The sequence below is a fragment of the Heterodontus francisci genome, chromosome 29 (assembly GCF_036365525.1).
Source record: "Heterodontus francisci isolate sHetFra1 chromosome 29, sHetFra1.hap1, whole genome shotgun sequence".
Classification (NCBI taxonomy): domain Eukaryota; kingdom Metazoa; phylum Chordata; class Chondrichthyes; order Heterodontiformes; family Heterodontidae; genus Heterodontus; species Heterodontus francisci.
The window spans coordinates 27,813,731-28,102,088 of record NC_090399.1 but is presented as its reverse complement, the minus strand read 5'-3'; the positions used below and the strand labels follow the sequence as shown (position 1 = coordinate 28,102,088).

General features: G+C 48.0%; 4 protein-coding genes across 12 annotated transcripts; 3 read left to right on the top strand and 1 right to left on the bottom strand.

Annotated features, from left to right (window-relative positions):
* Positions 1 to 49,539: 49,539 nt before the first annotated feature.
* Positions 49,540 to 89,820, bottom strand: sh3bp5lb (SH3-binding domain protein 5-like, b). Its single transcript, XM_068009630.1, has 6 exons — positions 89,525 to 89,820; positions 61,104 to 61,166; positions 59,943 to 60,071; positions 56,359 to 56,520; positions 55,334 to 55,507; positions 49,540 to 53,316 (listed from the first exon to the last, which is right to left on the bottom strand). The coding sequence occupies exons 1-6, from the start codon at positions 89,702 to 89,704 to the stop codon at positions 52,867 to 52,869; spliced, it is 1,158 nt and encodes a 385-aa protein (XP_067865731.1). The 5' UTR covers positions 89,705 to 89,820; the 3' UTR covers positions 49,540 to 52,866.
* A 3,644-nt stretch (positions 89,821 to 93,464) lies between these two features.
* On the top strand, positions 93,465 to 191,146 carry gtf2h4 (general transcription factor IIH, polypeptide 4). 6 transcript variants are annotated; one of them, XM_068009624.1, is made up of 15 exons: positions 93,465 to 93,574; positions 100,938 to 101,082; positions 102,387 to 102,521; positions 105,027 to 105,131; positions 112,778 to 112,909; positions 115,963 to 116,059; positions 124,536 to 124,624; positions 128,547 to 128,655; positions 130,708 to 130,776; positions 172,915 to 172,998; positions 174,460 to 174,592; positions 180,010 to 180,140; positions 186,035 to 186,082; positions 190,011 to 190,089; positions 190,731 to 191,146. In XM_068009624.1, exons 3-15 carry the CDS (start codon positions 102,409 to 102,411, stop codon positions 190,898 to 190,900), a joined length of 1,359 nt encoding a protein of 452 aa, XP_067865725.1. In that variant the 5' UTR covers positions 93,465 to 93,574; positions 100,938 to 101,082; positions 102,387 to 102,408; the 3' UTR covers positions 190,901 to 191,146. The 6 variants fall into 6 exon arrangements, with proteins under 6 accessions (XP_067865725.1, XP_067865728.1, XP_067865724.1 ...); XM_068009623.1 differs by lacking the exon at positions 100,938 to 101,082 and having other exon boundaries at positions 93,466 to 93,574; XM_068009625.1 differs by lacking the exons at positions 93,465 to 93,574; positions 100,938 to 101,082 and adding an exon at positions 93,602 to 93,701.
* Positions 191,147 to 229,259: 38,113 nt separating this feature from the next.
* LOC137346205 (RNA-binding protein 4B-like) lies at positions 229,260 to 245,236 on the top strand. 4 transcript variants are annotated; one of them, XR_010968684.1, is made up of 6 exons: positions 229,260 to 229,533; positions 233,199 to 233,505; positions 238,449 to 239,222; positions 242,944 to 243,022; positions 243,484 to 243,661; positions 244,809 to 245,236. XR_010968684.1 is itself a non-coding variant. In XM_068009621.1 (4 exons), exons 1-3 carry the CDS (start codon positions 229,429 to 229,431, stop codon positions 239,213 to 239,215), a joined length of 1,179 nt encoding a protein of 392 aa, XP_067865722.1. In that variant the 5' UTR covers positions 229,261 to 229,428; the 3' UTR covers positions 239,216 to 239,222; positions 244,809 to 245,236. The 4 variants fall into 4 exon arrangements, 1 of the variants encoding a protein (XP_067865722.1); XR_010968683.1 differs by having other exon boundaries at positions 242,944 to 243,035; XR_010968682.1 differs by lacking the exon at positions 243,484 to 243,661 and having other exon boundaries at positions 242,944 to 243,035.
* Positions 245,237 to 255,043: 9,807 nt separating this feature from the next.
* Positions 255,044 to 278,440, top strand: ppp1r11 (protein phosphatase 1, regulatory (inhibitor) subunit 11). Its single transcript, XM_068009629.1, has 4 exons — positions 255,044 to 255,149; positions 265,911 to 266,110; positions 274,245 to 274,353; positions 275,445 to 278,440. The coding sequence occupies exons 2-4, from the start codon at positions 266,015 to 266,017 to the stop codon at positions 275,639 to 275,641; spliced, it is 402 nt and encodes a 133-aa protein (XP_067865730.1). The 5' UTR covers positions 255,044 to 255,149; positions 265,911 to 266,014; the 3' UTR covers positions 275,642 to 278,440.
* Positions 278,441 to 288,358: the final 9,918 nt, after the last annotated feature.

Genomic DNA, 288,358 nt, shown 5'->3' with positions numbered 1-288,358 from the left:
TCTCCCCCAGTACTGCCCTGAGATGCGTCAGCCTGGATTTTGTGCTTAAATCCCAGGAGCAGGACTTCTGACTCCGAGGCGAGAGTGGCTGACTTCATTTCTGTTGCTGTCCCTCCATTCGTCTGTTCCTTATACCGTGTCTATCTGTCTCTCTTATTCCTCTATCTCTCTCCCCTGTGTCTAGTTAAACAGTAGCAGTACCATCTGTTAACCCCAGACCTCTCAAACATTAATTTAAAATGAAAGCATTTGCACGCACGTAATCCTTTCTCCTTCACAAAAATCCCTCTTGTTTAATGTGAATGTGTTGCTGCTTCAGGCTTTCATTTAAAGAGAAATGTTTAAAAATTCAACAGGCTGACTCCTCCCGCTCCTATTTAGAGGAGAGAGAATAATCAAATGCTCAAATATCGCTTAACATTAGGCCCTAATATGATTAAATCATGGAAAATTTCACACTAATGGCACACAGCTCAGAGAGCTTTGTGAGGATAGGTTATAAACTTAGCCTATACTCCCGTGAGTGTAACAGATTGAGGTGATCTGTTGCTTCAGATATTAGGATTTGATAGGATAGGTACGGAGAAATTGGTTCTGCTGGTGGGGGAGGGGGGGGGAATCAAGAATGAGGCCTTTCAGGAGTGAAACTGGGAAACGTGCTTTCACGCAAAAGCTAGTGGAAATCTGGAATTCTCAGTTCAGCCATGAACTTATTGAATGGCAGAGCAGGCTCGAAGGGCTGAGTGGCCTACTCCTGTTCCTAATTTGTATGTTCCTATGGCAATTTGATCATTAGAATTCAGTTTGAGAAAAAATCTGGAATAAAAAGCTGGTATCAGTAAAAGTGAACATGATTACTGCAAAAACTGAACTGGCTCATGAATGCCCTTCAGAGAAGGAAACCCGCCGTCTTTACCTGGTCTGGCCTACATGAGACTCCAGTCCCACACCAGTGAGGTTGAGTCTTATCTGCCCTCTGAGGTGGGCAGTTCAGGTACAGCACTCGGTTGTGTCAAACAGCTGCTACCACCTTCTCAGGGCAACTGGGGATAATGCTAGTCTTGCCAGTGACGGCCTCATCTCGAGAATGGATACGTTACAAAAACTCTATTGTTACAGAACTCTGCTGTGAGTAACTCACCTCCTAATTCTCCAAAGACTGCCCACTATCTACAAGGCACAAGTCAGGAGTGTGATGGAATACTCTCCACTTGCCTGGATGGGTGCAGCTCCAACAACACTCAAGAAGCTCGACACCATCCAGGACAAAGCAGCCCGCTTGACTGGCACCCCATCCACAAACATTCACTCCCTCCACCACTGACGCACAGTGGCAGCAGTGTGTACCATCTACAAGATGCACTGCAGCAACTCACAAAGACTCCTTCGGCTGCACCTTCCAAACCCGTGACCTCTACCAACTAGAACAGCTCCAGCAGACGCGTGAGCACACCACCACCTTCAAGTTCCCCTCCAAGTCACACACCATCCTGATTTGGAACTACATTGCCATTCCTTCACTGTCACTGGGTCAAAATTCTGGAACGCCCTTCCTAACAGCACTGTGGGTGTCCCTACCCCACATGGACTGCAGGGGTCCAAGAAGGCAGCTCACCACCACCTTCTCAAGCTAGCCTAGCCAGCAACACCCACATCACATAAATTGTGACAACAGGGGATACAGACACAAGAGTGGCTGATGGTGCAGCCAGCAACACCTTAAATTAGCTCTCCAATCTAATATATTCTTTCTTTTTCTCTTTCTTTTGGGCCTCCTTATCTCGAGAGACAATGGATACGCGCCTGGAGGTGGTCAGTGGTTTGTGAAGCAGCGCCTGGAGTGGCTATAAAGGCCAATTCTAGAGTGACAGGCTCTTCCACAGGTGCTGCAGAGAAATTTGTTTGTCGGGGCTTTTACACAGTTGGCTCTTCCCTTGCGCCTCTGTCTTTTTTCCTGCCAACTACTAAGTCTCTTCGACTCGCCACACTTTAGCCCTGTCTTTATGGCTGCCCGCCAGCTCTGGCGAATGCTGGCAACTGACTCCCACGACTTGTGATCAATGTCACAGGATTTCATGCCGCGTTTGCAGACGTCTTTAAAGCGGAGACATGGACGGCCGGTGGGTCTGATACCAGTGGCGAGCTCGCTGCACAATGTGTCTTTGGGGATCCTGCCATCTTCCATGCGGCTCACATTACCATTGATGGCAATATTTTCCCATTGATTTTAGTTCTCATTGCCTCCTTTCAGCTTCTCCTGGAATATCGCCTCATTCACTGGTCAAGTGCTAAGTCCCTTGACATGCTCTTAGGACTTGCCTGGAGCTGGTCCTCAACGTACTGTTGGGAGCCGCTGGAGCGGTACAGCCACGATGGGCCGTATGGCCTCCTTCTGCGCTGTGTGATCCCACGTGTTGGGTTTCTCAGCAATTTCGAGTCGCCTGGTTTCATGTTTCAAAGAGAATAGCTTTATCCCTTACTCTGCTCTGCCCGGCCCGGCCCGTCCCGTCCCGTCCCATCCCTTCTCATCTGTCTCCCCAGTGAGCATTCAGTCATACTGTGGCCATCAAAGGACTTCAGATGAAACACTAATGCAGGGCAGGTGAGGCAAGTGCGTAGTTTCATTAGTGATCTCCCGATTGGCGTCAATGCTGCAGCCATCCGCCTTTCTTGTGTTGATGTGCTTTTAAGTGGCAGCCCGAGGCAGTGAGTTGATTGACTGCCACAGAGTCAGCTGGATGGAGCGAGGCTGAGAGATTCACTTGTGCTCTGGGACAGCTACTGCAGCAAGGAAGGTTGAGAGGATTGTTATTTAATACTGCCAGAGAGGAAGAGAATAATCACTCAATCACATCGTCCTGGGCTCACAACACAGTGATCTTCCATTCCTTCAGAATATTGTTCAGCACTTTCCACTGATTTCTGTACGCTGAGGAGAGATGTAGATGGGAAAACATATTTTCCATATTTTAGCCCCAATTTGAGTTTTAACCACTCATTCACCATCTCACCGTCCCATCATCTGCAATCCCTCAGTGTCTGTCCCTCAATCTCCAATCCCTCAGTATGTCTGTCCCTCAATCTCCAATCCCTCAGTATGTCTGTCCCTCAATCTCCAATCCCTCAGTATGTCTGTCCCTCAATCTCCAATCCCTCAGTGTGTCTGTCCCTCAATCTCCAATCCCTCAGTGGTGTCTGTCCTCAATCTCCTATCCCTCAGTGTGTCTGTCCCTCAATCTCCAATCCCTCAGTGTGTCTGTCCCTCAATCTATGATCCCTCAGTGGTGTCTGTCCTCAATCTCCAATCCCTCAGTGTGTCTGTCCCTCAATCTCCAATCCCTCAGTGGTGTCTGTCCTCAATCTCCAATCCCTCAGTGTGTCTGTCCCTCAATCTCCAATCCCTCAGTGTGTCTGTCCCTCAATCTCCAATCCCTCAGTGGTGTCTGTCCTCAATCTCCTATCCCTCAGTGTGTCTGTCCCTCAATCTCCAATCCCTCAGTGTGTCTGTCCCTCAATCTCCAATCCCTCAGTGTGTCTGTCCCTCAATCTCCGATCCCTCAGTGCGTCTGTCCCTCAATCTCCAATCCCTCAGTGTGTCTGTCCCTCAATCTATGATACCTCAGTGTGTCTGTCCCTCAATCTCCAATCCCTCAGTGTGTCTGTCCCTCAATCTCCGATCCCTCAGTGCGTCTGTCCCTCAATCTATGATACCTCAGTGTGTCTGTCCCTCAATCTCCGATCCCTCAGTGGTGTATGTCCCTCAATCTCTGATCCCTCAGTGTGTCTATCCCTCAATCTCCGATCCGTTAGTGTGTCTGTCCCTCAATCTCCAATCCCTCAGTGTGTCTGTCCCTCAATCTCCAATCCCTCAGTGGTGTCTGTCCTCAATCTCCTATCCCTCAGTGTGTCTGTCCCTCAATCTCCAATCCCTCAGTGTGTCTGTCCCTCAATCTATGATCCCTCAGTGTGTCTGTCCTCAATCTCCTATCCCTCAGTGTGTCTGTCCCTCAATCTCTAATCCCTCAGTGTGTCTGTCCCTCAATCTATGATCCCTCAGTGTGTCTATCCCTCGATCGCCGATCCGTCAGTGTGTCTGTCCCTCAATCTATGATCCCTCAGTGTGTCTGTCCCTCAATTTCCAATCCCTCAGTGTGTCTGTCCCTCAATCTATGATCCCTCAGTGTGTCTGTCCCTCAATCTCCGATCCCTCAGTGGTGTATGTCCCTCAATCTCCGATCCCTCAGTGTCTATCCTGCAACTCCAATCCCTCAGTGTGTCTGTCCCTCAATCTCCGATCCCTCAGTGGTGTATGTCCCTCAATCTCCGATCCCTCAGTGTGTCTGTCCCTCAATCTCCGATCCCTCAGTGTGTCTGTCCCTCAATCTCCAATCCCTCAGTGTCTATCCTGCAACTCCAATCCCTCAGTTTGTCTGTCCCTCAACGTCCAATCCCTCAGTGTTTCTCTCCCTCAATCTCCAATCCCTCAGTGTCTATCCCTCAATCTCCAATCCCTCAGTGTGTCTGTCCCTCAATCTCCAATCCCTCAATGTCTATCCCTTAATCTCCAATCCCTCAGTGTGTCTGTCCTCAATCTCCAATCCCTCAGTGGTGTCTGTCCTCAATCTCCGATCCCTCAGTGTGTCTGTCCCTCAATCTCCAATCCCTCAGTGGTGTCTGTCCCTCAATCTCCGATCCCTCAGTGTGTCTGTCCCTCAATCTCCAATCCCTCAGTGTGTCTGTCCCTCAGTCTCCAATCCCTCAGTGTGTCTGTCCCTCAATCTCCGATCCCTCAGTGGTGTATGTCCCTCAATCTCCGATCCCTCAGTGTGTCTGTCCCTCAATCTCCGATCCCTCAGTGTGTCTGTCCCTCAATCTCCAATCCCTCAGTGTCTATCCTGCAACTCCAATCCCTCAGTTTGTCTGTCCCTCAACGTCCAATCCCTCAGTGTTTCTCTCCCTCAATCTCCAATCCCTCAGTGTCTATCCTGCAACTCCAATCCCTCAGTTTGTCTGTCCCTCAACGTCCAATCCCTCAGTGTTTCTCTCCCTCAATCTCCAATCCCTCAGTGTCTATCCCTCAATCTCCAATCCCTCAGTGTGTCTATCCCTCAATCTCCAATCCCTCAGTGTGTCTGTCCCTCAATCTCCAATCCCTCAGTGGTGTCTGTCCCTCAATCTCCGATCCCTCAGTGTGTCTATCCCTCAATCTCCAATCCCTCAGTGTGTCTATCCCTCAATCTCCAATCCCTCAGTGTGTCTGTCCCTCAATCTCCAATCCCTCAGTGGTGTCTGTCCCTCAATCTCCGATCCCTCAGTGTGTCTATCCCTCAATCTCCAATCCCTCAGTGTGTCTATCCCTCAATCTCCAATCCCTCAGTGTGTCTATCCCTCAATCTCCAATCCCTCAGTGTGTCTATCCCTCAATCTCCAATCCCTCAGTGTGTCTATCCCTCAATCTCCAATCCCTCAGTGTGTCTATCCCTCAATCTCCAATCCCTCAGTGTGTCTGTCCCTCAATCTCCAATCCCTCAGTGGTGTCTGTCCCTCAATCTCCGATCCCTCAGTGTGTCTATCCCTCAATCTCCAATCCCTCAGTGTGTCTATCCCTCAATCTCCAATCCCTCAGTGTGTCTATCCCTCAATCTCCAATCCCTCAGTGTGTCTATCCCTCAATCTCCAATCCCTCAGTGTGTCTATCCCTCAATCTCCAATCCCTCAGTGTGTCTATCCCTCAATCTCCAATCCCTCAGTGTGTCTGTCCCTCAATCTCCAATCCCTCAGTGGTGTCTGTCCCTCAATCTCCGATCCCTCAGTGTGTCTATCCCTCAATCTCCAATCCCTCAGTGTGTCTATCCCTCAATCTCCAATCCCTCAGTGTGTCTGTCCCTCAATCTCCAATCCCTCAGTGGTGTCTGTCCCTCAATCTCCGATCCCTCAGTGTGTCTATCCCTCAATCTCCAATCCCTCAGTGTGTCTATCCCTCAATCTCCAATCCCTCAGTGTGTCTATCCCTCAATCTCCAATCCCTCAGTGTGTCTATCCCTCAATCTCCAATCCCTCAGTGTGTCTGTCCCTCAATCTCCAATCCCTCAGTGGTGTCTGTCCCTCAATCTCCAATCCCTCAATGTCTATCCCTTAATCTCCAATCCCTCAGTGTGTCTATCCCTCAATCTCCAATCCCTCAATGTCTATCCCTTAATCTCCAATCCCTCAGTGTGTCTATCCCTCAATCTCCAATCCCTCAGTGTGTCTATCCCTCAATCTCCAATCCCTCAATGTCTATCCCTTAATCTCCAATCCCTCAGTGTATCTGTCCCGCAATCCCCAATCCCTCAGTGTGTCTGTCCTCAATCTCCAATCCCTCAGTGGTGTCTGCCCTCAATCTCCGATCCCTCAGTGTGTCTGTCCTCAATCTCCAATCCCTCAGTGGTGTCTGTCCTCAATCTCCGATCCCTCAGTGTGTCTGTCCTCAATCCCCAATCCCTCAGTGTGTCTGTCCTCAATCTCCAATCCCTCAGTGGTGTCTGTCCTCAATCTCCGATCCCTCAGTGTGTCTGTCCCTCAATCTCCAATCCCTCAGTGGTGTCTGTCCCTCAATCTCCGATCCCTCAGTGTGTCTTTCCCTCAATCTCCAATCCCTCAGTGTGTCTGTCCCTCAGTCTCCAATTCCTCAGTGTGTCTGTCCTCAATCTCCGATCCCTCAGTGTGTCTGTCCCTCAATCTCCAATCCCTCAGTGGTGCCTGTCCTCAATATCCTGTCCCTCAGTCTGTCTGTCCCTCAATCCCTCAGTGTGTCTGTTCCTCAATCTACGATTCCTCAGTGTGTCTGTCCCTCAATCTCCGATCCCTTAGTGGTCGCTGTCCCTCAATCTCCGATCCGTCAGTGTGTCTGTCCCTCAGCCTCCAATCCCTCAGTGTGTCTGTCCCTCAACGTCCAATCCCTCAGTGTGTCTGTCCCTCAACATCCTATCCCTCAGTGTGTCTGTCCCTCAACCTCCTATCCCTCAGTGTGTCTATCGCTCAATCTCCAATCCCTCGCTGTGTCTGTCCCTTTATCACCAATACCTCAACCTCCATATCTAATCCCTCAATGTGCCTCCATTCCTCCACCTCTAACTCTTTCGTGTTTATCCCTCCATCACTAATCGCTGTCTATCCTTCCTTCTCTAATTCCATATTGTGTCCTAGTTTAGCCTTTTTGTGTTATAAGCTTCTATTTTAAGTGTTTTATCACAATGGGATAATTTTAACCTAACTGACCGGAGTGGAGTCCCACGGAATGGACTGCATCGCCACTTTTACACCCATCCTACTGACTGTAATGGAGAGTTACGTCTGGCAGGGTCTAACACCAACAATGTTCCTGATCCCATCAGCTTTCCAATTTATTGGTTAGTTTAAAATTTGCTCCTATTTGTCTATTTTCTGTAAGGTTTACTGGACTGCTGCTGTTTCTAAACAGCTGGGATGTGAAATAGGCTGCTCCACATTAACAAAACAGAATGCAGTGCAGCATACAAATCTGGATCTGTATTGTGTTGTATTAGGATCACAGGAAATAGGAGCAGGAGTAGGCCATTCAGCCCATCGAGCCTGCTCCACCATTCAAACAGACCATGGCTGATCATCTACCTCTACGCCATTTTTCCCCCACTATCCCCATATCCCTTGATCTTGTTAATATTCAGAAATCTCTTGATTTCTGTCTTGAGCATGCTCAATGATTGAGTTTCCACAGTCCTCTGGGGTAGAGAATTCCACAGATTCACCACCCTCTGAGTAAAGAAATTCCTTCTCATCTCAGTCTTAAATGGCCTGCCCCTGATTCTGAGACTGTGTCCCCTTGTTCTAGACTCACCAGCCAGAGGAAACATCCTATCCACATCCACCCTGTCACACCCTGTAAGAATTCTGTACGTTTCAATGAAATCACCTCTCATTCTTCGAAGCTCTGGACCATATAGGCCCAGTTTCTGCAATTTCTCCTCGTAAGACAATGCTGCCATCCCAGGGATCAGTCTGGTGAACCTCCATTGCACTCCCTCTATGGCAAGTATATCCTTCCTTAGATCAGGAGACCAAAACTGTACACAATACTCCACGTGTGGTCTCTCACCAAGGCTTTATACAACTGAAGCAATACATCTTTACTCCTATATTCAAATCCCCTTGTAATGAAGGCCAACCATCCATTCGCCTTCTTAATTGCTTGCTGCACCTGCATACCAGCTTTTAGTGACTCCTGAACAAGGACACCCAGGTCCCTTTGGACTTTAACACTTCCCAACCTCAAACCATCTAAGAAATACTCTGCCTTTCTGTTTTTTTTGTACCAAAGTGGATCCCTTCACACTTATTCACATTATGTTCCATCTGCATTGTTCTTGCCCATTCACTTAGCCTGTCCAAATCCCCTTGCAGCCTCCTTGCAACCTCCTCACAACTTACATTCCCTCCTAGTTTTATGTCATCCTCAGATTTGGAAATGATACAATTGGTCGCAATATCCAAATCATGTATATAGATTGTGAACAACTGTGGCCCAAGCACTGATCCTTGCAGTACCCCACTAGTAACAGCCTGCCGTCCTGAGAATTATTCCTACTCTCTGCTTTCTGTCTGTTAACCAATTCTCAATCCATTGCAGTATATTACCCCCAATCCCATGTACTCTAATTTTGTTTACTAACCTGTGTGGGACCTTATCAAAAGCCTTCTGAAAATCCAAACACACCACATCCACTGGTTCTCCTTTATCTATGCTACAAGTAACATTCTCAAAAAGCACTAACAGTTTTGTCAAACATGATTTCCCTTTCACAAATCCATTTTGACTCTGCCCAATCATATCATTATTTTCCAAGTGTCCAGTTATCTCAGCCTTTATAATAGATTCTAACAGTTTCACCCCAGTAGATCTTAGATGATCTCTCATCCTTATCTCATGTCCTATGAAGAGAGATTGGGGAAACTGGACCTGTATTCTCTAGAGTTGCGAAGCATGAGAGGTGATCTCATTGAAACCTACAAAATACTTAAAGGGATAGACAGGGTAGATGCAGGTAAGATGTTTCTCCTGGTTGAGGAGTCTAGAACCAGGGGACACAATTTCAAAATAAGGAGGAAGCCAATTGGGACAGAGATGAGGAGGAATTTCTTGACTCAGAGGGTTGTGAATCTTTGGAATTCTCTAGCCCAGAGGGCTGTGGAAGCTCAGTCATTGAGTATGTTTAAAGCAGAGACTGACAGATTTCTAAATACCAATGACATAAAGGGGATGTGAGGATAGTGTGGGGAAAAAGGCATTGAAGTGGATGATCAGCCATGATCCCTCTTCCTGGAAACTATTAAACTATTAGCCATCTATTAGACTAAAGTTACTTTGAAGGGTAGAAGCAACCCTAACATCTAGGACCTGAAATTACCTTTTGGGGAAACATGGCAAGGCAAGACTTTTGCCCACTCACATGCTCTCATTAGCAGCTGTCCACATTTTCCTGATGGAGGAAGGCTAACTTAAAAGGTAGGATGGATGGAAAGGAGAAATCCCATTCCTGACTGGTGTTCTACTGCTGGGAGGAAAGGAGATCGGACCAAGCTGCAACACTTGAACCCATTTCCCTCCTTCTCAGCAGCAGAATATCAATGCTCCCTAAGTGCCTCACCCACCGTTTGTCCCCATTAGATCTCAGACAGTCTCTCATCCTCATTGCTCTCCTTTTTATTAACTTTACAGGGCTAGATTCGCAGAAACTTGTATTTAAAAGAGAAAATGGGAGCCCAAGAAAGGGATTAACATTGCACAATGTAATAAACTGTTCTATATCAGTGCAACACTAGGTTAGTGAGTGACCCCACAGTGTAATATATTGAATCAGCATAACATACTCTTCTAGACTCATGGGATACTGAGCAGTCTAATGTACTGTTAACATATCATGCATTGCAGCACAGTTCAGATGTTCTAAATTACCCTTAATACAACACAATGTAATGTGCTGTTATAAATCAGTGTGATATTGCAGTGTAACATACTGTTCTAAATCAGTTTGAGGTGTAGCATATTGTTCTAGATCACTGTGATTATGGCACATTGCAACATACTGCTCTAGATCAGTGTGATTCTGTGCAGTCTCACCTGTTCTAGATTAGTGTGACACTGGGTCATATACTGTTCTAAATTAGTGTAACCTTGTAGTGTAATGCACTGTTCAAGATTAGTGTAACTTTGTGCAGTGTAACATACTGTTCTAGATTAGTTTGACACTGTATCATGTAACATACCGTTATAGATTAGTGTGACACTGTGCAGTGTAACATATTTATCTAGATTAGTTTGACACTGTGTCATGTAACATACCGTTATAGATTAGTGTGACACTGTGCAGTGTAACATATTTATCTAGATTAGTTTGACACTGTGTCATGTAACATACTGTTCTATATTAGTGGAACACTGAGCAGTGTAACATACTGTTCTAGATTAGTTTGACACTGTGTCATATGACCTACTGCTCAAGATCAATGTGACACTGTGCAGTCTCACTTGTTGTTCTAGATTAGTTTGATGCTGTCATATAACATACTGTTCTAGATTAGTGTAACACTGTGCAGTGTAGCATACTGTTCTGGATTAGTTTGACACTGTGTCATATAACATACTATTCTAGATTAGTGGAACACTGTGCAGAATTACATACTGTACTAGATTAGTGTGACACTGTGTAGTGTAATATACTGCTCTAGATTAGTTTGATACTATGTCATATAACATACTGTTCTAGATTAGTGTAACACTGTGCAGTGTAACATACTGGAATGACTGCCCCTTTAAATCCCACAGAAACCAGGTTCCGAGAGGTTGGTGGGTGTGTGGAGAACAGCAGCTGCTCCTCGACCTCAGCACCCAGGCAACTAAACATAAAACTGCAGCCCCAGTGAGCACCCACTCAGCTAATGGAGGGGGAGTCAACGGGAGGGGTGGTGCTGGTGGGGGGGGGGGTGCAGGGGAGGCGTGGTGCTGGTGGGGGAGGGGCGGGGGAGGGGTGGTGCTGGTGGGGAAGGGGCAGGGGAGGGGTGGTGATGGTGGGGGAGGGGTGGTGATGTTGGGGGAGGGGTGGTGATGGAGGTGATGGTGGGGGGGGCAGGGGAGGGGTGGTGCTGGTGGGGGAGGGGCGGTGATGGTGGGGGAGGGATGGTGCTGGTGGGGGAGGGGTGGGGGTGGTGGGGGAGGAGTGGGGGAGGGGGGGAGGAGCGGGGGAGGGGAGGTGATGGTGGGGGAGGGGTGGTGATGGTGGGGGAAGGGTGGGGTGTTGATGGTGGGGTAGTGATGGTGGGGGAGGGGTGGGGGGTGGTGGGGGACGAGCGGGGGAGGGGAGGTGATGGTGGGGGAGGGGTGGTGATGGTGGGGGAAGTTGGGGGTGGGGTGTTGGTGGGGGAGGGGAGGGGTGGTGCTGGTGGGGGAGGGGTGGTGATGTTGGGGGAAGGGTGGGGGTGGGGTGAAGATGGTGAGGGAGGGTGGGGGTGGGGTGGTGGAGGAGGGGTGGTGATGGTGAGGGAAGGGTGGGGTGGGGTGTTGATGGTGGGGGAGGGGTGGGGGTGGGGTAGTGATGGTGGGGGAGGGGTGGGGGTGGTGGGGATGGAGCGGGGGAGGGGAGGTTATGGTGGGGGAGGGGTGGTGATGGTGGGGGATGTTGGGGGTGGGGTGTTGATGGTGGGGGAGGGGTGGGGGTGGGTTGGTGCTGGTGGGGGAGGGGCGGGGGAGGGGTGGTGCTGGTAAGGGAGGAGTGGGGGAGGGGTGGTGCTGGTGGGGGAAGGGAGGGGTGGTGCTGGTGGGGGGGGGGGTGGGGGAGGGGTGGTGATGGTGGGGGAGGGGAGGGGTGGTGCTGGTGGGGGAGGGGCGGGGGGAAGGTATTAACCACAGTTAGGTGGGATCCACATAGTCGATCAGCAGCTGGATGAGAAAGTTTTATTTCACTGAATTCGAAAGCTAAGAACTTGCCATCTCTATCACCCACTCCTCCCCCACTCCCACCATTTAATTAAAATCCTATTTCATTTTCAACATTCATATATTTAATCTCTTAACAAATTCACGCTTAGCATAACAAAGAGACGACTGTGTCCGTGGAGATCAGCAGCCCATTGGAGATATAACTCTTCCATTGCTCAACTTTCAGCCCTGACGACTGCTTCGTTCGGAGAAAAGATCGAAAGTACTTGCATTTATACAGCACCTGTCATGGTTTCAGGATGTTTCAAAGCACGTTACAGACAGCTACGTGTTCTTTTTGAAGTGTAGATACCGTTGCAAAGTAGGAAACGTCACAGCCAATTTGCGCACAGCAAGCTCCCGCAAACAGCAATGTGATTGTGACCAAATAAACTGCTTTTTTGATGAAGGTTAAGGAATAAATATTGGCCAGGACACCAGGGAGAACTGCTTTGGTCTTCGTTGAAATAGAGTTGTGGTATCTTCTGCGTCCACCTGGGAGGGCAGAAGGGGCCTTGGTTTTAAAGTCTCATCTTTAGAGCAGAGAACGCTGAGGGGGGACCTGATTAAGGTATACAAAATTATGAGGGGCATAGGTTAGATAGGAAGAAACTTTTTCACTTAGTGGAGGGGTCAATAACCAGGGGGCATAGATTTAAGGAAAGGGGCAGAAAGTTTAGAGGGGATCTGAGGAAAATAAATTTCACTCAGAGGGTGGTTGGAATCTGGAGCACACTGCCTGAAGATGTGGTAGAGGCAGGAACCCTCACAACATTTAAGAAGTATTTAGATGAGCACTTGAAACGCCATAACATCAAGGCGACCGGCTAAGTGCTGGAAAATGGGATTAGAATAGTTAGGTGCATGAAGGCCAGCACAGATCAGATGGACCTAAGAGCCTGTTTCTGTGCTGAAGAACTCTATGACCCTAAAACATTGCGCCACAGCTACACACTGAACCACTGCTACACACTGAACCACAGCTATCCACTGAGCCACAGCTACCCACTGAGCCACAGCTACCCACTGAACCACAGCTACCCACTGAGCCACAGCTACCCACTGAACCACAGCTACCCACTGAGCCACAGCTACCCACTGAACCACAGCTATCCACTGAACCACAGCTATCCACTGAGCCACAGCTACCCACTGAGCCACAGCTACCCACTGAACCACAGCTACCCACTGAGCCACAGCTATCCACTGAACCACAGCTATCCACTGAGCCACAGCTACCCACTGAGCCACAGCTATCCACTGAACCACAGCTATCCACTGAACCACAGCTATCCACTGAGCCACAGCTACCCACTGAGCCACAGCTATCCACTGAACCACAGCTATCCACTGAACCACAGCTATCCACTGAACCACAGCTATCCACTGAGCCACAGCTACCCACTGAGCCACAGCTATCCACTGAACCACAGCTATCCACTGAGCCACAGCTACCCACTGAGCCACAGCTATCCACTGAACCACAGCTATCCACTGAGCCACAGCTACCCACTGAGCCACAGCTACCCACTGAACCACAGCTACCCACTGAGCCACTGCTACCCACTGAGCCACAGCTACCCACTGAACCACAGCTATCCACTGAGCCACAGCTATCCACTGAACCACAGCTATCCACTGAGCCACAGCTACCCACTGAACCACAGCTATCCACTGAGCCACAGCTACCCACTGAGCCACAGCTACCCACTGAACCACAGCTACCCACTGAGCCACAGCTATCCACTGAACCACAGCTATCCACTGAACCACAGCTATCCACTGAGCCACAGCTACCCACTGAGCCACTGCTACCCACTGAACCACAGCTATCCACTGAACCACAGCTACCCACTGAACCACAGCTACCCACTGAACCACAGCTATCCACTGAACCACAGCTACCCACTGAGCCACAGCTACCCACTGAACCACAGCTATCCACTGAACCACAGCTACCCACTGAACCACAGCTACCCACTGAGCCACAGCTATCCACTGAACCACAGCTACCCACTGAACCACAGCTACCCACTGAACCACAGCTACCCACTGAGCCACAGCTATCCACTGAACCACAGCTACCCACTGAACCACAGCTACCCACTGAACCACAGCTACCCACTGAACCACAGCTATCCACTGAACCACAGCTTCCCACTGAGCCACTGCTATCCACTGAACCACAGCTATCCACTGAACCACAGCTATCCACTGAACCACAGCTACCCACTGAGCCACTGTTACCCACTGAACCACAGCTATCCACTGAACCACAGCTTCCCACTGAGCCACTGCTATCCACTGAACCACAGCTATCCACTGAACCACAGCTATCCACTGAGCCACTGTTACCCACTGAACCACAGCTATCCACTGAGCCACTGCTATCCACTGAACCACAGCTATCCACTGAACCACAGCTATCCACTGAGCCACTGTTACCCACTGAACCACAGCTATCCACTGAACCACAGCTATCCACTGAGCCACTGCTACCCACTGAGCCACAGCTACCCACTGAACCACAGCTATCCACTGAACCACAGCTTCCCACTGAGCCACTGCTATCCACTGAACCACAGCTATCCACTGAACCACAGCTTCCCACTGAGCCACTGCTATCCACTGAACCACAGCTATCCACTGAACCACAGCTTCCCACTGAGCCACTGCTATCCACTGAACCACAGCTATCCACTGAACCACAGCTACCCACTGAGCCACTGTTACCCACTGAACCACAGCTATCCACTGAACCACAGCTTCCCACTGAGCCACTGCTATCCACTGAACCACAGCTATCCACTGAACCACAGCTATCCACTGAGCCACTGTTACCCACTGAACCACAGCTATCCACTGAGCCACTGCTATCCACTGAACCACAGCTATCCACTGAACCACAGCTACCCACTGAACCACTGCTATCCACTGAACCACTGCTACCCACTGAGCCACTGCTACCCACTGAGCCACAGCTACCCACTGAACCACAGCTATCCACTGAACCACAGCTACCCACTGAACCACAGCTACCCACTGAGCCACAGCTACCCACTGAACCACATCTACCCACTGAGCCACAGCTATCCACTGAGCCACTGCTACCCACTGAGCCACTGCTATCCACTGAACCACAGCTACCCACTGAGCCACATCTACCCACTGAGCCACATCTACCCACTGAACCACAGCTATCCACTGAACCACAGCTATCCACTGAACCACAGCTATCCACTGAACCACAGCTATCCACTGAGCCACAGCTATCCACTGAACCACAGCTATCCACTGAACCACAGCTATCCACTGAACCACAGCTACCCACTGAACCACAGCTATCCACTGAACCACAGCTATCCACTGAGCCACTGCTATCCACTGAACCACAGCTATCCATTGAACCACAGCTATCCACTGAGCCACTGCTATCCACTGAACCACAGCTATCCATTGAACCACAGCTATCCACTGAACCACAGCTATCCACTGAACCACAGCTATCCACTGAGCCACAGCTATCCACTGAACCACAGCTATCCACTGAACCACAGCTATCCACTGAACCACAGCTACCCACTGAACCACAGCTACCCACTGAACCACATCTACCCACTGAACCACAGCTATCCACTGAGCCACTGCTACCCACTGAACCACAGCTACCCACTGAACCACAGCTATCCACTGAGCCACTGCTATCCACTGAACCACAGCTATCCACTGAGCCACAGCTATCCACTGAACCACAGCTATCCACTGAGCCACAGCTATCCACTGAACCACAGCTATCCACTGAACCACAGCTATCCACTGAACCACAGCTATCCACTGAGCCACAGCTATCCACTGAACCACAGCTATCCACTGAACCACAGCTACCCACTGAACCACAGCTATCCACTGAACCACAGCTATCCACTGAACCACAGCTATCCACTGAGCCACTGCTACCCACTGAACCACAGCTACCCACTGAACCACATCTACCCACTGAACCACAGCTATCCACTGAACCACAGCTATCCACTGAACCACAGCTATCCACTGAGCCACAGCTATCCACTGAACCACAGCTATCCACTGAACCACAGCTACCCACTGAACCACAGCTATCCACTGAACCACAGCTATCCACTGAACCACAGCTATCCACTGAGCCACAGCTATCCACTGAGCCACAGCTATCCACTGAACCACAGCTATCCACTGAACCACAGCTATCCACTGAGCCACTGCTCTCCACTGAGCCACAGCTATCCACTGAACCACAGCTATCCACTGAACCACAGCTATCCACTGAACCACAGCTATCCACTGAGCCACAGCTATCCACTGAGCCACTGCTACCCACTGAACCACAGCTACCCACTGAACCACATCTACCCACTGAACCACAGCTATCCACTGAGCCACTGCTATCCACTGAACCACTGCTATCCACTGAACCACTGTTACCCACTGAACCACTGTTACCCACTGAACCACTGCTATCCACTGAACCACTGTTACCCACTGAACCACTGTTACCCACTGAACCACAGCTATCCACTGAGCCACTGCTATCCACTGAACCACAGCTATCCACTGAGCCACAGCTATCCACTGAACCACAGCTATCCACTGAGCCACAGCTATCCACTGAACCACAGCTATCCACTGAACCACAGCTATCCACTGAACCACAGCTATCCACTGAGCCACAGCTATCCACTGAACCACAGCTATCCACTGAACCACAGCTACCCACTGAACCACAGCTATCCACTGAACCACAGCTATCCACTGAACCACAGCTATCCACTGAGCCACTGCTACCCACTGAACCACAGCTACCCACTGAACCACAGCTATCCACTGAGCCACAGCTATCCACTGAACCACAGCTATCCACTGAACCACAGCTATCCACTGAACCACAGCTACCCACTGAACCACAGCTACCCACTGAACCACATCTACCCACTGAACCACAGCTATCCACTGAGCCACTGCTACCCACTGAACCACAGCTACCCACTGAACCACAGCTATCCACTGAGCCACTGCTATCCACTGAACCACAGCTATCCACTGAGCCACAGCTATCCACTGAACCACAGCTATCCACTGAGCCACAGCTATCCACTGAACCACAGCTATCCACTGAACCACAGCTATCCACTGAGCCACAGCTATCCACTGAACCACAGCTATCCACTGAACCACAGCTACCCACTGAACCACAGCTATCCACTGAACCACAGCTATCCACTGAACCACAGCTATCCACTGAGCCACTGCTACCCACTGAACCACAGCTACCCACTGAACCACATCTACCCACTGAACCACAGCTATCCACTGAACCACAGCTATCCACTGAACCACAGCTATCCACTGAGCCACAGCTATCCACTGAACCACAGCTATCCACTGAACCACAGCTACCCACTGAACCACAGCTATCCACTGAACCACAGCTATCCACTGAACCACAGCTATCCACTGAGCCACAGCTATCCACTGAGCCACAGCTATCCACTGAACCACAGCTATCCACTGAACCACAGCTATCCACTGAGCCACTGCTCTCCACTGAGCCACAGCTATCCACTGAACCACAGCTATCCACTGAACCACAGCTATCCACTGAACCACAGCTATCCACTGAGCCACAGCTATCCACTGAGCCACTGCTACCCACTGAACCACAGCTACCCACTGAACCACATCTACCCACTGAACCACAGCTATCCACTGAGCCACTGCTATCCACTGAACCACAGCTATCCACTGAACCACTGCTATCCACTGAACCACTGTTACCCACTGAACCACTGTTACCCACTGAACCACTGCTATCCACTGAACCACTGTTACCCACTGAACCACTGTTACCCACTGAACCACTGTTACCCACTGAACCACTGCTATCCACTGAACCACTGCTATCCACTGAACCACTGTTACCCACTGAACCACTGTTACCCACTGAACCACTGCTATCCACTGAACCACTGTTACCCACTGAACCACAGCTATCCACTGAACCACTGCTATCCACTGAACCACTGTTACCCACTGAACCACTGCTATCCACTGAACCACTGTTACCCACTGAACCACTGTTACCCACTGAACCACTGTTACCCACTGAACCACTGCTATCCACTGAACCACAGCTACCCACTGAACCACTGTTACCCACTGAACCACAGCTACCCACTGAACCACTGTTACCCACTGAACCACAGCTACCCACTGAACCACTGTTACCCACTGAACCACTGCTATCCACTGAACCACAGCTACCCACTGAACCACTGTTACCCACTGAACCACAGCTACCCACTGAACCACTGTTACCCACTGAACCACAGCTACCCACTGAACCACTGTTACCCACTGAACCACTGTTACCCACTGAACCACAGCTACCCACTGAACCACTGTTACCCACTGAACCACAGCTACCCACTGAACCACTGTTACCCACTGAACCACAGCTACCCACTGAACCACTGTTACCCACTGAACCACTGTTACCCACTGAACCACAGCTACCCACTGAACCACTGTTACCCACTGAACCACTGCTATCCACTGAACCACAGCTACCCACTGAACCACTGTTACCCACTGAACCACAGCTACCCACTGAACCACTGTTACCCACTGAACCACAGCTACCCACTGAACCACTGTTACCCACTGAACCACTGTTACCCACTGAACCACAGCTACCCACTGAACCACTGTTACCCACTGAACCACAGCTACCCACTGAACCACTGTTACCCACTGAACCACAGCTACCCACTGAACCACTGTTACCCACTGAACCACAGCTACCCACTGAACCACTGTTACCCACTGAACCACAGCTACCCACTGAACCACTGTTACCCACTGAACCACAGCTACCCACTGAACCACTGTTACCCACTGAACCACAGCTACCCACTGAACCACTGTTACCCATTGAACCACTGCTATCCACTGAACCACTGTTACCCACTGAACCACTGTTACCCACTGAACCACTGTTACCCACTGAACCACAGCTACCCACTGAGCCACTGCTACCCACTGAACCACTGCAATCCACTGAGCCACTGTTACCCATTGAACCACTGCTATCCACTGAACGACTGTTACCCACTGAGCCACTGCTATCCACTGAACGACTGTTACCCACTGAACCACTGTTACCCACTGAACCACAGCTACCCACTGAGCCACTGCTACCCACTGAACCACAGCTACCCACTGAGCCACTGTTACCCATTGAACCACTGCTATCCACTGAACGACTGTTACCCACTGAGCCACTGCTATCCACTGAACGACTGTTACCCACTGAACCACAGCTACCCACTGAGCCACTGCTACCCAGTGAACCACTGCTACCCACTGAACCACTGCTATCCACTGAGCCACTGTTACCCACTGAACCACAGCTACCCACTGAGCCACAGCTACCCACTGAACCACAGCTACCCACGTGATACAGCTCCCAAGAGTTGTTTTAGTTGGACAAACAGTAACAGACCTCCGTCTCCAATTTTGTTGATATTCCAATTTCAGCCATGGAGAGAGCGGGGACTGGCTGAGATCTGGCAACATGTCAGCCAACAGGCCTCGAGGTGAACCTCCAGTGGTGAACAGTACAACAGGAGGCCAGTGAGGGACAGGAGGCCAGTGAGGGACAGGAGGACAGTGAGGGACAGGAGGAAAGTGAGGGACAGGAGGCCGGTGAGGGACAGGAGGAAAGTGAGGGACAGGAGGCCACATTCATTTCAAAGAGGGACCCCAACAAATGAAAACAATGGACCTTAGATTACAGGACGATATAGATGGGCTGGTAAGATGGGCGGAGCAGTGGCAAATGGAATTTAATCCTGAGAAGTGTGAAGTGATGCATTTTGGGAGGATCAACAAGGCAAGGGAATATACAATGGATGGTAGGACCCTAGGAAGTACAGAGGGTCAGAGGGCCCTTGGTGTACTTGTCCATAGATCACTGAAGGCAGCAGCACAGGTAAATAAGGTGGTTAGGAAGGCATATGGGATAATTACCTTTATTAGCCGAGGCATAGAATATAAAAGCAGGGAGGTTATGATGGAGCTGTATAAAACTTTAGTTAGGCCACAGCTGGAGTACTTTGTACAGTTCTGGGCACCACAATATAGGAAGGATGTGATTGCACTGGAGAGGGTGCAGAGGAGATACACCAGGATGTTGCCTGGGCTGGAGAATTTCAGCTATGAAGAAAGACTGGAAAGGCTAGGGTTGTTTTCCTTGGAGCAGAAAAGGCTGCGGGGGGACTTGATTGAGGTATACAAAATTATGAGGGACATTGATAGGTTAGATAGGAAGAATCTTTTTCCCTTAGCGGAGGAGTCAATAACCAGGGCGCACAGATTTAAGGTAAGGGGCAGGAGGTATAGAGGGGATTTGAGGAAAAATATTTTCACCCAGACGGTGGTTGGAATCTGGAACACACTGCCTGAAGTGGTGGAAGAGGCAGGAACCCTCACAACATTTAAGAATTATTTAGATAAGTACTTGAAATGCCATATCATACAAGGCTACGGGCCAAGTGCTGGAAAATGGGGTTAGAATAGATAGGTGCTTGATGGCCAGCATGGACGCAATGGGCCAAAGGGCTTGTTTCTGTGCTGTATAACTATGACTCTATGACTATGACTTTGTAGCCTTCAAACAGAACATGGTGGCACTTGAGTAGAAGTGTTTGAAGTACCATACACCCATTTAGGAACAATCGCAAATCCTCTCCATTTAAGAAAACATGGAATGGGACTATTGGTCCATTCAGCCTCTTTCTTTCCTAGGTATTAGAATGGACTCTATCCCATGCATTCAATCTCCTCCCACAGACCATGTTCAATTGACCCTATCAGGCACTCTACCTCACCCATTCAATCTTCCCCCTCGGACCATGTACAATTGACCCTATCAGGCACTCTACCTCACCCATTCAAACTCCTCCCTCAGACCATGTACAATTGACCCTATCAGGCACTCTACCTCACCCATTCAATCTCCCCCCTCAGACCATGTTCAATTGACCCTATCAGGCACTCTACCTCACCCATTCAAACTCCCCCCTCAGACCATGTACAATTGACCCGATCAGGCACTCTACCTCACCCATTCAAACTCCCCCCTCAGACCATGTACAATTGACCCTATCAGGCACTCTACCTCACCCATTCAATCTTCCCCCTCGGACCATGTACAATTGACCCTATCAGGCACTCTACCTCACCCATTCAAACTCCCCCCTCAGACCATGTACAATTGACCCGATCAGGCACTCTACCTCACCCATTCAAACTCCCCCCTCAGACCATGTACAATTGACCCTATCAGGCACTCTACCTCACCCATTCAATCTTCCCCCTCGGACCATGTACAATTGACCCTATCAGGCACTCTACCTCACCCATTCAATCTTCCCCCTCGGACCATGTACAATTGACCCTATCAGGCACTCTACCTCACCCATTCAAACTCCTCCCTCAGACCATGTACAATTGACCCTATCAGGCACTCTACCTCACCCATTCAAACTCCCCCCTCAGACCATGTACAATTGACCCGATCAGGCACTCTACCTCACCCATTCAAACTCCCCCCTCAGACCATGTACAATTGACCCTATCAGGCACTCTACCTCACCCATTCAATCTCCCCCCTCACACCATGTACAATTGACCCTATCAGGCACTCTACCTCACCCATTCAAACTCCCCCCTCAGACCATGTACAATTGACCCTATCAGGCACTCTACCTCACCCATTCAAACTCCCCCCTCAGACCATGTACAATTGACCCTATCAGGCACTCTACCTCACCCATTCAAACTCCCCCCTCAGACCATGTACAATTGACCCTATCAGGCACTCTACCTCACCCATTCAATCTCCCCCCTCAGACCATGTACAATTGACCCTATCAGGCACTCTACCTCACCCATTCAAACTCCCCCCTCAGACCGTGTACAATTGACCCTATCAGGCACTCTACCTCACCCATTCAAACTCCCCCCTCAGACCGTGTACAATTGACCCTATCAGGCACTCTACCTCACCCATTTAAACTCCCCCCTCAGACCATGTACAATTGACCCTATCAGGCACTCTACCTCACCCATTCAAACTCCTCCCTCAGACCATGTACAATTGACCCTATCAGGCACTCTACCTCACCCATTCAATCTCCCCCCTCACACCATGTACAATTGACCCTATCAGGCACTCTACCTCACCCATTCAAACTCCTCCCTCAGACCATGTACAATTGACCCTATCAGGCACTCTTCCTCACCCATTCAAACTCCTCCCTCGGACCATGTACAATTGACCCTATCAGGCACTCTACCTCACCCATTTAAACTCCCCCCTCAGACCATGTTCAATTGACCCTATCAGGCACTCTACCTCACCCATTCAATCTCCCCCCTCACACCATGTACAATTGACCCTATCAGGCACTCTACCTCACCCATTCAAACTCCTCCCTCAGACCATGTACAATTGACCCTATCAGGCACTCTTCCTCACCCATTCAAACTCCTCCCTCAGACCATGTACAATTGACCCTATCAGGCACTCTTCCTCACCCATTCAAACTCCTCCCTCGGACCATGTACAATTGACCCTATCAGGCACTCTTCCTCACCCATTCAAACTCCTCCCTCGGACCATGTACAATTGACCCTATCAGGCACTCTTCCTCACCCATTCAAACTCCTCCCTCGGACCATGTACAATTGACCCTATCAGGCACTCTTCCTCACCCATTCAAACTCCTCCCTCGGACCATGTACAATTGACCCTATCAGGCACTCTACCTCACCCATTCAAACTCCCCCCTCAGACCATGTACAATTGACCCTATCAGGCACTCTTCCTCACCCATTCAAACTCCTCCCTCGGACCATGTACAATTGACCCTATCAGGCACTCTACCTCACCCATTTAAACTCCCCCCTCAGACCATGTACAATTGACCCGATCAGGCACTCTACCTCACCCATTCAAACTCCTCCCTCGGACCATGTACAATTGACCCTATCAGGCACTCTACCTCACCCATTTAAACTCCCCCCTCAGACCATGTTCAATTGACCCTATCAGGCACTCTACCTCACCCATTCAATCTCCCCCCTCAGACCATGTACAATTGACCCTATCAGGCACTCTACCTCACCCATTCAAACTCCTCCCTCAGACCATGTACAATTGACCCTATCAGGCACTCTACCTCACCCATTCAAACTCCCCCCTCAGACCATGTACAATTGACCCTATCAGGCACTCTTCCTCACCCATTCAAACTCCTCCCTCGGACCATGTACAATTGACCCTATCAGGCACTCTACCTCACCCATTCAAACTCCTCCCTCAGACCATGTACAATTGACCCTATCAGGCACTCTACCTCACCCATTTAAACTCCCCCCTCAGACCATGTACAATTGACCCGATCAGGCACTCTACCTCACCCATTCAAACTCCTCCCTCGGACCATGTACAATTGACCCTATCAGGCACTCTACCTCACCCATTTAAACTCCCCCCTCAGACCATGTTCAATTGACCCTATCAGGCACTCTACCTCACCCATTCAATCTCCCCCCTCACACCATGTACAATTGACCCTATCAGGCACTCTACCTCACCCATTCAAACTCCTCCCTCAGACCATGTACAATTGACCCTATCAGGCACTCTACCTCACCCATTCAAACTCCCCCCTCAGACCATGTACAATTGACCCTATCAGGCACTCTACCTCACCCATTCAAACTCCCCCCTCAGACCATGTACAATTGACCCTATCAGGCACTCTACCTCACCCATTCAATCTCCCCCCTCAGACCATGTACAATTGACCCTATCAGGCACTCTACCTCACCCATTCAAACTCCCCCCTCAGACCATGTACAATTGATCATATCAGGCACTCTACCTCACCCATTTAAACTCCCCCCTCAGACCATGTACAATTGACCCTATCAGGCACTCTACCTCACCCATTCAAACTCCTCCCTCAGACCATGTACAATTGACCCTATCAGGCACTCTACCTCACCCATTCAATCTCCCCCCTCACACCATGTACAATTGACCCTATCAGGCACTCTACCTCACCCATTCAAACTCCTCCCTCAGACCATGTACAATTGACCCTATCAGGCACTCTACCTCACCCATTCAAACTCCCCCCTCAGACCATGTACAATTGACCCTATCAGGCACTCTACCTCACCCATTCAAACTCCCCCCTCAGACCATGTACAATTGACCCTATCAGGCACTCTACCTCACCCATTCAAACTCCCCCCTCAGACCATGTACAATTGACCCTATCAGGCACTCTTCCTCACCCATTCAAACTCCTCCCTCGGACCATGTACAATTGACCCTATCAGGCACTCTACCTCACCCATTCAAACTCCTCCCTCAGACCATGTACAATTGACCCTATCAGGCACTCTACCTCACCCATTCAAACTCCCCCCTCAGACCATGTACAATTGACCCTATCAGGCACTCTACCTCACCCATTCAAACTCCCCCCTCAGACCATGTACAATTGACCCTATCAGGCACTCTACCTCACCCATTCAAACTCCTCCCTCAGACCATGTACAATTGACCCTATCAGGCACTCTACCTCACCCATTCAAACTCCCCCCTCAGACCATGTACAATTGACCCTATCAGGCACTCTACCTCACCCATTCAAACTCCCCCCTCAGACCATGTACAATTGACCCTATCAGGCACTCTACCTCACCCATTCAAACTCCTCCCTCAGACCATGTACAATTGACCCTATCAGGCACTCTACCTCACCTATTTAATCTCCTCCCACAGCACAGTCCCAGCAGGACATTGCAGTTCTCAAATATTGAAGCTGTTGTTTTTCCACTTGTCCCTATCACCTGTAGTCACATTGCAGGCCACATACCATCTCCCACTCCTTTTCGAAGGAGTTGATTGTCTCTGCCTCCACTGCCTTTGTTGTCATAGTAACTCATCTGACAAATACCTTTCAATTTCAAAAATCAGAGAAGGTGGTGAAACCTCGATCAGCAAAATGCTGAAGTCATCAGGCTAATGATAGGATGTGCTCGTTAGATTTAACCACTGAACCAAGTCCACTGGAGGATTTCCAGGTATGTTCCACATCACGGCCTTTTTTCGCAATCAGCAAATTACAGAGGGATGTCATTCGTGATTTCCGCCCTCCCCACTGCAGTCAGGACATCTGTGGTCTCACAAGTGAGTCCGAGGGCTAAGCTGGGAAAGTTGCAGCCGGGATGCAGAGATCTGGGAGGGAAGGGCTAAGGTGCTGGAGGCGGGGTCATTGAATATTTTTAAGGCGGAGGTAGTTAGATTCTTGTTAGGCAAAGGAATCAAAGATTATCGGGGGTCGATGGAAAGGTGGAATTCGAGACAGAAACAGATCAGCCATGATCTTATTAAATGGTGGAGCAGGCTCGATGGGCTGAATGGCCTATTTCTGCTCCTAATTCGTAATTCCTATGGTCGTTTAGCTTGGACGTGAGGCAGAATGGGTGACATTTCAACTGGCTTTCTCCCCGAGGTAACTGCACCCTCGACTGATATTAATCCAGCTCCCTCGCACTGCCACTCAGTAACCTCTCTCCCCAGCTCCCTGTGTCACTGAATGTATCTGTGATGACATTAATCCAGTTCCCTCACAGTGTCACTCAGAAAGCACTCTCCATTTCTCCCCAGCACCCTGATACTGAATATTACAGACTGTGAGGTTGAGAGTAGGCGAACACTGGGTATGCAGTGGGTTAAATTCTGCTTTAGTCAGTGTGGTAATGGGGAGCGACATGTTGGAGAGGTCAGGCCTGTGTAATTAGCAGTCCTCTCCCTCGGCCTGAGGAAATGAATTTATTCTTCAATCACAGGCTTTCTGCAGGAGGAGGGGATTATCTGGGCTGGTGTTTTAATTAGGCATTGTGCGTGCGTGGGCAGGTGAAAACAAACATGTACAATGTTCTGATCAAGAAACAGACAGCATGATGTGTTGCAGTGAGAAATTAATTCCCAGGTCTTGCTGCAGTGATATTCAGTGCACAGAAAAGTAGAGGAGACCCTTCACCCTCACCAATGATCAGCAGGTGAGACCATCATATCCCCATCAAACACTCCCAGGACAGGTACAGCACGGTGTTGGATACAGAGTAAAGCTCCCTCTACACTGTCCCCATCAAACACTCCCAGGACAGGTACAGCACGGTGTTAGATACAGAGTAAAGCTCCCTCTACACTGTCCCCATCAAACACTCCCAGGACAGGTACAGCACGGTGTTGGAGCTGCCCGGCTGAAGACTAGCTTTATACAACAACAGAAAAGGGAGAGAACCGGGCGGCTCTAGCCGACCCAGGCGAAGAGCCCTCCCCTAACTGGAAGATTGAACTGTAGACTCTGCAGGAAGGTGCTCCAACCACCAAGTGAACTGTAACATCCTCGCAGCTGTTCTCTCTCTTCCATCACTCGGCCACCTATCCTCTCCTCTCCTTGTCCTTTTCAACCCTATCCTCCTCTACTCCCATCCCCACCTTCATTCCTGGTGAGCTCCTCCTTCCCCACCTGCACCATCTGGGGGAGGTAAAGACGGGGCTCACCCCAGTCCCGCTCGGTCTTCGGGAGAACAGCCTCCGACATGTGTACTCCTTCCGCCGCCAGTTATTCATGCAGCTGGCGCGGGAGGAGGTTACAGAGGGCCAATTTAATGTAGAGTTCCAGGGGATGGCCTACTGCGTCTTCTGGACCTTGGACGGGGTGCAGTGCCATGTCTGTAAGGGGCTGGGGCAGTTCTTACGAACATGTTCATAAGAACTGCCCCAGCCTCCCGGCTGCCAACTCCAACTCGGCGGCCCAGGGTGGCAACGCTGCACCTCCTCCCAGCCCCCCTACACCACCACCAGATACCATTCAGTCGGTACCGGAGGCTGTGGTTTTCCGGCAGGGAGGGGGGTGACCGTCCGAGTGGAAGGAAGGCGCGGAGGAGAAATAAACATCGAGAGGCGCGTCCCCTGGACATCGTGACACTACCCGAGTCTGAGCTCAGCACAAAGCCCGATCTCGGGGAGTCAACTGTCCCAGGGCTGGGCTCAGGCCCAGGGTGAATAAGAAAAAAGAGAGTGCGGAGGCGGAGGCCTCTGATGACGTGGAGGTCTCTGAGCCTCTGCGCCCTGGTGGGAAAAAGAGGAGAAGGCACCCCTCCACAGAGGTAATGAGGGGCCCTGAGGCGCAGGGCCCATCTGTTGGAGGGGAGCTGTCTCCTGTCTCGGGTCCCCAGGTTTCCCCTACCGCTACCACCAAGGCTACAAAGTCCGGGCAGGAGCTCCCTATTCCTCAGGATGGAGGGGATGGGAAGGCCCCGGTACATGAGGCCCCTCCTGAAGGAGTAAGTGGGGCCCTGCTTGTGGTGGGGGAGCCTGGGGACTCCAATCATTCTGCCACTGCTACTGGGTCGGGTGCCCTGAGTGAAGGGGAGGGCGAGGCCCCAGAGGGTCGGCCCTCCCAGCCGGAGTCCACCACCAACCTAGAGACACCCGACCCGGTTATAACCGAGAATGCTGCCCCATCTGCTGGGCCTGTGGGTGCTGACGGAGCGGGAGATGGCCTCCTCTCTCCGCCTCCAGTCTCGGCTCCAGCTGGTTTTCCGGAGTCGGGAACTTCTGTCTCCCTTGGACCACTCATTGGCCTGGGGACGGAGGTGGAAGGGGGTCCTGAACCGCTGGTGCCTACAGGCTCCAGTTTCACAATAGAACCCAGAGAGGACTCCTCCGCCATCGATCCTGGGGGTGGGATCGCGACGGAGGCGGGACCAGCTGTCGCGGCCGGGACGCGGTGGGCGTGTCGGCCGCTGGCGGTGACGACCCGGAGGAGGATGGGGATTCGGTGCGGGGCACGGAGGATGATCTTGATTCCATCACCAGTGAGGTGGTGGAGTCCCTCGTGCCTTCCACCGAATCTCCTCTCATCCCCACGGTGGAACTCAGGGATTTCCTCGCGGTTTGCAGGGGCTGCCGCAATAAAGTTCAGCTGGCCCTCGACCGCTGGTCGAATCTGGCACTGATCATCCAGTCCGTCCGTGCCGCCCTGAAGATAACGGGCAAGCGCGCGGGCGTGAAACTGGTTGAGAGGCGCCGTTTTAATGTGTTCCTCAATGGGTTGCTGGGGGAGTGGTAGGCCAGGTGCACTTCCACTCCCTCCTCACAGTGAGCTGTTGGTGACGGGTTTTAAGTACTTTTGACATGAAGATAACCATAGCCAGCCTCAACATCAACGGCAGCAGGGGGTCTCACCGCAGATTTCACAATCTCTCAGTCCTTAGGGCAGGGAGATACGCGGTGAGCTTTCTGCAGGAAACCCACACCGTTCCGGGAGACGAAGCCACCTGGCTCCTGGAGCGGCAGGGTGGGGTCTACATGAGTCACCTCACCCCTATTTCTAGTGGGGTGGCTATCTTGTTGGCCCCGACTTTTCAGCCGGAGATCTTGGGGGTCAAGGAGCTAGTGCCGGGTCGCTTGCTCCACCTCGCCGTTCGCCTGGGTAGTGTGCCGCTCCACTTTGTGAACGTGTATGCGCCCAGACCTGGTGCGTTGCAAGCGCGCTTCTTTGAAGAAGTGTCCGCTCTCTTGAGCTCCATCAATAGCGGCGAGTGCATCATCCTCGGGGGGGATTTTAACTGCACCCTCGAGGTGGGGGATCGCTCCGGTCCCCAGCGCGGCCAAGCGTCGGTGGAGAAGTTGAGGCGACTGATCAGCTCCCTTAACTTGGTGGACGTCTGGCGGAATCTCCATCCCGACTCCAGCGCCTTCACGTGGCGGTCTGGAGGAGGAGGGTCGCGAATCGACCGCCTCTGCATTTCGCAGGCGTACGCCTCCCACGTCTCGGCGGCCTCCATGCGGCTGGTGCCATGCTCCGACCACCGCTTGGTGTGGGCGGAGTTCACTCCGCTCCGCACGCGGGCGCGATCCGCGTCCTGGCACTTCAACAACCGGCTGCTGGAGGACGAGCGATTTCGGGACTTGTTCTGTCGATTCTGTGCCGACTGGAGAAGGAAGCAGGGGGGCTTCCCCTCCTTGAGGCTATGGTGGGATGTGGGCAAGACGCACATCCGCGTCTTCTGTCAGGAGTACGCGAAGGTGTCGACCAAGAGGCGGGAAGCCGAGATCGGGCGCCTTGAGAGGAAGGTGCTCGACTTGGAGTCCCGCCTCGGTCATGCCATCGTGGACCCGGCCCTGTGGCAGGCGTACAAAGAGAAGAAGGGCGCACTGAGAGACCTGCAGCTCATAGGGTCCCGAGGCGCGTACGTGAGGTCGCGGATCCAGATCCTGGAAGATTTGGACCGCGCCTCACCCTTCTTCTACTCGCTGGAAAAATGGCGGGGGGTCTGTAAGCAGCTCGTTGAGCTGATGGCCGACGACAGATCCTCCATCACGGATCCGGAGGGAATGGGCCTCCTGGTACGTACTTATTACAGTGCGGTGTTCTCTCCGGATCCGTCCAGCGAGGATGCGCGCAAAGTTTTGTGGGAGGACCTGCCGCAGGTCAGCCCGGAGGCCGCCGAAGGACTGGAGGCTCCGCTCACGTTGGCGTCGCTGACTGGCGCCCTCCACCAGCTCTCAAGGGGCAAATCCCCAGGGCTGGATGGGATGACCGTGGAGTTCCTCAGGGCGTTCTGGGACGTCCTGGGGGACGATTACGCGCGGGTCCTGGGGGAAAGCCTGGCGACCGGGGAGATGCCCCTCTCGTGGCGCAGGGCGGTTATCATCCTGCTGCCGAAGAGGGGCGATCTCCGCCTGCTTAAAAACTGGCGTCCGGTCTCCCTCCTCAGCACGGATTATAAGATCTTTGCCCGGGCTATGTCTACCTGCCTGGGCTCCGTGCTGGCCCACATGATCCACCCCGACCAGTCCTACACGGTCCCGGGCCGGTCCATCCAGGACAACATCCACCTGGTCCGGGACCTGATCCATCTTTCCCAGAAGACTGGTCAGTCGGTCGCCTTTCTCTCCCTCGATCAGGAGAATGCGTTCGACAGGGTGGATCACGATTGCCTTTTCGGGACTCTGCGCGCTTTCGGACTCGGGCCGCATTTTGTGGCCCGTGTCCGACTTTTATACGCCGCCGCAGAGTGTCTAGTCAAAGTTAACGGGTCCTTGACGGCGCCCCTTCGCTTTGGGAGAGGAGTGCGTCAGGGATGCCCCATGTCCGGCCAATTGTATACCATCTGCGTGGAGACCTTCCTGTGCCTGCTTCGCAGGAGGTTGACGGGATTGGCTCTGCGCGAGCCGGCCATGCGGGTCATCCTCTCGGCTTACGCCGACGACGTGCTCCTCGCAATCACAGATCCCGTTGACTAGCGGAGGATGCGTGACTGCCAGCAGACCTTTTCTGCCGCGTCCTCCGCGAGGATCAATTGGGAGAAATGTTCCGGACTCCTGGTTGGTCAGTGGCGGGTGGACTCCCTGCCGGAGGAGTTGACACCTTTTGCGTGGAGCACCACGCACCTCCTCTATCTGGGAGTCCACCTTAGCCCCGCTGAGGAAGCCTGGCCGGCAAACTGGCAGGAGTTGGAGGCGAAGGTCACCGCTCGGCTGGGGCGCTGGACAGGACTGCTCTGAGTGCTTTCCTACAGGGGCCGAGCGCTGGTCATAAACCAACTGGTGGCCTCCATGCTGTGGTACCAGTTGGTCACTTTGGCCCCGCCCCCTGCATTTTCCACCAAGATCCAGAAGAAACCCGTCAATTTCTTCTGGGGCAAGAGGAAACACTGGGTCTCTGCCGCGGTCCTGAGTTTCCCGATCGCGGAGGGCAGCCAGTCGCTGGTGTGCGTCCGCACCCAGGCTGCGACTCTCCACCTTCGGACCCTGCAGAGATACCTGTATGTCGAGCGTCCTCCCAGATGGCGTGAACTGGCGACATATTTTTTCCGCCAGTGTCACTGCCTTCAAGACGACACGCAGCTCCCTGCAGAGACCGTTAGCCGCGCCTCTCTGAGGAAGTTACCTGTCTTTTACCAGGATCTATTCCGAGTCTAGGACATGGTCGCCTCCAGTCAGGGCGCTCCCCCGCCGGCGGAGGAGAGCGCCTCGGCTGTCCGGGCAGCCGACTCCGGGGACAGTCCGGCGGGCGGAGGAGTAGCCGAAGCCCCCGGGACGCCCCTCACTGCCGGTGGCAGAGGGGGCTCGGAAGAGCGGAGCGCTCCCGGCCGAGCTGACCCCCACTCGGCCGGAACTGCTCATCGGACCCAGGCCCCGAAACCCTCCTCGGGAGCCGGTCCTGCACAACCCGAGCCGCCTCTCGAAAATGCCCACCGTGCCATTCCAATCGGCGCGGAGGGGTTTCCTGTACAGGCTGCTCCTGCACACTCTCCACTTCCTCACCCTCGTCAGCCGGCCGGACACACCCTGGCGGTCTGCGTTGCCATTTGGCGGCGAGGGGAAACCCCGATGGAGGTCTCTCTACGCGGAGTCCTGCCCCTTTACATCTGGGACCTGGGGTGGAGGGTGTTGCACAGGGCAGTCACGTGCAATAGACTTTTAAGTAGGTTCACGGACTCCCCGGCCGCCTGTACTTTCTGCGGCCTGGACGAGTCCGTGTTCCACGTTTATACGGAGCGTGCGAGGTTGTAGCCCCTGTTTGAGTATTTGAAGGGGCTGCTCCTCAAGTTCTGGCTGTACTTCAATCCCACGCTCCTGATCTTTGGGCACCCGGTGCGGAGGGGCGTGGGCCGGGAGGAGGATCTCCTCGTCGGTCTGCTCCTGGGCCTGGCCAAGGTGGCAATTCACAGGTCCAGGCTGCGGGCTGTCGGGGGGTCCGTCCTCCCCGATTGCCTGCCCGTCTTCCGCGGTTACGTTCGTGCCCGGGTGTCCCTGGAGAGGGAGCATGCGGTGTCCGCTGGCACGCTTGAGGCCTTCCGCAACCGGTGGGCACCGCAGGGACTGGAGTGCATCATTGACGCCGAGAATGGCATTTTAATTTGAGTTTTTTGTTTATTTATCTGGTTTTAATAAAGTTATTTTAAAAATGTAAATATGTATCTAAAGGGGGCCTGAGGAATAAAGGACCCCTCGACATGAAAAATATAAAAGAGGCCTGGGGTTTAAAGGCCACCTTAGAAAAAAAAACATAAAAAGAAAAAACGGGTTAGATACAAGGGGGCCTGGGGAATAAAGGCCTCCTCGACATAGCATACATAAAAGGAGCCTGGGGTATAAAGGCCACCTTCAAACAAAAACTGGGTTAGATACAGAGTAAACCTCCCTCTACACTTTCCCAAAGAAACTGGAAATAAAAAGCTGGTCTCTGTAAAAGTAAACATGAAGTTCATGGATTGTTGTAAAAATCCATCTTGTTCACTCCGGTACTTTAGGGAAGGAAATCTGCCATCTTTACCCAGTCTGGGCCTGTATGTGACTCCAGTCCCACACCAAGGTGGTTGCCTCTTAACTGCCCTGTAAAATGTCCTGGCAAAGCATTCAGCTGTATCTGTTATGTCGAGTGGTTCAGGAAGAAGGCCCACCACCACCTTATCAGGGCAGCCGGGGGGCAGGCAATAAATGCTGGCCTTGCCAGTGACTCTCACATCCGAGAATGAACTGAAAAGTCAAAATGAGCTGACCTGCCCGATTGTACAAAGCCTCATTTTATTTTCCTGGTGTCCTTAAAAAAAAAGAAGAAAAAAAAATGGGTTAGAGTGATCAAACATTCCGAGGCAGGTATAGCATGGACAGACAGTTCCAGATGTCCACTACTCGTCGTGTGAAGGAGTGCTCCCTGAACTCACCCAGCTCTCATTTTAAGGTTTATTCCCCCTTGTTCCGGACTACCCCCACCCGAGGAAATACTCTCTCTTTACTCTATTGAATCCATCAATCCCCTTAAGCAACTTAATTAGATCATCCGTTAACCTTCTAAAAACAAGTTTACCCCTGGGGCTGAAAATCACCCCCTATACTTGGACTGATCTTTTTGGGGCTCTTTTCTCTAGAAAAGTGAAGGCTGAGGGGTGACCTGATAAGGGTCATTAAAAATGATTAAAGAGTTTGATAAACTTGAGAACATGTTTCCACTTGCGGGCGGGAGAGCGTCCAATACTAAATATAAAAAAGCCACCAATGAATCCAATTGGGAATTCAGGAGAAATCTCTTTGCCCAGAGAGTGGCTAAAATGTGGAACTTGCTACCACAGGGAGACAAATAGCATAGATGCATTTCAAGGGAAGCTGGATAAATACAGGAGGGAGAAAGGAATAGAAAGATATGTTGATAGGATGAGATGAGGTCGGTTGGGAAGGGAGCTCATGTGGAGCAGAAACAGCAGCGTGGACCTATAGGGCCGAATATTTATTTCCTGCAGGGTAAATTCTATGTAATTCTGTAGGGTGTTTTCCGCTTCTTTCGTAGTATGTGGAATAAAGCTCGCTCCTTATATCGCCCACCAAGCATTCCCAAGTCGGAGCAGCACAGAGCAATCTGAACTTTATTGTATCTAACCCCAGCCTTTGGTACCGTACATTCATCAAGATCATTTGTGAATATTGCCAACAGCAGAGGTCCTGATGCTGTTGGCCCTTGGGGGGAGCTCCCAGCTAGTCATGGCTGACAGATTAAAACCAGCAGCATCTATCATCGCCCTTTGTTTCCCTGTCGTTTATTCAATTTCTTATCTGTTTTGTGGCTTCGTCGGCTCCCCTGAGCCTTCACTCTCTGCGTAAAAAAACCACATCTTTCCCAGGCGCCCCTATCAAACTTGCTCGAAGGTGTCGTTGTACCTCACCATCCATCTACCTGTCAGCGCTCACCCCCGACAGGCTCCGTCCCGCCCTCACAGCAGACCTTTGCAACGTGACCCTGACTTTCACAAATCCCCAGCTAGCTTACCCTTCCAGCCTTGAAGTTTTCAAGATCATGAAAGGGATTGACTTGAGTTGTAGATAGCTATTAATAAAACTGACAGGTGCTGATAGAGGCAAAGCCACAAGACATTTCTCTATCTTTCCCCGTTCCCTATTGAGTGATTTGTTGCATCATTTGCGAGGGTAGCTGAATGACTAACAAAGACTACAGACTGGTCGAGCTTTACATGAAGGACGGACCCCCCTCCACCTGCCATCCCTCTTGACTGTCTGCAGATTGTCAGTCTGTTTGTTTCTCCGACATCCAGTACCGGATGAGCAAAAATTCCATCCGATTAAATACAGTCTTTGGTCCCCACCACAACTCCACTCCCTAGCTATCGGGTTTATAGCCCTCCCTGGCAGCTATCTGAGGCTGAACCAGACTGTCTGCAACCTTGGTGTCATATTCACTGCGAGATGAACTTCCAACCTTACATCTGCACCATCACTAAGACCGCCAATATCCACCTGCGGAACATGGCCCGACTCCGCTGTTGCCTTTGTTCCCTTCAGACATGATTATTTCAACAAACTCCTCGCTGGCCTCTCACATTCGACCCTCTTTAAACGTGGACCATCCCCATGTCCTTACTCACGCCAAGTCACGTTCACCCTTTCCCTGTGCTCACCAACCTACGTTGACCCCCAGTTAAGCAAAGCCCCGGGTTTAAAATTCTCATCCTTGTTTTCAAATCCCTCCATGGTCTCACCCCTCCCTATCTCTGTCATCCCCTCCAGCCTTACAGACCTACAGTATCTCTGCGCTCCTCTAATTCTGGCCTCGTGCACATCCCTGCTTTTAATCACTTCACCATTGGTGGCCGTGCCTTCCGCTGTCTGGGACCTGAGCTTTGGAATTCCTTACCTAAAACCTCTCTACTTCTCCGTCCTCCTTTAAGATGCTCCTTAAAAGCCACCTCTTTATTAAGCTTTTGGCCATCTGTGCTAAGATCTCCGTATGTGACTCAGTGTCATATTTTATTTTATAATGCTCCTGTGAAGCACCTTGCAATATTTTATTATGATTAAGAGTGTTGTATAAATACAAATTGCTGTTGTGATTTGTCCCATCACTGCGCGCTGCCCTTTATCCCACAAGTTTCTAAAGAAGTAGGCCATTCAGCCCCTCGAGCCTGCTCCGCCATTCAATAAGATCACGGCTGATCCGTTTGTGTTTCAAATTCCACACTCCCATCTACTCCCGATAATCTTTGATTCCCTGGTCGAAGAAGAATCTATCTACCTCCACCTTAAAAATATTCAATGACCCCGCCTCCACCAGAGAGGCAGAGAGTTCCAAAGTCGCACCACCCTCTGAGAGAAAAAGTTTCTTCTCATCTCTGTCCTAAAAGGGCATCCCCGAATTTTAAAACAGTTCCCCGTAGTAATGGACTCACCCACAAGAGGAAACATCCTCACTACATGCACCTTGTCAAGACCGTTCAGGATCTTATAAACTTCAATCTGAACTCCAGTAAAAACAAGCCCAGTCTGTCCTCATAAGACAACCCGCTCATTCCAGGTGGGGCCTACAGGGTAAGATAAGGCAGAAAAGGAAAGCTTATGTCCGACACCGAGAACTCAATACTGCAGAAAGCCGAGAGGAGTATAGAAAGTGGAGGGGTGAAATCAAAAAGGAAATTAGAAAAGTAAAGAGAGGGCATGAAAGAGTATTGGCAAGCAAAATCAAGGTGAACTCAAAGATGTTTTATCAATACATTAAGAGTAAGAGGATAACTAAGGAGAGAGTAGGGCCCATAAAAGACCAAAAGGGTTGTAATAGTAGGTGATTTTAACTTCCCTAATATTGACTTGGACTGCCTTAGCGCTAAGGGATCAGATGAGGAAGAATTTGTTAAGTGTGTCCAGGATAGTTTTCTGAAGCAGTATGTGGATGGCCCTACTAGAGAAGGGGCTACACTCGACCTCCTCTTAGAAAATGAGGCTGGGCAGGCGGTTGATGTGACAGTGGGGGAGCACTTTGGGACCAGTGACCATAACTCTATTAGCTTCAAGATAGTTATGGAAAAGGATAGGACTGGTCTTCAAGTTGAAGTCCTAAATTGGGGAAAGGCTAATTTCGATGGCATCAGACAGGAACTCTCAAAAGTTGAATGGAAGAGGCTGTTTACAGGTAAAGGGATGTCTGGCAAGTGGGAGGCTTTTAAAACTGAGATAGGAAGAGTTCAGCACCGGCATGTTCCTGTTAGATGGAACGGCAAGGCTGGCAATTTTAGGGAACCTTGGTTGACGAGGGATATTGAGGGTCTGGTCAGGACAAAGAAGGAGGCATATGTCAGGTATAGGCAGCTGGGATCGAGCAAGTCCCTCGAGGGGTATAGGGGATGTAGGAGTACACTTAAGAAGGAAATTAGGAGGGCGAAAAGAGGCCATGAGATTTCCCTGGCAGATAAGATCAAATGGAATCCTAAAAGATTTTCTAAGTATATTAAGCGTAAAAGGGTAGCTAGGGAGAGAGTAGGTCCCCTTAAGGATCAGTGTGGTAATCTATGTGTGGAGCCACGGGACATGGGCGAGGTCTTAAATGAGTACTTCTTGTCTGTATTTACCGTGGAGAAGGTCATGGAAGCTAGTGAGTTCAAGGGAGGGAACAGCGATATCTTGGAGCGTATCAACATTACAAAGGAGGAGGTGTTGGAGGTTTTGAAGCGCATTAAGGTGGATAAATCCACAGGACCTGACCAGGTGTATCCTAGGATGCCATGGGAAGCAAGGGAGGAGATTGCTGGGGCCCTGGCAGAGATTTTTGTTTCATCATTAGCCACGGGTGAGGTACCGGAAGACTGGAGGAGAGCAAATGTTGAGCCTTTATTTAAGAAGGGCAGCAGGGATAAGCCAGGGAACTACAGGCCAGTGAGCCTAACATCAGTGGTGGGAAAGTTATTGGAAGGGATTCTGAGAGACAGGATTTATATGCATTTGGAAAGGCAAGGTCTGATTAGGGATAGTCAGCATGGCTTTGTGCGTGGGAAATCATGTCTCACGAATTTGATTGAGTTTTTTGAGGAGGTGAGCAAGAGGATTGACGAGGGCAGGGTGATGGACGTTGTCTATATGGACTTTGACAAGGTCCCGCATGGTAGGCTGGTCCGGAAGGTTCGAACACATAGGATCTAGGGTGAGCCAGCCAATTGGATACAAAATTGGCTTGGTGATAGGAGGGAGAGGGTGGTAGTGGAGGGTTGTTTTTCAGATTGGAGGCTGGCGACCAGTGGTGTGCCGCAGGGATCGGTGCTGGGCACTGTGTTGTTTGTCATATATATTAATGACTTGGATGTGAATGTAGGGGGCATGATTAGTAAGTTTGCAGATGACATCAAAATTGGTGGTATAGTGGACAGTGAAGAAGGTTGTCTAAGGTTGCAACAGGATATAGATCAACTGGAAAAGTGGGCAAGGGATTGGCACATGGAATTTAACGCAGACAAGTGTGAAGTGATGCATTTTGGGAAGTTAAACCAGGGCAGGACATATACAGTGAATGGCAGGGCCCTGGGGAGTGTTGTTGAGCAGAGAGACCTTGGGGTGCAAGTACATAGTTCCCTGAAAGTGGCAACACAGGTAGACAGGGTGGTGAAGAAGGCGTATGGAACAAAAGGGACGGTAGCAACATGGATACTGAATTGGCTGAGTGACAGGAAACAAAGAGTAGTGGTTAATGGACATTATTTTGGACTGGAGGAAGGTTTGTAGTGGAGTTCCCCAGGGATCAGTGTTGGGACCCTTGCTTTACCTAATTTATATTAATGACCTGGACCTTGGTGTACAGGGCACAATTTCAAGGTTTGCTGATGATACGAAACTTGGAAGCATTGTGAATTGTGAGAATGACAGTGTAGAACTTCAAAAAGGACATAGACAAGTTGGTGGAATGGGCAGACAGGTGGCAGATGAAGTTCAATGCAGAGAAATGTGAGGTGATTCATTTTGGTAGGAAGTACATGGAGACACAATATAGAATAAAGGGCATAATTCTAAAGGGAGTGCAGGAGCAGAGGGACCTGGGTGTATATGTGCATTAGTCATTGAAGGTGGCAAGATAGGTTGAGAGAGCGGTTAATAAAGCATACAGTATCCTGGGATTTATTAATAGGGGCATAGAGTACAAGAGCAAGGAGGTTATGTTCAACTTGTATAAGACACTAGTTCGGCCTCAGCAGGCGTATACTGTCCCATTCTGGGTACCGCACTTGAGGAAAAATGTGAGGGTATTGGAGAGAGTACAGGAAAGATTCACGAGAATGGTTCCAGGGATGAGGAATTTCAGTTATGAAGATAGATTGGAGAAGTTAGGACTGTTTTCCTTGGAGAAAAGGCTGAGAGGTGATTTGATAGAGGCATTCAAAATCCTTGTGAAAGGATTGAGAACGAGAGGGCACAGATTTAAAGTATTTTGTAAGAGAAGCAAAAGTGACATGAGGAAAAACTTTTTCACGCAGCGAGTGGTCAAGGTCTGGAATGTGCTGTATGAGAACGTGGTTCAATTGAAGCATTCAAAAGGGAATTAAACAGTTATATGAAAAGGAAGAATGTGCAGGGTTACGGGGAGAAGGCAGGGGAATGGAACTTAGGGGATTGCTCTTTTGGAGAGCTGGTGCAGACATAATGGGCCGAATGGCCACCTTCTGCACTGTAACAATTCTGTGATATGAGCAGCAGAGTTTAAAATTAGGAGGTTTGGAGTAAAGAAGAGAAGCAAAGGAAAATGTTTTTGTCCAAAGGGTGAGTGGGAAAATATAATTGATGTTTGAGAATCAGCAGGAATGCAATATAACCTTGGCTGGGCTCTTTACAGCAATGTCAGGGATTGCACAGGTCACATTTCCCTATTTCAGTCGATGGAAGGATTGACAATTTAATCACCACAATACTTAGGATTCAGAAATAAAAACAAGAAATGCTGGAACCACTCAGCAGGTCTGGCAGCATCTGTGAAAAGAGAAGCAGAGTTAACGTTTCGGGTCAGTGACCCTTCATCGGAACTGACAAATATTAGAAAAGTCACAGATTATAAACAAGTGAGGTGGGGGTGGGGCAAGAGATAACAAAGGAGGTCTAGATTGAACCAGGCCACATAGCTGACCAAAAGGTCACGGAGCAAAGGCAAACAATATGTTAATGGTGTGTTGAAAGACAAAGCATTAGTACAGATTAGGTATTAATACACTGAATATTGAACAGCAGCAAGTGCAAACCTGAAAAAAAACAGTGGGTAAGCAAACTGAACAAACTAAGATGAAATGAAATAAATGCAAAAAAAAAGATTGTAAAAAATGTATAAAAGAATGTAAAAAAAAAGGAAGAAAAAATAACTAAAAATGAAAGTAAAATGGGGGGCTGTCATGCTCTGAAATTATTGAACTCAATGTTCAGTCCGGCAGGCTGCAGTGTTCCTAATCAGTAAATGAGATGCTGTTCCTCGAGCATGCGTTGATGTTCACTAGAACACTGCAGCAATCCCAGGACAGAGATGTGAGCATGAGAGCAGGGGGGAGTGTTGAAATGGAAAGCAACCGGAAGCTCAGGGTCCTGCTTGCGGACTGAGCGGAGATGTTCCGCAAAGCGGTCACCCAGTCTGCGCTTGGTCTCCCCAATGTAGAGGAGACAACACTGTGAGCAGCGAATACAGTATACTACATTGAAAGAAGTACAAGTAAATCGCTGCTTCACCTGAAAGGAGTGTTTGGGGCCTGGGATAGTGAGGAGAGAGGAGGTAAATGGGCAGGTATTACACCTCCTGTGATTGCAGGGGAAGGTGCCATGGGACGGGGACGAGGTGATGGGGGTAATGGAGGAGTGGACCAGGGTGTCGCGGAGGGAACGATCCCTTCGGAATGCTGACAGGGGAAGGGAGGGGAAGATGTGACTTTTCTGATATTTGTCAGTTCCGATGAAGGGTCACTGACCCGAAACGTTAACTCTGCTTCTCTTTTCACAGATGCTGCCAGACCTGCTGAGTGGTTCCAGCATTTCTTGTTTTTATTTCAGATTTCCAGCATCCGCAGTATTTTGCTTTTAACTTAGGATTCAGAGCTCTACACTCCTAGAATCAAAGAATGTTACAATACAAAAGGAGGCTTTTCAGCTTATCCTTCCTGTGTACTTTCAAAATGTTCTTTATTATATATTTATCCACTTTCCTTTTGAATGCTTTGATGGATTCAGCTTCCATTATGTCTTGTGCAGGTCTGGGTCAATATGGGAGGGTCAAAGGGAAAGTCCTCCATTGGCTGGAGTCATAGCTTGACACAGAGGAAGATGGCCGTGGTGGTTGGAGATCAATGACAACATACGAAATAAGAGCTGGAGTGGGCCATTTGGCCCTTCAAACCTGCTGTGGCATTCAACAAGATCATGGCTGATCTTCTACCTTCAACTCCACCTTCCCACACTATCCCCTTATCCCTTAATAGGCCTCGTCTACTCAATCTACCAGACCCAGGAGTAGCAATCTTGGCCCAACCATCTTCAGCTTCCCCCTACCGGTAAAAGGTCAGGAGTGGCACAAGCTCACTGGCGATTCCACAATGTCCACATCCATTCACAACTCTTCTGACGATGAAGAAGCCCAGGCCCTGCCTATAGCAGGAGCTGGATAACGTCTAAGCCTGGGCTGACAAGTGCCGAGTAACATTGTAATAATAACTGAACAGGCTGGGTCTCCTTTCTCTAGAAAAGAGAAGGCTGAGGTGGCCTGATGGGGATCTTCAAAATACTGAAGAGCTTTGATAGGGCAGACTTAGAGAAGACGTTTTCTACTTGTGAGGGGAGACTCTGCTTGATGGCCGGCACAGACACGATGGGCCGAAGGGCCTGTTTCTATGCTGTATAACTCTATGACTCTATAACTAATAAATGAAATAAAGAATTCAAGAGAAACTTCTTTACCCAGAGAGTGGTGAGAACATGGAGCTCACTACCAAAGGGAGAGGTTGAGATGGGTAGCACAGATGCTTTTAAGGGGAAGCTAGATAAACACATGAGGGAGAAAGGAATAGAAGGATGTGCTGATAGGGTGAGATGAAGCAGGGTGGGAGGAGGCTGGTGTGGAGCAGAAACACCAGCACGGATTGGTAGGGCCGAATGGTCTGTTCCTGTGCTGTACATTCGATGTAAGGCAATTCTGTGGAAAGGACAATAACGTTGCATAAACACCATCATCTGCAAGTTCCCCTCCAAAGCCACACACCATCCTGACTTGGAACTATATCACCGTTCCTTCACTGTCGCTGGGTCAAAATCCTGGAACTCCCTTCCTAGCAGCACTGTGGGTGTAGCTACACCACACGGACTGCAGCGGTTCAAGAAGGCAGCTCACCACCACCTTCTCAAGGGCAATTAGGGATGGGCAACAAACACCCTGCCAGCAACAGTCACAGCTCGAGAATGAATAAAACAAAGTGCAGCAGAAGAGAAAACTGCCTGCCTGATGGGGTCTCTCAGAATTGTCCTTTGTATACAATGAATTACCTTGAAACACATTAAATCTGTCTTTGGTGATGTTGGTTGAGGGGGAAATGTTTGCCAGTACATAGGGGGAAACTCTCTGCTCCTCCTCAATTGGTGCCACAGCAGATTTTCAAAAAGTAGGCCTATAAATTTGGCAGTGCAGTGCCTGTTTGTCCCGGGCTTACCAGCTTCCCAAGCTGATATAGCAGACAGGAAGAGCGTGCACATTTCCGGCCAGAAGAGCTCTACCCACCATACTGATACAGAAAAAAGGCATCCAGGGCCCACTCTTGAAACAGGCATTAGGCCCAATGAATAGGCGCATCAGAGGCCCAAAGCCTGTTTGAGGCCCACACTTCAAGTTTGATCGGCCCTGAGGCAGCCGGCACCAGTTTAATCAGTAAAATTAGCAGGGGCTGCCACTCCCCCCCAAACCGGCCTCCGATTATCCCCGCAACCACCCAGCCTCCTAACTCCTGACTCCGAGCTTCACTTACCGGAGGGCCAAGTGCGATGCTATTGACTCCACTTTGGTTCTTTGAAATAAGGCCCAATATTGGACCTGGACTAAAATCTGGAATTCCTTCCCCAAACCTCACCTCCTCTCTCTCCTCCTTTAAGACACTCCTTTAAAACTTACCTCTTTGAGCAAGCTTTTGGCCACTTGCCCTAATATCTCCTTACATGGCTTGGTGGCAAATTTTGTCCGATAACTCCAGTGAAGCACCTTGGGATATTTTAGTACATTAAAGGCGTTATATAAATGCAAGTCATTGCAGTTATTGTTAGCCATTCGGGCTCAGGCAATGCGCCAAATATGGACGCGGCCAAATTTCCACCCTGTTAACTTTTTCACTGTTTCGCATCTGCTTTCCAGATGACGCTTCAGTCTGTGAAAACTTTTCTCGCATTTCATTTTTCACCTCTTGATTTCCTTCAAGCAGGTCGCCAATAGAAGTTTCCAGGAATCCTCCGTACTCCTGCACATATTGTTCAACAGTTTTAATCCCAAGCGAACCACTGATGTTGTGATTAAATGTGTATGGGTTGACAGTACTCCCGCAGTAACAGAACAATAATTGTCAAACATCCAGAACCCAACACTGGCAAAATGATCCATCTTTTCAAGGGTCACTCACTGCCTCATGACCCCTTCTGTCAGGACAGTGAGATCAGCCCACGCTACAGTTTGTCCCTTGTTAGGCGATTCCTCTCTCCCCTCTGCCCCACAACCTCTCTTTCACTAATAACCTCTTTCGTGTCTTTTTTAAGGGGAGATTTGATCAAAGTGTTCAAAATGATGAAGAATGTGACATAGGCAATTTCCTACACTGCAACAGTGTCTGCACTTCACAAAGTACTTGATTGGCTGTAAAGTGCTTGGGGAGGTCCTGAGATCGTGATATAGAAATCCAAGTCTTTCTCTTTAAATAAGGTGAAACTGGCAGGAGGAGTGGCAACCAGAGGACCCAGATTTAAAGTAATTGATAAAAAAAAGCCATAGGGGAGATGAGGAGAATTTGCTTTATGGAGCGAGCTGTTGAGAGTGCACGGCTTGAAAGGCTTGTGGAGGCAGATTCAATAGCAACTTTCAATATATTTGCAAAGGAAAGTTTTGCAGGGTTACTGGGGAAAGAGTAGGCCAGGGAGCGGGACACGCTGGATAGCTCAAAGAGCTGGCAGAGGCTTGATGGGCTGAATGGCCTCCTTCAGTCTGATAAGATTCTGTGGTTTTGTCAGTGCTGCTGTGTTCATTATTCCTTCGAACTCTCCTCTCTTGTGCATCCTTAGCTCCGATTACACTCACACTTCCTCCTCCCTCCTCCTCACTGCTTTGACATTGAGACTCATCACGCCTCCACCTACTCAAACTCAAAACAGCGGGGCTCCACACCTCCCTCGGTCTTCTTTCCTGCTACAATCCACAGGCTTTTGACACTCAAGCTTGGCGTCACCTAATCACCACCTCCTAGTTCACACTGCCTTCTCTCCAACTCTTCCCAGCCTTGGCGTCGTCCGACGTGGTGGATTTTTGTTCTTCACCTTAATTGCTAAATAGGAAAGGCGAATCTAAAGAAAGAGCCTGCATTTATATAGAGCCTTTTCACAACCTCAGGACAACCCAAAGCGCTTTACAGCCAATAAAGTACTTTTGAAGTGTTGCAACTTAGGAAACTCAGCAGCCAATTTGTGCTCAGCAAGATCCCACAAAACAGCAACGTGACAAATGATCAAATCGTCCGTATTTAGGAATGGGACCTCGGCTTAAAATCTCCTTCCAAAGGCGGCACCTCCAACAGCGCAGCACCGGTCGCGTCAGCCTGGATTATGTCCTTGGGTCCCTGGAGCAGGACTTGAACCCGTGACCTTCTGACTCAGAGGCAAGACGTGCTAACCACAGAGCCACGGCTGAAATCGGAGCCACGTGGGCCTCTCTGATATTATTTAGAGAGTAAGGCGAGGAGCACTTGGGTTCTGTAGGAGTTAAGCATGGCAATGAGGTAACAGAAGCAAATGCCAGAAGATGACATGGTTTGTGCTCAGCCTGTAGCCCACTTCGAGCTCTCACTGTTCATCTGTTCCCCCAGCTGTCGCATTTCAAGTTAAAATAAACCTCTTCTCTTCCTAATGCTAAAAAAAAATTATTTTTTTTTACAGGATGTAGCGACTAAATGGTTTCAGAAGCAGGTGACACTGGATTTCTTGCATAAAAGGATCGATGTGCCAAGCTCGCCTCTATAATTAGGGATGCCAACCCTGCAGATTAATCTCCAGGCCACTGCTGTAAAATAGCCCAGGAGAAAATGCACAGAGATAGTAAAAACAAACAGCCTGTTTATTTCACTTTTTCACCATTTTTTTTATTTTCACTATCAACACTTTCATTTATTAGTCATCAGGATATTGGCAGTGGGAACAATGGGCGTTGGAGGTTCATCCAATCAGGAAACAAAAAGTCCACTGGGTTTCTGATTGGTCATGGGAAGGCGCAATGCCAGGAGGATGGACATGCCCGGTGACCAATGGCGGGAGTGAGGAGGCAGGATGTTTGAAGGCAAGGTCTTGTGATGAAAGCTCCAAGAACATGTCCAACCAGAGTGGGAAACCCTACCTAAGGAAGTCGGGGGAGGGAGGGTCAGTTATTAGGGGTGTGGTGATGGGTGGTGCCCACCTTATGGGGGGGTCTGGTATTGGGAGTCTGGTGATGGGTAGTGCCCACTGTAGGGGGGGTCTGTTCTTGGGGTTGGGGGAATGGGTGGTGCCCACCGTAGATCCCCTCCAGACAGGATGAAAGGCATCACAACCAATCCTGATTGTTTTTTTTTTTAATTGATTTTCCGGATGCCATCTTATTGTCCATCTTAACCTGCCCTAAGAAGGTGCAAGTAGTGTTTTTGCAATTGAATGACTTGCTGGGCCACCTCGAAGAAGGCAGATAAGATGTCGAATTGGAGTCAGAGTCCGGATAAGGACGGCAGCTTTCCTTCCCGAAAGCACATTAATGAACCAGTTGAGTTTATACAACATTCTTACCTTTGCTTTGATTTCCAGATTTTAAAAACTGAATCCAAATTCTCGACACAGCCTTGGTGGGATTATTTTATTCATTCATGGGATGTGACTAGGCCAGCATCTATTACCGATCCCTAATTGCCCTTGAGAAGGTGGTGGTGAGTCGCCTTCTTGAACCGCTGCAGTCCTTGTGGGGTAGGTACACCCACAGTGCTGTTAGGGAGGGAATTCCAGCATTTTGTGAAGGAACAGCGATATAGTTCCAAGTCAGGATGGTGTGTGGCTTGGAGAGGAACTTGCAGGTGGTGGTGTTCCCATGCATTTGCTGCCCTTGTCCTTCAAGTTGGTAGAGGTCGTGGGTTTGGAAGGTGCTGTGGAAGGAGCCTTGGTGCATTGCTGCAGTGCATCTTGTAGGTGGCACACACTGCTGCCACTGTGCGTCATGCTGGAGGGAGTGAATGTTTGTAGATGGGGTGCCAGTCAAGCGGGCTGCTTTGTCCTGCATGGTGTAGAGCGTCTTGAGTGTTGTTGTAGCTGCACCCATCCAGGCAAGTGGGGAGTATTCCATCACACTCCTGACTTGTGCCTTGTCGATGGTGGACAGACTTTGGGGAGTCAGGAAATGAGTTATTCGCTGCAGAATTCCCAGCCTCTGACCTGCTTTTGTAGCCACAGCATTTATGTGGCTGGTCCAGTTCAGTTTCTGGTCAATGGTAACCCCCAGGATGTTGATCGTGGGGGATTCAGCGATGGTAATGCCATTGAATGTCATTTAAACCCACTCGAAGTTAATTATCTAGTAACATAGCCACCACACTGCCGTCTTTGCCTACAGCCCACACACTTGCATTATCTGGTAGAAAATGTCGATGTAGTATCAGAAACTAGCTTTATTCCTGCAGTCCAGAGTCACAGCACTTGACAGCTGAGACTGTTAAGAATAGAGCACTCTGTGCAGCTAACTCTTTTTTTCTTCCCTTTAACAAATCAATGAGGTGTTATTAAAAACACAATGCCATCTCTCAGCTCTCCTATTGCAGCCAGAAACACTTTACAGTGTAAGAGGCTGGCTGTCAGGGAATATAATTACCAGACATTAAGAACAGTCCGGGCTCTCTCATTCCTTATCTCTGCTCTCACCCGACCTCTGGATTTGTCTCGAGGTCTTAGTCCGTGTGCATTACCGGCCTGACCTGTCTTGGTATACTAATTGATCCATCAGATAAAGAAAGTCTTGCATTCATACAGTGGCTTTCACAACCTCTTAACAGCTGATGAAGTATTGCAGAAATGTAGCCACACTGTTTTATTGTAGGAAATGCAGCAGCCAATTTGCACACAGCGAGATCCCAGAGACTGCAGTGTGATAATGAACTGATAATCTGTATTTTTTTGTGTGATATTGGCCAGGGACCATGGAGGATTCCCTTACTGTTCTTCAAAATAGTGCCATAGGATCTTTTACATCCATATGAGAGAGCAGACTGTGCCTCAAGATTGACCTACAGGGAGGGTAAAGGCAGATATACCTTACAGTATTGTAGGGGGTGGGAAGGTATAGGTTTAAAGGCAGACGTACCTTACAGCAGATTGGAGGTGGGGTTAAAAGGGAGGACAATAAAGCAAAGAATATTCCACTTCTATACTGGTGACAGAATCAGCAGCCACCCCAATCATTTCAATGGACAGCAAGTCATGAGTTGGGAACGTTCCAGAATTTCACATTGCATTCCCAGAAGAGCAAAAGCATAATTTTTCATGTATGTCTGTATTTCTCTAATCGTGTGTGCCTCTCTCTCTCTGCATGCCGTGTAATTCAGTGTGTTTGTCCCTCTATGAATTTCTTTATTTCTCTTTCTTTGTATTCCTGTGTTTGTCTCCCTCTATCTGTATATCTGAACATGTCTCAGTAATTCAATCTACATCTCTCTGAATGTCTGTGCCTTTGATTCACCGTATATTTCTGAGTACCTTCCTCTCATTCTGCGTGAGTCCCCCTGATGATGTATGTGCTCTTCAGTGTTTCCCTGTACGTCAGTCTATTTCTGTCTATGTCCCTCCATATGTCTGCAAATCTCTGTCTCTATATTTCTGTTCATGTCTCTTCATATGTCAGCAACTTGCATTTCCAGAAAAGAAACACCCACAGGCACTTGCCGGAACAATAAGCAGACGAACAGACGAAGAACCACAGGAGTGGCACTCATTGGTTGCTCTTTCAAAAAGATAGCATGGGTGCAATGGGCCGAATGTCCGATTTCTGATCTGTATCATTTTGCATGGGACTGGGTGTATGTTCCTCTCCTAATTTTTGTTCCTCTTTGTACAGGACCAGGAGGAGGCCATTCAGCTCCCGGACCTTGTTGCACCATTCAAATAGATCACGGCGAATCTGTAACTTAACTCCGTTGACTGGCCTTGGTTCCCGAACACTTATCCAACAGAAATCTATGTATGTTTTACTGTACTCTCGTTATTGAAATTTTCAAATGACCCCTGGCTTCAATAGCCTTTTAGGGGAAGAGAGTTCCAGATTTCCACTTGGTTAAGAAGGCATATGGAATCCTTTCCTTTATTAGCCGAGGTCTTGAATACAAGAACAGGGAGGTTATGTTGGAATTCTTTAACGCATTGGTGAGACCACAACTTGAGTACTGTGCGCAGTTCTGGTCACCTCATTACAGAAGGGATGTAATTGCGCTAGAGAGGGTGCAGAGGAGATTTACGAGGATGTTGCCAGGACTGGAAGAATGCAGCTATGAGGAAAGATTGGATAGGCTGGGGTTGTTGTCCTTGGAACAGAAGAGGCTGAGGGGAGACCTGATTGAAATGTACAAAACTTTTGAGGGGCCTGGATAGAGTGGAGGTGAAGGGTCTATTCACCTTAGCAGAGAGGTCAGTGACGAGGGGGCAAGGATTTAAAGTGATTGATAGAAATATTAGAGGGGAGATGAGAAAAACCTTTTCACCCAGAGGGTGGTGATGATCTGGAACTCAGTGCCGTAATCTGCAGGGCTGCAGACCAAATGCTGGAAGATGGGATTAGAATAGGTGGATCGTTTTTCGGCCGGCACAGACACGATGGGCCAAGTGGCCTCTTTCTGTGCCTTAAACTTGCTATGATTCTACCCTTTGTGTGAAGAAATGCTTCCTGACATCACCCCTGAACACATTAGCTCTAACTTTAAGGTTTAGCCCCTTTCTCTGATGTCCCCCAGAAGAAATAGTGCCCGTCTACCCTGTCAAATCTTTTAATCATTTTTAGCACCCCAATTAGATTAACATTTTTGTGCATTATTCTTTTGATAGTTCTTTGTCCTTCTGCATTTGTGTTTCTCCATGTTTGTGGGCATTTCGCCCCACGTTTCTGTGTTTCTCTTTATATTTGTGTTTCTGTTTTACTGTATGTGCTCGTGCCTCTCTCTGTACTTCTCAGAGCGTCTCTGTATTGTTCCGACTGTGTTCCTAGATCTCTGGCTATGTCACTCACTCTATCCCTCCAACATGCCTGATTTTCATCGCTCCAGTGTTAGCGGCTGTGCCTTCAAGCTGCCCGGGCCCTGACCTCTCCGACTCGCTCTCCTCCTTAAAACCTATCCCTTTGACCAAGCTTTGTTTGATAAAGCACCAGTAAAGTGCCTTTTCCGAACATTTTCCAACATCAAAGGTCACTATATAAATGCAAGCTACTGCTGGCTGCATGACTATTTCAGCGTACATCTCCCTATTCGTGTACTGCTGCATGTGACTGTGCTTTCAAAGTGTGTTTTCTATCCTGGGCTAAGCATTTCAGTAAACAGTTTCTTGGCCCTGCTCTTTGTTCAATAGAAATATATCGAAGACTGGCTCCTGTGGATGACAGCTCCTTCCTCAGAGTCCTAGTCTTAGTGCCACGGAGGGAGAAATTGATCCAATTGTCGGCTTAAAGAGTTCCATTTGGACATTTATCAAAACTGTTTCTTTTTAGATTCTTGTTGATATTACTAGGAGTTAACAGGGTCTAATCTCTGGCTGAACCTGTCGACTGGGACCTGATGGGGCCTAATCTCACCCTGAGCTCCATCGGGTGGGCTCTGGTAGGCTCTGATCGAAATCTGAACCCGCCAACTGGACGGCTCAGCTGGATAAAAACCGAGGGCCTTGAGGGCGAAGGACAACACGTGAATGGGACGAGGCCGTGGTGCCCTTCATGAAAGTATCGCCTGTTAACACTCCCTCAGTGTACTGGTGAAAAGGAGACGGCTTTAACCCGACTTGCCCTTCAGGAACAGGATGTGATCGGGTGCGACGCCGGTTTCACCCCATCCCATGTTATCCTCCAGTGAAGTCAACAGAAAGCAAGATTTGCCGGCATCAAACCGACATTCCACCCAATCCCGTGGGGTTCCCCTCACAAAACTGTCAGGGACAAGGTGTTATAGAGTGACCATTACCCCTGGAATGATCTGGGTGGGTTGTGGAGGGAATGAAAGGGGTGGGGAGTGAAAGTGGATGAGGATTGTTTTTTTGGTTTTTTTGAACAGCTTGCTCATCCCGGACTGCAAAAGGTCATCGAAGGTTCATGAATTAATAACAAGGCAGACAAATCCTCCCAATTTTATTTTGAAGTGCGGAATATCACACACAGATGGACAGACAGACACGTACAGATTATAAAAACAAGTCTGTAATAAATACGATTGAGGTACACTGGCACCGCTGCAGTCATTTTGACCTGCCTCGTAGAGGGTCAGAGGTCTATCGTACAGGCGGTGTCAGGTTATTGTGGCACAAGGCAGCCATTATCCTGCCCACAGGAAACAGGCAGCGGAATAAAGCAGGACCGCCTGAACCTTTCAAAACAAAATAAAATTATTCCCTATCGCAAGTTTGTCCCCCTTGAGGACGCCAACTCCCTAACGGGGGGTGGGCGTGTGGGGGGGGTGGCTGTGAGGGCCGTGGGGTTTATGGGTTACAGGCTCTCCTCGCTCACGTGGCCACTCTTGCCTCACGACTGAGTGTCTGCTGGAGGCGAGGGGAAGAGGGAGGAGGAGGGAGGGGTAGCGGTCACGACAGACGGCTAAGCCCGATTCCTTCCTTGGCTGATGTCTGCACACCCTGGAATGTGCATGTTAAGGGTCACCCGGCGGAAGTGGGAGAAATCCTGTTTCTTTATCTGGGCAGAGATATGGAACTGAGAAACACCAGCTGATTTACCCAAGCGGAGATACCGAGGGGGCAAACACCAGCTGATTTACCCAAGCGGAGATACAGAGGGGGGGGAAAACACCAGCTGATTTACCCAAGCGGAGATACCGAGGGGGCAAACACCAGCTGATTTACCCAAGCGGAGATACAGAGGGGGGGGAAAACACCAGCTGATTTACCCAAGCGGAGATACCGAGAGGGCAAACACCAGCTGATTTACCCAAGCGGAGATACAGAGGGGGGGGAAAACACCAGCTGATTTACCCAAGCGGAGATACCGAGGGGGGAAACACCAGCTGATTTACCCAAGCGGAGATACCGAGGGGGGAAACACCAGCTGATTTACCCAAGCGGAGATACCGGAGAGGGGAAACACCAGCTGATTTACCCAGGCAGAGATACCGGAGAGGGGAAACACCAGCTGATTTACCCAGGCAGAGATACCGGAGAGGGGAAACACCAGCTGATTTACCCAGGCAGAGATATCGAGTGGGGAAATGCCGGGTGATTTACCCAAGCGAAGATACCGAGGGGGGAAACACCAGCTGATTTACCCAAGCGGAGATACCGGAGAGGGGAAACACCTGCTGATTTACCCAAGCGGAGATACCGAGGGGGGAAACACCAGCTGATTTACCCAAGCGGAGATACCGGAGAGGGGAAACACCTGCTGATTTACCCAAGCGGAGATACCGGAGAGGGGAAACACCTGCTGATTTACCCAAGCGGAGATACCGGAGAGGGGAAACACCAGCTGATTTACCCAGGCAGAGATATCGAGTGGGGAAATGCCGGGTGATTTACCCAAGCGAAGATACCGAGGGGGGAAACACCAGCTGATTTACCCAAGCGGAGATACCGGAGAGGGGAAACACCTGCTGATTTACCCAAGCGGAGATACCGAGGGGGGAAACACCAGCTGATTTACCCAAGCGGAGATACCGGAGAGGGGAAACACCAGCTGATTTACCCAAGCGGAGATACCGGAGAGGGGAAACACCTGCTGATTTACCCAAGCGGAGATACCGGAGAGGGGAAACACCAGCTGATTTACCCAAGCGGAGATACCGGAGAGGGGAAACACCAGCTGATTTACCCAGGCAGAGATATCGAGTGGGGAAATGCCGGGTGATTTACCCAGGTGGAGACAGAACAGGGAAACCCTGCCTGATTTATTTTCCCCTCCTGAATCCAGGGAGTCTGAAGCACACTACCCCCAACCGCCAAGCACAATTAACCACAGGCCACAGATGGAGCCTGGGACTTCACTGCACTGTCTGTTTAGAGCTAAATGGACTTCTACTTTCACCAGCAGGCCATTGGGTAGAGGTGTGGTGGGAGTGGAAGTTCCACCTGTATCCAAGTTACTGGTACATAATAGAGCCAGTTGTATCAGTAACAGCAGTATCAGAAAGGACAGTGTCTGACCCACTGCCCTGCCCGGTCCCAGAGGGGGGAAAGGACAGTGTCTGACCCACTGCCCTGCCCGGTCCCAGAGGGGGGAAAGGACAGTGTCTGACCCACTGCCCTGCCCGGTCCCAGAGGGGGGAAAGGACAGTGTCTGACCCACTGCCCTGCCCGGTCCCAGAGGGGGGAAAAGGACAGTGTCTGACCCACTGCCCTGTCCAGTCCCAGAGGGGGGAAAAAGGACTGTGTCTGATCCACTGCCCTGCCCGGTCCCAGAGGGGGGAAAAAGGACTGTGTCTGACCCACTGCCCCGCCCGGTCCCAGAGGGGGGAAAAGGACAGTGTCTGACCCACTGCCCCGCCCGGTCCCAGAGGGGGGAAAGGACAGTGTCTGACCCACTGCCCCGCCCGGTCCCAGAGGGGGGAAAAGGACAGTGTCTGACCCACTGCCCCGCCCGGTCCCAGAGGGGGGAAAGGACAGTGTCTGACCCACTGCCCTGCCCAGTCCCAGAGGGGGGGAAAGGACAGTGTCTGACCCACTGCCCCACCCAGTTCCCCCTCCAGCTGTTGCCCCACTACTGTGGCCACAAGCGACTGAATGACTCAGTTATGCAGTTGGTAGCCTCTGAGTGAAGATGACGTGAGCTCCCCACAGGCACCAGCAAGGGTAAGAGCTAGTCAAGGCATAATTGTAGCGTCCCTGTTTATTCAGCAGGGTAAGGATTACTCACTGTGTAACTGTACAGAGTCCCTGTTTATTCAGCAGGGTAAGGTTTACTCACTGTGTAACTGTACAGAGTCCCTGTTTATTCAGCAGGGTAAGGATTACTCACTGTGTAACTGTACAGAGTCCCTGTTTATTCAGCAGGGTAAGGATTACTCACTGTGTAACTGTACAGAGTTCCTGTTTGTTAGGCCAGGTAAGGATTTCTCACTATGTAACTGTTGAGAGTCCCTGTTTATTCAGGAGGGTGTGGGTTACTCACCAAGCCCTGCTGATTGAATTGGGTGGGAAGGGCAGGTTATGTAACCAGTAGGATCTCCATTTCTACAACCCGCAGTTGTGTGTAAACTGAACACCAGCGTCCCTCACCTCCACCCCTCCCCCAACCACTGCCATGACTCCTAAATGACGAGACAATTTGTGCATCAGAGGATCGTAGCTATGATACAAAGTCAGGTGTCTTTAGGGTGGCCGGGGGAAATGGGGATCCTCTCTCCCTCTCTCTGTGCGACAAGCTATATATACACACAACAGCGTATGATGGGTTAGGTGCAGTAACAGCCACCTTGCCTCCAGTCAGTTGCCCACAGCCCTACAAGCTGACGCTGCGGTGGTGCTTGAAGAGGAGGGAGGGCCGCCTCGGCCTGTCGGTGTCCTGGGTCATGTCGTCGCTGTCCAGGCTCACCGCGTCAGACAACTCCTCCAGGTGCTCCACCGAGTCGAATTTCTGCAGGTCCGAAGCAATAGTCTGGAAGCTGAGCACGGACAGGGTGTCAGAGGTCGGCCCCTCCGCGCCCAGGGGGGTGTGGGCCGAGGCTTTGTCCACCACCACCTCCTCCTGCTGCTGCTGCTCCTCCTCCTCGTTTGGGTAGGCCGGCAGGGCTTCGGCCCCCACCGGAGAGGCCCGGCGGCACCCCAACCGCTGCAGCCGACGGGCGTGGATCTGCTCGCTGATCTGCTCCAGATTCCTCAGGGCGACAGAGTACTTGGTCTTGGCCTGGGACACCTGCTTCTCCAGGGCCGTCACCTTGGCCTTGTGCTCCTGCGGGTAGGACGGGCAACAGTGAGACGGGCAGAGCCGGGTGTGGGGGGTGTCGGGGCGGGCGGGGGCTTCCTTCACCTCAACTGCGGGGTAAGAGAAAGTATCACTGCAAATACTGGATTAGCTGGAGCTCACAGGTTAGGATGGAAGAGCTGGGACTTTTGTGCCCCTGTACTTTCAGTCGCCATAAATTGGAGTTTACGGGACTCAGAAAAGGGAACTTATCAAAGGTTGTGGCAGGGGGAGAGTGGGGAGAGGTAAAAATACCTACCCCGTAACCATGTCTAAACGTATCATTCAGCAACCCCTACCCAGTCTCACTATCCATGGATTTTAGCAAGGCTTTTGACAAGGTCCCACATGGCAGACTGGATACAAAAATAAAATCCCATTGGATCCAGGGAACTGTAGCAAGGCGGATATAAAATTGGCTCGGTGGCAGGAAGCAAAGGGTAATTGTTGACGGGCGATTTAGCGACTGGAGGGCTGTTTCCAGTGGCGTTCCGCAGGACACAGTACTGGGTCCCCTGCTTTTTGTTGTGTATATTAACGATCTGGATGTAAATGTAGGGGGCATGATCAAGAAGTTTGCAGACGACACAAAGATTGGCCGTGTGGTAGATCGGGAGGAGGATAGCTGTAGGCTGCAGGAAGATATTTATGGTCTGGTCAGATAGGCAGAAAAGTGGCAAATGGAATTCAACTTGGAGAAGTGTGAGGTGATGCATTTGGGGAGGTCAAACAAGGCAAAGGGATACATGATTAATGGGAAAATACTGAGAAGTGTAGAGGAAGTGAGGGACCTTGGAATGAATGTCCACAGATCCCTGAAGGTAGCAGAACAGGTCGATAAAGGTGGTTAAGAAGTCATATGGAATCCTCTCCTTTATTAGCGGAGGTATTGAATACAAGAGCAGGAAGGTTATGCTGGAACTGTATATCTCATTGGTTAGGCCACAACTTGAGTACTGTGCGCAGTTCTGGTCACCTCATTACAGAAAGGAGGTAATTGCACTAGAGAGGGTACAGAGGAGATTTACGAGGATGTTGTCAGGACTGGAAAAATGCAGCTATGAGGAAAGATTGGATAGGCTGGGGTTATTCTCCTTGGAACAGAGAAGGCTGAGGGGAGATCTGATTGAAATGTACAAAATTTTGAGGGGCCTGGATAGAGTGGAGGTGAAGGGTCTATTCACCTTAGCAGCGAGGTCAGTGACTAGGGGGCATAGATTTAAAGTGATTGGTAGAAAAACAAGAGGGGAGATGAGGAAAAACATTTTCACCGAGAGGGTGGTGGGGGTCTGGGACTCACTGCCTGGAAGGGTAGTTGAGGCAGAAAGCCTCAACTCATTCAAAAGGAGTTTGGATATGCACCTCAAGTACCGTAATCTGCAGGGCTACGGACCAAATGCTGGAAGGTGGGATTAGAATAGGGGGATCATTTTTAGGCCGGCACAGACACGATGGACCAAGTGGCCTCTTTCTGTGCCTTAAACTATGATTCTATAATCCCTACCCCCAGCTCAGTATCACTGCATAACCCCCACCCCCCACCTAGTCTCACTGTATAATCCCCACCCCCAACTTAACCAGTCTCACAGTATAATCTGCACCCCCCACCCAGTCTCACCGTATAATCCCCACCCCTTGTCAGTGTACAATCCCAACCCCTTAACCAAGTCTCGCCGTATAATCCGCACCCCCTACCCAGTCTCGCCGTATAATCCGCACCCCCCACCCCATCGCGCTGTATAATCCACACCCCCCCCACCCAGTCTTGCCGTATAATCCCCACCCCCCAGTGTATAATCCCCACCCCCCACCCAGTTTTACCATATAATCCCCACCCCGTGTCAGTGTATAATCCCAACCCCCTGACGAAGTCTCGCCATGTAATCCCCACCCACAACCTAACCCAGTGTCTCTGTATATGGATCCTGCCTAATTCAGTCTAAGCGTAGATCAACCTCATTGAGGGTAGGGACTGAGAGAGGGTCACTGAAACATTGCACTGTACCTCCAGAATCTGGTTGAACTGGGCTTTGAGTTCGAAGTAGGGCTTGGATTTGATGATCATCCTTTTGAGGGATTTCTGGAGCTCCTGGACACGGCTCTCAGCCTCCTGACACAGCTGTGTAACTCGCTGGTGCTCCCGCTCACTACGCAGCCTCTCCTCCTCTGCCTCGTTCACCTGGGGACAAACAACAAGGGAACCCGATCGTCAATGTACAGGAGCATAGGAGATCCCTCACTCACATCCACCTCCGACCCAGGAAGGCCCTGCTGTCTGAACTCTCCTTCCACCCTTCAGTTACAAAGACGGGGTTGTGCACTTGGACAGCAGTGCGAGACACCCAGTGTACAGAGAGCTGCTGCACGCTCCATATGACAGGGTGAGGCGCTCAGTACACGCTCCATATAACAGGCCGAGTCTCCTAGTACACGCTCCGTATAACAGGCTGAGGTTCCCAGTGTGCACTCCATCGCAGTTACATTGAGGAGTGGAATAGAGACCAGGAGTGAGAGTAGGCAAGAGATTTCGGTTACAGTAAGGTGCGGAGCAGACAGAGGCACATTCGTTTATCATCCCATCTGAAAGACAGCACTGCTGACAGTGCAGCGCTCCCTCAGTACTGCGCTGGAAGTGACAGCCTGAATTTTGTACTCAAGTCTCTGGAATGGGACTTGAACGCACCACCTTCTGACTTCAAGGCGAAAATGCTACCGACTGTGCCTTGGCTGACACCTATTTGTGGAAGTTAATTATTTCTGAATAGCAGCCAGCGGGGCACACGGCACTTGACCTGATCAGCTGTGAGAGAGGCCAGAGATGGAGGTTTTTGCCAAAAGGAAGACAGAGCTGGCTATGGGCCTCATTTATTGCCCACTCTAGAGAGGTGGCAGGGTTGGTACGTGGGGTGGGGTGGTGTGAAAATCAGCGAAAGGATTGGTAGGGCGGACTCGCTTGGAACTGATGGGATTTCCTGGCCCTAGATGTACCCAGACATCACACGGGAACGCGTTTGATTGAGGTGAGGTTACCTTTGAAGTGGCGTGATTCAGCATCTCCTGCCAGGTGGGGTCTAGGCGGTTTCTGTCTGCCATCAGCCCCTGCTCAGCTACGTAGACCATCTCGCGGGCAGCGTTGTGCATACTGACCGCCCTCTCGTAACGCAGCGCGGCCTTCTGGGTCTCCTGCTGGGCCTTCGAGACAAGGAAAAGGCAGTTGGAGTTATGACGCTTACAGCAGCGTTCTGACTTTATGTTTATCGGCGCGTCACGTCGAGCCATCATGCTGCTTCGGAGCAAACACGTTCGAATCTTCACCCTCGCACAGGTTTGCAGACCCTGACTTCACTGCTGTGAACCCCACACACTGCGACAAGCATCACAAATGAGAACAGGCGGTCGCTCACACATTAACTACACAGAGAGACAGACGGACACGCCCGCACACGACGGACAGGCACACACGAACAGACAGGCCGCGCACTCACACACGAACAGACACACACAGGTGGATCCACATGCCCACACAGACAGGCAGACCCAAAAACAGGTGGAACCGCTCACATACAGACGAACCCACGTGCACATGGAGAGGCAGGCAGGTGCGCACGCGCACACAGACGCATATACACAGGCGGGCCCAAACACAGAAGGATACAAACAGAGTTGCTGAAGTGAATGCTGGCAGAACCACATAACCTAATCCTAATTGAACTGCTTGTTAACTCACAAACACACCTCCTGAATGGGTTGCAGAGTTTGCATTCCTCCCCTAAAGGTGTTGACTCTCCCTGGGTGCAGTCCCTCTGCTGAAGGTGCCGACTCTCCCGCTAGTATAGATCCATGGACTTTGGGCACCCTCTCCTTTCTGAATGCTCCCTTGTGAAGTATGACCTTGCACAATGAAGGCTGACAGGTCATTTGAACAAGCTCTGGTTGAGGGGAGGCCAGTGGGCGGTGGTGGTTTAGTTGCATTTCAGCCACGGCTGACCTGCCCTCACCCACCATCCCCAGCAGCAGGAAACCCCAGGTTGAATAAGGCTCCCCCTAACCCAGGGGCACTGCATCCTGTTCCTTATCTTCAGCCCTGGCTGGGTTCAGCCGTCTCGGCACCGCTCACTGCAGTCCAGTGCCAACTGAGCAAGAAATGGGTTCTAACAGCGTGTTCTGTCACCACAACAAGGGCTAAGAGAATCCTCGGCAGATTAAGTCACAATGAGGTTAAGACTCAAGGATCTGCAGATAAAACAGTGTTTTGGAACTGGTGTCACCCACCACGCTCAAACACCCAGAGATGAACTGCAGCTGCCAAATTAACAGCCATTAAGACTGATTCATGCTGAACAAGGCGCATCATGACGAGCAGAGCAGATCCATCAATACGGAACCTCAGTGTGCAGCACCTGGAGAGGGCGAAGGGCTGGGGAAGTAATAAAGGAGCGTCCCTGGGCTTAATGTCACACGGAGCAGCCACTTGCTAATGAGCAGAACTCAGGGCGGCTGGTGGACTGTGGGAAACAGTTCTTAGAATTTAAGGACTGTGCACCGTTAACAGGCAAGTTGCGATAAGGCTGATGATATGAATGAAGGTAAGATAATCAGTGCACAATTACCAGGAAAAGCACTGGCCCCGGACACTGACAGGCAGAGCGCTGCCCTTCCCCTGACACCAGGGGGCAGAGTGCTGCCCCCCTCCTCCGACACCAGGGGGCAGAGCGCTGCCCCCCCCTCCCCCGACACCAGGGGGCAGAGCGCTGCCCCCCCTCCCCCGACACCAGGGGGCAGAGCGCTGCCCCCCCTCCCCCGACACCAGGGGGCAGAGCGCTGCCCCCCCTCCCCCGACACCAGGGGGCAGAGCGCTGCCCCCCCTCCTCCCCCGACACCAGGGGGCAGAGCGCTGCCCCCCCTCCTCCCCTCCTCCGACACCAGGGGGCAAAGCGCTGCCCCCCTCCTCCCCTCCTCCGACACCAGGGGGCAGAGCGCTGCCCCCCTCCTCCCCCGACACCAGGGGGCAGAGCGCTGCCCCCCTCCTCCCCCGACACCAGGGGGCAGAGTGCTGCCCCCCTCCTCCCCCGACACCAGGGGGCAGAGTGCTGCCCCCCTCCTCCCCCGACACCAGGGGGCAGAGTGCTGCCCCCCTCCTCCCCCGACACCAGGGGGCAGAGCGCTGCCCCCCTCCTCCCCCGACACCAGGGGGCAGAGCGCTGCCCCCCTCCTCCCCCGACACCAGGGGGCAGAGCGCCGTCTGGATCAAACTCTTTCACATTCACTCCCACTGTGCAGAATCCTAATGGATCAATCTCCTTCCTATAGGAACATAGGAGCAGGAGTAGGCCATTCGGCCCATTGAGCCTGCTCCGCCATTCAATTAGATCATGGCTGATCATCTACCTCAATGCCACTTTCTCATGTAATCCTCATATCTCTTGCTGTATTCAGAAATCTATCGATTCCTGTCTTGAACATGCTCAATGATTGAGTTTCCACAGCCCTCTGGGATAGAGAATTCCACAGATTCACCACCCTCCGAGTAAAGAAATTCCTCCTCATCGCAGTCTTAAATGGCCTGCCCCTGATTCTGAGACTGTGTCCCCTGGTTCTAGACTCAGTAGCCAGAGGAAACATACTATCCACATCCACCCTGTCACGCCCTGTAAGAGTTTTGTAAGTTTCAATGAGATCACCTCTCATTCTTCGAAAGTCTAGAGAATACAGGCCCAGTTTCCTCAATCTCTCCATCCCAGGGACTAGTCTAGTGAACCTCCGTTGAACTCCCTCTATGTCAAGTGTATCCTTCTTTAGATCATGAGACCAAAACTGTACAAGACTCCAGGTGCGGTCTCACCAAGGCTTTAAACAATTGCAGCAAGACATCTTCACTCCTGTACTCAAATCCCCTTGTAATGAAGGCCAACATACAATTTGCCTTCCTAATTTCTTGCTGCACCTGCATACTACCTTTTAGTGACTCACGAACAAGGACACCCAGGTCCTTTTGGACATCATCATTTAAGAAATACTCTGCCTTTCTGTTTTTTTCGACCAAAGTGGATCACTTCACACTTATTCACATTATATTTCATCAGCCATGTTCTTGCCCATTCACTTAGCCTGTCCAAATCCCCTTGACACCTCCTTGCATCCTCCTCACAACTTACACTCCCACCTAGTTCTGTGCTATCAGCAAATTTGGAATTGGTCCCCAAATCCAAATCATCCACAGATTTTTTTTCCCCCCAAGATTTTTCCCTCAAAACTTGCGCCCATTAATACAGGGTGAAAAACCCCAACCAGATTTAAAAATACAGCTTTGATTCACAGTCACACGGGAAAGAGAGGTTCACCCCAGAGTCAATCGACCACAACAGCCAGGATAGGGGCACCATTTATTTCCTTGGTACAAATTCCCAATGGATCACATTCCTGGCCATTATCTCGTATTGCACAGAATCTCGAAAGGCAAACCTTTATTGTAATGCACTCCCACTCGATAGAATCCCATTGGACCAGTCACTTCCATTATAGGATCCATCTTTCACTGTCATCCGCTCAGACAGTGAAGAATTCGAGTGGTTCAATCTCTGAACACACATCTCTTCCGGGGTAAGAAGACTCACCTCTTTTGCCTGGCGCCGGGCTTCATAATATGGTCGTGCCTTCTCAATGCAGTTGCCGAGTTGGGAGCCCTGAGCATTCAATTTCCTGGCTGACTCCGAGAGGATTTTCCGGTAAGTGTTCCTTGCCTCCTGTGGGAGATGCAGATCAGTATATAAAAGTACAAGAAGGTTCGAACGCAAAATATCCAGAGGCAAATTCGGTGGCATCCCATCCATATTAAAGACCAAAGCTCCCTCTACACTGTCCCCATCAAATACTCCCAGGACAGGTGCAGCACGGGGTTAGATACAGAGTAAATCTCCCTCTACACTGTCCACATCAAACACTCCCAGGATAGGTACAAGACGGACAGATACATAGTGAAACTCTCACTACAACTTGTTTCTGCCCCAAACTCAGGAAGCGGATTGACTTTTTTTCCCATTTCCCAAACTAGAACCTCTGGTTTCTCTGGGCAAGACAACCAAGTTAATGTGAAATTAGAGACAGTCTAGTACTGTGAGCCAGCATTGAGGGTGCCCAAACCTGCAGCCCTCAACGCACAGGGCTACATTCAGCTGCTTCTGTCTGCAGACAATGCAGTAACCCAGGAAGGACAGGTTTCTTTCTGAGCACACTCTGATCATTTGACAGCATCCTCCTCCTCGATGGGCAATCAAAAAACCACCAGAGAAGCTCAAGCCACACATAAAACATGGCAGCTACTGGAGTGGAATTTGTGAGGGTACATTTCCCAACAGAGGGATTCTGCAAACAGCACTGAACACACCCAGTCATGGCAGGACATGGAGTAGGATCCAGTGCTCCTTGTACTTGTTCATTTCTCCGTTCCCATCTTTCTCATGAAGGCCTTACAGTCCCATCAGTCCTACCTGGTTTCCGGTAGTTCACTGCTTTCCTCCTACGTAGCCTAAAAAGGGGGCCACCAGCGGGACATTGAATAATAGCGGGCATCACAGGCGAGCCTGATCCTGTAATCGGTGACCCCTGTACTCGAACTTTCCAGCTGGGGTTACTGATTGATATGTTGCTCCCACCAGCTTCCCCCTCAAACACCACACTGAATTCCCCACTCACTGAAACACTGAGGCTGCCTGAAATAGTGGGGGGGGGGGGGGGGGGGGGGGGCGGGCGTGTCGTTGTGTGTGTAATACACTCACATTCAGTTGTAACTCCAGTTTATTGATCTCCTCACTGGCCTGGTTAAGGTGTTCCAGCTCTTCCTGTGGGAAAGGACAATGACTCTGATTAGCCTGTGTTCACAGATCATTCCGGATACATGACCGTAACCAGTGTACCCCCTCGACACACACCCCTTTACTGTAACCAGTGTACCCCCTCGACACACACCCCTTTACTGTAACCAGTGTACCCCCTCGACACACACCCCTTTACCGTAACCAGTGTACCCCGGCTACACACAACCCATTACCGTAACCCGTGTACCCCGGCTACACACAACCCATTACCGTAACCCGTGTACCCCGGCTACACACAACCCATTACCGTAACCCGTGTACCCCGGCTACACACAACCCATTACCGTAACCCGTGTACCCCGGCTACACACAACCCATTACCGTAACCCGTGTACCCCGGCTACACACAACCCATTACCGTAACCCGTGTACCCCGGCTACACACAACCCATTACCGTAACCCGTGTACCCCGGCTACACACAACCCATTACCGTAACCCGTGTACCCCGGCTACACACAACCCATTACCGTAACCCGTGTACCCCGGCTACACACAACCCATTACCGTAACCCGTGTACCCCGGCTACACACAACCCATTACCGTAACCCGTGTACCCCGGCTACACACAACCCATTACCGTAACCCGTGTACCCCGGCTACACACAACCCATTACTGTAACCTACATACACACAGCCACACACACAGCCACACACACAGCCACACACACAGCCACACACACAGCCACACACACAGCCACACACACAGCCACACACACAGCCACACACACAGCCACACACACAGCCACACACACACCTTTTTACTGTAACCCACGTACACTCCCCTCCACAGAGACGATGAGACGCAGAGACGGAGACGCAGACACAGAAAGAGAGAGACATACAGACACACAAACACACTGAGCAGCTGGTAAAACAGATCACTAATCCAGGATTATGCTGGAATGCAAGATAACCCCGGCTTCTTTTCTCTACAACAAACCGTCTTCTTAAACCCCTGTCCTTTGTCTCCTCCACCCTCACCTCCAATAAAAAAAAAGTGCGAGGAGCTCATGTACTTCTTTGACACTATGATCGAGACTGTCCGATCAGCTGCCTCTGCCACATCCCTCCCCTCTTCCACTAGCCCACCTGGCCAAACTTCCTCAAATGATCCTCCCTACCCTAGCCCTGAACTCACATCTTTCTCTAGTTTTCTCTCCCCTCATGCCCTCTCCGAGCTCATCTTATCCATGAAACCCACCTCCTTTTCCCTCAATCCTATTCCCACTAAACTGATGACGGAATTTCTCCTTCTGGTCCCCATGTTAGACGATATTGTTAACAGATCTCTGTCTAAAGTGTTGTCCCCTCTCTCCTTTAAATCTGCTGTCACCACCCCTCAAAAATAAACCTTGACCACACTGTCCTTGCAAACTACTGTCCCATCTCCAACCTTCCTTTCATCTCCAAAATCATTGAAAATATTGTCACCTCCCAAATCCATTCCCATTTTTCCCAGAACTCCATGTTTGAATCCTCCAATCAGGTTTCTGCCCCTGTCACCGTACTGAAACAGCTCTTTACAAAGTCACAAATGACATCCTAAGTCACTGGGACAAAGGTAAACTTTCCCTCCTCGTCCTTCTCGACCTGTCTGCAGCCTTTGACACGGTTGACCACACCATCCTCCTCCAACGCCTCTGCACTGTCGTCCAGCTGGGTGGGACTGCTCTCACCTGGTTCCATGCTCATCTATCTAATCATAGTCAGAGAATCACTTGCAATGGCTTCTCTTCCTGCTCCCACACCGTTACCTCTGGAGTCCCCCAAGGATCTATCCTTGGCCCCCTCCTATTTCTCATCTACATGCTGCCCCTCGGTGACATCATCCGAAAGCACAGCGTTAGTTTTCACGTGTACGCTGACAACACCCAGCTCTACCTCACCACCACCTCTCTCAAACCCACCACTGTTGCTAAATTATCAGAATGCTTGTCCGACATCCGGTACTGGATGAGCAGAAATTTCCTCCAATGAATTATTGGGAAGACTGAAGCCAGTGTTTTCAGTCCCTGCTCCAAACTCCATTCCCTGGCTGCTGACTCCATCTCGCTCCCAGGCCAGTGAGATTAAACCAGTCCATTTGCAATCTTCGTGTCACATTTTACCCCAGATGAGTTTCCGACCTCATATTCACACCATCGCTGCCTCTTTGCACCTCCGTAACATCACCCGACTTCGCCCCTGTCTCAGCTGATCTGCTGCTGAAACCCTCATTCATGTCTTTGTTACCTCTAGACTTGACTATTTCAATTCACTCCTGGCCGGTCTCCCACAATCTACCCTCTGTAAACTTGAGGTCATCCAAAACTCTGCTGCCTATGACTTTACTCACACCAAGTCCCGTTCCCCTATCACCCCTGTGCACGCTGATTTACACTGGCTCCCAGTCAAGCAACACCTTGATTTTAAAATTCTCATTCTTGTTTTCATTACCATTACCTCGCCCCTCCCTATCTCTGTAATCTCCTCCAGCTCTACAAACATCTGAGTTATCTGCGCTCCTCTAATTCTGACCTCTGGTGCATCCCTGATTTTAATCCCTCCTCCATTGCTGGCCATGCCTTCAGTTGCCAAGGCCCCGAGCTCTAGAATACCCATCTTACACCCCTCTACCTCACTTTCCTCCTTTAAGACACTCCTTAAAACCTACCGCCTTGACCAAGCTTTTGGTCATCTGACCCAATATCTGCTTATGTGGCTCAGTGTTATATTTTTTGTTTTCCCTGAATGGTCCTGTAAATCGCCTTGGGAAGTTTTATTAGATTAAAGGCGCCATATAAATATAAGTTGCTGCTGTTGTTGTTGAATGTTGTTGTAGCTGCTCCCATCCAGCAGACTGAATTCTGTCAAGTCACTCTCCAGGGACCAAAATCTAGGCCGACACTCCAGTGCAGGACCGAGGGGGCACAGGACTGTTGGAGGTGTTGTCCTTCCAATCAGACGTTAAACCGAGGCTCCGTCAGCCCTGTCAGAAGGATGTGAAAGATCCCAGGGCTATTATTTGGTAGAGCAGGGGAGTTCTCCCCAGCGTCCTGGCCAATATTTATCCCTCAACTATCAAGAAAACAGATGATGTGGTCACTGTCACCTTGCTGTGCCGAGTTTCCAACAATACAACAGAGACGACAAGTCTAAAGTAATTCATTGGCTGTAAAACGATTTGGGACGCCTGAAGTCTTTTAAGACGCTGCATAAATCTTTTGGGTTCTTTTTAAAAGATGAATCTCAGTGGGCCCACTGTAAATACTGACAACTCCAAATAGAAGTCACTTTAACAGAGCACATGCTGGCTATTCAGTGACGGGGTTGATGTTGGATTATTCACAGTTACTACTCCCCCCATCCCCCACTGACCTCGCATTTTGCTCACTCACCGCCTCCTCTCTGCTCCAATGAACCCCACCGCCCTCCGGCCCTTGTTCGAGCTGTCACATCCAACAAGTCGCCAGCTCCCAGGACGTATTCAGAATGTCTCAGCCACCCTGGCGACCCACCTCCACACAGCTTAATGAGTTTGCAGCCCTTCACTTTCCATTATTTATACCTTTACGGTTGGCTCTAGCTGCAAATACAGTCCAATTAGCCCAATGACTGATTTATTCCACTGTTCACAATAAGCGCAGAATAGCCAACAGCGTACAACCACTTAACCCTCTCACCAGTCCCCTCATCCAGTCAGTTCCACGTCAGGTCAGTCCTGAGCTGAGGGGATTAACCCTCTCACCCACCTCTCCCCATTCACAGTCAGACACTGGGCAGCCTGTTCCCAATGGGGGGGGATTAACCCTCACACCCACCTCTCCCCATTCACAGTCAGACACTGGGCAGCCTGTTCCCAATGGGGGGGGGGGGGGGGGGATTAACCCTCTCACCCACTTCTCCCCATTCACAGACAGACACTGGGCAGCCTGTTGCCAATGGGGGGGGATTAACCCTCTCACCCACTTCTCCCCATTCACAGACAGACACTGGGCAGCCTGTTCCCAATGGGGGGGGGATTAACCCTCACACCCACCTCTCCCCATTCACAGTCAGACACCGGGCAGCCTGTTCCCAATGGGGGGGGGATTAACCCTCACACCCACCTCTCCCCATTCACAGTCAGACACCGGGCAGCCTGTTCCCAATGGAGGGGATTAGCTTTCTCCCCCATCACTTGCTCCCCCCCCCCGCCCCACTACAATCGCTAGTGCCCTGTGGTTCCTGACTGTATCTGTGCTGAATGTTAATGGGTTCCATCACACTGCCACTTAGTAACCCCTCCCCAGCAGCCTCTTGTTCCACACTCAGTTCAGCCCTTCAAGTGTTCGACCTGATAAAGTATTTATTTCCTCTCCTAATCCTGCTACCTTTCTCTAGTATGGAACGATCTTGCACGGATGACGGCTAATTCTTTGTGACGGGACAGTTCTCTGAGCCTTACTGTAAATGACACATTGAGTTGGCAATCCAATCTGCACTGCAGCACATTGCCACAAAACAAAAACCAAGCAGCACAGCTAACTGGAACCCATCAGCTTCCCTACAGACTGTTCTATGTGCAGTACAGAATCAGACTATCACACCTTACATTACCGCAGACGAGGAGGTTGTCGGAATACTGGAGGAGACAAAAATAGATAAAGAGGACGTACTTAAAAGGCTGGCAGTACTTAAACTAGGAACCTAGGAAAGCAAGGGTAAGGATTGCAGAGGTGCTGGCCACAATCTTCCAATCCTCCTTCAATACAGGGGTGGTGCCAAAGGACTGAAGAATTGCAAATGTTACACCCTTGTTCAAAAAAGGGAGAAGGATAGGCCCAGTAATTATATGCCAGTCATTATAACACTGTTGGTGGGGGAGCTTTTAGAAATGATAATCAGGGAGAAAATTAACAGCCACTTGGACAAGCATAACAGGCTTAACAAGCTTGTCAGCAAAGTCAGAACCAATGGAATTAAAAGGACCATATCAGCATAGATACGCAATTGGCCAAGTGACAGGAAGCAGAGAATAGTGGTGCGCGGTTGTTTTTCGGACTGGGAGGAATGTTATACAGTGAGGTTTCCTCAGGGGTCGGTATTAGGATCCTTGCTCTCTTGATATCTATATTAATGACCTAGGCTTTCAGGGAACAATTTCAATCTTTGCAGATGACACAAAACTTGGAAGTACTGGGAACTGTGAGGAGGATAGTGATGAACTTCAAGACGACATAGACAGGCTGGTGGAATGGGCGGACAAGTGGCAGATGAAATTTAATGCAGAAAAGTGTGAAGTAATTCATTTTGGTAGGAAGAATGAGGACTGGCAATATAAATGAAAGGATACGATTCTAAAAGGGGTGCAGGAGCAGAGGGACCTGGGGGTATATGTGCACAAATCATTGAAGGTGGCAGGGCAGGCTGAGAAAGAGGTTAATAAAGCATACAGGATCCTGGGCTTTATAAATAGGAGCATTGAGTATAAGAACAAGGAAGTTATGACAAACCTGTATAAACCACTGGTGCAGACTCAACTGGAGTATTGTGTCCAGTTCTGGGCACCACACTTTAGGAAGGATGTGAAGGCATCAGAGAGGGTGCAGAAAAGATTCATGCGAATGGTTCCGGGGAGGAGGAACTTCTGTCACAGGGACAGACTGGAGAAGCTGGGCCTGTTCTTCTCAGAGCAGGTTGAGAGGAGATCTGATGGAAGTGTTCAAAATCATGAGGGGTCAGGACAGAGTGGAATCGCAGGAACTGTTCCTGTTGGAAGAATCCAGAACCAGAAGACACCAATTTAAGGTGATTGATAAAAGAAGCATTGAGAGCACAAGGAAAATACTCGTGTTTTTACCCAGCGAGTGGTTAGGATCTGGAATGCACTGCCTGAGTGCGTGGTGGAGGCAGATTCAATGGCGGCTTTCGAAAGGGAACTGGATAATTATATGAAGAAAAAAAGTTTGCAGGGCTACGGGGAAAAGGCAGGGGAGTGGGACAAGGTGAGCTGCTCTTGCAGAGAGGTGACATAGACAGGAGAGGGTAGATGAGGGGAGCGTAGTAGATGTTGTAAATCTGGACTTTCAAAAGGTGTTTGATAAAGTACCACATATTAGGCTTAATTAAAGCCCATGGGATAAAAGATGGAGCAGCAGAATGGATACACAATTAGCTGAGGGAGAGAAAACAGAGTTGTAGTGAATGGCTGTTTGTCAGACTGGAGTGGAATTCCCTAAGGTTCAGAACCAGGATCACTTCTGTTTTGGATATACATGAATGATTTAGACTTGGGAGTACCGAGCACAACTTCAAAATTTCCAGCTGACAAGAAATGTGGAAATGCAGCAGAGTGAAGAAGATAGCGACAGATTTCAAGAGGACACAGGCTGGTAGAATGGGTGGGTACACGGCAGATGAAATTTAATGCAGAGAAGTGTGAGTGGGGCAGGCTTGGGGGGCCAAGTGGCCTACTCCTGCTCCTGATTCGTATCTATTGTGGTCGGGAGAATGAGGAGAGACAACACATGCTAAGTGGAAACCAAAGCAAAGCAAAATACTGCGGATGCTGAAAACCTGAAATAAAAACAGAAAAGGCTGGAAATACTCAGCAGGTCTGGAAGCATCTGTGGAGAGAGAGAGAGAGAGAGAGAGAAACAGAGCGAATGTTTCAGATCGATGACCCTTCAATAGAACTGGGAAAAGTTAGAAATGCAATAGGTTTTAAGCAAGCGAAAGGGAGTAGGGTGGAAAAAGAGCAAAAGGAAGACCTGTGATAGGGTGGAAGATAGGTGACATTAAATGACAAGAGTTAGTGCAGAGAAAAAGGGAGGGGTAATGGGACAAGTTAGTGTCCAGAGGAGGTGTCAGTGGCAGAATAATGAACAGCTGAATGCCTGAAAGCAAAAACAAAACTATATAAAAAAAAAAATCAAAATTTAGGCCGGAAACATACAGCAATCAAAATGGAGGCAGAGATGACAGTCTGAAATTGTTGAGCTCAACGTCGAGACCGGAAGGCTGTAAAATACTAAATCGAAAGAAGAGGGTGCTGTTTCTTGAGGGTGCATCGAACTGCACTGGAGCACTGCAGGAGGTGAAGGATAGAGAGGTCAGCGTGACAGCAAAGTGGAGATTTAAAATGGCAGGCCACCAGAAGCTCAGGGTCACGCTCGTGGACTGAACGGAGATGTTCCGCAAAGCGTGTGACCCAAGCTACATTTGGTCTCAAATAAAAACAGAAAGTGCTGGAGATACTCAGCAGGTCAGGCAGCATCGGCGGAGAGAGAAGCAGAGTGAACGTTTCAGGTCTTTTTTTTTTGCAGCGGCGACAGGGAGAGCGAGGTGGCAGCTGGGTAAGTAAGTCCTATATATTTGGGCAGCGGCTGAACCCGAGACACTACACCTATAGTGTCTCCCACCCGCCCTCCTCCTCTAACCAAAAAAAAAAGGACTCGGTGGTGTGCAGATAAGGTAAGGTTTTTTTCTATTTTTTTTTTTTCTGTGATTGGTAAAAACTTTTCGTTCCTTTTTCATTTATCTAAATTAAGACTAACTTAAGCTTAAGATTAAAAATGACAGGAGATCTCAGACCCGTGTTATGCTCCTCTTGCTCAATGTGGGAGCTCAGGGACACGGCTGATGTCCCTGACTCCTTCACGTGCTGGAAGTGTGTCCAGCTCCAGCTCTTGTTAGACCGCATGACGGCTCTGGAGCTGCGGATGGACTCACTTTGGAGCATCCGCGATGCTGAGGAGGTCGTGGATAGCACGTTTAGCGAATTGGTCACACTGCAGATTAGGATTGCTGAGGGTGAAAGGGAATGGGTGACCAAAAGGCAGAGAAAGAGCAGGAAGGCAGCGCAGGTGTCCCCTGCGGTCATCTCCCTCCAAAACAGGTATACCGTTTTGGATACTGTTGAGGGAGATGGCTCACCAGGGGAAGGCAGCAGTAGCCAGGTTCATGGCACCGTGGCTGGCTCTGCTGTTCGGAAGGGCGGGAAAAAGAGTGGAAGGGCTATAGTCATCGGGGATTCGATTGGAAGGGGAGTAGATAGGCGGTTCTGTGGTCGAAAACGAGGCTCCCGAATGGTATGTTGCCTCCCAGGTGCACGGGTCAGGGATGTCTCAGATCGGCTGCAGAACATTCTGAAAGGGGAGGGTGAACAGCCAGTTGTCATTGTGCACATAGGCACCAATGATATAGGTAAAAAACGGGATGAGGTCCTACAAGCAGAATTTAGGGAGTTAGGAGCGAAGTTAAAAAGTAGGACCTCAGAGGTAGTAATCTCAGCATTGCTACCAGTGCCACGTGATAGTCAGAGTAGAAATGAAAGAATAGTCAGGATGAATGCCTGGCTTGAGAGATGGTGCAGGAGGGAGGGGTTCAGATTTTTGGGACATTGGGACCGGTTCTGGGGGAGGTGGGACTATTACAAATTGGACGGTCTACACCTGGGCCGGACTGGAAACAATGTCCTTGGGGGTGCTTTTGCTAACGCTGTTGGGGAGGGTTTAAACTAATGTGGCAGGGGGATGGGAACCAAATGAGGAGGTCAGTGGACAGTAAGGAGGTAGTAACTAAAGCCTGTAAGGAACTAGATAATGAAGTCAGCGTGACTAAGGGAAAGAGTAGGCAGGCAGCAGATGATGAAAGCAAAGGGACTGGTGGTCTGAGGTGCATTTGTTTTGATGCAAGAAGTGTAGTAGGTAAGGCAGATGAACTTAGGGCTTGGATTAGTACCTGGGAGTATGATGTTATTGCTATTACTGAGACTTGGTTGAGGGAAGGGCACGATTGGCAACTAAATATCCCAGGATATCGATGCTTCAGGCGGGATAGAGAGGGAGGTAAAAGGGGTGGAGGAGTTGCATTACTGGTCAAAGAGGATATCACAGCTGTGCTGAAGGAAGGCACTATGGAGGACTCGAGCTGTGAGGCAATATGGGCAGAACTCAGAAATAGGAAGGGTGCGGTAAGAATGTTGGGGCTGTACTACAGGCCTCCCAACAGAGAGCGTGAGATAGAGGTACAAATATGTAAACAGATTATGGAAAGATGTAGGAGCAACAGGATGGTGGTGATAGGAGATTATAATTTTCCCAACATTGACTGGGATTCACTTAGTGTTAGAGGTCTAGATGGAGCAGAATTTGTAAGGAGCATCCAGGAGGGTTTTCGAGAGCAGTATGTAAATAGTCCAACTCGGAAAGGGGCCATACTGGACCTGGTGTTGGGGAATGAGCCCGGCCAGGTGGTTGAAGTTTCAGTAGGGGACTACTTTGGGAATAGTGATCACAATTCCGTAAGTTTCAGAATACTCATGGACAAAGACGAGAGTGGTCCGAAAGGAAGAGTGCTAAATTGGGGGAAGGCCAACTATACCAAAATTCGGCAGGAGCTGGGGAATGTAGATTGGGAGCAGCTGTTTGAAGGTAAATCCACATTTGATATGTGGGAGGCTTTTAAAGAGAGGTTGATTAGCGTGCAGGAGAGACATGTTCCTGTGAAAATGAGGGATAGAAATGGCAAGATTAGGGAACCATGGATGACAGGTGAAATTGTGAGACTAGCTAAGAGGAAAAAGGAAGCATACATAAGGACTAGGCGGCTGAAGAAAGACGAAGCTTTGGAAGAATATCGGGAATGTAGGACCAATCTGAAACGAGGAATTAAGAGGGCTAAAAGGGGTCATGAAATATCTTTAGCAAACAGGGTTAAGGAAAATCCCAAAGCCTTTTATTCATATATAAGGAGCAAGAGGGTAACTAGAGAAAGGATTGGCCCACTCAAGGACAAAGGAGGAGAGTTATGCGTGGAGTCAGAGAAAATGGGTGAGATTCTAAACGAGTATTTTGCATCGGTATTCACCGAGGAGAGGGACATGACGGATGTTGAGGTTAGGGACAGATGTTTGATTACTCTAGGTCAAGTCGGCATAAGGAGGGAGGAAGTGTTGGGTATTCTAAAAGGCATCAAGGTGAACAAGTTCCCAGGTCCGGATGGGATCTATCCCAGGTTACTGAGGGAAGCGAGAGAGGAAATAGCTGGGGCCTTAACAGATATCTTTGCAGCATCCTTAAACACGGGTGAGGTCCCGGAGGACTGGAGAATTGCTAATGTTGTCCCCTTGTTTAAGAAGGGTAGCAGGGAAAATCCAGGTAATTATAGACCGGTGAGCCTGACGTCAGTGATAGGGAAGCTGCTGGAGAAGATACTGAGGGATAGGATCTATTCCCATTTGGAAGAAAATGGGCTCATCAGTGATAGGCAACATGGTTTTGTGCAGGGAAGGTCATGTCTTACCAACTTAATAGAATTCTTTGAGGAAGTGACAAAGTTGATTGAGGAGGGAAGGGCTGTAGATGTCATATACATGGACTTCAGTAAGGCGTTTGATAAGGTTCCCCATGGTAGGCTGATGGAGAAAGTGAAGGCGCATGGGGTCCAGGGTGTACTAGCTAGATGGATAAAGAACTGGCTGGGCAACAGGAGACAGAGAGTAGCAGTGGAAGGGAGTTTCTCAAAATGGAGACGTGTGACCAGTGGTGTTCCACAGGGATCCGTGCTGGGACCACTGTTGTTTGTGAAATACATAAATGATTTGGAGGAAAGTATAGGTGGTCTGATTAGCAAGTTTGCAGACGACACTAAGATTGGTGGAGTAGCAGATAGTGAAGGGGACTGTCAGAGAATACAGCAGAATATAGATAGATTGGAGAGTTGGGCAGAGAAATGGCAGATGGAGTTCAATCAGGGCAAATTCGAGGTGATGCATTTTGGAAGATCCAATTCAAGAGTGAATTATACAGTAAATGGAAAAGTCCTGGGGAAAATTGATGTACAGAGAGATTTGGGTGTTCAGGTCCATTGTTCCCTGAAGGTGGCAACGCAGGTAAATAGAGTGGTCAAGAAGGCATACGTCATGCTTTCCTTCATCGGACGGGGTATTGAGTACAAGAGTTGGCAGGTCATGTTACAGTTGTATAGGACTTTGGTTCGGCCACATTTGGAATACTGCGTGCAGTTCTGGTCGCCACATTACCAAAAGGATGTGGATGCTTTGGAGAGGGTGCAGAGGAGGTTCACCAGGATGTTGCCTGGTATGGAGGGCGCTAGCTATGAAGAAAGGTTGAGTAGATTAGGATTATTTTCATTAGAAAGGCGGAGGTTGAGGGGGGACCTGATTGAGGTGTACAAAATCATGAGAGGTATTGACAGGGTGGATAGCAAGAAGCTTTTTCCCCCAGAGTGGGCGATTCAATTACTAGGGGTCACGAGTTCAAAGTGAAAGGGGAAAAGTTTAGGGGGGATATGCGTGGAAAGTTCTTTACGCAGAGGGTGGTGGGTGCCTGGAATGCATTGCCAGCGGAGGTGGTAGATGCGAACACGATAGCGTCTTTTAAGATGTATCTAGACAGACACAAGAATGGGCAGGAAGCAAAGAGATACAGACCCTTAAAAAATAGGCGACATGTTTAGGTAGAGGATCTGGATCGGTGCAGGCTTGGAGGGCCGAAGGGCCTGTTCCTGTGCTGTAATTTTCTTTGTTCTTTGTCTGTGACCTTTCATTGACTCTCCCCAGTGCAGAGCAGACTGCATTGGGAGTGGTGAATACAGTACACTAAATTGAAAGGAGGACACAAATTGCTTTCACATGGAAGCAGTGTTTGGGGCCTTGGAAGACTGGCGGGGCGGGGGGGAGGGGGTCGGTAGGTGAAAAGGCAGGGGCTGCACCTCCTGCGTTTGCATGGAAAATAGTACAAGCTAAAAGGCATTATTTTACAGAGCGTACAAGGAGAGAGAGACCTGCACAAACCTTTGAAGGTGACAGGACAGGTTGACAAACCAGTTAATAAAGCATACAGGATCCTGGACTTTCTAAAAAGAAGAATGCAAAAGCCTGGAAGTTATGTTGAACCTATATAAAACAGGAGTCAGTCCCCAGCTGGAGTTCTGGGCACTGCACTTTAGGAACGACATGGAGGTTTTGGAAAGAGTAAAGAAGAGATTTACTCAAAATGGTTCCAGAGATGAGGGATTACAGTTACACGGACAGACTGGAGAGGCTGGGGCTGTTCTCCTTAGAACGCAGAAAGCTAAGAGGAGATTTGATACAGGTGTTTAAAATCAGGAAGGGTTTAGACAGTAAAAAGAGAGAAAGCATTTCCAGTTGCTGAAGGGTCAGTAACCAGGGACCTCCGATTTAGGGGGATTGGAAAAAGAACCAGAGGCGACAGCGGGAAGGCAGGATTTGGATTCAACTGCCTGAAAGAGTGGTGGATACAGATTCAATTGTAACCCTCAAGAGGCAATTGGATAAATACTTAAAAAAGGAGAAAAAAATTGCATGGAAGCGGGGAAAGATCAGCCAGTCACACTCTTTTAAAGAGCCGGTGCAGATTTGACAGGCTGATTGTGCTCCATCTGTGCTGTACTTTCTAGGATTATATTCAGAACAGAATCAGGATCTCACCCATTACAATTACACTTCCCAGTGTACAGTACACAATTACTGTGTGCAGCGTAAGAACTAGCATGGACCTATTGGGCTGAAAGGCCAGCTTCTGTGCTCATAAAACTAACTGAATGAGCTGAAATTTCCTTCAGCAAAATATTGGGAAGACAGAAGCCATGGACTTTAGCTCCTGTCTCAAACTCTGCTCCCTCGCCCCCGACTCCATCCCTCGCCCTGGTAACTTTCTGCTGTGAACCAGACCATTCAGGACCTTGGTGTCATATTTGAACCAGGAAATAAGCTTCTGGCCACATATCCAGACGATCACAAGCACTGCCTATTCTCACCTCTAACGCCGCTTGACTCCACTCCTGCCTTAGCTCATCTGCTGCTGAAACCCTCACCCATGGTATTGTTACCTCAAGACTTGACTATCTCAACTCACTGCTGGACAACCTCCCTAGTCTACCCTTAGTAAACTTGTGGTCAGCCAAAATTCTGCTGCCCGTGTCCGAGCTCGTACCTAGTCCCGTTTAACCATCTCACATGCTCGCCAACCTAGACTGGCTCCTGTTTAAGCAATGCCTCAACTTTAAAATTTTCAAGCGTGTTTTACAAATTCCCCTATGGCCTCTCCCCTCCCCAGCTCTGTAATCTCTTCCACAACTCTGAGAAATCTGCACTTTGCCAGTTCTGGCCTTTAGAGAATCCCAATTTTAAATCTCTCCACCACTGGCAGCCCTGCCTTAAGTTACCTAAGCTCTGGTATTCCCTACCTAAAACTCTTCACCTTGCTTTCCTCCTTTCAGATGCTTTTTAAAACCTACCTCATCAACCAAGAGGTAGGTTTTGTTCGTCTGGCCAGATATCTCCTTATATGGATTGCTGTCAAATTGATAATGCTTGTAAAGTGCCTTGGGCCATTTTAATCCATTAAAGGCACCATATAAATGCAATTTGATGATAATGTTGTCTTGTTCTGGGCTATATTATCCAACATAAAGACTCGCAGAATAATTATTTTATTCAGAACGGAGTCAAGGAAGTTTTGGGTGGCCAGGAAAAAGGTTTGGCTAGGAAAGAGGTTTAAAGATAGTTTGAAACCACCCTGACAAAATGTGGTATTGATGTCAATAATGGGATGAAACCCTCAAAGACAGGTGCGAGGAAAACCACACCTGCCAAGAATGAGGCATATTAATATCATATGGAACATTAATTTGAAACTCTTACTGGACTGAAAAAATGGCTGCACCTGCACTCTAAAAGGACAGTGGCTGGAAACATTTGCATTCTAAGAGACAGCTGCCTGGAGAAGACAATGGAACTGCTCCCCGATTCAATTAACCAAATGGATCACAAGACATTGAATGTGTGAAAGTCAGCATTCCAGCCCCATAATGAGGAGGTCTGCTAAGATTGAAAGAATCCACAAAACTTTGCCGGGCAGGTTGTCCAGGATCTGCTGACCCTGGTTTGGTTTGAATTGCGTTCACATAACAGTTTGAGGTCAGACTGCAATGGAACTTGGAGAGAACATCGTTCCCTCTCTCCCTCTCATGAAAAGAGGAAACTGCAACTGGATTTCAAGAAGACAGAAAACCATTGAAACAAGTTTGAAAGCATGTACTGGGCCCCAAAGAGACGGCAAGATTTGACTGCAATCAAAGACCTTATATCGAACTCAAAAGACAGTAAATGAACTCCAGCTATTGCTTCAAACCTTTTCACTTTATTCTTTCTCCTTTTCTGTCTCTATCTGCATGTGTGTTTATCGCGTATGCATGCTAGCGTGGTCGTGTTGCATATCTTTAGTAGTTTTAACCGAATTAGAGCTTTAAGGTTAATAAACAAACACCTTTCTTGTTTAAATCGAAGAAAATCTGTCTGGTTGGTTTATTTGCCTTACAATTGGACAGCAGTGAACAAGGATTCACTGAGAAGCTAAAAACACAGTATGTTAAAAATTAAAGCAGGAAAAGGCTGAGAGGGGAGACCTGGTCGCAATACAGCAAACCGTGGTGATCGTGTACAGGCAAGGAGTTAATGACTTTGAACAAGTTAAAAAGGATTGCCAGTGAAGCAGAGAGATGTTGACAGAGGAAAGAATGTTGTTCTACTATGACGACACATCAACTGGGGTTACTATCAGATGACAGTTTTGTGGCTAAGTAGCTCTCGCTGGTTTCCAAAGCCAATAACATGTTCACCAAAGAAATGGTCATTCTTAAAATTCAAATCAGTTCTTTTTATGCCGAGGAACAATCTTACTCTACTATTGAGGGACCGCCAAGGGATGCTCTGTGTATTATTGTATATTCTGTCCATCCACATCATCCTATACCAGTTTACACTAGTATTTGCAAAGCAGGAACAGGTCATTCAGCTCCACTGGTCTACGCCAGTGTTTATGCATCACACCAGCCTCCTCCCATTCTATTACATCTCATCATGTATCAACATATCCTTTTATTCCTTTCTCCCTCATGTACTCATCCAGCTTCCCCTTAAATACATCTACTCTATTCATCTCAACTACTCCTCGTGATAACAAGCTCCACATTCCCACCACTCTTTGGATAAAGATGGTTCTCATGAATTACTTATTCATTCATGGGATGTGGGCATCGCTGGCCAGGCCAACATTTATTGCCCATCCCTAATTGCCCTCGAGAAGGTGGCGGTGAGCCGCCTTCTTGGACCCTTGCAGTCCGTAAGGTGTAGGTGCACCCACAGTGCTGTTAGGAAGGGAGTTCCAGGATTTTGACCCAGCGACAGTGAAGGAACGGCAATATTTTCCAAGTCAGGGTGATGTGTGACTTGGAAGGGAACTTGCAGGTGGTGGTGTTCCTGTGCATCTGTTGCCCTTGTCCTTCTAGTTGGTAGAGGTCGTGGGTTTGGAAGGTGCTGTCTAAGGAGCCATGGTGCGTTGCTGCAGTGCATCTTGTAGATGGTACATACTGCTGCCACTGTGCCTCGGTGGTGGAGAGAGTGAATGTTGAAGGTGGTGGATGGGGTGCCAATCAAGCAGGCTTTGTCCTGGATGGTGCCGAGCTTCTAGAGTGTTGCTGGAACTGCACCCATCCAGGCAAGTGGAGAGTGTTCCATGACACCCCTGACCTGTGCCTTGTAGATGGTGGACAGGCTTTGGGGAGTCAGGTGGTGAGTTACTTATGGCAGAATTCCCAGCCTCTGACCTGCTCTTGTAGCCACAGTATGTAAGTTTCTGGTCAGTGGTAACCACCCCCCCCCCCACTCCCCCCAGGATGTTGATAGTGGGGGAATTGAGTGATGGTAATGCCGTTGAATGTAATGGGGAGATGTTTAGATTCTCTCTTGTTGGAATTGGTCATTGCCTGGCACTTGTGTGGTGCGAATGTTGTCCAGATCTGGCTGCATCAGTATCTGAAGAGTTGCAAAGTTTACTGACGGCCAACATCCCCACTTCTGACGTTATGAATGAAGGAAGGTCATTGATGAAGCAGCTGAAGATGGTTGGGCCTAGGACACCACCCTGAGGAACTCCTGTAGTGATGCCCTGGATCTAAGATGATTGACCTCCAACAACTACCATCTTCCTTTGCGCTAGGTATGGGTCCAACCAGTGGAGAATTTTCCCAAATTCCCTTGGACTCCAGTTTTGCTAGGGCTCCTGGATGCCAAACTCTGCTTCTGACATCAAGACAGCATTTGACAGTCACTCTCACCTCACCTCTGGAGTTCAGCTCTTCTGTCCATGTTTGGACCAAGGCTGTAATGATTCAGCAACTGAGTGGCCCTGGCGGAACCCAAACTGAACATCGGTCAGCAGGTAATTGGTGTGTAAGTGCCACTTTATAGCAATGTCGACAACATCTTGCATCACTTTGCTAATGATCGAGAATAGACTGTTAGGGCGGTAATTGGCTGGATTAGATTTGTCCTGTTTTTTGTAGCAGGGCATACCTGGGCAATTTTCCAATGTTGGGTAGATGCCAGCATTGTAACTGTACTGGAACAGCTTGGCTAGGGATGTGGCGAGATCTGGAGTACAAGTCTTCAATACTATTGCCAGAATATTGTCAGGGCCCATAGCCTTTGCAGTATCCAGTGCCTTCAGCTGTTTCTTGATATCACGTGGAGTGAATCAAATTGGCCAAAGACTGGCATCCGTGATGCTGGGGACTTCAGGAGGAGGCTGAGATGCTTCATCCACTCAGCACTTCTGGCTGAAGATTGTTGCAAATGCTTCAGCCTTATCTTTTTCACTGATATGCTGGGCTCCCCCATCATTGAGGATGGGGATATTTGTGGAGCCTCCTCCAGTTGTTTAATTGTCCACCACCATTCACGGCTGGATGTGGCAGGACTGCAGAGCTTAGATCTGATCTGTTCGTTGTGGGATCGCTTAGTTCTGTCTATTGCATGCTGCTTATGTTGTCTGGCATGCAAGTAGTCCTGTGTTGTTCACCAGGTTGACACCTCATTTTTCGGTATACCTGGTGCTGATCCTGGTATGCACTCCTGATCGAACTAAGATTGATCCCCCAGCTTGATGGTGATGATAGAGTGGGAGATATGCCAGGCCATGAGGTTACAGATTGTGGTTGAATACAATTCTGATGCTGCTAATGGGCCACAGCGCCTCATGGTTGCCCAGTTTTGAGTTGCTAGATCTGTTTGAAATCTATCCCATTTAGCACGGTGGTAGTGCCACACAACACGATGGAGGGTATCCTCAATGTGAAGGCGGGACTTCAACTCCACAAGGACTGTGCGGTGGTCACTCCTACCAACAGTGTCATGGACACTGATGAGGGGGAGGTGATGTAGGTTCTTCTCTCTTGCTGGTTCCCTCAACGCCTACCGCAGGTGCAGACTGGCAAATATGTCTGTTAGGACTCAGCCACTTTAGTCAGTAGTTGTACTGCCAAGCCTATCTTAGTGATGGACATTGAAGTCCCCCACCCAGAGGACATTCTGTGCCCTTGCCACCCTCAGTGCTTCTTCCAATGGTTGTTCAATATGGACGAGTACTGTATCATCAGCTGAGGGGGGTGCGGTAGGTGGTAATCAGCAGGAGGTTTCCTTGTCCATGTTTGACCAGATGCCATGAGACTTCATGGGGTCCAGAGTCAATGTTGAGGACTCCCAGGGCAACTCCCTCCCGACTGTATACCACTGTGCCGCCACCTCTGCTGGGTCTGTCCTACCGGTGGGACAGGACATACCCGGGGATGGTGATGGCAGTGTCTGGGACATAGTCTGCAATGTATGATTCCGTGAGTATGACTATGTCAGGCTGTTGCTCGACTAGTCTGTAGTAAGCACCCCCAACTTTGGCACAAGCTCCCAGATGTTAGTAAGGAGGACTTTGCAGGGTCCACAGGGCAGGATGTGAGTTTGTCGTTTCCGGGGCCTAGGTCAATGCCGAGTGATCAGTCAGGTTTTATTCTTTTTAGGCTTTTTCGGAGCGGTTTGATACAACGGAGTGGCTCGCTAGGCCATGTCAGAGGGCAGTTAAGAGTCAACCACATTGCTGTGGGTCTGGAGTCACATGTAGGCCAGACCGGATCAGGAGGGCAGATTTCCTCCGCTAAAGGACATTAGTGAACCAGATGGATTTTAACGACAATTTCATAGTTTCATGATCAACATTCCAGATTTATTTCTTCATTTAATTTAAATTCGACCAGCTAACGTGGTGAGATTTGAACCCATGTCTTCGGAGTATTACTCCAGGCCTCTGGAATAACATTACCACTACACTACCATTCCCCAAACCTTCTATAACCTTTTCCACTTTAACTGACATATACACCAGGTTGATCTGGGTGATATCATTCTTCTCACGTTCAGTATGTTATTCTATACACCGGCCTGCACCAATTTAATATTATTCGACGTATTGATGTACAAGGCTTCCTCTGAGGTATTCTAATTATTCTGTAAATTATTGTGCACACCATGTATTTGGTTATATTGTTCTATATATGTGCTCCTTATGAGGCTCCAGTGAAGTGCCTTGGGATTCTTTAGCACATTAAAGGTGCTATATAAATACATATATGTTATATATGCTGCTCTGTACCAGACTATATTCTGGCGCAATCCCTTCCATAACTCTTGCACCATCCTCAAGTGGTTGATATTAATCTATACTATAATATCTCGCCTGTATCTATTACTAGTGTATGTATATTAAATAATAACATTAACACTTCCTGTTAAGTGTCACACCCACTTCCTTTAACACCCTGCCCGTCACACTTTGTTGAGAACACTCTGACTGCTACAAAGCAGTGTACCCTCCAATAAACCATGAACAGCACCGCAAACAAACTGCTGCTACCTATTAAAAAACTGACCGTCAGAGTGAACAACAACCTAAGATATAGGAGCGGGAGTAGACCACTCAGCCCCTCGAGCCTGCTTTGCCATTCCATACGATCATGGCTGATCTCCTACCTCAGGTCCAAATTCCTGCCTGATCTCCACATCCCTGGATCCACTTAGTGTCCAAAAATCTATAGATCAAGTTCTTGGATAAATTCATCGACTGAGCATCCACAACTCTCCGAGATAGAGGGCGGCGCAGTGGTTAGCACCGCAGCCTCACAGCTACAGTGACCCGGGTTCAGTTCTGGGTACTGCCTGTGCGGAGTTTGCAAGTTCTCCGTGACTGCGTGGATTTTCGCCGGGTGCTCCGGTTTCCTCCCACAACCAAAGACTTGCAGGTTGATAGGTAAATTGGCCATTGTAAATTGCCCCTAGTGTAGGTAGGAGAATGGTGCGGGATGTGGTAGGAATATGGGATTAATGTAGGATTAGTATAAATGGGTGGTTGATGGTCTGCACAGACTTGGTGGGCTGAAGGGCCTGTTTCAGTGCTGTATCTCTTAAAAAAAAAAATTTTTAAAATCATTCCAAGATTCATAACTTTCTTAATGAAGTAATTTCTCCTCAATGGCTGACCCCTCATCCTGAAATGATGACCTCGAGTCAGGGAAAACAGCCTCTCAGCATCTACACTGTCACGCCCACTAAGAATTTCATACATTTCAATGAGAACACTTTTCATTCTTCCAAACTCCAGAAAGTATAGGCCATAAAGGTCACGCTTTGCTAAAGGTCGGCTACCCGACCCGAACCAGACGGGACCGGACGACACGTGTCGGTCGGGTCGCACTTCCGCGTCCGGCATTCGGGCTGGGGTCGGGCCGGGCCGGATCCGACACGCTCCATCACCACCTCAGGTAAGTGGCTCCAATGTTAAGGTGCTTTTTGGGCTTTAAAGGTGATTTTAGAACATAGAACAGTACAGCACAGTACAGGCCCTTCGGCCCACGATGTTGTGCCGACCCTTTAACCTACTCTAAGATCAAACTACCGACATACACTTCATTCTACTATCATCCATGTACCTATCCAAGAGTCACTTAAATGTCCCTAATGTATCTGCTTCTACTACCACCGCTGGCAGTGCATTCCACGCACCCACCACTCTCTGTGTAAAGAACCTACCTCTGACATCTCCCCGAAACCTTCCTCCAATCACCTTAACATTATGCCCCCTGGTGATAGCCCTTTCCACCCTGGGAAAAAGTCTATCCACTCTATCGATGCCTCTCATCATCTTGTACACCTCTATCAAGTCACCTCTCATCCTTCTTCGCTCCAATGAGAAAAGCCCTAGCTCCCTCAACCTTTCTTCATAAGACATGCCCCCAGTCCAGGCAGCATCCTGGTAAATCTCCTCTGCACCTTCTCTAAAGCTTCCACATCCTTCCTATAATAAAGGCGACCAGAACTGAACACAATATTCCAAGTGTGGTCGAACCAGGCTTTATAGAGCTGCAGCATAACCTCGCGGCTCTTAAACTCAATCCCCCTGTTAATGAAAGCCAACACACCATACACCTTCTTAACAACGCTATCAACTTGGGTGGCAACTTTGAGCGATCTATGAACATGGACCCCAAGATCCCTCTGTTCCTCCGCACTACCAAGAATCCTGTCTTTAAGCCTGTATTCTGCATTCAAATTCGACCTTCCAAAATGAATCACTTCACACTTTTCCAGGTTGAACTCCATCTGCCACTTCTCAGCCCAGCTCTGCATCCTGTCAATGTCCCGTTGCAACCTACAACAGCCTTCCACACTATCCACAACTCCAGCAACCTTTGTGTCATCAGCAAACTTACTAACCCAGCCTTCCACATCCTCATCCAAGTCATTTATAAAAATCACAAAGAGCAGAGGTCCTAGAACAGATCCCTGCAGAACACCACTGGTCACCGAGCTCCAGGCTGAATACTTTCCATCTACTACCACCCTCTGTCTTCTATGGGCCAGCCAATTCTGTATCCAGACAGCCAAATTTCCCTGTATCCCATGTCTCCTTACTTTCTGAATGAGCCAACCATGGGGAACCTTATCAAACGCCTTGCTAAAATCCATATACACCACATCCACTGCTCTTCCTTCATCAATGTGTTTTGTCACATCCTCAAAGAATTCAATAAGGCTTGTGAGACATGACCTGCCCCTCACAAAGCCATACTGACTATCTCTAATCAAACTATGTTTTTCCAAATAATCATAAATCCTGTCTCTCGGAATCCTTTCCAATAATTTGCCCACCAGGGTTATCCCTATTCCCTTTCTTGAACAAGGGAATAACATTTGCCACCCTCCAATCATCCGGTACTACTCCAGAGAACAGTGAGGACGCAAAGATAATCGCCAAAGGCGCGGCAATCTCTTCCCTCGCTTCCCGTAATAACCTTGGGTATATCCCGTCTGGTCCCGGGGACTTATCTATCCTCATGTCTTTCAAAGGTTCCAGCACATCCTCCTTCTTAACATCAACCTGTTTGAGCATATCAGCCTGTTTCACGCTGTCCTCACAAAGGACAAGGTCCCTCTCACTCGTGAATACTGAAGCAAAGTATTCATTAAGGACCTCCCCTACCTCCTCCGACTCCAGGCACAAGTTCCCTCCACTATCCCTGATCGGCCCTACCCTCACTCTGGCCATCCTCTTGTTCCTCACAAGTGTAGAACGCCTTGGGATTTTCCTTAATCCTACCCACCAAGACCTTTTCATGTCCCCTTCTAGCTCTCCTAAGTCCATTCTTCAGCTCCTTCCTGGCTACCCTGTAACCCTCCAGAGCCCTGTCTGATCCTTACTTCCTCAACCTTAAGTAAGCTTCTTTCTTCCTCTTGACTAGCTGTTCCACATCTCTTGTCATCCAAGGTTCCTTCACCCTCCCATCCCTTCCTTGCCTCATCGGGACAAACCTATCCAGCAGTCGCAGTAAGTGCTCCCTAAACAACCTCCACATTTCTGTCGTGCATTTCCCGGAGAACATCTGTTCCCAATTTAAGCTCCCCAGTTCCTGCCTAATAGCATTGTAATTCCCCCTCCCCCAATTAAATATTTCCCCATCCCGTCTGCTCCTGTCCCTCTCCATGACTATCGTAAAGGTCAGGGAGTTGTGATCACTATCACCGAAATACTCTCCCACCGACAGATCTGCCACCTGGCCTGGTTCGTTGCCAAGCACCAAGTCCAACATAGCCTCCCCTCTACTCGGCCTATCTACATATTGAGTCAAGAAACCTTCCTGGACACACCTGACAAAATCTGCGCCATCCAAACTATTTGCACTAAGGAGGTTTCAATCAATATTAGGGAAGTTGAAGTCACCCATGACAACAACCCTGTTACTTCTGCACCTTTCCAAAATCTGCCTCCTAATCTGTTCCTCCATGTTTCTGTTGCTATTGGGGGGGTCTATAGAAAACTCCCAATAAAGTGACTGCTCCTTTCCTGTTTCTGGTTTTGTCAGTTATTTTAAGCTTGTGCTGGTAAGGAACAAAGTGAAAAATGGAAGGTAGGTTAACTGATGGTCGGGTCAGGGGCGGGAAAAAAATGGAAGGACTCGGGCCGGGTCGGGCCTCATTTACAGACCCGAACCGGCCTTTATGCTTCGCTATGATGCAAACACTCTGACCTTAAAGAAGCAGGATCGCTTTAGCACTTGGAGAAAAAGCAAGCAAGAAAGGCAGAGGGAGCACGTGTGCAAGGGAGAAAAAACCAGGCGTCCGCAGGGATTCCCACGCATTTAATGATTAATTTAATGACAAGCTTAAATCCTCGTGCGCAAATTACTTTCTTAGAATGTCTATTTCTAGATGGCTGCACAGACAGCTGGGTCAGAAATGCAAGATAAAAAGAGAGAGGCTGCAACCAACTGAATGAATACACTCAGTAACATGTTTGACTCAAATGGTAGCATTTGAGTCGGTTGCCTTTTCTCCTGTGAAATCTTTCCTAATTTGTACAGTCCACTGAATTATCACTAATTTGAGCTAAGCAGTCCAAGCAGCAGCACAGTGGTAATTTGGCACTGAAAAATTGAACTATCATTTGAATTAAGGAACTGAATTAAAAGGAGTCAGCTGTGGGGCGGCACAGTGGTTAGCACCGCAGCCTCACAGCTCCAGCGACCCGGGTTCAATTCTGGGTACTGCCTGTGTGGAGTTTGCAAGTTCTCCCTGTGTCTGCGTGGGTTTCCTCCGGGTGCTCCGGTTTCCTCCCACAGCCAAAGACTTGCAGGTTGATAGGTTAATTGGCCATTATAAATTGCCCCTAGTATAGGTAGGTGGTAGGGAAATATAGGGACAGGTGGGGATGTGGTAGGAATATGGGATTAGTGTAGGATTAGTATAAATGGGTGGTTGATGGTCGGCACAGACTCGGTGGGCCGAAGGGCCTGTTTCAGTGCTGTATCTCTAAACTCTAAACATTAGAGAAAATCGATTCCTCGGTCAAGCTAATCACAATAGTGTGACATGCTTTCCTTCTCTCTTCAGGGCCGATTTTACATGCACCTCTGTACATTTAATGCGTGCGGCACGAGATGTAAGGTGTTTAAATTATGTATAAGTGGAGAATATATTCTTTACTGTGTTTCTCTCTCGGCCCACAATCTGTTGCCCCCTTTAGTGTAAAGCACTTGGGATGTTTTGTTATGTTAATAAAAACCTGCATTCATCCCATTGCCTTTAACACAGCGGGACATAAGTAACAGGAGCAGGAGGATGCTCCGCCATTCAGTACAATCCTGGCTGATCTACAACCTCAACCCCACCTTCCCGCACTATCCCCATATCCCTGAATTCCCTCAGTACCCAAACATCTACTGATCTCTGTCTTGAGTACACTGAATGACTGAGCATTCACAGTCCTCTAGAGTGGGGAATTCCAAAGACTCACAACACTGAGTAAAGAAATTCCTCCTCATCTCAATTCTAAATGGCTGACCCTTTATTCTGAAACTGTGACCTTGAGTTCTCGATACCTCGGCCAGGGGAAGCCTTCTCCCAGCATTGACCTGGTCAATTCCCTTCCAGAATCTTTGGTTTCCAAGGCGCATCAAAGCAGCTCCATGCTACACAAGGAGACGTGAGGCCACCACAAACTTGATCAAAGAGCTCTGTAAGATTGCTCATCTCTGCATCCACCTCAGATATCTGTTGCTAAAACCCTCATTCATGCTTCAGTTAGCTCTCGTCTCGACTATTCCATTGCTTTCCTGGCTGCCTTCCCACCGACCGCCCTACATAAAATTGAGCTCATTCCAAAAATCTGCTCACATTGGCTCTCGGTCCAGCAACACCTCAACTTCAGAATTGTCATCCTTGTTTTCAAACCCCGCCATGGCCTTAGCAACCCTCCCCCCCCCCCCCCCCCACCCCCCACCCCACTCGGATAGAGACTTGGGGGAGGTGGGGGAGAATGAAAAGGAATCATCAGAGGTCCCCACCCCTGATCATTATCCAATTGCTCCACCATTGGTGGTCATGCCGTCAGCTGCCTGGGCTCTAAGCACTGGAATTGCCTCCCCATGTCTCTCCGCCTCTCTATATCTCTCCCATACTTAAAGGCACTCCTTAAAACCTACCTCTTTGGCCAAGCTTGTGGTCACCTGTCCGAATGTCTCATGTGGCTCGGTGTCAGATTTTGTACGTTAAATGTTCCTGTAAAGCACCTTAGGAAGTTTCACTGTGCTAAAGGCCTATACAGATACAAGCTGTCGTTGGTGATGGTGTTGAGAGAGAGGTAGACAGGCTTGAAGGTTTAAGGATGGGATACCAGAACTCAGTGCCTAGGCAGCTGAAGGCACGGTCGCTAAAGAGGGAGCAATGAAAATCACGGATGCACAAGACACCGGAACTGGTCCTATTTAAGTGCATGCCGTTGCCCCTGATATTATATCTACATCATTTAAAGCTTTGTACCAATATAGAAAGAACCATAGAAAAGTTACAGCACAGAAAGAGGCCATTCAGCATATCCTGTCTGTGCCAGCTGAAAAAACTAGCCGCCCAAATCTAAGCCCACCTTCCAGCAACTGGTCCGTAGCCTTACAGGTGACAGCACTTCAGGTGCAGGTACCATTAAAATGAGTTGAGGGTTTCTGCCTCCACCACCAATCCAGGCAGTGAATTCCAGACACCCACCACCCTCTGCCTGAAAATGTTTTTCCTCATGTTCCCTCTAATCCTTCTACCAATCATCTTAATTCTGTGCCCCCTGGTAATTGACCTCTCCGCTAGGGGAAAACGCTCCTTCCTGTCTCGGCCCCGCATAATTTTGTACGCCTCAATTAAATTACCCCTCAGTCTCCTCTGTTCTAAGGGAAACAACCCGAGCCGATCCAATCTTTCCTCATAGCTGCAACTTTCAAACCCTGGCAACATTCTTGCAAATCTCCTCTGTACTCTCTCCAGAGCAATTACGTCCTTCCTGTAATGTGGTGACCAGAACTGTATGCAATACTCCAACTGTGGCCTAACCAGCATTTTATACAGTTCCAGCTTTTGCATTCTATACCTCAGCCAATAAAGGGAAGCTTTCCATATGCCTTCTTCACTGCTCTATCTACCTGCCCTGCCACCTTCAGGGACCTGTGGACATGCACTCCAAGGTCTCTCATTTCTTCTACCCCTCTCAATATCCTCCAGGGTTTGAAAGTTGCAAACTATGAGGAAAGATTGGATAGGCTGGGGTTGTTTTCCTTAGAACAGAAGAGGCTGAGGGGTAACTTAATTGAGGTGGACAAAATTATGTTTATTGTGTGTTCCCTCGCTTTGTTTGCCCTCCCCAAATGCATTACCTCACACTTCTCTGGACTGAATTCCATTTGCCACTTTTCCACCCACTCAACCAAACCATTGATATCATTCTGGAGTCTACAGCTATCCTCTTCACGATCAACTCCACGGCCAATTGTTGTGTCATCAGCAAATTTCCCAATCATGCTTCCCACATTTAAGTCCAAATCATTAATATTATACCACAAACAGCAAGGGACCCAGCACTGAGCCCTGTGGAACACCACTGGAAACCGCTTTCCATTCGCAAAAATATCCATCAACTGTTACCCTTTGTTTCCTGTCACCGAGCCAATTTTGGATCCATCTCACCACAGTCCCCTGCATCCCATGGGCTTTTATTTTTCTTACCAGTCTGCCATGCGGGACCTTGTCAAATGCCTTACTAAAATCCATGTAGACCACATCTACTGCACTGCCGTCATCAATCCTCCTTGTTATTTCCTCAAAAAATTCAATTAAGTTACTAAGACACGACCTTCCCTTAACAAATTCATGCTGACTATCCCTGAATAATCCATGCCTTTCTAAGTGACAGTTTATCCTATCTTTCAGAATTGATTCTAATAATTTGATCTAGGTCAGACTGACCGGCCTATAATTATTTGGCCTATCCCTCACACCCTTTTTAAACAATGGTACAATGTTCGCAGACCTCCAATCCTCTGGTACCTCGCCTGTATCTAGTGAGGATTTGAAAATGATCCTCAGAGCATCTGCTATTTCCTCCTTGGCTTCCTTTAACAACCTGGGATGCAATCCATCCGGCCCTGGCAATTTATCCACTTTCAAGGATGTCAGACCCTCTAGTACTTCCTCTCTCATTATGCTTATTGTATCTAATATTTCACACTCCTCCTCTTTAACTACAATGTCTGCATCAGCCCTCTCCTTTGTGAACAAAGAGAAAATGTATTCATTAAGAACCCTGCCCACATCTTCTGCATCCATGTATAAGTTCCTTTGTACATCTCTGATAGGCCCGACCCTTTCCTTAGTTATCCTCTTGCTCTTAATGTACTGACAAAACATTTTTGGGTTTTCCTTGATTTTACCTGCCAATAATTTCTCATGTCCTCTCTTTGCTTTTCTGATTTCCTTTTTTAACTTCACCCCTGCACTTTTTATACTCTTTTGCGAAGAAGGGTCACTGACCCGAAACATTAACTCTGCTTCTCTTTCCACAGATGCTGCCAGACCTGCTGACTGGTTCCAGCATTTCTTGTTTTTATTTCAGATTTCCAGCATCTGCAGTATTTTGCTTTTACTTTCTATACTGTTCTTGGCTTTCTAAAGTATTACGTTTTTGTAACTGTCATATGCTTTCTTTTGCTGCTTTATCTTACCCTGTAAGCTTCTAAATAACCAGGGGGCTCTAGATTTGGCGGCACCACTCTTTTACTTTGTCACATCACACCTGAAAAAAGTGTCACATACATCATCCACGCCTCAAAAAGTTGACACAGTGACAATATTTCAAATGTACTTCATTGGCTGCAAAGCATTGTTGGGATGTCATAAGGCCATGTAAAGCTCTGTGTAAAATGCAAGTCTTTCTTGTTTTTTCAGCAGTGAGCCAGAGATGTTTTTCCTCGCATCAGTGGTGAAATATAAATCTTGAGTATATTTGTTATATTACAATTGTGCAAGAGGAAAATCAGAGACCATACTCCCAATTTTATGTTACCTGCAAACAACATGCACATAGAATCTTATCAGACAGAAGGAGGCCATTCTGGCCATCATGTCTGTGCTGGCTGTTTGAAACAGCGATCCAATTAGTCCCACACTCCTGCTCTTTCCTCATCACCCTGAAATGTCCTCCCCTTCCAAGAAGTTACCCGTTTCTCTTAATCGTTGCTATTAAATCAGTGTCCACCACCCATTCAGGTAGTCCATTCCAAGTCATAACGCGCTGTGTAAAAAAGTTCTTATATTCCCTCTGGAGTTTTTTGCCAATTATACTGTGCTCTGTCCCTCACACAAACATATATTCCAGAATGTCCATCACAGTTCCAAATATGTATATGAAAACAATTTTCTGGCTTAGAGCCAAAACTATACAGTCACCCTCCAATCTGCAAACTCCCCTCAATTAGTTTCTCATTGACCTCAGTCTCTGTTTCCTTATAGCAATCGGATGTTGTCATATTGCAGATACAGAGCACTATGCAGTACAAGGCTCCTGTCAATAGGGAAAAAAAAAACACATTGCGAACTTGCTATCAGGGGGTTAGTTCCACTAACACAAACGCACATGGCAGAACAAAACAAAAACTAGCATCTATCAAACATCCATCACGAGCACTGTTATTAAAATAAAGACAATCATTTCCTCCACAGTAATTAATGACCTTGACAACCCAGGGATCTCTCCGAAGTGCAGGAGCCGGGAATTTACAAGCGCCCGCCAACCTAGAGAGGAACCTCACCTGGTTACTCGTCTGGAGGGTGTGCGTGTTTACACCGCTCCCAGGTGGGTAGGTACCACACATCTGACTGCAGGGGTGGGGTGGGGGTAACAGGGGCACAGGTCCACCTGAGCAGCTCAGTAACTTGACAAGCAAGGCTCCCACAGTATCCATGAGCAACGCCACTGTAGGTCAGCAAGTGCGCATATATTGCATACACACATAGCATATATATAACTATATGCAACACGTATATATTTATCTATAGGGTGGTTCCTGCCCCTTGCAGCATCTTTATCGGTAGATGACCATCCAACCTGCCTCACCTGGATGCGAGGGTCCAACTCCTCTTCCTCCTCCCGCTGCCTCTGTCGCCTCTCCTGGGCCTCCGCCTCCTCCCGCCGCTGCCCGACTCCGGCACCCGGCCCCTCTCGCTGAGCAGTGACACCGGTGCCCGGTTCTTCGGTCCCGGCGGTTCTCTCCCTCTGAGCCCCCGGCTCTGTCATTCCGCCATACAAGCGCCAAGGCCGCGGCTTCTCTCTCTCTCGCTCTCTTCCCCCGTCTCTCGGGTTAATCGTTAGCGCGGCCTCCCGCCGCCTCCAACACCGACCGACCTGGCGCTCGCCGTCGTGCGTCAACGTACGGCAACTGCCCTACGGCCTTGCGACGAGCCGGCCGCCGCCATATTGCCGTACGGCACATGGGTGATCAATAGAACCACAGAAATGTTGCGGCACAGAAGGAGGCCATTCAGCCCATCATGTCTGCGCCTGCTGAAAAAACTAGCCGCCCAATCTAATTCCACCTTCCAGCACCTGGTCCGTAGTCTTCCAGGTTACAGCACTTCAGGTGCATGTCCTTTTAAATGAGTTGAGGTTTTCTGCCTGCACCACTTATATAGGCAGTGAATTCCAGACACTCACCACCCTTTGGGTGAAAACGTTTTTCCTCCTGTCCCCTCTAATCCTTCAACCAATCACCTTAAATCTGTGTCCACTGGTAATTGACCTCTCTGCTAGTGGAAACAGGTCCTTCCTGTCTACTCCATCTCGGCCCCTCATAAATTTGTACACCTAAATTAAGTCACCTCTCAGCCTCTTCTGTTCGAAGGGAAACAACACCAACCGATCGAATCTGCCATCTCTTTGCTAGAGCTAGTCAATTAATCCCAGTTCCCCTGCTCTTTCACCCACAGCCCTGCAATTTTTCCCCCTTCAAGTATTTAACACTGATAGAAATTGTTCCCATTGCCAGTAGGGTCGAGAACCAGAGGATACTGATTTAAGCTGAATGGTAAAAGACCCAAAGGCGACATGAAAAAAAACTATTTTACACAGCGATTGCTCAGGATCTGGAAAGCACTGCCTGAGAGTGTGGTGGTGGCAGCAGATTCAATTCAAGGGTAGGGTGATGGACGTTGTCTACATGGACTTAAGCAAGGCCTTTGACAAGGTCCTGCGTGGTAGGCTGGTCCAGAAGGTTCAAACACATGGGATCCAGGGTGAGCTAGCCAATTGGATACAAAATTGGCTTGTTGATAGGAGGCAGAGGGCGGTAGTGGAGGGTTGTTTTTCAGATTGGAGGCCGGCGACCAGTGGTGTGCCGCAGGGATCGGTGCTGGGCCCTCTGTTGCTTGTCATATATATCAATGACTTGGATTTAAATGTAGGGGACATGATTAGTAAGTTTGCAGATGACACCAAAATTGGTGGTATTGTGGACAGTGAAGAAGGTTGTCGAAGGTTACAACAGGATATAGATAAACTGGGAAAGTGGGCAAGGGTGTGGCAAATGGAATTTAACGCAGACAAGTGTGAAGTGATGCATTGGGAAGTTAAACCAGGGCAGGACATATACAGTGAATGGCAGGGCCCTGGGGAGTGTTGTTGAGCAGAGAGACCTTGGGGTGCAAGTACATAGTTCCCTGAAAGTGGCAACAAAGGTAGACAGGGTGGTGAAGAAGGCGTATGGCATGCTTGCCTTCATCGACCGAGACATTGAGTACAAGAGTTGGGACGTCATGTACAACTGTTTTGGTTTGGCCGCATTTGGAGTACTGTGTGCAGTTCTGGTTGCCGCACCACAGGAAAGATGTGATTAAGCTCAAGAGGGTACAGAAAAGATTCACAAGGATGTTGCCTGGTTTCGAGGGCTTGAGTTATAAAGAGTGATTGGATAGGCTGGGTCTGTTTTCCCTGGAGCGAAGGAGGCTGAGAGGGGACATGTTAGAGGTATATAAAATTATGAGAGGCATAGATAGGGTAATAGCCAGAGTCTGTTTCCCATGGTAGGGGTGACTAAAACTAGAGGGCATAGATTTAAGGTGAGAGGGAGGAGGTTTAAAGGGGATCAAAGGGGTAAATTTTTCACAAATAATAGTGGGTATCTGGAATGAGCTGCCAGAGGAGGTGGTGGAGGCAGGAACAGTAGCAACATTTAAGAGGCATCTGGACCGGTACTTGAATGAGCAAGGCATAGAGGGATATGGAATTAATGCAGGCAGGTAGGATTAGTATAGATAGGCATTATGGTCGGCATGGACACGGTGGGCCGAAGGGCTGTTTCTATGCTGTGTTACTCTAATACTCTATAATTGTGGCTTTCAAAAAAGAATTGGATAATTACCCGAAAAGAAATAAATTTGCAGGGCTACAGGGGAAAGACGGGGGAGTGGGACTAGATGAGGTGCTCTTGCAGAGAGCTGGCAGAGACATGATGGGCCAAATGGCCTCCTTTTCTGCTCTAACCATTGTGTAAGTATTTAAGATATTGACAAACCTTTCCCATTGGTAAAACAGTTGAGAATCAGAGGACATCAATTTAAGGCGAGTTGCCAAAGAACACATGAGGAAAATATTTTTATGCAGCGAGTGTTCAGGATCTGGAAAGCACTGTCTGAGAGTATGGTGGAGGCAAATACAACTGGGACTTTCAAAAGGGAATTGGATAAGCACTTGATGAAAAACAAAATTGCAGGTTTATGGGGAAAGGACAAGGAAGTGGGACTAGCTGAGTTGCTCTTACAGACAGCCGGCATGGACACGATGGGCTGAATGGCCTCCTTCTAAGCTTTAGCTATTCTATGATTCTAAGTGTGATATTCCAACATAAAACAATTGAATTGAATTTAATATTAAGGATTTAAATATGCAACTAACTAAATACATAGGCAGAAATTGTTACAGCTTTCAAAACATTTCTCTCATCCACTAAAATCAATATTTTTAATTTTTAATTTATTTTTATAATGTACTTTTAAGGATCACAATACACTGTATACACATTCAGTGATATTACTGGTTATAATTTTATAAATATTTCTCCAACAAACTTTTATCTTCTGAGATTTTCCAGAATTGACTTTGTAGATTTTAAGTCAATTTCAAAAGTATTTTACATCCACCAACATTACTAATTCCAAGTTTCTAAATTTCTTTCTCTGTGTTAACTTTTTTTGTCTCATGAGGTTTCCCTGGATTGAAAAACTGCTGGATATTTTACAACAGTGCACAATTTTAACAGCTTTTTTTCGTGCAATTTACGTGCAGTGTCTGGTATTCCAATTTAACACAATTAAGTTAGGTGTAGTTGGTAGCACAGTTGCCTCTGAATCAGTAGGTTGAGGATTCAACACACTGAAGAGACTTAATCTAGGCTGCTGTTTCACTGCAATGCTAAAGGAAGTCTGCATGGTTGGAGGTGCCACCTTTCAGAAGTGACATTAAACTGAGATCCTGTCTTCCCTCTTAGGAGAACATAAAAGATCCTATGGCACAATTTTAAGAGCAGGTGAGTTCTCCGAGTAACCTGGCGAATATTTGTCCCTCAATCAAAACCACCAAAAACAGATTATCTGGTCATTATCTCATTGCTGCGTATGGGAACTTGCTGAGGAGCAAAGTGGCTGCTGTCCTTCCTAAATTACAACAGTGACTGCACTCCAAAATTTATTTATTGGGCTGAGGTCGCGAAAGGTGCTATATAAACGCAAGTTTTATTTTTCTGTATTTGAAAACCACGATAATATGTAGTGGTCTAAGCAAAAAATGCAGTTAGTTAAAACCTAAAGCCGCTTGTTAGACTGAGGTTACAAATTGCTGCAGAGGGCGGAACCTAAAAGTTAAGATTCTAGAAGGGAAATCTGCTGCTAGGGGCGGGGGACGATTTCAGATTGAGACACCGGAAATTCCGTCCCGGTGGCTGACGTCGATGTGAAAGAGGTCTATCGGTCACGCCGGTGACGTCATCAGAGGGCGCTGTTGCGATGTGAGCTGCGCATGCGCTGGGACTTCATGCGCCCTCACAGGGACAGAGTTGTGGTAGTGTGTGCTCTTCAATGGGGTCTGTTGTGTCAAAGTAGGAAGGGCCCTACTCAGGTAAAACAAAGAGAGGGAGAGGAAGCTAACTTGTTGCAATTTTTGGTTAATATTATTTAAGTGCTATTAACTATGTTAACTTAATGGTGGACAAACAAGGCTTTGTGGGGTCTTAAAAAGACAAAAGGTAAGACTTGCATTTATGTAGCACCTTTCACCACCTCAGGACCTCCCAAAGCACTTTGCAACCAATGACGTACTTTTGAAGTGCAGTCACTATGGTAATGTAGGAAACGTGGTAGCCAATTTGTGCACAGCAAGCTCCCAAAAGCAGCATCGTGATAATCACCAGATAATCTCATCTTGTGATGTTGTTTGAGGGATAAAAATTGGACAGGACCCCGGGGAGAATCAAAATAGCGCCACGAGATCGTTCGTATTCACCTCATAAACCGAGGGCCTTTCTGCCCCAGCGTCTTATCCAAAAGACGGCACCTCCAGCAGTGCAACATTCCCTCGAGTGTCAGCCTGGTGTTTTGTGTTCAAGTCCTGGACTGGGACTTGACCCCTCAACCTTCTGACTGAGGCACAAGTGCAAAAACTGCTTGCCAGGTAAACAAATGGAATTGTAGACAGATTTCACCAAACACCAGTCAAAAATTGCTCCATCTCATGTAATAAGAAACAAAGATTTGATTCACTGAGCCACTGGTGAGTTTGGTTAGGCCTGTGAAATATGAAGGGGCTGGTTGCCCACACAAATCCCCTCCAGTGGAACAGCCGGCAAAGCCACTGGTTTTTGTGGAAAAACTGTTGCATTGGTAGGCTGGGATCTTTGAAACTCCAGTGAAGGCTATGGAATCCAGTGCAGTAACACCAAAATTTGACTGAAGCAGTTACCATACACTAATACATATTTGTTTAAAATTAATGCACGACCAAAACAGTGGTCCTAGTTATTGGTGTAGGTATGCTAGTAATTAATATAAAAACTATTCTTTCCAGTCAGAACATTTTACAGGAAGAGAGCAGACACTCAACCAAGTTCGAAAGGTATACACAGTTCTATCAGCTGGGGATTCCATGCCCAATTCAGGTGGCTGGAAGTTTTGGATTTAGAGGCCCTCGTGTGCAATCTCAGGTGATTTTTAGCTACGTAAGTTGCAGCCGTATCACTGCACTTGCGTGGGGGCCACTAAGCCTTGCTAACGTGACTCAATGGGTAGCACACTTAGCTCTGAGTCAGAAGCTTGTGGGTTTAAGTCCAAATCTAGGGACTTGAGCGCAAAGTCTAGGCTGCCACTCCCAGTGTAGTACTGAGGGAGTGCTACATTTCCAGAGGTGAAGTCTTTCAGATGCGACGCCAAACTGAGGGCACACCTCCTCGGGTGGATGTAAAAGATCCTGTGGCCACTATTGGAAAGGAAAGCAAGGAGGCTCTCCCCAACGTCATAGCCAATATTGATTCCCCCCAACCATTATCACTAAAGAACAGATTTATAACAGATATGGTCCTCATTGAATTGCTGGCTGTGGGATCTTGCTATGCACAAATTGGCTGCCCCTGTTTCCCCCTGGACAACAGTGACTCCACTTCAGATCTTGTCAGTTGGCTGCAAAGTGCTTTAAGGTGCACTGAGGTCATGAAAATCGATGCAAATTCTTGTTTACGTTCTTAAGAATTTTTGGGCGAAGAGAATAGGAGGTGTGACCATATAGAATGTGCATTCCATATCAGCTAATGAGAAACTCTTGATAGTTTGTCTGGGAAACTCTTAAATAGGGCATTGGACACAATCTTCTAAGACTTTGCGATACTGTATCTCCTTGTTTTAAAATACTGTCCAACTGGTCCCATCTCAGAGCAGGCATCAGATGGCCTCCTTTGTGACAGCCTTACTCATCCTGGCTTAGGGATCAACAACAGTTTGCATTTATGTAGCGCCTTTAATGTAGTGAAACATCCCAAGGCGCTTCATAGAAGCATTATCGAACAAACTTTGACACCGAGTCACATGGCATATTAGAACTGGTGACCAAAAGGTTGGCCAAAGAGGTAGATTTTTAAAGAGCATCTTAATGGACGAGGAGAGAAGCAGAGAGGTTTAGGGAAGGAAATCCAGAGCTTAGGAATTAGGCAGTTTACCATGGCCACCAATGGTGGGCAGATGAAAATCCAGGATGCTTGAGAGACCAGAATTGGAGGTACGCGGTGATCTTGGAAAACAGTAAGGCTAGAGGAGGTTAAGGAAATAAGGAGGCATAAGGCCAGGGAGGGATTTGAAAGCTAGGATAAGAATTTTACAATTGAGGTGTTTTCAGTGCCAAGAGCCAATGTAGGTCAGTGCGCAGAGGTTGTCGAGTGAACAGGACTTGGAATGTGAGAGTACAGTAATCATGGGTGAATTCAATCTGCATCTAGACTGGGTAAACCTAATGAGCACTAATGCTGTTGAGGACGAGTTTCTGGAGTGTGTTAGGGATGGTTTTCTAGAGCAGTATGTTGAGGAACCGACTAGAGAACAGGCTATTTGAGATCTAGTTTTATGTAATGAGAAAGGGCTAATTGATAATCTTGTTGTAAAAGAACTTTTAGGGATGAGTGACCATAATATAGAATTTTAAATTATGTTTGAAAGTGAGGTAGTTCAATCTGAAGCCAGGGTGTTAAATTTGAACAAAGGAAATTATGAAGGTATGAGGGGCAAATTGGTTGAGGTGGATTGGGAAAATACATTAAAAGGTACGACAGTGCACAGACAATGGATAGCCTTTAAAGATATATTACATAGTTTACAGCAACTATACATTCCTTCAAGGGATGAAAAGCCCATAAGCAAAGGCAGTTAACTGTGGATAACAAAGGAAGTTAAGGATTGTATAAGATTAAAAGAAAAGGCCTATAAAGTTGCCAGAAATAGTAGTAAACCTGAGGATTGGGAGGATTTTAGAATATCCAAAGGAGGACAAAGAAACTGTTAAAGAAAGGGAGAATAGAATATGAATGTAAGCTAGCAAAAAATATAACAACGGACTGTGAAAGCTTCTACAAGTACATAAAAAGGAAACGTTTAGCTAAGACAAATGTGGGTCCATTACAGGCAGAGTCAGGAGATTTTATAATGAGGAATAGAGAAATGGCAGAGAAGCTAAATTATTACTTTGTCTTCACTGCGGAAGGTACAAGAAATCTCCCAGAATTAGAGATCCAAGGGATCAGGGGGAGTGAGGAATTGAAGGAAATTAGTGTTAGTAAAAAGGTTGTATTGGAGAAATTAATGGGGCTGAAGGTTGATAAGTCCCCAGGACCTGATATTCTACATCCCAGAGTGTTGAAAGAGGTAGCTATAGAGATAGTGGATGCATTGGTGATCATCTTCCAAAATTCTATAGATTCTGGAGCAGTTGAAACCTACAAAATACTTAAAGGGATGTACAGGGTAGATGCAGCTAAAATGTTTCGCCTGGTTGGGGAGTCTAGAACCAGGGGACACAATTTCAAAATAAGGAGGAAGCCACTTAGGACAGAGATGAGGAGAAATTGCTTTATTCAGAGGGTTATGAATCTTTGGAATTCTCTACCCCAGAGGGCTGTGGAAGCTCAGCCACTGAGTATGTTTAAAGCAGAGACTGACAGATTTCTACATGCAGATGACATAAGGGGATATGAGGATTGTGTGTGGGGAAAAGGCATTGAAGTGGAAGATCAGCCATGATTGTACTGAATGGCAGAGCAGGCTTGATGGGCTGAATGGCCTACTCCTGCTCCTATGTTCCTAGTAGTGGCAGCTTAGTGTATATTAATAGGTGAGGAAGACAGAATCCCACTGAGGAGAGCTGCAGTGCAGTCATTTGTCATGGGGTCTTATCGTATTCAGGCAGTTCTGGCTGTTTAAATTGGGGATTATTTCATTGAGGCGTGGAAGGGACGGAGCTAGCAGGGACATCAAACGGTTGCCACCATGTAGTCTTTGAAAGTTGTCTCAGTGAGACAGTTAAACCCTCTGAGTATAGAGCCCAACGTCTTAGTCAACAGGAGTGCTGTCAGAAAGATTTCACTGACTTGCAGTGATGGGGCTGTGACGATTTTCTTATGTGTCTACAAGAAATGTGAGAAATGCCCAATAGTACAGATTTAGATTCTGTCCTTGCAAACTTATGCTGTGTCTGGAGCGAGTATTTGGAGGTGTATAGGGGAACATACCAGTGGGTGCGGATCTGTCAGTACCTAACACAGGTGCAGTACCAGTGGATGCAGTTCAGTCACTGTGAAACACTGGTATTGCTGATTTGCAAACAGGTCTGTCACTCTAGAAGAGTGGGGTACAGTACTGGTGGGTTCAGGTCTGCCACTGTATAACTGTATAACATGGGTATAAATAACACGGGTAAAGTCCTGGTGGGTACAGGTCTGTCACTGGATAACACGGGTACAGTACTGGTGGGTACAGGTCTGTTAATGTATAACACGGGTACAGTACTAGCACGTACAGGTTTATTACAGAATAACGGGTACAGTACTGGTGGGTACGGGTCTGTCACTGTATAGCACTGGGGTACAGTACTGGCGGGTGCAGCTCCGTCACTGTATGACACTGGGGTACAGTAGTGGCGGGTACGGGTCTGTCACTGCGTAACCCTCTGGTACAGTACTGATGGGTACGGGTCTGTTACTGTGTAATGCTGGGGTACAGTACTGGTGGGTACAGGTTTGTCACTGTATAACACTGGGATACAGTACTGATGGGTGCAGGTCTGTTACTGTGTAACACTGGGATACAGTACTGGTGGGTACAGGTTTGTCACTGTATAACACTGGGATACAGTACTGATGGGTGCAGGTCTGTTACTGTGTAACACTGGGATACAGTACTGGTGGGTACAGGTTTGTCACTGTATAACACTGGGGTACAGTACTGATGGGTACAGGTCTGTTACTGTATAACACTGGGATACAGTACTGGTGGGTACAGGTTTGTCACTGTGTAACACGGGTACAGTACTGATGGGTACAGGTCTGTTACTGTGTAACACTGGGATACAGTACTGGTGGGTACATGGTTGTCACTGTATAACACATGGGGTACAGTACTGATGGGTGCAGGTCTGTTACTGTGTAACACTGGGATACAGTACTGGTGGGTACATGGTTGTCACTGTATAACACTGGGGTACAGTACTAGTGGGTACAGGTTTATCACTATAACACTGGGATACAGTACTGGTGGGAACTGGTTTGTCACTGTATAACACGGGTACAGTACTGATGGGTACAGGTCTGTTACTGTGTAACGCTAGGATACAGCACTGGTGGGTACGGGTTTGTCACTATTACACTGGGGTACAGTACTGGTGGGTACAAGTTTGTCACTGTATTACACTGGGATACAGTACTGGTGGGTACAAGTTTGTCACTGTATAGCACTGGGATACAGCAATGGTGGGTATGGGTTTGTCACTGTATTACACTGGGATACAGTACAGGTTTGTCATTGTATAGCACTGGGATACAGCACTGGTGGGTATGGGTTTGTCACTGTATTACACTGGGATACAGTACTAGTGGGTACAGGTTTGTCATTGTATTACACTGGGATACAGTACTGGTGGGTACAGGTTTGTCACTGTATAACAGTGGGATAAAGTACTGGTGGGTACAGGACTGTTACTGTATAACACATGGCGTATAGTACTAGTGGTTACAGGTTTATCACTATAACACTGGGATACAGTACTGGTGGGTACTGGTTTGTCATTGTATTACACTGGGATACAGTACTGGTGGGTACAAGTTTGTCACTGTATAACAGTGGGATAAAGTACTGGTGGGTACAGGTTTGTCACTGTATAACACTGGGATACAGTACTGGTGGGTACAGGTTTGTCATTGTATTACACTGGGATACAGTACTGGTGAGTACAGGTTTGTCACTATTACACTGGGATACAGTACTGGTGAGTACAGGTTTGTCACCGTATAACACTGGGATACAGTACTGGTGGGTATGGGTCTGTCACTGTATAGCACTGGGATGCAGTACTGGTGGGTACAAGTTTGTCACTGTATAACACTGGGATACAGTACTGGTGAGTACAGGTTTGTCACTATTACACTGGGATACAGTACCGGTGAGTACAGGTTTGTCACTATTACACTGGGATACAGTACTGGTGAGTACAGGTTTGTCACTGTATTACACTGGGATACAGTACTGGTGAGTACAGGTTTGTCACTGTATTACACTGGGATACAGTACTGGTGGGTACAGGTTTGTTACTGTATAACACTGGGATCCAGTACTGGTGAGTACAGGTTTGTCACTATTACACTGGGATACAGTACTGGTGAGTACAGGTTTGTCACTGTATAACACTGGGATACAGTACTGGTGGGTACAGGTTTGTCACTATTACACTGGGATACAGTACTGGTGGGTACAGGTTTGTTACTGTATAACACTGGGATACAGTACTGGTGAGTACAGGTTTGTCACTATTACACTGGGATACAGTACTGGTGGGTACAGGTTTGTCACTGTATAACCCACAGGTGAAATACTGATGGGGGCTGCAGTTTGAGCCTCTGATATGTGCATAACAGTAGCAGTGTATTGTGTGACATTAAAGTGTAATGAGTAAGATGAGGCTTCCCACTGTCTCCTAGAAATGGAATGGTGGACGTTAGTTAAGTAAGGCTAATGCAATCACTGTCAGCTTGGCTTAAGTTGAGCTGCTTTATGTGTGAGTCAGAGAGCTGTACGTACAACCCTACTCAAGAACTGGAGCACATAATCCATGCTGAGTACATTACTCGGTACGTCACTCAAGGAGTGCTACGTTGTTGTAGATGCAGCCCTTCGGGTGAGAGAAAAAGAGAAAGGCTTGCATTTATGGAGTGCCTTTCACCACCACCAGATGTTTCAAATCGCTTTGCAGCCCGTGAAGTACATTTTGCAGTGTTGTCACTGTTGGAATGCACGAAACACGGCAGCCAATTTGCGGAAAGCAAGTTCCCGCAAACTGCAATCAGATACTGACCACATAATCTGTTTTTGTAATGTTGACTGAGGGATGAATTTTGATTAGGGCAGCACAGTGGTTAGCACCGCCACCTCACAGCTCCAGCGACCCGGGTTCAGTTTTGGGTACTGCCTGTGCGGAGTTTGCAAGTTCTCCCTGTGACCGCGTGGGTTTCCGCCGGGTGCTCCGGTTTCCTCCCACAGCCAAAGACTTGCAGGTTGATAGGTAAATTGGCCATTGTAAAATTGCCCCTAGTGTAGGTAGGTGGTAGAGAATATGGGATTAATGTAGGATGGTTGATGATCGGGACAGACTCGGTGGGCCAAAGGGCCTGTCTCAATGCTGTATGACTCTGACAACTCCCCTGCTCTTCCTCAAAATGGGATCTTTTACGTTCACCCAGACGGGGCCTCGATTTAACGTCTCATCTGAAAGGCAGCACCTCTGACAGTGCAGTACTCCCTCGATACTGCGGTGGAGAATCAGCCTCGATTATGTGCTTTAGCCCTGGAGTGGGATTTGAACCCGGAACCTTGTGACTCTCAGAGGTGAGAGTGCTGACCACGGGCTGATGCAAGAGGCACTGTCTGCCTGTAAAAGCCAATGCAAAACTCCCCGTGGCACTATTTGCAGGAAGGTGGGGAGTTCTCCCAGTGTCCTGGCCGACACATGTCTGATCCCAACACCACCTTTTAAAAAAAAAAAAAGACAGAGCATTCCTCCGGTGGCTGTTTGTGGGATCTTGCTGTGCGCACGGCACCGTCATATCAAAGTCTGTGGTGTTTAAAGTTATTCACTGTGTGTGACCCGCTCGGAGACGTTTTCCTCAGAGCTGGGATCAGCTGCAGCTGCGGTACCGACGGTGCTTGTATAAACTTTGCTCGATTGATGCACCACAGAGGGTGTGGCTGGCCCGTGGTCTTGTTCAGGGTGAAGATCCCACTTAGTGGATTCGTAGAATTACGTCGAATTTCACAGCTGAGGAACAGGCCATTTGGCCCAGCCATTCCATGCTGACGTTTCTGCTCCACCCGAACTTCCTCCCACCCCTCTTCATTTCGCCCTATCACCATTTCCTTCCACTCCTTTCTCGCTCGTGCATCGGTCTAGCTTCCCCTTAAATGCATCTGAGCTATTCGCCTCAACCACTTCCTGTGGCGGTAAGTTCTACAGTCTCGCTGCTCCCTTGTGTAAAGTAGTTTATTCTGAACTCCTGACTATCTTATACTTATGGCTCCTACTTCTGGCCTCGTCTCCCACAAGCAGAAACATTTTCTCTACGTCTAACCTATCAAATCCCTCCATAATCTTCGAGGCCGCTGTCAGGTTTGTGTTCAGTCTTCCCTCTTCTAAAGACTTGCAGGATTACATAGAATTTGCAGCAGGTAAACAGGCTATTCCGCCCAATAAGGCCGTCCAATAGGTTCGTGCTCCTTCTTCATGTCACCCTATCATGTATCATATTCTTCTATTCCGTTCTCCTTCATGTGCATATCTCACTTCCCTTTAAATATATCTATGCTATTCCCCTCAAACCACTCCTTGTGGTAGCGAGTTCAACGTTCTCCCCCCTTTCTGGGGTGGAAGAGTTTTAGTTCGGGTTAAGGCAGTGGGCCTGATGCTTGCGGGTAACGTGTCTGCTCGCTAGACGCGCCACGCGACCTCGTTCGCGGTTCTGTTTGCAGCACGGGGAGCAATGTCGCATTGCCGAGCGGGCTCTGGAGCTCCAGTCCCAGTTTAATGGACCGCATGTCTGTGCGTCGCGGTTTGGCTTCACGCGTAGCGCTCACTAACCTCTTCCTTGTCTTCTCTCCTCCCGCCAACGTCCCCGACCTCCCATCCACCCTGGCAGTGCCCCCTGTGCCAGAGTGACCATGCAGCGGGAGAAACTAAAGTGTAAGAACCTGCACGAGTACATGAGGAGCCTCAGCCCAGCCATTCTCGACAAGCTGTACAACCACCCAGCAACATGCCTGGCTGTCTTCAGGTAAGACAAGGTTACCATTGGTCTCAGGAGCCCTGAGGTAGGGAGGGAGACCACGCTGTGCATTTTTTTTTTTTTTGTTATTCTTTCATGGGATGTTGGAAAGACTTTGTGAGTGGGTAAGAGCGTGGCAGATGGACTATATGTGGAAAAATGTGAGGTTATTCACCTTGGTAGGAGGAACAGATGTACAGAGTATTTCCTAAATGGTAAGAGATTAGAAAGTGTAGATGTACAAAGGGACCTGGGTGTCCTTGTCAATAAATCACTGAGAGCCAAGATGCAGATATAGCAAGCAATTAGGAAGGCCAATGGTATGTTAGCCTTTATCGCAAGAGGATTTGAGTACAGGAGTCGTGAAGTCTTGCTTCAATTGTACAGAACCTTGGTTAGACTCCACCTAGAGTACTGTGTGCAGTTTTGGTCCCTTTACCTTAGGAAGGATATTATAGCCAGAGAGGGAGTGCAGCAAAGGTTCACCAAACTTGTTCCCGGGATGGCGGGACTGTCCTATGAAGAGAGATTGGGGAAACTGGGCTTGTAATCTGTAGAGTTTTGAAGAATGAGAGGTGATCTCATTGAAACCTACAAAATACTTAAAGGGATAGACAGGGTAGATGCAGGTAAGGTGTTTCCCTTGGTTGGGAGTCTAGAACCAGGGGACACAATTTCAAAATAAGGGGGAAGCCAATTAGGACAGAGATGAGGAGAAATTGCTTTCCTCAGAGGGTTGTGAATCTTTGGAATTCTTTACCCCAGAGGGCTGTGGAAGCTCAGTCATTGAGTTTGTTTAAAGCAGAGATTGACAGATTTCTAAATACAAATGACATAAGGGGATATGAGGATTGTGTGGGGGAAAAAGGCGTTGAAGTGGATGATCAGCCATGATTGTATTGAATGGCAGAGCAGGCCCGATGGGCTGAATGGCCTCCTCCTGTTCCTATGTGGGCATCGCTGGCAAGACCAGCATTTGTTGCCCATCCCTAATTGCCCTTGACAACTGAGTGGCTTGCTAGGCGTTTTCAGAGGGCAGTTAAGAGTTAACCACATTGCTGTGGGTCTGGAGTCACGTGTAGGCCAGACCAGGTAAGAACGGCAGATTTCCTTCCCTTAAGAACATTAGCGAACCAGATTTTTTTCAATGGCAATCGATAGTTTCATGGCACCACTACTGCGAGTAGCTTTCAATTTCAGATAATAATTAATTGAACGTATTAATTAATTGAATTTAAATTCCACCAGCTGCTGTGGTGGGATTTGAACCCACGACCCTCGGGCATTAGCCCAGGCCTCTGGATTACTAGTTCAGTGAGATGACCACTATGCCACTGTTCAACCCCCCCCCTTTAACTGGCATTTTAACTGCGCTTTGACCATTTTAAGGCTGTGAGGGCGCAACAGGATTAAAATAACGTCTTCTCTCCCCTCCCTAACCCCAGGGCGGCCCCAGTTTAGCTAAGCTAAGCCCATCAGCCTGGGATTGAACCTGGGATCTCCCTACTGTACACAGCTCAGCAGCACACACCGGCTGACGTATTGGTGTATTTCCCCATGGAATGGGTGCGGTAATTTCTTCAAGCTGTTGCAACATTCCATAGGTGATGCCTCAACATGCAGTAACACCACTGAACAATGCTCGGCAAATCTCCGAAGAATGAGCAGCGCCCAGTCTCTGGGGAGGGCAACACAGCCAATTATATCCTTGCCTGATGCCCCCTCGCGCGCACCCTCTATCGGGGAGATATAATTGAGGTTTGCAAAATTATGAGGGGCATTGATAGTTAGATAGGAACAAACTTTTTCCCTCAGCGGAGGGGTCAGTAACCAGGGGGCTTGGATTTAAGGTAAGGGGCAGGAGGTTTAGAGGGGATTTGAGGGAAAAAAATTTCACCCAGAGGAGGGTGGTTGGAATCTGGAACGCGCTGCCTGAAGGTGTGGTAGAGGCAAGAAACCTCAACATTTAAGAAGTATTCAGATGAGCACTTGAAACGCCATCGCCAACAAGGCTACGGGCCAAGTAATGGAAAATGGGATTAGAAGAGACAGGTGCTCGATGGCCGGCATAGTCACGGTGGGCCGAAGGGCCTGTTTCTCCGCTGTATAACTCTGACTTTCTCTTCAGCAGAAGTCACTGGATGGCAATCAGTAGATCAGCTGGTTTTACTTTCTACCCCCACAGAATAATTGTCATGAAGTGAAACGTCTGTGCGACAGCTCTGCTCCAGAAAATACAGTGAGGGGGTGGTGGTGAGATGGGACCTGGGCAGAGGGGCGCAAAACGGGGGGGAAGCACTATTGCCCGTTGTTATGTCCCGCACCCAATATTCAGTGCTGTTAATGTCAGCAGACCCCCAGTATCGGGCCTGGCCCATGCTGGGTGATCGATACGCTCCCGCCTGTTTTGCGTTCACTGCTTGTGTCCAATTTCTCCGCTAAATCTGTGACGCGCAATAATGTGAGTATTCGCTGCCGCCGCTAAGTTGTTCTCGTTTCCTTCCTTTGCCTCAGGGAGCTGCCGGCACTGGCTCAGAATTACGTCATGCGGCTGCTGTTCTTGGATCAACCTGTGCCCCAGGCTGCCGTGGCCTTCTGGGTGAAGAAAGATAACCAACGGTACTGCCCCACCACGATCGATCCGGTTAAGCCGTCGCTTTGCCACGGCTCGACTTGTCAAAGCATTAATTGCCCCTTTATTTGTTAGAAAGCCGTGGCCGCCTCCTCCTCCTTCTCCTGCTGCTGCTGTCCGCGCTCGGGCGTAGGCCCCCACAGTCATTCGCTGTGAGTCGAGACGTCGGGGGTGGGGGGGTGGGTGGGGGGGGGTCATTTTAACCTAACTCGACGGGGACGGGAATCCCGCGGGACCAGCTGCAGCTTCCGGTCGGCAGCGTCGCACTCCGCGTGCTTCTGCCCAGTAGCAGCACACGGACCTACCGCTGGCTGAGGTAACAGAGAGGTCGACTGGTGGGGGGGGGGGGGGGGCTCAACCGAAACACAACTATCCACCCTGCTGTTCTCGTAAAGAGACAGAGAGCTTGCATTTCTTCAGCGTCTTTCACAACCTCAGAACGTCCCAGAGTACTTTCTTTGAAGGGCCGTCGCGTAGGGAAGCGGGAGCAGACGTTTTGAGCACAGCAAGATCCCACGGACAGCAGTGAGAAAAATGACCTGTTAATGTGTTTTCGCCGTTTAGTTCATCTCCCACGTCCACTTGAAATGTGAAAAGCCCCCAGCAGCAAGTTATAGGTTAAGCCCCTCTCCACATGGATATTCTGAGCTCTATGATACGAAGGTGAGCTACTAGTGGATTACACATCTCCGCTCGAGTAAGTGTGGCAGCACGCAGGATTAAATGGTTGTATCCACATAGGGACAAGAGTAGAGGAAGATATAGTTACCGTAGACAGGCACAGCACTGTGTGTTTTTGATGGTGCAGGTTTGAGGAATGAACCAGGACAGACGATGAGGGAACCCCCCCCCTCCCCCCCTCCCCACCCCTTCCACAGATACTTGGGATAGTGCCGTGAGATTCACCTGAACGGGCAGTCAGGGCCTGGATTTAAGTTCACCTCCGACAAGCAAGGTCTCCGACAGTGCAGCACTCGCTCGGTGCCCCGCTGGAGTAACAGCCAGGATTATGTGCTCAGGTCTCTGGCATGGGGCGACATCTCATCATCTGACTCAGAGGTGTGAGTCTTACCACTGAGCCAAGCTGATAATCCTGGGACCAGTCTGTGCATCTTAACATTTAGGGATGTGTTCATGTTGCCTAATATCTAACTACAGTCCCTATCGCTTAAATTGCCCACATTTGGCTCGGTCAAACAGTAGAAACCATTTCCCATTGACATAACAATGGATTATAAAGCCGTGTGATACATGCTCTAGGTATTTTGGGCAGAGACTGGTATTTAGTGAGTCGTTCGCACCAGAAGGTGCAATTACCTGTTGTACTTAATCTGACTGGTGCCTGGTTACAGGTTGCACTGCTCGGCACAGACTGCAGGAGCAAACATGTTTGGCAAGTCAATAAGGTGCAAAATAGAACATAGCCAGCAGGTAATCTTCCATCTGCGCTGTGTTACAGTGGCCAGAATTCACTGTATCACGACTGGGTTTACTCATCTTAATCTCTAAAAGAGCATTAAACTCTTTTTTTTTTTCTTACATTTTTGATTGATTGTCAGGGGGCTGAGTGTTGCAGGTGGTGCCGGCATATCATGTTGGCCCCAATGCGGCCCCTATAAACTGTGGGGACTCGACATGTTAGTGAAAACCACGTGTGTAAATAGTACCCTCCCCTCCTCCCCTTGGCAACAGATACTCAATCTTTCACATATGTCCCAACGCATGAATCTTTTCAAAGTCTGACCAAGAAATCATTCAGCTACTTTATTTCACAACATGTGAACCTGGAGAGTGTGAATGAAACTTGTGCAACGTAACAGGACAGTGTCTGACCCACAGCCCCAGAGTGGGGAAGGACAGTTCTGAAGAAGGGTCTCTGACCTGAAATGTCAACTCTGCTTCTCTCTGCACAGATGCTGCCAGACCTGCTGAGTATTTCCAGCATTTCTTGTTTTTATTGGGGAAGGACAGTGTTTGACTCACGCACCCACCATAGTATCCAGCTTGGCTTCCCGTTTGTCTTTGACGTTGACACTAGGGCCTGGATTGTGTTCTCAGTCGGACATCAGGTTTTGTGGTTGTGGGGGAGGGGAGGGGGCTGGGGGTGGTTGGCGGAGTCCCAGAGGGAGAGAGAACAGTGTCTGACCCACTGCCCCACCCGGTCCCACAGGGGGAAAGGACAGTGTCTGTCCCACTGCCCCACCCCGTCCCAGAGGGAGAGAGAACAGTGTCTGACCCACTGCCCCACCCGGTCCCAGAGGGGGAAAGGACAGTGTCTGACCCACTGCCCCACCCGGTCCCAGAGGGGGAAAGGACAGTGTCTGTCTCACTGCCCCACCCAGTCCCAGAGGGGGAAAGGACAGTGTCTGACCCACTGCCCCACCCGGTCCCAGAGGGGGAAAGGACAGTGTCTGTCCCACTGCCCCACCCAGTCCCAGAGGGAGAGAGAACAGTGTCTGTCTCACTGCCCCACCCAGTCCCAGAGGGGGAAAGGACAGTGTCTGACCCACTGCCCCACCCAGTCCCACAGGGGGAAAGGACAGTGTCTGACCCACTGTCCCACCCGGTCCCACAGGGGGAAAGGACAGTGTCTGACCCACTGTCCCACCCAGTACCAGAGGCGGAAAGGACAGTGTCTGACCCACTGCCCCTCCCGGTCCCAGAGGGGGAAAGGACAGTGTCTGACCCACTGCCCCACCCAGTCCCAGAGGGGGAAAGGACAGTGTCTGACCCACTGCCCCACCCAGTCCCAGAGGGGGAAAGGACAGTGTCTGACCCACTGCCCCACCCAGTCCCAGAGGGGGAAAGGACAGTGTCTGACCCACTGCCGCACCCAGTCCCAGAGGGGGAAAGGACAGTGTCTGTCCCACTGCCCCACCTGGTCCCAGAGGGGGAAAGGACAATGTCTGACCCACTGCCCCACCCAGTCCCAGAGGGGGAAAGGACAGTGTCTGTCCCACTGCCCCACCCGGTCCCAGAGGGGGAAAGGACAGTGTCAGACCCACTGCCCCACCCGGTCCCAGAGGGGGAAAGGACAGTGTCTGACCCACTGCCCCACCCAGTCCCAGAGGGGGATAGGACAGTGTCTGACCCATTGCCCCACCCAGTCCCAGAGGGAAAGGACAGTGTCTGACCCACTGCCCGACCTGATCCCAGAGGAGGAAAGGACAGTGTCTGTCCCACTGCCCCACCCGGTCCCAGAGGGGGAAAGGACAATGTCTGACCCACTGCCCCACCCAGTCCCAGAGGGGGACAGGACAGTGTCTGACCCACTGCCCCACCCAGTCCCAGAGGAGGAAAGGACAATGTCTGACCCACTGCCCCACCCGGTCCCAGAGGGGGACAGGACAGTGTCTGACCCACTGCCCCACCCAGTCCCAGAGGAGGAAAGGACTGTGTCTGACCCACTGCCCCACCCAGTCCCAGAGGAGGAAAGGACAGTGTCTGACCCACTGCCCCACCCGGTCCCAGAGGGGGACAGGACAGTGTCTGACCCACTGCCCCACCCAGTCCCAGAGGGGGAAAGGACAGTGTCTGATCCACTGCCCCACCCAGTCCCAGAGGGGGAAAGGACTGTGTCTGATCCACTGCCCCACCCGGTCACAGAGGGGGAAAGGACTGTGTCTGATCCACTGCCCCACCCGGTCACAGAGGGGGAAAGGACAGTGTCTGACCCGCTGCCCCACCCAGTCCCAGAGGGGGAAAGGACTGTGTCTGATCCACTGCCCCACCCAGTCCCAGAGGGGGAAAGGACAGTGTCTGACCCACTGCCCCACCCAGTCCCAGAGGCGGAAAGGACAGTGTCTGACCCGCTGCCCCACCCGGTCCCAGAGGGGGAAAGGACAGTGTCTGACCCACTGCCCGACCCGGTCCCAGAGGGGGAAAGGACAGTGTCTGACCCACTGCCCCACCCAGTCCCAGAGGGGGAAAGGATATTGTCTGACCCACTGCCCGACCCGGTCCCAGAGGAGGAAAGGACAGTGTCTGACCCACTGCACTGCGCATTCCCCGAAAAGAAGTTGTGGGACTTCCAACCCCTTTCCCAAATTAATTTTTAATTCCCTGCATTCTGGAAGTTGGAGAAGTGTGTGGCTGAGACAGATGGTGTCGGCCACACATACGAAGCCCAGGGACTGAAAAGCTGAAGACTGTAGCACCATTTGCTGTGTCTGAGCAGGCGGCTCTGGCTATTTGGAGCCGGTGAGAGAGTGACTGTGCGATCCCCTTCCTGCAGATCGTGCAGTGAGCAAGACGATGCAGTTGGCTCACTCCTCCAATGGAAGCATTTTATAAAAACCAGACTGGAAGAACAACTGTCTTCTGAGCTGGCTGGAGGGATGGGAGAGAGCTGGTTGTTGCCCCTTTTGACCCTTAACCTGTGACCGTTTCTTTACTTCAGTGAGACTCTGGGCTGAATGGTTTTGTGGAGGTTTTTGACCGAAAGCAGGGCATTCAGTTTATACTGCGCCTTTCACGGACTCGTGAGTGTTTTGCAGCCAAGAAAAGACTTTTTAAAGTGTAGTCGCTATTGTATGTAGGAAACGTCGCTGATCTTCCGGCAGCAAGCTCCCACAATCAGCACCGAGATAAATGAGCAGATCTTCTGTTCTTTAGTGATGCTGGTTGAATGATTAATGTTGGCGAGAACAGTCCTGTTCTTCAAAATAGTATCACGAGATCTTCTACGTTCACCCGAGAGGGCAGACGGGATCCTCTGTTTTCACATCTCATCCTAAAGGGCTTCACCTCTGAAAGAGCAGCACTCCCTCAGTACTCCACTGGAGTGTCAGCCTAGCTTCTGAGCTCAAGTGCCTGGAGTATTTTTAAAATTCAGTTGTGGGATGTGAGTGTTTTTTTGGCAAGGCCAGCATTTATTGCCCATTCCTAATTCCCCTTGAGACAACAGACTGGCTTGCTAGGCCATTTCGGAGGGCAGTTAAGAGTCAACCCCATTGCTGAGAGTCAGGAGTCAAGGACATTGGTGACAACCCAGTGGTTTCATGGTCACCTTTACTGATACGAGATTCTGATTCCAAATGTATTTAATTAACTGAATTTAAATTCCCCAGCTGCCCGAGAGCCATCGAGTCATTGACGGCACAGAAGGAGGCCACTTGGCCCATCGAGTCCGTGCCACTCTCCACAGAGCTATTCGGTCAGTACCACTCCCCCGCTCGATCCCCGTAGCCCTGCATTTTTATTTCCAAGTGCCCATCCAATTTCCTTTTGAAATCATGGATCGTCTCCGCCTCAACCAACCTCGTGGGCAATGAGTTCCAGGTCATTACCACCCGCTGTGTAAAAAAAAAAAATTCTTCCTCACATCCTCCCTGCATCCTTTGCCCAAAACCTTCAAGCTGTGTCCCCTGGTCCTTGTACCATCAGTTAATGGGAACAGCGCTTCCTTGTTATAATTTATTGAAGCCTCAATCTCCCTTGCTCCAGGAAGAACAACTCCAGTTTTTACCTAACCTTGTAACTAAAATCCCCCATCCCTGGAACCATCCCTAGGTTTTGAACTGATGTCTCCAGATTGTTCGTCCATGTCTCTGGATTACTAGTCGAGTAACCTAACCACTATTCTGGTGCACCCTGAAATGGGATCCATGACCTTACGTGCAAGCATTATTCTCACTGACAGCCTTCAAACCAGCCGTGTGCAGGGAAGGTTAAAACTGCTGCATCATCTCATTGTGGTACTCAATGGCAAGGCTGCTGAGTTGTAGTATTCATGGGAAAATGGATGGATTTGTGGAATATAATCCCCCAAACGCATCTGTAAATTCCTGGATTTATTCCAGGCATTAAAAGTGCAACCGAAAAGAGCCAATGCTGGAGATTGCTCTGCTGATGCTGCCCCACCCACTAAGAAAGGAAAAAGGTTAATGTTACAGGGATGGTTCTTGGCTGGAATTCAACGTTGTCCTTTGTTGTGCCTTTCATCACAGATGCTACCTGACCTGCTGGCCGCGTCCATGCTGACCATAATGCCTATCTATACTAATCCTACCTGCCTGCATTAATTCCATATCCCTCTATACCTTGCTCATTCAAGTACCTGTCCAGATGCCTCTTCAATGTTGCTACTGTTCCTGCCTCCACCACCTCCTCAGGCAGCTCATTCCAGATACCCACTATTCTTTGTGTGAAAAATTTACCCCTTTGATCCCCTTTAAACCTCCTCCCTCTCACTTTAAATCTATGCCCTCGAGTTTTAGTCACCCCGACCATGGGGAACAGACTCTGGCTATCTACCCTATCTGTGCCTCTCATAATTTTATATACCTCTATCATGTCCCCTCTCAGCCTCCTTCGCTCCAGAGAAAACAGACCCAGCCTATCCAATCTCTCTTTATAACTCAAACCCTCCAAACCAGGCAACATCCTTGTGAATCTTTTCTGCACCCTCTCCAGCTTAATCACATCTTTCCTGTGGTGCGGCGACCAGAACTGCACACAGTACTCCAAATGCAGCCTAACCAACGTCATGTACAACTGTAACATGACGTCCCAACTCTTGTACTCAATGCCTCGGTCGATGAAGGCAAGCATGCCATAGGCCTTCTTCACCACCCTGTCTACCTGTGTTGCCACTTTCAGGGAACTATGTACTTGCACCCCAAGGTCTCTCTGCTCAACAACACTCCCCAGGGCCCTGGTTTAACTTCCCAAAATGCATCACTTCACACTTGTCTGCGTTAAATTCCATTTGCCAATCCCTTGCCCACTTTCCCAGTTGATCAATATCCTGTTGTAACCTTAGACAACCTCCTTCATTGTCCACTATACCTCCAATTTTGGTGTCATCTGCAAACTTACTAATCATGTTAAACTTACTAAACTTAGTTGGACCATAAACCATGGGGATATCAGCTGTGGCTCAGTGGGTCCCACTCTCAGCTCTCAGTCACATTTGGTGAGTTCAGGCCCTACTCCATAGAGACCTGAGCACATAGTGTGGCTGACACTCCCAGTACCTGTTCTGAGGGAGAGCTGCACCATCGCAGGTGCCGTCTTTTCGGATGAGACATTAAACTGAGGCCCTGCCCACTCAGGCAGGCAAAGAAGATCCCACGGCGAGAATAGCAAGAGTGTTCCCCCCGCAGGCCCCCAGATGTGCTGGGCCAATATTGTCGCACAACCAACATCACTTAAACAGGGTCTCTGAGCGTTATCGCTTGCTGTTCGTGGGAGCTTGCTGTGCGCAAACTGGCTGCTGTGCTTCTTACGTTGCAACAGTGACTACACTTCAGAAAGTATTGCGTTGAGCTTTGGGATGCCCTGAGGCTGCGAAAGGGGCCAGATAAACGCAAGTCTGTCTTCCTGACCTTCCTTTTCAGTTGCACCGAGTCAGTAGGATAAAAGGCACAGAGTCGGGCTTGTGAGAAGCAAGTTCAAGAGGCATGTCGGGGACTATGTCTCTAAATGCAGGGTGATAAATAACTGGAATGGTTTGCTCAGAAGGTTGAGACCAGGACACCAGTATCGCATAAAGCAGGATTCCAGAAGGAGATCAGATGGGCCGAAGGGTCGTTTTCATCCTCAATGATCCTGTTCGTTATTATTAAGCATGGGTTATTTGGCACTGATCAAGCAGGCCCCCCAATGACCTCTCTCGACCTTCCCTCCACAGAGATCACGACGACTGCATGAGCATCCTGATGGGGCTTCGACTTTGGCATTCCCAGCAGCTTCCCGGCGGACTGCAGGGCCTGGTCCTTAATCCCATCTTCAAAGAGAACCTGCGCATCGCTCTTCTCGGAGGGTGAGTGAAGACGGCATGGCCGTGTTTAGTGCTGCAGGGGTTTGTCAGTGCGTGTGTGTCTGTGTGAGTGCATGTCCGACTGTGTGTCCCCGTCCTGTGCGTGCGTGCGCACATGACTGCACGCATGTCAGAGAATGTGTGCGTGCGTAAGTTGGCGACGGTGGTCGAGACAGATGTTTCTTCCTGGAACTTGAAAATTCTGGACTCCCAAAAGTAGCCAGCCTGCCAGTTACCCTTTATTCCCATTTCTAATCCATTCTCTCCATCGCCAAACCCAACCTTAATCCCAATTGCTGACCTTTGATTCTCTGAAACAGACCGACTCCATGTGACCCTCTCGATATCTTGCTGCCATCTAGACGCTGCCTGCTCCTGTGTGATTCTAAAGATGCATCATCCCTGACGACAGCGCCCCTTTACACTGTCACTGCCACCTCCCTAAGGCAAGGCTCTCTGCGCCTCCCCGCAAGCTGCTACAGTTGGCCCGTCAGCGTGGACACGATGGCCTTGCTCAGATAGACCTCAATTTTCAGCAATTAATCCGCCAATGCTTTTAGTAACCATAGCAATGGTACCTTGCCTAAGTGCTCATTTTATTGTTGGGAAATAACTCTGCATTTAACAAAATCAGTTTACAATCAAATGTGCCCCGATACCGGGAAATGAAACACTGTGTTTCGGGAACCTGGTGTAAGCTTCAAGCTTTCAGTCACGTACAGCACAGCTTAGATACAGAGTAAAGCTCCCTCTACACTGTCCCCATCAAACACTTCCAGGACAGGTACAGCACAGGGTTAGATACAGAGTAAAGCTCCCTCTACACTGTCCCCATCAAACACTGCCAGGACAGGTACAGCACGGAGTTAGATACAGAGTAAAGCTCCCGCTACACTGTCCCCATCAAACACTCCCAGGACAGGTACAGCACGGGGTTAGATACAGAGTAAAGCTCCCTCTACACTGTCCCCATCAAACACTCCCAGGACAGGTACAGCACGGGGTTAGATACAGAGTAAAGCTCCCTCTACACTCCCCATCAAACACTCCCAGGACAGGTACAGCATGGGGTTAGATACAGAGTAAAGCTCCCTCTGCACTGTCCCATCAAACACTCCCCAGGACAGGTACAGCACAGGGTTAGATACAGAGTAAAGCTCCCTCTACACTGTCCCCGTCAAACACTCCCAGGACAGGTACAGCACGGGGTTAGATACAGAGTAAAGCTCCCTCTACACTGTCCCCATCAAACACTCCCAGGACAGGTACAACACGGAGTTAGATACAGAGTAAAGCTCCCTCTACACTGTCCCCATCAAACACTTCCAGGACAGGTACAGCACGGGGTTAGATACAGAGTAAAGCTCCCTCTACACTGTCCCCATCAAACACTCCCAGGACAGGTACAGCACGGAGTTAGATACAGAGTAAAGCTCCCTCTACACTGTCCCCATCAAACACTTCCAGGACAGGTACAGCACGGGGTTAGATACAGAGTAAAGCTCCCTCTACACTGTCCCCATCAAACACTTCCAGGACAGGTACAGCACGGGGTAGATACAGAGTAAAGCTCCCTCTGCATTGTTCCCATCAAACACTCCCAGGACAGTTATAGCACGGACAGACAATTCCAGATTTCCACTACTCATTGTGTGAAGGAGTCATAGAGAGATACAGCACTAAAACAGGCCCTTCGGCCCACCGAGTCTGTCCCGACCATCAACCACCCATTTATACTAATACTGCATTAATCCCATATTCCCTGCCGTTCTCCTACCTACACTCGGGGCAATTTACAATGGCCAATTTACCTAACAACCTGCAAGTCTTTGGCTGTGGGAGAAAACCGGAGCACCCGGAGGAAACCCACGCGGTCACAGGGAGAACTTGCCAGCTCCACACAGGCAGTACCCAGAAACGAACCCGGGTTGCTGGAGCTGTGAGGCTGTGGTGTTAACCACTGCGCCACTGACATCAGGAGTGCTCCCTGACATCATCCAGCTCTCAGTGAGTGTCCGTGTGTCATTACTGAGTGATCAGGGACTGTGAGTATCAGTGTGTTATTACTGAGTGATCAGGGACTGTGAGTGTCCGTGTGTTATTACTGAGTGATCAGGGACTGTGAGTATCAGTGTGTTATTATTGAGTGATCAGGGACTGTGAGAGTCCATGTGTTATTGTGATCAGGGACTGAGAGAGTCCATGTGTTATTGTGATCAGGGACTGTAAGTGTCCGTGTGTTATTACTGAGTGATCAGGGACTGTGAGTGTCCGTGTGTTATTACTGAGTGATCAGGGACTGTGAGTGTCCATGTGTTATTACTGAGTGATCAGGGACTGTGAGTGTCTGTGTGTTATTACTGAGTGATCAGGGACTGTGAGTGACCATGTGTTAATACTGAGTGATCAGGGACTGTGAGTGTCTGTGTGTTAATACTGAGTGATCAGGGCCTGTGAGTGTCTGTGTGTTATTACTGAGTGATCAGGGACTGTAAGTGTCTGTGTGTTATTACTGAGTGATCAGGGACTGTGAGTGTCCGTGTGTTAATACTGAGTGATCAGGGCCTGTGAGTGTCTGTGTGTTATTACTGAGTGATCAGGGACTGTGAGTGTCCGTGTGTTATTACTGAGTGATCAGGGACTGTGAGTGTCCGTGTGTTATTACTGAGTGATCAGGGACTGTGAGTGTCTGTGTGTTATTACTGAGTGATCAGGGACTGTGAGTGATCGTGTGTTATTACTGAGTGATCAGGGACTGTGAGTGACCGTGTGTTATTACTGAGTGATCAGGGACTGTGAGTGACCGTGTGTTATTACTGAGTGATCAGGGACTGTGAGTGTCCATGTGTTATTACTGAGTGATCAGGGACTGAGTGTCCGTGTGTTAATACTGAGTGATCAGGGACTGTGAGTGTCCGTGTGTTATTACTGAGTGATCAGGGACTGTGAGTGTCCGTGTGTTATTACTGAGTGATCAGGGACTGTGAGTGTCCGTGTGTTATTGCTGGTGATCTGGTGCTGTGATCATTACAAATCGTTACCAATGTTTCTGACAGAGGCAAGCCCTGGGCAGATGACACTAGCCAGCTGGGACCGGACAAACATGCTCGAGACATCCTGTCCCTGGACAAGTATGCTATGGAACGTTGGGAGGTGGGTTGGCATCATCCTAACTTTCTTGTACATGCTTGGTTGCCACAGCATAATGAGCAGTCAGGCAGGGACAGTCCATTAGCTGAATTTAGGAACATAGTAAACGTATAGGACGAGATAAGACTGTTGTTTCTATCGAAGCTCATCCGTTTAGTATTTAAGCTCTCGTCCTGGCATCCAACTATGTTTGGAGCATTTCTAAAAGCTGCGTCTCTTCTGGGTGCTAAGTAGTTTATTCTGGATCACATCTCATCTTTTGCATGAAGAGCTTCATTCTTGTATCTGATTTAAATTTTTTTTTTGCTTGTTTATAACCCCTCTCCACCTTATCTTAACATAAGAGGTAGACCATACAGCCCCTTCAGCCTGCTCCGCCTTTCAATACAGTCATGACTGATCTTGTACGTCAACTCCACTTTCCCACCCATTCCCTATATCTCTTGATTCCCTGAGTGACCAAAAATCTATCTCAGCCTTAAATATATTCAATGATGGAGCATCCACAACCCTCCTGGGACGAGAATTCCAAAGATTCACAACTCTTTGAGTGAAGAAGTTTCTCCTCATCTCAGTCCTGAAAGATTGACCCCTGTATCCTGAGACTGTGCCCCCGTTTCAAGATTTCCCAGCCCAGGGAAGCAGGTCTTCCGTGTCTAGCCTGTCAAGTCCCTTCAGAAGCTTGTATGTTTCAATGAGGTCACTTCTCATTTTTCTAAACTCCAGAGAATATGGACCCAATTTACTCAGCCTCTCATCACAGGACGACCCTCTCATCCCCGGTACCGCACTGTACCGCCGCCAATGCAACTATACCCTTCCTTAAATATGGGGACAAAAACAGCACACAGTACTCCAGGCGCAGTCTCACCAAAGCCACCTTCTTGCCCATTCACTTAACCTGTCCCTATCTCTTGTGTCCTCACAGCTTAAATTCCCACCTAGCTTTGTATCGTTAGCAAACTTAGGTACATTACTCTCTGTCTCTTCATCTAAGTCATTAATACAGATTGTAAATAGCTGAGGTCCCAGCACTGATCCTTGTGACACTCCACTAGACAGAGCCCGCCAACTTGAAAATGCCGCGTTTATTCCCACTCTTTGCTTCCTGCCCATCAACCAATCTTCTATCCACGCTGATCTATTGCCCCCAACTCCATCAGCCCTTATCCTGCCTATTAACCTTTTGTGTTGCAGCTTATCAAATATCTTTTGGAAATCCAAGTATGCTACATCTACTGGTTCACCTTTATCTACCAGTTGAATCCGCTAAAAACTCTTGTAAATTTGTCAAACATAATTGCTCTTTCGTAAAACTTTGACTTTCTCTGATCATACTATGATTTTCTAAGTGCATTGTTAAGACTTCCTAAATGATGGATTCCAGCACTTTCCCAAAGACTGTTGTCAGGCTAACTGACCTGAAGTTCCCTGTTTTCTCCCTCCCTCTCTCTTGTAACATTTGCTAGCTTCCAATCCAATGGGACCGTTCTAGAATCTAGGGAATTTTGGATAATCGTAACCGGCTCATCCAACATCTCTGCAGCTACCTCTCTTAGAACCCTAGAATGTCACCCATCTGGTCCATTAAGCTTATCCAATATTTTTTTCTCTGTTGATATTATTTACCGTAAGTTCCTCAATCCTCCGGATTTATTTCGTCAGAGCTATTTAATATTTTCGCAATTAATCTCCCTCAGTTGGTTCTTAACTGCCCACAGACCTGGCCTAGCAGACCACCCAGTTATGTCAAACTGCCTGTGGTTCGAGAAGGCAGCTGCCCACTGCCACCTTCCCAGTGCAACTTGGGATGGGCAATAAATGCTGGCCTTGCCAACGATGCCCACGCCTCAAGAATGAATGATGTAAAAAAAAAAGAGAGTTTGGAATGAAGTGACAGTGGGTCAAGTGTTTTTTATGTGGTTCCTGGAAGGTTAGTAGTGTTTCTTTTACCTCCACTAGTTGCACAATTGTTTTCAAAGTTTCAGGTGGAGTAATCATCGCCTCTAACTCTCTCTTTTTTAAAAAAAAATAGTTTTGCTGTGAAATCTTGCCTCAAAAAAATAACGGTTGCAAAACTCAAGTTCCTGCTTGTTTTGAAACCATTTGGGAAAAGCAGTAGCCAGAGATAGACTTCTTCAATAATTGACTTGTGAGTCATGTTCTGCACATGCTCAGACTGTGGGCACTGTAAACTCTGCTGGAGTTGCGAACTCACTTCAGCTGCCTCTGGGAAGGATATCAAACCCCAGCTCCAACTTTGGAAAAAGGCTGAGGTCTCCAAGTATAAACTTCAATGCAATTGCCCGTAGAGACAAAAGACAGTTTTATGTCAAAAAACTTAATTTGAGTCCTGGATATTTATATTGGCAACAAAAGTGGCACCTGAAAGATTTTTAAAAATACATTTTGGATGCGTTGATGGGTTCAGTTTCCATCTCCCCGACTGGATATAATTAGTGTTCTGATTTGTTCTTTTTCTTGAACCCCATTTCAGTGAATGGACAGGATGGGTTTGGTTGGGGGTTTGCGTTCCTCTCCACATAATTTGTCCAGTATTCCTAAGCCCATGTCACAGGAGCCTGACCGCAAAGCCTCTCCGCAGGCACGACTTTAGGAGTGTGATGGAATACTGTCCAGCTGCCTGCGTTAGTGTAGCTGTGATAACTCTCAGTAAGCTCGACACCATCCAGGACAAAGCAGCCCGCTTGATGGGCATCCCATCCACCACCTTAAACATCCGCTGTACCATGGCTGCATTGTGTCCCATACACACGATGCACTGCAGCAACTTGCCGCGGCTTCTTCGACAGCACCTTCCAAACTCGCAACCTCTACCACCTAGAAGAACAAAGACAGCAGAAACATGGGAACACCACCACCTGCAAGTTCCCCGCCAACCCACACGCCATTCCGACTTGGAACTATATCATCAGTTCCTCCTTCATCGCTGGGCCAGAATCCTGGAATTCACGATGTGACAGCACTGAGGGTGTATTGACGCCGCACAGACTGCAATGGCTCAAAAAGAAGGACCACCAACCCCATCTGCCCGGCATCTAGAAATGGGCAATAAATGCTGGCCTTGCCAGCGATGCTCATATCCCAAGAATGATATTTAAGAAAGGAAAATCTTCCCCATGAAGTGTAATCCTTGCTTTGCATGTTGATAATTGCAGGGCTTAATCCTGGGATGATGGAGTTAATCACCTCTGGTTGGCAGGGTCAATGGTCGGAGAGGTCAAGCAATTAAATGGGAAGTTAAACCTGCCGTGTATATGAGAGGGTTAAGCACAGGCAATGGGTACTGCTGGGTGAGAGCGTTAAACATGAGCGTTGCATGAGAAGGTGAAACCCAGGTACAGATGGTGTGCGGTGAGAGGATTAAACCCAGCCAGGTGGGTGAGAGGGTTCATTCGCAGCTAATGGTGAATGACAGTGATAAATAAGCTGATTGCTGTGGCTTTTGGACCTGAGTTAATTAAAACCCACCCGTGGAGCCAGACGTCACATGTCATTTACTTGGCTGGAGGAAAGCAATGGCTGTAAATAACATCACCAGCTACTTCTCACACGTGCTGTTCTCCGAACTACCTTGATCGATCCCAGCACTGCGGGGGATTTGTGTGGTGATTTGAGTCTTGCTGTCATTCCCAAGTTTGCATTCCGTCCTCTAGTTCCAGGGTACGGAATGGAGAGCACCCCCTCCCCCCCGCCCCCCCGCCATATCGCTCGGTGAGTAAACACTGCTGCCCCACTCAGACCAGGAAAGTCTCAGCTTCCATCTCTGTTCTGATAAGGTAGACAAAGAAAAGCTGTTCCCATTAGCTGATGGTACAAGGGCTCGGGGAACACAGTTTGAAGGTTTTGGGCAAGAGATGAGAGAGGATGTGAGGAAGAACCTTTTTTACGCAGCGGGTGGTAATGACCTGGAACTCACTGCTGATAAGGGTGAAGGAAACGGAGACGATCAATGGTTTCAAATGGAAATTGGTTGGACACTTGAAATAAATCTGCAGAGCCACGGGGAGTGGGGACTGACTGACTGACTGCCTTACGGAGAGCCAGCATGGACTCAATGGGCTGAACGGTCTCCTCTGTGCTCTATTGAATCTCTGACTCTGTGCTGAAGTCAGCTGATTCTGGGACAGGGTCAGAGTAGGGACACTTTCTCAGACCTCGATGTCCTAGATTGGGAAGGAATGAAATCGCCCAGGCTTCCCACTCCCGGTCACTAGGCAGTGGATCCCCCGCTACCCCCAACCCTGATGAAAAGTGTCTGTGTACGGATGTCAGGTTTGGGTCATCCTGCTAATCATTGCTGAGGCTCGCGCGCAAAGAGTGGTTACTTGGTGGGGTGGGGGGAACGCGTGGGGGACTTAAAGGGCTGTAGCTGCCAGAGGAGCTGTGGGCCCACAATTACTTCGAGAGAAGGGGAGAATACTGTCACTGTGATTACAATGAATAACTATGAAAGAGAGACCTTGTATTTGTATGGCACCCTTCACGGCCACAGGATGTTCCAAGAGCACTTTATATCCGATGAAGGACATTCCGAAGTGGAGGCACCGTTGTAACGTAGGAAACGCGGCAGCCAGTTTGTGCACAGCAAGCTCCCACAAACAGCAATGTGATAATGATCAGATAATCTGTTGTATTGATGTTGGTTGAGGAATAAATATTCCGGGACACCGGGGAGAACTTCCCAAATATTGTCAGGGGATCTTTTACGTTCACCCGGTCCGCGGTTTAATGTCTCATCTAAAGGACGGCACCTCTGACAGTGCAGCACTCCTTCAGCACTGGGAATGTCAGCCTAGATTTTGTTCTCAAGTCTTTGCAACCCGCGACCTTCTGACTCAGGTGAGAGTGCTAGCCACTGAGCCACAGCTGGGAGCTTGGTTGCGGAGGGGTGAAATTGCATTCAGTGTCTCACTGAACGGTGAAAAGGCTCCCAGTAGTAATGTTAGAGATTATGTCTTTGGAGCTGTGTAACATTAGGGCGAGCTATTAACGGTGCAGGTCTGTCGCTGGCTCTGGGAGCAATTTGAGGTGATAATTAAGAACATCACTCAAGAAGTAATCTCTCCATATTAGGGCGTATCACTTTTGAAGGAGAGTCATTAACAGAACTACTATTGTGACTTGAAAAGATACTCGGCTCTTTAAAGTGAGAAGACAAATTGAAACAGGAAAAGCACATTGGATGCTAAATTTCGTAAACAGGGATTCAAGAGTACAAAAGCCTGCTAAACTTATACAAATTACTTATTCTAGCAGTGAGGTGGGAGTTACTTCCTTTAACATCAAGGCAGCATTTGACCAAGTATGGCATCAAGGAGTCCCAGCAAAATTGAAGTCAATTGGAATCAGGGGGAAAACTCTCCACTGGTTGGAGATGGTTGTGATTGTTGGAGGTCAATGTCCCAGGACATCACTGCAGGAGTTCCTCGGGGTAGTGTCCCAGGCCAACCATCTTCAGCTGCTTAATCAATGACCTTCCTTCAATCATAAGGTCAGAAGTGGGGACGTTCGCTGATGATTGCACAATGTTCAGCACCATTCATGACTCCTCAGATACTGAAGCAGTCCGTGTAGAAATGCAGCAAGACCTGGACAATATCCAGGCTTGGGCTGAGAAGTGGCAAGTAACATTCGCGCCAAACAAGTGCCAGGCAATGACCATCTCCAACAAGAGAGAATCTAACCATCTCCCCTTGACATTCAGTGGCATTACCATCACCAAATTCCCCAATATCAACATTCTGGGGGTCACTATTGAGCAGAATCTTAACTGGACCAGCCGTATAAATACTGTGGCTACGAGAGCAGGCCAGAGGCTGGGAATTCTGCAGTGAGTAACTCACCTCATAACCCTCCAAAGCCTGCCCACCATCTACAAGGCACAAGTCAGGAGTGTGATGGAATACTCTCCACTCGCCTGGATGGTTTAGGGGTAACTCAAGAAGCTCGACACCATCCAGGAAAAGGCAGTCCGCTTGATCGGCACCCCATCCACCACCATCAACGTTCACTCCCTGCACCACCGGCCCATTGTGGCACTTGAAAGATTTTTAAAAATACATTTTGGATGTGTTAATGGGTTCAGTTTCCATCTCCCCAACTGGATATAGTTAGTGTTCTGATTTGTTCTTTTTATTAAACCCCATTTCAATGAATGGACAGGAAATTGGATGGGCTTTGTTGGGGGTTTGCACTCCTCCCCATATAATTTATCCAGTATTTACTAAGCCCAGGCAATCCATTCGCCCAAGCCTCAGGAATCTGACCACAAAACCTCTCCGCAAGGCACGAGTTTAGGAGTGTGATGGAATACTGTCCAGCTGCCTGGATGGGTGCAGCTGTGACAGCTCTCAGTAGGTTCGATACCATCCAGGACAAAGCAGTCAGTTTGACTGACACCCCATTTACTGCCTCCATCACCGGCGCACAGTGGCAGCAGTGTGTACCATAGATAAGATGCACTGCAGCAACTTACAAAGCTTCCTTCGACAGCACCTTCCAAACCCCTAACCTCTACCAGCTAGAAGGACAAGGGCAGCAGATGCATGAGAACACCACCACCTGCAAGTTCCCCTCTAAGCCACACACCATCCTGACTTGGAACTATCTCACCGTTCCTTCACTGTCGCTGGGTCAAAATGCTGGAACTCCCTTCCTAACAGCACTGTAGGTATACCTACCCCAAATGGACTGCAGCTGTTCAAGAAGGCAGCTCACCACCACCTTCTCAAGGGCAATTAGGGATGGGCAATAAATGCTGGCCTGGCCAGCGATGCCCACATCCCATGAACGAATTTTTAAAAAAAACTGAAGCCACAGTTGGAATATGGTGTCCGGTTTTGTGCACCTGACTTCGACAGGGTGGGAAGATAGAACTAGAATTTTACCCCACAACAGGTGGCCATTCAGCCCATCACGCTCACAACTATCCACTTCCCTTTGAAAAGCTTTCATGGATGCTGGTGCCACCACTGTTTCTGGTAGGACATTCCTAAACCTATTACAACAAACTCTGTTAACCTGTCCCTTCATTCATTTGATGAGGAATTTTAATTTATGCCCTCTGACTACAATTCACCAATCAGCAAAAAATAGTTTTTCTCAGTTTACCTCTGTAAAGCCCGTCAGAAATTTGAACACCTCTATCAGATCTCATCTTGGTCCTTGTTCTAATGAAAAAATCCTTATGCTCTTGAACCTTTTCTTAGAGTAGGCTGCCCTCTCAGGTGGATGTAGAAGATCCCACGGCCCTATTTCGAAGAGGAGAGGGGTGTTCTTCCCAGTATCCTGGCCAAATTGGCTGCTGAGTTTCCTACATTATAGCAGCGATTATACTCTAGAAGCACTTCATTGGCTGTGAAGTGATTTGGGAATGAGGTCTTCTAAGGCACTGTATCTATACAAGTCTTTCTTTTACCTCTGTGTTCTTGGAGCTGCGGCTGTACAGTACTGTGTAAGGTCCCGTTAGTCTCTGGTCACCTGAGCCTCGCAGGCCTACCTGCGTCAGACTTGACCACAGTCTCAGAGCAGGAATGCAGCATTGACCCCTGCCATCTAAGAACGTAACATGAGAAATAGGAGCAGGAGCAGACCGTGCGGCCCCTCGAGCCTGCTCTCCCCTTCAGTACGATCGTGGGATCGTGGCTGATCTTCTGCCTCAATGCCACGTTCCTGCCCATTCCCCACATCCCCTGACAGGCCAAAAATCTGTCCCTCTCAACCTTAAATATAATCAACGACTGAGCATCGCCAACCCTCGGGGGGAGAGAATTCCAAAGATTCACAACCCTCAAAGTGAAGAAATTGCTCCTCATCTCAGTCCTAATTGATCGGCCCTTTATCCTGAGATTGTGCTCCCGTGTTCGAGAATCCCCGGCCAGGGGTAACAACCGTTCAGTGTCTAGCCCTTCAGAATCTTGTGTGTTTCAATGCGATCGCCTCTCATTCTTCTAAATCCTGGAGAATATAGACCCAATTTGCTCAGCCTCATTGGATAACCTTCTCATCCCAGGGACCAATCTAGTGAACCTTCACTGTGCCGTCTCCAATGCAAGTCTATCCCTCCTTAAATAAGCCTTTTTTTTTCCCGCTCTGTGCTTTCTCAGGATCTAAATCTACACCGCATCAATTTTTAACTTGTTTGCTTTTGTAAACCAAAGGCATCCCATAACTGGAAACACTGACCATGACAGGCCAGTGGATTAGCTAGACGATCGGTATACCGTGTATCTGAATCATTCCTCTGCCTGTGCAGGGTTTCAGAAAGGACATTTCCCTCTGGGTCAGAGGCACGGAGAGGATTTGGGGAGACTAGGGACAGGAGCAGATGGTATGTTGCATTTTGGAGACTCACCCACGACTCGAGTGGGAGCCCCTGAGGAGGGACAGACTGCAGTAACCGAGTTCCTTTCGATTGATGTTGCCTTTCAACAGTTGTTGGCTGTTCTTATTGCAGGTGGTTCTCCATTTCATGGTGGGCTCCCCCAGTGCAGCAGTTAGTCAGGACCTGGCTCAGCTCCTCATTCAAGCTGGACTAATGAAGAGGTAAGTCGATGCACTTGGCAACAGGCTAAGTCGGCAGCCCTTCCAGTACGAGGCACAGGGATGTGGAGATGTTGTCCCATTCCTAGCCCTTTGACAGCTGGTCCAGTCACGGCACCAGCTTGCCACCCCGGCTGAAATGGGCTAACCCCAGCACAGGCTAGAGATTGAACCAAGCCTTTCTGCGGTGATCAAATACATAGAGTCATAGAGAGATACAGCACTGAAACAGGCCCTTCAGCCCACCGAGTCTGTGCCGACCATCAACCACCCATTTATACTAATCCTACATTAATTCCATTTCCCTCTCACATCCCCACCTTCCCTCAATTCTCCTACCACCTACCTACACTAGGGGCAATTTACAATGGCCAATTTACCCATCAACCTGCAAGTCTTTGGCATGTGGGAGGAAACCGGAGCACCCGACGAAAACCCACGCGGTCACAGGGAGCACTTTCAAGCTCCGCACAGGCAGTACCCAGAATTGAACCCGGGTCGCTGGAGCTTTGAGGTTGCGGTGCTAGCCACTGTGCCGCCCTTAAATACAGTGACGAATAAGACAGCCAAAGGAAGGGCAGTTGCCTGTTTATATGGCAACATACTGGTGAAATGCACATGCTCACTCTCTCTCTCTCTCTCTCTCCCCCTTGCGTGAACGGTGCCTGTCAACAAATAATTGAAGACGTCACTTTGAGGTTGAGGTTTCCTAGCCCCTCTCAGCGAAATGTTATTTGACATCTGGGCAGATTTGCAGGGGGCCGATCACAGCAGAGTCAGAACCTCTGATGTCCCACACAGCAGACTAACAGGGTAAACGGGCTGCAGGCGCTGGGATACTGAATGGAAGTAGCCAGGCAGCGTTAAAACCAAAGACCAGGCGGGAACAATATTAACCTAACGCGCCCATTGGGAAACTGCCAGGGTCGGGTGGAATGTCGGTTTTGTTCCCCGCTCCCATTTTAATTTCCGTTGAAGTCAGCGGAGAGTAATATTGGATGGCGTGTACTAACTTCCTCCCGATCCTGTGAGATTCCCACACTGCAAAGTAGGTTAAAGTTACCCCACCCCACCCCACCTCTGAGTGTGGATGCCTGAGGATGCCCGTGTTTCTGTGTGTGCCAGTGAGACAGTGAACAGAACTGTGTAGCGCCTAACCAGATCAGGTCACAGTCTCAGGGTGAGATGTACACAGTATTAGGGATACAGGCTGACCAACACGCTGACACTTTCACTGTGACTCTCTGTACCTCACACACATGGACAAAAACTACTCTGGAACCAACTAATCTTTGTCTCACCATGTATGTGCTTTTTTTTTTAATGCTTTCATGGCATGTGGCAAAGCCAGTATTTGTTGCCCATCCCTAATCGCCCGTGACAACTGAGTGGCTTGCTCGGCCCTTTCAGAGGGCAGTTAAGAGTCAACCACATTGCTCTGGGTCTGGAGTCACATGTAGACCAGACCAGGTAAGGACGGCAGATTTTCTTCCCTAAAGGACATTAGTAAACCAGATGAGTTTTTACAACAATCGATGGTGATTTCATGGCCATCATTACTGAGACTAGCTTTCAATTCCAGATTTTTATTAATTAATTGAATTTAAATTCCACCAGCTGCATTAACATCTGGAATACTAGTTCAGTGACATGATCACTTCACCACCATCTCCTCCAGCAGATATATATTTCTTTTCATGACTGTGAAATGGCTGGTAGCTTTTAATTTTGCCTATTCTACATAACTTCCAGTGGCCCACATCTGGGTCAGACACTCCTTTTCCCCCTCTGGGACTGGGTGGGGCAGTGGGTCAGACACTGTCCTTTTCCCCCTCTGGGACCGGGTGGGGCAGTGGGTCAGACACTGTCCTTTTCCCCCTCTGGGACCGGGTGGGGCAGTGGGTCAGACACAGTCCTCTCCCCCTCTGTGACCGGGTGGGGCAGTGGATCAGACACTGTCCTTTTCCCCCTCTGGGACTGGGTGGGGCAGTGGGTCAGACACTGTCCTTTCCCCCTTTGGGATTGGGTGGGGCAGTGAGTCAGACACTGTCCTTTCCCCCTTTGGGACTGGGTGGGGCAGTGGGTCAGACATTGTCCTTTCCCCCTTTGGGACCGGGTGGGGCAGTGGGTCAGACATTGTCCTTTCCCCCTCTGGGACTGGGTGGGGCAATGGGTCAGACACTGTCCTTTCCACCTCTGGGACTGGGTGGGGCAGTGGGTCAGACACTGTCCTTTCCCCCTCTGGGACTGGGTGGGGCAATGGGTCAGACACTGTCCTTTCCCCCTTTGGGACTGGGTGGGGCAGTGGGTCAGACATTGTCCTTTCCCCCTCTGGGACTGGGTGGGGCAATGGGTCAGACACCGTCCTTTCCACCTCTGGGACTGGGCGGGGCAATGGGTCAGACACCGTCCTTTCCCCCTTTGGGACTGGGTAGGGCAGTGGGTCAGACGCTGTCCTTTCCCCATCTGGGACTGGGTGGGGCAGCGGGTCAGACACTGTCCTTTCCCCCTCTGGGACTGGGTGGGGCAGTGGGTCAGACACTGTCCTGTCCCCCTCTGGGACTGGGCAGGGCAGTGGATCGGACAGTGTCCTCTCCCCTCTGCGACTGGGTGGGACAGTGGGTCAGACACTGTCCTTTCCCCCTCTGGGACTGGGTGGGGCAGTGGGTCAGACACTGTCCTCTCCCCTCTGCGACTGGGTGGGGCAGTGGGTCGGACACTGTCCTCTCCCCTCTGGGACTGGGTGGGGCAGTGGGTCAGACACTGTCCTCTCCCCTCTGCGACTGGGTGGGACAGTGGGTCGGACACTGTCCTTTCTCCCTCTGGGATTGGTTGGTGCACAGAAGCGCACAGAAACATACTGTGTACTTGTGCACTAAATCTTGATGTGTTAGCTGATATGTACAATAATATAAGACCAAAGAGAAAGCGTCCTTGATGTTAACGGATAGTGAGATAATAGGAAGGATTAAAATAAATGTGTGAGAGGACGCAGTGACAGTACCGGCCTATTCAGAGGGCACCAGATGGGAGCAGATTCCAAAATATTAGTGTGATCAGCAACCTTGAGAAGCAAGTTAACAATCTTGGCAGAAGGAAAGGGAGTGAGGCACAGGAGAACAGGCACATTAATTATCAGTCCTGTCAGAAGCAGCTGAACCCATCCTCGCCTCCGATCCCCATCCCCTGTACGAGTGCCCAGAGCACACATCTGTCCAACTGTATTGGCCAGGTGTCAATCATGGCCGATGGGACCCACACTCAGGATTCTGCAGCTGATGCCCTGGTTAGTTTTCTGTGGATTTGTGTGGTATAAGAAGAGAAAACTGGTTGGAGATCGAAGAACTGATATTTCCGTTGACACAGTTTACGAATTGGGTATAGCTCCTTCTGCACTATCCCATCAAGCACTCCCAGGACAGGTGCGGCACGGGGTTATATACAGAGTAAAGCTCCCTCTACACTGTCCCATCAAACACCCCCAGGACAGGATTAAAAGAAGGGTTAATTTCAGAGTAAAGCTCCCTCTACACTGTCCCCATCAAACACTCCCAGGACAGGTACAGCACAGGTTAGATACAGAGTAAAGCTCCCTCTGCACTGTCCCATCAAACATTCTCAGAGTAGATGCTGCATGGGTTGGATGCAGAATAAAGTTTCCTCTGTATGCTACTCGTAATTCAGCGGTGCTGACTTCAAATGATCTGACAATTCAAAAAGTTGTTTGCACTAAATTCCCACTTTGCCGTGTGTTATTTACATTGCTTAATTCAAGTTATGGAATTAGTCACAATTTGGTTCCAAATGCAAAAATCGATTTTGAGTTGTCAGGACATTGTTTCAGCATCTACAAAGTTATCAGTCTCACTGCTGCTTCCTGCTTTCCCCACAATGTTTGGTCACATTCCTGCTCTCTCTCTTGCAGTGAAGGATCGGAGGCACCGTGCATCACATCGGCCGGTTTCCAGTTCCTCCTGCTGGACACATGCTCCCAGCTCTGGTACTTCATGCTTCAGTATCTGCACACAGCCGAGGTAAGGTGAATGCAAAGGCAATTGCTGTCACTTTGTAGGGGTACTGTGTCTCTCTGTGTGTGTAGCCGCCACTCTATTAATGGGTTTGCAGCCTGCCTTATCCCTCAGTGTCAGCTGTGGCTCAGTGGGTAGCACCCTCGCCTCTGAGCTAGAGACCACGGGTTCCAGTCCCATTCAGGAGACTTGAGTGCAAAGATTAATGCTGAGACAGCATTATGCTGTGCCAGTAACAAGGGAGCGCTGCACTCAGAGATACCGTCTTGCGGATGAGGCATTAAACCGAAGCCCAGTCCGCCATCTCAGGTGGATGGGGAAAATCCTGTGGCTGCTAATGTGAAGAAGAACAGGGAGTCTCCCCAGTGTCCTGACCAACATTTATCCTTCAGCCAGCATCACTAAAACAGGTGCTGCTGGTGGGATCTTGCTGTGCACAAATTGGCGACCGCATTTCCTACAGTGGCAAGAACTTTATGCACACATATAACAACAACTTAGATTTATATAGCACCTGTATCATCATAAAGCAATCTCAAGGCGATTTGCAGGAATATTATAAAAACAAATATGACGTCGAGCCAAATATTAGGTCAGATGACCAAACCCTTGGTCAAAGAGGTAGATTTTAAGGAGTGTCTTGAAGGAGGAAAATGAGGTGGAGAGGAGTAGGGAGGGAATTTCAGAGCTTGGGACCTGGACTACCAATGGTAGAGCGATTAAAATTGGGGATGTTCAAGAGGCTAGAATTCGAGGAGCGCAGATATCTCCGAAGGTTGGGTGGAGCTGGAAGTGATTATAGAGGTAGGGAGGGGTGAGGCACTGCTTGACCAGGGGTGATGGGTGAGCGGGACTTCGTGCCAGTTAAGACACAGGCAGCAGAGTTTTGGATGACCTCAAGTTTACGGAGAGTAGAATGTGGAAGACCAGCCAGGAATGCATTGGAATAGTCAAGTCTAGAGGTAACAAAGGCATGAATAAGGGTTTCAGCAGCAGATGAGCTGAGACAGGGACGAAGTCGGGCGATGTTACGGAGGTGGAAATAGGCGGTCCTGGTGATGGCGTAAATATGTGGTTGGAAGCTCATCTCTGGGTCAAATGTGACACTAAGATTCCGAACAGACTGCTTTAATTTCAGACTATTGGCAGGGGAGAGCGATGGAGTCGGTAGCTAGGGAATGGAATATGGAGCGGGGATGGGAAACAACGGCTTCAATCTTGCAAGTATTTAATTGAATAATGTCGAATAAGCATTCTGATAATTTCGCAACAGTGGAGGGGTCGAGAGAGGTGGTGGTGAGGTAGAGCTGGGTGTCGTCAACATACAAGTGGAGACTAGCTCCGTGCTTTTGAATGATGTCGCCGAGGGGCAGCATGTAGATTAGAAATAGGAGGGGGCCAAGGATAGATCATTGGGGAACTCCAGAGGTAACGGTGTGGGAGCAGGAAGAGAAGCCATTGCAAGTGATACTCTGGATACAATTAGATACGTAAGAGTAGAACCAGGTGAGAGCAGTCCCACCCAGCTGGACGACAGTGCAGAGGTGTTGGAGGAGGATGGTGTGGTCAACCGTGTCAAAGGCTGCAGATAGGTCGAGGAGGGAAAGTTTACCTTTGTCACAGTCACATAGGATGTCATTTGTGATTTTTTTGAGAACTGTTTAGATGCTGTGGGAAGGGCAGAAACACTTCAAAAATGTTTAATTGACTGTAAAGCGCTTTGGGGCAACTCGAGGTCATGAAAGGTGCTATCTAAAAGCAATTCTTGCTTCACAATTGGCCTCAATGCACCTGGCATAGGGAGGGGAACATTCAGCCAGGCTTCCTGCTCTGTTGATATTAGGATAGATGAGTGTAAGGTTAGGCTTGGCTGTGTGCTGCACCCCATGGCCAAAAAGCCTGTTGACACTCGACATCTGAAAGGGGATGTGAAAATCGACAACTGTGGACAACTACTGCATAGTCCCCAGTGCTTGCGGGAGTTTGAGTGTCGGTTAAACACATTGTCAACTTGTTCAGCAATCCTGATCTTTCTGTTTCTCATTCTTTCTCCCTCAGTCCCGAAACATGGACCTGGTTGAGATTCTATCCTTCGTGTTCCAGCTGAGTTTCTCCACACTGGGCAAGGTGAGAGATTTGTCATCTTGAAGAGCAATAAAGTATAAATGAGATCGAAGCCCACCTTCCTCCTTCGAGGCAACTTGGATAATGTTATCTCCCACTGCTGAAAACTGCACCTAAAGTAGCATCTACTCATCAGGGTAGTGAATTGGAGGATAGATCGAGCAGACAGTGAGCCTGGGGTTGGGGTGTTGAGGACAGAGAGAGCAGACAGTGAGCCGGTGGGGGGGGGGGGACAGAGAGAGCAGACAGTGAGCTGGTGGACAGAGAGAGCAGACAGTGAGCCGGGGGGGGGGGGAGGGGGGGATAGAGAGAGCAGACAGTGAGCCGGTGGACAGAGAGAGCAGACAGTGAGCCGGTGGACAGAGAGAGCAGACAGTGAGCCGGTGGACAGAGAGAGCAGACAGTGAGCCGGTGGACAGAGAGAGCAGACAGTGAGCCGGTGGACAGAGAGAGCAGACAGTGAGCCGGTGGGGGGGGGGGGGGGATAGAGAGAGCAGACAGTGAGCCGGTGGACAGAGAGAGCAGACAGTGAGCCGGGGGATAGAGAGAGCAGCCTGTCAGCTCCAGGGATGACTGAGCTTCTTGTGAATGCGGGAACCTGGATGATTTGCATTCACAGAATCAATTGCCGCTAACCCTCGCCATAATTCCTTAGTGGCTGAAGCTGATTAACATCGATTGGGGCAGATTAAAAAGCATTAATTCGAGCAGTATTGCATTAAAATGCCATTTCAAAGGTGTCTAACGGTCAGGGTTCTTGTTCTGCCGGAACCTGGAGTGCTGCGAATCAGATTATTGGAAATAAATCTCAGCACCATGTCCAAGCTGAAGATAAATGTTTTGGTCACTTGCTGAGACAGCAAGTGATCGTTTACACACTGGCTTTATTCTGCGTGTTGATAATCCATTTCATACACCAGCTTTGTGAAAAATGGATCAATTCTTTCCCAACTGGTATATCGAGAGTCATGGGATGGGTGGGGGAAAATTTTTAACTTGACCTGTCTGTTAGTAACGGGGCAAATTTGAGTCGACCGCCTGATTTGCTACCCAACCCTGCATTTATGAACTGGATTGCACCTTGAAAGAAACAACACAGACTTGGATGGGCCGAATGGCCGCCTTCTGTGCTACGATTCTAATTCAACGGGGGTTTAAATCGGGGCGGTATTTAAATCGGGCATCCCACTCATTTTCTGTTGAAGTTAACCCCGTGGTGTCCACTCCTGCCCTTTGCAGTACACATCTGGCCGCCCAGCATTTCACTTTGAATAGGGCGAGCTGGTTAAGGGGTTCAAAGCCCTCCGCTAACTGACTAGATAAGGGTGATAAGTTCGGACAGTGCTGACTTGCTACGTCCCCCATTCTTGTCAAGGGTGAATTTTGTCGAGCATGTGATTGCTTGGCATTCTGCACAGCATGTATCACCTTTGACTGTGTCCTTGTGTGTTTGTTTTATTTGGACATCTGCCATTCCTGTACAGAAATTCAATCATTGAAATAAGGCCAGCCTTCCACACTGAAGGGGAAAGCTAGAAAGGTTCTGAACACTGCAGTACGAAAGACTTACATTTATACAGCCTCTTTCACAACCTCGGGATACCCGAAAATGCTTTGTAGCCAGTGGATCACTTTTGAAGTGTTGTCGCGATTGTAATGTAGGGAAACCCAGCAGCCAATTTGCGCACAGCAATCTCCCACAAATTGAAATGTGATAACTGGATAATGTGTTTCCTGTAATGTTTGTTGAGGGAGACTGGGGCGGGGTTTGGGGGGGGGGGTCTACCCTGCTCTTCTTCAAAATAGTGGCTGTGGGATCTTTTACGCCCATTTGAGAGGGGGCTTCGGTTTAGCATCTGTCCTGAAAGATGGCAGTTCCAGACAGTGCAGCACTCCCACAGCACTGCTGCTGGAGTCTCAGCCTAGGTTATGTGCTCAAGTCTCTAGGGTGGAGCTTAATCCCACGACCTTCCAAATCGGAAGCAGGGTGTTCAGTTTTGTTTGTTGATCGTACCTGTAGCATGCCTTGTGGACGTTTTCAATGTCAAAGGCGCTATATAAATGCAAGTTGTTGTGGGAGGACAGGCGGCACGGTTGAGAGGTTTAGGAAGGGAAATTGGGAGGGCTACAATGCAGGTGATGTGATGGCTTGGCCATGGGCACTGGGGGAGGGACGAGGCAATGTTCAGTAGTCCAGAGATGGAATAGCAGACGGTGCAGTTGTAGAGCTTGAGTAGGTTGCAGAGGTAAACCCATGTGACTGAATATTAAAGGCGTGATGGGGAAATGAGAGGCCTGGTATTCTGGGAAGATGAGATCCAATGGGATGACGACTCTTCCTGATCTGAGCAGGCAACTTGGCTGATGTTATTTCCCCCTCTGTATCTCGGAGGGGGCTGATGATAACGGCACTGTCTACGTTACCAGCCCAATTAAGGTGAGCCAGCTTAACTGGGGATGGAAATTGGGCTGATCCCACTATCAGGAAAGGCTGAAAAGGCCGGGGCTCAGAGAAGGCTGAGGGGCTGACCTGACAAGAACTTGTTAAAGTTGTGAAGGGGCTTCAACAGGTAGACGTGGATAAAATGTTTCCACTTGAGGGGGTGGGGGAGTCCAAAAATAGCCGCCATGCATTATGAGATAGTCCCCAATAAATCAAACAAAGAATTTAGGAGAAGCATCTTGAGCCAGCGAGTGGTGAGAAGGTGGAACTCACTACCAGATGGAGCATTTGAGGCGAATGGGGTAGATGCATTGAAGGGAAAGATGGTAATTACATAAGGGAGAAAGGAATAGAAGGCGATGCTGATAGTGTGGGATGTTGGAGGGCTGGGAGGAGTTGTGTGTGTGGAGCATAAACACCAGCATGGACCGAATGGTCTGTTTCCATGCTGTAAAATCCTATCTATCTGATCATCAGAGAGGCGAAATAGAAGAACAAGAACAAAGAACAGCACAGGAACAGGCCATTCGGCCCTCCAAGCCTGAGCCGATCTTGATGCCTCTCTAAACTAACACCATCCGCACTTCCGGGGCCCATATCCCTCTATTCCCATCCTATTCATGTATTTGTCAAGATGTCTCTTAAACATCGCTATCGTACCTGCTTCCACCACCTCCCCCGGCAGCAAGTTCCAGGTACTCACCACCCTCTGTGTAAAGAACATGCCTCGCACATCCCCTCTAAACTTCGCCCCTCTCACCTTAAACCTATGTCCCCTAGTAACTGACTCTTCCACCCTGGGAAAAAGCTTCTGACTATCCACTCTGTCCATGCCGCTCATGACTTTGTAAACCTCTATCATGTCGCCCCTCCACCTCCGTCGTTCCAGTGAAAACAATCCGAGTTTTTCCAAGCTCTCCTCATAGCTAATGCCCTCCAGACCAGGCAACATCCTGGTAAACCACTTCTGTACCCTCTCCAAAGCCTCCACGTCCTTCTGGTAGTGTGGCGACCAGAATTGCACACAATATTCTAAGGGTGGCCTAACTAAAGTTCTGTACAGCTGCAGCATGACTTGCCAATTTTTATACTCTATGCCCTGACCGATGAAGGCAAGCATGCTGTATGCCTTCTTGACTACCTTATCCACCTGCGTTGCCACTTTCAGTGACCTGTGGACCTGTACGCTCAGATCTCTCTGCCTGTCAGTACTCCTAAGGGTTCTGCCATTTACTGTATACCTCCCACCTGCATTAGACCTTCCCCATTGTCGCCTCTCGCCCATTATCCTGAAGAAATCCACATCACCCTCAAGTTGTACAAGGGATCTGCACCTCTTGGTGTACTACTTCAATGCGAATGTTTGTGCTGCATGCACACACCTGGTAGGAACGGGACTCACCGCTCCAAACTCTCTGCTGCTGTTTATAAGGAAGCTCCATGACATTGTACTTTCATCCATTGATTGGGATGTTTAGTGACTATTAGTCCCTGTTGCGAGGTTTTGTGTGCTGCAGTATGAAGTGGCGTATTGAATTCCTGCTGCAGTCAGGCTTGTGCTAATAAATCCAGCTAATGTTATTAACTGAAACTGATAGGGAACAGAGAATAGAATGGGACTCTGTGTTCTAAATGCTGGAGGCTTGAGTTACACTAATGGAACATTCCCAGCTTGAGCCACTGAAAATACTTGCAGATCTGGCAGATACTGGATTGAAGGGCAACGTGCTCTGGCCATTGAAGGGACCTGATGGACCTGCTGTCATATGGAAACTCAAGGAATGCACCCCCCCCCCCCCCCCCACCCCTCAAAACCTCCCCATAGAAATGCTTCAGGTACCCAGATAGAGTGGTGGCCTGTGTTTCATCTTGTGCCGCGCAGTGTTTCTTTTGACTGATTGAGGAGAGGTGGGTGAGAGGGTTAATCCCCTCCATTGGGAACAGGCTGCCCAATGTTTGACTGTGAATGGGGAGAGGTGGGTGAGAGGGTTAATCTCCTCCATTGGGAACAGGCTGCCCAGTGTCTGACTGTGAATGGGAAGAGGTGGGTGAGAGGGTTAATCTCCTCCATTGGGAACAGGCTGCCCAGTGTCTGACTGTGAATGGGGAGAGGTGGGTGAGAGGGTTAATCTCCTCCATTGGGAACAGGCTGCCCAGTGTCTGACTGTGAAGGGGGAGAGGTGGGTGAGAGGGTTAATCCCCTCCATTGGGAACAGGCTGCCCAGTGTCTGTGTGAATGGGGAGAGGTGGGTGAGAGGGTTAATCCCCTGCATTGGTAACAGGATTAATTAATGATCTCATAATAAACGATCAGAGCATGATTCAGTTTGAAAGTGAGAAATGCAAGTCTAATACTAGTGTCTTAAACCTAAATAAATGAAGACAGAGTTGGCTAAAGTAGACTGGGAATATAGGTAACGCAGTAGCTAAACAGTGGCAGACATTTAAGGAGATATTTCATAATTCTGAACAAATATAGTTATTTTTTTTATTTATTTCGAGATACAGCATTGAAACAGGCCCTTCGGCCCACCGAGTCTGTGCCGACCAACAACCACCCATTTATACTAATCCTACATTAATCCCATATTCCGACCACATCCCCACCTTCCCTCAAATCTCCTACCACCTACCTACACTAGGGCAATTTATAATGGCCAATTTACCTATCAACCTGCAAGCCTTTGGCTGTGGGAGGAAACCAGAGCACCCGGCGAAAACCCACGCAGTCACAGGGAGAACTTGCAAACTCCGCACAGGCAGTACCCAGAATTGAACCCGGGTCGCTGGAGCTGTGAGGCTGCGGTGCTAACCAGTACGCCACTGTGCTGCCCCATTTCCATATTCCATTGAGAAAGAAAGACTCCACAAGAAGAATGAACCATCCATGGCTAACTAAGGAAGTCAAGGATGATATCAAATTAAAAGAAAAGGTTGTGAATACAATGCTGTAAAAGATTAGTGGTAGGCCAGAAGATTGGGAAAACTTTACAAATCAGCAAAGGATGGCGAAAAGGAAAATGAGGGAGAAATTGGAATATGAGAGTAAGCTCGCAAGAAATATAAAAACAGACAGTAAGAGCTTCTGCAAGTATATGAAAAGGAAAAGAGTAGCTAAAGTAACATAGAAACCTAGAAAATAGGAGCAGGATTAGGCCATTCGGCCCTTCGAGCCTGCTCCGCCATTTATTATGGTCATGGCTGATCATCCAACTCAGTAACCTCTTCCCACTTTCCCCCCATATCCTTTGATCCCTTTTGCCCCAAGAGCTATATCTCACTCCTCCTTGAAAACATACAATGTTTTGGCCTCAACTGCTTACTGTGGTAGCGAATTCCACAGGTTCTCCACTCTCTGGGTGAATAAATTTCTCCTCATCTCAGTCCTGAAAGGTTTACCCTGTATCCTTAGACTATGACCCCTGGTTCTGGACTCCCCCACCATCGGGAACATCATTCCTGCATCTACTCTGTCAAGTCCTGTTAGAACTTTATAGGTTTCTATGAGATCCTCCCTCACTCTTCTGAACTCCAGCGAATATAATCCCAACCAACTCAATCTCTCCACATGCGTCAGTCCCGCCATCCCAGGAGTCAGTCTGGTAAACCTTCGCTGCAATCCCTCTATAGCAAGAACATCCATCCTCAGATAAGGAGACCAAAACTGTTGGGTGGCACAGTGGCGCACTGGTTACCACCGCAGCCTCACAGCTCCAGCGACCCGGGTTCGATTCTGGGTACTGCGGAGTTTGTAAGTTCTCCTTGTGACCGCGTGGGGTTTTCGCACAGCCAAAGACTTGCAGGTTGATAGGTAAATTGGCCATTGTAAATTGCCCCTAGTATAGGTAGGTGGTAGGGGAATTAAGGGAAGGTGGGGATGTAGGAACATGGGATTAATGTAGGATTAGTATAAATGGGTGGTTGATGGCCAACACAGACTCGGTGGGCCGATGGGCCTGTTTCAGTGCTGTATCTCTAAAATAAAAAAAAAAACAATATTCCAGGTTTGGCCTCACCAAGGTCCTGTATAATTGCTGCAAGACATCCCTGCACCTGTACTCGAATCCTCTCTCTATGAAGGCCATTTGCCTTTTTTAACAACGTTTGTCCATTTGAGGATGAGCTTGAGGAATTAGTAATGGGAAACAAGGAAACAGCAGAGACTTTGAACAAGTGTTTTGTATCAGTCTTCACAGTAGAAGACACAAAAAGCATCCCAAGAATTGGAGACAATAAAGAGGCAAAAAGGAGGAGGAACTTAAAATAATCACGAACACTCGAGAAAAAGTAATGGGAATACTAATGGGACTAAAGGCTGACAAGTCTCCTGGACCTGATAGACTGCATCCTAGGGTGTGAAAAGAAGTGGCTGCAGAGTTAGTGGATGCATTGGTTGTAATCTTCCAAAATTCCCTTGATTCTGGAAAGGCTCCAGCAGATTGGAAACCCGCAAATATAATGCCCCTATTCAAAAAAGGAGGGAGACAAAAAGAAGGAAACTATAGGCCAGTTAGCCGAACATCTGTCATTGGGAAAATGCTGGAACTCATTATTAAGGAAGTAGTAACAGAACATTTAGAAAATCCAAGCAAAAACCAGCAGAGTCAACGTGGTTTTATGAAAGGGCAGTCATGTTTGAGAAATATATTAGTGTTCTTTGAGGATGTAACAAATAGGGTGGATAAAGAGGAAACAGTAGATTTGGATTTCCAAAGGGCATTCCATAAGCTAAGACTTTCTACAAGTATTTAAATAGGAAAAGATTAACTTGGGCTAGAGTTGGTCCTCGAGAGAGTGATCCTGGGGAATTGATAATGGAAACAAGGAAATGACAGAAGCATTGAACAGGTATTTTGTCTGTTTTCACTGTAGAAGACTTAGAAAACCTGCCAAAGAAACTTGAAAATCAAGAGGTGAAAGGGAGGGAGGAACTTAAAACCATCACCATCACCAGGCAAAAGGTGCTGGGAAAACTATTAGAACTAAAGACTGAGAAGCCTTAAAGGACCGGATGACCTGCATCCCAGGGTCGCAAAGGAAGTGGCTGCAGAGGTAGTAGAGGCTTTGCTTATAACTTTCCAAAATTCCTATATTCTGGAAGGGTCTCAGCGGCTTGGAAAATAGCAAATGTAACACCTTTATTCAAAAAAGGAGGAAGACCGAAAATAGGAAACTATAGGCCCAATTAGCCTAACATCTGTCACACGGAAATTACTAGAATCCATTATTAAGGAGATTATAGCAGGATACTTTGAAAATAATAATGGGATCAGACAGAGCCAACATGGTTTTGTGAAAGGGAAATCGTATTTAACTAATTTATTAGAGTTCTTCGAGGAAGTAAAAAGCAAGGTGGTAAAGGGGGATCCTGTAGATGTGGTGTAATTATATTTCCAAAAGGCATTTGATAAGGTGCCACATCAAAGGTTACTACATAAGATAAGAGCACATGGTGTGGGGATAATATATTAGCATAGTTAACTGACAGGAAACAAAGAGTCAGGATAAATGGGTCATTTTCAGGTTGGCAAACAGAGATCAGTGCTGGGGCCTCAACTATTTATGATATATATTGATGACTTGGATGAAGGGACCAAGTGTATTGTAGCCAAATTTACTGATGATATAAAGATAGGCGGGAAATCAAGTTGGAGTGAGGACAGAGAGAGTCTGCAAAGGGATATAGTTGGTTCAGTGAGTGAGCAAAATTTTAGCAGATGGTGTATAATGTGGGGAAAATGTGAGGTTGTCCACTTTGGTAGGAAGAATAGAAAAGCAAAATATTATTTAAATGGAAAGCGACTGCAGAATCCTTTGGTGCAGTGGGATCTGAGTGTCCTTGTACATGAATCAGAAAATGTTAACGTGCAAGTAGTCTCAGTCATCTCATTATCAAAAAGGAGGAGGTGTTGGGTGTCTTGCAAAGCATTAAGGTAGATAAGTCCCCAGGGCCTGATGGGATCTACCCCAGAATACTGAGGGAGGCAAGGGAAGAAATTGCTGCGGCCTTGACAGAAATCTTTGCATCCTCATTGGCTACAGGTGAGGTCCCAGAGGACTGGAGAATAGCCAATGTTGTTCCTTTGTTTAAGAAGGGTGGGAAGGATAATCCAGGAAATTATAGGCCGGTGAGCCTTGCGTCAGTTGTAGGGAAACTATTAGAGAGGATTCTTCGGGACAGGATTTACTCCCATTTGGAAACAAACGAACTTATTAGCGAGAGACAGCATGGTTTTGTGAAGGGGAGGTCGTGTCTTACTAATTTGATTGAGTTTTTTGAGGAAGTGACGAAGATGATTGATGAGGGAAGGGCAGTGGATGTTGTCTATATGGACTTTAGTAAAGCCTTTGACAAGGTCCCGCATGGCAGACTGGTGCAAAAGGTGAAGTCACACGGAATCAGAAGTGAGCTGGCAAGATGGATACAGAACTGGCTCGGTCACAGAAGACAGAGGGTAACAGTGGATGGGTGTTTTTCTGAATGGAGGGATGTGACTAGTGGTATTCCGCAGGGATCAGTGCTGGGTCCTTTGCTGTTTGTAGTATATACAAATGATTTGGAGGAAAATGTAGCTGGTCTGATTAGTAAGTTTGCGGACGACACAGCAGGATATAGATCGGTTGGAGACTTGGGCGGAGAAATGGCAGATGGAGTTTAATCCGGACAAATGTGAGGTAATGCATTTTGGAAGGTCTAATGCAGGTGGGAGGTATACAGTAAATGGCAGAACCCTTAGGAGTATTGACAGGCAGAGAGATCTGAGCGTACAGGTCCACAGGTCACTGAAAGTGGCAACGCAGGTGGATAAGGTAGTCAAGAAGGCATACGGCATGCTTGCCTTCATCGGTCGGGGCATAGAGTATAAAAATTGGCAAGTCATGTTGCAGCTGTACAGAACCTCAGTTAGGCCACACGTAGAATATTGCGTGCAATCCTGGTCGCCACACTACCAGAAGGATGTGGAGGCTTTGGAGAGGGTACAGAAGAGGTTTACCAGGATGTTGCCTGGTCTGGAGGGCATTAGCTATGAGGAGAGGTTGGAAAAATTCGGATTGTTTTCACTGGAACGACGGAGGTGGAGGGGCGACATGATAGAGGTTTACAAAGTTATGAATGGCATGGACAGAGTGAATAGTCAGAAGCTTTTTCCCAGGGTCGAAGAGTCAGTTACTAGGGGACATAAGTTTAAGGTGCGAGGGGCAAAGTTTAGAGGGGATGTGCGAGGCAAGTTTTTTACACAGAGGGTGGTGAGTGCCTGGAACTTGCTGCCAGGGGAGGTGGTGGAAGCAGATACGATAGCGACGTTTAAGAGACATCTTGACAAATACATGAATAGGATGGGAATAGAGGGATATGGGCCCCGGAAGTGCAGAAGGTGTTGGTTTAGGCAGGCATCAAGATCGGCGCAGGCTTGGAGGGCCGAATGGCCTGTTCCTGTGCTGTACTGTTCTTTGTTCTTTGTTTGTTCAGGTACAGCAAGTAATTAGGAAGGCTAATGGTATGTTGGCCTTTATTGCAATGGGGATGGAGTATAAAAGTAGGGAAGTCTTGCTACTACTGTAGCGAGAAATTAGGAAGGCTAATGGTATGTTAGCCTTTATCGCAAGAGGATTTGAATACAGGAGTAGTGAAGTCTTACTTCAATTGTATAGAACTTTGGTTAGACCGCACCTGGAGTACTGTGTGCAGTTTTGGTCCCCTTACCTGAGGAAGGATGTTATTGTCTTAGAGGGAGTGCAGCCAAGGTTAACCAGACTTGTTCCCGGGGACTGTCCTATGAAGAGAGATTGGGGAAACTGGGTCTGTATTCTCTAGCATTTTGAAGAATGAGAGGTGATCTCATTGAAACCTACAAAATACTGAGAGCGATAGACAGGGTAGATGCAAGTAAGATGTTTCGCCTGGTTGGGGAGTCTAGAACCAGGGGACACAATAAGGGGGAAGCCACTTAGGACAGAGATGAGGAGAAATTTCTTTACTCAGAGGGTTGTGAATATTTGGAATTCTCTACCCCAGAGGGCTGTGGAAGCTCAGTTATTGAGTATGTTTAAAGCAGAGATTGACAGATTTCTAAATACCAATGACATAAGGGGATGTGGAGATAGTGTGGGAAAAAGGCATTGAAGCGGATGATCAGCCTTGATCGTATTGAATGACGGAGCAGGCTCGATGGGCTGAATGGCCTACTCCTGCTCCTATGTTCCTACAGGGCGTTGGTGAGACCACACCTAGTGTACAGTTTTAGTTTCCTTATTTAAAGAAGGATATACTTGCATTGGATGCACTTCATTAGGTTGATTCCTGGGTTGAAGGGGTTGTTTATGAGGAAAGGTTAAGCAGGTAGGTCCTATACTAGTTGGCGTTTAGAAGAATCTTATTGAAACGTATAAGATTCTGAAGGAGCTTGCCAGGATAGATGCTGAGAGGATGTTTCTCCTTATAGGGAATCTAGACCTAGGGGGCACAGTTTCAGAATAAGGGGTCTCCCATTTAAGATGGAAATGAGGAGGAATTTCTTCTCTTAAAGGGTCATTAATCTTTGGAATTCTCTACCCCAAAGAGCAGTGGAGGCTGGATCATTGAACATACTCAAGGCTCAGTTAGACAGATTTTTGAACTATACGGGATACAGGGCAGCACAGTGGTTAGCATCGCAGCCTCACAGCTCCAGCGACCTGTATTCGGTTCTGGGTACTGCCTATGCGGAGTTTGCAAGTTCTCCCTGTGACCGCGTGGGTTTCCTCCGGGTGCTCTGGTTTCCTCCCACTGCCAAAGACTTGCAGGTTGATAGGTAAATTGGCCATTGTAAATTGCCCCTAGTGTAGGTAGGTGGTCGGGAATATGGGATTAATGTGGGAGGGGATGTGGTAGGGAATATGGGATTAATGTAGGATTAGTATAAATGGGTGGTTGATGGTCGGCACGGACTTGGTGGGCCGAAGGGCCTGTTTCAGTGCTGTATCTCTCTATGACGGGAGTCAAGGGTTATGGGGGGCTGGCAGGAAAGTGGAGTTAAGGCCACGATCAGATCAGTCATGATCTTACAGAGCAGGCTCGAGGGGCTGAATGGCCGACTCCTGCTCCTACTACTTATGTTCTTATAGATGGCCCAGTGTCTGACTGTGAATGAGGAGAAGTGGGTGAGAAGGTTAATCCTCTCCACTGTGAACAGACTGCCTAGTGTCTGACTGTGAATGGGGAGAGGTGGGTGAGAGGGTTAATCCTCTCCACTGTGAACAGACAGCCTGGTGTCTGACTGTGAATGGGGAGAGGTGGATGAGAAGGTTAATCCTCTCCACTGTGAACAGACTGCCTGGTGTCTGACTGTGAATGGGGAGAGGTGGGTGAGAGGGTTAATCCTCTCCACTGTGAACAGACTGCCTGGTGTCTGACTGTGAATGGGGAGAGGTGGATGAGAAGGTTAATCCTCTCCACTGTGAACAGACTGCCTGGTGTCTGACTGTGAATGGGGAGAGGTGGGTGAGAGGGTTAATCCTCTCCACTGTGAACAGACTGCCTGGTGTCTGACTGTGAATGGGGAGAGGTGGGTGAGAGGGTTAATCCTCTCCACTGTGAACAGACTGCCTGGTGTCTGACTGTGAATGGGGAGAGGTGGGTGAGAGGGTTAATCCCCTCCGCTGGGAATGGACTGTTTCCAAGAGGGTTAGTGATTAATATACTTCGAGGTGGAGTTGCGATCTTGCTGCAATGTATTTGATGATTATTACATTGCTGTCTGGTGCTTGTTGCTGTGCTGGGGACAGGCCTGTAATTGGTTGGCCTTTGAGCTGTCGACGATATGTGTGTGTGAGAGGGACCACGGGCAAAGCCCACTAATTGGTTTCAGCCTCTTTTGCTATCTGACCTTTTCCCGGGCACATCCTTCTCTCTCGGGCACTGAGGAATGAGTGGAGGCATGAGGCGAAATGTGCAAGGATCTGTGGCGCAAAGATGTTTTCGAGGAGCTGTGCACTTGCACAGTATGTCAGCTTGCCCCTCAGACAGTGACGTTCCTCATTCAGTTTTTTTCTACATGTTGATCTGCCCTTCTCTTCCGTTTGAGAGCTGCACCTTGTAGACACAGAAACCTAGGGGGCAAGCCACCCTGTTTACAGACTATTCAACCATCAGCCGCATCACGTCTTGATTCAAGACATTTGAGAGACCTGATGAGGCGCTCAATAAATGTCTACTGTCTCTGAACTGCCACGTTGCTTGTTAACATCCACTATTAGATGATCAGAAATTTCCTCCAACTAAATATTGGGAAGACCAAAGGCATTGTCTCCAGTCCCCACCACAAACTCCATTCCCTAACCACTGACTCCATCCCTCTTCCTGGCAACTGTCTGAGGCTGAACCAGACTCTTCGCAACCCTGCTGTCATGTTTTACCCTAGGCTGAATGTCTGACCAAATATCCACACCATCACTAAGACCACCTATTTCCACCTCTGTCACATCGCCCGACTCCACCCTGTCTCAGCTCATCTGCTGCTGAAACCCTCATCCATGCCTTTGTTACCTCCAGAGTCAACTGTTCCAACGCACTCCTGACTGGCCTCCCAATTTAAGCTGATCAAAAACTCTGTTGCCCGTATCTTAAGTCACGCCAAGTCCCTTCACGCATCACTCCTGTGCTCATTGACCTACCCTGGCTCCCAGTTAAGCAACGCCTGATTTTAAAATCCTCATCTTTGTTTTTGAATCCGTCCATAATCTTGTCCCTCCTTTTCTCGTAACCTCCTGCAGTCTCACAACCCTCCGAGGTATCTGTGCTCCTCCAATTCTGGCCTCTTGCGCATTCCCGATTTTAATCGCTTCACCATTGATGGCCGTGCCTTCGGCTGTCTAAGCCCTAAGCTCTGGAATGCTCTCCCTAAACCGTTCTATCTCTCCACCTCTCTCAATTCCTTAAATCCTGTCTGTGACCAAGCCTTTGCTCATCTGCCCTATTGACTCTTTATGTGGCTCAGTGTCAAATTTTGTTTGATGATGCTGCTGTGAAGCATCATGGGATGTTTTACTATGTTAAAGGTGCTGTATAAATGCAAGTCGTTGTGGTGTACTGTTGTTATGTTGCTAAACATTGCAGCCATTTCATGCACAGTAAAATCCGGCAAAAGGCAGCTGAAGTCTGGTTGGTCTGTTTCTCGGTGCTGCTGGTTGAGGGACAGATATTGCTTCTTCGGGTAGTGCTGAGTCGTGGTTAATTTTGATGGCAACAGGCAGAATAGGCCTCTTGGATGTGTTGTCCAAAACTCTTTGCAACTCTCTTCCTCCCTCCCCACCCCCCACCACTGCTGCACTAGAGAGTAAGGGGATGAAATTGGCCTTGCCCAGAGGACGCACAAACAGGCGAATCGCTTTATGCCAAGTGTCCAATATTGAATGTTTTTGAATTCAATGGAACCGAATATCGGACCAGGCCTCACAGGCAACCAATGTGATTTTGCCAGTTTTGTATCTCTGCTCATACGCAGTTCCCCCCCACCCCGGGGCGCATTAGAGGTTCAGACTCTAATGTCGAGAAGGTTGAGGGGGTCTTCAACCCATACTTGATGAGCCCCCACCTCACGACCCTCACCATAAAGCAGATCGTCCACTCCGACTGTGGTACTCCCGATCAAGGCTGGCGCAAAAAACATTCACCCCTTCCCGGTGCTGACCGGGCGCCTGTGTTATTTCTGTGCTTCCCATCACCGACTCTGTGCACTTGTCTCTAAATGCACCTGCTCCTCTCCTGTGAGGGGCTGCGAGAAAGGGGGGGTCTTTTTTGTGAATGCGGAATCGTTTGCTCCAGTGCTGTGCCCCTTTGATAGCGGGCCTAGGGAGAGGCAGTGGCCGATTCTCTGCGTACCCACCGGTACTTGGGAACGCACCAGCTTCCTGCCACGGTGACTGCGCTCTGATTGAGTTAATGTTGGTGCACTCGCTAGAAAGAAATTTCTTAGGTTGCAGTCACATTCCCACGCCCTTTCACCTTGGGTCCGCTTTGGACGGGGTTGGGGGAGGGTCCCTGGTGCCCTCAGCAAGTTAAGGCAATGACTAACTGAGCCCTCCAGGCAAGGCGGGTGCCAGCTTCCTGAAATATTGCCAGAACATGCTGGCAAATCTCAGCAAGCCATCTGTGGAGATCAGTTCTGATGAAATGTTAGCCCACTTTCTCTCTCCACCAGATGCTGCCTGACCCGCTGAGTGTTCCCAGCATTTGCTGTTTTTATTTCCCATCCCTGCCGTTCACTGGTATTTTAGTTTAGTCCCCGCTTTCAGAGATAGCTGACCTCAGCCGAGGATGTGCTCAGCCGCTGAGTTTATTTGAGGCCGCGATAGAAAGATTTTCGGGCACTGAAGGGAATCGAGGGGTATGGGGATCGAGCGGGAAAATGGAATTGAGTTAGAAGATCAGCCACGATCTTATTGAATGGTGGAGCAGCCTCGAGCGGCTTTGTGGCCTAGTCCTGATTCCTATGTTCTTATGAGGCAGGAAGGCCACTCCAACAGGGGTGGGGGGGAAGAGAGGGGAAATGTAAGGGGAACAGTGATGTAGTGGACTAATAATCCAGAGAATATGAGTGCAAATCCTATTGCGGCAGTATGAGAACATAGGAATATTATCTCCACTTGCCCGCTCTGTCCTGTGTCAATGTTCCCGCTAAAGCAGGCGACTGCACAGCAACCCAAAAGTTTCCCATGCAGGTCATGCACAAGTTAACTTCTTTAAGGTGCCTCACAAAAAATTTAAAGGGACCGTGCAATCAAGTAAATGGCCCTTTGATTCTCTTAGCTCACAAAAATCCATACATCTCAGTCTTGAATCTACTCATCGACTGAACATCCACAACCATGTGGGGTAGAGAATTTCAAAGACACACAACCCTCTAAGTGAAGAAATCTCTCCTTAGCTCAGCCCTATATGGAACTTAGCAGCAGGAGTAGGCCATTCAGCCTGTCGAGCCTGCTCCACCATTCAATCACGGGCAGGTGCTGGAAAACGGAATTAGAATAGATAGGTGATCGATGGCCGGCACGGACACGATGGGCCGAAGGGCCTGTTTCTGTCCTATATAACTCTATGACTGTGACTCTATGGCTGATCATCTACCTCAGCGCCACTTTCCCATGCTATTTTGACTCCTTATCCTGAGAATATGGTCCCCAGTTCTAAATTCTCCAGCCAGGGTAAACAGCCTCTCAGCTGTCAAACTCTCTGATAATTTTAATGCTTCATTGAGATTGCAGCTTAGAATACTGAGGGGCAGAGAAAGTAGGCCCATTGTACTCAATCTCTCCTCATAAGATAGCTCTCTCATCACAGGAATCAAATCTACTGAACCTTCATTGCACCCACTCTAAGGGTAGTATATCCTTCCTTGGGTAAGGAGGGCAACACTGTACAGAGTACTCCAGGTGTGGTCTCACAAAATCCCTATTTTATTGCAGCAAGACTTCCTTACTCTTGATCTTCATTACCTTCGCAATAAACACTAGCATACTACCTGCCTTCCTTATTGCTTGCTGCACCTGCATGTTACCTTTCTGTGATTTGTGTACAAGGACCCCAAATCCCTCTGAATATCACCAGTGACTAGTCTCTTACCTTTTTCCCGCCTCGTTTTGCATCATCAGCAAATCTGAATCTATTACACACTGTCCCCTCATCTAATTATAGATTGTAAATAGCTGAGGCCTCAGTACTGATCCTCGCGGTAGCCCACTAGTTACACCCTGCCATCCCAAATATCACCCATTTATTCCAATTCTCAGTATTCTGTCCATTAACCAATCCTCAATCCATGCCAATGTTTTACTGCCAATCCCATGAGCCCGAATCCTGTTGAGAAACCTCTTGTGTGGCACCTTATCGAATGCCTTTTGAAAATACTGCCTCCACTGGTTCCCATTTATTTATGCTGCTAGTTGCACCCTCAAAAACCTACTAAATTTTTCAAATATGATTGTTTTCCCTTTCATAACACCCTTGTTGTCTCTGCCTAATCATGTTGCAATTTTCCAAGTGCCCTGCTACCTTATGCTTCCTAATAGATTCTAGCATTTTCCCTATTATTGATGTCAGGCTAACTGGCCTATATTCCCCGTTTACTCTCTTCCCTCCTTTCTTGAACAGCAGCATTATATTTGCTAACTTCCACTTTACAGGAGCAGTTCTAGAATCTAGAGAATTCTGGAATTTCAAAACCACTGCAGCCACATCTTTTAAAACCCTCGGATATAGGGTTTTGTCAACTTTTAATTCCATTAATTTTTCTCCAGTACTTTTTATTTACTAATATTATGACTTTAAGTTCCTTACTCTCACTAGACCCTTGGTTTCCCCACAATAGCCAGTATGTTCTTTGTCTCCTCCACTGTGAAAACGCACAAAGTATTTGGCTAATTTTTCCTTATTCCCCATCACAGGGAACCTTTGCAAGGAGGGGGGATCAAAGACAAGAACAAAAGACAGTAAGGGGAATAAGAAAAGCGATAGGCAGAGAAATCAAGGGCCAGAATCAAACAGGGCCACGGTGAAATATAGTGGGAAGGGGACAAATAATGTTAAAAAGACAAGCCTTAAGGCTTTGTGCCTTAGCGCGCGGAGCATTTGCAATAAAGTGAATGAATTAATAGCGCATATAGATGTAAACGGGTATGATATCATTGGGATTGCGGAGACATGGCTGCAAGGTGATGGGAAATGAACATCCAGGGGTATTCAGTATTTAGGAAGGACAGACAAAAAGCAAAAGGCGGTGGAGTTGAATTGCTGGTTAAAAAGGAAATTAAAGCAATAGTGAGGAAAGATATTAGCTCTGACGATGTATGGGTAGAGCTGGGAAACACTAAGGGGCAAAAAATGTTAGTGGGGGTTGTATATAGTTTTTTTTTTAGTTTTTAGTTTTAAGATACAGCACTGAAACAGGCCCTTCGGCCCACCGAGTCTGTGCCGACCATCAACCACCCATTTATACTAATCCTACACTAATTCCATATTCCTACCACATCCCCACCTGTCCCTATATTTTCCCTACCACCTACCTATACTAGGGGCAATTGCTAATGGCCAATTTACCTATCAACCTGCAAGTCTTTGGCATGTGGGAGGAAACCGGAGCACCCGGAGGAAACCCACGCACACACAGGGAGAACTTGCAAACTCCACACAGGCAGTACCCGGAATTGAACCCGGGTTGCTGGAGCTGTGAGGCTGCGGTGCTAACCACTGTGCCACCCTAAATATAGACCCCCAAACTGTAATGGTGATGTTGGGAATGGCATTAAACAGGAAATTAGAGACACATGCGATAAAGGAACGTCTGTAATTATGGATGACTTTATAGATTGGGCAAATCAAATTAGTCACAATACCGTAGAGGAGGAATTCTTGGAGTGTATACGGGATGGTTTTCTGGACCAATATGTTGAGGAACCAACTAGAGAACAGGCCATCCTAGACTAGGTATTGTAATGAGAGATGAATAATTGACAATCTTAGGTAGTGCGAGACCCCTTGGGGTTGAGCGACCATGATATGATAGAATTCTTCATCAAGATGGAGAGTGACTTAGTTGATTCTGAGACTAGTGTCCTGAATCTTAGTAAAGGAAACTACGAAGGTATGAGGCGCGAGTTATCTATGACTGATTGGGAAATGTTACTAAAAGGGATAATGATGGATAGACAATGGCAAACATTTAAAGAGCGCATGGATGAACTGCAACAATTATTTATCCCTGTCTGGTGCAAAAGTAAAATGGGAAAGGTAGCCAAACATGGCTTACAAGGGGATTTAGAGATAGTATTAGATCCAAGGAAGAGGCATATAAATTTGCCAGGAAAAACAACTGACCTGAGGATTGGGAGCTGTTTAGAATTCAGCAAAGGAGGACCAAGAGATTGATTAAGAAGGGGAAAATAGAGTATAAGAACAAGCTTGCGGGGAACATAAAAACTGACTGTAAAAGTTTCTATAGGTATGTGAAGAGAAAAAGATTAGTGAAGACAAATGTAAGTCCCTTACAGTCAGAAACAGGGGAATTTATAATGGGGAACAAAGAAATGGCTGACCAACTAAATGCGTACTTTGGTTCTATCTTCACAAAGGAGGACACAAATAACATACCAGAAATGTTGGGGAACACAGGGCTTAGTGAGAGAGAGGAACTGAAGGAAATCAGTATTGAGAAATGGTATTGGGGAAATTGATGGGATTGAAGGCCAATAAATCCCCAGGGCCTGATGGTATGTACCCCAGAGTACTTAAGGAAATGGCCCCAGAAATAGTGGATGCATTGGTGGTCATCTTCCAAGATTCTATAGACTCTGGAACAGTTCCTACAGATCGGAGGGTAGCTAATGTAACCCCACTATTTAAAAAGGAAGGTAGAGAGAAAGCAGGGAATTATAGACGTCAGCCTGACGTCGGTAGTGGGGAAAATTCTGGAGTCCATTATCAAAGAAGAGCAGAGTCAGCATGGATTTACGAAAGGGAAATTATGCTTGACAAATCTACTAGAATTCTTCGAGGATGTAACGCACCAAGGCTCCTTAGACAGCACCTTCCAAACCCGCAACCTCGAGAAGGACAAGGACAGCAAATGCATGGGAACACCACCACCTGCAAGTTCCCCTCCAAGTCGCACACCATCCTGACTTGGAACTATATCGCTGTTCCTTCGCTGTTGCTGGGTCAAAATCCTGGAACTCCCTTCCTAACAGCACTGTGGGTGTACCTACCCCACATGGACTGCAGCGGTTCAAGAAGGCAGCTCACCACCACCTTCTCAAGGGCAATTAGGGATGGGCAATAAATGCTGGCCTGGCCAGCGACGTCCACATCCCATGAATGAATAAAAAAAAACTAGTAGAGTTGATGAGGGGGAGCCAGTGGATGTGGTTTATTTGGACTTTCAGAAGGCTTTCAACCAAGTCTCACATAAGAGATTAGCGTGTAAAATTAAAGCCATTGGGATTGGGGGTAGCGTATTGCGATGGATGGAAAATTGTTTGGCAGACAGGAAACAAAGAGTAGGGATAAGTGGGTCTTTTTCCGAATGGCAGGTAGTGACTTGTGGGGTACAGCAGGGATCGGTGCTCAGACCCCAGCTGTTCACAATATATATAAATGATTTAGATGAGGGAACTAAATGTAATATCTCCAAATTTTCAGATGAGACAAAACTGGGTGGGAGGGTGAGTTGTGAGGAGGATGCAGAGAGGCTTCAGGGTGATTTGGACAAGTTGAGTGAGTGGGCTAATGCATGGCAGATGCAGTATAATGTGGATAAATGTGAGGTTATCCACTTTGATAGCAAAAACAGGAAGGCAGATTATTATCTGAACGGCTATAAACTGAGAGAGGGGACTATGCAGCGAGACCTGAGTATTCTCGTACATCAGTCGCTGAAGGTAAGCATGCAGGTGCAACAGGCGGTAAAAAAGGCAAATGGTTTGTTGGCCTTCATAACGAGAGGATTGGAGCACAGGAGCAGGGATGTCTTGCTGCAATTATACAGGGCCTTGGTGAGGCCACACCTGGAATATTGTGTGCAGTTTTGGTCTCCTTATCTGAGGAAGGATGTTCTTGCTATAGAGGGAGTGCAGCGAAGGTTTACCAGACTGATTCCTGGGATGGTGGGACTGACGCATGAGGAGAGAGTGAGTCGGTTAGGATTATATTCGCTGGAGTTCAGAGGAGTGAGGGAGGATCTCATAGAAACCTATAAAATTCTGACAGGACTTGACAGGGTAGATGCATGAAGGATGTTCCCGATGGTGGGGGGGGGTCATAGTCTAAGGATACAGGGTAAACCTTTCAGGACTAAGATGAGGAGAAATTTCTTCACCCAGAGAGTGGTGAGCCTGTGGAATTCGCTACCACAGAAAGCAGTTGAGGCCAATATGTTTTCAAGAAGGAGTTGGATATAGCTCTTGGGTCTAAAGGGATCAAAGGGTATTGGGTGAAAGCGGGAACAGGTTACTGAATGATCAGCCATGATCATAATGAATGGCGGAGCAGGCTCGAAGGGCCGAATGGCCTACTCCACCTATTTTCTATGTTTCTATGTTACAGTATATCCTGTCGCTGCCTCTAAGGGACCCACACTTACTTTCACGAACCTCAACAACATTGTAACCCTCTTCTTTTAATCAAATGCCATTGCTTATCTACTCTCATATCTTTTGATCTAATTTTCCAGTCTACCTGAGCAAACTTGTCCCTCAGAACTCCGTAAATGGTTTTGTTTACATATTTAAATTTAAGGCCCTAGTTTTGGACTTAAACACATCACTTTCAAACTTAATATGAAATCTATCATATTATGAACATTATCCCCCAGAGGATTCTTTACTATAAGATTCCAAATTAACCCTGTCTTTGTCTCATTCCAGCTCCTATTTCTTATGTTCTTACTACACGATGCAAGATCAAAAATAGCCTGTTCCCTGATACTGTCATTCGAGAAAAGTGTCTCGAATACATTCCATGAACTCGTACTCCAAGCTACTTGGTTTGTCCAAATTTGAACGTGAATTCGTTTTCACCGAAGAAAGTGGAAATAAAAAGCTGGTATCAGTAAAAGTGACCATCCCACCCCCCGCCATCGTCCCACCACCACCACCCAGCTCAATGACCCTCCCTTGCCCCCAGGTTGCTTACTGACTCCCCCGAGAGCTGGGTGACCCTGGGTGTGAACACCCAGAACGTATAATTGAAAGGGTAGGTCAGCGAGGGACTGAACAAAGAGCTGCCTTTCACTGCTTGTGTCTCAGCTGCAGTCAGCACCCGGGTGCAGAGAAATGTTTGTGAGGTCGGCACAACCGTGGGCGTCTGTCCTCAGAGGTAGTGTTCAAGATGTGGGTCTGACTCTGACAGTGTGTTTACAGTGGGGGGGGGGGGGGGGGGGATAGTGATGTGGGTCTCACTCTCTCAGTGTGTTCACAGTGGGGGGGGGGGGATAGTGATGTGGGTTTCACTCTCTCTCTGTGTTTACAGTGGGGGTGGGGGGAGATAGTGATGTGGGTCTCACTCTCTCAGTGTGTTCACAGTGGTGGGGGGGATAGTGATGTGGGTCTCACTCTCTCTGTGTTCACAGTGGTGGGGGGGATAGTGATGTGGGTCTCACTCTCTCTGTGTTCACAGTGGGGGGGGGATAGTGATGTGGGTCTCACTCTCTCTGTGTTTACAGTGGGGGGGGGATAGTGATGTGGGTCTCACTCTCTCAGTGTGTTTACAGTGGGGGGGGGGGAGATAGTGATGTGGGTCTCACTCTCTCAGTGTGTTTACAGCGGGGGGGGGGGATAATGATGTGGGTCTCACTCTCAGTGTGTTTACAGTGGGGGGGGGATAGTGATGTGGGTCTCACTCTCTCTGTTTACAGTGGGGGGGGATAGTGATGTGGGTCTCACTCTCTCTGTGTTTACAGTGGGGGGGGGAGATAGTGATGTGGGTCTCACTCTCTGTGTTTACAGTGGGGGGGGGAATAGTGATGTGGGTCTCACTCTCAGTGTGTTTACAGTGGGGGGGGGATAGTGATGTGGGTCTCACTCTGTGTTTACAGTGGGGGGGGGATAGTGATGTGGGTCTCACTCTCTGTGTGTTTACAGTGGGGGGGGGATAGTGATGTGGGTCTCACTCTCTCTCTGTGTTTACAGTGGGGGGGGGGATAGTGATGTGGGTCTCACTCTGTGTTTACAGTGGGGGGGGATAGTGATGTGGGTCTCACTCTCTCAGTGTGTTTACAGTGGGGGGGGGGGAATAGTGATGTGGGTCTCTCTCTGTTTACAGTGGGGGGGGGGGATAGTGATGTGGGTCTCACTCTCTGTGTTTACAGTGGGGGGGGGGGATAGTGATGTGGGTCTCACTCTGTTTACAGTGGGGGGGGGGGGATAGTGATGTGGGTCCCACTCTCTGTGTTTACAGTGGGGGGGGATAGTGATGTGGGTCTCACTCTGTTTACAGTGGGGGGGGGATAGTGATGTGGGTCTCACTCTCTGTGTTTACAGTGGGGGGGGGATAGTGATGTGGGTCTCTCTCTGTTTACAGTGGGGGGGGGGGATAGTGATGTGGGTCTCACTCTCTGTGTTTACAGTGGGGGGGGGGATAGTGATGTGGGTCTCACTCTCTGTGTTTACAGTGGGGGGGGGATAGTGATGTGGGTCTCACTCTGTTTACAGTGGGGGGGGGATAGTGATGTGGGTCTCACTCTCTGTGTTTACAGTGGGGGGGGGATAGTGATGTGGGTCTCACTCTGTTTACAGTGGGGGGGGGATAGTGATGTGGGTCTCACTCTGTTTACAGTGGGGGGGGGATAGTGATGTGGGTCTCACTCTCTGTGTTTACAGTGGGGGGGGGGATAGTGATGTGGGTCTCACTCTCTGTGTTTTCAGTGGGGGGGGGGATAGTGATGTGGGTCTCACTCTCTGTGTATTTACAGTGGGGGGGGGGATAGTGATGTGGGTCTCACTCTCTCAGTGTGTTTACAGTGGGGGGGGGATAGTGATGTGGGTCTCACTCTCAGTGTGTTTACAGTGGGGGGGGGATAGTGATGTGGGTCTCACTCTGTGTTTACAGTGGGGGGGGGGGATAGTGATGTGGGTCTCACTCTCTGTGTGTTTACAGTGGGGGGGGGGATAGTGATGTGGGTCTCACTCTCTCTCTGTGTTTACAGTGGGGGGGGGGGGATAGTGATGTGGGTCTCACTCTGTGTTTACAGTGGGGGGGGGATAGTGATGTGGGTCTCACTCTCTGTGTTTACAGTGGGGGGGGGATAGTGATGTGGGTCTCACTCTCTGTGTTTACAGTGGGGGGGGGATAGTGATGTGGGTCTCACTCTGTTTACAGTGGGGGGGGGGAATAGTGATGTGGGTCTCACTCTCCGTGTGTTTACAGTGGGGGGGGGGATAGTGATCTGGGTCTCACTCTGTTTACCGTGGGGGGGGGGATAGTGATGTGGGTCTCACTCTCCGTGTTTACAGTGGGGGGGGGGGGATAGTGATGTGGGTCTCACTCTGTTTACAGTGGGGGGGGGATAGTGATGTGGGTCTCACTCTCTGTGTGTTTACAGTGGGGGGGGGATAGTGATGTGGGTCTCACTCTGTTTACAGTGGGGGGGGGGATAGTGATGTGGGTCTCACTCTCTCTGTGTGTTTACAGTGGGGGGTGGGATAGTGATGTGGGTCTCACTCTCTGTGTGTTTACAGTTGGGGGGGGGGATAGTGATATGGGTCTCACTCTCTCTGTGTTTACAGTTGTGGGGGGGGATAGTGATATGGGTCTCACTCTCTGTGTGTTTACAGTTGGGGGGGGGATAGTGATGTGGGTCTCACTCTGTTTACAGTGGGGGGGGGATAGTGATGTGGGTCTCACTCTCTCTGTGTTTACAGTTGTGGGGGGGGATAGTGATATGGGTCTCACTCTCTGTGTGTTTACAGTTGGGGGGGGGGGGGATAGTGATATGGGTCTCACTCTCTCTGTGTTTACAGTGGGGGGGGATAGTGATATGGGTCTCACTCTCTGTGTTTACAGTGGGGGGGGGGATAGTGATGTGGGTCTCACTCTCTCTGTGTTTACAGTTGGGGGGGGGATAGTGATATGGGTCTCACTCTCTCTGTGTTTACAGTGGGGGGGGGGATAGTGATGTGGGTCTCACTCTCTGTGTTTACAGTGGGGGGGGGGGATAGTGATGTGGGTCTCACTCTCTCTGTGTTTACAGTGGGGGGGGGGATAGTGATGTGGGTCTCACTCTCTCTGTGTTTACAGTTGGGGGGGGGATAGTGATATGGGTCTCACTCTCTCTGTGTTTACAGTGGGGGGGGGGATAGTGATGTGGGTCTCACTCTCTCTGTGTTTACAGTGGGGGGGGATAGTGATGTGGGTCTCACTCTCTGTTTACAGTGGGGGGGGGATAGTGATGTGGGTCTCACTCTCTGTGTGTTTACAGTGGGGGGGGATAGTGATGTGGGTCTCACTCTGTTTACAGTGGGGGGGGGGATAGTGATGTGGGTCTCACTCTGTTTACAGTGGGGGGGGGGGGGATAGTGATGTGGGTCTCACTCTCTGTGTTTACAGTGGGGGGGGGATAGTGATGTGGGTCTCACTCTCTCTGTGTTTACAGTGGGGGGGGGATAGTGATGTGGGTCTCACTCTCTCTCTGTGTTTACAGTGGGGGGGGGGGGGGGGATAGTGATGTGGGTCTCACTCTCTCAGTGTGTTTACAGTGGGGGGGGGGGATAGTGATGTGGGTCTCACTCTCTGTGTGTTTACAGTGGGGGGGGGGATAGTGATGTGGGTCTCACTCTCCGTGTTTACAGTGGGGGGGGGGATAGTGATGTGGGTCTCACTCTCTCAGTGTGTTTACAGTGGGGGGGGGGGATAGTGATGTGGGTCTCACTCTCTGTGTGTTTACAGTGGGGGGGGGGATAGTGATGTGGGTCTCACTCTCTCTGTGTTTACAGTGGGGGGGGGATAGTGATGTGGGTCTCACTCTCTCTGTGTTTACAGTGGGGGGGGGATAGTGATGTGGGTCTCACTCTCTCAGTGTGTTTACAGTGGGGGGGGGGAATAGTGATGTGGGTCTCACTCTCTCTGTGTTTACAGTGGGGGGGGGATAGTGATGTGGGTCTCACTCTCTGTGTGTTTACAGTTGGGGGGGGGATAGTGATGTGGGTCTCACTCTCTCTGTGTTTACAGTGGGGGGGGGGATAGTGATGTGGGTCTCACTCTCTCTGTGTTTACAGTGGGGGGGGGGATAGTGATGTGGGTCTCACTCTCTCAGTGTGTTTACAGTGGGGGGGAGATAGTGATGTGGGTCTCACTCTCTGTGTTTACAGTGGGGGGGGGGATAGTGATGTGGGTCTCACTCTCTCTGTGTTTACAGTGGGGGGGGTGATAGTGATGTGGGTCTCACTCTCTCTGTGTTTACAGTGGGGGGGGGGATAGTGATGTGGGTCTCACTCTCTCAGTGTGTTTACAGTGGGGGGGAGATAGTGATGTGGGTCTCACTCTCTCTGTGTTTACAGTGGGGGGGGGGATAGTGATGTGGGTCTCACTCTCTCAGTGTGTTTACAGTGGGGGGGAGATAGTGATGTGGGTCTCACTCTCTGTGTTTACAGTGGGGGGGGGATAGTGATGTGGGTCTCACTCTCTGTGTTTACAGTGGGGGGGGGATAGTGATGTAGGTCTCACTCTCTCTGTGTTTACAGTGGGGGGGGATAGTGATGTAGGTCTCACTCTCTCTGTGTTTACAGTGCGGGGGGGGGGATAGTGATGTAGGTCTCACTCTCTCTGTGTTTACAGTGGGGGGGGGATAGTGATGTAGGTCTCACTCTCTCTGTGTTTACAGTGGGGGGGGGAATAGTGATGTAGGTCTCACTCTCTCTGTGTTTACAGTGGGGGGGGGATAGTGATGTGGGTCTCACTCTGTTTACAGTGGGGGGGGGGATACTGATGTGGGTCTCACTCTCTGTGTGTTTACAGTGGGGGGGGATAGTGATGTGGGTCTCACTCTCTCTGTGTTTACAGTGGGGGGGGGGATAGTGATGTGGGTCTCACTCTGTTTACAGTGGGGGGGGGATAGTGATGTGGGTCTCACTCTGTTTACAGTGGGGGGGGGATAGTGATGTGGGTCTCACTCTCTGTGTGTTTACAGTGGGGGGGGATAGTGATGTGGGTCTCACTCTGTTTACAGTGGGGGGGGGGGATAGTGATGTGGGTCTCACTCTGTTTACAGTGGGGGGGGGATAGTGATGTGGGTCTCACTCTCTGTGTTTACAGTGGGGGGGGGATAGTGATGTGGGTCTCACTCTCTCTGTGTTTACAGTGGGGGGGGGGGATAGTGATGTGGGTCTCACTCTCTCTCTGTGTTTACAGTGGGGGGGGGATAGTGATGTGGGTCTCACTCTCTCTCTGTGTTTACAGTGGGGGGGGGGATAGTGATGTGGGTCTCACTCTCTGTTTACAGTGGGGGGGGGATAGTGATGTGGGTCTCACTCTCTGTTTACAGTGGGGGGGGATAGTGATGTGGGTCTCACTCTCTCTGTGTTTACAGTGGGGGGGGGGGATAGTGATGTGGGTCTCACTCTCCGTGTTTACAGTGGGGGGGGGGATAGTGATGTGGGTCTCACTCTCTCTGTGTTTACAGTGGGGGGGGGGGATAGTGATGTGTGTCTCACTCTCTGTTTACAGTGGGGGGGGATAGTGATGTGGGTCTCACTCTCTCAGTGTGTTTACAGTGGGGGGGGGGGGATAGTGATGTGGGTCTCACTCTCTCAGTGTGTTTACAGTGCGGGGGGGGGGGATAGTGATGTGGGTCTCACTCTCTCTCTGTGTTTACAGTGGGGGGGGGGGATAGTGATGTGGGTCTCACTCTCCGTGTTTACAGTGGGGGGGGGGGGGGGATAGTGATGTGGGTCTCACTCTCTCAGTGTGTTTACAGTGGGGGGGGGGATAGTGATGTGGGTCTCACTCTCCGTGTTTACAGTGGGGGGGGGGATAGTGATGTGGGTCTCACTCTCTCTCTGTGTTTACAGTGGGGGGGGGGATAGTGATGTGGGTCTCACTCTCTCTGTGTTTACAGTGGGGGGGGGATAGTGATGTGGGTCTCACTCTCTCTCTGTGTTTACAGTGGGGGGGGGGATAGTGATGTGGGTCTCACTCTCTCCGTGTTTACAGTGGGGGGGGGATAGTGATGTGGGTCTCACTCTCTCCGTGTTTACAGTGGGGGGGGGGATAGTGATGTGGGTCTCACTCTCTGTGTTTACAGTGGGGGGGGATAGTGATGTGGGTCTCACTCTCTCTGTGTTTACAGTGGGGGGGGGATAGTGATGTGGGTCTCACTCTCTCTCTGTGTTTACAGTGGGGGGGGGGATAGTGATGTGGGTCTCACTCTCTCCGTGTTTACAGTGGGGGGGGGGATAGTGATGTGGGTCTCACTCTCTCCGTGTTTACAGTGGGGGGGGGATAGTGATGTGGGTCTCACTCTCTCCGTGTTTACAGTGGGGGGGGGATAGTGATGTGGGTCTCACTCTCTGTGTTTACAGTGGGGGGGGATAGTGATGTGGGTCTCACTCTCTGTTTACAGTGGGGGGTGGGATAGTGATGTGGGTCTCACTCTCTGTGTTTACAGTGGGGGGGGGGGATAGTGATGTGGGTCTCACTCTCTGTGTTTACAGTGGGGGGGGATAGTGATGTGGGTCTCACTCTCTGTTTACAGTGGGGGGGGGATAGTGATGTCGGTCTCACTCTCCGTGTTTACAGTGGGGGGGGGAATAGTGATGTGGGTCTCACTCTCTATGTGTTTACAGTGGGGGGGGGGATAGTGATGTGGGTCTCACTCTCTATGTGTTTACAGTGGGGGGGGGATAGTGATGTGGGTCTCACTCTCCGTGTTTACAGTGGGGGGGGGGATAGTGATGTGGGTCTCACTCTCTCTGTGTTTTCAGTGGGGGGGGGATAGTGATGTGGGTCTCACTCTCTCTCTGTGTTTACAGTGGGGGGGGGATAGTGATGTGGGTCTCACTCTCTCTGTGTTTACAGTGGGGGGGGGGATAGTGATGTGGGTCTCACTCTCTGTTTACAGTGGGGGGGGGGATAGTGATGTCGGTCTCACTCTCCGTGTTTACAGTGGGGGGGGGGAATAGTGATGTGGGTCTCACTCTCTATGTGTTTACAGTGGGGGGGGGGATAGTGATGTGGGTCTCACTCTCTCTGTGTTTTCAGTGGGGGGGGGATAGTGATGTGGGTCTCACTCTCTCTGTGTTTTCAGTGGGGGGGGGATAGTGATGTGGGTCTCACTCTCCGTGTTTACAGTGGGGGGGGGATAGTGATGTGGGTCTCACTCTCTGTGTTTACAGTGGGGGGGGGGATAGTGATGTGGGTCTCACTCTCTGTTTACAGTGGGGGGGGGATAGTGATGTCGGTCTCACTCTCCGTGTTTACAGTGGGGGGGGGGATAGTGATGTGGGTCTCACTCTCTCTGTGTTTACAGTGGGGGGGGGATAGTGATGTGGGTCTCACTCTCTGTTTACAGTGGGGGGGGGATAGTGATGTGGGTCTCACTCTCTGTGTGTTTACAGTGGGGGGGGATAGTGATGTGGGTCTCACTCTGTTTACAGTGGGGGGGGGGATAGTGATGTGGGTCTCACTCTGTTTACAGTGGGGGGGGGGATAGTGATGTGGGTCTCACTCTCTGTGTGTTTACAGTGGGGGGGGATAGTGATGTGGGTCTCACTCTGTTTACAGTGGGGGGGGGATAGTGATGTGGGTCTCACTCTGTTTACAGTGGGGGGGGGGATAGTGATGTGGGTCTCACTCTCTCTGTGTTTACAGTGGGGGGGGGATAGTGATGTGGGTCTCACTCTCTGTTTACAGTGGGGGGGGATAGTGATGTGGGTCTCACTCTGTTTACAGTGGGGGGGGGGATAGTGATGTGGGTCTCACTCTGTTTACAGTGGGGGGGGGGGGGATAGTGATGTGGGTCTCACTCTCTGTGTTTACAGTGGGGGGGGGATAGTGATGTGGGTCTCACTCTCTCTGTGTTTACAGTGGGGGGGGGATAGTGATGTGGGTCTCACTCTCTCTCTGTGTTTACAGTGGGGGGGGGTGGGGGGATAGTGATGTGGGTCTCACTCTCTCAGTGTGTTTACAGTGGGGGGGGGGGATAGTGATGTGGGTCTCACTCTCTGTGTGTTTACAGTGGGGGGGGGGATAGTGATGTGGGTCTCACTCTCCGTGTTTACAGTGGGGGGGGGGATAGTGATGTGGGTCTCACTCTCTCAGTGTGTTTACAGTGGGGGGGGGGATAGTGATGTGGGTCTCACTCTCTGTGTGTTTACAGTGGGGGGGGGGATAGTGATGTGGGTCTCACTCTCTCTGTGTTTACAGTGGGGGGGGGATAGTGATGTGGGTCTCACTCTCTCTGTGTTTACAGTGGGGGGGGGATAGTGATGTGGGTCTCACTCTCTCAGTGTGTTTACAGTGGGGGGGGGGAATAGTGATGTGGGTCTCACTCTCTCTGTGTTTACAGTGGGGGGGGGATAGTGATGTGGGTCTCACTCTCTGTGTGTTTACAGTTGGGGGGGGGATAGTGATGTGGGTCTCACTCTCTCTGTGTTTACAGTGGGGGGGGGGATAGTGATGTGGGTCTCACTCTCTCTGTGTTTACAGTGGGGGGGGGATAGTGATGTGGGTCTCACTCTCTCAGTGTGTTTACAGTGGGGGGGAGATAGTGATGTGGGTCTCACTCTCTGTGTTTACAGTGGGGGGGGGGATAGTGATGTGGGTCTCACTCTCTCTGTGTTTACAGTGGGGGGGGTGATAGTGATGTGGGTCTCACTCTCTCTGTGTTTACAGTGGGGGGGGGGATAGTGATGTGGGTCTCACTCTCTCAGTGTGTTTACAGTGGGGGGGAGATAGTGATGTGGGTCTCACTCTCTCTGTGTTTACAGTGGGGGGGGGGATAGTGATGTGGGTCTCACTCTCTCAGTGTGTTTACAGTGGGGGGGAGATAGTGATGTGGGTCTCACTCTCTGTGTTTACAGTGGGGGGGGGATAGTGATGTGGGTCTCACTCTCTGTGTTTACAGTGGGGGGGGGATAGTGATGTAGGTCTCACTCTCTCTGTGTTTACAGTGGGGGGGGATAGTGATGTAGGTCTCACTCTCTCTGTGTTTACAGTGCGGGGGGGGGATAGTGATGTAGGTCTCACTCTCTCTGTGTTTACAGTGGGGGGGGGATAGTGATGTAGGTCTCACTCTCTCTGTGTTTACAGTGGGGGGGGGAATAGTGATGTAGGTCTCACTCTCTCTGTGTTTACAGTGGGGGGGGGATAGTGATGTGGGTCTCACTCTGTTTACAGTGGGGGGGGGATACTGATGTGGGTCTCACTCTCTGTGTGTTTACAGTGGGGGGGGATAGTGATGTGGGTCTCACTCTCTCTGTGTTTACAGTGGGGGGGGGGATAGTGATGTGGGTCTCACTCTGTTTACAGTGGGGGGGGGATAGTGATGTGGGTCTCACTCTGTTTACAGTGGGGGGGGGGATAGTGATGTGGGTCTCACTCTCTGTGTGTTTACAGTGGGGGGGGGATAGTGATGTGGGTCTCACTCTGTTTACAGTGGGGGGGGGGGATAGTGATGTGGGTCTCACTCTGTTTACAGTGGGGGGGGGGATAGTGATGTGGGTCTCACTCTCTGTGTTTACAGTGGGGGGGGGATAGTGATGTGGGTCTCACTCTCTCTGTGTTTACAGTGGGGGGGGGGATAGTGATGTGGGTCTCACTCTCTCTCTGTGTTTACAGTGGGGGGGGGATAGTGATGTGGGTCTCACTCTCTCTCTGTGTTTACAGTGGGGGGGGGGATAGTGATGTGGGTCTCACTCTCTGTTTACAGTGGGGGGGGGATAGTGATGTGGGTCTCACTCTCTGTTTACAGTGGGGGGGGATAGTGATGTGGGTCTCACTCTCTCTGTGTTTACAGTGGGGGAGGGGGATAGTGATGTGGGTCTCACTCTCCGTGTTTACAGTGGGGGGGGGGATAGTGATGTGGGTCTCACTCTCTCTGTGTTTACAGTGGGGGGGGGGGGATAGTGATGTGTGTCTCACTCTCTGTTTACAGTGGGGGGGGATAGTGATGTGGGTCTCACTCTCTCAGTGTGTTTACAGTGGGGGGGGGGGGATAGTGATGTGGGTCTCACTCTCTCAGTGTGTTTACAGTGCGGGGGGGGGGATAGTGATGTGGGTCTCACTCTCTCTCTGTGTTTACAGTGGGGGGGGGGATAGTGATGTGGGTCTCACTCTCCGTGTTTACAGTGGGGGGGGGGGGGATAGTGATGTGGGTCTCACTCTCTCAGTGTGTTTACAGTGGGGGGGGGGATAGTGATGTGGGTCTCACTCTCCGTGTTTACAGTGGGGGGGGGGATAGTGATGTGGGTCTCACTCTCTCTGTGTGTTTACAGTGGGGGGGGGGATAGTGATGTGGGTCTCACTCTCTCTCTGTGTTTACAGTGGGGGGGGGGATAGTGATGTGGGTCTCACTCTCTCTCTGTGTTTACAGTGGGGGGGGGGATAGTGATGTGGGTCTCACTCTCTCTGTGTTTACAGTGGGGGGGGGATAGTGATGTGGGTCTCACTCTCTCTGTGTTTACAGTGGGGGGGGGATAGTGATGTGGGTCTCACTCTCTCTCTGTGTTTACAGTGGGGGGGGGGATAGTGATGTGGGTCTCACTCTCTCCGTGTTTACAGTGGGGGGGGGATAGTGATGTGGGTCTCACTCTCTCCGTGTTTACAGTGGGGGGGGGGATAGTGATGTGGGTCTCACTCTCTGTGTTTACAGTGGGGGGGGATAGTGATGTGGGTCTCACTCTCTCTGTGTTTACAGTGGGGGGGGGATAGTGATGTGGGTCTCACTCTCTCTCTGTGTTTACAGTGGGGGGGGGGATAGTGATGTGGGTCTCACTCTCTCCGTGTTTACAGTGGGGGGGGGGATAGTGATGTGGGTCTCACTCTCTCCGTGTTTACAGTGGGGGGGGGATAGTGATGTGGGTCTCACTCTCTCCGTGTTTACAGTGGGGGGGGGATAGTGATGTGGGTCTCACTCTCTGTGTTTACAGTGGGGGGGGATAGTGATGTGGGTCTCACTCTCTGTTTACAGTGGGGGGTGGGATAGTGATGTGGGTCTCACTCTCTGTGTTTACAGTGGGGGGGGGGGATAGTGATGTGGGTCTCACTCTCTGTGTTTACAGTGGGGGGGGATAGTGATGTGGGTCTCACTCTCTGTTTACAGTGGGGGGGGGATAGTGATGTCGGTCTCACTCTCCGTGTTTACAGTGGGGGGGGGGATAGTGATGTGGGTCTCACTCTCTCTGTGTTTTCAGTGGGGGGGGGATAGTGATGTGGGTCTCACTCTCTCTCTGTGTTTACAGTGGGGGGGGGATAGTGATGTGGGTCTCACTCTCTCTGTGTTTACAGTGGGGGGGGGGATAGTGATGTGGGTCTCACTCTCTGTTTACAGTGGGGGGGGGATAGTGATGTCGGTCTCACTCTCCGTGTTTACAGTGGGGGGGGGGAATAGTGATGTGGGTCTCACTCTCTATGTGTTTACAGTGGGGGGGGGGATAGTGATGTGGGTCTCACTCTCTCTGTGTTTTCAGTGGGGGGGGGATAGTGATGTGGGTCTCACTCTCTCTGTGTTTTCAGTGGGGGGGGGATAGTGATGTGGGTCTCACTCTCCGTGTTTACAGTGGGGGGGGGATAGTGATGTGGGTCTCACTCTCTCTGTGTTTACAGTGGGGGGGGGGATAGTGATGTGGGTCTCACTCTCTGTTTACAGTGGGGGGGGGATAGTGATGTCGGTCTCACTCTCCGTGTTTACAGTGGGGGGGGGAATAGTGATGTGGGTCTCACTCTCTATGTGTTTACAGTGGGGGGGGGGATAGTGATGTGGGTCTCACTCTCTCTGTGTTTTCAGTGGGGGGGGGATAGTGATGTCGGTCTCACTCTCCGTGTTTACAGTGGGGGGGGGAATAGTGATGTGGGTCTCACTCTCTATGTGTTTACAGTGGGGGGGGGATAGTGATGTGGGTCTCACTCTCCGTGTTTACAGTGGGGGGGGGGATAGTGATGTGGGTCTCACTCTCTCTGTGTTTTCAGTGGGGGGGGGATAGTGATGTGGGTCTCACTCTCTCTCTGTGTTTACAGTGGGGGGGGATAGTGATGTGGGTCTCACTCTCTCTGTGTTTACAGTGGGGGGGGGGATAGTGATGTGGGTCTCACTCTCTCAGTGTGTTTACAGTGGGGGGGGGGATAGTGATGTGGGTCTCACTCTCTGTGTTTACAGTGGGGGGGGGATAGTGATGTGGGTCTCACTCTCTCTGTGTTTACAGTGGGGGGGGGGATAGTGATGTGGGTCTCACTCTCTCAGTGTGTTTACAGTGGGGGGGGGATAGTGATGTGGGTCTCACTCTCTCAGTGTGTTTTCAGTGGGGAGGGGGGATAGTGATGTGGGTCTCACTCTCTGTGTTTACAGTGGGGGGGGGGATAGTGATGTGGGTCTCACTCTCTCTGTGTGTTTACAGTGGGGGGGGGATAGTGATGTGGGTCTCACTCTCTCTGTGTGTTTACAGTGGGGGGGGGATAGTGATGTGGGTCTCACTCTCTCTGTGTTTTCAGTGGGGGGGGGATAGTGATGTGGGTCTCACTCTCTCTGTGTTTTCAGTGGGGGGGGGATAGTGATGTGGGTCTCACTCTCCGTGTTTACAGTGGGGGGGGGATAGTGATGTGGGTCTCACTCTCTCTGTGTTTACAGTGGGGGGGGGGATAGTGATGTGGGTCTCACTCTCTGTTTACAGTGGGGGGGGGATAGTGATGTCGGTCTCACTCTCCGTGTTTACAGTGGGGGGGGGAATAGTGATGTGGGTCTCACTCTCTATGTGTTTACAGTGGGGGGGGGGATAGTGATGTGGGTCTCACTCTCTCTGTGTTTTCAGTGGGGGGGGGATAGTGATGTCGGTCTCACTCTCCGTGTTTACAGTGGGGGGGGGAATAGTGATGTGGGTCTCACTCTCTATGTGTTTACAGTGGGGGGGGGATAGTGATGTGGGTCTCACTCTCCGTGTTTACAGTGGGGGGGGGGATAGTGATGTGGGTCTCACTCTCTCTGTGTTTTCAGTGGGGGGGGGATAGTGATGTGGGTCTCACTCTCTCTGTGTTTTCAGTGGGGGGGGGATAGTGATGTCGGTCTCACTCTCCGTGTTTACAGTGGGGGGGGGAATAGTGATGTGGGTCTCACTCTCTATGTGTTTACAGTGGGGGGGGGATAGTGATGTGGGTCTCACTCTCCGTGTTTACAGTGGGGGGGGGGATAGTGATGTGGGTCTCACTCTCTCTGTGTTTTCAGTGGGGGGGGGATAGTGATGTGGGTCTCACTCTCTCTCTGTGTTTACAGTGGGGGGGGGATAGTGATGTGGGTCTCACTCTCTCTGTGTTTACAGTGGGGGGGGGGATAGTGATGTGGGTCTCACTCTCTCAGTGTGTTTACAGTGGGGGGGGGGATAGTGATGTGGGTCTCACTCTCTGTGTTTACAGTGGGGGGGGGATAGTGATGTGGGTCTCACTCTCTCTGTGTTTACAGTGGGGGGGGGGATAGTGATGTGGGTCTCACTCTCTCAGTGTGTTTACAGTGGGGGGGGGATAGTGATGTGGGTCTCACTCTCTCAGTGTGTTTTCAGTGGGGAGGGGGGATAGTGATGTGGGTCTCACTCTCTGTGTTTACAGTGGGGGGGGGGATAGTGATGTGGGTCTCACTCTCTCTGTGTGTTTACAGTGGGGGGGGGATAGTGATGTGGGTCTCACTCTCTCTGTGTGTTTACAGTGGGGGGGGGATAGTGATGTGGGTCTCACTCTCTCTGTGTTTTCAGTGGGGGGGGGATAGTGATGTGGGTCTCACTCTCTCTGTGTTTTCAGTGGGGGGGGGATAGTGATGTGGGTCTCACTCTCCGTGTTTACAGTGGGGGGGGGATAGTGATGTGGGTCTCACTCTCTCTGTGTTTACAGTGGGGGGGGGGATAGTGATGTGGGTCTCACTCTCTGTTTACAGTGGGGGGGGGATAGTGATGTCGGTCTCACTCTCCGTGTTTACAGTGGGGGGGGGAATAGTGATGTGGGTCTCACTCTCTATGTGTTTACAGTGGGGGGGGGGATAGTGATGTGGGTCTCACTCTCTCTGTGTTTTCAGTGGGGGGGGGATAGTGATGTCGGTCTCACTCTCCGTGTTTACAGTGGGGGGGGGAATAGTGATGTGGGTCTCACTCTCTATGTGTTTACAGTGGGGGGGGGATAGTGATGTGGGTCTCACTCTCCGTGTTTACAGTGGGGGGGGGGATAGTGATGTGGGTCTCACTCTCTCTGTGTTTTCAGTGGGGGGGGGATAGTGATGTGGGTCTCACTCTCTCTCTGTGTTTACAGTGGGGGGGGGATAGTGATGTGGGTCTCACTCTCTCTGTGTTTACAGTGGGGGGGGGGATAGTGATGTGGGTCTCACTCTCTCAGTGTGTTTACAGTGGGGGGGGGGATAGTGATGTGGGTCTCACTCTCTGTGTTTACAGTGGGGGGGGGATAGTGATGTGGGTCTCACTCTCTCTGTGTTTACAGTGGGGGGGGGATAGTGATGTGGGTCTCACTCTCTCAGTGTGTTTACAGTGGGGGGGGGATAGTGATGTGGGTCTCACTCTCTCAGTGTGTTTTCAGTGGGGAGGGGGGATAGTGATGTGGGTCTCACTCTCTGTGTTTACAGTGGGGGGGGGGATAGTGATGTGGGTCTCACTCTCTCTGTGTGTTTACAGTGGGGGGGGGATAGTGATGTGGGTCTCACTCTCTCTGTGTGTTTACAGTGGGGGGGGGATAGTGATGTGGGTCTCACTCTCTCAGTGTGTTTACAGTGGGGGGGGGGGATAGTGATGTGGGTCTCACTCTCTCTGTGTTTACAGTGGGGGGGGGGATAGTGATGTGGGTCTCACTCTCTCTGTGTTTACAGTGGGGGGGGGGATAGTGATGTGGGTCTCACTCTCTCAGTGTGTTTACAGTGGGGGGGGGATAGTGATGTGGGTCTCACTCTCTCAGTGTGTTTACAGTGGGGGGGGGGATAGTGATGTGGGTCTCACTCTCTCAGTGTGTTTACAGTGGGGGGGGGGGATAGTGATGTGGGTCTCACTCTCTGTGTGTTTTCAGTGGGGAGGGGGGATAGTGATGTGGGTCTCACTCTCTGTGTTTACAGTGGGGGGGGATAGTGATGTGGGTCTCACTCTCTCAGTGTGTTTACAGTGGGGGGGGGATAGTGATGTGGGTCTCACTCTCTCTGTGTTTACAGTGGGGGGGGGATAGTGATGTGGGTCTCACTCTCTGTGTGTTTACAGTGGGGGGGGATTAGTGATGTGGGTCTCACTCTCTCAGTGTGTTTACAGTGGGGGGGGGGATAGTGATGTGGGTCTCACTCTCTCTGTGTTTACAGTGGGGGGGGGGATAGTGATGTGGGTCTCACTCTCTGTGTGTTTACAGTGGGGGGGGGGGGATATTGATGTGGGTCTCACTCTCTGTGTGTTTACAGTGGGGGGGGGGATAGTGATGTGGGTCTCACTCTCTCTGTGTTTTCAGTGGGGGGGGGATAGTGATGTGGGTCTCACTCTCTGTGTGTTTACAGTGGGGGGGGGGGGGATAGTGATGTGGGTCTCACTCTCTCCGTGTTTACAGTGGGGGGGGGGGATAGTGATGTGGGTCTCACTCTCTCCGTGTTTACAGTGGGGGGGGGGATAGTGATGTGGGTCTCACTCTCTGTGTTTACAGTGGGGGGGGGATAGTGATGTGGGTCTCACTCTCTCTGTGTTTACAGTGGGGGGGGGGATAGTGATGTGGGTCTCACTCTCTCTGTGTTTACAGTGGGGGGGGGATAGTGATGTGGGTCTCACTCTCTGTGTTTACAGTGGGGGGGGGATAGTGATGTGGGTCTCACTCTCTCTCTGTTTACAGTGGGGGGGGGGATAGTGATGTGGGTCTCACTCTCTCTCTGTGTTTACAGTGGGGGGGGGGATAGTGATGTGGGTCTCACTCTCTCTGTGTTTCCAGGGGGGGGTGGGATAGTGATGTGGGTCTCACTCTCTGTGTGTTTACAGTGGGGGGGGGGGGGATAGTGATGTGGGTCTCACTCTCTCAGTGTTTACAGTGGGGGGGGGATAGTGATGTGGGTCTCACTCTCTCAGTGTTTACAGTGGGGGGGGGATAGTGATGTGGGTCTCACTCTCTGTGTTTACAGTGGGGGGGGGAATAGTGATGTGGGTCTCACTCTCTGTGTTTACAGTGGGGGGGGGAATAGTGATGTGGGTCTCACTCTCTGTGTTTACAGTGGGGGGGGGAATAGTGATGTGGGTCTCACTCTCTCAGTGTTTACAGTGGGGGGGGGGATAGTGATGTGGGTCTCACTCTCTCAGTGTTTACAGTGGGGGGGGGGATAGTGATGTGGGTCTCACTCTCTGTGTTTACAGTGGGGGGGGGGGATAGTGATGTGGGTCTCACTCTCTGTGTTTACAGTGGGGGGGGGATAGTGATGTGGGTCTCACTCTCTGTGTTTACAGTGGGGGGGGGGATAGTGATGTGGGTCTCACTCTCTGTGTGTTTACAGTGGGGGGGGGGGGGATATTGATGTGGGTCTCACTCTCTGTGTGTTTACAGTGGGGGGGGGGAATAGTGATGTGGGTCTCACTCTCTGTGTGTTTACAGTGGGGGGGGGATAGTGATGTGGGTCTCACTCTCTGTGTGTTTACAGTGGGGGGGGGGATAGTGATGTGGGTCTCACTCTCTGTGTGTTTACAGTGGGGGGGGGGATAGTGATGTGGGTCTCACTCTCTCTCTGTGTTTACAGTGGGGGGGGGGATAGTGATGTGGGTCTCACTCTCTCTCTGTGTTTACAGTGGGGGGGGGGATAGTGATGTGGGTCTCACTCTCTGTGTGTTTACAGTGGGGGGGGGATAGTGATGTGGGTCTCACTCTCTCTGTGTTTACAGTGGGGGGGGGGGATAGTGATGTGGGTCTCACTCTCTGTGTGTTTACAGTGGGGGGGGGATAGTGATGTGGGTCTCACTCTCTCTCTGTGTTTACAGTGGGGGGGGGGGATAGTGATGTGGGTCTCACTCTCTCTCTGTGTTTACAGTGGGGGGGGGGATAGTGATGTGGGTCTCACTCTCTGTTTACAGTGGGGGAGGGATAGTGATGTGGGTCTCACTCTCTGTTTACAGTGGGGGGGGGGATAGTGATGTGGGTCTCACTCTCTGTTTACAGTGAAGGGGGGATAGTGATGTGGGTCTCACTCTCTGTGTGTTTACAGTGGAGGGGGGAGATAGTGATGTGGGTCTCACTCTCTGTTTACAGTGGGGGGGGGGATAGTGATGTGGGTCTCACTCTCTGTTTACAGTGGGGGGGGGATAGTGATGTGGGTCTCACTCTCTCAGTGTGTTTACAGTGGGGGGGGGGATAGTGATGTGGGTCTCACTCTCTGTGTTTACAGTGGGGGGGGGATAGTGATGTGGGTCTCACTCTCAGTGAGGGACGGGGGGGGGTTCGAATTCATGATGTGATTTGACCACAATGTTTTGAGTTGAATCCTTTCTCCCAAAGGGTGATTAAGTTGTGGGTCAAGGTACCAGTGAGGCCCCCCCTCCCCCCCTCACAACAGACAGTATAACTGCAGTCGAGATACAATTAGTTGCTTGGACTGTACAGCATGAAGCAGTCTCTGCCGGTGTTTATGCTCAACACCTGTCTTCGAAAGACGACTACTGATTCTATTATTAAAACCTGTTCATAGTAGAATATAAGAGCTGCTGGAGATCACTGTGTTGTCTTTACTTTGGCAAGGTAAATTATTTATTTGTTACACAACCAGCCGTTAAAGCGATTGTTACTTCACTGCAGACTGCCGAGGACTATCACTGTATCTCTGTGCTTTTCAGAGCTATCTGCATTCTGTATAAATATTTACATCCTGACCTAACTTCCAAAAAAATGCCTGCTCCCCAGAGATGAAAGCCGTGCTGTTAATGCAGAAAACATTTCTATTAGTGTACAGCAACAGAAAGGGTTCCCTTGTAAATCAACAGGAGAAATATAGAGACAGAACAAAATGCAAGTTCTGCCTTGTCCTGTCCCAGACAGGCAGAAATTTTAACGCCATGGAGATTCACAAGGTTTGAGAGGGGATTACAAATACCATGAGAAGACGGGGTGGGTTTGGACATGGGCAGAGGGGGTCATTAACCTATCACAGACATTGCTGACTGTTTCAGCTTCTAAACCTTTCCAGTCTAATGTGATTTTTGTTTTTCCTGTTTCTGTTCACTGACCCCACCCCCCCCCCACCCCCAAATCATGGCCTGGATTGCCCTTCTCCACATGTGAACCAGCACAGTGAATGTCTGCAAGATTTTCAACTGCTGGGGGCCATCACAGCCCAACCAAGCCTTTTCCTTGCCCTTCATGCGCAACACTGGGGTAGATTTGGTTGAGTGGGGGGTGCTTGTGGGGGATCTTCTGTAGATGGTGGGGGGGGTGGTTGTCCCTGGCTGGCTTTGTCCTCACAAACGGACCTGAAGGATCCCACCGCCCTATTTCGAACAAGATGAGAGTTATCGCCGGTGAGCTGACCGATGTTTATCCCTCACCCAGCCTCACTGAAAACAGAGGAGCTGCTCTTTCTCTCACTGCTGTTTCTGGGAGCTTGCTGTGCGCAAATTGGCTGCCGTGTTTTTTATTTGTTTGTGGGATGTGGGTGCCGCTGGCGTAGACCAGCATTTATTGCCCATCCCTAAGTGGCTTGCTCGGCCATTTCAGAGGGCATTTTAAGCGTCAACCACATTGCTGTGGGTCTGGAATCGCATGTAGGCCAGACCAGGTAAGGATGGAAGATTTCCTTCCCTAAAGGACATTAATGAACCAGATGGGGTTTTACAACAGTCGACATTTCCTACATTTCAAAATGACAACACCTCAAAAAGTATTTTATGTTTTTCAAGAACTTTGGGACGTCTGGTGATCATGAAAGTCTTTTTTCTTGCACCCAAGGGGATATCGGGCCAGTTATAAGCCCGAAAGTTGGGAAGTTCTGCTAACTCTGCACCAACGAGGGGTCAAAACATGAGGCACTTTGTTTTGTGGTTTTTAACCACCAGGGTATTGTGTCCTCTGCAGATTCTGGTTCCACTGGCAGGACGGTCAGTAACCAGAGGGCACAGTTTTAAGACAATTGGCAAAACAAAATCCAGAGCCAGGGTGAGGGAGATGAGGAGAATTCTTTTCACGCGGCAAGTTGCTGTGACTTGGAATAGAGTCATAGAGTTATACAGCAGAGAAACAGGCCCTTCGGCCCATTGTGTCTGTGCCAGCCGTCAAGCACCTTTCTATTCTAATCCTATTTTCCAGCACTTGGCCCATAGCCTTGTATGCTATGGCGTTTCAAGTGCTCATCTAAATACTTCTGAAATGTTGTGGGGGTTCCTGCCTCTGCCACCCCTTCAGGGGTGTTCCAGATTCCAACCACTCTCTGGGTAAAAAACAGATTCCTCAAATCCCCTCTAAACCTCCTGCCCCTTAACGTAAATCTATGCCCCCTGGTTATTAATACCTCCGCTAAGGGAAAACGTTTCTTCTTATCTACCCTATCACTGCCCCTCATAATTTTATATACCTCAATCAGGTCCCCCCTCAGCCTTCTCTGCTCTAAGGAAAATAACCCTAGCCTATCCAGTCTCTCTCCATAGCTGAAATGCTCCAACCCAGGCAACATCCTGGTGAATTTCCTCTGCACCCTCTCCATTGCAATCACATCCTTCCTATAGTGTGGGGACCGGAACTGTACACGGTACTCCAGCTGTGGCCTAACTAGAGTTTTATACAGCTCCATCATAACCTCCCTGCTCTTATATTCTGTGCCTCGACTAATAAAGGCAAGTATCCCATATGCCTTCCTAACTACCTTATCTACTTGTGCTGCTGCCTTCAGTGATCTATGGACAAGTACACCAAGGTCCCTCTGTACTTCCTAGGGTCCTACCATCCATTGTATATACCTTGCCTTGTTAGTCCTCCCAAAATGCATCACCTCACACTGCACTGACTGCAGGGGTGGTGAAATCAGATTCAATAGTAACTTTGAAAAGGAAATTTACAGGGCTGTGGGGAAAGAGCAAGGGCGTGGGGCGAATGTGATAATTCCTTCAAAGAGCCAGCACAGGCATGATGGGCCAAATGGCCTCTGTTAGCAGATTTCTTTCTGTGGTTACTGTCACAGCAAATGGTTATTGGTACTTCTTCAGTTACTTCCGCGTGATTCAGGCCCAAGTGTTTTTTTTTAGCACTAAGCTTTAATATGCATTGACTCACTACAGTGTTATAATAAGGCCAGCTTTAGATTAAATGACATGCAAGTAATACAACCAGGATCCTCGGCTCAGGTATCACTCCTGGCTCAGGTATCACTCCTGACTCTGTAGGCTGCCCGCTCGGCCATGGTCTTGTGACCGTCCTGAGATTTCTAACAACCACAGACCGTCTCGCCCTGTAATTATACCTAATAAGCTGGGGTCTAATTACATACAAACTGGTCTTGTCCCTGAGCGGGATCCAGTGGGGAACCATCTGTCACCTGTAAGTTTCCAGTCCTTGCAGCTACGAACTCAGTCTGCTTCCAAACATTGCAGGCTCAGCCAGTACGTCAAGAGCCAGCAGACCACAGGGGCATTTGAAATTCCCAAACACACACAGGACCTGATGGAAAAGTGGTCAACTATTAATGGTCAACTTTCCTCCAACCCCACAACCTTCTAAACTCGAGGGAACACGAGGCAGGTTTTTGCACCCTGTCTTTGTAATTTACCCCACAAAGTCTTGGTATTAATCCAGTGAATATGCACTGTACCCTGTCTCTGCTTTCAGACTGTCTTTGTTCACACACACAAACAAGACTCAGCCCCTTCATCCGCCCTCTTGCTAAAATGTCTGGAGCTAAGCGAGCTGGGATACTTGACTATTTAGGTTTAGACTATATTGTTAAACAGCCTCCTTCTGTGCTGTGTGATCCATTAATACTGCTTTGCCAGTCACTGGCAAGTGCCTCAGACTGCATTCCTGTGCCAAATCATCCCTTCTTTCTGGCTCCCTACAGGATTATTCCGTGGAAGGGATGAGTGACTCCCTGTTGACGTTCCTACAACACCTGCGGGAATTCGGACTCGTATTCCAGAGAAAGGTAAGGATGACTGGACTAGGGGCAAGTGTGGACACTTCAGAGCCAAATGATGGCGCCGCCCGGAGGGGCCGCAGCACTGTGTGCAGCTTATTTCAGTAGCATAGACATAGTCCACACATGGTTACTATGCCCCATCTAACAGGGGTTAGATACAGAGTAAAGCTCCCTCTGCACTGTCCCCATCATTCACTCCCAGGACAGGTACAGCACGGGGTTAGATAAAGAGTAAAGCACCCTCTACACTGTCTCATCAAACACTCCCATGACAGGGACAGCACGGGTTAGATACAGAGTAAAGCTCCCTCTACACTGTCCCATCATTCACTCCCAGGACAGGTACAGCACGGGGTTAGATAAAGAGTAAAGCACCCTCTACACTGTCTCATCAAACACTCCCATGACAGGGACAGCACGGGTTAGATACAGAGTAAAGCTCCCTCTACACTGTCCCATCATTCACTCCCAGGACAGGTACAGCATGGGGTTAGATACAGAGTAAAGCTCCCTCTGCACTGTCCCCATCAAACACTCCCAGGACAGGTACAGCATAGGGTTAGATACAGAGTAAAGCTCCCTCTGCATTCTACCCCCACTATACCTCAGACCCAGCCTCAGAAGAGATCCATCTGCTTGCCCAGTGTGTTGTTTTTCCTGCTGTCCTGGGTGGCTTTCTGAATAACCTTGTTAATTGGTGCTGAATTGGAGGCAGGAGGCATCCTTACAGCTGTGTGTGTTTGCCCAATAATCTGGGCCCATTTCTGGATGCAGTAATCTCTGTGGTTCTAGTTAGTCAAGGGTTTGTCTTCTGCTTTTCTCCCCATTTGTCTGTTGAAGGCCCTGACGGTTCCCAGCACGCTGCATGTCGCCCAGCACGTCACCCAAGAGGGACATTCTTTGTATGTGAGCCCAGACTCTTGAGTGCTGGGAGGTTGTTTGACTGTGAAGGGCATCACGTCAAACCCAATCCTGTTGTGGACTCCTCAGCAGAAAGTCACCACATGAGCATGGGCGGAAATGCTGGTAAATGCACTCCCCGGACAAAAGGATGCTGAGACCCAGAGGTACCAACACATCGGCCAACATGTTACTGACTGACTGATGATCAAACATATGCAGGACTGTCTGGTCTCTCTGGCTCAGCTGCTCACTGGAATCCCCTCCCTAAAACTTGCCGCTTGTCTCACTCTCCTTTTAAGGCACCCCTTAAACCTTACCTCTTCGAACAAGCTTTATGATCACCTGTCCTGTTGTGGCTCCGTGTCAAACTTTGTTTGATAATCGCTCCCTGTGAAGCCCTTCAGGACGTTTTACGAAGGTAAAGGCGCTATATAAATGCAAGTTTGTATTTGTTGGGTTGAACTCGGCAAGACATGGTGACACCAACACGCTCCGCACTTCAGCGAAACTGTTTGTAAGGCACGAGACTGCATAAAGAGTTCTCTGCTTTTTCTCTCTCCGCAGCGTAAATCAAGGAGGTTCTATCCGACACGGTTAGCCATAAACCTGGCTTCGGGAGTGTCTGGCAACTCGGTGGATGTGCACCGTCAGGGATACATCATTGTGGAAACAAACTACAGGATCTATGCTTATACTGGTAAGAGTCTGTCTGCAGGGGCTTAGGATTAATGGAGCAAGTTCAAACTCTCAGTCATCATTCCTGTGTGTATCATTACACTGTCCACGGGCACCGTACCCTCAGGTACAGGATTGCACTGTCCACGGGCACCGTACCCTCAGGTACAGGATTGCACTGTCCACGGGCACCGTACCCTCAGGTAGAGGATTACACTGTCCACGGGCACCGTACCCTCAGGTAGAGGATTGCACTGTCCACGGGCACCGTACCCTCAGGTACAGGATTGCACTGTCCACAGGCACCGTACCCTCAGGTACAGGATTGCACTGTCCACGGGCACCGTACCCTCAGGTACAGGATTACACTGTCCAGGGGCACCGTACCCTCAGGTACAGGATTGCACTGTCCACGGGCACCGTACCCTCAGGTAGAGGATTACACTGTCCACGGGCACCGTACCCTCAGGTAGAGGATTACACTGTCCACGGGCACCGTACCCTCAGGTACAGGATTACACTGTCCACGGGCACCGTACCCTCAGGTACAGGATTGCACTGTCCACGGGCACCGTACCCTCAGGTACAGGATTGCACTGTCCACGGGCACCGTACCCTCAGGTACAGGATTGCACTGTCCACGGGCACCGTACCCTCAGGTACAGGATTGCACTGTCCACGGGCACCGTACCCTCAGGTACAGGATTGCACTGTCCACGGGCACCGTACCCTCAGGTACAGGATTGCACTGTCCACGGGCACCGTACCCTCAGGTACAGGATTGCACTGTCCACGGGCACCGTACCCTCAGGTACAGGATTTCACTGTCCACGGGCACCGTACCCTCAGGTGCAGGATTGCACTGTCCAGGGGCACCGTACCCTCAGGTACAGGATTGCACTGTCCACGGGCACCGTACCCTCAGGTACAGGATTACACTGTCCAGGGGCACCGTACCCTCAAGTAGAGGATTACACTGTCCACGGGCACCGTACCCTCAGGTACAGGATTACACTGTCCAGGGGCACCGTACCCTCAGGTACAGGATTACACTGCCCACGGGCACCGTACCCTCAGGTAGAGGATTACACTGTCCACGGGCACTGTACCCTCAGGTACAGGATTACACTGCCCACGGGCACCGTACTATTCTGTATATAGGATTACACTGCCCACAGGCAGTATAACCATCCCTTTTGCATTATACTGTCTGCAGGCACTATACCGTCCCCTATGTAGGATTATACTGTTCTGCTGACATCAAGACTCCATGCACTCATCCCTGCTTTGGTATTCTATCCCTCGGCCAGTAAAGGAAAGCATTCCATATTCCTTCTGGTCTCTCTGGCTCAGCTGCTCACTGGAATCCCCTCCCTAAAACTTGCCGCTTGTCTCCCTCTCCTCCTTTAAGACACTCCTTCAACCTTACCTCTTCGAACAAGCTTTGTGATCACCTGTCCTATTAACTCCTTGTGTGGCTCGGTGTCAGACTTTGATATTCGCTCCCTGTGAAGTCCTTCGGGACGTTTTCCTAAGTTAAAGGCGCTATATAAATGCAAGTTACCTGTCCTGCCATCTTCAGGGACCTGTGAACATGCACTTCAAGGTCTCTCACTTCTGCTACCCCTCTGAATATCCTCCCGTTTATTGTGTATTCCCTTGCTTTGTTTGCCCTCCCCAAGTGCATTGCCTCACACTTCTCCGGATTGAATTCCATTTGCCACTTTTCTGCCCACTCAACCAAATCATTGATATCATTCTGGAGTCTACAGCTATCCTCTTCATTATTAAATACGGCCAATTTTTGTGTCATCATTCAGTACCATCTAGATGGAAGCCTCACCTCCGTGCCAAAACCATACTGACCACCATACACATACATGATCTATGGTTTGGGGATGGCTGCAGTGTTCTTGCCCACTCTGCTGCAAATTTGCAAGCCAGTCTTGAGCTCTTCATTTCTGCATACAAGAGACTCAGCCTGTCCTTGAACGTTGCCAAAACAAAATTCATATATCAACCCACACCTGGTCAGCCAAATATTCCACCTTCCATATCTGTTGTAGGAGAGACTTTGGAAAATGTTGAGCACTTCCCATAACCTTGGCAGCCACCTCTCTCAAAAGGCCAACATTGACAAGGAGATCTAACACCCGATCAGCTGCACCAGCTCAACCTGCTACAAACTACAGCAGCGAGTGTTTGACAATAAAGACCTCCGCAAGTCAACAAAAGTCCTAGTGTGCAGAGTAGTTGTTGTCACCACACTCCTGTACTGCAGTGGGACCTGGACTGTGTATCAGCGACACATTAAGAGCACTAGAGAAATTCCTTCAGCAGCAATGCCTCCGCCGTATCCTCCGGATTCAATGGGAGGACAATCGAACAAACACTAGTGTCCTTCTTGAAGCCAGTTCCACAAGCATTCAGGCAAAACTCCTTCAAAACCAACTTCGATGGACTGGACACTGTCCGGATGGCCGACAACCATCTGCCCCACCAGGTTCTGTTTTCTCAACTCTCAAATGGCCAGCGTTCCAGGGGAGAACAAAGAACGCGCTTCCAAGATACTCTGAAGCTCTCTTTGAAACACGGGTTCAATGATGAGGCAGAGCGGTGGCAGAGAAGGAAAGAAAAGGACGTCCTGCCCCATGTGCCCAAAGATGTGCGGGTCGAGAATCGGCCTGTTCAGTTACCTGAAGACCCATGGCAGAAACTTGCGACCTTGAGCAGACGTCATCCTCGAATCGAGAGACAGCCGATGACTACCAATCTGTAAATATTATTATACTGTTCAGTCACTATACCATCCCATATATAGGATTGCACTGTCCACAAGCACTTTACCATCCCATATATATTATACAGTCCACAGGCACTACAGCATCCTGTATATAGGATTATACTGTCCACAGACACTGTACCATCCCATGTGTAGGATTATACTGTCCACGGTCACTATACCATCCCATATATAGGATTATACTGTTCACGGTCACTATACCATCCCATAGGTAGGATTATACTGTCCACGGTCACTGTACCATCCCATATATAGGATTATACTGTTCACGGTCACTATACCATCCCATATATAGGCTTATACTGTTCACGGTCACTATAACATCCCATAGATAGGATTATACTGTCCACGGTCACTATACCATCCCATATATAGGATTATACTGTTCACGGTCACTATAACATCCCATAGATAGGATTATACTGTCCACGGTCACTATACCATCCCATATATAGGATTATGCTGTTCACGGTCACTATACCATCCCATATATAGGATTATACTGTTCACGGTCACTATACCATCCCATATATAGGATTATACTGTTCACGGTCACTATACCATCCCATATATAGGATTATACTGTTCACGGTCACTATACCATCCCATATATAGGATTATACTGTTCACGGTCACTATACCATCCCATGTATAGGATTATACTGTCCACAGACACTGTACCATCCCATATATAGGATTATATTATCCACAAACACTATATCATCCAGTATGTAGGATTATACTGTCCACAGACACTATACCTTCCCATATATAGGATAATACTGTCCACAGACACTATGTAAAAACACTTGTAATCAAAGCAGTCTGCTGGAGTCTCGGTGATGGGCAGCTGGAAGAGGCTGTGTAGTGAGACAGAATTTGCAGTCAGTCCCCATGGGATCCGGGCAGTATTGGGTCGTGAACCTGCACGTGCTTCCAGCACCAAAGGCTGCAGAAATGAAAATCATGTTTCACTCAGTGATTGGAGCACAAGGGAGAATGATGGAAGGGGCGTTAGGTGGGAGACTCTCAGTCAATTTATTCAGTGCAGCGGTGACAGAGGTTCAGAAAATATAGTGAATGCCACTCGAGCACAAGCCTTTAATAACATGGTCAAGAGGAGACAGCAGCCAGTGTGAGCTGTGCTGATGAAACCCTGTCTCTGCTGAATACCACGAGCCCTGTTTCTTTTGTTCCCTCTCTTTCTGTCCCATGTCTCTCCTCTGGCTGCACATTCCCGCTCATGTGCAGGTCCATAGTACATCACTCGAAGTATCCTATAGCATGTGACCCACCTCCTGACTCCCAAAGCCTGTTCACCATCTACAAGGCACAAGCCAGGAGTGTGATGGAATACTCTCCACTTGCCTGGATGGGTGCAGCTCCAACAACACTCAAGAAGCTCGTCACCTTCCAGGACAAAGCAGCCCGCTTGATTTGCACCCCATCTACAAACATTCACTCCCTCCACCACCAATGTACAGTGTCAGCAGTGTGTACCATCTACAAGATGCACTGCAGCAACGCACCAAGGCTATTCAGACAGCACCTTCCAAACCCGCGATGTCTACCAACTAGAAGGACAAGGGCAGCAAATGCATGGGAACACCACCACCTGCAAGTTCCCCTCCAAGCCACACACCATCCTGACTTGGAACTAGATCACCATTCCTTCACTGTCGTTGGGTCAAAATCCCTTTCTCTCCCCCTCCTCTCTCTCTGTCCCCTCCTCTCTCTCTGTCCCCTCCTCTCTCTCTGTCCCCTCCTCTCTCTCTCTCCCCTCCTCTCTCTCTGTCCCCTCCTCTCTCTCTCTCTCCTCCTCTCTCTCTCTCCCCTCCTCTCTCTCTCTCCCCTCCTCTCTCTCTCTCCCCTCCTCTCTCTCTCTCCCCTCCTCTCTCTCTCTCCCCTCCTCTCTCTCTGTCCCCTCCTCTCTCTCTCTCTCCTCCTCTCTCTCTCTCCCCTCCTCTCTCTCTCTCTCCTCCTCTCTCTCTCTCCCCTCCTCTCTCTCTCTCCCCTCCTCTCTCTCTCTCCCCTCCTCTCTCTCTCTCCCCTCCTCTCTCTCTCTCCCCTCCTCTCTCTCTCTCCCCTCCTCTCTCTCTCTCCCCTCCTCTCTCTCCATAATTCGCTCTCTCCATAATTCGCTCTCTCCATAATTCGCTCTCTCCATAATTCGCTCTCTCCATAATTCGCTCTCCCCTCCATAATTCGCTCTCCCCTCCATAATTCGCTCTCCCCTCCATAATTCGCTCTCCCCTCCATAATTCGCTCTCCCCTCCATAATTCGCTCTCCCCTCCATAATTCGCTCTCCCCTCCATAATTCGCTCTCCCCTCCATAATTCGCTCTCCCCTCCATAATTCGCTCTCCCCTCCATAATTCGCTCTCCCCTCCATAATTCGCTCTCCCCTCCATAATTCGCTCTCCCCTCCATAATTCGCTCTCCCCTCCATAATTCGCTCTCCCCTCCATAATTCGCTCTCCCCTCCATACCTCGCTCTCTCTGGCCTTGCGATGTCCTTTTTCTGGGATAATGTTGATGAGTTTCTGTAACGGGTTATTTAGGAGTTGTTCGGGTGATGATGAAACAAGCTACAATTTTATCCATGTTCTGTTGTCCCCCTTTCTGTTTCTTTCCAGATTCAGAACTGCAGCTGGCACTCATCGCACTTTTCTCTGAGATGCTGTACCGTTTTCCCAATATGGTGGTGGCCCAGCTCAGCAGAGAGAGTGTGCAGCAGTCCATTGCTAACGGGATCACTGCTGAACAGGTAACAGCCAGAGGGTGGGTAGCTGTCGTCTCTTAATGAAGACCTATGCGAGGGTCTGAAGTGTTAATGGCCTGCTTCCTCCAGCAGTACATGCCCGGAATCCAGACAGGTACACGCATAATGATGCCCAGACAGGTACAAACTTGACACTGGTATGCACACCCAGTGCCAGTACTCAACAGACTCAAGTCAGGTCTGTGTCAGGCCTGGTGCACATGTCAACTGGATATGTATATACTTGGGGATGGGACACATAGGAACATGCTGATGTACCTAGGAACCGGACAGAGGTAGACTCATGCCTGACAACTACAGGACCCAATAAGTGCACACCCAGATCTCGCAAGTACAGGAGCTGAGTAGGTGTATGTTAGGAACTGACGCTTTTAGGACACAGACAGGTGTACACCCGGATCTCTCACATACAGCACGCAGACAGGTGTACACCCAGAACTGTCACTTACAGGACCCAGACAGGCATACACCTACGGAACACTCTCATACAGGACCCAGACAGATGTACACCCGGAACTTTCACATATAGGACACAGACAGGTCTACACCCGGAACTCTCACATGCAGGACCCAGACAGGTGTACACCCGGAACACACTCAGACAGGACCCAGACAGGTGTACACCCGGAACACACTCATACAGGACTCAGACAGATGTACACCCGGAACTTTCACATATAGGACCCAGACAGGTGTACACCCGGAACTCTCACATGCAGGACCCAGACAGGTGTACACCCGGAACACACTCATACAGGACCCAGACAGGTGTACGCCCGGAACTTTCACATATAGGACCCAGACAGGTGTACACCCGGAACTTTCACATATAGGACCCAGACAGGTGTACACCCGGAACTTTCACATATAGGACCCAGACAGGTGTACACCCGGAACTTTCACATATAGGACCCAGACAGGTGTACACCCAGAACTGTCACTTACAGGACCCAGACAGACGTACACCTACGGAACACACTCATACAGGACTCAGACAGATGTACACCCGTAACTTTCACATATAGGACCCAGACAGGTGTACACCCGGAACTCTCACATGCAGGACCCAGACAGGTGTACACCCGGAACACACTCATACAGGACCCAGACAGGTGTACGCCCGGAACTTTCACATATAGGACCCAGACAGGTGTACACCCGGAACTTTCACATATAGGACCCAGACAGGTGTACACCCGGAACTTTCACATATAGGACCCAGACAGGTGTACACCCGGAACTTTCACATATAGGACCCAGACAGGTGTACACCCGGAACACACTCATACAGGACCCAGACAGGTGTACACCCGGAACTTTCACATATAGGACCCAGACAGGTGTACGCCCGGAACTTTCACATATAGGACCCAGACAGGTGTACACCCGGAACTTTCACATACAGGACCCAGACAGGTGTACATCCGGAACTTTCACATATAGGACCCAGACAGGTGTACACCCGGAACTTTCACATATAGGACCCAGACAGGTGTACACCCGGAACTTTCACATATAGGACCCAGACAGGTGTACACCCGGAACTTTCACATATAGGACCCAGACAGGTGTACACCCGGAACTTTCACATATAGGACCCAGACAGGTACCTGTTGTTCTAGGCTGTAATGTGTAAGCAGTGTTACTGTGCTCGGAGGTGTTTAACGCCCCTCTAATTGTGCAGCGTCATTTTCCGTGCATGTGAAGAAAGCTGAAATAAATCTGCTGTTGCTTAACAATTGCTGGGGGCCTAGATCGCTGTCTGATTAAATTAGCTTTGCTGGAAAGGTTGCCATGGAGACATCAAATGAAGTCCTGGACGAAGGGGTGGGTGCGATACTGATGAAACCGAGGAGAGGAAAGTGACGAATGTGGTTTGTAGTTGAAGCTGCCTCTGCATGAGCCACTCTCCTCCCTCGTTTTAAGATTTATTAAGGAACGGCTTAATGTTGGTCGCACGTCAGTAAGTCGGGCCTTGTGTCTCAAAGACAGATTGGATGGCGTGAGACCACTGGGCAATGCAGATTATGTCGGACCAGGCAGAGTTCATTCACCTCTCCCCCCCCCCCCCCCCCTCCCCCCACCACTAGTCCAGACCCTGTTCCCCCATTCAGTTAGATCAGAGAATGGTAACAGAACAGAAGCAGGCCATTTGGCCCATCATGTCCTTGCCGGCTGTCTGGTTGAGCTACTCAGCTAGTCCCACTCCCCTGCCTTTTCCCCGTGGCCCTGCATTTGTTTTCTCCTCAGATAATTATCCAATTCCTTTTGGGAAAGCCAGATGGTGATCATGGATGATCTGTATCTTAGCTCCAGCTACCAGCCTTGGTTCCACATCCCTCAATCCCCTTACCTAAATAAGAAAAAGTTTCAATTTTGACATTTCTAATTGGCTCCCATCCTCAGCAGGGGGTGGGGAGAGTCCCAGATTTTCACTATTGGTTGTGTGAAGGAATGCTTCCTGACATCGCCGCTGAATGGCCGAGCTCTATCTTTAAGCTAACGCCTGTCCCGCCTCTCGTTCTGGACTTGTCCCGGCTGTCGATCTGCTCCGACAAAACTGCACCTATCGACTCTGGCGGGGGGAAGGGCTGCCCCAGTGAGTCAGTGTGCGCAAAGCGCACCTTCGTCATGCGGTACTGTGCCATACAACCCAACCGCTTGCTGAGTTAGCCACGTCGGCCTGGGTGCCAGTAGGTGCACGGCAATCAACTTTTCCAGCCACTGAGTGGGGCAGGGTGGGGAAACTCAGCCAGGCTTCCCAACCCAGTGACCAGGCCGGAAAGCACCCTGGAACCTGTATCCAGAAAACCAGGAACAATTCACCCTACCCGCCACTGACAGTGAATGAGCTGCGAAGTACGGCTGGGACTCTCCTTACATGATACTTACAGCACAGAAACACCTGGTCCACGCCGGGGTTTCTGCTCCGCAGGAGCCTCTTCCCACCCCCATTCGTTTGACTCTATCGGCATATCCTCCTACTCATTTCTCCCTCCTCCTTATACCGAGCTTCCCCATAAATGCAGCTACATTATTTGCCTTAACCGCTCCTTGTGGTAGTGAGCTCCGCGTTCTCACCACTTTCTGGGTAACAAGGTTTCTCCTGAATTCCCGATTGGATTTGTTAATGACTGTCTTACATTTATGGCTGCTGGTTATGGTCTCAGCCACAAGCAGAAACATCTTCTCTCCATCTATCCTAATGAATCCCATTGTAATTGTCAAAACCCCTGAGCCTCTTTTTTTTTTTTTTCGAGAGAGAGAAGAATCCCAGCCCGTTCAATATCTTTCCTGATTGTTATAACCTCTCCGTTGTTGTCTCATTCTCATCTAAGAGCTGCCCTGAGAGAGAGCTCACAGAGTACACAGGATCCTTAGTCAGACAGAGAAGGTAAACCCTCTCAGATACACCTGAGCAAGACTGGAGTGGGGGTGGGTGGGTGGTGGATGCGTATTGGGGTTTGGCAGTCCCAGGATCAGGGGCAAGTCGAGGACAGATGACAAGACAAGCGATCAGTGGGTTACTACCAGGAAGGAAAGGTGCGGCCAGGAGACCAGTCACGTTGCAGTAGAACAGACACTCGCTGTAATGGGGAGGCAGTCATGTTGGTTTTCTGCAAGGCTGGTATTGAATGGGACAAAAGGCCTTCTTAAGAACATAAGAAACAGGAGTGTGATTGGACCGTATGGCCCATTGAACCTGCTCCGCTGATCATTGCGGTCATGGCTGATCTTCTACCTCAGCTCCACTTTACCGCCCACTCCCCTTACCCTGTGATGTCCGAAGAGATTTAAAAATCTATTGATGTCGGCCTTGAATTCAACGATGGAGCATCCACAGGTTCTGGGGTAGAGAGTTCCAAAGATTCACAACTGAGTGATGAAATTTCTCCTCATCTCAGTGCTAAATTATTAAACCCCTTATCCTGATTCTGTAGATTTCCCCAGTCAGGGGAAACAATCTCTCTGTCCACCCTGTCAGGCCCCTTCAGAATCTTGTAAGTTTCAATGAGATCACCTCTCATTCTTCTAAATTCCAAAGAGTATCGACCCAATTTACTCAGCCTCTCATCCCAGTGAACCTCCACTGTCCCATCTCCAAGACCAGTATATCCCTCCTTAGATATAAAGACCAAAACTGCACACAGTACTCCATGTGAAGTCTCACCAAAGCCCTGTACAACTGTAGCAAGACTTCTTTATTCCTGTATTCTAATCCCCTTGCAATAAAGGCCAACATGCCATTTGTTTTCCTGCTTGCTTACTGTACCTGCATCCTGACTTTCCATGTTCCTTATACAAATACACCCAGGGATGGAGGGTTTTAGTTACAAGGTTAGGTTGGAAAAAAACTGGGTTTGTTCTCCTCAAACAAAGGAGATTGAGGGGAGAATAAATAGACATGTGCAAGATTATGACAGGCTTAGACAAGGCTGTTAGACAAGGAAAAACTGTTTCCATTAACTCATTGGTTAGGCCACAACTTGAGTACTGTGTGCAGTTCTGGTCACCTCATTACAGAAAGGATGTAATTGCACTAGAGAGGGTACAGAGGAGATTTACGAGGATGTTGCCAGGACTGGAAAAATGCAGCTATGAGGAAAGATTGGATAGGCTGGGGTTGTTCTCCTTTCAACAGAGAAGGCTGAGGGGAGATCGGATTGAAATGCACAAAATTTTGCGGGGCCTGGATAAAGTGGAAGTAAAGGGTCTATTCACCTTAGCAGAGAGGTCAGTGACTAGGGGGCATAGATTTAAAGTGATTGGTTGAAAGATTAGAGGGGAGATGAGGAAAGGTTTTTTCACCCAGAGGGTGGTGAGGGTCTGGAACTCACTGACTGAAAGGGTAGTAGAGGCAGAAACCCTCAACTCATTTAAAAGGAGTCTGGATTTGCACCTCAAGTGTTGTTACCTGCGCAGGGCTCTGGACCAAATACTGGAAGGTGGGATTAGACTGGGTGGCTTGTTTTTCAGCCGGCGCAGCTACGATGGGCCAAGTGGCCTCTTTCTGTGCTGTAAACTTTCTATGGTTTTATAATTAACTAATGGTCCATGACGAGGGGACACAGATTGCAGGTTTTGGGCAAAAGATGCAGGGGGAATATGAGGAAGCACTTTGTTACGCGGTGGGTGGTAATAACCTGGAACTCGCTGCCCACAATGGTGGCGGAGGCGGAGACAATGGCTTCAATGGGATGTTGGATGGCCACCTGACGGAAATAGACTTGCAGGGCTATGGGAACCGAGCCGGGGAGTGGGACTGACTGGATAGCTCCATGGAGAGCTGGCATAGGCTCGTTGGGCCGAAAGCTCTTTAACCAGTCACCTGGTAGTGGCCCCTCCTCGCCCAGTATATTTCTTTACAGTGTACGTCCATTAGTGCCTCTGAATCGGAAAGTCAAGCGTTCAAGTCCCTCTCCAGAAACTTGAGCTCAAAAATCTAGGCTGACACTGCAGTGAAGTACAGAAAGAGTGCTGCACTGCCCCTGATGCTATCTTTTGGGTGTGACGTTAAACCCTGCCCGCCTGCTCGTGCGCATCAGAACGATCCCGTGGCAATTTTTCAAAGAAGAGCGATGGAGTGTATAATATATGTAATATTTATATATTTATCCCTCAACCAACATCACTAAAACAGATTATCTGGTCATTGCTGTTTGTGGGAGCTTGCTGTGTGCGAATTGGCTGGTGTTACAACAGTGACTACAACTCAAAGAAGTACATCATTGGCTGTAAAATGCTTTGGGATGTCCTCAGGTCACAAAAGGCGCTGTAGGAATGCATGTCTCTCTCTCTCTTTCTTTCTGGACGTGTCCTTCTCAGCAGAATCACAGCCTTCCGAGTATGAAACTAACTCTGCTTTGTCCCTTTTCCAGATTATCCATTTCTTGCGAACAAGATCCCATGCTGTGATGATGAAAGAGGTGAGTCACCAGCAGGAATATCTCCCCCTACGGGTCAGTGGCTGCACACGCCAGCCAGAGTTGGTACCCAGTGCCATACAGAGCAGAAAGGCTGAGACATTCAACCCCACGGCCACTATTTCGAAGAAGAGCAGGGGAGTCCTCCCCGCTGTCCCTGGCCAACGTTTGTCCCTCAGTCGAACTTCACTTTTTAAATTATCTGGCCATTTGCTGTCTGTGGCACAGTCAACCGAGATCTCCGTCTCCCCCAGGATAGGAAGGCAAAAGTTCAACCCTTACCCCCTGCCCCTGATCACTGTCCGGTTAACGCCGCACGTGTGCAGGTCAGGCGAGGATGGGAGGGTGCTGGTTAAGCTGTGGCGCTTCCAGCAGTGGAATATACTGCTGGTGTTCACACGTGAAGAATGATCCCTTCGGCAAAGGACAGGACCTCCCAAAGCAGCGGCCTCTGCCACCTCGGAGGAGAAGGGCAGCAGGGAATGCCACCACCTCCGACGTTCCCCCTCTGAGTCGCACACCAGCCTGCACTCGGACATGTGCCGGCCCTTCCTTCACTGTCGCTGAGTCAAAATCCTGAAACTCCCTCCCTAGCGGCACCGTGAAAGTGCCTTCACCAGATGGGCTGCAAACAGTTCAAGGCGGCGGCTCACCGCCCCCCCGTTCCCGAGGGCAACTAGGGGACAGCCAATGAACGCTGGCCTTGCTAACGACGCCTACATCCCACGAATAAATTTAAATTAAATTGACATAACCTTTGAAAGGAAATTGGATAAATAACTGAAGGGGAAAGCTGTACTGGGACGCGGGGGAAAGGGACTAATTGTATAGCTCTTGCAAAGAGCTGGCACAGGCATGCTGGGTCGAATGGCCTCCTATGTTAGATCAGTCTCCCAAGACGCTGGGCAGGGCTGTACAACTTCCAACACGAGCCATCAACTTAACGAGAGGAGGGAGAAAACTTGGGAGGGATGTTGCATCTTCTCCCTCCCTTTTCTGACTGCTGCCCACATACGCTGCTCCGTAGAGTGGCTTCAGTGACAGTGCCCCTGACTCTGTCTGACCTGCGACCCGACGGACGGACGCGCAGTGTCCTGGGAGCAACCGGCTGCTGTTCCAGTTGCAGTGCAAGAGCACCACCCAGTGGACAGAGGCAGTGGGATTGGAGAATCGGCCCGCCCAGCACTGCATTAGCATTTCCACCAGCCGTCGGTGCCTGATTGAGCTCTCCGCCCCAGTACCCAAGGTAAAGTATACCTGGGAATCGATCGCCGGCCGGTGCTGGGAAACAGGTTACATTTCGTGAAGCAAGTGGGGCATTATTCTTCTCTCTCGGGTCCCCTCATTGACCCACCGTTAGGTAGGGTCGACCTTGGTAGTGCTAGGTTGGCGCGCTGTGGGTTTTGGGTCGCAGAAGTCAGATCGGGCTCACACTGGGGACGCTCTGGTGTCCCCTTCCCTCCGAGACGGAGCTTCTGGGTTCAGGTTTCCTCCACGTCGAGACTCGCTTCGACCAACCCCTCTGCTGCAGCCCAGATCTCATTCGAAATCCCGGGGTGGTGTCAGACTCAGTAACCTGAGAGCAGGCACCTCCCACCCCCCCCGCCCTCCACCTCCACCCTGTCATTTCCAGGGTGACTGGGGGAGGGGTTCCTGGAGCAATTGCCCACCTTGTCACGTGGCCACCCATCCCGCTCAAAGAGGTCGCCACTAAACAAAAATGACAGAACGCAGGAAATTCTTAGTTGCTCCTTTCCTTCCTGCTCCTGCGTTCCACTTCAGTCTTAGTGACCTGCAGCACCAAAGGAGGCCATTCAGCACATAGTGTCTGCGCAGGCTCTACACTGGAATAATTCACAGTTATCCCTCCACCTCACTCTCTCCCCATAGCCCTCTCATATTCCTCTGCTTCAAACCTACTTATGGACATTTCCCTTTAAAAGGCTTTCCACTTCAACCACTTTCTGTAACAAAGCATTCTGTGCTCCGACAAGACTTTGCGAGCATGTTTCTTCTAATCTCTTTGTGACAATGTTCTGTTATATCGAAAACAGGGCAGAAACACGACATTCTGCCCAACTGGTCCATGAGGCTCGGCACAAGCCTCCTCCCACCCCTCTCAACATATCTTTCTATTCTCTTTCTCGTTCATGTGTTTATCTCGGTGCCCCGAGATGCATCTGTTATTCTCCCCAGCCGCTCATTGCGGTAGTGAGCTCCACGTCCTCATCACTCTCTGGGTAAAGGCGTTTCTCCTCAACTCCCAATTGGATTTATTTAGTTAATGGCTTGTAAAATGAAACCGTCTCCAGATCTTCTCATGTCAGCCCTGGCTCAGTGGGTAGCACTGTCGCCTCCGAGTCTGAAGGTTGTGGGTTCGAGTCCCACCCCAAGACTACTTTCAGATGAGACATTAAACCGAGGCCCCTGTCTGCCCTCCCAGGTGGGTGTAAATGATCCTACGGCCACTATTTTGAAGCAGAGCTGGGGAACTCACCCCAGGTGCCCTGCGCCAATATTTATCCCTCAACCAGCATCACTAAAAGGGATGATCTGCTTATTACCACTTTGCTGTTTGTGGGAGCTTGTCTTGCACATACTGACTGCTGCTGTTCCTACCTTACAACAGTGACTACACTTCAAAAGTACTTCATTGACTGTGAAGCACTTTGGGACGTTCTGAGGTCATGAAGGACGCTATATAAATGCAAACAAGCAGCTAATTCAAACCACTTCAAAACAGCCAATGAACGAAATCACCCACTGCGCCCCCTCCCCCTGCCCAGGCCAGTTCCCAGTACTTTCAGACCTCACTATAAGCTGGCTATCAATTAAAGCAGCCCAGTCAGTACTGGCAAAAAGAAACAGCTTCCGTTAACAGCTTCACTAGTCAAAAACTATGATTTGGTACTTCACCATTTCACGTTCCACTTCAGACCAAACTCCCTGCTCTCACTCTGCCGCCCTCTCACTCTGCCGCCCTCTCACTCTGCCGCCCTCTCGCAGTGCAGTTCAGCCCCAAAGAGTTTTTAAAAAGCAACGTCTTTGCAGCCTAACGTAACAGGGCCCACTGTACCAAAGGATTTGTGGAAGAGACTGACTTGCCATAAGCTTTCTGACACTAGCAGCAGACACTTGTCAAACTGGCATCGACAGAGCTCTGAGCTTGCTTTAGCCACCACAGGAACTAAACAGAAAGATGACTGGAGTAGGGTGGAGAGAGCTGTCGATCCGGCCAGATCAAGGACACAACGATGGATCGGACCTGGAGCTGTCGTTTCTACCCGGCCCAGGCTTCACATTGTCTAATCCATGACTTGACTTGTGCTCCAGTCCCCAGTCCGCTAATTCGATTTTGTTTGAAAATTCTCACTCTTGTTTTCGATCCCCTTGCCCCCTCCCTATCTCTGTAATCTCCTCCACCCTGCCAACATATCTGCGTTCCTCCAATTCTGGCCTGCTGACCATCCTTAACTCCCATCGCCCCACCATTGGCAGCAGTAGCTTCAACCGCCTGTGCTCTGGAATTCCCTCCTGAGATCTTGCTACCCTTCTTTAAAATGCTCCTTAACATTGGTATACAAAATTATGAGGGGCATTGATAGGTTAGATAGGAGGAAGTGGAAGGGTGGTTATATTAACCTTATTAATATTTCCTTAATTACTTTATCAAAACCCCTCGTGATCTTGAGCGCCTCTATTAGATCTCCCTGAGGCCTTTTCTGCTCTAAGGAGAACAATCCCAGCTTCTCTCGTCTCTCCATGTAACTGAAGTCCCCCATCCCTGGTACCATTCTAGTAAATCTCCTCTGTACCCTCTCCAAGTCCCTGACATCCTTCCTAAAGTGTAGAGCCTAGAATTGGACACAATACTCCAGCTGGGGTCTAAACAGTGATTTATAAAGTTTTACTTTTTGTGCCTTTTTCCCAGAATCCAGTGCTGCCTCCAACAATCACTGATCAGATCCGACTCTGGGAGCTGGAGAGAGACCGACTGAGATTCACAGAAGGTGGGTTCCAATTGCCTTCAGTCACATCCCTGCCATCCTGTTTGAGAGAGTGGGAAATGGGGATTCAGGGTACCCAGTGGGGATTGCAGAGTTTACCCAGCAAATCTGGGGTATGCAGCAGGCATCAGGGCTACACGAGGGTCATTGAGTATGCTGGGTATCGGGGAATACAGCAACGGTCGGGACCACATGGGTACTTGGATAAGGGGATACGCTGCAGGAGTAAGGGCTATATAAGGGACATAGTGATACACTGGGCATATGTGATGAATCGGGGAAACAGTGTGGGTAGGGGTACATAGAAGACAGAGGGATGTATTGGGGTGCACACTGGATCAGGGGGATATTGTATGGGTTGGGATACACAGAAGGCCAGGGAATTGCAGTGAACACAGTGGAGATCACATTGGCTATGAGGATCATGGGGGGCAGGTAGGAAAGATATACTGGGCATCAAAGTGCCAGATCATCAGGAAAAGACAGCAGGGTTCTGAGTTACACAGAGCATATGGAGGACACACACACAGTACTATGACCTACACCAAACACTTGTTGAGATTGGTGTGTTGTAAGATATCTCCTTTCATTCTCTCTCTTTCCCCCCCCCCCCCCCCCCCCCCCGACCATTTCTCTCTCTATAGGTGTATTATACAACCAGTTCCTCTCCCAGGTGGATTTTGAGCTCCTTCGGAACTATGCCCGGGATCTGGGTGTCCTCGTGTGGGAAAATCCCTCCAAGAGACTAATGGTAGTGACTCCCGGGGGACACCCCGATGTCAGGCGTTTCTGGAAGAGGCAAAAGCATAGCTGACGAGTAGGAGAGGACAGAAGGACAGCTTCCTGGGGGTCCAGGCCACCCCAAGCACTGCTGGGCGGAGACCAGGATCCCGAATTGCCAACGGAATTGATCCAGGATCAGGAAAAAAAGAACTGCATGGAACAGATTGCGGCTAGCAATGAAAACAGACTTGATCTAATAAGAACCTGTTTGTTGATTTGATGTGTTGCGTGCTATTTCTCAATAAAGGAGGAGGAGGAAAACTCTTTATTAAGATAACAGTAATGTACTGATTAACACCCGCTATGCAAGGCAGGCACTCATGTACGAACACGGGACTGCAGTTCCGCTATTTGAATACGGGAACCCAGTCTTAACAATATAAACACAGGGAGTCAGCATACGAACACCACCCTCCAACAGCCCAGACGACAGGTACACCCAGAGTGAAAGCTCAACTCTTCCTGGAAGTTTCTGAATGAGCTTCTTTCATTCTACTGTGGAGATAGTGGATGCAATGGTGATCATCTTCCAAAATTCTATAGATCCTGGAGCGGTTCCTGCAGAGATTGGAAGGTCGCAAATGTCACCCCACTATTTAAGAAGGGAGTGAGAAAGAGATAACAGGGAATTTAGAGACCTGTTAGCCTTACATCAGTCGTTGGGAAAATGCTAGAATATTCTAAAGGATGTGATAAATGGACACTTATGATCTGATTGGGCATAGTCAACATGGATTTATGAATGGGAAATCATGTTTGACAAAACTGTTGGAGTTTTTTGAGGATGTTACTAACAGAAGGGGGGGTCGGTGGACATGGTATATTGGACTTTCAAAAGGCCTTTGATAAAGTCCCCCACAGGAGGTTGATTAGCAAAATTAAAGCACATGGGATAGGAGGTAGTATACTGGCATGGATTAAGGATTGGTTAACAGGCAGAAAGAGAGTAGGAACAAACGGGTCATTCTCACGTTGGCAGGCTGTGACTAGTGAGGTACCACAGGGATCAGTACTTGGGCCGCAGCTGTTCACAATATAGAGCAATGATTTGGATGTGGGGACCAAATGTAATATTTCCAAGTTCACAGATGGCACAAAAGTAGGTGGGAATGTGTGTTGTGAGGAAGATACAAAGCGGCTTCAAGGGGATTTGGAAAGACTTAGTGAGTGGGCAAGAATGTGATGGATGAAATATAATGTGGAAAAGTGTGAGGTTATCCACTTTGGTAAGAGGAATAGATATACAGAGTATTTCTTAAATGGTAAGAGATTAGAAAGTGTCGATATACAAAGGGACCTGGGAGACCTTGTCAATAAGTCACTAAAAGCTAACATGCAGGTGCAGCAAGAAATTAGGAAGGCTAATTATTGCAAGGGGATTTGACTACAGGAGTAGTGAAGTCTTGCTTCAATTGTATAGAACCTTGGTTAGACTGCACCTGGGGTACTGTAAGCAAACTTGGTATTATTACCTTAGGAAGGATATTATTGCCCTAGAGGGAGTGCAACGAAGGTTCACGAGACTTGTTCCCAGGATGGTGGGACTGTCCTATGAGGAGAGATTAGGGAAACTGGGCCTGTAATCTGTAGAGTTTTGAAGAAAGAGAGGTGATCTCATTGAAACCGACGAAATACTTAAAGAGATAGACAGGGTAGATGCAGGTAAAATGTTTCCTTGGTGGGGGAGTCAAGAACCAGGGGACACAATTTCAAAATAAGGGCGGGGGGCACTTAGGACAGAGATGAGGAGAAATTTCTTTACTGAGAGGGTTGTGAATCTTTGGAATTCTCTACCCCAGACAGCTGTGGAAGCTCAGTCATTGAGTATGTTTAAAGCAGAGATTAAACAACAAAGAAAATTACAGCACAGGAACAGGCCCTTCGGCCCTCCAAGCTTGCGCCGATCCAGATCCTCTATCTAAACATGTCGCCTATTTTCTAAGGGTCTGTATCTCTTTGCTTCCTGCCCATTCATGTATCTGTCTAGATACATCTTAAAAGACGCTATCGTGCCCGCGTCTACCACTTCCGCTGGCAACGTGTTCCAGGCACCCACCACCCTCTGCGTAAAGAACTTTCCACGCATATCCCCCCTAAACTTTTCCCCTCTCACTTTGAACTCGTGACCCCGAGTAATTGAATCCCCCACTCTGGGAAAAAGCTTCTTGCTATCCACCCTGTCTATACCTCTCATGATTTTGTACACCTCAATCAGGTTCCCCCCTCAACCTCCGTCTTTCTAATGAAAATAATCCTAATCTACTAAACCTCTCTTCATAGCTAGCGCCCTCCATACCAGGCAACCTCCTCTGCACCTTCTCCAAAGCATCTACATCCTTTTGGTAATGTGGCGACCAGAACTGCACGCAGTATTCCAAATGTGGCCGAACCAAAGTCTTATACAACTGTAACATGACCTGCCAACCCTTGTGCTCAATACCCCGTCCGATGAAGGAAAGCATACCATATGCCTTCTTGACCACTCTATTGACCTGCGTTGCCACCTTCAGGGAACAATGGACCTGAACACCCAAATCTCTCTGTACATCAATTTTCCCCAGGACTTTTCCATTTACTGCATAGTTCACTCTTGAATTGGATCTTCCAAAATGCATCACCTCGAATTTGCCCTGATTGAACTCCATCTGCCATTTCTCTGCCCAACTCTCCAATCTATTTAAATTCTGCTGTATTCTCTGACAGTCCCCTTCACTATCTGCTACTCCACCAATCTTAGTGTCGTCTGCAAACTTGCTAATCAGACCACCTATACTTTCCTCCAAATCATTTATGTATATCACAAACAACAGTGGTCCCAGCACGGATCCCTGTGGAACACCACTGGTCACACGTCTCCATTTTGAGAAACTCCCTTCCACTGCTACTCTCTGTCTCCTGTTGCCCAGCCAGTTTTTTATCCATCTAGCTAGTACACCCTGGACCCCATGCGACTTCACTTTCTCCATCAGCCTACCATGGGGAACCTTATCAAACGCCTTACTGAAGTCCATGTATATGACATCTACAGCCCTTCCCTCATCAATCAACTTTGTCACTTCCTCAAAGAATTCTATTAAGTTGGTAAGACATGACCTTCCCTGCACAAAACCATGTTGCCTATCACTGATAAGCCCATTTTCTTCCAAATGGGAATAGATCCTATCCCTCAGTATCTTCTCCAGCAGCTTCCCTACCACTGACGTCAGGCTCACAGGTCGATAATTACCTGGATTTTCCCTGCTACCCTTCTGAAACAAGGGGACAACATTAGCAATTCTCCAGTCCTCCGGTACCTCACCCGTGTTTAAGGATGCTGCAAAGATATCTGTTAAGGCCCCAGCTATTTCCTCTCTCGCTTCCCTCAGTAACCTGGGATAGATCCCATCCGGACCTGGGGACCTGTCCACCTTAATGCCTTTTAGAATACCCAACACTTCCTCACTCCTTATGCCGACTTGACCTAGAGTAATCAAACATCTGTCCCTAACCTCAACATCCGTCATGTCCCTCTCCTCGGTGAATACCGAAGCAAAGTACTCATTTAGAATCTCACCCATTTTCTCTGACTCCACGCATAATTTTCCTCCTTTGTCCTTGAGTGGGCCAATCCTTTCTCTAGTTACCCTCTTGCTCCTTATATATGAATAAAAGGCTTTGGGATTTTCCTTAATCCTGTTTGCTAAAGATATTTCATGACCCCTTTTAGCCCTCTTAATTCCTCGTTTCAGATTGGACCTACATTCCCGATATTCTTCCAAAGCTTTGTATTTCTTCAGCCACCTAGACCTTATGTATGCTTCCTTTTTCCTCTTAGCTAGTCTCACAATTTCACCTGTCATCCATGGTTCCCTAATCTTGCCATTTCTATCCCTCATTTTCACAGGAACATGTCTCTCCTGCATGCTAATCAAACTCTCTTTAAAAGCCTCCCACATATCAAATGTGGATTTACCTTCAAACAGCTGCTCCCAATCTACATTCCCCAGCTCCTGCTGAATTTTGGTATAGTTGGCCTTCCCCCAATTTAGCACTTACAAATTCTGCTCCATCTAGACCTCTAACACTAAGTGAATCCCAGTCAATGTTGGGAAAATTAAAATCTCCTATCACCACCACCCTGTTGCTCCTACATCTTTCCATAATCTGTTTACATATTTGTACCTCTATCTCACGCTCTCTGTTGGGAGGCCTGTAGTACAGCCCCAACATTGTTACCGCACCCTTCCTATTTCTGGGTTCTGCCCATATTGCCTCACTGCTCGAGTCCTCCATAGTGCCCTCCTTCAGCACAGCTGTGATATCCTCTTTAACCAGTACTGCAACTCCTCCACCCCTTTTACCTCCCTCTCTATCCTGCCGGAAACATCGATATCCTGGGATATTTAGTTGCCAATCATGCCCTTCCCTCAACCAAGTCTCAGTAATAGCAATAACATCATACTCCCAGGTACTAATCCAAGCCCTAAGTTCATCTGCTTTACCTACTACACTTCTTGCATTAAAACAAATGCACCTCAGACCACTAGTCCCTTTGCTTTCATCATCTGCTCCCTGTCTACTCTTTTCCTTAGTCACGCTGACTTCATTATCTAGTTCCTTACAGGCTTTAGTTACTACCTCCTTACTGTCCACTGACCTCCTCATTTGGTTCCCATCCCCCTGCCACATTAGTTTAAACCCTCCCCAACAGCGTTAGCAAAAGCACCCCCAAGGACATTGGTTCCAGTCCGGCCCAGGTGTAGACCGTCCAATTTGTAATAGTCCCACCTCCCCCAGAACCGGTCCCAATGTCCCAAAAGTCTGAACCCCTCCCTCCTGCATCATCTCTTAAGCCACGCATTCATCCTGACTATTCTTTCATTTCTACTCTGACTATCACGTGGCATTGGTAGCAATCCTGAGATTACTACCTCTGAGGTCCTACTTTTTAACTTGGCTCCTAACTCCCTAAATTCTGCTTGTAGGACCTCATCCCGTTTTTTACCTATATCATTGGTGCCTATGTGCACAACGACAACTGGCTGTTCACCCTCCCCTTTCAGAATGTTCTGCAGCCGATCTGAGACATCCCTGACCCGTGCACCTGGGAGGCAACATACTATTCGGGAGTCTCGTTTTCGACCACAGAACCGCCTATCTACTCCCCTTCCAATCGAATCCCTGATAACTATAGCCCTTCCACTCTTTTTCCCGCCCTTCCGAACAGCAGAGCCAGCCACGGTGCCATGAACCTGGCTACTGCTGCCTTCCCCTGGTGAGCCATCTCCCTCAACAGTATCCAAAACGGTATATCTGTTTTGGAGGGAGATGACTGCAGGGGACACCTGCGCTGCCTTCCTGCTCTTTCTCTGCCTTTTGGTCACCCATTCCCTTTCACCCTCAGCAATCCTAATCTGCGGTGTGACCAATTCGCTAAACGTGCTATCCACGACCTCCTCAGCATCGCAGATGCTCCAAAGTGAGTCCATCCGCAGCTCCAGAGCCGTCATGCGGTCTAACAAGAGCTGCAGCTGGACACACTTCCAGCACGTGAAGGAGTCAGGGACATCAGCCGTGTCCCTGAGCTCCCACATTGAGCAAGAGGAGCATAACACGGGTCTGAGATCTCCTGCCATTTTCAATCTTAAGCTTAAGTTAGTCTTAACTTAGATAAATGAAAAAGGAACGAAAAGTTCTTCCCAATCACACGAAAAAAACAATAAATAGAAAAAGCCTTACCTTATCTGCACACCACCAAGTCCTTTTTCTTTGGTTAGAGGAGGAGGGCGGGTGGGAGACACTACAGGTGTAGTGTCTCGGGTTCAGCCGCTGCCCAAATATATAGGACTTACTTACCCAGCTGCCACCTCGCTCTCCCTGTCGCTGCTGCAAAAAGATTGACAGATTTCTAAATACAAATGATATAAGGGGATAGGAGGGTAGTGTGGGAAAAAGGCATTGAAGTGGAAGATCAGCCATGATTGTATTGAATGGCGGGGCAGGCTCGATGGGCTGAATGTCCTGCTCCTGCTCCTATGTTCCTCATACTCATTTGGTTGTAAACAGAGAATGACTTCAGAATTCCGGGATGCAGAGGGATCTAGGTGTTCTAGTGCATAAGTCACAAAAAGTTAGTATGCAGGTACAGCAAGTAATAAAGAAGGCAAATGGAATGCTATCCTTTATTGCGGGAGGAATTGAAAATAAAAGTAAGGATGTTATATTTGTTATACAGGGCATTGGTGAGTTCACATCTCGCATACTATATGCAGTTTTGGTCTCCTTATTTAAGGAAGGATGTGAATGCATTGGAGGTGGTTCAGAGGAGGTTTACTAGATTTACCAGTAATCCACTGGAATGAGTGGGTTGTCTTATGAGGAAAGGTTGGACAGACTGGGCTTGTTATCACACAGAAGAGTGAGGGTAGACTTGACTGAAGTACATAAGATCCTGAATGGTTTCGACAAGGTGAATGTGGAAAGGATGTTTCCTCTTGTGAGTGAGTCCAGAACTAGGGGGCACTGCTTTAAAATTGCAGGTCACCCTTTTAGGACAGAGATGAGGAGAAACTTTTTCTCTGAGGCTTGTGCGACTTTGGAATTCTCTGCCTCAGAAGGTGGTGGAGGGCGGGGTCATTGAATAATTTTAAGGTGGATGGAGATAGATTCTTGTTAGACCAGGAAATCAAAGATTATCGGGGGTAGATGGGGGTATGGAATTCGAGACACAAACAGATCAGCCATGATCTTATTGAATGGCAGAGCAGGCTCGAGGGGTTGAATGATCTCCTTCTGCTCCTACTTCATATGGTTATACAGAACCTCAGTATTGCTGTCCTGTTGTTGAAGCTTTTTGTCTTGCAGTCATCAGGACTGGCTGTACCCAACCAGCCCGTGCTTGCAAAACTATTTTTTATTCATTCATGGGATGTGGGCGTCGATGGCCAGACCAGCATTTATTGCCCATCCCTAATTGCCCTTGAGAAGATGGTGGTGAGCTGCCTTCTTGAATTGCTGCAGTCCTTTGGGTGTAAGTACATCAACAGTGCTGTTGGGAAGGGAGTTCCAGGATTTTGACCCAGCGAGAGTGAAGAAACAGCAATATTGTTCCAAGTCAGGATGATATTTGGCTTGGAGGGGAAATTGTAGGTGGTGGTGTTCCCATGCATCAGTTGCCCTTGTCCTTCGAGGTGGTAGAGGTCGGGGGTTTGGAAGGTGCTGTCCAAGGAGCCTTGGCAAGTTGCTGCAGGGCATCTTGTAGATGGCACACACTGATGCCACTGTGCGTTGGTGGTGGAGGGAGTGAATGTATGTGGATAGGGTGCCAATCAAGCAGGCTGCTTTGTCCTCGATGGTGTCGAGCTTCTTGAGTGTTGTTGGAGCTGCACCCATCCAGGCAAGTGGAGAGTATTCCATCAAACTCCTGACTTGTGCCTTGTAGATGGTGGACATGAATTGGGGAGTAAAGAGGTGAGTTGTTCATCGCAGAATTCCTGGCCTTTGTCCTGCTCATGTAGCCACAATATTTATGTGGCTGGTCCAGTTCAGTTTCTGGTCAATGGTAACTCCCCAGGATGTTGATAGTGGGGGGATTCAATGATGGTAATGCCATTGAACATCAAGGGGAGATGGTTAGATTCTGTCTTGTTTGAGATGTACATTGCCTGGCACTTAGGTGGCGCGAATGTTACTTGCCGCTTATCAGCCCAACCATGGATGTTGTCCAGGTCTTGCTGCATCTGGTCATGGGCTGCTTCACTATCTGAGCAGTCACAAATGATGCTGAGCATTGTGCAATAACCAGCGAACATCCCCAATTCTGACCTTAGATGGAGGGAAGGTCATTAATGAAACAGCTGAAGCTGGTTGGACCGAGGACACTTACTCTGAGGAACTCCTGCAGTGATGTCCTGGAGCTGAGATGATTGACCGCCAACAACTGCAACCATCTTCCTTTGCGCTAGGTATAACTCCAACCAGCGGAGGGTTTTCCCCCAATTCCCATCAATTCCAGTTTTGCTAGGGCTCTTTGATGCCATACTCGGTCAAATGCTGCCTTAATGTCAAGGACAGCCACTCTCACCTCGCCTCTGGAGTTCAGCTCTTCAGTCTATGTTTGGACCAAGGCTGTAATGAGGTCAGGAGCTGAGTGGCCCTGGCAGAACCCAAACTGAGCATCAGTGAGTAGGTTATTGCTGAGCAAGTGCTGCTTGATTGCACTGTCGATAAGCCCCCCCACCTTTCCATAATCAGTTGTAGGACTTGACAGATCTGTTACTCTGATCTGAAGCTGGCACACTGGTTATGTCACATGACTAGTAGTCCAGCAGCCTGCGCTAATCCAGAGACTTGAGTTCAAATCCCACTATGGCAGCTGGGGAACTTAAAATATTCAAATAGAATCTGGAATGAAAAGCTAGTCTCATTAATGATAAGATTGTCATTAAAAACCCATCTGGTTCACTAATATCCTTTAGGGAAGGGAATGTGAAATCCTTACCTTGTCGGGTCGACATGACTCCAGTCCCACAGCAAAGTGGTTAATTCTTAACTGCCTTCTGAAATGTGACCTAGCAAGCCACAAGGTTGTATTCAAGAAGGCAGCTCACCATCACCTTCTCAAGGGCAATTAGGGATGGGCAATGAATGAAAGAACAAAGAACAGTACAGCACAAGAACAGGCCATTCAGCCCTCCAAGCCTGCGCCGATCTTGATGCCTGTCTAAACTAAAACCTTCTGCACTTCTGGGGACCATATCCCTCTATTCCCATCCTATTCATGTATTTGTCAAGATGCCTCTTAAACGTCGCTATCGTACCTGCTTCCACCACCTCCCCCGATAGCAAGTTCCAGGCACTCACCACCCTCTGTGCAAAGAACTTGCCTCGCACATCCCCTCTAAACTTTGCCCCTCGCACCTTAAACCTACGTCCCCTAGTAACTGACTCTTCCACCCTGGGAAAAAGCTTCTGACTATCCACTCTGTCCATGCCGCTCATAACTTTGTAAACCTCTATCATGTCGCCCCTCCACCTCCGTCGTTCCAGTGAAAACAATCCGAGTTTTTCCAACCTCTCCTCATAGCTAATGCCCTCCAGACCAGGCAACATCCTGGTGAACCTCTTCTGTACCCTCTCCAAAGCCTCCACGTCCTCTGGTAGTGTGGCGACCAGAATTGCACGCAATATTCTAAGTGTGGCCTAACTAAAGTTCTGTGCAGCTGCAGCATGACTTGCCAATTTTTCTACTCTGTGCCCCGACCAATGAAGGCAATCATGCCTTCTTGACTACATTATCCACCTGCGTTGCCACTTTCAGTGACCTGTGGACCTGTATGCCCAGATCTTTCTGCCTGTCAATACTCCTAAGGGTTCTGCCATTTACTGTATACTTCCCACCTGTATTAGATCTTCCAAAATGCATTACCTCACATTTGTATGGATTAAACTCCATCTGCCATTTCTCCGCCCAAGTCTCCAACCGAGCTACGTCCTGCTGTATCCTCTGACAGTCCTCATCACTATCCACAACTCCACCAACCTTTGTGTTGTCCGCAAACTTACTAATCAGACCAGCTACATTTTCCTCCAAATCATTTATATATAATACAAACAGAAAAGGTCCCAGCACTGATCCCTGCGGAACACCACTAGTCACATCCCTCCATCCCTCCACTGCTACTCTCTGTCTTCTATGACCGAGCCAGTTCTGTATCCATCTTGCCAGCTCACCTCTGATCTCGTGTGACTTCACCTTTTGTATCCATCTGCCATGAGGGCCTTGTCAAAGGCTTTACTGAAGTCCATATAGACAACATCCACTGCCCTTCATCAATCATCTTCGTCACTTCCTCAAAAAACTCAATCAAAGTTAGTGAGACACGACCTCCCCTTCACAAAACCATGCTGCCTCTCGCTAACAAGCTCATTTGTTTCCAAATCCTGTCCCGAAGAATCCTTTCTAATGCTGGCCTAGTCAGGGATGCCCACATCTCATGAATGAATGAAAGTCTGTCTGCCTGGGCCCTCGATTCTGACTTTGCAATCAAAATCTACAGATGCAGAAAATTAGTAAGTTTCTCGATTTAGATGAGGCAGACTTCAATGGGATGAGACAGAGACTGTCCACAGGAAAGGCAAGTAGCCGGGGACAAGAAAGGACAGCTGGGAATGCCCCGGGATCTCCTCCTCAGACCAGAAAGGAAGATGCTGAGGGTGGAAGTGAGGTCTGTAAGCCTAAGTGTAACCATTGCCACAAGGTGGGACACCTTCGTGGAAGTTTCAGGGTAGACCCATGGGATTTATTGGGGTACACAAAATCAATGCAGAGAAAGGGACCCTGACCAAGAGTATGACAGATCAGGCTGTAGCTCTGACTGCAGCTGTACGGCCAAGTACTAAAACCGCTGTGAGTGCGGGGGCGTGAACAAGATACCTGAGAGTTATAGGGAATTCTTGTCAAAAGGAAAAATAACTCCTTAGCCCTCAAGTGAGGCAGGTAAACCCATAGTTAGCCACCCAAACTCTCTTGCTGGGAAAAGACATAACTTTTCCACCAGAGAGCGCACTGAATGCCAAGGTTTTGGTGGGGAGTATATACCCATACCTTTTTATTGGGTGCGCCTAGAGTGTGACCAAATGTCTTGAATGGTAGCTGTAGGAGTTGTTCATAGTTTGCTTGGAGACAGAGTTGACCTACACCTGGGGAATGATTTGGCCAGACTGAAGGTAGTAAGTGACGTTAAAGAGACAGAACAGTCGCAGGAAAAGGTTCCAGGAATTTTTCCTTCATGTGTAGTGACTTGAGCAATGGCTAAACAAGTTCCATTGTCAGAGATGAAATTGGCACCACAGTCAGATAGTTGAATATCTGAAACTTTCATTGGGGTTTGGATAATCCGAAGGAAATGTTCAATAAATCTTCTCTGATCAAGGCTCAGCAAGCTTATCCAGAGTTAAATAAAGTGGCACAATCAGCTCTAACTGAAGCTGAGGCAAAAGGAGTTCCAGAAGGCTACTCCATTAAAAATGGGATTCTGATGAGGAAGTGGAGACTTCCTCACAAACCTGCGGACGAAGAATGGATGATTGTTCACCAGATAGTGGTACCACCCAAGTATCGCCAGGAAATATTAAGGATAGCTCACGAAATTCCCATAGCGGGACATGTGGAGATCCGGAAGACCCAATCACGTATCAGTTGACATTTTTACTGGCCAGGTCTTTCCAAGGAAGTGGTGCAGTTTTGTAAAGTGGGCCGTATATGCCAGATTGTAGGAAAACCGTAACCTAACATAAAACCGGCACCTCTAATTCCCATACCAGCTTTTGGGGAATCATTGAGTAGGGTGTTGGTAGACTGTGTAGGACCTTTACTGAAAACAAAAGCGGGACACCAATCTACACTCACTGTCATGGATATGGCTACTCGCTTCCCGGAGGCCATTCCCTTGAGAACAATTTCTGCTAAGGTAGTGGTAGAGAAGTTAACCCAGTTCTTCACTGGATATGGATTACCGATTGAGATTCAGGTTGAGGATCAAGGTTCCAATTTTATGTCTAAAATTTTCCAGGAAGTTATGGATAATTTGATATAACACAGTTACAGTCTTCAGCATACCACCCACAGACACAGGGGCTTTAGAAAGTTACCATCATACCCTCAAAACGATGATCAGGGCTTACTGTCATGAATATCCCCATAATTGGGATAAAGGGCTAGAATTTCTTTTGTTTGCCACTAGGGATTCACCTAATGAGTCGACTGGTTTTCGTCCTTTTGAATTAGTTTATGGGCATACAGTAAGAGGTCCTCAAAAATAATTAAGGAAAGGTTTTTAGAACAGAGAGATGAATCTTCTGTGCTAGATTATGTATCCGTGTTCCAGGAACGGCACATGAGAGCCTGCAAAGAGGCTCAGGAACACCTCAAAGCTTCCCAAACAACTGTGAAGAAATGGGCAGACAAGCATGCCAAGACACGAACATTCCAACCAGGGGATGAGATGTTAGTATTCCTGCCTTTACAGGGTGAACTGCTGAAAGCACGGTTCAGTGGTCCATACAAAGTGGTCAAAAGAATTGATAAAGTAAATGATTTGATTGATACCCATAATTGCCAGAAGAAGAATCAGTTGTGTCATATCAATATATTGAAACAATATCATCGCCAGGAGGAGGATAAGCAAACACAGGTATGTCAGGTAGTAAAGACAGTGAAGGATGAGAGGGATAGTGAGGATGAGGCAGAAGGAGGCCTAGGCAATTCTCATTTTGAACCTCCTACTATCTACTTAGCTAATACTTAGGGCGGCACAGTGGCGCAGTGGTTAGCACCGCAGCCTCACAGCTCCAGCAACCCGGGTTCAATTCTGGGTACTGCCTGTGTGGAGTTTGCAAGTTCTCCCTGTGTCTGCTTGGGTTTCCTCTGGGTGCTCTGGTTTCCTCCCACATGCCAAAGACTTGCAGGTTGATAGGTAAATTGGCCATTATAAATTGTCACTAGTATAGGTAGGTGGTAGGGAAATATAGGGACAGGTGGGGATGTGGTGGGAATATGGAATTAGTGTAGGATTAGTATAAATGGGTGGTTGATGGTCGGCACAGACTCGGTGGGCTGAAGGGCCTGTTTCAGTGCTGTATCTCTAAACTAAACTATCTGTCAATAGGTAAAATTACAGAAGATCAGTAGGAGGTATTCAAAAAAGAATTTGATACAGAACTAGTTTATACCCCTAAGGAACAAGGACTCTACTTGCCAAAAAAGACAGCCCTGGACAAATAAAGAGGTAAGAGGCAACATGAAACTGAAAGAAAAAGCTTACAAAGATGCAAAAGCAGCACAGATCCTGGCAAATGGACAAGATACAAAGAGCAGCAAAAGCAGATAGTAAGAGGAGTAAAGATAAAGGGTGTATGAAAAGGTTGTCGGGAGCAATGTGGACCCCTTGAAAACTGATTGGTGATATTGTCAACGAAAATAAGGAAATAGCGGGCACGCTGAATAATTGGTTTGCATCATTATTTACAGTAGGGGAAGAGTTCAGCATGCCAGGCATCCCAAGGACGTGAATATTGAATAAGAGACTCTCCAAAATTTAACATAAGCAAAATAACAGTAATGAAGAAATAATGGCAAATCTCCAGGACCAGATGGCTTCCATCCCAGGAATTTAAAGGAAGTAGGTGAGAACATTGCCGATGCCCTAACTGTAATCTTCCAAACTTCGCTTGATTCAGGAACCATTCTTTTAGATTGGAAAATTGCGCTCAGCTACTTCAGAAAGGTGAAAGAGGGAAACCAGTGAATGATAGAGCAGTTAGCTTAATGGAGATTGATGGGAAATTACTAGTAGTTATCATTAGGGATAGGGTGACTGCACACCTTGAAAATTTTCAGGTGGTCAGAGAGAACCAGCATAAAAGGTAAGTCATGCCTGCAGAATCTGATTGAATGTTTGAAGAGGTGATCAAAAAGCAGACAGAGGAAAGTCTATGGATGTTAATTATGTGCAATTCCAGAAGGCATTTGAGAAAGTGCCTCATAAGAGACTGTTAGCTAAAGTTGAAGCTTTTGGAATTAAAGGCAAGTTGTTGACCTGGTTAGGAAATTGGCTGAGTGGAAGGAGAACAGGAGTAGGGATAATAGGCAGGTATTCTAATTGGCAGGATGTGACTAGTGTTATCCCGCAAGGATCTGTGTTCAGGCCTAAACTAACCACTGCATTCATTAACAACTTAGACGATGGGTTAGAAAACCCATTTATCTGAATTTGCCGTTGCCACAAAGATAGGTGATATTGTAAGCAGCGTAGATGCAAGCATAAAATTACAATGAGATATGGATAGATTAAGTGACTGGACAAAACTGGCAAATGAATTTCAATGTAGGCAAATGTGAGGTTATCCACTTTGGACTCAAAAAATATAGAATAGGGTACTTCCTAAATGGGGAAAGGCTAGAAATAGTGGAGGTCCAGAGAGACTTGGAGGTCCACATACACAGATCATTAAAATGTCATGAACAGGTACAGAAAATAATCAAAAAGGCTAATGGAATGCTGACCTTTATATCGAGAGGATTAGAATACAAAGGGGTAGAAGTCATGTATCAGCTCTACAAAGCCCTGGTTAGACCACAGCTGGAGCACAGTGAGCAGTTCTGGGCACCACACCTTAGGAAGGATACATTGGCCATGGAGGGGGTGCAGTGTAGATTTACCTGAATGATAGCTGGACTCCAAGGGTTAGTTTGCAAGAGAAGAGATTCCCTGTAATTTAGAGGGCTGATTTGATTAATCTTTAAAACTATTAAAGGGAAATTAAAAGGTAGATATAGAGAAACTATTTCTGCTGTTTGGGGAGTCAAGGAGGATGGGGGTAAGTCTAAACATTGGAGCCAAACCTTTCATGAGTGAAAGTCTGGGACCAATCAGGTCAATCGCAGGGCAGAGTGGAACCAAGGAAACCAGACTGGTTGAAGGTCGGAATTTGAGATCATCAGAACCAGTCAAGAGCTTGTTAATTTTCTCCCGTTGATGTTTACGAGTGAACTTTCAGTGGATAAACTTTAAGGTGAGCTGCTGATTTCTGATAGTCACAGTAACAGTTGTGTTTATTCATGTTGCCCCCCCCCCTCAAAAAAAATTATGCATTAAAGGTCTTGCATAAACTACGATTGAAACTGCCTGTCTAAACATTTATTATGAGACTTTTAAATGTATATATTTATCTGTCACACTCTCATTGCACCTTGGGAGACCAACATCGACAATAACTTACATTTATATAACGCCCTTAATGTAGTAAAACAGCGCATGGAGCTTCACAGGAGTGATTATCAGATGAAATCTGACACTGAACCACATAAAAAGATGTTAGGACAGGTGGTCAAAATCTTGGTCAAAGAGGTAGGTTTTAAGGGGCATCTTAAAGGAGGACAGAGAGAGAGGTAGAGAGGCGGAGTGGTTTATGGAGTAAATTCCAGAGCTTTGGGCCTTGGCCTAAGGCACAGCTGCCAATGATGGAGCGATGTGCATCCCCGATTTTCAAATGGCCAGAATTGGAGGAGGCCAGAGACCTAGAAAGGCTGGAGAAGTACTGTGAAGCCTCTCTGTTCCCAGCTCCCTCACTGCTGGGCCTCTTCACGTCAACAGCCCCCAACCTCCTCCCTCTTGCCCTGACCCCAATTCTCCCCGGGTGTGGTACAGTGTTCACTCCTCTGCTTTAATCCCAGGTCCTCTTGTCAAATTTACTACACTGGCTCAGTTCTGCTTTGCTTTCTGAGGGGAGGGGCTGCCACTCTTGCCCCCCGCCCCATATTTAGAAGTAGTCTGACTCCCACGGCTGACCCCACTTGCCACAACTACAGCTCTTTCTGATATTCGCAGCTCTGTCGCCCTTTTCTGCCAGCACCTAACATTTCCCGGCCCAATATCATCGTCGTGACCTTTGACCCCATAGCTTCTTGGCGATGACAACCTGTAGTTCCATAGCACCGTTAACATATTTAATCGTCCCAAGGTGCTTCGCATGGGTGATATGAAACAAAAATTGGCACCGAAACCCATGAGGAAACATTAGGACAGGTGATCAAAAGCTTGATCAAAAAGGAAGGTTTTAAGGAGTGCCTTAAAGGGGGAAGGAGAGGGAGGCAATTCCTGATCTTAGGGCTCAGGCTGCTTAAGGCATGGTTGCCAATGAAGCAACTAAGAAAATCAGCTATACAACGGATGCACAAAAGGCCAAAATATGAGGAGGTTACAGAGATAGGGAGGGAAAATGCCATGGAGAAATTTGTACACAAGAATTTTAACTTCGAGGCATTGCCAGACTGGGCACCACTGCAGGTCAGCAAGCATGGGGGTGATGGTTGAATAGGACTTGGGGCGAGTTAGGATACTGGCAGCAGAGTTTTGGATGAGCTCGAGTTTACGGAGGCTGCAGGTTAGGAGGCCAGCCAGATTGTGTTGGAATTGTCAAGACTGGAGGTAACAAAGGCACGGATGAGGGTTTCAGCAGCAAATGAGCTGAGGAAGGGGCTGAGTTGGGCACTGCTGCAACGATGGCAGTAAGCAGTCTCAGTGACAGCATGGATATGGAGGCTCAGGGTCAAGTAGGACACTGGGGGTGTGCACAGTCTGGCCAGGGAGAGGGATGGAGGCGGTGGCCAGGGAACGGAATTTGTGTTGGAGACCAAAGACAATGCAATCGGTCTCCCCACTATTTAATTGGAGCAAATCTCTGCTCATCCAGTACTGGATGCTAGACAAGCAGTGTGACAAATCAGAGGTAGTGGAGGGGTCGAGCTAGTTGTTGTCGTGTACATGAGGATACAGGGGCAACTAATATTTCCAAATTTGCGGATGACACAAAACTAGGAGGGAATGTAAGTTAAGAGGAGGTTGCAAGGAGGCTTCAAGGGGATTTGGACAGGCTAAGTGAATGGGCAAGAGCATGGCAGATGGAATATAATGTGAATAAGTGTGAAGGGGTCCACTTTGGTAGAAAAACAGAAAGGTAGAGTATTTCTTAGATGATGAGAGGTTGGGAAGTGTTGATGTCCGAAGAGGTGTCCTTGTTCGTGAGTCACTAAAAGCTAATATGCAAATGCAGCAAGCAATTAGGAAGGCAAATGGATGGTTGGCCTTCATTACAAGATTTGAATACAGGAGTAAAGATGTCTTGCTTCAATTGTATAAAGCCTTGGTGAGAGACCACACCCGGAGTATTGTGTACAGTTTTGGTCTCCTTATCTAAGGATGGATATACTTGCCATAGAGGGAGTGCAATGGAGGTTCACCAGACTAATCCCTGGGATGGCAGGATTGTCTTACGAGGAGAGATTGCAGAAACTGGGCCTGTATTCTCTACAGTTTTGAAGAATAAGAGGTGATCCCATTGAAACTTAAAAAGTTCTTACAGGGTGTGACAGGGTGAATGTGGATAGGATGTTTCCTCTGGCTGGTGAGTCTAGAACAAGGGGACACAGTCTCAGAATCAGGGGCAGGCCATTTAAGACTGAGCTGAGGAAGAATTTCTTTACTCAGAGGGTGGTGAATCTGTGGAATTCTCTATCCAACCTCATAGTCCCACAAACCCGGACAGCCCGCTTCTACCTCCTTCCTAAAATCCATAAACAGGACTGTCCCAGCAGACCCATTGTGTCAGCCTGCTCCTGCCCCACTGAACTTATTTCTTCCTATCTTGACTCTATCTTTTCTCCGCTGGTCCAGTCTCTTCCCACCTACATCCGTGACTCTTCCGATGCCCTACGTCATTTTGACAATTTCCAGTTTCCTGGCCCCAACCACCTCCTCTTCACTATGGACGTCCAATCGCTGTGCACCTTCATCCCCCACCAGGATGGTTTGAGGGCTCTCCGCTTCTTCCTTGAACAGAAGCCCAACCAGTCCCCATCCACCACCACCCTCCTCCGCCTGGCTGAACTTGTTCTCACATTGAACAATTTCTCCTTCAACTCCACTCACTTCCTTCAAGTAAAGGTGTTGCTATGGGTACCTGAATGGGTCCTAGTTATGCCTGTCTTTTTGTGGGATATGTTGAACATTCCTTGTTCCAGTCCTACTCAGGCCCCCTCCCCCAACTCTTTTTCTGGTACATCGATGACTGTATCGGTGCCGTTTCCTGCTCCTGCCCGGAATTGGAAAACTTTATCAACTTTGTTTCTAATTTCTACCTTTCTCTCACCTTTACATGGTCCATCTCCGACACTTTCCTTCCCTTCCTCGACTTCTCTGTCTCCATCTCTGGGGATAGGTTGTCTACTAATATCCATTATAAGCCCACCGACTCCCACAGCTACCTCGACTACACTTCTTCACACCCTGCCTCCTGTAAGGACTCCATTCCATTTTCCCAGTTTCTCTGTCTCCGACGCATCTGCTCTGATGATGTTACCTTCCACAACAGTGCTTTTGATATGTTTTCTTTTTTCCTCAACTGAGGATTCCCCCCACTGTCAGGGCCCTCAACCGTGTCCGTCCCATTTCCCGCACCTCTACCCTCACCCCTTCCCCTCCCTCCCAGAACCGCGACAGGGTTCCCCTTGTCCTCACTTTCCACCCCACCAGCCTCCACATCCAGAGAATCATCCTCCACCATTTCTGCCACCTCCAACGTGATGCCACGACCAAACACATCTACCTTCCCTTCCCCTGTCAGCATTCCGAAGGGATCGTTCCCTCCGTGACACCCTGGTCCATTCCTCCATTACCCCTGACACCTCTTCCTCTTCCCACGGGACCTTTCCATGCAATCGTTGGAGGTGTACTACTTGCCCATTTACCTCCTCTGTCCTCCCTATCCAAGGCCCTCAACATTCCTTTCAGGTGAAGCAGCGATTTACTTGTACTTCTTTTAATTTAGTATATACTGTATTCGCTGCTCACAATGTGGTCTCCTCTCCATTGGGGAGACCAAACGCAGACTGGGTGACCGCTTTGCAGAACGCCTCAGCTCAGTCCAAAAGCATGACCCCGAGCTTCAGGTTGCTTGCCATTTCAACACTTCCCCCTGCTCTCATGCTCACATCTCTGTCCTGGGATTGCTGCAGTGTTCCAAAGAACATCAACGCAAGCTCGAGGAACAGCATCTCATTTACCGATTAGGCACTGTAAGATTTTTGATAAGATAAGGACGTTTCAAACTCTCTTCTAAGGTAGGAACTGACTTGGCAGCAAACAACTTGTTGTGAATCGACTTTATTGATATAAAGGTAAGGACAAGTTTGTTAAGTTCTCAGATAAGCCATAGTCACAAACTCAGGCAGTAATTAACAGTCTCACCCATACTAGAGACTGCATGACAAAGCACACGACTCTCCTTCTTACAGCTTGTGGTCTTCAAACGTTTGGCTCCCTCTCTCTCTCATCGCTCCTTGTTGATGTTCAAAATCTCTGCCACATTGTGGCGAAGTCAGGATTCAGTTTATCCTGGCAGCTTCACAGTTAACCCTCCCCTCATACCAATCAGTGATCAGTCTTGTGTTAAAGGATGTCTTTCTTAGCCAACCAAGGATCGTTTTGTGATGGTTGCTTACCTTCAGCGTTTACGCAAGAAGTACATAGAAAGAGTCCTTGTGTTAACTCCCTTATCTCAATGCTTGTACTTTTCCAAGGATGCCTTATCTCACAAGAGACAAATCTATGCAGAGGCTGTGTTCACTGTTTGTTCTCACGGTCTAACACTTTTTACTGCAAGTAAACATTTTAAAACAGCCTACCAGACTGACTGGCCCCCTTTTTTATTTTTATTTTAGTTTGTTTCATCATTCAATTTTTTTTTACCATGTGCCTGCCCACTGTTTTTTTTTCATGTTCGTGCTTTTGGCTTGGGCTTTTATTATTCTGTCATTTAACACCCTCTCTGCACCAACGCTTTGCCTTTCACCACACCATTAACACACTCTTTGCCTTTGCTTTTGCCCCATGATCTCCTTGTCAGTTATTCTCTGTGACCCTCTGTCCTATCAACACCTTCCCTTTTGTTCTCTTTCCCCCCACCCCAGCTTTATTTGCTTAAAACCTATTACATTTCTAACCTTTGCCAGTTCTGATGAAAGGTCACTGACCTGAAAAGTTAACTCTGCTTCTCTCTCCACAGATGCTGCCAGACCTGCTGAGTATTTCCAGCACTTTTTGTTTTTATTTCAGATTTCCAGCATCTGCAGTATTTTATTTTTATTAACATATTTATATGGTGACTTTAAACCTCCCAAAGCCCTTCACAGGTGCATTATAAAGCAGCATTAAACACCAAGCTACGTAAAGCGATATTAGGGCAGGTGACCGAAGCCTTGGTCAAAGAGGAAGGTTCTAAGCAGCGTCGTAAAGGGTGAAAGTGAGGTAGAGAGGTTTAGGGAGGGAATTCCCGAGGGAAAGCTGCAGACAGGTCAAGTCGGATGAAGAGTTTACCACAGTCACAGTTGCGCAGGATGTGACTTTGATACGGGCAATTTCAATGCTGTGGCAGAGGCAGAAACCTAAATCGAGGGATTGAGATGTGGAGCGCTGGGAAAGATGGGCACAGATTTGGGAGCCAGCAGCATGTTCAAAGACTTTGGAGAGGAAAGGGAGGTTGGAGAGGGGGAGGGGGGCGGCAGTTTGCTAGGACAGTGGTGTCAAGGGTTTTTTTTTTGAGGTGGGGTGGGGTGATGACAGCAGATTTGAAAGGGAGGAAGTCATAGAGTTATACAGCACAAAAATATGCCTTTTGGGCAATGGTGTCCGTATCGGCCATCAAGCCTATCTATTCTAATCCCATTTTCCAGCACCTGGCCCATAGCCTTGTATGCTATGGTGTTTCAAGTGCTCATCTAAATACTTCTTAAATGTTGTGAGGGTTCCTGCTTCTAGCACCTCTTCAGACAGTGCGTTCCAGATTCCAGCCACCCTCTGGGTGAAAACATTTTTCTTCAACTCCCCTCTAAACCTCCTGCCCCTTGCTTAAATCTATGCCCCCTGGTTATTGACGCCTCTGCTAAGGGAAAAAGTTTCTTCCTATCTAACCTATCAATGCCCCTCATAATTTTGTGTACCTCAATCAGGTCCCCCCTCAGCCTTCTCTGCCCTAAGGAAAACAACCCTAACCTTTTCAGTCTCTCTTCATAACTGAAATGCTCCAGCCCAGACAACATCCTGGTGTATCTCCTCTGCACCCTCTCCAGTACAGTCACATCCTTCCTATAATGTGGTGCCCAGAACTGTACACAGTACTCCAGATGTGGCCTAACTAGCATTTTATACAGCTCCATCATAACCTCCCTGCTCTTATATTCTATGCCTCGGCTAATAAAGGCAATTATCCTATATGCCTTCCGAACCACCTTATTTACCTGTGTTGCTGCCTTCAGTGATCTATGGACAAGTACACCAAGGTCCCTCTGACCCTCTGTACTTCCTAGGGTCCTACCATCCATTGTATATTCCCTTGCCTTGTTAGTCCTCCCAAAATGCATCATCTCACAATTCTCAGGATTAAATTCCATTTGCCACTGTTCTGCCCGTCTTACCAGCCCATCTATATCGTCCTGTAATCTAAAGCTTTCCTACTCACTATTTATGACACCACCAATTTTCATGTCATCTGAGAACCTACTCCTATATTCACGTCTAAATCATTAATGTACACTACAAACTGCAAGGGTCCCAGCACCAATCCCTGTGGTACACCACTGGTCACAGGCTTCCAATCGCAAAAACAGCCCTCGACATTCACCCACTGCCTCCTGCCACTAAGCCAATTTTGGATCCAGTTTGACAAATTGCCCTGGATCCCATGGGCTCTTACCTTCTTAACCAATCTCCCATGTGGGACCTTATGAAAATAAAAGCAAAATACTGTGGATGCTGGAAATCTGAAATAAAAACAAGAAATGCTGGAATCACTCAGCAGGTCTGGCAGCATCTGTGGAAAGAGAAGCAGAGTTAATGTTTCGGGTCAGTGACCCTTCTTCGGACCTTATCAAAAGCCTTACAGAAGTCAATGTAGACTACATCAATTGCTTTACCCTCATCGACACAGCTTGTCACCTCCTCGAAAAATTCAATCAAGTTTGTTAGACATGATCTCCCCCTGACAAAGCCATACTGACTATCCCTGATTAATCCCTGCCTCTCCAAGTGGAGATTAATCCTGTCCCTCAGAATTTTTTCCAAAAGTTTCCCTACCACTGATGTTAGACTCACTGGCCTGTAATTACCTGGTTTATCCCTACTACCCTTCTTGAATAATGGTACCACATTCACTGTCCTCCAGTCCTGTGGCACCTCTCCTGTGGCCAGAGAGGATTTGAAAATTTGTGTCAGAGCCCCTGCAATCTCCTCCCTTGCCTCACATAACAGCCTGGGATACATCTCATCTGGGCCTGGGGATTTATCCACTTTTAAGCCGGCTAAAACCACTAATACCTCCTCCCTTTCAATGCTAATTTGATTGAGTGTATCACAGTTCTCCTCCCTGATCTCTACACCTACATCGTCCTTCTCCAATGTGAACACAGATAAAAAGTAATCATTTAAAACCTCACCTTCGTCCTCCAGCTCCACACACAGATTGCCACTTTGGTCCCTAATGGGCCCTACTCTTTCCCTGGTTATCCTCTTGCCCTTAATATACTTATAAAATGCTTCGGGATTTTTCTTTATCTTGCCCGCCAGTGTTTTTTCATGCCCCCTCTTCGCTTTCCTAATTACTTTTATAAGTACCCCCCTCCCCCCCCCCCCCCCCCCACTTTCTATACTCCTCTCGGGCCTCCACTGTTTTCAGCCCTCTGAATCTGCCGTAAGCCTCCTTTTTTTCCCTTATCCAATCCTCTATATCCCTTGACATCCAGGATTCCCTGGACTTGTTGGTCCTACCCTTCACTTTTACGGGAACATGTCGGCCCTGAACTCCTTTTTGAATGACTCCCACTGGTCTGAGGTAGACTTTCCTACAAGTAGCTGCTCCCAGTCCACTTTGGCCAGATCCTGTTTTATCATATTGAAATCGGCCTTCCCCCAATTCATACCTTTATTTCCAGTCCATCTTTGTCCTTTTCCATAACTACCTTAAATCTTACAGAGTTATGGTCACTATCCCCGAAATGCTCCCCCCACTGACACATCTACCACTTGTCCGGCTTCATTCCCTAGGATTAGGTCCTGTCCTGCCCCTTCCATTGTTGGACTTTCTACGTACTGATTCAAAAAGCTCTCCTGTATGGATTTTAAGAATTCCGCCCCCTTTAAGCCTTTTGCACTAAGACTATTCCAGTTGATATTGGAGAAGTTGAAATCCCCTATTATTATTTCCCTATTATTCTTACACCTCTCTGAGATCTGCCTACATATCAGCTCCTCTATCTCTCCCTGACTGTTTGGAGGCCTGTAGTACACTCCCAGCCAAGTAATTGGCCCCTTTTTGTTTTTAAGTTCTACCCATATAGCCTCATTTGGGGAACTTTCTCAGATATCATCCCTCCTTACTGCAGTAATTGACTCCTTGATCAACAGTGCAATGCCACCTCCTCTTTTACCCCCTGCCCTGTCACACCTAAAGATTCTATACCCTGGAATATTGAGCTGTCAGTCCTGCCCTTCCCTCAACCATGTCTCTGTGATAGCAATAATATCATATTCCCATGTGTTAATCAATGCCCTGGATTCATCTGCCTTACTTGTAAGACTCCTTGCATTGAAATAGATGCAATCCAGCCTTGCACTATTCGCTTGTGTCTTAACAGGTCTATATTTGCTCTGCCTTCCAGACTGATTTAATTTCTCTTCAATATTTGACTGTGCATCACCCCCTACTGTACCTCCACTCTGTATCCCATTCCCCTGCCAAATTAGTTTAAACCCCCCCACCAACAGCACACGCAAACCTCCCAGCAAGGATGTTTGTCCCGTTCCGGTTCAGGTGCAACCCATCCAACATGTACAGGTCCCACCTTCACCAGAAACAGACCCAGTGATCCAGGAAACTAAAGCCCTCCCTCCTGCACCATCTCTTCAGCCAGGCATTCATCTGCTCTATCCTCCTATTCCTATACTCACTCGCACGTGGCAATCCCGGAAGCAATCCAGAGATTACAACCTTTGAGGCCCTTCTTTTTAATCTGATACCTAGCTTCCTAAATTCTTGTTGCAGGACCTCATCCCTTTTTCTGACTATGTCGTTGGTACCAATGTGAAGCACAACCTCTGACTGTTCACTCTCCCCCTTCAGAATGTCCTGCAGCCGCTTCGTGAGATCCTTGACCCTAGCGCCAGGGAGGCAACATACCATCCTGGAGTCATGTTTGCAGCCACGGAAATGCCTATCTGTACCCCTTACAGTAGAATCCCCGATCACTATTGCTCTCCCACCGCTTTTCCTCCCCTCCTGTGCAGCTGAGCCACCCGTGGTGCCACAGACTTGGATCTTGCTGCATTCCCTGAGATGCTATCTCCCCCAATAGTATTCAAAGTGGAAAATCTGTTAGAGAGGGAGATGGACCAAGGGGACCCATGCACTACCTGCCTAGTTCTTCTACTCTGCCTGGCGGTCACCCATTCCCTTTCTGCCTGAGCAGTCTTTACCTGCGGTGTGACCACCTCCCTGTATGTGCTATCTGCGATGATCTCAGCCTCGTGGATGCTCCACAGTGTCCCCAGCCGCTGCTCCAGATCCGAAACACGGATGCAAACATGTCCACCCTGGACACTGGAAGTGTCCCTGACTTCCCACATTGCACAACAGGAACGCTCCACACTGCCGAGCTGCCCTGGCATGACTTACTCTTAAATTTATTCCCTTAAATTAACCAAAAATTAGAGATTATTTACACCAGGGACCTTGATTCCCTAAAAAACACTACATACTATCTAAAAAAATTAATAATAATTACTTGTAATTATTAATAAATTACACTAATTTTAAAAACACGCTTTAGTAGTACCAACCTTATCAATTATAAGGTATGTTTTGAGTTTTTTCAAAAAAAAGAGCTTTCTCTCCCCTGATTTTTTTAAAGCTATTAACAGGCACTAGCAGCTGTTACTTATCCAGTCAATCAGCTTACAGATTTCCCGGATGTCACTGTAAGTCTTTTTTTTCCTCTATTGAAACTCAGCGCACAGAGACACAAAGAGAGAGAGAGAGGGAGACTGCCGCCGCTCCAGTCTTCAGGTAGGGAAGGGCCTCGAGCCCCGCTCTCTTTTTACACAGGGGTCCCGCTCCGGATCCGCCTCATCCCAGGTCCACCTACCGCCACTCCAGTTCTCAGGTAGGAGGGCAGTGCCAGAGGAGAGGCAACCATTTACATGGGGTCCAGGAGGGGAAGTTGGGCGGTCAGCACTTTAGTGGGAATAGAGTCAAGAGAACAGGACATGGATCTAATGGGCAAGGTGAGCTCGGAGAGGGCATGACGGGAGATCGGGAAGAAACTCGGGAATGATGTGAGTTCATGGCTAAGGCTCCACCTGCCTGCTCCGGGTTGCATTTGGACAACCCGTTCCTGGCCGGAACCGGATTTTTGAAGTGGATTCCCTAATGTTCTTCCCCATGGAAGGCACCTGTTACTTTTGCTTTTAAAAAAGCAGGGCATTCCCAAAATCCCATAATGTTGAAAGAAAGGTTGTTCTTTGTGTGCATTGACCAGCTGAATTTGAATCTTTCTGCCATTGCACTTGTTGAATTGCCAGACGTTCGAAATAAAAATAGGAAATGGAGTGGGAACTGTGATAACTTTTATGTAATTTTAAAAAGTACACTGAATCCGATAGGTTTTTGCCCAGTGCACTGCTTTGAGGTGTGATGTGCAGGGTAGACCTGTTAGGAGGGTGAACGTTTGAAAGCTGCTTTAGGTTTGTTCCCTCACTCAATGCAGGAGGTCACCTTGTTACCTTGCAGTAACCGAGGAGAGATCTCCCATCATCTGTGTCAGAGCCATGGGGAAATGTGAGGATGGGAATGATCAATGAGTTTTACAGACTGCAAATCTCTGAATGGGGGCAGTCAGTCCACACAAAACTTCAGCTCCCCATGCATGTCTCTGTGCACCTGTTCTTTAGTGATTGTACCACGTAGTGATTTTGAATTGAAGTGTGAAGTGAGTTTACTGATACAATTATAAACTAAATGGTACAAGTTTAAATGGGGTGCAGGCTTGTGTGCGCACAAATCTTTAAAGGTGGCAGGACAAGTTGACAAAGCTGTTAAAACGCACAGGATAATAAAAGCAAAATACTGCAGACGCTGGAAATCTGAAATAAGAACAGAAAGTGCTGCAAATACTCAGCAGGTCAGGCAGCATCTGTGGAGAGAGAAGCAGAGTTAATGTTTCAGGTCTGTGACCTTTCATCATGGTCAACGTTGAGCTCAATAACTTGAGAGCATGACTGGCCCTTTTTTTGTTATTATTTTATTTTGTTTTATCGTTTTTTTTTACCAGGTGCCTGCCTTAAACTTGGTTTTTCATGTTTGTGCTTTTGGCTAGGGCTGTTCATTATTCTGTCATTAATACTCTCTCTGCACTAATGCCTTGTCTTTCACCACAATATTAGTACATTCTCTTTGCCTTTTCCCCATGACCACCTTGTCATTTATGGCTTTCTGCCCTATCACACACCGCGCCCCCCCCCACCCCCGCCGCTTCACTTGCCTAACACCTATTACATTTCTAACCTTTGCCAGTTCTGAGATCTGTGCCCATCTTTCCCAGAGCTCTATGTTTGAATCCCTCGATTCAGGTTTCTGCCTCTGCCACAGCACTGCAATTGCCCAACATAACTGAAATCCCTCATCCCTGGAATCATGCTCGTAAATCTTTTCTGCACCTTTTCTAAATCTTTCACATCCTTCCTAAAGTTTACTGCCCAGAACCAGTGTTTTATAAAGGTTCATCATAACCTCCTTGCTTTGTACTCTTTGTCTCTATTTATAAAGCCCAGGATCCCATATGCCTTATTAACCACTTTCTCAACCTGCCCTGCAACCTTCAAGGATTTGTGCACATATACCCCCAGGTCCCTCCGCTCCTAAACCCCCTTTAGAATTGTACCCTTTATTTTATATTGCCTCTCCTCATCCTTCCTCCTGAAATGACACTTGACACTTCACTGCACTTCAACTGCTATGTGTCCACCCATTCCACCAGCCTGTCTGTCCTCTTGAAGTTCATCACTATCCTCCTCACATTTCACAATACTTCCAAGTTTTGTGTCATCTGCCAGTTTTGAAATGATGCCCTATACACCCAAGTCTAGGTAATTAATATATATCAAGAAAAGCCATGGTCCTAGAGTCGACCCTGGGGAACCCTACTGTGTACCTTCCCGCAGTCCGAAAAACAACCGACTCTCTGCTTCCTGTCACTCAGCCAACTTCATATTTCCTGCTGCCACTGTTCCTTTTATTCATGGGCTTCAACTTTGCTTTCCAGCTTTCTCTGTGGCACTTTATTGAATGCCTTTTGGATGTTAATGTACACCACATTTACCACATTATCCTCATCAAACCTCTGTGTTACCTCATCAAAAACTCAATCAAGTTAGTCAAACATGATTTTCCTTTAACAGAGGGAGCTGTACCGTTGGGACGGCCTTTACCTGACTGGGACCGGTGTCCTGGTGAATCATATAACAAGGGCTGTAGAAATGGCTTTAAGCTAAGTGGTGGGAGGGAGGGTTCATGCGAGGAAAATTTAGAAAATTAGCTATAAAGGACAAAGCAATAGTGCAGGGTAGCGATACAGCTAATGGTAACCAGAGTTGACGGGAAAGGACAGAGCGTACAAACGTAAGAGTGCACCAGCAAATAAGGTCAGAGTAGGGAAAAATGGTAAAAAGACAGAATTAAAGGCTCTTTATCTGAATGCACACAGCATTCATAACAAGATGGATGAATTGAGAGCACAAATAAAAATAAATGGGTATGATATGATAGCCATTACAGAGGCATGGTTGCAAGGTGACCAAGGCTGTGACCTGAATATTCAAAGGTATTTGACATTTTGGAAGGATAGGAAGAAAGGAAAAGGAGAAGGGGTAGCTCTGTTAATGAAGGATGAAATCAGTACAATAGTGAGAAATGATCTTGGCTCAGTAGATCAAGATGTAAAATCAGTTTGGGTGGAGATAAGAAATAGCAAAGGAAAGAAGTGATTGGTGGGAGTAGTCTATAGACCACCTGACATGAGTTACACAGTAGGACAGAATATAAATCAAGAAGTAATTGGGGGTTTGTAGGAAGGCTACCCCAATAATCATAGGCAATTTCATATAGATTGGACTAATCAAATTGGCGAAGGTAGCCTAGAGGATGAGTTCATAGAGTGTATTAGGGACAGTTTCTTTGAACAATACATTCTGGAACCAACCTGGGAGCAGGCTATTTTAGGCATGGTAATGTGTACTGAGACAGGATTAATAAATGACCTCATAGTAAAGGATCCTCTAGGCAAGAGTGATCATAACATGATAGAATTTCACGTTCAGTTTGAGGGTGAGAAGTTTTGGCCTGAAACTGGTGTCTTAAACATAAAATAAAGGCAATTACAAAGGTATGAAGACAGAGTTGGCTAAAGTGGACTGGGAAAATGAGTATCAAGGTAAGACAGTAGAGAAGCAGTGATAGACATTTAAGGAAATATTTCAAAACTCTCAACAAAGATATATTCTATTGACAAAGAAAAACTTTACGAGAAGGATGCACCATCGTGGCTAACTAAGGAAGTTAAGGATGGTATCAAATTGAAAGTAAAGGTGGACAATTCTGAAAAGATTAGTGATAGGCCTGAAGATTGGGAAAATTATAGAAACCAGCAGAGGATCACTCAAAAAAAATAAAGTGGGAGAAATTAGAGTATGAGAGAAAACTAGCAAGAAATACAAAAACAGACAGTAAAAGCCTCTACAAATATACAAAAGGGAAGAGAGTAGCTAAAGCTCTGCATTGAGTGATGCTGGAGGACACAGAGTGTTAAAAAGGGAGTTTGGGAATTGAGGGAATTCAGTAAGGAAGGGAACTATAAATTAAGAAGAAAATAAATTTGCGTGCACAGAGTGTAAAGTGGGAGTTTGGTGCATGAGGGAGGGGCTCCTTTCTTTCTTTCTTTCTTCTACCTTTTTCAGCCTCCAGTAGCTGCCTCTCTCTTCGGTACAGGGGAAGAAGTTGATTGGTGAGTAACTGGTAAAGTTACGTTATGGCAGATCAGCTCGGCCAAGTGGAATGTACATCCTGCGGTATGTGGGAAGTCATGGATCCACCACATGTCCTAGTCGAACACATCTGCAGGAAGTGTCACTGGCTGTAGAAGCTTGAGCTCTGAGTTTCAGAACTCGAGCGGCAGCTGGAGTCACTGTTGTGCATCCATGAGGCAGAGGACTATGTGGATAGCATGTTTAGGGAGGTGGTCACACCGCAGGTTAGGAGCATGCAGGCAGAGAGGGAATGGGTGACTGCCAGGCAGTCTAAGAGAGCCAGGTAGGCAGTGCAGGAGTCCCCTGAGTCTATCTTGCTTGCTAATCAGTTTTCCATTTTGGATACTGGTGAGAGCGATGGTTCCTCAGGGGAGTGCAGAGAGAGCAAAGACTGTGGCACCGCGGGTGGCTCAGCTGCACAGGGAGGAAGAAGGGTGGAAGAGCAATAATGATAGGGGATTCGATAGTCAGGGGATCAGACAGGTGTTTCTGCGGCAGTAAACGTGACTCCAGGATGGTATGTTGCCTCCCTGGTGCCAGGGTCAAGGATGTCACGGAGCAGCTGCAGGACATTCTTCTGGGGGAGGGTGAACAGCCAGAGGTCATGGTCCAGATTGGTACCAATGACATAGGTAGGAAGAGGGATGAGGTTCTGAAAGCAGATTTTAGGGAGTTAGGAAGGAAATTAAAAAGCAGGACCTCCAAAGCAGTAATGTCAGGATTAGTCCCAGTGCTAGTGAGCATAGGAATAGGAGGATTGATCGATTGAACACATGGCTGGAGAACTGGTGTAGGAGGGAGGGCATCAGATTTCTGAGGCATTGGGACTGGTTCTGGGGCAAGTGGGACCTGTACAAGATGGATAGGCTACACCTCAACAGGACCGGAACTAATATCCTTGCAGGGAGATTTGCTAGTGCTGTTGGGAGGGTTTAAACTAGCTTATCAGGGGGATGGGAACCTGAGAGGTAGATCAAATTGCAAGGAAGTAAAGCTGGTAACAGGAGGTAGAAAAGTAGCAAGTGACATTAGAAGGTAGGCAAAACAAAGGCGAGCATCAACTAGGCTTAGAATGCAGAATGTCAAGACAACAAGGTACCTTAATGCACGCAGCATTCGAAACAAGGGAGATGATTCAAAGGCCCAAATAGAGGTAAATGGGTATGATCTAATTGCCATAATGGAAACGTGGCTACAGGGTGATCAAGACTGGGAACTGAATATTCAAGGACATTTAGGAAGGACAGGCAAAAAGGAAAAGGAGGTGGTGTTGCGCTGATAATAAGGGATGGGATCATTACATTAGTAAAGGAGGATCTCAGATCGGAAGAACAAAATGTGGAATCTGGGTGGAGCTAAGAAACAGCAAGGGGCAGCAAACATTGGTAGGAGTTGTTTATAGGCCACCAAACACTAGTGGTAGTGTGGGGCATGGTATTAATTAGGAGATCAGAGAAGCATGTGGCATGGGTAATACGGTAATCATGGGTGACTTCAATCTGCATCTAGACTGGGTAAACCTAATGAGCACTAATGCTGTGGAGGACAAGTTTCTTTCTTTCTTCTACCTTTTAGGGATGGTTTTCTAGAGCAGTATGTTAAGAAACCGACAAGCGAACAGGCTAGTTTAGATCCAGCTTTATGTAATGAGAAAGGGCTGATTAATAATCTTCTTGTAAAAGAACCTTTAGGGATGAGTGACCATAATATGATAGAATTTTACTTTATGTTTAAAAGTGAGGTAGTTCAATCTGAAGCCAGGGTGTTGAATTTGAACAAAGGAAATTATGACGGTACAAGAGGCAAGTTGGCTGAGGTGGATTGGGAAAATAAATTAAAAGGTGTGACAGTACATTGGCAATGGATAGTCTTTAAATAAATATTACATAGTTTAGAGCAACTATACATTCCTTCAAGGTACAAAAACCCCAAACGTAAAGGCAGTCAACATTGGATAACAAAGAAAGTTAAGGATTGTATAAGACTAAAAGAAAAGGCCTATAAAGTTGCCAGAAATAGTAGTAAACCTGAGTATTGGGAGGATTTTAGAATACAGCAAAGGAGGATGAAGAAACGGATAAAGAAAGGGAGATTAGAATATGAATGTAAGTTAGCAAAAAATATAAAAACTTCTATAAGTACGTAAAAAGGAAATGTTTGGCTAAGACAAATGTGGGTCCATTACAGGCAGAGTCAGGAGAATTTATAATGAGGAATAGAGAAATGGCAGGGAAGCTAAATGATTACTTTGTGTCTGTCTTCACTGAGGAAGATATAAGAAATCTCCCAGAATTAGAGATCCAAGGGATTAGGGGAATGAGGAATTGATGGAAATTAGTATTAGTAAGAAGGCTGTATTGGAGAAATTAATGGGGATGAAGGTTGATAAGTCCCCAGGACCTGATATTTTACATCCCAGAGTGTTGAAAGAGGTAGCTATAGAGATAGTGGATGCATTGGTGATCATCTTCCAAAATTCTATAGATTCTGGAGCGGTTCCTGCAGATTGGAAGGTCGCAATTATCACCCCACTATTTATGAAGGGAGGGAGAAAGAAAACAGGGAATTCCAGACCTGTTAGCCTTACATCAGTTGTTGGGAAAATGCTAGGATCTATTCTAAAGAATGTGATAATGGACACTTGGATAATAATGATCTGATTGGACATAGTCAACATGGATTTATGAATGGGAAATCATGTTTGACGAAACTGTTGACGTTTTTTGAGGATGTTACTAACAAAATTGATAAAAGGGAGTCGGTGGGTGTAGTATACTTGGATTTTCAGAAGGCTTTTGATAAAGCCCCCCACAGGAGGTTGATTAGCAAAATTAAAGCACATGGGATAGTAGGTAATATAGTGGCATAGATTAAGGATTGGTTAACAGGCAGAAAGCAGAGAGTAGGAATAAATGGGTCATTCTCGCATTGGCAGGCTGTGACCAGTAGGGTACCGTAGGGATCAATGCTTGGGCCCCAGCTGTTCACAATATATATCAATGATTTGGATGTGGGGACCAAATGTATTATTTCCAAGTTCACGGATGACACAAAATTAGGTGGGAATGTGTGTTGTGAGGAAGATACAAAGCGGCTTCAAGGGGATTTGGACAGACTTAGTGAGTGGGCAAGAACGTGACAGATGGAATATAATGCAGAAAAATGTGAGGTTATCCACTTTGGTAGGAGGAATAGATGTGCAGAGTATTTCTTAAATGGTAAGAGATTAGTAAGTGTAGATGTACAAAGGGACCTGGGTGTCCTTGTCCATAGGTCACTGAAAGCTAATGTGCAGGTGCAGCAAACAATTACAAAGGCTAATGGTATGTTAATCTTTATTGCAAGAGGATTTGAGCACAGGAGTAATGAAGTCTTGCTTCAATTGTATAGAACCTTGGCTAGACCACACTTAGAGTACTTTGTGCAGTTTTAGTCCCCTTACCTTGGGATATTATAGCCGGAGAGAGAGTGCAAAGAAGGTTCACCAGACTTGTTCCCGGGATGGCGGGACTGTCCTATGAAGCGAGATTGAGGAAATTAGGCATGTATTCGCTACAGTTTTGAAGAATGAGAGGTGATCTCATTGAAACCTACAAAATACTTAAAGGGATAGACAGGGTAGATGCAGCTAAGATGTTTCCCCTGGTTGGGGAGTCTAGAACCAGGGGACACAATTTCAAAATAAGGGGGAAGCCACTTAGGACCGAGATGAGGAGAAATTTCTTTACTCAGAGGATTGTGAATCTTTGGAATTCTCTATCCCAGAGGGCTGTGGGAGCTCAGTCATTGAGTATGTTTAAAGCAGAGACTGACAGATTTCTAAATACCAATGACATAAGGGGATATGGGGATAGAGTGGGAAAAAAGGCATTGAAGTGGATGATCAGCCATGATGATATTGAATGGTGGGGCAGGCTCAATGGGCCGAATGGCCTACTCCTGCTCCGATGTTCCTAAGTAAGTGTTGGTGCCTTAGAGGATGAGACTGGGAAATTAATAATGGGAAACGAGGAAATGGCAGAGACTTTAAACAAATATTTTGTACATCTCTTCACAGTAAAGCCTGACTTGGGTATAAAATTAAAACCCGACCGTGGCCTGACCCGACAACAACCAACCTGAACCCGACCCGGCCCCGAGTCCTTTAATTTTTTTTGAAAGCCCGACCTGACCTGAACCTGACACACGTAGTCAGGTTTGGTCGGGTAACCAGGATTTACCGGAGAGTGCGGAGTCCGGACTGCACGTTTCCCGCCTTGACGTCCTGAATGTTCATTTGAAGATTACTTCCCGGAGCAAGGCAGCACTGTCCACATCCAGCCCAACCGAGCTGAGCCCGAATGCTGGACCTGGAAGAGAGACACGACCCAACCCGAACCTGACACATTGTCGTCGGGTCTGGTCGGGTTCAGGTCAGGTAGCCACGCTTTACTTCACAGTAGAAGACGCATAAAGCATCCCATAAATAGGAGAAAATCAAGAGGCAAAAGGGAGGGAGGGACCCAAAATAATCATTGTCACTAGAGAAAATGTACTGGGAAAACCGATGGGACCAAAGGCTGGAAAGTCCTCCAGACCTGATGGCCTGAATCCTAGGGTCTTAAAAGATGCCCCTGGGAGGTTTTGGGAACAACTTTGTGCAGTTTGTCGTTGCTGAAAAGAAAGATTTATAGGTCGGGGGTGTGGGACTTACTGGGTGGCTCGTTCAAGATGCCAGCACAGGTGTGATGACTGAATGGCCACCTTTGACTTGTATGATTCTATGATTTATGATACAGTATTGAAAGGGATGAAACAGCTTTATAGGTTAGGTGTTATTGCTTGTGATAATATTAGCTGAATCAAGAATGGGTTTTCGCCTTGTTTGCTATTTTAACAGAAGTGCTAAGCCATGTATTTTAAATGGGTTAACACCTTTATCATAGAATCATAGAGTCATACCAGCACAGGAGGCCATTCAGCCCATTTTTATTTTATTCGTTCATGGGATGTGGGCATCGCTGGCCAGGCCAGCATTTATTGCCCATCCCTAATTGCCCTTGAGAAGGTGGTGGTGAGCTGCCTTCTTGAACTGCTGCAGTCCATGTGAGGTAGGTACACCCACAGTGCTGTTAGGAAGGGAGTTCCAAGATTTTGACCCAGTGACAGTGAAGGAACGGCGATATAGTTCCAAGTCAGGATGGTGTGTGACTTGGAGGGGAACTTGCAGGTGGTGGTGTTCCCATGTATTTGCTGCCCTTGTCCTTCTAGTTGGTAGAGGTCGTGGGTTTGGAAGGTGCTGTCTAAGGAGCCTTGGTGCATTGCTGCAGTGCATCTTATAGATGGTACACACTGCTGCCACTGTGCGTCGGTGGTGGAGGGAGTGAATGTATGTGGATGGGGTGCCAATCAAGCGGGCTGCTTTGTTCTGGATGGTGTCGAGCTTCTTGAATGTTGTTGGAGCTGCACCCATCCAGGCAAGTGGAGAGTATTCCATCACACATCTGACTTGTGCCTTGTAGATGGTGGACAGGCTTTGGGGAGTCAGGAGGTGAGTTACTCGCCTCAGGATTCCTAGCCTCTGACCTGCTCTTGGCGCCACGGTATTTATACAGCTGATCCAGTTCAGTTTCTGGTCAATGGTAATGCCCAATGGGGGATTCAGTGATGTTAATGCTCTGAATGTCAAGGAGAGTTGGTTAGATTCTCTCTTGTTGAAGATGATCATTGCCTGGCACTTGTGTGAAGTGAATGTTACTTGCCACTTATCAGCCCAAGCCTGAAGGTTTTGCAGGTCTTGCTGCATGCTGGCAGGGACTGCTTCAGTATCTGAGTAGTTGTAAATTTTACTGAACTCTGTGCAATCAGCAGCTAACATCTCCACTTCTGATCTTATGTTGGAGGGAAGGACATTGATGAAGCAGCTGAAGGTGGTTGGGAGAAGGACACTCCCCTGAGGAACTCCTGCAGCGATGTCCTGAGGTTGAGATGTTTGGCCTCGAACAGACACAACGATCTTCCTTTGTACTAGGTATGACTTCAGCCAGTGAAGAATTTTTCCCTGATTTCCATTGACTTCATTTCTGCTAGGGCTCCTTGATGCCACACTCAGTCAAATGCTGCCTTGATATCAAAGGCAGTCACTCTCATCTCACCTCTGGAATTCAGCTCTTTTGTCCATGTCTGCACCAAGGCTGTTATGATGTTAGGAGCTGAGTGGCCCTGGCCAAAACCAAACTGAGCATCTCCGAGTAGGTTGTTGTTGAGTAAGGGCCGCTTAATAACATGGTCAACGACACCTTCCATCACTTTGCTGATGATCGAGAGTAGACTGATGGGGTGGTAATTGGCCAGATTGGATTTGTCTTGCTTTTTGTGGACAGGACATAACTGGGCAATTTTAACATAAGAACTTAAGAAATAGGAGCAGTAGGCCATTCAGCCCCTCGAGCCTGCTCCACCATTCAGTAAGATCGTGGCGGATATGATCATGGCCTTAACTCCACTTTCCTGCCTGCCCCCCATAACCCTTAACTCCCTTATACAGCAAAAATCTGTCTAACTCAGCCTTGAATAAATTCAATGACCCAGCCTCCACTGGGCAAGAGAATTCCAAAGCTGGACGACTTTCTGAGAGAAGAAATTCCTCATCTCCATCTTATTTTGAAGCGTTGTCCCCTATTTCTAGATTCCCCCACGAGGGAAACATCCTCTCGGCATTTATCCTGTCAAGACCACTCTGAATCATATGTTTCAGTAAGATCACCTCTCATTCTTCCAAAGTCCAATGAGTACAGGCCCAACCTACTCAACATTTCCTCATAAAACAAACGCTTCATCCCAGGAATCAACCTAGTGAACCTTCTCTGAACTGCTTCCAATCCAAGTATATCCCTCCTTAAATAAGGAGACCAAACTGTACACAGTACTTTAAATGCGATCTCAGCAATGCCCTGTACAGTTGTGGAAAGACTTCCCTACTTTTATACTCCATCCCTTTTGCAATAAAGGCCAACATTCCATTTGCCTTCCTAATGACTTGTTGTACTGGCAAACTTTTTGTGATTCATGTACGAGGACACCCAGGTCTTTGCCCACTCACTAACCTATCTATATTTCTTTGCAGACATTTTGTGTTCACATTGCCGGGTAGATGCCAGTGTTGTAGCTGTACTGGAACAGTTTGGCCAGGGGTGCGGCTAGTTCTAGAGCATAAGTCTTCAGTACTACAACCGGGATGTTGTCAGGGCCCATAGCCTTTGCAGTATCCAATGCCTTCAGCCATTTCTTGATATCACCCGGAGTGAATTCAATTGGCTGAAGACTGGCATCTGTGATGCTGGGAACTTCAGGAGGAGGCTGAAATGGATCATCCACTCGGCACTTCTGGTTGAAGATGGTTGCAAATGGTTGCCTTCTCTTTTGCACTAATGTGCGGGGCTCCCCCATCATTGAGGCTGCTGATGATTGTGGAGCCTCCTCCTTCTGTTAGTTGTTTAAATGTGCACCACCATTCACGACTGGATGCGGCAGAACTGCAGAGCTTGATCTTAACTGTTGGTTGTGGGATCGCTTAGCTCTGACTACACTAGGTCATGGAAGCTAGTGAGTTCAAGGGAGGGAACAGCGATATCCTGGTGGATAAATCCCCAGGGACTGACCAGGTGTATCCTAGGATGCTATGGGAAGCAAGGGGCCCTGGCAGAGATTTTTGTATCTTCGTTAGCCACGGGTGAGGTACTGGAAGACTGGAGGATAGCTAATGTTGTGCCTTTATTTAAGAAGGGCAGCAGGGAACTACAGGCCAGTCAGCCTTACATCAGTGGTGGGAAAGCTATTGGAAGGGATTCTGAGAGACAGGATTTATATGCATTTGGAAAGGTAAGGTCTGATTAGGGATAGTCAGCATGGCTTTGTGCGTGGGAAATCATGTCTCACAAATTAGACTGGGTTTTTTGAGGAGGTGACCAAGAGGATTGACGAGGGCAGGGCAATGGACATTGTCTATCTGGACTTTAGCAAGGCCTTTGACAAGGTCCCGCATTGTCGGCTGGTCCAGAAGGTTCGAACACATGGGATCCAGGGTGAGCTAGCAAATTGGATACAAAATTGGCTTGGTGATAGGAGGCAGAGGGTGGTAGTGGAGGGTTGTTTTTCAGATTAGAGGCCGGTGATCAGTGGTGTGCTGCGGGGATCAGTGCTGGGCCCTCTGTTGTTTGTCATATATATTAATGACTTGGATGTGAATGTAAGGGGCATGATTAGTAAGTTTGCAAATGACACCAAAATTGGTGGTATAGTGGACAGTGAAGAAGGTTGTCTAAGGTTACAACAGAATATCTATCAACTGGGAAAGTGGGCAAGGGATTGGCAAATGGAATTTAACGCAGACAAGTGTGAAGTGATGCATTTAGGGAAGTTAAACCAGGGTAGGACATATACAGTGATTGGTAGGGCCCTGGGGAGTGTTCTTGAGCAGAGAGACCTTGGGGTGCAAGTACATAGTTCCCTGAAAGTGGCAACACAGGTAGACAGGGTGGTGAAGAAGGCCTATGGCATGCTTGCCTTCATCGGCCATGGCATTGAGTACAAGAGTTGGGACGTCATGTTACAGTTGTACATAACGTTGGTTAGGCCGCATTTGGAGTACTGTGTGCAGTTCTGGTCGCCGCACCACAGGAAAGATGTGATTAAGCTGGAGAGGGTGCAGAAAAGTTTCACAAGGATGTTGCCTGGTTTGGAGGGCTTGAGTTATAAAGAGAGATTGGATAGGCTGGGTCTGTTTTCTCTGGAGCGAAGGAGGCTGAGAGGGGACATGATAGAGGTATATAAAATTATGAGAGGCACAGATAGGGTAGATTGCCAGAGTCTGTTTCCCATGGTAGGGGTGACTAAAACTAGAGGGCATAGCTTTAAGGTGAGAGGGAGGAGGTTTAAAGGGGATCAAAGGGGTAAATTTTTCATACAAAGAATAGTGGGTATCTGGAATGAGCTGCCAGAGGAGGTGGTGGAGGCAGGAACAGTAACAATATTTAAAAGGCATCTGGACAGGTACTTGAATGAGCAAGGTATAGAGGGATATGGAATTAATGCAGACAGGTGGGATTAGTATAGATAGGCATTATGGTCGATATGGACGCAGTGGGCTATGCTGTACGACTCTATGACTCTATAAAACTCTTAAATAAAAACAAGAAATGCTGGAAATACTCAGCAGGTCTGGCAGCATCTGTGGAGAGAGAGTTAACGTTTCAGGTCAGTGACCCTTGTTCAGAACCTAAAACTCTTCACTTCAAAAGCAATTAATTATATGTGAAACTGTTCAAGGTGATAATGTGCGACACAAATACGAGCATATCAATTTTCTAACGTGTTCTGTATGTGCAGATTTTATTTGCTTTTTCTGTTACTTTATCCCGTTTCCTCCCAGCCACACGTGTTCTCCATAGAGGTTGTCCAGCCAGTACCAAAGATGGCGGCGCTCTAACCAGCACAGAAATCGCCCAACCTGAGGGGCGGGAAGTGGAGCCCAAATTATGAAGCGGCTGCAATTGACGCAATCCGACGCAGGCTGTGGGCGGGGCTGCCAATTGATTGACACCTTCAAAGGAGCCAATGACCCGCAAGCAGCGCCCTCAGGCACGTCGCGACGGTCGAAGCCCTGACTGACGTGAGCGGGCACCAATCAGCGCCGACCGTGCCGTGCGGTTGTCCAATGGGTTTAAGGGAGGGCGGGTTCATCCGCCAGCTCTCGCCCTTTGCCGCCGCCATTTTATGTCGCAGCGAGAGAGTGGAGGAGCGCGAGTTTGATTGGAGTCGGATTCCTTCCCCCCCCCTAGCGTCCAACTTCAACCCGACCTTCGGAAATATAGTATTTCCATTTCAGAACTTTATTTTTCTGTGGGGATTTTTAAAAATGGTTAAAATTTTCGTTGGGAACTTGCCGCGGCCGGCAACGTCCGAAGAAATCCGGGCCCTGTTCGAGAAGTACGGCGAAGTGAGCGAGTGCGACCTGATCAAGGTGAGGGGAGAGAGAGGGAGGGGGGGGGGAGGAGGGCCGTCGCCGGGGGCAACTGCCGGACTGACACCATGCAAGGGGACAAGGTCAGAGGTTGTTACCGGGGGAACGCTCATTATTGACAGTAAGGGAGAGCCTTGACCCTCATTCATGAGCCAGTGAGCCTGGCCATTGCTATTTGACTGTGGGTGACATCGCGGGCGTGCTTCCTTCTCTCCCAGCGCCCTCCCCCCACCCACCACAAACATTTTCCAGCGGTGCTCATTGTAGTAGGGGTGGGAGATGGAAGTGGTCGAGACCGAACCAAGCCCGCATGCTGTTGTCGGCTAATGTAGCTTTTCTTGACCTCTGAGAACGGCTTAAACTGGGGTGTACAGGGCACAATTTCAAAATTTGCCGATGATACAAAACTTGTAAGTATTGCGAAATGTGAGGAGGGTAGTAACTGACTGGGTTGGTGCAATGGGCAGACAAGAGGCTAAGTAAATTGGGCCTATATTCTCTGGAGTTTAAAAGAATGAGAACTCGTCTCATTGAAATATATAAGATTCTAAAGGGGCTGGATAGAGTAGACACTCAGATTATTTCCACTGGTTGGGGAATCTAAAACATGGGGGCATAGTCTCTGGATAAGGGGCTGATCATTTAGGACTGAGATGAGGCAAAATTACTTCACTCAAAGGATTGTGAATCTTTGGAATTCTCTACCCCAGAGGGTTGTGGATGCTCCATCGTTGAGTATGTTTAAGGCTGAGATGGACAGATTTTTGGTGTCTCAGGGAATCAAGGGATATGGCGAGCAGACGGGAAAGTGGAGTTCAGTCTCCAGATCAGCCATGATCATTTTCACTGGCAGAGCAGGCTTGCTGGTCTATCCCTGCTCCTATTTCTTATGTTCTTGTGTTATGAAATTAGATGCAAAAAAGTGTGAAGCGATTCATTTTGGTTGGAAGAATGAGGAGAGGCAATATAATGGGTATACTTCTCAAGTGGATGCAGGGGCAGATGGACCTGGGGGGGATATGTGCACAGATCTTTGAAAGTTGAATGACAGGTTAAAAAAGCAGTTAATAAAGCATACAGGATCCTGGGCTTTATAAGTAGGGGCATAAAGTACAAAGACAAGGAAGCTATGATAAACCTGTATAAAACACTGATTTGGCCTCAACTGGACTATTGTTTTCAGTTATGGGCACCACATTTTTGGAAGGATGTTGAGGCATTGGAAGGGTTGCAGAAAAGATTTATGAATGGGTCCAGGGATGAGGAAAATGGGTCTGTTCTCCTTGACGAAGAGAAGATTAACAGGAGATTTGATAGAGGTGTTCAAAATCATGAGTGGTCTGACAGAGTAGATAGGGAGCAACTATTCCCATTGTCGGAAGGATCAAGAACAGGGGGTACCCATTTGAGGTGATTTGCAAAAGAAGCAACGGTAATATGAGGAAAAAATCTTTTTTATTGGGCAAGTGGTTAAGATCTGGGAGTGTGGTGGAGGAAGATTCAATCGGGGCCTTCAAAATAGAATTGGACAATTATCTGAAGAGAGAAAATTTGCAGGGTCACGGGAAAAAGGCCGAGGAGGGGGACGAGGTAAATTGTTGTTGCAGAGAGTCGGCACAGGAGGCCAAATGGTCGTCACCTACGTTGTAATCATTCTGTGGTTCTCTGAACAAGGAACTGAGACTGGGATAGAGTACAAAAGGAAGGAAGTTATGGTGAATCTTTGCAAATCACTGCTTCATCCTCAACTGGGCAGTTCTGGGTGCCACCCTTTAGGAACTGTGTGAAGGATCTAGAGAGGCTGCAGATAAGAATGGCTCCAGGTAGAGGCCTGCTCCCGAACCCGATGGGACCCGGTGACGTGTTGGGTCGGGTCCGGCTTTCGGGGTCAGGCCAGGCCGGACACACACGGTAAGTGCTCTGCTGGTAAGTTATTGAAATTTTAAAAACTTACTTGAGCTTGGAGTCTAGGCGAAACTGAGTCTGCGCAGCGCGCTGCAGCTTCTTGCAGGTTCAGTGTCAGGAAGGTAAGTAAACGAATGGTTGGGTTGGGTCGAGTCAGGGCGGGGTCGGGTCAGGCCCGGGGCTAAATCAGAGGGACTCAGGCCGGGTCGGGGTCGGGCTCGGGTCCACTGTGATTCAGTCGGGTTCCTTTTTCCCGACCTGAGCAGGCCTCTAGCTCCAGGGATGAGGGACTTTAGTTAGCTGGATAGATTGGAGAAGCTGGGGCTTCTCTCCGAAGAGAAGGTTGAGAGGAGATTTGATAGAGTTCAAAATCATGAGGGGTCCAGACAGAGTAGATGGAGAGAAAGTGCTCTCATTGGCAGAAGAGTTGAGAACCGGAGGGCAATGATTTAAAGTGATTGGTTAATTTGTCAAAGAGAGAAAAATAGCGGGGCCATGGGGAAAGAGAAGTGTCGTCGGACTAGCTAATTTGCTTTTGCAGCCTTTCACAATTTCTGGGCTCACTAAAGCGATTTGCATCCCATTAAGTGCTTTTTGAAGTGTAGCCACTATTGTAACAAATGTGGCAGCCAATTTGTCCACAGTAAGGTCCCACAAACAGAAATGGGATCTTGACCAGAATTTTTTTTTTTTGATGATTTTAGTTGAGGGATAAGTATTGGCCAGGACACTGGAAGAACTCCCAGTCTCCCCTTTGAACTAGTGCCATGGGATTATTTATGTCCGCATGAGAGGACGGATGTGGCCACGGTTTACCATCTTGCCAGAAAGACAGCGCCTCAAAAAGTGCAGCACTCGCTCAGCACTGTAATCGGGGAGATAGCAGTGTAGAGGTAATGTCACTGAGCTCAACCCAGAGCCCCAGGCTAATGCCCTGGGGACATAGGTTCAAATCCCACCGTGGCGGTTGGAATTTAAATTCAATTAATAAAAATCTGGAATTGAAAGCTAGTCTCAGTAATGGTGCCATGAGACTATCATCGATTGTTGTAAAAACCCATCTGATTCACGAATGTCCTTTAGGGAAGGAAATCTGCTGTCCTTCCCTGGTCTGGCCTACGTGTGACTCCAGACCCACAGCAATGTGGTTGACTCTTAACTGCCGTTTGAAATGGCCTAGCAAACCACAGTTCAAGGGCCGTTAGAGATTGGCGCAAATGATGGCCTTGCTGGTGATGTTCACATCCAATGAAAGAACAAAGAAAAAAAGCCTGCATTTTGTGCTGAAGGCTTTGTTGTGGAATTTGAACCCACAATCATCTGACTGAGTCAAGGCTGAGACCAAATCTGGCACACATTTTGCTGGCCTGGCTGTGTGATGAGCTGATTTAAGCAAACAAATACTGTCCTGAACTGTAAATATATCAGCTATTCCAGGATTTTGACCCAGTGACAATGAAGGAACATCCTCCCTAACAGCACTGCAGGATTACCTTCCCCACAAGAACTGCAGTGGTTCATCACCATCTTCCCAAGGGCAGCCATGGATGGGCAATGAAAGCTGGCCTTGCCAGTGATGCCCACATCCTGTGAAAGGCTAGATTTAAAAAAAAACACAGACGCTGAGCCTGGGATTATCCTGATCTCTGTGGCTCGGTTCCATGTTGGAAGGTGGTATGTCCACAAAGTTTTATTTTTTGATTTTTTTTTTAGTCTTCTAATTTCATTACTGACTGCTGTAAATTATTTTTTTAAAACAGAACTATGGATTTGTCCATATGGACAACAAGGAAGCAGCAAAGGAGGCGATCGAGCACCTGCATCACTATAAGTTGCATGGGGTTGCAATCAATGTGGAGGCCAGCAAGAGCATGACCAAATCCTCCACCAAACTCCATGTGGGTAAAGTGAGCTCCAGTTGCACCAGCCAGGAGTTGCAGGCCAAGTTCGAGGAGTACGGAACCGTCCTCGAGTGTGACATCATCAAAGATTACGCGTTCGTACACATGGAGAGGGGAGAGGATGCCATGGCAGCCATCAAGGGGCTGGATGGCACAGAGTTCAAAGGTGAAATTAATGGCGGGCAGTTGCTGCAAGCCATTGAGCTTAACTGTTGAGCTGCTTAGTCTTGCAGGTGATAGCGCTCCATGTTTTTGATGGTGCAGGGGGTTAGAGGTCAACGTGACTAGTCTCCCTTTCATGGGGTTTTGAATTATTACTGGTGCTTCTAGGCAGCTGAGATAGTGGATCAGACACTCCTTTCACTGCTACAATCAGGATTTAAGACAGAACCAGTGATATTTATCTCTCTCTCTCTCTCTCTTCCCCTCCCTTCCCTGTCTGTCTCTGTTATTCTCTCTCTTTCCGCCCTGTCTCTGTCTTCCACCGTTTCTCTCTCCCTCTCTGTGTTTCTGTTTCTCCCCCTGTTTTTCTCTGTCTGTCTCTTCCCCCCTCTTTCCCCCCCCAAAGGCTGTACACACTCCCAAATAAATTAGATGGAGTGTTAGTTGCAGGTCTTTTTTATTAAAGAATGAGAAAAGGCCCCCACACCTCACCTCTTACAGTATTCCATCATTCTCCGAGTACCATCCAGCTGTTCTGGGTGCTCTTATTGATTATATATCTACTATCTTGACTGACAGACCAACCAATACCCACCCATTTTCTGAAGGTGCTCTTTCTGGTATCTGCTGAACGTTTATTTTTGATTGGTAATGACTTCTGGCATTACCACTTTACCATCTTGCTTCACATTGAGGTAATATTCAGGATTTGTCCCGTCTGACAAATTGAATGCTTGTACACTTCAGTAGTTTCCCTTAATATGCTCTAGGCTTTAGAGATTGTTTGCTAGTTGTAAGGCTTCTGTGAGAGACAAGTGGGCTGTTTCAACACAGATTTGACAGGGATGGGGGCCCAGCCCAATTTTTGCCTGTTATTTGGCTTAAATTGGTTTTAAAAAGCATTAGCAATAATACTCAATAGTGTATGTCGGAAATGAGGAAAAAGAGTAATGTTTTATTTTGAATTATTACAAATGACTTGGAGGCTGAAATGTTGCCCATGAGTCATAATTTTACGGATAAGAAAAATGTGAAAGAGAAAGATTTGCATTTATATAACACCTTTCATGACTCACAGCGAATGAAGTACTTTAGGAGTGTAGTCACTACTGTAATGTAGGAAATGCAGCAGCCAATTTGCACACAGCAAGGTCCCGCAAACAGCAATGTAATAATGACCAGATAATCTGTTTTTGTGATGTTGATTGAGGGATAAATATTGGCTCAGGACACCAGGGATAACTCCCCTGCTCTTACAAATAATGCCACATCCACCTCGGGGCAGATGGGGCCTCAGTTGAACATTTCATCGGAAAGACGCACTTCCAATAGTACAGCACCCCCTTAGTGCTGCACTGGGAGTGTTAGCCTTGATTTTTGTGCTCAAGTCTCTGGAGTGGGACTTGAACCCAAGACTTTCTGACTCGGGTGAGAGCGCTGCCAACTGAGCCAAAAGAGACCAAATTGGATGCAGGGGCCAATCAGCAGAAATCCAAAAGGAGGTGGGCATTGGGCAGAGGCGGTGGTTCAGGAGAATAAATGTTTTTATTTTTAAAAATAAAAACGATGTTGACTCCATATTAAGTGTACTTGAGATAATGGCAGGAGAGATCTGGGGATTTTGATGAATGAACTGTTCATTGCAAGCAGGGAAGAAAGCAGATGAAATGCCGGGATGCTGATCTCGGTATGACGTGTGTCTAAAGAGGTGTTGCTTAAGTTATATCTGGCTTTGGTGAGCCCGTATCTGGACATTTGTCTTCTATGTTACAATGAACATATAAAATTGTTGGGGAAAAGCTACAAGGTTGCTGACTCCTAAACTTAGAGGGTGGCATGACGAGGAAGCATTGTCCACCCTGGGGATTTAACTGTCTGCTGACGAAGAGGATAATGGAAGGTTTGGGAGTAGAGTGTGGGTTGATAGAGGTCTTTCAAATTCCATATTCTTAATTTTAATGCAGGAAAGGATGAGGAGACACCATGTCAAAATTAAGAATGCCAAAGGAAAATAAGCAATTTCAGCAACTTTTTTGTTTAGTAAAGAAGAGGTAGAATTGTGGAACAGATTATCAGCAGGGATGGGACAATAAAAATCATCCCTCAACCTCAGCACAGAATAGAAATCAGCAAATATCTCTGTTAGTGCAGAGCCTCTAATATCAGACTCTTAGTTCCTCTTGGTATTCCCTGTTGAAGTGTCAACACTGACCCCCCCCCCCCCCATAAATCAGACTGATGTTACGACCAGGTGAGAAAGAGGTCTAGGGTTCCCTTTCAGCCTTTATCTGGTCCTGTTGTGACGAGGTTTAATTTTAAACGTGCCATGTTTTGAGGTCTGCCTTGGTGAATCCTTGTTCACTGCTTTCCAATTATAAGGCAAAGAAACCAGCACAAATAGGCTTTCTTAGGTTTAAAGATGAAAAGTGAAATTTTATTAAACTTAAACTCTAATTCGGTTAATGCCTGCGGATACACTACGTGCCCACGCTAGCATGCAAATACGATACACACATGCAGATAGGGACAGAAAAGAGCAGAACAAATAAAGTGGAAAAGTTTGAGGCAATATCTGAAGAGTTTTTGTACAGGTCTTCAAGCTCACGGTAGAGTCCTTGCTTGTTGGTAGATCTTGCTTTCCATTGGTGCCCAGTATTCTTCTGAAACCTTGTTCACTGTTGGAAACTTTTCTCTCTTGGGGTTCATGTGTCTTCAGTGGATTTGGGAGTTCTGTGAGAAAGAGATGGGAGCAGACAGGAGAGGCTGTGACGAGCCAGCCAGGAGAGGGCTTTTTCAATCCAGGAGCAAAGAGCTTTCTGCCAGTTCAAACACTCTCTCTCCAATTTAACCACTCAGTTCAAACTCTGCAGCAGCCAGTTAGTCATGTGACTAACTGATCTGACCAAGGCTGTTTCTGGATTGTATTGGAGCAGGGGCTTGCTCCTTTGTTCCAAGCAGTCTAATATGCAAAAATGTCTTTCCAGCCTGGGGCCTGGCAACCCTTTGTCACAGGCCTTCTCCTCTTCCTAGCAACAATTTGAAATCTAATGTCCATGTGGTGAAATCAATGTGCCTCATTCTTGGCAGGTGGGAACACTTTTTTAAAAGAAAGAGATACCTAGGTAACCATGCAAGCAAAGTGTATTCATACAGGTTTGCAATAAGACACAGATGATAGCTGGTTTAAAATACCAATGTGAGCATTGTAATGTTGTTTCCCCTTTTAATAAGAAATGTTAGGTTGTCTCGGTGATTAGTCCTCACACCTAGTGTGTGGGGAGTTTCCGATCCTTTAGAACGAGTAACATAGGGTTATATGAAAAAAAACGCATAACCAGTCAAGTCAAATACATAAAGAACTTCTATTTGTATAGCATCTTTAACATAATAAAACATCCCAAGGCGTTTCACAGGAGCATTATAAAACAAAATATTTCAAGCAGAAAGTTGCAAGGCTAAAGAAGTAGAATGCAGGAAGGTGCCACAGACTTACTTTAACTTAAAGTAAGACCACCTCCCGTGAGTGCAAAAGCATGGCTTTCTCTTGTAACGTGCAGACGCTAAATGTCTGATCATTACCAATGATCTATGTTCGCTTGACATGACATAAAACAGCTAAATGATTCATATTTGGCCTCCTTTGTATGGTTTCTGTTTGCATTCGAAAGGATAAAAGGAAAATGTGTAGAAGAAATGAATATCCAATTCAGATTGCAAGGAGGCGATGACTGTTAACCCTCCTGAATTATATTCTCGTACAGTTAGATATCAGAGAACAAGCGCACTCCTAAATATAAGTCGATCTGACCATTTTGAGAGTGACTGATATTGTTGTAACTTGAAGAGAAGACCCTCTGATTGCAACGCTAATCTTTCCCCTCCATCTCTGTACATCCCCGCCCACCCCAGCCCCCGCTGCACCATCATCATGGGTGCTGTCGCTGGGATTTAAATATGGTGCATTAACATTTACAGAGATGTACATACTTTGTCCAGTTGAACTGTAAAAACACCCAGTGGTCCCGTTATAAATGGGTCCATCCAGACTTGGGTTGTGAGTGTATTTGCTGCTGTAGGAAAAGAAAGACTTGCATTCCTCTCTTATCTTTCCTGACCTCAGGATGTCACAAAGTGCTTGACAATCATTGAAGTAGCCACTGTTATAGAAATTTAGCAACCAATTGCAAGATCCCACAAATAGTAATAAGATGGTGACCAGATAAGCTGAGAGTCATGGTGTCAGGACACGGGGAAACCTCGTCTGCTTTTCTTCGAAATAGTGCCTTGAGATCTTTTCAGTCCACCTGAGGCGCCAGACGAGGCCTTGCCATAACATCTTATCTGAAGGTCAGCATCTCAAAGTGCAGTGTTCCGTGAGTACTGCACTAGAAATGTCAGCATAGATTTTTAGCTCAAACATCTGGAGTGGGTCCTGGACTTGCAGGCGAGAGTTTTACCCACTGATCCACAGCTGTCCTATAGGGAACAAGGTAGTCGTGGTTTGGACGTGGAGGGGGAGTAATGTACTGATTTTATGTGAGGCGACCACTTAAAATCAGTACATAGCAGCATGTCACCGATTAACTCGGTCAACAGAAGCTCGGGTCCCTCTACTTTCTCTCTTTACAGGGTCATACAGCACAGAAAGAGGCCATTTGGTCCATTGTGCCGGCACTGGCTCTTTGGACAGAATCATTGAAAAAATCACACTCCAGTCCCCTTACCCTATTGCCCTGCAATTTTTATTTCCCTTCAATTATTTACCCATTTAAAAAAAAAAATCACTGTTGAATCTGTTTTCACCATGCTTTCAGGCTGTCATTCCAGATCACAACAACTCACCGTGTAATTTTCCCCGCTGCTGGTTCTTTTACCGATGACCTTAAATCTATTTCCTTAAATCTGTGTCGTATCATTAACTGCGAATATTCTCTTGTTTCACTAAAGGCAAACGGATTCACGTTGAACTGTCCAAGAGTCGGCTGCGGGTACAGCCTGGGATGGGCGAGAAGAACACCTGCTTCAGGTGCGGCAAAGATGGCCATTGGTCCAAAGAGTGCCCAACAGACCGGCAGGACCTGGGCATTGGATTCGCCCACGATTACCTTGACCCCTACGCCATCCACCACCGGTATGGGGAGCAGCCCTTTTACGACAGCCGGTATGTCGACTACTATGAGAAGTACCGGGCGGGGGCCTATGGAGCAGTGGGCACGCCGTACCCTGACCGCTGGGGCACTCCGCTAGCCGCCTATGGCTCTGCCATGAGAGAACGTATGCCTAAAGCATTGGAGGCGTACAGCCAAAGCTCCATCTCCCATCCCCCAACCTATTACACCCGTGACCGGAGCCCACTCCGGCGGCCTACGGCATCGACAATCACCGACTATGCCACCGCTGCTACCGAATATGCTGCTGCTGCCGCCGCCGCCGCTGCTGCCAACAATGAGTATGGCACTGCCACCACCACTGCTGACTATACCGACTACGCTGCTGCTGCTGCCAGCTACGCCCAAGACTATGCCAGAGCCAACTATGCTAACAACTATGCCACTGCCACCACGACCTCCGACTACACCAGTGCCAGCTATACCACTGCTGACTACGCCAATGCTTACGGGTACGAATACTCAACAAGCAACAGTGCTGCCTACACCTCTTCAGGTACAACGACTGAAGCCTATGCAGAGCAGACACAGTACTCTGCTTATTAACCAAAAGGTGAGTGAGAGTCATCTGATTCGTTTTAAAATCTATACATATATAGATAGGCTGCACCTTTTGTAATCTTGTATTGGAATTATAATTGGGCGGCTTATAGATTCCGTGAATTGGTTCCGCCTTTTCTTCTCCGTATTTACTGTTCCGATTTAAGGTTACTGCTCTAAGAGGTGGTGCAGTGTTTTTGAGCGGGTCCTTGGAACGCCCTTCCTGTTTGTGCGCGTGTGTTTTTTCTTGTTTTTAAACTGCTTTTTATGGTGTTGAGAATCGAAGCTCTCGCGGTGTTGGTGCCTGCTTTCTCATCCTCAGGTCCTCTCCATACACATGGGTCTTTTCCTTCCGCTGCCTACCTGACTAGGAGGGAGAGGAGAGGGCCAGCAGTGGGGGGGGGAAGCTCCCCCCCACACATCTACACTGTTGGATCGTGCTCTTCCTTTGACATCGTGCCTGTACGCACGGCACCTCCCAGCGGCCTGGCTACAGTTCAGATTTCTTCCCCGGGTAAATTTGCGTCCTGTTCGGTAGGTTGACGCCTTCCGTCTTAAGAAAAGAAAAGACCGGCTTTTCTCACTGTTTGCGGTTCGTTGACTACGCGGCCTGTGTCTACTTCGCGGGGCGAATTCTGTCTAGTTTAAGCAGTGCGCCGCCAATCTCGAGCTGGTTTGAGTGGGGCCACTGGGAATGCAGCAGGATCTCTGGCCGCTGCCAAAAAATAAGTGACTGCGCCTTTCCTGAGGTGGAGGCTGAAAATGCCGGAAGTGCACTTCAGATCAATTGGCATCTTGGAAAGAGAAGGACGGGTTCCCGCTGTGATCCAGGATCTCCGTCCCATGGTCAAAGATCTCACCGCACACAAACCCGTCTTTTCCTTGTTTCAGATGCTGACTTGGCCTGCTGTGTATTTCCAGCATTTGTGTTGCTTTCATTTGTAGCTCCAATGTGCGCGAGGTGGCTGTAGTATTTAGTTCCGTGCATGTCCTGACAAAGTTCGGGTGTAACTTTTTTTCCCCCCTTCATTCCTACCTACTCTGAATGTTCAGTTACTTATCACAGGTGTGGCACTTGCGCTCCTCTGAATTCTGAAGTCATTGTACCACAGCATCCAACTCCTTATACATAGGACCACTTTCCACCCCCCACACCCCCTGACTAATGTGTGTCGCTACTCCCCATCGCGAGGGCGATTCTCAGCAGTCCAAAGAGAATATAGAGGAATTGCTGCAAACATAACTAAGAAACAGGAGTAGGCCATACAGCCCCTTGAAACAGCTCCGTCATTCAGTAAGTTCAAGGCTGAACTTCTACCTCAACACCAGTTAACTGCACTGTCCTCATATCCCTCGATTCCCTTAGTTCCCAAGAATCTGTCCATCTGTCTTAGATGGACTCAACGACTGAGCATCCGCAGTCCTCGTGGTTAGAGCATTCAACGATTCACAACACTGAAGAAATTTCTCCTCCTTAGTCATAAATGGCCAACCCCTTATCCCGAGACTGTGCTCCAGGCACTCCAGCCGGGGGAAAATATCTCTCTGCATCCACTTTGTCAGACCCCCAACCCCCTCGGAGTTTTGTACAATCTGACCAGGGTTGGGTAAGAGCAGTGAGGAAGTAAATGGAATCTTTTAAAATCTCAGAGCATAGAAGGAGGCCACTCAGCTCATCGTGTCTGTGCTGGCTGTTCGCAAAACCTATTCAATTTGTCCCACTCCCCTACTCCTTCCCCTTCAAGTAGGGATCCGATTCCCTTTTGAAAGTTACAATTAAATTTGCTTCCACCATTCTTTCAGGCAATGAATTTCATATCACAACAACTTGCTACATTTTTAAAAACTATTTCATCTCCCCATTCCCCCTTCCCACCCAGTTCCTTTTCCAATGACCTTAAATTAAGACTTTGAGGCGTTTATCTTCTTCACGTCGTTGATCCGACCAGCAGAAGGCAATGAGCTGATGTAAGGGAGTTAGGTGAGTCCAGGTAAGATGGGAAAAGCAGCTGAGTAGAGACTACAATTGTGTGAATGAACTGTGATGCAGGACCTGTTAGTGCATCCCTTACCTAACTCAGAGTTTTGCCTCTGAAAGGGTGAGTGTGGCCGCCCGCCAACAGTAGTTCTGACCTGGTCGATCCACTGTGCTCTTTAGCTGCGAGCATCTCCTTTTCTTCCAGCCTCTGAAGACCAGGCTGAGTTCTGCTGTGCTACTGTGTGGCAGGAGTCAGCTGGCTGTGGTCAGAGCTTACCCTTGGATCTGTCCATGTGGTGGCTGCTTTGGCACGAATGATCAATTTGACCAATCTGTCATTGTCAACTTTTTAAACACTGCTGGCTACTGTACTGTCCTCTATTCTGCTGGTTCACAGTTGCATTTGTTCTGCCTTCTGTGTGTTCCAGGTTGAGTTACCTGTGTGCTTGTGTGTGTGTGTGTATGTACCTTAAATGGGCCAGAAAATCACATCACTCTGGCTACATGTAGTTGGCACTCTTTGATGTTTGTTGCCCTAATTCTTTTCTTCTCTCCAGAAGGTACTCAGTCCTGTATGAATATATGTCTACAGGCACCTTTCCAGTACCCACCTGACCCATTTTGCATATTTCAGCCTGTCTAGCAGTTTTTTGATGTGCTTTTTGACCAGCAGGGCCACTCCTGACTAGCTCAATTACATTCCTACCTACATACTTTCCAGCAGTGGTCAGTAAATAGCATTGTAGGATTGGGAACTGTGCTCAATTTGTCCTTTTTCTCTCGCCCTGCTCCCAGCCCATTTGAAATTAACTACTTCCGTGACAGTACGGATCCAAGATCGAACCCTCAAACCTTCCCCCTTCTTTAGGACTGCATACAACACTCGGCAGCACACTTTCACACTGAGCCAGCAGGGTTGGGACACAGCTCTTGTTAAACTTTTTGGGGAAATAAAGCCTTTTGTTCACCACCTTCCCTCGCCAGTTGCTAGTTCTACTGCTAAAGCTGATAAAACTAGAACAAGCAGTGCAGAGGCATGTTGCGCGTAAGTAGTATTTTCTGACCGCATAGCGAGGCCATTTGGGCCTTTGCCTGACTAGCAATGTCCTTTTTTTTTTGTTTTCTACCCTTTTCACCACTCGTCGTGAAGAAATGAAGAGATGTGTTATGTGCACGGCTAAGATTGTAGGCATTTTTTCGTGTTTTAATTTTCTATAAACAATGCGGTTTACCTGCTTTCGAAGGCCATTCGCAGCAATGTATTTCCGTGCTCTGATATCTCTTTACATGGGAGAGAGGGGGGAAAAGACTACTTCTAAGCTTCCCTCCACCCTACTGCCTCCGCCCACTCTCCTCCTCTCACCCCCCACCCCCCAACTTTTTTGCTTCCAGTACTAATCCTAAACTAATACCCACTCGATGCCGATCTCGAGGCAAACTGTTGCGAAAGCATCCAAGAGTCCTGGTCCTTCTCCCCGCTCAGCGATGCGGCAGGAGGGAAAAGGCATCAACGGAAGCAGAGGCCAGGAGCAAGCAAACTGCATGAGCTGTTACAAGGCCAGTTGCATAGAGTGCAGAGAACGCTTTTGTCGGTGGTACCGAGATGAATAACGAGCGTCAACGCATTTAATGTCTGACAGTCTTGCTAACAATTTTGTGTGTGTTTTAAAAAAGAAAAGCCACTTTGAAGCTCGCGGAGATTGTAGGTTTGTTGAATGAACTGAAATGCTGTGTCGTCTCCCCTCCTCTTTAACAGTTTTGTGCCTGTTGGAAACTCAGCTCCTGTTCCCACCATCGGAGCCAGTGGAAAGTAGCAACTCTCAGACTAGCTTCAGGTTGCATTTTGTGGTAACTGGCGCAGCAACTGTTTCTCTTGTCCGTTTTCTTTTTTGTTTCTGTTGGAATTGTTCCACTTTTTTTTTTTACCCACTCCCCTATCCACCCCCTCCACCCACCTGCCTCCTCCCATTAAACCATTCCTCCCCACCCCGCCCCGCTCTCCCAACTCTCACTGGGATGTGGTTCCAATGGGTGCCTGTCCCGAGTGACCCTTTTCCTTTTTTTTCTCCGTTCAGCGGGTGTCGGCAGCGCGGAGCGACGCGGCGCGGGTCAAGTGCGTGATCTCTCGACACACGCGTACGTACGCGCGCGCGGGCACACGCACGCTTCTCCCCTCCCCGCCTCCCCCAGGGTCTCGGGCCTAATACGGCGGAGAGGCGCCAAGTACAAGGAAAACATCCCAGGCGCGCTGACAACGCGGCTGCCTATTTAACTTCCTGCTCTTGTCCCTTCCCAGTCGCCATTTTCACCACCGGCTGAGGCTCCAAAGATGGAAGTGCAGAGTGTGCGCGAAGGCAGAATGTTAGCTGCTCCACCAAAAACGGAAATTAAACTGACTGCTGCGTGGTGAATCTGATCGCAATCTAAGGAGGACTTCAGTGGGAGGCTGCCGTGTTGTCAGCTCCGGGAGACAGGTGTTCCTGTTTGTGCAGTTCCACAAAATCTTGCATTTATGTAGTGCCTTTAATGTAGTAAAACTTCCCAAAGCATTTAACAGGAATGATTGTCAATCAAAATTTGATGAGCTATATGAAATTATTAGGGCAGGCGACCAAAAGCTTGGTCAAAGATGTTGGTGTTAAGGAGTGACTTAGAGGATAGAGAGGCGGAGAGCTTTAGGGAGAGAATTCCAGAGCTTAGAGCCCAGGATGATGATGGCACGATCGCCAGTGGTGAGGCAATGATGATCAGGAATGTGCAAGAGGCCAGGATTGGAGGAGCGCCAAGATTTTCAAGAGTTGTAGGGCTGAAGGAGATGACAGAGATAGGAAGGGGTGAGGTCCTGGAGGGATTTGAAAACAAGGACGTGAATTTTGTAATCGAGGCATTGCTGGACTGGGAGCCAATGTAGATTAACAAGCACAGGGGTGATGGGTGAACAAAACGTGGTGCAGGTTAGGATACAGGCTGCGCAGTTTTGATCATGCTCAAGTTTACAGAGGGTGGGATGCTGGCTAGGAGAGCTTTGGTTGCAGGTGTTTCTGGAGGTCGTAAAGGCATCAGTTGTTTGTGAACCTGGTCAGTGAGCGTGCTCGCGGTTTATTCAGTCAGGTTTAATCGTGTCTTCACCAGACATGCGTCTCCTGCAGCAGTTGCTGGTTAAGTGATCAGAAGCAGGACATCCCAGCTGGGTTTTCCCCTTCCCTAATCTTGATAACCCCGTTTCCCCCACCCCAAAAGGTTGGCCCTGGGCCTGTAGATACTAACTGATCCTGGGTGACTACTCTGCCTGGCTCATCTGTACTATGCTGAAGTGGTACACTCAGAAACTGAGCTACCAGAGGACTCTGAGGGGAGGGGCGAGGCTAAATTTTTTTTTAAAAAAAAGCATTCAGTAATTCTTTAATCATCTCTCTTTCCCCTCCTCTCTCCCCACCAACCTCCACCCCTACCCCCGCCCTCCCAGGTATCATATCTTTTTTTTAAAAAAACATAACGGGCACAGTATTAAGTGGCAGTGATTGTTGCCCAAGCCGCTCGCTTTCGCGAGTTGTGTGTGCGTACTCCGCCTGTGGCAATCAGCATGTCTTTGAACAGTTTGTGATGTGCTTCCTTTCACAGGTTTGGTAATACCCGTTGATGAGAACCGCGGTTCCCTTGGTGTGTACACAAACTCGGGTCGTACGTTGTGCGGATTACATTCACCGTCGGGATTTAGCGCGGAGGACACCAGGGAAAATGCTATCTATATTACTAAATATTGATGTTTCTCTTTTTTAAAAAAAAAGATGCAAAAATTGATTTTCCCCCCCCATTTCCCAAGATGATCTGTGACCGTTTTGCTTTTATTTTTGAAGCTCTATATGTTGCATTTTCTTTTTCAAATAAAAGAATAAAATATTTTTGGTTTTGTGTTACTGGTAGCTGTTCTGTGATGGTTAAGTGCTCTGTCTGACGTGAAGTTATCCTCTAGTTTAAATGTGAATGTGGCTGTAATATAGCCACCCTTCCTTGTAGAACCCTGCAATAAAGATTAGTATTTGACCTGACACGGAGTGCGTGTATAATGTTTTTTTGCCATCAGTCTTATTTTGGAGGGAAGTGCACGGTAGTTTCTTTGCACAGTTTATATAAAAAAAAAAGGGTCATGCCCTTCTGACCCAGAAGTAATCATTGAGACCAGTTGACGCTCATAAAAGTTTGATGCACCACTGCTGTCGACAGTATTGTGCCTGTTCACCTCTACTGATTCTCTTCCACGTAAATTTTCTTACAAATTGAGTCCTTTATTTTGGCTCTGGGGTGACAAAACAAAATGTGCCTGTTATGCCCCATTTTTACAGATTTCCCCCTAACTGGAGGAAGTAGCCTCTATTTAACCTGTGGAATCCTGTAATCATCCTAAGCACCTCAATTACGTTATCCCTTTATCTTCTATATACTTGAAAGAAGAGCAAGATATATGCTATAACTAGCAGATTAAGCTGTGCAAGAGCTGTCTTGAGCTTATCCACCCATATCAGAAGAGGTGAATGTACTTCGCATTGGTAGATAAGTGCAGGTTTAGGTTCCTATTCCCAAAGAAAGCTCAGTGATCAGACACAATATCAGTATGATATTTTAATAGCTAACCAATTAGCGACAGACAAAAGTGTGAAGATGCAAGAATGGACTTTTAACAAGCAGGCCTGGTGCCACCTAGTTTGAATGTACGAGAGTGCAAGGGATGAGTAGCTTTTTTTGTAATAAGTGTCGTAAAACAATAGGTAAGTGAAGGCAGTGTCTGACAGCCATGGTCACTTGTAGAGAGTGCAGTGGATAGAGACTGGCAGTAGTCCACACTCATACTTATTGAAAGGGAGTTATAAACATTACTTGCTGTAGTGATGTTAATATCAGATTGGCCAGAACAATGGAGTCATTGAAACTAAATCAGAAATTGCAGAATCACAGCAACCTTCTCACATGGTTTCAATATGATCTTGATTGCTTTGGTTAAACAAGGTGGCCATTATTTGTTGAACAAAGGTGCTAACTACACTTTCAAGGGTTCAGTAGATGAGGATAGAGGTGTTTATTTTTAAATTTATTTATTTAGAGATACAGCACTGAAACAGGCCCTTCGGCCTACCGAGTCTGCCGACCATCAACCACCCATTTATACTAACCCTACACTAATCCCATATTCCTACCACATCCCCACCTTCCCTAAATTCCCCTACCTAATGGCCAATTTACCGATCAACCTGCAAGTCTTTGGCTGTGGGAGGAAACCGGAGCACCCGGCGAAAACCCACGCGGTTCACAGGGAGAACTTGCATACTCCGCACAGGCAGTAGCCAGAATTGAACCCGGGTCACTGGAGCTGTGAGGCTGCGGTGCTAACCACTGTGCCGCTAGGATAGTTGATCTGCTGGGGGCGAGAATGCAGTCTGCGGCTCACTTGTTCATTGGGTTTAAAAGCTGCAGTTCCAAGTTGTAGGATCAAAACTAGTAGTCACGCCGAAACAAGTGTGGAGGAAAGCACACCTTGATGGGCAACTAGCAAAGGGACTTCATTCTTTCATGGGATGCAGGCATTGCTGGCAAGACCAGCATTTGTTGCCTATCCTTAATTGCCCTTGACAACTGCTTGCTATGCCATTTCAGAGGGCGGGTAAGAGGCGATCACATTGCTGTTGGTCTGGAGTCACATGACATCAAAAAACAGGTAAGGACAGCAAATTTCCTTCCCTAAAGGGCATTTGTGATTTTTACAGCCATTTATGTTTGATGGCAACATTACTGATAGTAGCTTTCAATTCCAGATTTTTATTAATTGAATTTAAAGTCCACCAACTGCCTCAGTGAGATTTGAGCCCATGTTTCCCAGGGTATTAGCTGGGGCCTTTGGATTATTAGTCTAGTGACATTACCACTACGCCATCATCTCCCCATGGCTGAATTCAGAATAAGAGAGGGTAATATCGATTCTTGCTTAATTTTGTTGTCATGCAGCCCCCCACTTGCCAAGAATGAGACAATAATTTCGCCTCATGAACATTGATTTTAAAACTTACTGGAGCTAAGAAAGATCTTGTTTAAAAAAAAAACACCAGACCTGTGACTGAAAAGATATTTCTATAGTAACAGTATTTGCAAAGGACAAAGGGGTCACTCTCTGCTACAATTTAATCCACAATGGACCTTTGATTACCAGACTTTGAAGGTGGAGAAGCTAGCATTCCAGGTTAACTGCTAAGATGGCCAAATACACAAACAGATGTGGTCAGACCAATTTATCACATGACTAACTGGCGGTAGGAGTTTTTTGAACTTGCCACAGAGAATTTGAACTCAGAAAGCTGTTTGCTCCTGGACTGGAAAAGATCTCTCTCCTGTCTGCTCTCATTTCTTTCTCATGGAACTGAAGACACATGAACCCCAACAGAGAAAAGTCTCCTACAGTGAACAAGGTTTAAGAAGAATACTGGGCCCCAGCGAAAAGCAAGAATTACCTACAAGCAAGAACTACCTACAAAAGGACTGCAGTGAGCTCAAAGCACAGTAACAAGAAACTCTTCTGATACTGCTTCAAACCTCTCTGATTTTCTTCTCTTTTCTGTCTCTATTTGCATGTGCGTATTGCGTATGCATGCTAGCATGGGGTGCAGCGTGTATCCGTAGGCGTTAACCGAATTAGAGTTTTAAGTTTTAATAAAATTCATTTTTCTTTAAACCTAAGAAGGCCTGTTTGTGCTTATTTCTTTGCCTTATAATTGGAAAGCGGTGAACAAGGATTCAGCAAGGGGGAGCTCAAAACACCGTGTTTAAAAAGCAAAACCCTGTTACAGCAAGACCAGGTGAAGGCTGAAAGAGACCCCTAGACACCCTTCTCACCTGGCTGTAACTAAATATTTGTTGACAAAATAACCATTATAAAGCAAATTGGCGTCAGTCTTGAACCATTTGACGTTTCCTTCTCAAATTAAGAGCAGAAGTGTATTAATCAGGAGTGTTTCCCATACACTGTGCAAGAGGTGTAAGGGTTCATCGTTTACCACACATGCTGCTGAAACCCCAGATATCTCATTCAATTTGCACTGAGTACAAGCTTCTATCGGGATGCAACCAGAATTGCAACACCTCCACCGCAGCATCTAATTGTTTCTGACAGCCCTTTTATACCACTCAAAAGAGCACAGCTTTCCTGAATTTACTCAAGTTGCCAGTCTCCCTGTGAAATAGTGCCCGAGCAGTAACAGCTGTGACAAATTGGCCTCTGCAGCCTAAACATGACTGATGTGGCAACATTGCAAGATTTCTTCATGTTATGTCGTGAGAGTAAGGGGGAAAGGGAATGTCTGAAAACCCCTCCAGGCCACACCTCTACCGCTGCAGTCCTTTGAGCCCCAGAGTTAGACCAGCAACTGGTTATTTGATTCGCAAAGAACAGCTTGCTGGCGGTCGATGTAACAAAATCCTATAGGTTCACAGTCATTTGGCCACTGGTTCCATTAGCAACCGAACTTCAATGTTAAAGCTGCTCTAAAATGGTACCAGGATTTTCACCTCCACTACTCCCATTAGTCCGTTCTTAGTGTTCGTCACTCTGGAAGAATTGTGCTCTCTTCTTCAGCCTATTTGCTTTTAATTAGTGTTCCAGATGTAAGTTTCTGTACGAGATCAGTCTTGTGCACCACCTCCGGAGTTTGTTCATATGGGTGACTGAAACGGGATACCCCTCAGGGAGTTTGAGTTTTATTCAACTGTTGAGTTGAGTTTCTGGCCACATGTCTGCAGCATCACTCAGACCACGCATTTCCACCTGCAAAACACCGCCCCTGCCTCAGCTCATCTGCTGCTGAAACCCTCATCCATGCCTTTGTAACCTCTGGACTTGACTGTTACAATGCACTCCTGACCAGCCTTCTGCCTTCTACCCTCGGTGAACTTGAGGTTACCCAAAACTCTGCTGCCTGTGTCCTCACTCTCACCAAGTTCACCCTTCACCCCTGTGCTCCCTGACCTACATTGGCTCCCGGTTAAGTAACACCTTGATTTTAAAATTTTATCCTTGTTTTCCAATCCCTCCATGGTCTCGCCCCCTCCCTATCTCTGTAATCTCCTCCAGCCCCACAACCCTCTGAGATCTCTACGTTCATCGAATTCTCTTTCTAATTCTGGCCTCTTGAGCAGAAAAGATTTACGAGAATGGTTCCAGGGGTGAGAGACTTTAGTTACATAGATAGATTGGAGAAGTTGGGGTTGTTCTCCTTAGAGAAGAGAAGGTTGAGAAAGATTTGATAGAGGTATTCAAAATCATGAGGGGACTAGATAGAGTAGATAGGGAGAAACTGTCCTCACTGGCAGAAGAGTGGAAAGAGGATACAGATTTTATAAATTAATTCCTGGGATGTGGGCATTGCTGACAAGGCCAGTATCTACTGTCCATCCCTAACTGACCTTGAGAAGGTGATGGTGAGCTGCCTTGAAATGCTGCAGTCCGTGATTGGCACTTAAATCACACTTAAAGTGATTGGCCAAAGAAGCAAGGGCGACATGAGGAAAAACTTTTTTACGCAGTGAGTGGTTACAATCTGGAATGCACGGCCTGAAAACATGGTGCAGACTGACTCAATTGTGGCTAACTGTGCCATGAAGTTATCATTGATTGTTGTAAAAAAAAAATCTAATGTCCTTTGGGGAAGGAAATCTGCTGTCCTGTTCTGGCCTACATGTGACTCCATATCCACAGCAATGTGGTTGACACTTAACTGCCCTCTGAAATGGCCTAGCAAAGTACTCAAATCAAGGGCCATTAGGAATGGGCAACAAATGCTGGCCTTGCCAATGATGCCCACATCCCATGAAAGAATAAAAACAATTCTGTCTCTCTACCTCGTTCCTCTTTCAGGACACTCCTTAAAACCTACCTCTTTGACCAAGCTATTGGTCATCTGCCCCAATATCTCCTTATGTGGCTGTATCAAACTTTGAGCGTCACTGGCAATTTCCCTTAAGAAGGTGGTGATGAGCCACCATTTTGAACTGCTGCAGTCCATGTGGTGTAGGTACGCCCACAGTGCTGTTAGGAAGGGAGTTCCAGGTTTTTGACCCAGCGACACTGAAAGGACAGCTATTTAGTTCCAAGTCAGAATGGTACGTGGCTTGGAGGGGAACTTGCAGGTGGTGGTTTTCCCACACATCTGCTGCCCTTGCCCTTCTAGGTGGTAGAGATCATGAGTTTGGAAGGTGCTGTTGAAGGCGGCTTGGTGAGTTGCTGCAGTGCATCTAGTATATGGTATACACTGCCACCACAGTGTGTCGGTGGTGGAGGGAGTGAATGTTTAAGGTGGTAGATGGGGTGCCAATCAAACAGGTTTCTTTTTCCTCGATATTGTTGAGCTTCTTGAGTGTTGTTGGAGCTTCACAATCATCCAGACAATTGAAGAGTGTTCCATCACATTTTGAGGAGTCTGGAGGTGAGTTACTGGCTGTAGAATTCCCAGCCTCTGACCTTCTCTTGTAATCACAGTAATTTTATCGTTAGTCCAGTTCAGTTTCTGGTCAATGGTAACTCCTAGGATGTTTGATAGAGGGAGATTCAGCACTTGTAATGCCATTGAATATCATGGGGAGATGGTTAGATTGTCTCTTGTTGGAGATGGTCATTGCCTGACACTTGTGTGGTGCAAATGTTACTTCCCCCTTAACAGCCCAAGCCTGGATATTGTCCAGGTCTTCAGAATCACAGAATTGTTACAGCACAGAAGAAGGCTATTCAGTCTTTCGTGTCTGCACTGGTTCTCCAAAAGAGCAGTTTACCTAGTGCCACTCCCTCGCCTTCTCCCCATAGCCCTGCACATTTTTCCTTTCCAGATAATAACCCTATTTCCCTCTTGAATGCCTCAATTGAACCTGCCTCGACCACACGCTAGTGCAGTGCATTCCAGATCCTAACCATTCACTGCATGAAAAACCTTTTCCTCATGTCTCCATTGCTTCTTTTGCCAATTACCCTAAATCTGTGCCCTGTGGCTCTCGATCCTTCCACAAGTAGGAACAGTTTTTCCCTACATACTCTGTGCAGACCCCTCATGATTTTGAATACCTCTATCAACTCTCCTCCCAATCTTCTCTTCTGCAAGAAAAACAGCCCCAATTGGTGCAATCTATCTTTGCAACTGAAATTCCTCATCCCTGGAACCATTCTTGTGAATATTTTCTGAATTCTCTCTAATGTCGTCACATCTTTCCGAAATTGTGGCGCCCAGAACTGGACACAATACTCCAGCTGAGGCCAAACCAATGTTTCATACAAGTTTAACATAATATCCTTGCTACTGTCACACAACAGACTTGTGAGCAAACTTGTAGCTCATGGAATAAAAGGGACGGTAGCAACGTGGATACGAAGTTGGCTGAGTGACAGGAAACAAAGAGGAGTGGTTAATGAATGTTTTTTGGGCTGGAGGGAGGTTTGTAGTGGAGTTCCCCAGGGATCAGTGTTGGGACCCTTGCTTTTCCTGATATATATTAATGACCTAGACCTTGGTGTACAAGGCACAATTTCAAAGTTTGCAGATAATACGAAACTTGGAAGCATTGTGAACTGAGGAGGATAGTGTAGAACTTCAAAAGGACATAGATAGACAAGTTGGTGGAATGGGCAGACAGGTGGCAGATGAAGTTCAATGCAAAGAAATGTGAACTGATTCATTTTGGTAGGAAGAACATGGAGAGACAATATAGAATAAAGGTCACAATTCTAAAGGGAGTGCAGGAGCAGAGGACCTAGGTGTATATGTGCATTAGTCATTGAAGGTGGCAGGACAGGTTGAGAGAGTGGTTAATAAAGCATACAGTATCCTGGGCTTTATTGATAGGAGCATAGACTACAAGAGCAAGGAACATATGTTGAACTTGTGTAAGACACTAGTTCGGCCTCAGCTGGAGTATTGCGTCCACTTCTAGACACTGCACTTGAAGAAAGACATGAGGACATTGGAGAGAGTACAGAAAAGATTCACGAGAATAGTTCCAGGGATGAGGAATTTCAGTTATGAAGATAGATTGGAGAAGTTAGGGCATTTTTCCTTGGAGAAGAGAAGGCTGAGAGGTGATTTGATAGAGGTATTCAAAATCATGAGGGGCCTGGATAGAGTAGATAGAGAGAAACTGTTTCCACTCAGGAAAGGATCGAAAATGAGAGGGCACAGATTTAAAGTATTTGGTAAGAGAAGCAAAAGTGACATGAGGAAAAGCTTTTTCACGCAGCGAGTGGTTAAGGTCTGGAATGCGCTGCCTGAGAACGTGGTGGAGGTAGGTTCAACTGAAGCATTCAAAAGGGAAATAGAAAGTTATATGTAAAGGAAGAATGTGCAAGGTTATGGGGAGAAGGCAGGGGAATGGAACTGAGAGAGTTGCTCTTTCAGAGAGTCGGTGCGGACATGATGGGCTGAATGGCTTCATTCTGCGCTGTAACAATTCTGGGATTCTGTCCCTTTTATTCCATGACCTCTAACTTTGTTCACAAGTCTGTTATGTGGCACTGTATCAAATGCCTTTTGGAGGTCCATGTTGTCACGGAAGTGTTTCTTTTTCTTTCTCCACGGATTATAAACAGTGTGCCTTTAAGACTCTGTTAAAAACAGTGCACCTTTAAGACAGAGGGAGAAGCTTCTGGATTTCTGAGGCACAGTGTGCCAGCTGCACTTGTTACCTAGGCCACAACAGGTAGAGAGGTCACATGGTATATAATGCTTCAATTTGACTGTAAAACTGGCAAAAACCGGCTGAACCAGACACCAGCAAAGTGTACATACTGAAGGGAAAGAGCTGTCTTTTTCTCAGCAGAAATTCTACAAGGAGCTACAGGCTGAGTTAATTGCCTAAGGAGAAAAAATGCCCTTTTGAAGAGACCATTTGTATTGCTGGAGGTAGCAAGATTCCTTTTCTTTACTTCCACCTTAAGAGTCTTTGCTTCAAGATTGACTCTCTCTCTCGACTGATTGTATTTTCTGGAATTTGCAGTAAAGTTTCGTCCAATGTAAAATCTGAGTGGACCCATTACTACACTCCTTGGTTAAAGATCTGTTTGATGCCTGCTGCAGACGAAGTGTTTTGGATGTCTATCCACTAGGAGACCGCTTCATCGGATCCGCGTGGAGACTTTGAGTGGCATTTGATGATTTTCCCATTAGAATACCTCAACCATCAGGAACGTAACCCACAAAGACTTTCTTATTTATTTATTCTTAAGAACCAGCTAATTTTAAAAAAAACACCAATTTTTAAAACTGGTTAACTGTTAGTTTTGAATGCGTGTGTGTGTGAATGGGGGAGTTAGGTTAAAATAAGAAGTTGTAAGGTCTTTAGGCATAGGTTTATCTTAATAGTGTTTAAGATTTAGTTTTTAATAAGTTTGTTGTTGTCTAAAGATACCTGGTTTGGTCTGTTTTATTCCAGGGGTTACTAGAGTGTTTAATTTGTCTGTTTTTCCAGTTGGGTGGGGAAACTTTAATAATATGCGGCGACCTGTGGACTAATGGGACTGAATTGATGTTGCATTGCTCCTGCTTCAGTTGTAGCAATGTAGACCACGTCAACAGCATTACCCTCATCAACCCTCCCTGTTACCTCATCAAAAAACTCCAGTGAGTCTGTGAAACACGATTTGCCCTTAACAAATATATGCTGGCTTTCTTTAATTAACCCACATTTGCCCAAGTGACCATTGATTTTGTCCTGAATTATCGTTTCTAGAAGTTTCTCCACCACCGAAGTTAAACTGACTGGCCCGTAGTTGCAGGACATATCTTTACACCTTTTTTTTGAACATTTGCAATTCTCCAATCCTCTGATACCACTCCTGAGTCTAAGGAAAATTGGAAAATTATGGCCAGTGGCTGCACAATTTCCACTTCCCTCTGTATCTTGGATGCATCGCATCCCATCCTGGTGCCTTATCGACTTTAGGTACAGACGCCTATCCAATATCTCCTCATCAACTTTAAAACCTTCAAGTGTCTGAATCACCTCCTCTTTCACCATGACGTGCGCAGCATCTTCTTCTTTGGTAAAGACAGATGCAAATAATTCATTTAATACCTCAGCCATGCCTCCATGCGTAAATCCCCTTTTTGGCCCCACTCCACCTTTTCCCACCCTTTTACTATTTATATGCCCATAGAAGACTTTGGGATTCCCTTTTATGTGAGCTGCCGGTCTCTTTTCATACTCTTTCTTTGCTTTTTCACTTTCCCTCTGAAGATTTTATATTCAGCCTGGTTCTTGGTTGCATTATCTCGCTGCATATGGACATGGACTACTTCAGTATCTGAGGAGTCGTGAATGGTACTGAACACTTTATAATGCTCCAATGAAACGCCTTGAGTCACTTCATCATGTTAAATGTGCTATATAAATGCATGTTGTTTATGTACATCTACTGAGGTCCAGGTCATCTCAATTCGGGACTGAAGAGCTTCCATTCATTACTTCACTCGCTTCCCTCTCCACAGATGCTGCCAGACCTGCTGAGTGTTTCCAGCACTTTTTGTTTTTATTTCAGATTTCCCGCATCTGCAGTAGTTTACTTTTATTTATTTACTTGCTCTTCTGGCTCATTCACCGTGTCCCTTCCACTTCCTGCCGGTTTCAGTCGCTTCCCATGGCTTTGTATTGCTTACATCCTCCATAATGACATGAAAGGCCACAGTGCCATCTTTGCTCGATTCAGTACTGGGCAGACTGGACATGTTTTCCTGCTTCAAAGATGGCGGCCGGGTGAGCTGCCTCTCGCACTGTATCAAACATGGCGACGTTCCTGTGATGGTGCCGCGCCCTTGCGGAGGAGGAGAGGAGGGGGACTTCGAAAAGGAGAACACCAGCCGGAACCGGAAACAGAGAGGAAGGAAGCACAATAGGAGACGTACAGGGAAACGTCTGGAAGATGGAGGCGGAGTGAGTGGGACACAGGTAATAAATACAGGAATATACATTCTCATCTGTAAACTAATACAACATAATAGATTGTAATGTAATACATTAATATGTATTGTCTCCTGTAAATTAATATAATGCTATAATCCAACTAATATACACTATAATAGAGGAGCAGATGATACATAATTTATAGGTGATATAAGCTAATATATATACTGTATAATTGCGAGTAACAGGTAACATTACTGTATATCTTTCCTGGAAGTTAATATAATGTTATTAAATAGACTATAAAATAGAGAGGAACTGAAAATGATCAGGTGGCAGGACCGTATCTCCAACACAGAAGTCCTCGAGGCGGCCAACATCCCCAGCATTATAAGCCTACTGGGCCAGTGGCGTCTGAGATGGCTTGGCCACGTGAGCCGCATGGAAGATGGCAGAATCCCCAAGGTCACATTGTACAGCAAGCTCGTCACTGGTACCAGACCCACCGGCCGTCCATGTCTCCGCTTTAAAGACGTCTGCAAATGAGACATGAAGCCCTGTGACCTTGATCACAGGTCGTGGGAGTCAGTTGCCAGTAATCGCCAGAGCTGGCGGGCAGCTATAAAGGCAGGGCTAAAGTGTGGCGAGTCGAAGAGACTTAGCAGTTAGCAGGAAAAAAGACAGAAACACAGGGAGATAGCCAACTGTGTAACAGCCCCGACAACCAATTTTATCTGCAGCACCTGTGGAAGAGTCTGTCACTCTAGAATTGGCCTTTATAGCCACTCCAGGCGCTGCTTCACAAACCACTGACCACCTCCAGGTATTTACCCATTGCCTCTCGAGACAAGGAGGCCAAAGAAGAAGAAGAAAATAGAGAGAAACTGATAAATAGATGAATGTACATTTTCACCTCTAACTTAATTAATAGTCTATAATTTTGTTTGACTAACTTGTTTGAGTTCTTTGAAGTAACGGAGGGGGTTGATGAGGATAATGATGTTGATGTGTGTAAGGACTTTGGAAAGGTGTTTTGATAAAGTGCCGCGTAATAAGCTTGTTAGCAAAACTGAAGCCCATGTGATTAAAGGGACAGTGGCAGTGTGGTTGCAAAATTGGCAAAGGGAGAGAAAGCAGAGAGTAGGATTGACTGTACTTCAGACTGGAGGGAAGTTTGCTGTGGTGTTCCCGAGGAGTCAGTATTGGGAGCACTGCTGTTTTTGATATATATTACTTTGCCTGGGCTTGGGTTTACAGGGCATAATTTCAAAGTTTGTAAGTGATACAAAACTCAGAAATGTTTTAAAAAAAAAAATGAGGAGGATAGTAACAGACCAACGTGGCAATCTTTGTGTGGAGCCGGAGGACATAGGTGAGGTTTTAAATGATTACATTTCATCGGTGTTCACTATGGAGAAGGATGATGTAGGTGTAGAGATCAGGGAGAGGGATTGTGATATACTTGAACATATTAGCATTGAAAGGGAGGATATATTAGCTGTTTTAGCGGGCTTAAAAGTGGATAAATCCTCAGGCGCAGATGAGCTGTATCCAAGGCTGTTATATTTATTTTTTTATTTAGAGATACAGCACTGAAACAGGCCCTTCGGCCCACTGAGTCTGTGCCGACCAACAGCCACCCATTTATACTAATCCTACGTTAATCCCATATTCTCTACCAAATCTCCACCATTCTCCTACCACCTACCTACACTAGGGGCAATTTTTAAATGGCCAATTTACCTATCAACCTGCAAGTCTTTGGAGGTGGGAGGAAACCGGAGCACCCAGCAGAAACCCACGCAGACACAGGGAGAACTTGCAAACTCCGCACAGGCAATACCCAGAACTGAACCCGGGTCGCTGGAGCTGTGAGGCTGCGGTGCTGACCACTGCGCTGCCCATATAAGGCAAGGGAGGAGATAGCAGGGGCTTTGACACAAATTTTCGAATCCTGTCTGGTCACAGGAAAGGTAACAGAGGACTTGAAGACAGCGAATGTGTTGCCATTATTCAAGAAGGATAGTCGAGATAAACCAGGTAATTACAGGCCGGTGAGTCTGACATCAGTGGTTGGGAAAATATTGAAAAAAATTCTGAGGGACAGGATTAATCTCCACTTGGAGAGGCAGGGATTAATTAGGGATAGTCAGCATGGCTTTCAGGGGGAGATCGTGTCTAACTAACTTGATTGAATTTTTCGAGGAGGTGACTAGATGTGTAGATGAGGGTAAAGCAGTTGATGGACTTAAGTAAGGCTTTTGATAAGGTCCCGCATGGGAGATTGGTTAAGAAGGGCAATTAAGATGGGATCCAGGGCAATTTGGCAAATTGGATCCAAAATTGACTTAGTGGCAGGAGGCAGAGGATAATGGTCGAGGGCTGTTTTTGTGAGTGGAAGCCTGTGATCAGTGGTGTACCCCAGGGATTGGTGCTGGGACCTTTGCCGTTTCTAGTGTACATTAATGATTTAGACGTGAATATAGGAGATATGATCAGTAAGTTTGCAGATGACAGAAAAATTGGTGGTGTTGTAAATAGTGAGGAGGAAATCCTTAGATTACAGGGAGATATAGATGGGCTGGTAAGATGGGTGGAGCAGTGGCGAATGGAATTTAATCCTGAGAAGTGTGAGGTGATGCATTTTGGGAGGACTAACAAGGCAAGGGAATACACAATGGATGGTAGGACCCTAGGATGTACAGAGGGACCTTGGTGTACTTGTCCATAGATCACTGAAGGCAGCAGCACAGGTATATAAGGTGGTTAGGAAGGCATATGGGATACTTGCCTTTATTAGCCGAGGCATGGAACATAAGAGCAGGGAGGTTATGATGGAGCTGTATAAAACGCTAGTTAGGCCATCGCTGGAGTACTGTGTACAGTTCCGGTACCCACACTATAGGAAGGATGTGATTGCACTGCAGAGGGTGCAGAGGAGATTCACCAGGATGTTGCCTGGGCTGGAGCATTTCAACTATGAAGAGAGACTGAAAAGGCTGGGGTTGTTTTCCTTAGAACAGAGAAGGCTGAAGGGGGACATGATTGAGGTGTACAAGATTATGAGGGGCATTGATAGGTTAGATGGGAAGACATTTTTTTCCCTTAGCGGAGGGATCAAGAACCAGGAGGCATAGATTTAGGGTAAGGGGCAGGAGGTTTAGGGGAGATTTGAGGAAAAAACTTTTCACCCGGAGGGTGGTTGGAATCTGGAACGCACTGCCTGAAGAGGTGGTGGAGGCAGGAACCCTCACAACATTTAGAGGAGCACTTGAAACGCCATAGCATACAGGGCTACAGGCCAAGTGCAGGAATATGGGACTAGAATAGTTGGCTGCTGGATGGCTGGCACAGACGGACCGAAGGGCCTGTTTCTGTGCTGTATAACTCTATGACTCTATCTATATACAAGATGCACTGCAGCAACTCACCACGCCTCCTTCGACAGCACCTTCCAAACCTGTATCAAATCAAAAACAAAGGCGCACAAAGTGGCGAAAGCTAGTGGTAGGCCAGAGGATTGGGAATTTTTTAGAAACCAGCAGCGGGTGACTAAAAAACTAATGAAGAGGGAGAAAATTGATTGAGAGTAAATTGGCAAGAAATATAAAAACAGTAAGAGTGTATTAAAAGGAAGAGAGTAGTTAAAGTAAGTGTGGGACACTTAGAGGATGAGACTGGGGAAATGGCAGATAATTTAAACTAATATTTTGCATCGGTCTTCATGGTGGAGGACACAATTACATCCCAACAATAATAGATTAGCAAGGTGTGAATGGGAGGGAGGAACTTGTAACAATCTCTATCACGAGGGAAAAGGTGCTGGACAAACTGATGGGACTGAAGGCAGACACTTGATGGCCTGCATCCAAGGGTTTTAAAGGAAGTGGCTGCAGAGATAGTGGAGGCATTGGTCATAATATACCAAAGCTTACTGGATTCCGGTGTGGTACCAGCGGATTGGAAAACCGCTAATATGACACCCCTATTCAAGAAAGGAGGGCGATAGAAAGCAGGAAACTATAGACCAGTTAGCTTAACATCAGTCATTGGGAAAATGCTAGAGTCCATTATTAAGGAAGAAATAGCAGGACATTTGGAAAAACATAATGCAATCAAATGGCGTCAACATGGTTTTATGAAAGGGAAATCATGTTTGACAAATTTGTTAGAGTTCTTTGAGGATATAACAAGCAGAGTGGATAAAGGGGACCCGGTAGATGCAGTGTATTTGGATTTTTAGAAGGCTTTTGATAAGGTGCCACTTTTTAAATTGTGCCATTTGGTTTGCATTGCCTCTCTTCATTCTTCCTACCAAAATTTATCAGTTCACACCTTTCTGTATTAATTTTACCTGCCATTTGTCTGTCCATTTCATCGGTCTGTCTACAGCCTCCGAAAAAGTTATTGCACACCAGAACTGGGGATAATGTGTTGGCATGGATTGAGAATTGGCTAACACACAGAAGGCAGAGAGTCGGGATTTTTTTCAGGTTGGAAAGCCATAACTAGTGGGGTGCCACAAGGATCGTTCCTAGGGCCTCAACTATTTACTATCTATTTTAATGACTTGGAGGAAGGGGCAGAGTGTAGTGTATCCAAATGTGCTGACGATACAAAAATAGTTTGGAAGGTATGTTGTGATGTGGACACAAAGAATCTACAAAGGGATTATAGATAGGTTAAGTGAGTGGGCAAAAACTTGGCAGATGGAGTTCAATGTGAGAAAGTGTTGAGGTCACCACTTTGGTAGGAAGAATAAAAAGGCAGTTAATTATTTAGATGAAGAAAGACTACAAAATACTGCAGTACAGAGGGATCTGGGTGTTCTTGTGCATGAAACACAAAAAGTTAGCATGCAAGTGCAGCAAGTAATTTGGACGGCAAATGGAATTTTGGCTTTTATTGCTAGGGGGTTAGAGTTTAAAAATAGGGAAGTCTTATTCCAACTGTACAGGGTGTTGGTGAGGCCGCACCTGGAGTACTGTGTACAGTTTTGATCCCCGTATTTAAGGAAAGATATACTAGCTTGGAGGCAGTTTAGAAAAGGTTCACTAGGCTGATTCCTAGGATGAAGGGATTGTCTTATCAAGAATGGCTAAACAGGTGAGGCCTTTATTGATTGGAGTTTAGAAGAATGAGGGGTGATCTTATTGAAATATATAAGATGCTGAGGGGGCAGATGTTGAGAATATGTTTCCATTGGCGAGGGAATCTCGAACTGGGGACGTACAAAGAACAGTACAGCACAGGAACAGGCCATTCGGCCCTCCAAGCCTGCGCCGATCTTGATGCCTGCCTAAACTAAAACCTTCTGCACTTCCGGGGCCCATATCCCTCTATTCCCATCCTATTCATGTATTTGTCAAGATGCCTCTGAAACGTCGCTATCGTACCTGATTCCTCCACCTCCCCCGGCAGCAAGTTCCTGGCACTCACCACCCTCTGTGCAAAGAACTTGCCTCGCACATCCCCTCTAAACTTTGCCCCTCGCACCTTAAACCTATGTCCCCTAGTAACTGACTCTTCCACCCTGGGAAAAAGCTTCTGACTATCCACTCTGTCCATGCCGCTCATAACTGTATCATGTCGCCCCTCCACCTCCGTCGTTTCAGTGAAAACAATCCGAGTTTATCCAACCTCTCCTCATAGCTAATGCCCTCCAGACCAGGCAACATCCTGGTAAACCACTTCTGTACCCTCTCCAAAGCCTCCACATCCTTCTGGTAGTGTGGCGACCAGAATTGCACGCAATATTCTAAGTGTGGCCTAACTAAAGTTCTGTACAGCTACAGCATGACTTGCCAATTTTTATACTCTATGCCCCAACCGATGAAGGCAATCATGCCGTATGCCTTCTTGACTACCTTATCCACCTGCGTTGCCACTTTCAGTGACCTGTGGACCTGTACGCCCAGATCTCTCTGCCTGTCAATACTCCTAAGGGTTCTGCCATTTACTGGAAGGTCTAATGCCCACCTGCATTAGACCTTCCAAAATGCATTACCTCACAATTGTATGGATTAAACTCCATCTGCCATCTCTCCACCCAAGTCACCAACCGATCTATACCCTGCTGTATCCTCTGACAATCCTCATCACTATCCGCAACTCCACCAACCTTTGTGTCATCCGCAAACTTACTAATCAGACCAGCTACATTTTCCTCCAACTCATTTATATATACTACAAAGAGCAAAGGTCCCAGCACTGATCCCTGCGGAACACCACTAGTCACATCCCTCCATTCAGAAAAGCACCCTTCCACTGCTACCCTTTGTCTTCTATGACCGAGCCAGTTCTGTAGCCATCTTGCCAGCTCACCTCTGATCCTGTGTGACTTCACCTTTTGTACCAGTCTGCCATGCGGGACCTTGTCAAAGGCTTTACTGAAGTCCATATAGATAACATCCACTGCCCTTCCTTCATTAATCATCATCGTCACTTCCTCAAAAAACTCAATCAAATTAGTGAGACACGACCTCCCCTTCACAAAACCATGCTGTCTCTCGCTAATAAGTTTGTTTGTTTCCAAATGGGAGTAAATCCTGTCCCGAAGAATCCTCTCTAATAATTTCCCTACCACTGACGTAAGGTATTACAGATCCTGGTACGTGAAACACAAAGTTAACATGCAGGTACAACAAGCAATTAGGAAGGCAAATGGTATGTTAGTGTTTATTGTAAGGATATTGAAGGCGGGGCTAAAGAGTGGCGAGTCGAAGAGACTTAGCAGTTGGCAGGAAGAAAGACAGAAGCGCAAGGGGAGAGTCAACTGTGTAACAGCCCCGACAAACAAATTTCTCTGTAGCACCTGTGGAAGAGTCTGTCACTCTAGAATTGGCCTTTATAGCCACTCCAGGCGCTGCTCCACAAACCACTGACCACCTCCAGGCGCGTACCCATTGTCTCCCAAGACAAGGAGGCCAAAGAAGAAGAACAAGATTAAAGTTTAAGTATAAGCAAGTCTTGCTGCAATTATACAGGGCTTTGGTGAGACCACACCTGGAGTACTGTGTACAGTTTTAGTCTCCTTGCCTAAGGAAGGATGTAGAGTCATAGAGCATTTACAACACAGAATGAGGCCATTCGACCCATCCTTACCACTTGCTTCCCTACATTGACTCCTGCTCCCCCAATGACTCCATTTTAAATTCTCAGCCTCATGTTTGCATCTCTTCATGACCTTGCCCCTAATGACTTACAACCCCACCCTCCCCCACCCAAAATCCTCATTTCTCCTATTCTTGAGCGTCCTCCTCCCTTTGCCAGCTGTGTTATCTGCCTTCCAGACCCCATGCTCTGAAAGTTCCTCCACCTACTGACCTTCCTTTTACATAGGATTACATTCCGTAGGATATATGGCACAGAAACAGGCCTTTTGGCCCAAACAGTCCATGTTGATGGTTATGCTTTACTTAAGCCTCCTCCCATCTTTCTTCATCTAAATCTATCATTGTAACCCTCTATTCCTTTCTCCCTCATATGCTTGTCTAGCCTCCCCTTAATGCATCTGTACTCTGTCAGTGGTAGCGAGTTCCATGTTCTCACCACTCTTTGGGTGAAGAAGTTTCATTTGAATTTCCTGTTGAATTTCTTGGTGACTATTTTATATTGGTAGTCTCTAGTTATGCTCTTCCCCACAAGTGGAAACATTCTCTCTGTATCCACTCTTATCAAAACCTTTCCGAGTTTTAAAGATCTCTATTAGGTCATCCCTCAGCTACCTTTCTTTTCAAGAGAAAAGAGACCCAGCTTGTTCGTCTTTTCCTAATATGGAGACACATTTCTGGTATCATTCTTGTAAATCTTCTCTGCACCCTCTCCAGTGCCTCTATATCTTTTTTATAATATGCCAACCCGAACTGCACGCAGTCCTCTTAAGTGTGGTCTAACCAAGGTTCCATACAGCTTTAGCATAACTTCCCTACTTTTCAATTCTATCCCTCTGGAAATAAAGCCTGGTGTTTGGTTGCTGTTTTTATGGCCTTGCTACCCTGTGGTGCATCTTTTAGTGACTGGTGTATTTGTGCTCCTCGATCCCTTTGCTCCCCTACTCCACCTAGTCTTGAATCTTTCAAGTATTAAGTGACCTCCCTATTCTTCCTACCAAAATGTACTACCTCACATTTATCTGTGTTGAACTTCATTTGCCAATTATTTGCCCATTCTGCAAGTTTATTAATGTCTTCCTGTCATATGTTGCAGTCCTCCTCAGGATTAGCTATCCTCCACCCCCCCCCCCCCCCCAACCAGTTTGGTATCGTCCGCAAATTCAGAAATTGCATTTTTGATTCCAAAGTCCTAATTGTTATTGTAAATTGTGAACAGCAGCGGTCCCAGCATTGATCCTAGTGGAACACCACTTCCCGCCTTCTGCCACTCTGAATACCCTTTACTTCCACTCTCTGCTTTCTGTCTTGAAGCCGGCGAGCAGTCCACTCTGCCACTTGGCCCCTGACTGGCACGTTCTCTGACTTTATCCATTAGTCTATTATGGGCCACCTTATCAAAGGCCTTTTGAAAATGCAGATAAATTACATCTTCTGCATTACCTCTACTCTGTCTGTTCTCTCCTCAAAGTATTCAACTTTGCTGACCCCATTCTAATATCTCCTTAGGCTGAATTTTTGTCTGATTATGCCTCTGTGAAGCAGCATGGCACATTTCTCTATAGAAATACAAGTTGTTGTTGAAACACAGATTGCAAGCTTCAGCTGTGAGTGCAAGTTCTGTCTGTGCGGTGAAAAGCCGAGGCTTTAATGCAAAGAATTTTTAAAAAGACAATTCGGTAGGTACATTGCATATTACAGATGTAAACCTTTTGAATTTTTAAATTTTGCACATTTTGGAAATTAGAAATTTCAGTTACTGAGGTAAAATAGTGGTCAAAAATATTCAAATGAAAGTTGGCAAGCTTTCACCTCCAGATCACCTGTGACCATAACGTGGAACTACAGTTAATAAAGAACGGCAGATTTGTGTTTCTACAGCACCTTTCATGTCCTTAGGACGTCCCAAAGCACTTTACACCCAATGAAGTACTTTAGAAGTGTAGTCACTATTGTAGAGTAGGAAACACAGCAGCCAGTTTGTGCACTGCCTGTTCCCACAAACAGCAAAGTGATAATGACCAGATAAGGTTTTCTTCAGGGATGTTAATTTAGGGATAAATATTGACCAGAACACTGAGGAGACCTCCTCTGCTCTTTGAAACAGTGGCTACTGGATCTTTTACATCCACCTGAAAGGGCAAATGGAGCTTCGGTTTGATGTGCCATTCGAAAGACGACACCTCCGACAGTGCAGTGGTCCCTCAGTACTGCACTGGAGTGTCAGCCTAGATGTTTGTGCTCAGGTCTCTGGAGTGGGACTTGAATCTGCAACCTTCTGATGGGAGAGTGCTGCCCATTGAACCATGGCTGACCATTACTGGGTAATCCTTTTTTTTTTGGAAAAAATTGACACATTGTCTCTAAATTTAGATGCAGTGTTGGTAAGGGACTTTTGAACAGAAAGCGGTCAAAACATTTGGCCTCGAGTTTGCGCTGGTTTTATCAGCCAAACCAGCACAAAAATGGGAGATTTTTAAATGCAAGTTCCATTAAGTGTAATTCTGGTTTCGGTAATCTTTAACCTGGTTTACAAAGCATTTTGCCTGAAGCTGGCCCCGCCCACAAAAGTGGCCACAGCCCCAGATCGAAATAACAAGGTGGCTGTTTGAGGGGGATCTTCAAATTGAGCTCCTTTTTCTAGGCAGACGGGCACAGGTCCCGTTTTAAAAGCTTTTACACGTTAAGTATTTCATTGGCTTCCCTGCTTTTGTGCTTCAATGCTTCTATTTGAGGGGCCCAGGATCCCATATGCTTTGCTGAATACCCTCTCAATATGTTCTGCAACCTTGGGGGAAGGGAATCGGACTGACTGGATTGCTCTACGGAGAGTCAGCATAGACTCGATGGGCTGAATGGCAGCCTCCTTTGCTGTAAATGACTGATTCTGTTTACTAAGAAGCTGACTAATGTACACCAATGAAATGAACAACTGGTTAGTATAGTTTTTAAGTTATTTTCAGTGATTTTAAAACTGTGTTACTCACAAGTGGAGGACTGCACACCCTTATTAAAATGCTTCTTGATTTGTGATAGACCCATTTTCAATTGTATTAATAAAACGACACCTGGTTACCACTCTTAAAGACATATTTTAACGCAGAGAAAAATAAATGATTACACTGTGCAATTGCACTACTTTACAGAAGATTTAACGTTTGTGATTAGGCAAATCCGTTTGGGCTGAAAGCATGATTTTGTCTCGGAAAATTAGCACCGTTGGCACCCCTGTTGCCTGATTTTGCCCAAAATGGAAACTCTGCCCAGTGTTTTTGGCAAGTCACATTATATTTTAGTTTGTAAATGACTATATCTATATGATCGTATGAACGGATAATGGAATAATGAGGGGGCCTGATAATTAATTAATAATATGATTGGAAACGCAAGCTGAATGTTAAATTCGCAGATGGTAAGAAGGGAGCCAAGAATTTTGCACTTGAGCTCAACAGATCCAATGAATTTCAGTGTGGATAAATGCAAGGTAACACGTTGGAACTAGAATAGGTTGTTCTGTGGGTGCAATGTGGAATCAAATCCTGCTGTGTAATCATTACATGAGAGAGCTACTCATTCTAAATCGTGATGTGGCTGATTTTCTTTTTAAAGGACTATCCGTTGATCGATTTGAAGCCTGCATTAAGATCCAGGCACATTCCTGTCAAGGTTAGCTCAGTGTGTTTCTCTCTGACAGGGTTCAGCTTTTCAAAGTCTCTTCACTGCCGAATTCAGCATCGCCTTCCATCTGCTGCAGCCGGGGAGCGTGCCACAGAAACGTTCACCCAACCAGGAGCTTAAATGGAGCGAGAGACTGAACGCAGCGCAATGGCGGAGGCAGCGAGCATGTCTTCGACCGTCACCGAGACCGTGGATGGAAACCAGCCTGCGGACGTGGTGAGTACTTTTCAAAGTGTCGTCGCTGTTCTAATTTTATTTTTATTCTTTTCGTGGGATGTGGGCGTTGCTGGCAAGGCCAGCATTTGTTGCCCGATACGAATTGTCTTTGACAACTGAGTAGCTTGCTCGGCCATTTGAGAGGGCAGCTGAGAGTCAGCCACATTGCTGTGGGTCAGGAGTCACATGTAGGCCAGACCAGGTAAGGATGGCAGATGTCCTTCCCTAAAGGACATCAGTGACCTCTCTCTTACCACCACGAGTAGTTTTTGTGGCACCATTACTGAGACTATCTTTCAATTCCATCTTTTTTAAAATAATTAATTGAAGTTAAATTCCACCAGCTGCTGTGGTGGGATTTGAACCCCTGTCCCCAGGGCATTAGCCTGGGCCTCTAGATTACTAGTTTAGTGACGATATGACTATGCCTCTATCTTCCCCCCCCCCCCCCCCGAATGTAGGAAACGCAGCAGCCAATTCACGCACAGCAAGGCCCTGCAAGCATAAATGTGACAAGTGACCAGGTAATTGTTTTTTTTGATTGTTGGTTGAAGGATCAATAATTGGCTCAGGACACCAGCAGACCGGACGTGCAGATATCAACCCTAGTTCGCCCACCGACAGATCACTGTGGTGGGGGAAGAGTCTTATAATACTGACGCCAGTATTCACTCCAGACTGTCACAGCCCTGAAAGACACTGATCTATAACTGATACAATCTAGAACGAATGGCTTGGATTTCTGTAATGCCTTTCATGACTCTGGACATGCCAAAGTGCTTTCTAGCCAATGAATGTTAGAAACCTTTTAGAAATATGATGTAGGAAAAGCGGCAGTGACTGTGTGCAGAAACAGCAACATGATAACATCACTAAAACAGATTATCTGGCTGGTTGAGGGAGAAACATTGGCCAGGACACTGGCGGGAACTCCCCTGCTCTTCGAAACAGTGGCCGTGGGATCCTTCACATCCACCTGAGAAGGCATGCGGGGCCTCGGTTTAATGTCTCCTCCAGAACAGCAACAACAACTTATATTTATATAGAGCCTTTAACATGAGATGTTCCCAGGGCTTTGCAGGAGCATTATAAAACACAAATATGACACCCAAGCCACACATGAAGGTATTGGCTCAGATGACCGAAAGCATGGTCAAAGAGGTAGGTTTTAAGAAGTGTCATAAAGGCGGAGGGAGAGGCGCAGGGAGGGAATTCCAGAGCTTGGGGCCTAGGCAGCTGAAGGCACGGCCACCAAGGGTGGAGCGATTTAAAATCGAGGATGGTGGGGCTGGAGGAGATTAAAGATGGGCAGGGGTGAGGCTATGGAGTGATTTGAAAACAAGGATGAGAATTTTAAAATCATGACATTGCTTGAACCGGATGCCAGTGTAGGTGAGTGAGCACAGGGATGACCAGGACACTGGCAACAGAGTTTTGGTTGACTCGTGTTTACGGTGGGGGTGGGTTTGGAATGTGGGAGACCAGCCTGGAGTGCATTGGAATAGTGACGTCTGGAGGTATGAATGAGGGTTTCAGCAGCAGAGGAGCTGAGACCGGGCAAAGGCGGACGTTGTTAGAGGTGGGAATAGGCTGTCTTAGTGTCGCGCCAATATGAGGTCGGAAACTCATCTCCGGGTCAAATGTGACCGGAAGGTTGTGAACAGGCTGGTTTAATCTCAGACTATTGCTAGGGAGAGGAATGGAATCGATAGCTAGGAAACGGAGTTTGGTGCGAGGACTGAAAACTTTGGCTTCTGTCTTTCCAATAACTAATTGGCAGAAATTTCTGCAGATCCAGTACTGGATGCCGGATAAGTAGTCTGATACTTCAGCAACTGTGGAGGAATTGAGAGGTGGTGGTGGGATAGAGCTGAGTGTCGTCAGCATATATATGAAAACTAAGTGTTTTTGGATCGGGGCAGTGTGTAGATGAGAAGTAGGAGAGGGACAAAGATAGGTCCTTGGGGGACACCAGAGGTAACGGTGCAAAAGCAGGAAGAGAAACCATTGCAAGTGATACCCTGGCTCTGATTAGATAAGAATGGAGAGCAGTCCCACCCAGCTGGACAATAGTGAAGAGGCGTGGGAATGGATTTGGGAGGCAAGAACACATTCAAAGAGTTTGAAGAGGGGGTGGTAGTTTGCTAGGACTGTGGGGTCAAGGGTTGTTTTTAAGGAGAGGGGTGATGATAGATTTAGAGGCGAGGGGGGCAACTCCGGAAGAGAGAAAACCGTTCACAATATTGGCTCACATGGGGACCAGGAGGGGAAGTTAGCTGGTCAGCAGTTTAGTGGGAATAGGATCGAGGGAATGGGAGGTGGGTCTCGTGGACAAGATGAGCTCTGAGAGGGCATGAGGGGTGATAGCGAAACTAGAGAAAGATGCGAGCTTAGGGCTAGGGCAGGAAGGATCATTAGAGGAAGTTTGGTCAGGTGGGCTAGTGCAAGGGAGGGATGCGGCAGAGGCAGCTGATCGGATGGTCTCAATCATAAGAACTAGGAGCAGGAGTAGGCAATTCAGCCCCTCGAGCCTGCTACACCATTCAGTACAATCATGGTTGATCTCATCTTGGCCTCAACCCCTACTTTCCTGTCCGTTCTCCATAACTCTTCTACCCATTACTAATTAAAAATCTGTCTATCTCCTCCTTTAAATTTACCCAATATCGCGGCATCCACCGCACTCTGGGGTAGCGAATTCCACAGACTCACGACCATTTGAGAGAAGCAATTTCTCCTCATCTCTGTTTTAAATCTGCTACCCCTTATCCTAAAACTATGATCTCTCGTTCTAGATTGCCCCACAAGAGGAAACATCCTCTCTCTATCTACTTTGTCAATCCCCTTAATCATCTTATATACCTCAATTAGATCTTCTCTCATTCTTCTAAACTCCAGAGAGTAAAGGCCTAAACTGCTCAATCTCTCTTCATAAGACAAACCCCTCAGCCCTGGAATCAATCTCGTGAACCTCCTCTGAACTGTCTCCAATGCAACTACATCCCTCCTCCAGTAAGGGGACCAAAACTGCACACAATACTCCAGGTGCAGTCTCACTAATGCCTTGTACAGATTCAGCAACACTTCCCTACTTTTATATTCTATTCCTTTAGCAATAAGTGCCAAAGTTCCATTTGCCTTCCTTATCACCTGCTGTACCTGCATACCAGCTTTCTGGGATTCATGCACGAGGACACCCAGATCCCTCTGCACCGAAGCACTCTGTAGTTTCTCTCCATTTAAATAATTTGCCTTTCTATTCTTCCGACCAAAATGGATAACCTCACACATCCATGTTAAACTCCATCTGCCAAATTTTGGCCCATTCACCTAACCTATCCATATGTAAATTTCTTATTTCTTTGCTGCAGCTTACTATCCCACCTATTTCAGTGTCATCTGCAAATTTGGCTATAGTACCTTCTATCCCTGCATCCAAGTCATTAATATAGATTGTAAATAGTTGGGGCCCAAGGACCGAACCCTGTGGCACCCCATTAGTTACATCTTGCCAAGCAGAAAAAGACCCATTTATCCCGACTCTCTGTTTTCTGTAGGTTAGCCAATCCTCTATCCAAGCTAATAAATTGCCCCGAACCCCATGTGATCTTACCTTGTGTATTAACCTTTTGTGCAGCACCTTATCAAATGTCTTCTGGAAGTCCAGATATACGACATCTACAGAATCCCCATTATCATTTTGCTTGTTAATCTTTGAAGAACTCTAGCAAATTAGTCAAACACAATTTACCCTTCATAAAACCATGCTGACTCTGATGGATTGTGTTTTGACTTTCTAAATGTCCTGTTATTACTTCCTTAATAATGAATTCTAAGTTCCTCTCTTTCTATAACCTCTGCATTACCTGTTATTATTGGGATGGTACTAGTGTCCTCCACAGTGGAAATTGAGGCAAAATACTGATTTAGATTCTCTGCCTTTTCTGTCTTCCCCTCTTATAACTCGCCAGTTTCATCCTCCAAGGGACCAACATTCACTTTAGCTACTCTCTTACCTTTTATAAACTTATAGAAGCTTTTGCTATCCGTTTTTATATTTTGCGCTAGTTTTCTTTCATAATTTACCTTTGCTTTTTTTATTACTTTTTTAGTAATCCTTTGTTGATCTTTAAAAGCTTCCCAATCTTCCAGCCTGCCACTGGCCTTTGCAATATGGTATGCCTTAGTTTTTGTCTTTGTTATCCTTAACTTCCTTGCTTAGCCATGGATGTTTTCTTCCCCCACCCCCCCCCCCCCCCCTACAATCTTTCTTCCTCTCTGAAATATATTTTAGTTGGGAGGAATTGAATATCTCCTGCCACTGCTCATCAAATGTCCTACCTTTTAGTCTTCCTGCCCAGTCCACTAGGGCCAAATCTGTCCTCATGCCTATGTAATTACCTTTGTTTAACTCCAGAATGCTAGTGTGGGACTCCAGCTTCTCACCCTCAAACTGAATTTGAAATTCGAGCATGCTCTGGTCACTCTTCCCTAGAGGATCCTTAACTATGAGATCATTAATTAATCCCACCTCATTACACAATACCAAATCTAGAATAGCCTGCTCCCTGGTTGGTTCCACAACATATTGCTCCAAAAAACAATCTCTAATACATTCATTGAACTCTTCCTCGAGGCTACCCTTTACCAATTTGATTAATCCAGTCTATATGCATATTAAAATCACCCATGATTATTGCCGTATCTTTCTTACAAGCCACCAGTATTTCCTGGTTTATACTGTGCCCCACTGCGGAGCTACTGTTTGGGGACCTATAGATTACTCCCACCAGGGACTTCTTTCCCTTGCTATTTCTTATTTCTCCCCAGACTGATTCTACACCTTGATCTCCAGTGCCTATATCATTTCTCACTACTGCACTGATCTCTTCCTTTACTAAGAAAGCTACACCACCTCCTTTTCCTTCCTGCCTATCCTTCCAAAATACTGAGTACCCTTGGATATTCAATTCCCAAACCTGGTTTCCCTGCAACCACGTCCCAGTAATCGCCACTAAATCATACCCATTCGTCTCTATTTGCGCTGTTAACTCATTTATTTTATTCAGAATGCTTTGTGCATTCAGATGCAAAGCCTTTAAGTTTGTTCTATTATTAAATTTCCCTACTCTTGTACGATTCCTTAGTGCAATATGACGTTCACACGTTCTGTCCCTTCCTTTTATTTTCTGGTAACAATCGGCCTCATCACTAACCTGCACTCCTACCTTGTCCTTTAACTTTGACTTCCCAGTGACAGAGGTCCATGAGCTCCTCGCATATATTGGTGGAGGGGAGATGGGTTTAAGAAGACAGTTTGCACTAGAGGAGAAGAAGCTGGGGTGTTATCTATCCTTCCAAGGTGATCCTGGATTAGTGAGCAGTTTTCGCAGACGAGAACAGGACCTGCTAGTGTTTTATGTCATCGAACAAATCCGGCAGTGAATGATTAAATCAGTTATCCGCCATTTCCTTTCAAGTTTGCGTCCCATGGACTTAAGGGAGTGGAGATGAGGGCTTTACGGCAAGGGGAGCAGCCAGGGTGTGAGAGAGAGAAAGAGTAATGGTTTTATTGGGAACTAGGGCATCAAAGGTTGAGCAAATCAGTAGCTGCAGAATTGTTGTGGATGGAGGGTCAGAGGCTTGACCGTTGGGATTTTGAAAGTGCAGTTGTAAGTGAATTGGAGGATAATCTTTTTTTTTGAAGGGGTGGATACAGAAGGAGGTAGGGTTGGGACTTGAAAGGGGGTTATGGGTGGACAGTTATACGAAGAAGTGATCAGAGATGACTTTATCTCTACTTGAAATGGTGGAACTAGCAAGACTTCATGGAATGGCAAGGTCAAGGGGGCGGTCGTGAAAATGGGTTGGGGAGTTTACATGGAGGGAGAGGTTCAGGGAGGATAAGAGGGCCGTCGGCTCAGAGCAGAGAGACCATGATTTGATGGAGGTTGAAATCAGCGGATGAGAAGTCACTTGGTGCCGAGGCTGAGGGAGGAAAGCAGTGACGATATCTCAATAAGAAAATTTCTAATATATTTGGGAGGACGATGGAGAATGAGATTTTGAGAGAGGTGAAAGGGATGGAACAAGGTGAGATGTTCAAAGGAAGAGAATGTGCCAGAGGAGTAGGGGGTCAGGCCAAAGTGTGATCTGGTGATGAGCACCACACAACCACGGTGGCGGTCTTGATGGGGCCAGTGGTGGAACAGAAAGCCAGGCAGAAAAGTTTCATTAAAGCCAGGTTTCTGTTCAGGGCATGATGTCGATGCAGTCATCCACAATAAGTCCATGGATTGTAAGGCCTTGTTCACAAGCAAACAGCCATTCCGGACTGAGATGTATAGAACGAAGGACAGTACAGTAAAATAAAAGCAAAATACTGCGGATGCTGGAAATCCGAAATAAAAACAAGAAATGCTGGGAATACTCAGCAGGTCTGGCAGCATCTGTGGAGAGAGAAGCAGATTTAACGTTTCGGGTCAGTGACCCTTCTTCGGAACAGGACAGCACAGGAACAGGCCATTCGGCCCTCCAAGCCTGCGCCAATCTTGATGCCTGTCTAAACTAAAACCTTCTGCACTTCCGGGGTCCGTATCCCTCTTCCCATCCTATTCATGTATTTGTCAAGATGCCTGTTAAACATCGCTATCGTACCCGCTTCCACCACCTCCCCCAGCAGCAAGTTCCAGGCACTCACCACCCTCTGTGTAAAGGACTTGCCTCGCACATCCCCTCTAAACTTTGCCCCTCGCACCTTAAACCTATATAGAGGGGAGGTGAGAGCTGATCCGCTGGCAGAGATAACAGGGTCAGCAGTGGGAAGGATGAGTTAGACAGGAAGAAGATTGCCACGATTAGCCGCACCCCCCCTCCCCCCCAGCAGGCATGCTGGGTGGGAAGGACAATGAGGGAGAGTGGGATGGATGGGGCAATTGGGGTTGCTGCTCATTGAGCCATTGCTGAGTGCCTCAATGAGCCCATCAGTGCATGGCAAGAGAGGCACACAGGGAAGCTGGAGGCTTATCTAAGAAGGAGTCAAGGCTGGGAGGGCTGCAAGAGATCAAGAGGTAGGAGTACTGAAGGATTGGGGTAGGGAATTGGGAAAACAGAGTACCCAAGCGTGGAGAAGTGAAAGGAGGCTTGAAGATAGAATACGGGGGTCGAGGAGGGGTAAGGAGAAATGTTTTTTTTTTAGAAAAGGAGTTCGATGTGCTGGGCTCAGGTCCAGAGCACCAGCCAAAATGCAGATGTGAATGGACTCTGAGCTCAAGTTACATATGTCTAGGTGCATATAACTTAGGGTACATAAAAACTTGATAGCAAATGGAAAAGAGGAACTAGATATGAGATAACAGCGGGGAGACTAGAGTTTAAAGTCTGGTGGTGGGATAACAATATTGTAGGTAAGGTAGAGTCAGCATGGTGCATTGACAAAGCATTGTTTTGAGTCCAGAGGTGTGTGTATCGAGTGAAGTACAGAGGGTAGAATGTTGGAAGATGCACTGACAGAGGTATTTTCATGAGAATGAGGATGCAGGAGGTGTACAGAGTCAGTTGCAGGATCAGAAAGATAATGGCGAAGGTGGAGAACACCTTAAAATCCTGAAGCAGTAGATGTTTGTAATTCATCTCGGGGGTCAGATTCTGGCCGGAAGCAGACTGAAGCTGAAAAACCGGTATAACTATTGGCCATTCGCTGGTTCAGCAGGAGAGCCAAGTCTCTCAGTCACAGCAGTGGTGGGGGAAGGGCAGTAAACTGATCACATTTACCTTAAATATCGCAAAAAAGCAGCAAATCGGAGACACGAGTTGGGCCTTATGGTAGAAGCTTCGTCTTGATATCAAGCGAAGACAACGTTTCCCACAGTGCAGTACTTCCCTCAGTAATCCACTGGGAATGTCGGCCAGGAGTTTGTGCTCGCCTCTGGAGTGGGATTGAGCCCACAACCTTCTGACTGAGGCAAGAATGCATGAGCCAAGGCTGACGGGCAGTGCAGCTTGTAAACTATGGGGGTGATTTTTTTCAGTCTGTTCACGCGTACTTTGGGTACTTTCTCACCATTTCTCGTTACTGCATCAATGAGCTCCTTTTCCTCCTCCGTTTTCTTTCTTCCCCCTTCCGCTTCTGCAGGAGAACCGCAGCATCACCATCAGACTGAGGAAGCGCAAGACCAACAAGAAGGTGGAGTGGACGAGTGATACTGTGGACAATGAGCACCTCGGTCGTCGTTCCTCCAAGTGTAAGTGTCACGATTGCAAGGTATGAAAGTATCGGGTCCGGCAGCATCCAGTTGGGCCCACGCTCCAGAAATACTGCACTCCTTCTATCCTGGTACTGGAAGGGAGGTGAAGAGAAAGTTTCTTTTCACCCGGCGAGTTATGATCTGGAATGTACTGCCTGAAAGGGCGGTGGAAACCGATTCAATAATAACTTTCAAAAGGGATTTGGAAAGACATTTGAAAGGGAATAATTGCAGGGCGGCAGCGAAAGAGCAGGGGGCAGTGGGACTAATTGCAAATTTCAAAGAGCCAGCACAGGCATGATGGGATGAATGGCCTCATTCTGTGCTGTACCATTCTATGATGCACTACCCCCTAGCCAAGATCCTCGCTCTCGAAAGTGTCTAATGATTTAAGGTTCATTTAGTTTCTACGTCCTTTCAAATTTTTCTTGGGATGGACAATCCTTGTTGACCTGCCTCCGCAAAGTGTTCTCCTCGGAGCTCTCCTGGGTCGCTGCCATTGCTGGTGGGGGGTGGGGGGGGATGCCACCAAAACAGGAAGAGCACTGCCTGCAACGGTCAAGGCTCTGGATTCAAACTCTGGGCCCTGGAGCTCCGGTGCCGCAGCTGCCGAGCCCAGGAAGCTCTGGCAAAGCCCAGCCAGTATCTGCAGGCCACGTCCGAGCTACTGGAGATGTTTGGCGGCCTCCCAGGATCTGACGGGCTGTCGAACTCCTGCTTCTCTCCTTGCCTGAGAGGAACAGGAGGAGGCCATTCAGGCCCTTGAGCCTGCTCCCCCTGATCCTATATCTTGCCTCATTTACCTGGATTGGTTTTGTAATCCTTAAAACCTTGCCTATGAGGAATACTCAGTGCGCTTACCTGCTGAACTGCAGGGGACAACCCCATTTCTTTCTATAGACATTCCTCAGTTACAGATGCTTTGCAGTGACAGAGAGAGAGAGAGAGATCTCTCCATACTGACTCTCCATTGATGACCCCGGGTGTGAGCAGTGAGGGAGTGCCCTCCCTATACTGAGCTCCATTTGATATTCCCAGGCTCGGATGGTGTGCACTCTCTACAATAAATTTCCCTCTCTGTTTTCCAGGCTGCTGTATTTACGAGAAGCCGAGGGCCTTTGGGGAAAGCTCATCGGAGAGCGAAGATGAAGACGCTGGCTGCGGAAATGCTCACTGCGTCAGAGGCCACAAGAAGCCGCTCTCGGGCAGCGGTCCACATCCGCCAGACCACAACCATGAGCTGGAGCACTCGAATCACGGACTCAGTCACCCCCCGGAGAACTGAAGGGGTTGGCGGTGCGGTGGGGTGGGGTGGAGCTGCAGCGGATCAAACCAGGGGATGACGCACCTCTCCCTGAGTTTGAAGCGCCCTCTACGGTCTCCCCCTCCGCCATCCCCACCCACTCTCTCTAACTCAACACGCTAACTGAAGGGTCTCGATGCAATCGCGACGTTTGCTTTTCTTTTAGAGGAGAGGTTTTTTTTAAGGAGAAAACTAGATCTGTAAATTTGTATGGCATTTGTAAATTTATTTAAGTGGGAACCTTTCGCCATTTTCTGCGGATCCTCGGGAGGGTATGTGCAGCGCACAGGCCCCGACCGAGACCCGCCAATCAAGTTTGCACGATACAGATAATCTAAAATACATTTGTAATCGGTGGGAGGATCAGGTGGAAATGAATCACTCCGCTGCCAAACACAGTGCAAGCAGCCTGGGCGGTCAAATGCGGCCTGGATGGTCAAGCAATGGACAGGCAGATGCTTCGAGTCTGGCATGATAGCTGTAAGAGAGCCACAGGTAGGTGGGTACAACATGGTTAGTAGAGTGAGGGTCAGGGTCCCGGTGTAATAGAGTATGTGGGTGAGGGTCACTGTCCCGGTGTAATAGGGTCTATGGGTGAGGGTCACTGTCCCGGTGTAATAGGGTCTATGGGTGAGGGTCACTGTCCTAGTGTAATAGGGTCTATGGGTGAGGGTCACTGTCCCGGTGTAATAGGGTCTATGGGTGAGGGTCACTGTCCTAGTGTAATAGGGTCTGTGGGTGAGGGTCACTGTCCCAGTGTAATAGGGTCTGTGGGTGAGGGTCACTGTCCCAGTGTAATAGGGTCTGTGGGTGAGGGTCACTGTCCTAGTGTAATAGGATCTGTGGGTGAGGGTCACTGTCCCGGTGTAATAGGGTCTATGGGTGAGGGTCACTGTCCCGGTGTAATAGGGTCTATGGGTGAGGGTCACTGTCCTAGTGTAATAGGGTCTGTGGGTGAGGGTCACTGTCCCAGTGTAATAGGGTCTGTGGGTGAGGGTCACTGTCCTAGTGTAATAGGGTCTGTGGGTGAGGGTCACTGTCGTGGTGTAATAGGGTCTGTGGGTGAGGGTCACTGTCACGGTGTAATAGGGTCTATGGGTGAGGGTCACTGTCCCGGTGTAATAGGGCCTGTGGGTGAGGGTCACTGTCCCGGTGTAATAGGGTCTGTGGGTGAGGGTCACTGTCGTGGTGTAATAGGGTCTGTGGGTGAGGGTCACTGTCCCGGTGTGATAGGGTCTGTGGGTGAGGGTCACTGTCCCGGTGTGATAGGGTCTGTGGGTGAGGGTCACTGTCCCAGTGTAATAGGGTCTGTGGGTGAGGGTCACTGTCCCGGTGTAATAGGGCCTGTGGGTGAGGGTCACTGTCCCGGTGTAATAGGGTCTGTGGGTGAGGGTCACTGTCCCGGTGTAATAGGGTCTGTGGGTGAGGGTCACTGTCCCGGTGTAATAGGGTCTGTGGGTGAGGGTCACTGTCCCGATGTAATAGGGTCTGTGGGTGAGGGTCACTGTCCCGGTGTAATAGGGTCTGTGGGTGAGGGTCACTGTCCCGGTGTAATAGGGTCTGTGGGTGAGGGTCACTGTCCCGGTGTAATAGGGTCTGTGGGTGAGGGTCACTGTTCGGGTGTAATAGGATCTGTGGGTGAGGGTCACTGTCCCGGTGTAATAGGGTCTGCGGGTGAGGGTCACTGTCCCGGTGTAATAGGATCTGTGGGTGTGGGTCACTGTCCCGGTGTAATAGGGGCTGTGGGTGAGGGTCACTGTTCGGGTGTAATAGGGTCTGTGGGTGAGGGTCACTGTCCCGGTGTAATAGGGTCTATGGGTGAGGGTCACTGTCCTAGTGTAATAGGGTCTGTGGGTGAGGGTCACTGTCCCAGTGTAATAGGGTCTGTGGGTGAGGGTCACTGTCCCGGTGTAATAGGGTCTGTGGGTGAGGGTCACTGTCCCGGTGTAATAGGGTCTGCGGGTGAGGGTCACTGTTCGGGTGTAATAGGATCTGTGGGTGAGGGTCACTGTCCCGGTGTAATAGGGTCTGCGGGTGAGGGTCACTGTCCCGGTGTAATAGGATCTGTGGGTGTGGGTCACTGTCCCGGTGTAATAGGGGCTGTGGGTGAGGGTCACTGTCCCGGTGTAATAGGGTCTGTGGGTGAAGGTCACTGTCCCGGTGTAATAGGATCTGTGGGTGTGGGTCACTGTCCCGGTGTAATAGGGGCTGTGGGTGAGGGTCACTGTCCCGGTGTAATAGGGTCTGTGGGTGAGGGTCACTGTCCCGGTGTAATAGGGTCTGTGGGTGTGGGTCACTGTCCCGGTGTAATAGGGGCTGTGGGTGAGGGTCACTGTCCCGGTGTAATAGGGTCTGTGGGTGAAGGTCACTGTCCCGGTGTAATAGGGTCTGTGGGTGAGGGTCACTGTCCCGGTGTAATAGGGTCTGTGGATGAGGGTTGTGTGTGTAGGTGGGTATGGAGGGGGTGAGCACTCTTTGCCGGGATGGGAAGGGGAGTGGGTTGTGTGTGGGTGTGTATGTAGGTGGGTATGGGCACTCTCTCTGCTGGGTGTGAATGGGTGTGGTCTCTGTGGGCGTGGGCCACTCTCAGTTACTGCCATTAGAGAAGGGTTGGGCTGGATTGCCTTCCCATGAGCTGACCTGTGCTCGTACTGTGAGGGCTGGGGCTGGTGTGATGCTGCTCTGCTGGTGATCATTGTTACTGATTTGTTATTTAATGCTGGAGGAGATGTTCCTCCGCTGATCAGACGTATTGAAATAAATGGTCTTGCTGAACATAAATAGATGTGTGAACCCACCTGTGACTCGAAAGCTGGCTGGTGTGAGCAAACCCCAGCCATGGGGCCAGGGCAGGAGACGTATGGCCTGGCAGTCGGTTAAGCAGATGGGTATATGAGCAGAATTAAACTTGTGTTACAAAGATAGTTCCCAAATTTGTTGAAGGTGAGCACCTTCTTGTCCTTCACCAGTTTTGGATGCCAGTACTGGTAGATTTAGAACAAAGTACAGCACAGGAACAGGCCATTCGTCCCTCCAAGCCTGCGCCGATCTTGATGCCTGCCTAAACTGAAACCTTCTGCACCTCCGGGGACCGTATCCCTCTATTCCCATCCTATTCATGTATTTGTCAAGATGCCTCTTAAACGTCGCTATCGTACCTGCTTCCACCACCTCCCCCGGCAGCACGTTCCAGGCACTCACCACCCTCTGTTTAAAGAGCTTGCCTCGCACATCCCCTCTAAACTTTGCCCCTCTCACCTTAAACCTATGTCCCCCAATAACTGACTCTTCCACCCTGGGAAAAAACTTCTGACTATCCACTCTGTCCATGCCGCTCATAACTTTGTAAACCTCTATCATGTCGCCCCTCCACCTCCGTCATTCCAGTGAAAACAATCCGAGTTTATCCAACCTCTCCTCATAGCTAATGCCCTCCAGACCAGGCAACATCCTGGTAAACCTCCTCTGTACCCACTCCAAAGCCTCCACATCCTTCTGGTAGTGTGGCGACCAGAATTGCTCGCAATATTCTAAGTGTGGCCTAACTAAGATTCTGTACAGCTGCAGCATGACTTGCCAATATTTATACTCTGTGCCCCGACCGATGAAGGCAAGCATGCCGTATGCCTTCTTGACTACCTTATCCACCTGCGTTGCCACGTTCAGTGACCTGTGGACCTGTACGCCCAGATCTCTCTGCCTGTCAATACTCCTAAGGGTTCTGCCATTTACTGTATACTTCCCACCTGTATTAGACCTTCCAAGATGCATTACCTCACATTTGTCTGGATTAAACTCCATCTGCCATTTCTCCACCCAAGTCTCCAACCAATCTATATCCTGCTGTATCCTCTGACAATCCTCATCACTATCCGCAACTCCATCAACATTTGTTGTCTTTGTGTTGTCTGCAAACTTACTAATCAGACCAGCTACATTTTCCTCCAAATCGTTTATATATACTACAAAGAGCAAAGTTCCCAGCACTGATCCCTGCGGAACACCCTCCATTCAGAAAAGCACCCTTCCACTGCTACCCTCTGTCTTCTATGACCGATCCAGTTCTGTATCCATCTTGCCAGCTCACCTCTAATCCCGTGTGACTTCACCTTTTGTACCAGTCTGCCATGAGGGACCTTGTCAAAGGCTTTACTGAAGTCCATGTAGACAACATCCACTGCCCTTCCTTCATCAGTCATCTTCGTCACTTCCTCAAAAAACTCAATCAAGTTAGTGAGACACGATCTCCCCTTCACAAAACCATGCTGCCTCTCGCTAATAAGTTTGTTTGTTTCCAAATGGGAGTAAATCCTGTCCCGAAGAATCCTCTCTAATAATTTCCCTACCACTGACGTAAGGCTCGCCGACCTATAATTTCCTGGATTATCCTTGCTACCCTTCTTAAACAAAGGAACAACATTGGCAACATTTGTAGAGAAAAGACCCTCTCGGGCTGACATGGTCATCATTCTTTCTCAACTCTTTTCCCTGCATACTGCTCTAGTCTGCTTCTCCCTTTTATCTGTCCTCCCTGCTTCATTTGTGTTCCAGATAACATCCCCAAAAAAGATGATCTGGTCATTATGACATTGCTATTTGTGGAATCTTGCTGTGTATAAATTGCCTGCTGCTTTTCCTACATTAAAGTATTACACTTTGAGGAACCTTGAGGTGGTGGGGGCGCAGCAGGGGCTGTGGTGGGGGGGGGGGGGGGGTGGGCGGTGCAGGGGCGGGTTTGGGAGTTGCTGCCAATGAAGCCTTGGCGAGTTGTTGCAGTGCATCCTGTATTGGGGCTCGGCAGTAGATTGGGTAAATGTAGTGAACTGTGGAGGAACAGAGACCCCATTACTGTTTTTGATTCATGGATTTCTCAATGGCAGAAGTTGGAGGAATAACACTATCAGAGTATTGCTTAAGCTGTGTACTAACTTTTCAGGTTTATTGATTTGTAAACTGATGCTGCACCACTGTTGAAAACAAACAGTAGCTATTTTAAGGTAATTGGAAAAAGAACCAGAGAAGAGATGGAGAATATTTTTTACACAGCCAGTTATGATTTGAAATGCACTGCCTGAAAGGGTGGTGGAAGCAGAATTAATAGTAACTTTCAAAAGGGAACTAAATAGATACTTGAAAGGGGTGAACATTGTAGGGCAAGGCTATAGAGAAAGAGCAGGGGTGGAGTGGGACTCATTGGATTGCTCTTTCAAAGAGTTGGCACAAGCACAATGGGCTGAATGGCCTCCTGTGCTGTAAAATTTGATGAGGTTGTAATTGCAAACTTCACTGCACTCCTACAAGTATCCAAAACACTGCACTAATACTCAGCATAATGCTTGGCCTTACAAACCAGCCCCTTGCATTGTAAATGGTCATTGGCTGTTGGCTTAGAATGCCATACCATATCTTGCCTCGGATCTGCCGTTTAAAATTCTGTGAAGGTGCTTCCAAACAAAGTAACCCTGGCTCTCCTGATTGATTCTTGGCCGTGACTTTGTTAATGACACACTGCTGGATTCTCTGACTCTGACTCCCTCCAATTTGCCTGATTCAAATTATCCTAATTTTATTTTAGCTCTTGCTCAACTCTTCCCATTCTCTTGTCGCAACATTTAAGTGGTCACTTCAGGAAGGATGTGAGGGTCCTCGAGAGGGTGCAGAGGAGATTTGATAGATGTGAACAAGATTATGACGGGCTTAGATGCAGTAGTCGAGGAAAACCTCCCATTAACTGATGGTACAAGGACTAGGAGACAAAGATTGAAGGTTTCGGGCAAGATGCAGGGAGGATGTGAGGAAGATCTTTTTTACGCAGCGGGTGGTAATGACCTGGAACTCGCTGCCCACAAGGGTGGTGGAAGCAGAGACGATCAGTGGTTTCAAAAGGAAATTGGATGGGCACTTGAAGGATCAAAACCTGCTGGGCTACGGGGATCAAGTGGAGGAGTGGGACTGATTGGATTGCTCCGTGGAGAGCTGGCATGAACCCGATGGGTCAAATAGCCGCCTCCTGTGCTGTAAATGTCTGTACGGTCAATCATTTGCAGGATTCCAAACGGTGTTTGCCCACAGAAATACAACTGGCACTTACAGTAGGCTTCAAAGACCCCTCTGTATATAACTGGTAAAATGATAGTAAGAGGAGTGGTGGGTTCAATTTTGGACCAAAAGGGGGATCTACGCATGGAGGCAGAAGATATAATTGAGGTACTAAATGAATACATCTGTCTTTACCAAGGAAGAAGATGCTGCCAAAATCATAATGAAAGAAGTAGTAATTGAGACACGGGCCAGAAATTGATGATGAGTTATTAGAAAGGCTGGTTGTACTTGAAGTTAAGTCACCGGACTGGATGGGATGTGTCCATGGATGCTGAGGGAAGTGAGAGCGGAAATTGCGGAGGCACTGGCCATGATCTTCCGATCCTCCCTTGATACGGGGTGGTTCCAGAGGACTGGACAATTGCAAATGTTGCACACGTGTTCAAAAAAAATGATGCAAGGATAAACCCAGCAACTGCAGGCCAGTCAGTTTAATCAAAGTGGTGGGAAAGCTTTTAGGAACGATAATCCAGGACAAAGTTAATGGTCACTTAGACAATTGTGGATTAATTAAGGAAAGCCAGCATGCATTTGTTAAAAGTAAATTATGTTTTACTTGACTTGAGTTTTTTGATGAGGTAACAGAGATGGTTGAAGTAATGCGGTTGTGTATATGGACTTCCAAAAAGCGTTTGATAAAATGGCATATTAGGCTTGCCAGCAAAGTTGAAGCCCATAGAATAAAAGGGACTTTGGCAGCATGGATACGAAGTTGGGTGAGTGACAGGAAACAGACTAGCAGTGAAAGATTGTGTTTTGGACTGTAGTTAGGTATACAGTGGGGTTCGCCAGGGCAACATGCTTTTCCTGATATAAATGACCTAGTCTTGGGTGTACCAGGCACAACTTCAAAATTTGCAGATGACACAAAACTTGGAAGTATCATGAATTGTGAAGAGGATAGTGACAAGCTTCAAGAGGACAAACACAGACTGGTGGAAGAAGCACAAAGTCCAGCTTGACAGAGTCCTGGTTAAGTTGGCAATTTGGTGTGTGTGGGAATTCGGTGCAGTAAGGCAAGTGGTGTTCTAGTCTTTTACAGAATAAAGAGTGATCCAAGAGAGGGAGCAGGACACAGTGAGATCTGAGCTACAGTCCAGAGGCATAAATTAAGTAAGCAGGTAGATGATTGGTGGTTGAGTTTTAAGGTTTCTTTTATTTTCTCTAAACTGGGGTAGTACAAAGAACAGCACAGGAACAGGCCATTTGGCCCTCCAAGCCTGCGCCGATCTTGATGCCTGCCTAAACTAAAACCTTCTGCACTTCCGGGGACCGTATACCTCTATTCCCATCCTAATCATATATTTGTCAAGATGCCTCTTAAACGTCTCTATGGTACCTGCTTCCACCACCTCCCCCGGCAGCAAGTTCCAGGCACTCACCACCCTCTGTGTAAAGAACTTGCCTCGCACATCCCCTCTAAACTTTGCCCCTCTCACCTTAAACCCATGATCCCTAGTAACTGACTCTTCCACCATGGGAAAAAGCTTCTGACTATCCACTCTGTCCATGCCGCTCATAACTTTGTAAACCTCTATCATGTCACCCCTCCACCTCCGTCGTTCCAGTGAAAACAATCCGAGTTTATCCAACCTCTCCTCATAGCTAATGCCCTCCTGACCAGGCAACATCCTGGTAAACCTCTTCTGTACCCTCTCCAAAGCCTCCACGTCCTTCTGGTAGTGTGGCGACCAGAATTGCATGCAATATTCTAAGTGTGGCCTAACTAAAGTTCTGTACAGCTGCAGCATGACTTGCCAATTGTTATACTCTATGCCCCGACCGATGAAGGCAAGTAGGTTCGGGTAGTAATCCAGCGATTGTTACCTTTGAGGTCTGCTATTTAATTTAGTCCCTAGTTGCTCATACTGCCTCAGCAGAAGCTCCTTCTTAGGCTGGGGAGATACAAGTGCTGTATTAAATTTATAGATTAACTAGTTAAACTACTTAATATAACTACAAATTATCATTGATATTTCTAAACTTGAAATCCTAATTAGTTAAACAAAATACAATAAAGATGGCGAGGCAAGTGATCTGTTGCAGCTTTAGCATGTGGGAGCTGGTGGACACTGAATGCTAAATGCAGGACTTGAATTAGATTTTAGAACGAGATCACCTCTTAAAAGCCTTAAAATTCTCACAGTCACCAAATTCCCGACTTACCACCACATCTGCAGGAAGTGTCTGCAACTCGAGGAACTTCAGAGCTGATGAGCTGGAGTCCAAACTTCAGACACTGCAATTCATCAGGCAGGGAGAAAGTTACCTGGGAATTTTGTTCCAGGAGACATTTAAAACCCTTAGCTTAGATACTTCAGATTTGGTCCGTAGTCAGGAGCAAAGGGTGTAACTAAGAGTGAGGCAGGTATGGAGATCCAGAATGTAGCACTGAGGGGTGGGGGTGGCCTCAACCCTTGCACTTGTTCAAAAGGCTTGAGATTCTTGCAACCTCTGTGGACAAGAGCAGGGACTGCAGGGAGTTTGAGCGAACTGACCACAGCACAGTGGTACAGGGGATCATTCAAGTGGGGGGAGTTGAAAGGAAGTAGTAGGGGATAGATACTGTTCTCTGCAACTGAGAGCGTGAGTCCCGAAGGTTCTGTTTCCTGCCCAGTGTCAGGGTTAAGGACGTCACCTTAGAGAGGAACCTGGAGTGGGTGGGGAAGGATCCAGTTATCGTCCATGTGAGTACCAACGGTAAGAAAGAGGTTCTGCTGAGGGAGTATGAGCAGCTAGGGGCTAAATTAAAAAGCAGAACTACGAAGGTAATCTCTGGATTACTACATGAGCCATGAGCAAACTGGCATCGGGTAAATAAGATCAGTGAGTTGAATGCGTGGTTCAAAGATTGGTGTGGGAGAAATGGATTTCGATTCATGGGGCACTGGCACCAATACTGGGGAAAGAGGGAGCTGTACTGTTGGGACAGCCTTCATTTGAACCATGCTGGGACCAATGTCCTGGTGAATCATATAGCTAGGGCGGTAGAGAAGGCTTTAAACTAAATAGTGGGGAGGGAGGATTCACGCGAGCAGAGATTTAGAAAGTTAATGAGAAAGGACAAGGCAATAGGGTAATGAAGCGGGTAATGATAACCAGAGTGTGACAGGAAGGAACAAAGCATACAAACATAAGAGTGCACCAGCAAATAGGGTCAGACTAGGGAAAAATGGTAAAAAGATAGAATGGTTCGTCTTCTGAATGCATGCAGCATTTGTAATAAGATGGTTGAATTGATAGCAAATAGAAATAAATGGTATGATACGATAGCCATTACAGAGACACAGTTGCAGAGTGACAAAGGCTGGGAACTGAGTATTCAAGGGTATTTGACATTTCAGAAGGATAGGAAGAAAGGAAAAGGAGCTGGGATAGCTCTGTTAATAAAGGATGAAATCAGTACAGTAGTGAGAAATCATCTTGACTCAGAAGATCAAGATGTAAACATAGAAACATAGAAAATAGGAACAGGAGTAGGCCATTCGGCCCTTCGAGCCTGCTCCACCATTCATTATGATCATGGCTGATCATCCAACTCAGTACCCTGTTCCCGCTTTCGCCTCATGCCCTTTGATCCCTTTCGATCCAAGAGCTATATCTAACTTTCTTGAAAACATACAATGTTTTGGCCTCAACTGCTTTCTGTGGTAGCAAATTACACAGGGCTCAGCGTTCTCTGGGTGAAGAAATTTCTCCTCATCTCAGTCCTTAGAATCAGTTCGGGTAGAGATAAGAAATAGCAAAGGAAATAAGTCACTAGAATTAGTTTTTAGGTAACCTAACAGTAGCCACACTGTAGGATAGAGTATAAATCAAGAAATAATAGGGGCTCATAAGAAAGGTACTGCAATAATCGTGGGTGATTTTAATCTTCATATCGATTAGACACATCAAATTGGCAAAGTAGCCTTGAGGATGAGTTCAAAGTGTATTTGGGACAGTTTCTTAGAACAATACATCCTGGCACCAACCAGGGAACAGGCTATTTTAGATCTGGTAATGTGTAGTGAGACAGGATTCATTAATGATCTCATAGTAAGGGATCCTGCAGGCAAGAGTGATCATAACAAAATAAGTGACAGCCATTTGCTGGTTCATTCCTCAGGGCAATACCTTGACCAATCAGAGTTAAGCTGCCTGGTTTAAATTGCAAACAAAGCTTGGTAGTTAACTGTCAGTCACCGTAAACTGGTGCATTCTCCATGGCAACACCTCTACCAATCAGAGTTCACTTGCCAACCAATCAGCACTCTTCTCATGCAGTCTAAATTGTTGTTTTCCCTTACATTGGTTATTCTTATGTGTTGTCCTGATGAGTTCAAGATGAAAAGCTTAGACATGTCTCTATTTTCAGCAATTCTCAAGTTTTGTACTACCAAACGACTATTAGTGATCATAACATGATACAATTTCACATTCAGTTTGAGGGTGAGAAACTTGGGTCTTAAACTTAAATAAAGGCAATTACACAGGTATGAAGAGAGCGTTGGCTACAGTGGACTGGGAAAATAGGTTAAAAGGTAACATGGTAGCTAAATAGTGGCAGACATTTAAGGAAATATTTTAAACTCTCAACAAAGATATATTCTATTGACAAAGATTCTGAGAAGGATGCACCATCTGTAGCTAAATAAGGAAGTTAAGGATGGTATCAAATTGCAAGAAAATGTTGCAAAAGTTAGTGGTCGGCCTGAAGATTGGGAAAATTTTGGAAACTAACAAAGGATGAAGTTTTTTTAAAAAGGGAGAAATTAGAATATGAGAGTAAACTAGCAAGGAATCTAAAAACAGTCAGTAAGATCTTCTACAAGTATATAAAAAGGAAGAGAGTAGCTAAAGTAAATGTTGGTCTCTAAGAGGATGAGACTGGGGAATTAACAATGGGAAACAAGTAAATGGCAGAGACTTTGAGGAAATATTTTGTATGTCTTCATGGAAAAAGATACAAAATAATGTCCCAAGATAGTAGAAAATCAAAAATAAACTTGCAGGATTATGGCGATCGAGCGGGGGAGTGGGACTGACTGGATTGCTCCACGGAGAGCTGACGTGGATTCGATGGGCCTATTGCCCTCCTTCTGTGCTGTAAATCACCCTATAAGGGACCAAAGGGAGGGAGGAACTTAAGACAATCACTATCACCAGAGAAAAAGTACTAAGAAAACTCATGGGACTAAAGACTGACAAGTCCCCTGGACCTAATGGCCTGAATCCTAGGGTTTTAAAAGCTGCAGCGATAGTAGATGCATTGGTTGTAATCTTCCAAAATTCCCTAGATTCTGGAAAGGTCCCAGTCAATTGGAAAATTGCAAATATAACACCTCTATTCAAGAAAGCAGGGAGTAGGGGTGTGCAAAGGAAACCCGACCCAAATCCGAATGCTGGACCCGTCGGGGCCAGATCGGGTAGCAGGCCTTTACCCATGTACTGATGTAAAGGCCTGCCACCCGACCCAACCCCGATGGGTCCCGACGACGTGTGTCGGGGTCAGGTCGGGTAGCAGGCCTTTACCCATGTACTGATGTAAAGGCCTGCCACCCGACCCAACCCCGATGGGTCCCGACGACGTGTGTCGGGTTCAGGTCGGGTGGGGTTGGACTTCCGGGTCCAGAATTCGGGCTCGTGACTGGTTTCCTTTGCACACCTCTAGCAGGGAGACAGCAGGAAACTATAACCCAGTTAGCTTAACATCAATTATTAAGGAAGTAGCAAGACAGTTAGGAAATCATAACGCAACCAAGTAGATTCAACATGGTTTTGTGAAAGGGAAATTGTGCTTAAAAAATTATTAGGGTTCTTTGTGGATTTAACAAGCAGGCTGGATAAAGAGGAACCAGTAGATGTAGTGCATTTGGATTTCCAAAAGACATTCGATAAGGTGCCAAATAAAAGGCTACTACACAAGATAAGAACTCCTGGTGTTGGGGATAATATATTAGCATAGATAAAGGATTAGTTAAAAGGATACAGAGAGTCGGGATAAATGGGTCATTTTCAGGTTGGCAAACTGTAACTAGTTGGGTTTCATGGATCAGTGCCGGAGCCTCAACTATTTACAATCTATATTAATGACTTGGATGAAGGGACCGCATGTATTGTAGCCAAATTTGCTGACAATACAGAGATAAGTGGGAAAGCAAGTTGTGAGGAGGACACAGAGTCTGCAAAGGGATATAGATAGGTTAAGTGAGTGGGCAAAAAATGGAATAAATGTGGGAAAATGTGAGGTTGCCCACTTCGGTAGGGAAAATAGAAAAGCTGAATATTATTCAAATGGAGAGAGACTGCAGAATGCTGCGGTGCAAAGGGTCTGGGTATCCTTGTATATACAAAAAGTTAACATGAGGGTACAGCAAGTAATTAGGATGGCAAATGGAATGTTGGTCTTTATTGCAAGGAGGATGGAGTATAAAAGTCGGAAGCCTTGCTACACTGTACAGGTCATTGATGAGACTCACACCTAGAATACTGTGTATCGTTTTCGTCTCCTTATTTAAAGAGGGATGTACTTGCATTGGAAGCAGTTCAGAGAAGGTTCCCGAGGTTGTTTCCTGGGAGGAAGGGGTTGTCTTTTGAGGAAAGGTTGAGCAGGTT

Bases quoted from the DNA above. Each gene is read 5' to 3' on its own strand.
- sh3bp5lb (XM_068009630.1), bottom strand. From the start codon at position 89,704: ATGACAGAGCCGGGGGCTCAGAGGGAGAGAACCGCCGGGACCGAAGAA. The intron at 60,072-61,103 runs GTGAGTGTATTA...CATCTCCCACAG, and splicing joins AACTGGAGTTACAACTGAAT to GAGGCAAGGAACACTTACCG. The intron at 55,508-56,358 runs GTAACCTCACCT...GTTTGTCCCCAG, and splicing joins TGAATCACGCCACTTCAAAG to GTGAACGAGGCAGAGGAGGA.
- gtf2h4 (XM_068009624.1), top strand. From the start codon at position 102,409: ATGCAGCGGGAGAAACTAAAGTGTAAGAACCTGCACGAGTACATGAGG. The intron at 112,910-115,962 runs GTGAGTGAAGAC...TGTTTCTGACAG, and splicing joins CGCATCGCTCTTCTCGGAGG to AGGCAAGCCCTGGGCAGATG. The intron at 174,593-180,009 runs GTAAGAGTCTGT...GTTTCTTTCCAG, and splicing joins CAGGATCTATGCTTATACTG to ATTCAGAACTGCAGCTGGCA.
- LOC137346205 (XM_068009621.1), top strand. From the start codon at position 229,429: ATGGTTAAAATTTTCGTTGGGAACTTGCCGCGGCCGGCAACGTCCGAA. The intron at 229,534-233,198 runs GTGAGGGGAGAG...TTTTTAAAACAG, and splicing joins GCGAGTGCGACCTGATCAAG to AACTATGGATTTGTCCATAT. The intron at 233,506-238,448 runs GTGAAATTAATG...GTTTCACTAAAG, and splicing joins GGATGGCACAGAGTTCAAAG to GCAAACGGATTCACGTTGAA.
- ppp1r11 (XM_068009629.1), top strand. From the start codon at position 266,015: ATGGAGCGAGAGACTGAACGCAGCGCAATGGCGGAGGCAGCGAGCATG. The intron at 266,111-274,244 runs GTGAGTACTTTT...CCGCTTCTGCAG, and splicing joins GAAACCAGCCTGCGGACGTG to GAGAACCGCAGCATCACCAT. The intron at 274,354-275,444 runs GTAAGTGTCACG...TCTGTTTTCCAG, and splicing joins CGGTCGTCGTTCCTCCAAGT to GCTGCTGTATTTACGAGAAG.